This window comes from Passer domesticus, chromosome 3 (assembly GCF_036417665.1).
Source record: "Passer domesticus isolate bPasDom1 chromosome 3, bPasDom1.hap1, whole genome shotgun sequence".
Classification (NCBI taxonomy): Eukaryota; Metazoa; Chordata; class Aves; order Passeriformes; family Passeridae; genus Passer; species Passer domesticus.
Genome location: NC_087476.1, coordinates 75280221 through 75566523, shown reverse-complemented (window position 1 = coordinate 75566523; position 286303 = coordinate 75280221). Strand labels below are relative to the sequence as shown.

The 286303-nt window shown below is 38.7% G+C and overlaps 1 protein-coding gene and 2 long non-coding RNA genes across 7 annotated transcripts; 2 read left to right on the top strand and 1 right to left on the bottom strand.

The window, feature by feature from the left end:
* Positions 1–14161: 14161 nt before the first annotated feature.
* Positions 14162–30202, top strand: LOC135296994 (uncharacterized). Its single transcript, XR_010358994.1, has 3 exons — positions 14162–14277; positions 14857–14985; positions 28443–30202. It is a non-coding gene; the product is annotated as an uncharacterized LOC135296994 (long non-coding RNA).
* A 25572-nt stretch (positions 30203–55774) lies between these two features.
* Positions 55775–60455, top strand: LOC135296993 (uncharacterized). Its single transcript, XR_010358993.1, has 3 exons — positions 55775–56481; positions 58360–58518; positions 60235–60455. It is a non-coding gene; the product is annotated as an uncharacterized LOC135296993 (long non-coding RNA).
* A 1769-nt stretch (positions 60456–62224) lies between these two features.
* Positions 62225–256573, bottom strand: PDE10A (phosphodiesterase 10A). Of its 5 annotated transcripts, none has more exons than XM_064414059.1 (23): positions 253513–254488; positions 217874–217959; positions 174640–174721; positions 147892–147920; positions 137065–137185; positions 135176–135225; positions 119366–119506; positions 111973–112128; positions 109297–109347; positions 107417–107475; positions 104845–104896; positions 101147–101289; positions 98905–98997; positions 98133–98319; positions 96653–96795; positions 94615–94698; positions 92080–92230; positions 89314–89469; positions 85837–86009; positions 84650–84761; positions 82819–82899; positions 71178–71266; positions 62225–66781 (listed from the first exon to the last, which is right to left on the bottom strand). In XM_064414059.1, the coding sequence occupies exons 1-23, from the start codon at positions 254342–254344 to the stop codon at positions 66664–66666; spliced, it is 3189 nt and encodes a 1062-aa protein (XP_064270129.1). In that variant the 5' UTR covers positions 254345–254488; the 3' UTR covers positions 62225–66663. The 5 variants fall into 5 exon arrangements, with proteins under 5 accessions (XP_064270129.1, XP_064270131.1, XP_064270133.1 ...); XM_064414061.1 differs by having other exon boundaries at positions 101147–101241; XM_064414063.1 differs by lacking the exons at positions 217874–217959; positions 253513–254488 and adding an exon at positions 256483–256573 and having other exon boundaries at positions 174640–174768.
* Positions 256574–286303: the final 29730 nt, after the last annotated feature.

Here is a 286303-nt window from a genome sequence, read left to right as displayed (position 1 = left end):
GTCAGAAAAACCTCCACTATGTCCCTAACCCAGCCGGTGCTGAAACATACACTGAGATAGTAGGTCTCTAACAAAGAGAGAGATAAAACACTGGCTAGTGGTTTGTGGAAGTGCCAGAAAGAAGGCACCTTCCTATAATTTAAGGTGACATGATCACTGTGAGGATTGCTGTTGGAAGCAAGGCATGACTGGCAACAAAGCCAATGTCTTTTTGCAAAAAAGGAACAATATTAGGTTGATTGCTCCCCTCTTTTGAAGGTGGATCCTCCCTACTGCTATTTTTCTAATCAAAACAGTTGACAAATCCCTGTGTAGGGAGATATGTTAACAGGAGATTAAATGTTATCATTCCAAAACAAATGAAGAAACTGGGCACACAATAAGAATTTGAGCAAGGTCATTTAACAAGTCATAATGAAGGGACTGTACTTGGTAGCTGTGAGAGATTGGAAAGACTGATGTCTCGAGACATTTTGGGGTGCATGTATGTGGGGAAAGGGGTAGGTTGAACCTTGCCCTGGCAAGGCAATGCACTACCCCTGTACACCCTATCCCCCTGGAGCCTGTATCCCAGTCTGGCAGAACCTGCCAATCCCTGAAGGCAATGCTTCTCACCCACCTCTGGAGCCCCTAATCAAAGACTTGAGTGGGCAAATGACCAGAAGTCCCACCTGGGGATGGGCCCTGGAAGAGCAAGGGATATTTAAGGCCGAACACGAGGAAATCACATCTTCACCCTACCACCTCTTGGAATTTCTATCTAAACACAACAGGAATTTAGAATTTGGTAGCTATGTGTGTGCTTTTCTATATATATTTCTATTTTCTCTCTTTCTCTTTGTTCTTCTAATTCTCTCTTATTGGAATTTTTGGATAACTTAAAATAAAATGGGCTTAGAATTTCCTAAGTTGAAGGGCCAAGTTCATGCACTGAGAAGTGTTTTATGCTGATTGAATGTTGTACTAAACCTTTTGCCAAATTCCTGTGATTTTCTGAAGTTGCCAGTAAAGTATTTTTTGTTATTTTGACCTCTTGAGAATATCTTGCCCATATTTCTCCTGTGCATCTAACTCAGAGTGAACAATCCTAAGCCCTGTTCAAAACCTCATAGAGCAAGTTGTTTGGGGCCTTACATCTTTATGCCAAAACCTTCTCTTCTGCATTTATACCTCGACCTGCTTATTATAATGGTGGTCTGCAGGCTCAGATGTACCACATATAAGGGATGTGCAATTTGCTGTTTGCAGGTTCTCATTAATGGATCAATGGGTTAAAAGTGGGATAGAGTTGGAGAAATTAATAAAAAGTCCTGTGTAAGCATTGCTTATTAAAAATAAACAAAAAAACAATGCAAATATGCTGACAGGTATAAAAATGAGTCAGTTTTAATATTTGATCTGCTTACATTACATGAGAATTATAGGTGTAGTGAGATATGATTATTTAATTCCTCAATTTTTCCTTAAAACAATGTTTTTCTTCAAAAAGCAAGACCTCTACAAGATCTATCCAAAGAGCAAGACCTCCAAATGCCACCTGCAAGAAAATCCTGAGTGAACCAAAGTAGTAGCCACTTTAGAAGGATGCTCGGCCTAAGTGGGCAGCTTTACCTTTACCCTATTTGCAAAAGTTATCAGCAGTGAATGGAGAAGGGGGCTCAAGCTGCTTTTGGTGTTGAAGAATGCTGAGACTAACCTGACTCAACAATTCCGAGGTTAAACATTCCAGCTCTTTCCAGACAGAAACTGGCACCAGTGAGGACAGACAAAGTTCCCAATAAAGGAACTGTGGGTAAACCAACAAGTTATAGTACTGATAACTTGTCTAAAGCTGCTGAGCTAAAGGCTGCTGAGCTGCAGTGTGCTGTTCTTGGTGTAGATACTCTCTCAGACTGTGATTTCAATCAAGAGAAAAGTTGAAATGTGAGATTTACCTTGGGGTCCTTAAATAAGCTGGTTGAATTCTCTACATCAGTTTCCCTATATTTAGAAATTACATTGGTAATGACACTAACTTCTCCCAGCGGGCAAGTGGTAAGAAATAACAGCTGTCCAAGCAACATTCTCACTATGCTTAAAAACAGCTTTATTATTACTAGGACTCTCTGGGGAGCCAGATGCTGAAAAGTGAACAGCAAGCACCACCCCTGCATCAGATGTAAAAAGCGCAAAAAAAAGAAAAAAAAGAATTAACCCTTCTAGAACTTGAATCCAAATGCAGGGAAGATCTCATTGTTTATATTTGTTAATAGGATGAACATACACAACTCAGTTACAGAAAAACTGGAAATGTTGAAAAATCTTTTAGAGACCACAAGCCTCTTAATTAAAATAAAGAACTAACAATAAATACATATTGTTAAAAATTATTTTCAGAACAATTGAGAATATTTGCCATTACTTGGTGTCATTCATTTTGGTTTTCCATTTTTTTCCTTATGAGTCTTTGCAAGCCAAAAAGGTTTTTTCATTAGTCTACCCACTCAGTCCCAGGAGCAAACTTGTGCTGAGTTTTGTTTTCAGCCTGCATTTTAACTTGTTTTCTATTTCCTGAATATAAAATATGGCATAACGACCCGCCTTTTTTCTTCCTTGAAAAATGTTAGAGAACAGGAGTCTTTTATTCATCTTAATTCAGTTCAGGAAAGATGTCTATATTATCAGTTTTGCTTATATAAACATACTCTAAGGTTTATTATCAATCTCATACATGGAATTCACTGCAAAATGCCAGCTGAGAAAAGGTTATTTTATAAGATCCCTGAATTTGGTTAATTTCCCCTTATTGCTCCTACCAAGAGGTTTAATGTTTCTTAACTTTATTTAAAACCTGTCACTGTCAGGTTAACCATAAGAGCAGTGAAATCCACTGTCACGAATAAGCCACAGTACCCACCTGAAGGCAGACAGTGCACTAGGGCATGACTATGAAGTGTATCAACAGAATAAATAGAGATAGTCTGTCATTTTTAAAACTTATAGTGGTGCAATCAGCTCCTACCACAACAAAAGAAGGTGGCCCCACCCTGATGGCCTTTACACAGAATATCCTGTATGTGGTAAGCTGTATATGATTTTGGTTGTTTAGTCTTTGTACCTAGATGCTGCCCTGCGACTAGAAGAACATTGCATGCAATGTCCTGATTTCAGTGCAACTAAAAGAGTCATCAGGCCCTAAGTATTATTTTGCACTAAGCCTATTTGCAAATGCAATGACTTTTGTCTCTCAAGTAAGAATAGGGAGGAGAAAAGGGCAGTGAAATATTACTGTCAGAATCTGGGCCTGTAGAAAACCAGAAGACATGGTAAAAACCTAACAAGAACACTACAAGAACAACAGTAAGGATTTTTAAAAATTGCATATAAAATTGTATAAAAATATTGCCCAATCAAGAAGAAAAGCAAAATGCTTACTCTGTCATTCAACTGCTAGATTTTATACTAGAAAACCCCAATGGCCATAAGTAATTTGGTCTGATAGGTGCACTCCTACAATCAGCAGCAAAGACAATGGAATTATATATATTCCTCCTGCCACTGAATAACATCTATACTCAGGGTGTTATAATACATATGTGCTGGGAAGAGAGAACCAAAATAATACAAAATGCCAAGAGCGTGCTATGAAACTTGTGAGAGTGTCTTGTGCTTAAGTATAAGGGTAAATAAATTTGCTAAAACTGCGTTTCAGGTCCTTAGCCAGCTTGCTTCTAAGTTTTATTCTACGTGGTGGTTAAGTCTGCAGAGCAGGGTGAGCTGATGCCTCAAAACAGGCCTGCATCCTGGTCCTGCTTGGGTACAGACCAGAAACCTCTGTGCTTACCAGGGATCAAAAGAGATGTTTCAGTGACACTAAAGCAGTCTCATCAAGTGGAAGTGCACAGAGACCATTTAACAGAAAATAATGACATTGACAGTGGTCACCTGTGCTGCTTCTGTGATGACCTTGCTTTTACCACAGTAGTCAGACAGGAAAAGGGATATCTGGGATCACAAAATTTGTCTACCCTTGGGAGCAGGAGAAGCCTCATATTAGGATGCATAACTGACACTAATCTGAGACTGAGAAGACCTGCTCACGTTGTGGCTAACACAAATGGGAAAATCCTCTGTACTTACTTCAGAGGAAGATGAATTATGACAAGAGAAAGGACAAAGTTTTTTTCCTCCTTTCTATCTGGCCAGCACTGATGTCAGGTCCATGGAGTAATGTGCAAGTAGTCAGTGCCACAGGGATCCTTCTCTTCCTCAGCCAGCATGTTTCTGCTTATGAGTGATGATGTTCAGACTCCATGCCAGTAAAGCTCTGAGATCACCACTGGTTCAACACATGAAAGCAAAGTATTACTCTGTTTTTAATTATTAAATGAGGTGATGAATTTTAGAAGTTTTAAAGAAAAGGACTTGATAATGCTCTCATTTTCTGAGTATAAATGGCTAACTACTACTACTCTACTTGTCAAGTTCCATCTTTACTAATTTGAATAGGTTATTGTACTTTTCAATTAAAAGACAGATTTGGGAGCCATTGTAGAAATTGCAAGGATTAACAGAAAATTCAGGTAGCATTTACCTTTAGCTAGGTGAGCTTGTGGACCTTCTGATTACAAAGCCGCATAGCACTATCAGCTATCTAATTTGAAATATATTTGCTTCCAGACTGAGCTTGTAAGACTTTGTAAGTACACATGCAAACATTTCAATACTCAAAGGATAGTTTGCAAAAAACACCACTGTATACCGTTCTTCTCTAGCATAACCAACTACATTTTGGAAAGCTTCTGTCCAACTACAAAATTTATGCTTGAAAAAAGAAACACCTAGAAAAAGGTATTTGTCTCCTTAATCCACACATCAGGAACCATGTCCCCAAATGTCAGATTCATTCTTGTGCTAAACATCATAGAGTATAAATAGGAATCTGCTTACTCCAGCCTGAGCTATACAAAAGACTGCAACTAGCTTCAGTCTACTTTCATTAATCTGGAATGTTTTAAATCAATTTAAAATTGAAAATTTTCTTTTCTTTTCTTTTCTTTTCTTTTCTTTTCTTTTCTTTTCTTTTCTTTTCTTTTCTTTTCTTTTCTTTTCTTTTCTTTTATTTTCTTTTCTTTTCTTTTCTTTTCTTTTCTTTTCTTTTCTTTTTAATTATTTACTACATATTTTATTACCAGGGAAAAATAAAAAGGTTGGTTTCCCTTACCTACATTTTTTCTCAAACATGGAAAATATTAGTGACATCCCTAATCTGTTGCTCTTTGAAACGTTTAAATAATTAGCAGGATACAATGAAACACTAAGACGCTGGTGAGACACTAGAGCAGGTTGCCCAGAGAGGCAGTAGATGCCCCATCCCTGGAAGCATTCAAGATCAGGTTGGATGAGTCTGAGCAACCTGACTTAATGGAAGATGTCTGTGCACATTGCAGGAGGGTTTGGAATAGATTGCTTTTATATATCCTCTGTGTACCTTTCAACCAAAATGACTCTATTACTAGAATTCTCTGAAAACATATTGACACTTCTTTTTCTATAGTGTGTTCAGGAATCCAAACACTATGTCACCATGAGTCCAAGGTCTGCTAGTTCTCTGAACACCAGCCCCAGATAAAGAACAAAACCCTGATACTTGCATCCTCTCTGTTTTAGGAGGGGAAAGTGCCTGGATTCTCCCTCTCAAACAATACATCAGTTTCTGGGAAGCAGAAGACATGTGGTGCTCTTTTAGCTAGGCAGAGCTTTCTGAGAGCACCAGTAGTCTCTCTGTAGAGGCGGAAGAATGTCATTTTTATCACACATCTTCTTAGCCTGTGCTGCTCTCTGCAAAAAGCACTCTGTCTTCTTTGTGCCCACAGATGCGTTCTCCCATATAATTTGGTAAAATTTCAGCATGAGGCAAATGGTATGGACCCAATATTTGAAGAATTTTTGGCTTATTCATTCCTTGTGTAGTATTGGGAAAGAAAGGCATCTGAAAACATGATTTCTATACACCTGGGAAAGGGAGGTAAAGATGCAAAACCAGAAATCCTTTCTCACACAATAAACATAGGCCATTAGCTTAGGAACATCTAATTCTTTTCCAGTTTTTGATTGATTCCTTTGGAATAAAATAAGAGAAAACATCTATGTATTTTTGATCATTATTTTTTATTATTATTTTATACATTTGCTCAGTGGCTGATGTCTAGTTTAACTAGGAGATGTCAAAAAATACCCAGACGTTATGTATGCATATACACTCATGACGCACCAGCACAAGGCTACAGAGTGTTTCAGGAAGGGGAGGGGGAAAAGTAAGGAGGCAACCGCACAACAGATGCTTTCACCTGGCCCAGTCTCTTTGTAGGGTTCTGATTTCTAGTTTTCACTTTCACTTTATATATTTTCCCAGATAATAGATTTCACTTCTTTTCTAAAACAACAAAAACAATCAAAAAATGCTAATAGCCCACTGTAGCTTACACAAACAAGTTAAAAGAAGGAGACTGCTAGGCCTATCTCTGACTGTTTGTGTATTAAAAAGCACTCTGCTGTACACGTGTGCTGAGATCAGTAACTTTTCCTATAGCATCTCTTCTTCAATGGCAAGTCTGATTTGCAGAGCCCAAAAGATATCAAATCTACCACTTCCTTTACTAGCTCCTGCCAATAGTGAATAACCCTAATAATAAATAAAAACATTTTCCAGCCTGATTTCACACTTTTGTGCCAGTGCATGATAAACAAGGACTGACAGCCATGAAAAAGAAGAAAGAACGAAAGAAAGAACGAAAGAACGAAAGAACGAAAGAAAGAAAGAAAGAAAGAAAGAAAGAAAGAAAGAAAGAAAGAAAGAGAAAGAAAGAAATATTAGTTTGTTTTTTTTTTTAATATTACTTTATTTTAATATTACTTTTCTAGTGTGCCTAATTTAAGGCATCTTTAGCTACTGTAAATGGTAAGAGTAACAAAAAATACTGACTAAATCATTTTGCACTGCTGACCAAATGCCCTGTCTCCACATAGAAGTCTAACTAAGCACAGACTGCCACCACTGTTGTATTTAGTTGAGCATTATTGTTATTTGATCGGTGTGCCTTCAAAGAACCTGCTCAGGGCTGGAATTCATATTCTACTACTCTAATTGGAGATGAATGCTGGTGGAGGAGGAAAAAGAGGAGCCAAAAAAATGCTAAGAGGTGACAGCCTGCCACAACATGGAATGTGCTCAGTGTAGATGGTGGAGCCACTGTCCTCCCAGCCCTTCACTTTCCTCAAAAATTTACACCAGAGCTACTATTGAACCACAAACTCACAAATGGGAACGCTATCTCCCCTTCCGTTTCATTTAAATGAGCTGGCTCAGTGAAGTCAACTGAGAGTTCCAAAAACTTCAGGAATTATTTTTGTACTTATTTCTGAAAACATGCGATTGAAGTGCAACCTTTTCACAGCATGAACATAATGTAAATCTCTGGCTTTGAAAAAATTCAAACTGAAGTAGAAAAAATTCCTTAAAATATCTCTAGCCTCAATAATGAAAATCCCAAATACTAAACACTCTTAAGTATGTATATATTCACTTTTAAAATGGTTTAGTCTAAGCTTACTGCTATAATTTTTCCTAGTATCACAGGATGCTCCTCCCTATATATGTACAGTTTAAGAAAGAACAGAGACCCAAATTTTGATTGCTAAGGTCTGGGCTTTTGAACATGAAAAGGAAATACTGAGATTTACCTTCCTAATCCAACATTTTGCATGTTCTCTACATGGAGAAGTTCCATGACAGGCGTATGATTCCTTAAAAAAATACATAAATGAGTAATACAGCAAGATCTCATCCTGAACAGAAAGCTGTTCAGCAAAAACAATTGTATGTCTTGTATTTGTATATTGTATGTATATGTATGTCTTGACTTCCACACTAACAGGCAAAATTGCTTACAATTAACGGGATTCCTGTTGAGATACCAAGCCAGAAACATTCTTGTTTTGATTTTTATCCTTATCCAACAATGCTTTTCCTGTTCATTGGACTGTCCATTCAGTGATAAAAGATCAAACTGAGATGAAAGTAAGAACTGATCCATGTGATTCCCTGAGGCTCCTCTCCTCCTAGATCTTCAGGTCAGACAAAGAGCTACTACTAGTGGGCCATGAAAAAATGTGGGAAACAGATAATTTTCTGCACTATCAAGTTACACAGGCACATCACACAATACATGTGCTCAGACTCTGACAAACAAAATTTGCCCCAAGAGAATATTGGTTTCATTGGTTATTCCTTTCCTAACTTCAAAAAAAGAACAAAATCAAGGGTTGAGGGAATCTGACTGCTGTTTAGAAAGAAAATTATTTTTGTATCATTGTATTACGTGCAAAAGATATCAAATACCAATAAATAGTCAAATGGCTCTACAAATTCACTGTTCTTATTAATAAAATCTTCTGTTGGATAAAACTGATGTCAAATTCTGTCTTGTAGCAATTGGAAAAGGCTTTCAGCGAAAAGAAAAAGAAAAGGTTAATTACATCAAAGAATTTTTGATTTTTTTTTCTTTTATATTCTTTTGCATCATCCTAATGTTGGTTTCACAAGCTGAGGCATAGGGAAGGGCAAAACCAGCTTTTGAAGAATACTTTTTTCTATTTGCTTGACCAGAAAAATGGAACCATTTACAACATGATATCCTATCTTGTCCTTTTAACAAGAAACCTTCCAGAAAAACCAACAATAAAAAACATACATACATGAACAAAATCTAAAATTAACCAAAAAACCCAAGGTCCCCACCCTTGAACGAGAGTCATTAGCTGTGAAGAAGCCAGTGCGAGGAGGAGTGTATTGAAAGCTGTTTATTGCCTTTCTCAGAATCTGGTCTTTGCAGGAGTAGAACAGGAATGAAGAAGGTCAGATAAAATGATGAAAGAGATTTGCAGTCTCCTTTTTAATATATTTTTACTCTTCCATACCTGGGGGGAAAAAAAAAAAAAGTGTCAAATGCTGCCTTTCTCCATGGTGTAGATAATGTGGGAAAGTAAAACAAGGGTATCAGTGAGGCACGCCAAGGCAATACCTCTTACAGGCACAACTGGAAATATCATTCTGTCCTAAACAAATTGAAGTCTATTATGATCAGACTAATCCAGCTAGGATTCAAACTTAGGAATCAAGAACAGTACATAAAAGAGTCCAGCATGCTTAGGTCAAGAGATTTTAATAGGTTTCTTTGACTGTTGGGCTCTCATCATCTTTGATCAACAGCTTTTCCAGTACCTTTTTGCTTATGAAGGCAAATGGTTTGAAATGAAAAAAAGAAAATGCTCCAACAACAAAAGATTGCTGCATTTTAAAAACTGTTTTCTCCCACTGAGCTTTCAGTGAAAAACACAGCCTTAAGTATGGAGAGGCACCAAAGATACAATAAAAGATGTACATTTTACAATCTGCTTGACTCCTCTGTCAAATATTTATAATCGCTTGGCCTCATAATTAGGTTATGTTTGACTAATATTATCCTGAATGTACGAACATAACTGTTTTCTATGTAGTTATACTACAAGTGCATCTTCACAATAAACAGATCTCCTTGAGAAAGAAGTATAGACAAGAAAATTTTTGGCTATTTCTGGTGAAAATTGACAGTTTCTAATTAAAGAGGACAGTCCATCCAATTAATCTCATAACCATCTCTAGAAATCCTCTGAAAAAGCTTCAGACAGAAACACAAATATTTACTCTATATTGGCTGTTCTAACTGGCTCCCTGAGTAAACCTGGCAGCTGCTGTAATTCTGACAATGCTTGTATCAGCAGAGTTTGAAAGAACATTTGAAAGAGTCTCTCAACCAAGGACATTCAGCCCAAGGAGAGATGAATTTACCTGTGGGACTGGGCATGCCTTGGAAGACATTATTGCATCAAAATATCTTTTGGTTCCTTTCAGGAAACCAATTTCTTTTGCACTCAATAATCTATTGCCTTTTTTTTTTAATGGTATTTGGGCAAAGGAGAAAAAGGACTGTCAAAACAAAGACCTTTATTGCTGGACTGCATTGTCTGTGTTGAATGTATACAGCAGCTGCACAGATCTACTAGTGAGTTATCTTCTACCACACAGATAGCAGGGGAACCTGTCTTTTCAGGATGGTCCCCTGTAAACTGCTACTATAAAATCTTGCTCACTGATGCAACTCTAGGACACCATTTTAAAGAATTAGGCTTTCAGCAATTTATTTGATTTATTTAGACTGAGTTGTCACATTTCCAGCATAATCTACAATAGGCAGTATCTATATGCTATCTAAATCTACAACAGCCATAACAACAGTAGTTGGTTTTTTTTTTTTCAGTGAACCAACTGAAACATTCAGCCTGATTTACTGTCATTAACAGGATCATAACAAAAATCTGGGATCTTCCAAACTGTTCCCTGCAGTAGAAATGTACTTGTAAGGATACAGAAGATAAAAGATGTGGTTTTGAAAGGCTATATCCTTGCTAAGCTAAATTGGATCTCATCCGGTAGATGAAAGATCAAGGAGCTCAAAGTGGAGACAGGAAGACATGTCCAGATAATAAGATATAGCAAAGCATTTTTAATGATAATTAAGGATTCTGGTGGACTGGGCAATTAGGTTAAATCTGCCACACTCATTCACTTTTGGGGACTGAATTGTGGAGTGCTAAACCATATCTGCTGCTGTACAAAGTAAAAGAGATCCATCAAAAATGTATGGTTAGCGTGAACACTCTCACTCTCTATTGTAAAACACTTAATAAGAGTTTTATAAAACAATCTTTGTAACAAAAAGAAATAAAGCCCTTATACCATCTTGGACTGGGAAAATATGTTCAAAATAATTTTTCCTTTTTTTTTTTTTTTTTTTTTTTATCCCACAACGCATGAATCATAACTTCAACCATTCTGGAATGCTTTCAACAGATGAACCCAGCATAGTGTTTTTATAACAGGCTCTTGCCCCTTACCTGCTTCATTACAGTTTTGGAATATACTCCACAGTCATTAGCATTTTTTTATCTCTTTTCCCAGAGACAACTTTTAAAGGACTACTTAACCCCTAAAAATCATAATTTCTCTGGTTTCTCAAAGCTTTTTGAGAAAGTTGTTTTGGGGTTTTTTTTTGGTTTTTTAAAATATTGCATCATTCCTAATGGCGTCAGAGCACTAGCAGACTACAAGCAGAAGTTAAAACTAAATCTTATCTTCAAGAGACTGTTAAAGCTAATGAACTGCCAGTCTTGGTATTTGCGTGTTTCTAAATTCTTTTAATTTCCAGGTTGCTTTCCTGAATCCTCAGTTTAATTAGAAAACATTGTGTTTATAAAACAGACCCAGTTCAATTGCTTCTGCAAATTCACCTTTCTTTTATATGATTGTAGTTAAAGAAATCTTGTTTCATTCAAACATTAAAAGTATAGATTTGACATCATATGTGACCCTTTCATCTGTCTGAACTGTATTTCACAATGTTTCTCAGTTGCTTCAAATAAGGACAGATTCTTTTCAATTCACATAGCATCTTATCTGAAGATCTCCTGTCTGCTTTCTTCACTTGCTTTTGTGGGAAGACAAGGGAAATACATTCTGAATGTTATCTTTTCTAGTCTAGTTTTACCTGCCAGTGTGCTTATATCTTCTAGAACTAACTTCAGCTTGAAAGAACATATTGTCACAATCTGCTCATACGAACAGGGGTCATGATGGTTCATTAACTGATCTCTGGGTGCAAAACACAACACAGAAAAGGGATTGCAGTATCAATCAAAACAAATGCACCTTTATTGAATCGACAGCAAATGTGTTAATGGAATGAGGGAGAGGAAAATAATAGAAAAGAGAGGGAAACAGAGAGAGGGAGTACAGCTACCAAACGTAGAGAGACAAAGTCCTCGTAAGTCCAGCCGATGGAGTTTGCCTGGTCATGTCGAGGAGATCTCAAAGTCCTGGTTAACTCAAGATTCCATTATAGTCCATTGCTGAGGGGGGAACAGATCTTGAAATCGCTGAGGGAGAACAGATACAATAAAGAATAAGTCTATTGAAATTGCTGAGGGGGAAAAAGGTATTGAAGACGGGTACAGACAGTCCATGTTCTCAGCAGGATAAGTCAGTATCAGCAGTGTGCGGGACCCCTTGTTTCAGGAGTGGCTTCTATGGGAAGTCAGTCTAGGTCCAGGGAACACATCTACAGGCAACACTCAGGAGGCATCCTTCTTCAGTCAGCCCAGCACCCCTGTATCAGAACTGCAGGGGTCTCAGTCTCAGTCCTTGGGAGGGGGGCTTCAATCTCTGTTTGTCACGGTGGTAGTGGAGCAGATGAAGGATTTTCCATGGGAGGGCTACCAAAGTTTCCCCAGCAAGTTCATCTGGCCAAGAGGTGGGAAAATTCCTGGGCTATTGTCGTGAAGCAGGTGCAAGCATATAGGACGCATCACCCCCTTGGCAGGCCCTGCTAGAAGCAGTCACCGTAGACACAGCTGCGAACAATCACTTGGCAGGCCAGAATTCTGCTCAGGGGCCTCAGGATATTTGGCGTTCATCTACCACTGGCAGGCCAGAATTCCGATCAGGGTCCTCAGGGTCCCGATGTCTGTCCTGGGGACGGTCATGAGGCAAATGAGGGGAACTTCAGGCTGTCTTTCACACGTATCAGAAAATCTATTTAGTAAAATGGCCAAAAAAGAATGCATAACATTTAGAATTGAGATAAAAAAAAAAAAAAAAAAAAAAACAACAACAAAAAAAACCCCAACCAAACAAAAAAAAAAAAAACAAACCCACACCAAAACTTTGGAGCACTATCATTCTAGAGAATGCCACATATCTATGAAAAGTACAAAAACCTTCTATTTTCAAATGCACTTACAAATCACCATTTTGCATCTGTTTTTTTGTTTGAAAGCTCTGGCACTTATCTGATTCCTTTTTGAGCTAGTTCAGCTCATTAATCTGGTAAGAAAGCAGTTATAAATAAACAGAAAAACCTATGGGCAACAGGATGCCACTTCAACCATGTTGTGGTAAAGCATTAGGTCAGCCTTCTGTGTTGTAGAAATATGTCTGTCATATACGAAAATCAGTGCATAGCACTGTCTTAGGTGAAACTTTCTCACTGCCACTGAATACCTGAATCATCAAGATGGTTTAAAACCAAACAACACCCAGCCCTCTAAGGTACTCCTCGAACTATTGCAATGGAATAACTTTATCAGGTGAAGAGCTCACTATGCAAAACCTGAACATAATGTCAAGAATGCTTTGTTGTGGATTGCCATTGTTTGGGATCATTCATCCCTTACCCTACCATGTAGGTATAGGAAAAAAATTACATAGCCACAAGGTTTTTACAACTGTTCTTGTATTTTGGGATAATAAGGACATAGGGTAGTAAACAAAACTGTGGTGAGTTTTCCTATTGACTTTATTGTTTTTTCACTTTGAATTAACTGCTTTGCATTCCAACTTACCCGTCAGTATAATGATAAGAATAATGTCTTCCTTCCTGCTCAAAAGATGTTTAATTATGCCTGTGATGTCATGGACTTAAAAACGAAAAACATTGTGATTGAAAGGAAGTACTGGCATGCCACAAGGTAACTGTAGTGAGCTGTGTTTCCTCCTCAGCTTCATTATGGTTGTAGAATTTTAATTAGCAGTTCCAAAACTTTGTCTTAGCATAGTCTGGTGACATATCTCAATAGAGCAGTGTCTTATGATGCTTGTGTCCCCAGTCATCTCTTATGTTAATGCTGGGTATTATAATCTGTGCCTTCAAGACTGCTTCTGAGAGTAAAGGCAGGGAGAGGAAGAAGCACAGAGTTTGTTATCAGAGACTTCACTCACTCCTCCAAAAGCAACACTCCTCCACATTCTGTGCTGGACTGTGTTGTCTGGGCACTGATGGAGCAGAACAGAGTGCTCCTTTGCTTTTTAGTTAGTTTAGCTAGCTAAGCAGAGAAGTTTTCCCTAGGCTGTTTTTGTGGGGTTTTTTGTTGTTGTTGTTGGGGTTTTTTTCCTCTTTTTTTTTTTTTTTTTTTTTTTGTTTTGTTTTTTTGTTTGTTTTTCTTTCCATTTTCTTGGAACTGTTTGAACCTGCTCCAGACTGGGACCTGGGGAGCACTGAGAGCTTGCACTTGTGGCCTATCAGGGCCTACTCTGAGCAGCAGACTCTCCCAGCACCAGACGGATTGATAACAGAGTGACCACCCACAGGAGAGACTTTCTGAATTTGTTGTCTCTTCAGAGCAGCGAATGAGTTTTGTCTTCTGGTATTGTTCATTTTTTTGTGCTGGGGAGTACTTCACCTGTTAAACAAACAGGTTTTTTCCACTTCTCTCTGAGGAAATTTTCCCCAAACTGTTTCGGGGGAGGGGCCGTGTGGGTAGGCTTTTGGGGGCGGGGGCCCTTTTGGAGGTTTTTTCCCAAATTTGCCCTAAACCAGGACAAGCAGGATGTGCAACTTAGAGAATAGTGGAATCACTTTGGTTAGAAAAGACCTTTAAGAACATTGAGTCTAAATGTAATTAGCAAATCCAACTAAAAAGCAATGTTTTACTGTTTGAAAAGAACATGGTTGTAGCCATGTAGATATTTTATGAAAAATCCTTTGCTAGGATTTTTCCCTCCTGAGAAGCTGAGGAGCCTCAGAAAAGAAATGTAAACAATAACTATCTGCTGCTGTGGAATGCAACAGATGCATGTGTGATTGGGGCATGTTAGTTGTTTCTAATTAATGGCCAATCACAGTCACCTGGCTCGGACTTATGAGAGTCACAAGCCTTTATTATTGCATTCCATTCCTGTTTTTTCCAGCCTTCTGATTAATCCTTTTCTCTCTATTCTTTTAGTATAGTTTTTAGTATAGCATTGTAATAGAATGTATATCATAATATAATAAACCAGCCTTCTGAAACACAGAATCAAGCTTCTCGCCTCTCCACTCGTCCTGGGAGCATTGACCACACATGGTTTATCTGGTAAGCTTTGCAAGTAATTGTGTCATCACAAGCACACATGTCCAATGCATTAGATGGGAATATAATAACAAACCTGTGTAAATCAACAAAATGATTCTCAGGGTAGGATATTTGCATGTTTCGTCCTTCTTCCTGACTTCTTCAAGTGAATTATTTTTATAAAGTAATGATTGGGAATTGTTACTCTTTTGACAGCTCTTAGTGTATTACTGACATTTTTGGAATATGAATGCTGAATAGGTTAATTCACCTAGTTTTTCAGATAAAAACTAAGATTTAGTGTTGCTTAAGCTGGAGGCAGAAATATTTAGATCCTCCAGCCTCCTTTTTAGTACCTAATTTGTATTACAAAATCAGGGCACAATCTTGTCCCTTAAGTTCCAGCTGTCAGCCAGCTCAGCTAGCTCAGTTTATACCAACAGGGTGACATTAGTATGGCTCATGTGACGCTGCACACAGAAGCCCTCAGTGTGCAGCAACAGTATGCAGTAATTACATGCAGCTGGACAACCCCAGTGCTGACTTTGGATCACCAGAAGAGTAGAACCACAGAGATTTAATGGAGAGCTCTCTGGAGGAAGTGGCCTGAGGAAGACAGCAAAAATCCCATCTGTGTGTTTGTACAAATAATTTAACAGCTATTTACAAAAAAAGATCTTCAAATCTGTCTAGCTTTTTCTGCAGATTATTTGTAAACTATATGCATTACATGGACAGTTTCACTGAGCATCTGAAATATAGCTGTGTTTAAGTGGGTTGAATCAGGGTTGGGAAGCAATGAAATAAAGCTTTTCAGGAATACCTGACATGCAAGTCCTGCAGAAATTGATCTATTTTTTATGTCCAGATGCTTTTTAAAATAATGGGTGACCATTTAGCTAGCTAATATTGTTCATCGGAAATACAAAGAAAATTTTAAAGTGTAAGAGAAAACTCACATCTTTTATAGCTTGAATATTTTTCTTCATTTATTTCCTGGTTTCCAATTCAGTCACACAAATCACTCATGCTGTACAAAAATATTTAATGCTATGCTTCCAAGTCAAGACTATTTTTTTCCTGGAACTGTTTAAAAAAAAACTACACCAATCTGGATTCTCTCTTCCCCACACTCATTTTTATAGGGAAATAATTGTAATATTACATTTTGAACTTGCATGGTGCAATTACATTCAGAAATTCAAGGCTCTATTGTTAGATTGTTGACATATTTTTCTGGCTATTTGAACTTCCCGCAACCACTCTTTGCAGCTATATATTTTTGCAGTAAGGCATCACAGGGATCTGTGATGTGAAGGAGAACTAAGATGCAAAATACATGTTACATACTCGACATGTTTCACTTCAGAAAGTTAGAGTATGCTTAGACAGGATAAAATATTAAATAAATAAACTTACCACAACATTTCCAAATCTTGGAAATCTATTACCTGAACTTTGAGTCAGTTTGCAGGACTCTGTAGAAATGCAAACGTGAAGTCCAAGGAATAGAGCAGAAGGTATATTTGGTAGGGATACAGAAGATTGCTCTGAAAGGTCATGTAAGCAAGATTGCATCCTATAAAGACAGGAGCTGCTTCTGCTGGTGCCAACATAGAGAATTTGTGCCACCAGCCTTGTTTTCTGGGGACATTTGACTTGTACACTCTTGAGGGCTTGCAGATGTGAATGAAGCTGCCCTTTGACATTTTCTTTCTTTTGAATGTGTATGACCTGATCTGGTATTGTGTACTGTACCCTATCATTTTATAAACAGACATGTTTCAACCGTTTGAAAGCAGTAGGTGAAAGCTAGGTTGCAATTATGAGTTCACTGTCAAAAGAATTAATTTTCCGGTTTAAGCAAAATATCAATAGAAACATTCAATCCACTCCTATGATACAGATTCATTTTGAACTTACAGGATAATGTGCATTAGTGGTTGTACTGCATGTGCAATAATTATGACTTGCTTGGTTTCAAATTATGATAATAGTCCTCTTTGTATTACTCTAAGAATTGAATCTACCGCCATTATTTTCCTATTATTATTGTGATGTAAAGGAAAAACAGTTTTGCATTAACCAAGGAGTAAAATGCATGTATTTAGCACCATTCCTGCAGGTAGTCCTCAATTCTGAAAATACATCTCAGAAGCTGCATCAAACGGGAAAGCTAGACAGATGGCAGAATGCAGAACCTGCCATTTAGGATTGAGTACAAAATAACACCCAAGAAATTCTTCATGGATGCTGCATTAAGTACAAAGACACCATTATTGAAATTTGAAAAATAGTCAGTGTGAAACTTGTTTGATGACTAAAAAACTATGCTAATCAAGAGACTACAGTGCCAAGTGTGCTACAAGGCATTTTTGTAATTAACATAATTCCCAGCATGAAATAATACTATTTTTTATTGCAGATTGTTTAAGACTGCACAACAGTTTGGAAAAAAGTGCTTTTCTTTTTCTATTGATAAGAACTGTGTATCATTACAAGAGATACCGTAAACAGGTTTCTGAAGACAATGTTATTTTAAAGGTTAATTCTATTCATAAATACTTCACATGGAAAAATATGATCTGCTGTTAATCCTGAAGACTCTTTAAGGAAAATGGCTTTGTTGCATTCTCTTCTCACTAGTACAAGAGCTCAGTCTTACCTGCATTCTAATGCTTTTTTATGTTCCTGATACATGGCCTAGACATCCTTGTCTCCATTACCATCATGATTTCCATATCAAGTGATGAGAATTTCTGTTCATGATTGGTGAAATTAAGTGTCATAACATTTATGTCAAGTCGATTTGAAGGGTTTTTTTCCAAAAGGAATCTCTTCCTTCCTAATGAAAACCATTGGCAACAGCAAACCTACTCAGTTTTTCAGGGAGTGAAACAATACACCTGTACAATTTCCTCAATTTATTTTTTTCACCAGAAACTGCTGTTTTCTTCTTCTTCTATCACCTTAGACTTGCTTTATTCAAAATAGTTTTAAACCTTTGAATTTCTATTTATAGCTAATTACTTTCACAGTGTTCTACAGCATATGTATTTTAAAAGGCCATTTGTACATATTCAAATGGCTTACTTCTATTCTATTAAGAAATGGCTGTACTTATATTAAGAAAGCATAAAGGTGCGGTAATATTTTATCTTATAAAAAATTTTTTAAAACCCCATATATTAAAAATTATACCAGCAAATAATGTCTGTAAGACTGTGGCAGGAGGTTTCTTCCAGAACAATGTGCAGTTCTTCCCAATTCTATTTTTTCCCTACGATGACTTTGTACACAAATATTTTTACACAGACTTCTAATAATGGCATGTTACTACTTTGGTCGAGTATTGCCATGCCAACATTGGAATTGATTCTATTGTAGTTGTGTTCAAATTTGCTGATGGGACAAGGTTTTTTTGCTGAACACACTTTAGCAAGCAAGAGAGCTTCTTAGTCTTCAGACGCTATGAGTTCCAGAAAAAGATGAATGACATGATTACATGCCTTGTATTCTGAAGAGAGATCAAAAACTTGTTTCTGGGGTCACCCCCCTCTTGATAGAGAAAGTGCACAGAGGGGTTTGAAGCAGCACTTTTACCCTCTTTGCATTCACTAGTAAATCTCAGACAGAGCTTGCCCCAAGGTTTGTGCAAAAATACTCTTTTTATGCAACTGTTAACCAGACAATATCTCTGGGAAAATTTGCAGTGGCAGAAAGCAAGCCCTTCCTGGGAAATCTACTGAAATGGTTCAGAAGTTATTCCCATTCACTGTTGCTAACCTCTGCTGTCTAGCTGTCAGATATGTTAGGGACCACGTTGAAATAATTCTAAACAATGTACTGATGCTGCAGTATTGAGTAAACATAGGTATTTTCCATAGGTGTCATGGAAAAATATTTATATTGGTAAAAATGAGTTTAATATAAAAAAATAACAGCATGGTAGGAAAAAAGTTACATCAATAGAATGAAGATGCCCATAATCCTTATTCTGAAGTTACACAGAGTGAATATTTTCTAAATAAGACTGTGAAACTTATTAAGAAGTAGGAGTACATTCCACATGACTGGTGCACAAGTTCATGTTTCCAACTTACAAAAAAAATACTATTAAAAGAAAAATTCTCTGCCTTGTGGAAAAGCAGCCCACTAGTAATTTTACAAAAGGTAGGATTAGATCAAGTATTCCTACAAGACAATAGTATTACTATGAAAAGCCTTTTGGCATGTATTTAACTACAGGAAACTTGAGAAAGCAGAAGAGTGTCTTTCCCTCCTGCAAGCTGTACTTCCTATTTGCTATTGCTGCTGAAACAGTGTCTAAAGAAAACTTGTCAAAGTAAGACTATTGTATACAAGCAACTGTGAATATCCATTCCGTTCCAGCCAATTTTAACTAGAAAGTATGAGACACACACTCTAGTTGCATATTCTAATGCATAGATGGAGAACACCATCACTAACAAATGGGGATTCTGGACAAAGGAGCAAATGAAGATGAATTTCAGGGAAGGAAATTATAGAGAGCTAACTGCAGTCCCTCGACTTCACAAGAAATTATGTCCAGTAGTCCCAACCAGAAACATCTATAACTCAATTTTAAAATGGACTGCATTTATGGTTATCTGTTCTTCCTGTGTGAAGGAACTGTGTTTTGGATCAATCTTCAAAATGGTATGGCTAAAGACCTTAGAGGCCTCCAATTGTTTGTTTGTTTGTTTGTTTGTTTTTGTTTTGTGGGTTTTTTGTTTTTTGTTTTTGTTTGTTTGTGTTTTGTTTTTTGTTTTTTGTTTTCAGAAGCAGCTGTCCCGAAACCTCTTTAAAGCTGACTTTTCCCCTTAAGATGCCATATTTTAAAATAGTATCTTGTCATTTAACAGGGTATTCCAAACATCATTTACAAATTTAGACTAAAAGTAACACTTTTCCTAGTAATCTTTCTTTTTTTACAGCTCAGTGCTAACATAGGCAGCACAGAAGAGAAGAGACCGCAGGTCTTTCTGGAGCCTCTTGAACAAATGCTCTTGCTTATGTTCTAATCATTCACTTCACCAAAATACCTAATGATGAAGAAAAGGTTGTGAAGGCATTGCTAGTAATATATGGCAATGTGTGGGTGTGATTTATCAAGTAGCATTTGTATCGCATAGATGATACTTGGCAACCAGCAAATTAAGGGATTTTTTTCAGCTCTCAGACTGATGTTACATGTCAGTAATTTAAAAAAAAGATAACGAGAAGGATATTTTTTGACTCAGTGAACATGAAACTTAATTACAATCCCTACCATGGGCATTTGAATCTTGTGAATAGACACTGTCTGATTTAGAAAAAAATAAAGAATGATCACAGTTTAAAGAAACATGTGGCCATAAACACTTTGCTGATGGAACATAGCCTATTCATTGGCTGAAATGAAGCAGGTAGACAGGACATATGAAATTCTTTTGCGGATTAAACATTTATTTTCTAAAGTGATGCTGATAGATGGTGAACTCACCAATTTAGACATTGCACAGTAGATAAGGGTACATAACTTGCTACACTTCCCCGAGGAATCATCATCCAAGGGGATTTTCCCCTGCATATGTGAAAATGTGTCTACCTTTTTCACAATACATTTGCAGCAGCCTTGTCAGGCCTGTTCAGCTGGTATGGAGAGTGAATTAGCAGCAGCAAAGTGACTGGCCAGGGTAATTTGCTTCAATGGATTTTGATCTACCAGATATTTTGAAGACCTGCTTCATCCCTGTTTGTCATACACAGCCTTTAAATGGTGCTAAACATTTTTTCAGGCTGTGGATCACATGAAAAAGTACTTTCTGGTGTCTGTACTGAGCCATATGCTCTTTATTCTCTCCCTCAACTTCTGCATCACCTCTCATCTGTTTCACATGAGCTATGTTCAAGATCCAGAGGATACTTTTCTCAGAATCTTGAGGCCTGATGCAGTAAGAATGATGAATATGACACACACGGGATGAATATGGGATGAATTTTCCAGTTTGGATAAAAAGTATTGTGCACACAAATCCAACGAGAAGGCCCTCCCCCTATGCCCCGAAAAACCTTCACTAGTACTAGTGCTCTACATAAACTGCATTTTAGTCTGAAATAAAAACTTCTTCTGAGAGTGTCTGAGAGATTTGTATGAAGAACAGCTATTTGACATATGCAAATTTGAATATCAGAGGAAAAAGAAAATGGCAAGAAGTTTTTAATTTTACTGGTTTTAATTTTAAATTCCATGTACTTTTTCAAAAAGTGTCCAGCTCAAATGCCCATCAACATATTTTAGTAATCTGTAAGTTAGTATTCATATAAAATGTGTTTCAAATCAAAAGAATTTCAAACCTTTCCTCAAAGTTTATATGCCTAGATTTATTATTTCTGATATATATTAGATAAAAGGAGGACATTTTTTTACTGTGGGGGTGCTGGAATATGGGAACAGGTTGCCCAGAGAAGCTGTGGATGTCCCATCCCTGAAAGTCTTCAGGGTCAGGTTGGATGGGGCTTTGAGCAGCAACAAATGAGACTCTTGATGGTAGAGAAACAAAGTTTGAACCTAGAGGAAACTCAGATTGAAGTATAGGAGCAAGTTTTCTCTCAGCTCTTAGGGTAAATTCAAAGTTGTACAAAATTGCATTTATCTATGATTTTCACTACTGTAACAGAAAGGTTAATGAAAACTGTGCATAAGATATCAAATTTTAAAGTAGATATGAACTACAACATAAAATACATGGGATGGGTTTCATCTAAACAGAAAAGCTCTGTATTTCAACACTTCATCATGTTAGGATTTCATGAAGTGCCAAAGAAGAAGGCAAAATATCATTCGGGACATTATTTCCTGTAGTTCAGCCTGGCGATTAGTAGGAACTGGTGTTTTAACTAACACTTTCCATTCACTGAAAAATTACTGTTTACAATGAATAAGCAATGAGGATCAAAATTGATTGAAAGCATTTTAAAAAAGTAAAGTATTTAATTGTAAATGGTCTGTGATTCAAATATTTATTCCACCTTAGTGAGAGAATAAATACTTGAATTCTTCCATATCATTCAAATATTTGAATATTCTTCCATATCATGATGGCTTAAAATCGCATAAACCAATGTTTTCTTCTGAAAATATATCATCCAGGTCTTTCTATTTTTAGAAGACAATATTCCTAGACATACAGCATGTGAGAATTAAGTAATTTTAAAGAAACAAGTGAAATGAAAATATTCTGCAAATATAATCAAATAAAAAGCTGTGTTTTAAATATGAGGTAGATGTTAAACAGAATTTTTGTACCAGATATTTGAATTATTGTACCAGCTATTTTGCCCACAAAGAGAGGTATTTAGCATTTCAGTCTTTTCCAAGGTGTTAATGAGCTGCTATGTTGATCTCTGTGTGTGCCTAGGTGTGTGCGGAAGGGGGTGCATGTGAAGGGCAGTGTGTACGTTTGCCTAACACTTGTAGTGGCAGATTCATACCTTGGCTCCATAATATTTTTTAGAAACTTCACAGAGAGTGGATACGAAGTTTAATATCAACAAGAGATCAATTCCCAAATCATCCATTTTACCTCATAAATCATATGCTTTGTTGCATATTTTATCAAATATACTTTCAAGCCACATGGAGGAATGAGAATGTGGAGAATCCCTCCAATGTCTTGCAAGTTTTATGCAAATAGATTTTCAAGAAAATCATCATTTCTCTTTTAAATATGTCTGGGACAGGCATGATGATGGTGTCAACCTGTTGGAGTTTTTGTTGCAGGCAGAAGTTGTACAAAAGGACTGGTCTGGACATTGATCAGTTACTGGATGACGTGCATGAATACATGTGAAATTCAACTTGGGTTTCCTCTTTATAGGCAACTACTTCTACAACAAGCTTGCAGGCTTAAGCTCACTCTTCTTCTCTGTTTTTCCTTCTTTCCTGTTTTCTTGGCTTCTTTGCCACTTTATACACAATTTTAGAAGTTTTTTCCCAACTAAAATTGTTTCATAGTCTGATAATTAGGATACATTTTTTACAAGGAATTTTAAAAATCTTTGTTAGAGTTAAGAAAGTGTCTTTTTCTTCCGTTATGAATACTGCAATGAAATTGTAAACCAAAGACCAATTCTTTATTTTTATTTTGAACACAAGTAGATAATTCCCATACATGAACACGTTTTGTGGACCAGTATTTGCCATTATAATATAAGTTGCCACTACTTAACAATATCGCTTCTATGAACATGTTGACAACACTTTCGGTGAAGATCCTAACTGGTCTTAGATACACATAGGGAGAAATTTGCTCAGCCAGTGTCAGTCTTAAGGATGCATATCAGATGATCTTTATATACCTGGGGAATTTTTCCATGAAAGGGACTCAGTTATGGAAGAGACAATTATCTGAGAATTTTACATTCTTCTTGGACACTACTTAAGGAACTTAAATCCCATGTCCATTTGGATCTCTCTCTGCAAGAAATTTGTCATGCCAGTCCTTGAAATTCACCTCTAAGAGAATTCACTCTTACAGAATGAATAAGGGTGGAAGGGGTCTGTGGGGCTCATCAGATCCAACTCCCCTGCTTAAACCAGGATACCTAGAGCCTGTTGCCCAGGATCATATCTGGGCATTCTTTTAATGTCTTCAAATATCCAGACTCCACAACCTTTCTGGGCAGTCTGTGCCATGGTTCAGTCACCCTTACAGTAAAAATCATTTTGTGGTATTCAGAGGCAATTTCCTGTATTTCAGTGTGTGCCCACTTCCTCTTGTCTTTTCAGTGAACATCACTGAAAAGTCACTGGTTTCCTCCTCTTTGCACTATTCCTTCAGGTATGTATGTGTGCTGCTATGTAGGTAAATGTCAAAAACCTCCTTGAGGGCCAGGCAGACAATATTCCCTTCATCTACCAGGAAAGTTGATTCATCAGAGGAGTTAAAAAAGTTGTCAAGCATGAATTTCCCCTGGTAAATCCATGCTGACTGCATTATTTTGTCCTCCTTAATGTGCCTGGCAATGTTTTTCAGGAATAGCTGCTCCATAAACTTCCTGGAGATAAAAATGAGGATGGCTGGCTTGTACTTTTCTGAGTTCTCCTAGTTGCCTTTCTTGAAGATGGGTGACATTTGCTTTCATCCAGTCTTGGGGCACTTGCCTCCTTCACCATGATCCATCAAACATTATTAAGAGTGGCCTCAGAATAACATCTGCTAACACCCTTGAGACCTGTGGATCCATCTCAACAGGGCCTGTGGACTTAATGGAATACTTACCCATTCAGTGACTATGCCCATATAAGTTTGCATGGGATAACAGGACATATTAACAGGTACCTGAAGAGTGAGTGAAAAACTATGGAAGTAATCCAAAAGGACAAAGACTACAGTTCTCTTTTAAGACAAAGCATCCTATCATGGAGCTGAACAGCTTTAGATCCGGGTAACCATCCCCTCTGAAAGGACACAGAAGACATTATTTTACCTTACCCAGTAATAAAATGTATTGACTATTCTTTTGCAATATAAAAACAAAATGATTTCCAAAATTACTGCCTCCTAACTAGACAATAATGTACTGGCTGGGTATTCCCTTAACAGATGAGAGCACCTGCTTGATGTCTCTTATGCATACAGACTATTCTAATTAGGTCATTTGAGTGGGGCTTACTGGTCTTTGAACTTTCTTTCTGATGAATTTTGAATATTTACTGAAGCAAGGATCTGAACATGAAAACTTCATTTCTCATCAGTGTACTCTAACAACCATGGCTGTAATGCCATTGTTTCTCCCCAACTGAGTCAAGAATTTATTACTACAAAGTGGAACTGCTCCAAGAGGAAAGATAAAGGGTGGATAATATTCTTTCTTAGTAAAGCTATTTATCTCAAATGAAGTGACCAAATTCTAATCACTCACTGGTCTGAAGCTACAAGGAGGGGGAGATGGACAAGGTTTCCTTCCACTGCTGTTCTCTTTGTCACCTCAGTGTTTAATATGGGTATAAAGACATTCAAGAAGATAGCTTTGCTGAATTAATAAAATTCAGCCTTAAAGAAACAATTTTTAGCAGCTGAAGTGAAAATAACAAATAAAATGCAATTACCTCCATGGAAGATTGAAATTACTTATTCATTTTGCATTTGATGATGTATATTGTGTAAGTTTGTCTTGCATTGTTCCACAGGTTTTCTAACTGGCACACCTTTCCTTATGAATGCACTGTCCTTACCTAAATACTCTCATATGGAGGAACATGCTTCTGATAAGAAGAGTACTAAGATGTCTTTACTTGACCTTTTATTTTTACTGACGCTTGGTCCTCTGAAATGAATGTTTTATTTAAATTTAAATGTGTTAATATTGTTCCCAAGGGGTAATCCTTGGACTATTTCCTGTCAGAGCTGTCATAGTCAGCTATTCTCCTATCTGCCTTTAAGTAGTTGAATCTTCTGGTCTAAAAGTAGCACCTTCTGTGTAGCTCTTAGTTGCCAGTTTCATCTTGAATCCAAACACCCTCCTACAAAGTACCGCTGGTTCTGTAGTCATCTAAGGAAAACAAAAAAAAGAAACGGTCCATCCATGCTTCCTAATTTAAAATATTAGGGTATGGTGTCCCTAAACAATTCTCTGCAGTTGAACACTACTTATCTTTGCCGTGTTTCTTCAACTCACTTGCAAGTCATTCCTGAGTTAGGTTATTGTGAGAAGTGCTTAGTTTGAAGATGATTAAAAAGGGTATGAGAATGTTCTTGTGGCTCTGGTATGAGGATACTTTTCAAATCCATACAAACTTCCTGCAAATGCAAAAACCTGCATCCTGTATATACAGTGAACTACATAAGAAAGGAACAAATTATTATTTAAATTGTCTAATGGCTAGAAGACAGATAAGTCCACAGCAAGTCTTCAGAGCCTCTAACTTTGTAGACCTTGCAGAACAGGAGTGCCACTGTGCTTCTGCCGGAGCAGAGAAATTGACTTGTCAAGGAAGAATGAAGTTCAGTGTGTTTCAGAAGGGAATCAGTGAAGGTGAACAGAAATTCTTTTCATCAAAACATGTTTCCAGAACCTGTTCTTCTTTCCCACCTGACTAACCTAATTGTTTGAATATATTTTATACTTTGATAGCATATTTTTCCCCGGTAGAAGATTTTGTTGCCATGCAAATGAGATGTAATACGTATTTATTTATTTATTTATTTATTTCCTACTGTAACAGAAATATTTTTGGTATGCTCCTGGGCAGAGAAAAGCTCTTTTAAAGGTTGTTTTTTGAGTTCTTAATTGGAGGAAATGTGTGGATTGACAACAGCAGATAGAGGTGAAGTGAAGGAGATGTCCAGTGTCGTGATAGAGGGTACGTTTGGAAACTGGGATTTAGACAGCATTAAGAAGAAGGGAAATTTAATTTTTTCAGCAGCTAACTTGTAGAGAAGAATGGTTCTGCACTTTTATTACTTAAGTAGTCTGTGTATTCTTCTTTATCAACTTCCAAGAAATCAGAAAGAAAATAATATGAATTATGAAGGAAATTAAACATTATAAAAGCTAGCAGAAGTCCTAAAAATTGGAGGCTTGTCTCCCCGATACACAGAGATTTTCGATGCACTGAATTGATGCTGCAATGCAGCACAACTAACTACCATTTCTGCAATAGATGATTAGAAAAGAATAACCTTGTAGATAGAAAATAATCAACATGTTTCTTCAAGAAATGAAATTTGAACAATGGAAGTAATAACTTAATGTAGCCTGTTGAACTGCAGAAGAGAATGTCATTGCTAGTTACAGGAAATTTTTTTTAATTTCTGAAAATATACCATATTACATAAAACATTAAAATATTTTTGGTATCCTTTGTATAACCACATTAGTTTCATCTGTTTCAACTTCCTGGAAATTTTCAGATTCCCCTGCTAATTTTAAGGCAGTATCAGGACACATATAGGTGACGTGAATGAAGCGTCATGGTTAACAGTACCCTATTTTGTCAATGTCAGATATGTCACTCTCTGCAAAGTATTTATGACACCAAGATCTGACAAGCACCGCACTGAAACCTAAGTTACAAGCCATAAAAAGTGTTAGTTGTCACTAAAAAAAGCTCTCTGCTGAACAAATTCAGCCATAGTGAACACAGCCGTGCAATATACACATATGGATGCCAGTTCATTTTCTTCATTTACATTCTTTCCCAAAGCTGTCTTTTCTTTGTGGCTGCATCTTCTCTGAAACTCCCATAACTTTTAGAGGTGTAAATGAGAGCTGGGATGATTGGTCTTACAAGATCAGTAGAAAGTAAATGGATCTGTAATTTGCTAAGTGTTCCCTGTTGTTCTGCCACTACATGCATTTGCAAAAAGTTATTTTCTAGATTTCTTGTAGACTCCCTTTAGATACTTGAAGAGTGCTGTAAGTTCTCCTCAGTGCTTTCTCTTCTCCAGGCTGAACAGACCCAACTCTCTCAACCTACCTTTATAGGAGAGGTGTTCCAGGTCTCTGATCACCCTTATGGCCTCCTCTGGATTTGTTTCAACGGGTTCACATCTTTCATGTCTTGGGATTCCCAGACCATGACAGTTCAGTTTAGGCAACCCACTTGAGTCTATCCCTTTCTTATTTTCCATTTTCCAAGTGGAGTACTCCAGCATTCAAAGAGGTTTATGGAAATCACGGTTTATGCAAACTTAATCATCTGCATTGTAAATTCTACTGCTGGAACTGAGCAGTTACATTTCACAATTTTGAGCACCATATAGCTGAAGTCTTTTTGTTGAATGCCTGCCTAGTTATGCAACTGCACCACAGAATGCTAATGCTGCAAACAAAAAGCATGTTAAAAACAACATACAATAGGAATTCATAAAGCAAAATAATATTTCAACCCAATACATCATTTAATAAAAGTAATTGCTTTAATTACCAGACGGTATATAAATAGAACTTCAATTAGAAAAATGTATTAAAAGTGATGTGATATGCTATAAATGATAAATCATAAGGCAACCTATAAACCAATTGCCAAACTCAGAGAGAAATGTCAATGAATTAATATATACTTGTGACGGCTTAAACTCATAATTACAGACCTAGATACTTCCTTAAAGAAAAAAATAAAAGCATATTTTTCCTGTGGTGATACATATTGGCTGATTCTTTAAACCCTACTATTTATTACATGGAATAGTCCTATTATCTTCAAATTTTTCAGAGCACTACTTGCATACTAATAAAGTCGTCTGCTTCTTCCATTACAAAGTTTTACTGTATCTTTATTAGTAATCACTAATCTATAATAATCACTCACTACTGGAGTGATTATTCTGTGATTTTTTTTTTCCTGCTAATACTCTTTTTTTCAGCCTTCTGACTCCAGAATTCAAAGACCAAGGTATGAAATACCTTAAGGTATATGCTCATGGGACAAGATGATTTTTACACTTTCTTTTGACATCCCCTACTAGTGTACAGCTGTGAAGACTCCTCCATGACACTGAAGATCTCAAAATGGCTCCTATGCCTCTTTGGCCAAATCGTTTTGGATGTTAATAACAGCTAAAGAAATGACAGGTTAGTGGGAAAATGTTTATATTCTCTTCAACAACAAAATTTTGTTGCTTTGATGAACCTACCATCTCCTTAAGCAGTACATCTAATTACACTACTTTGCTTGTTTCACATTGTTTATTTTATCTCTTTATTTTGATTTTGGTTTAGGTTTTGCAGTTTCTAAAATCTTAATAACAGAGAAAGAAATGTCAAATTTGTCATTCAATCTAAACCATGATAAATATGCTTTGTGATAATGCAGTGAGGCAATGCATAATTTTTCATCACTTCTTAAGTCATGTGAAGATGAAAAATCTGCATAAAAATTCCAACTCTATTCCTTGAGGACTAGATGGAATTTAATTTTTTCCATTATTATTATTAGTAATAAAACTTTCTTTTTCCAAAAAGAGTGGAAAAGCATTAGTGACATTAACATCTTTCTATTTGTTGTAACTGCAGTGTTTCCTCATGTAGAAACCTTCAATCTCACTTTAGGCACCTAGCATATCTGGAATCATGATCAAACCAGACTGCCTAGAAGAATCAAAGGAGACAAACTAGCATATCAGATTAACAAACTAGGAATTCCCTGTTGTCTATAGAAGTGTTGGGCAGCTGCACTTTTAGATCCAATTTTTTTAGGACACCAAGCATACACTGTTTGCTCACCATTATTAAGCATACTCATGTGAATTTTGTCAAGAAAGGACCTCAGAAATGGACAGCCCCTGTCTGGTCTATGATCACAGGCTGTGCACATGAACGGGAGCTGAAGGATCTTTCTGTAGATACTTACTAAGAATAGAAAATAAATAATTTTAATAGAAATCAGATATACTGCTGAAAGCTATTGTTGATTAATAACACTGTCCAAATGGCAAATCATTTCTAATTGCAAATTTTGCTCATTCTTTGAATGCTCATTCATCTCTAGTGAGTATAAGATGGGAGTATGTATTGCTAAATATTAATACTTCCCATTCATCTTAAAAATCCTTAAATGCAGTTATGATTTTCAGTTGGATGGAATAATTTTATCATCTGTGTCCTTTCAGGTTATCTATTGGACAGAACTAGTATCTTCCTTTCTTAATAGACTCCTTTGACTTTTCACCCACACATATATATTTTTTTAATTTTTTGTTGAATGAAAACTTGCAATTTCTTCAAAGATAAAGTTCACTGATATTTAAATAAACATAAAAATCCCTATTAACAAACCTCCACCTGCCCCGGTCCCCCCCCGCTTTTGTTTGGGCGTTTTTTAACTGTAGGTTTTACTCCAGTATTTTTCTAGAATTAATGACTAGAATATTCTTTTTTTGTAGATGAGATTTATGAAGCATAAACAGCTAAATGACTTGCTAAATAGGTAATGCCTGCCTGGAGCAGTGAGACCAGGAGTAAAAATATGGGTGTTAGAATGGTAGGTGCTTCTGCCTTTTTTGTCCCCAAGAAACCTCTCCTGTCGAAAGGCAAGTTGAGTTAACATTCAGGCAACACAGTCAAACCTCCACTCGACACTCACCGCAACTGGCTCAGCGATAGAGGCAAGAAAGGCTCTTTTGCAAGGTTTTATTCCAGCGGAGTAACACAGCAGCTGAAAGGAAACCCAGCGGGAAACAGGATCAACCACGTGAAGCAGCCAACTCAAAACGGGAAAGGGGTAGGGGGCGGAGCAAAGGGCTGGCAGAGGGGACTGGCCTCCAGTGGAAGGGGGGAGGCCGCCAGGGGTGCCAAGCCAGTGACAGGGGAAGGAGAAACCAGAGGGAGTTGCGACGCCAAGTCCATGGGGGAGTCTGTTTTTCCCTTTGAGAGGGCTATGGTAAGTAGTTACTGATGTTCCCAGGGCTGAGGGCTTGGGGATTGACCAAGGTTAGAGAGTTCATGGAATGCTCCAGAGGAGTCTTTGTTCCCAAGTGAACATTTTAATTTTATACAGTCTATTTTCTTCCAGGTATAGACTCTAAGAGGATTTAATTTCATATCTAATGAACATATTTGCCATGCACCCTAACTTTCAAAACAGAAGTCTTGAAAGTGTGCCTGATATTTAAGTAAAGGATAATGCTGACACCAGTGACATTAATAAACATCTGGAAGACACTGAGGCTATTTCTGTGTGTATAAATAGCACTGGTGCAGGAAGAAAGTTTATGCCATTATTCATGCTGAATTGCCAGCACCATCTACAACATTGCTTTCTGAATGCCAGCTCTTCCCCAGGAAGCATCTAGGCTTGGATAATACATCCCCCCAGGCAGTACAGAAGAACAAACCCTGTGTGGTGATGAGACAGTTTAAGCAAGAGTGCATAATAAGGCTTTGCTACCTAAGCCTGAGATTAAAGAAGTGTCCCTTGCAGAAAATTACATGTAACTGCATCAAAATTGATTTCTTTAAAACCGCTGTATCTTTCACCATGAATCAATGTGTTTGTCTACAGAGTTATCCTACTTCCAACAGTGCTTAGATTGCACTGAAATAAATTTCCTTGTATTTCAGAGGGTCAAACATTTCATTCCATCTGTAGGGCAAACTGTGCTGTCAGGTGCAGACCAGTATCTAAACTGGATCCAAACCTTGTTTCTTTTGAAATTTTTATTGAAATCGGATGCATCCCTTCTTGGTATTTAGAATGTTCTGTATGAATCATGAAATAATACCATATGGTATCAACCATTACTTAAATTCAGATGTAATGACGGAGAAAATGAAGTTTCTAGTTTTCATCTTAAAGTGCATCTGACTTGGTTGCCATGCTGTTTCAATGGTTTTGTCTATGCCATTTGGTTGAATATTTTGTCCTTGTGAAATGACATATTTTTTATTACCACACTATCTATATAATTTCTGTTCAGAACATAGGCCGCTCTGTTGGGTCAGTTTGAGTAAGGAAGGGAGCTTCAATCTGAAGCCATGGGAGAACCCTCTGTAAGGATTTACTACCCAGGATTCTCCAGTTCTGTTATTCAAATTATGGCTAGTAAGTTCCACGGTCTCTGTATTGCCATTGGGTAGTTTTTGCTGCATTGATTGTAATATTCTGAATCACTCGTTCCTGTTGGACCCTCTGTTTAAACCCTGCCTTAACCCCCTCCCCTTTCAGAAATGCATAAATGCCACTGCAAAGCCTGGACCCTGGCTTTTTTTTGGTTCGTTCCTTATGCTGTGCATGCTGTTTGATTTGTTGTTTTGTCATTATATTAAACTTGTTTTTCTGCACAACTGGATCAAGTGGTATCTCTCGTCAAAGTTTCCAGAGCCTGTTCTCAAAAAAGCCCCTGCCAACCATCCAGGCTAAAATCAGGGGGCTTCACCACTATTTCACAGTAGTATAGAACAAATACAAGAATAAGTTTTTTTTCTCCTTTTTCTTTTAGAAAAGTAGGTAATTGGAGGTGCAGCCTCTCAAGATATGGAAAAGTATTGAACTGGAATCATCATCTATTTCATTGCATAGTAGTTTCTGTGAATGGAAATACTGCACTGCAGTTTCCCAAAACATTTGGCAAAAATTTTTGGGTTTAGGTTTTATCTCTCCATAAAGGTAAAACCAGTTCAAATCTATTGTCCTGCTTCAGGGTAACAGTCATTCAACTGGAGGCTAAGGTTTCTCAAAAAGCACAGATTCATTCCAGCTGCCTTTTTTTTTCCTCTTACTACTTCCCTTATGGTAAACAAAGAGCTAGTATCAGAAATCAAAATCTGATTTGTTCTGGGAAAAACCTTCTTGTGCATAATAAACAATAATAATACAACTATTTCTTAGAAATCCATCACCTATGACTCATACAGTTAATAGGAAATAATCTCATATTTGAAGTTCATAAACCAGATATTTATAAAATTAATTAAATAGAAATAAATAGGATGGTGTTTGTTAACTCAGTACAATATCCAAAGCTACAAAGTGAAACTTGAACATTTCCTGTGGGTTTCTGTTCCTCTTCTCCCAGACTCAAGGAAAGACTGTATTCCACAGGAGTATTCTGGATGTGGAAAGAAAATCTTAGAAATGGTGATGGAAATAGTTCTAACATTTCTTAACAGTTTAATGCTGACTGCTGACCAGCTGCAATCCTTGGATTTCTGGCTCTCTGTTCCTTTCATTCCTTTTATTCTGAGCAGCACAAAGATACTGTGCCACCATTTCTAATGCAACAAGGGTAGGACATTTGCAACGTTTCCTCACTAACAAGAACATGACATAGTTCATAGAGTCTGAGATAGAGTCAAGTAATAAAATGCAGTTCAAGACTTTTGCCAGAAAAATAGTATCAAATTCAAAGATCTAGTTTTCAAAATTCCCAATGCCTAGTGTCAAGTAGGCATCATCATGTTAACTTTTTTGTGGTTTTGTTTTTCTGAAGTGTCTGTATAGTACATCCTAGCTGTCTCTAGTGGGCCAGAGAAATCACTAAATAACTAAATCTTCAAGTTATGTGTGTCTTTCAGTCCAAAAAAACTCATAAAAGAGCTCAAAAAATGTCCTGAAGATTTTATTAATAAAATCTGCATATTAGAGTGGGGGGAAAAAGCCACACAGGATAGGTTAATGCTTTTAGTTTTAATATCATCTTCCTTACATGCACAGGTCAGCTACTGTCTGCATTGTAGCAAGGGTGTAGAGCCAGCAGTGTGTTTCTCACCTCAATATGCAAACTTCTGCCTATTCGACTGTACTATGCTGAATGTCAAAACCTAGCTTAGCTTTTTTTGTCCCCTTTGAAAAAATAAAGGATTTTTAAATTTTTTTTTCATTAGAATATAGTTATAGTGAAGTAATAATTTTATTCCTGCTCCAGTTTAAGAAGAGGTGAGTTCATCTATTTGTATATTAGTATATATTCATTGCAAATGAATATTATTAAATACAATAGAATATGAGATCTAGACAGAAAAGATCAATCTCACACTTTTTAATTTTACAAATGTTAGTTGCACAGTGATTGGATTTTTTAAATTTATCCACTAATATTAGCAAAATTTACTAATTTTGGATAAATAAAATTAGCATTTTATTTAAATGCAGAATCTACTTACTGTATTATAAACAAACTCTTCACATGGTGTTTAATAAAAAAACAACTGAAATCACTGAGAACTTTTCCCATTTCCTATAGGCTTTATTTAAATCTGATTGTCAGCAGGAAATATCTGCAGTGCAGATATAATTATTTTTCTCACTTGTAGAGACTTGTTTATACTGATGCCACTGTGACTCAGCAGGAACTAAGTACAACCCATATATCCTTCAAAGACTGAAAGCATGCTTCTTGTTAATTAAATATGTATGCGTGCATATTTGCAATGACAATGTATGTGCTGATTGCTTTTTTCTGTGCCTTCACTTCTTATTCCACTTCTATTCAGCTGTTAATTGAATGTGTTTGTCTCACTAACCAGTAGCCTCCTATGATGGAGCAACTGCACCAGTGAACAGAGGAAAAGCTATAAATGTCATCTACCCAGACCTTTGATAAGGTCTCACACAACGTTCTTATTTCTGCATTGGGGAGGTATGGATTTGTTGAGTGAACTTTCATGTGAATAAAGAATTGGATGGATCGATGAGTGGATGGATGGATGGATGGATGGATGGATGGATGGATGGATGGATGGATGGATGTTCAAAGAGTTACAGTCAATGTTTCAATGTACAAGTGGGAACCAGTATCAAAAGGTCTCCCTCAGGTGTCTGCACTGTGACCGATACTATTTGATATATTTATTGATGATGTAGACCAGGGGGATTGAGAGCACTCAGCCGACTTGCAGGTGACACCAAGCTGAGTACTGCGGTTGACATATCTGAGGGATGGGATGCCATCCAGAGACTGGACACGCTGGAGGAATAAGCCCATGTAAATATATGAAAGTTCAGCAAGGCAACGTGTCAGTACAGACTGGGTGATGAAGGTATTAAAAGCAGCCAGACAGAGAGAAGGAGTTGGGAATACTGTTGGATGAATAATTGGACATGAACTGCCATGGTGAGCTTGAAGACCTAAAAGCTAACTGCACCAAGTGTGGCCAGCTGGTTGGAGAAAGGTGATTTTCCCCTTTTAATCTGCTGTTGTGAGACCACACCTTGAGTATTGCATCCAACTCTGGCATCCTCGGTAAAGGAAAGAAAGGGACTTGTTGGAGTAAGCCCAGAGGAGGGCCATGAAAATTATCATAAAATGGAACACCTCTCTTATGAGGAAAAACTGAGAGAGTTGGTGGTTTTCAGTGTGGAGAAGACTGTGGAGACACCTTCTTGTGGCCTTTCCATATATATAAATTCAGCCTGTAGGAAAGATGGAGAAAGACTTTTTACCATGTGTCTGTAGTATTAGGACAAGGAGCAATGATTTTAAACTGAGAGAATAAAGGTTTAGATTTTCTGCAAGGAAGAGCTTTTTTAGAATAAAGATGGTGGCACATTGGAATAGGTTGTCTAGAGAGGTTGTAGACTCCCCATTAATCAAAATGTTCAGGGCCAGGTTAGAGGGGACTTTGAGAAACCAGATCTAGAGTCAGATATCTCTGCCCAGGGCAGATGCTTAGAACCAGAAATTCTTTAAAGGTTCCTTCCAACCCAAAGCATTCTACAATTCTGTGATTGCAGATATGAGTGACTTCATCTCTAGTTGTATTGATAGAGGCATGAGAATAGTATAGAGACAATTTAAAATCAGTTTACTTTGAATTTAGAGTCATGTGATTTTGATCTTTATGTTCTATATGTTCTGTTTTGCATGTGCAGCACTGAATAACACATTTTCAATTCATTCTAAATAATAATGAAGTATAGAATAGAAATGGAGAATCTTTTTTGCTTTTAGGCATACTTTATTTATATAATGCATAGAATTTTTAAAAAGGCTAAACAATTTTATAGACAACTGTGTGTTATTATTTCAAGTATGATGTAGTAATTGATGCCACTGATTTCAGAGATCTGTGTTTTTTCAAAAACAGGCAAATAGTACAGGTCAATGTGGACCAAGTACAAGTTGCCATCAGTTTCAGGGGTATGCTCTGGGCAAGCTTGTTATACTGGCACATTTACTCAGTGTGAGATGTAGCTGAAAACCTTTCTGGTAGTATTCCGATGACAAACGTCACCTCTGAGCTGATACCCAGACCCTGGGGAAATTACTTCTTTTTCCCATGGAAGATGTACTCCATTTGCAGCACTGGCTGACACTGGGGTGCCAACCTAAAAATTTGCAAACTTAAAAGTTAATTGGCTGCAGTTTTGATTTCCTTCTTAGATATATCACAGAGGCGCTACCAACTTCTCTAATTGGCTTAGCAGCATGTCTGTTCTTAGTGCCAAGCAGGGATTCACTTTTTCAAGCATGGAGGAAGTTTCTAGGAGCTTTTCACAAAAAATCACTTCTGTGGCTGGCTTCTTCCCTCCCCACCAAAAACCAAGCCATGCAAAACCAGCACCTTAACTAATCTGAAGTACTTAGTACACATCCAATGATTTCTTTTAAATGACACTTTACATTTTTTTACCAAATGCACAGAAAATAAATGTATAAATAATATTGAAAAATAGTTCCAGTTAAACGGAAATATTAGGTCATGCAACTCTTGTTTACATAACTATTTTTTCTACAATACACAGAAGCCTTTTCAACTATAAGGAAATGTTTCCTGATGGTTTGGATCAGAAGATCTAGTATTGTCATCCTGAGATATTTGTTTTGAAGGCCATAAGCTGTGGTCAGTGTTTTGGGTATATTCTTTGTTGTGCCTTGCATATATTTTGGATAGAAAACCACTATAGATGATGTCCTTGCTGTAGTAGCAATGCTCAATACGACAGACGGTCTGGTTGAAGTGCTGGGGATGTAGACTATCCATCACTCCCCCTGGGTAGCGAGGATCTCTAAAGGAATTTATATTATATCATTATATTTAATATGATATACTTATGTTTAATTTGATAGAATTATATTTAATATTATATAATTATACAATTATACAATTATATAATTATATTCTAAAGGAATATAATATTGGCTATGCTCTGGGAGTTTTACAGAGAGAAAGATCCTCATAGCTGTAATGATTTGTCTTATGGAGCTCTGAGAAATATGTTGTAAAGAAGAAGGCTGCTGTTTTTTCCAACAGCCTTCCGCGCATTCAAGAGGATAATTTAAATTCTTGTCTGAGAATGAAAGAAATAATAGTATTAATTAGTTCTTGTTCTCTGTCTGTGCATCACTGATTGAGTTTGGGTAGGTTATATTTTATTCATTTATTTTCTTTAAATATTACATTATAAGGTGTTCCAAATTCTCAAATTCTGCTTCACTTTATTTTGTGGGCCAGACTGCTTCATTTTCTTTCTGCTGTATTATTGCAGACCATATATGAATTGATTCTTTTTTAAATTTTGAACATTATTACATTTAAATTGTATGAACAGAACGCTTTATCATTCCTTTACCAGTTTGCAAGGAAATTTTGAAGACAAGTGGCATGACTCCACTTGCGATTTTCAATGGAAGAGAAGAATGTCCTACACTCACAGCATTGTTTACAGTAATATTGCAGCTAGTTTCCAGTAAATTAGGTCAGGTTCTGGAAGCAGGCATCCATGATAGCATAGAATTCTAAAGAGTTTCAGTTTGGCTGTTTTTCTTGAAAAATAGCTTGTATGTCTCAATGTTGTGCTGAATCTTGTTGTACAGACACTTCTTTTGATGTCTGAACTCCTTGCTGGACTTCTGTATCTCAGAATAAGATACAGTAAACCTGTATTTCCTTATAGCTTTAAGAATTTGGTTCTAATATATAAAATCAAGAAAAGCTGGCCATAGTAATACAAGATAAAAATTATGTTGATAAAGCAGTTAATGGACTGCTTTTTATACAAATTGGAACAGAGATTTAGTTATTTGATGGGGGTTTTTTTGCTTCTCAATAGAATTTTAGAAGTGGTGGGGTAAGAAACTGTCGATTTTTATAGGTTTGCTTTAAAAAAAATTACGGGGAAACTGTTGAAAATAATTAACCCAGAACTCTATGCCTTTCATACAGTGTTTCAGAACTGAAAACCAAGAGGAGAGAGTCCAGACAAGATTATTTAGTAGAATTACTTCAAAATAGCATTCTTTTCTCTCTGAATTACAGCTCAAAAGCTTGGGATATTAATAGGAAATATATAATAATCTCTAACATTTAAAAATTAATTATGAAGAGTTATATCCAGTAAACTGTAAGGCTTCATATTTTAATCTGATTTGCATTTTGGTGAAAGCCTGGAATCTTTTGCAATTTGCCAGATAACAAGGGATTTAGAACAGTATATATGCAAGCAATCTTTTGGACCCTTTATCACCTCTTCTTGACAATTAATCTATTTCTTATACTCCTATTTTTATTCCATCAGAGGATGTGATCATAAAAATGTCTAGTCATTCTTTCTTGTTTTCAACCACTCAAAGAGCATTAATCAAAACTATTCAGAAGTTCTTGATCTACAACTGTGACAAGCACTATACTGGTAAAGAGTCAATGGACATCAGCAGATCCACTATGACAATACATGGTGGGGTGTTCTGGCATTTTGAGTGGTTCTAAGTCTGTGAAATACAACATTCTAGGGATGGGAAAAATAGAAACAGATTCTGAGCTTTCAACCCAACAAAGGAAAAAGTAATAGGGCAGGTAATTTTCTGTGGTAATTGCTACCTGAAAATTCTATCAGAATAAAGAGCATGCATATATATATATATATATATATGTATAAAATGCAGATAACAAATGAACAAATAGGTTTACACATTTGTCCACTAAGTTTTTGATGAGGTTGTTGTGAAGTTTCTTTTGGATTTCTTGTTTGCTCATGAGGCTGACTGCTGTCCTTGTGTCAGCTGCCTCAAAGGCAGCTTGTGCCTCTTCCTCCCTCCTCCCTCTTTCAATTTCCTTCCATCAACAATTTAATGTCGTTTTCCCTTTCATACCTGAAAATGCTGCATGCTTCTGGGTTTTCTTCCTTTTCATACAGATCTTCTTCCATCCTTGACAATCCATAGTTTTCATAACATAAAGGCATATTTGTAGGCATAAAAAGACTTTTATTCCTTATTATATCTATGGGAATTTAATTAATAGCTTCATGCCTTTTCATAGAAACAGTAGGGAATTGATAGGTGGTTCCTTGAAGTACATTAGGAAGAGAATGAAAAATTAATCATGTGGAGTGGAAAAGTCGCTATTTTCTTCCAAGAACTACCCCAAAAGATGCAGACAGTGATGAAGCCTGGCTAGATGAGTTTCCCTTCTAATGGAAGGAAACTACCATGAGAATAAGGGCTCTGTGCTGAGGTCTCAGAAGAATAGGGAAGCATATGTGTTTGTAAAGTGGAATGTCTATTAGGCACTTCCCTCTTCAAAGCAGCATGTTCCAGGCCAAGCACACAACAAATAAACAAAAGATAAATGTGACTTTGCATTAAAATCATGCAATGTTCCTGTAAGATAATTTCTCTTTTCTATAGGACTGAGTTGTATGAAGATACACAGTGAAGCGTACCAAATGCCCATTTTTCATTTATATGTTGACCCTTTGTCTAATATTAACCTTAACTATAAAAATAATGGTTGCTTTCCTCACTGAGAGATCTACACTCCTGTGGTTTTAATCCAGCTGAAGTTGCTCATCATTGACAACAGCTTTGCTATTAGATCTCTGATTACACAAACCCATTGCAGTATCAGCTTCTAGACAACACCCTACCCATGCAAAGTCTTCCCTCTTCAACCATTCTACAGTCATTTCATTCATGGAAAGATTCATACATAAAGCAAGAAATTACTGTGCTATTGAAATGTGCTCTATCAATACCTTTCCCTTCTCTCCAAGGAGCTATAAATTTGTGGGAAAGGCAAAGTTATTCCAAAAAGGAGTTTGCCCCTGTGAAGATTAATATTCTAGTAAGAGGCCACTGTTTGCATAATCACAACTGTTCTGCAGGAGATTTTAATTTCTTTATGTGTCTCTGCCTTGCTACCAAAAAATTTACTGATGGATACTTTTTATTCTTGCTTTTGGTTGGGGGTTGCTGTTACATTCCTCTGCATCAGTGGTTCCAGACTTCACTCCATGCCATTGGAGTCCCTGGGTTTATAGACAGGGACCTGCACCTATGACCTTCCAGCCTGGACTGCAGGTATCTCATTAGTCAGGAGTTGGGTTGTATAAGGATCAGACCAAATGAGCTGTCTAGACCCAGGAGTTTTGAACTTCCTATAAAAGTGAGTCGTGAACAATAAAACAGGCTGATTGTCACAAAGACCTTTCGAGTGTGTGTCATCTCTGTCTCCAGCCCACACCTCTCATCATAACATCACTCTGCTCTCACTGTATGTGTGTGTGAGCACACACTTCTCATTGATGATACACAAACTTCTGTCTACATGTTCCATAGCTGGGACATTCAATGACTTTTCCTTAGACAGGCAGTTGTTTGCACGATCTAGCCAGAAAAAGCCCACTTATGAAGACACTGAAAAACACTCAAATTGGAATTTCCTGAGAGAATTGCAAGTGTGTGGGAATTAGAAAGATAGAAATCTTCACAGACTCAAGAGGGTTTGATTTACAGCCTTAGAAGAAGCCTAGATTGATGTGAAAGCAAGGTACACAGACATTGAACAGAGAAAACATAAACTTATGTTTCTATAGTTATAAGTAAGAATATGCCTTAAGTAAGAAACTGTATTAGATAAGATAATGAATGCTTTTATAGTACAGTAATGTAGTAGTGCCATTGTAATAGAATAAACTGAGAGTTTAGATATTATAATAGAAACATTTAGGTGTACATGTAATCAGACCTTACTGGGCAAAAGTATCCACATTGCAGTAGAAAGAAGTAAAGGCGACAGTTAGAAAAGCAATACTCTCTGGCGACTGTCCATTGGATTAGAAAGTTATATGGTTACAAGCGTATTCTCACCTGGCTCTCTGAATGAGCTCTTTCTCAACTTCTGCAATGAGGTACATTGTGCACAACATCCCGGTACTCTGCTGCTTCATTCTGTCATCTGAACAGAACCGAAACTCCGTGAAGGCATTCAGCTTTGCCGCTTTTCAATGTCCGTGCTACACAAGTGCACTGTGATGTCCCTCCAGATCTTTTGTCCTTGCAAGGCTGTAATGTGCGCACCAGTACTTCAAGTAAAGAAGGAGTGGGCAGAGAGCACTGCAATCTAACAGCGGTTTGCAGGTTGTATAGGAAAGAGGACTGCCTCTTGAATGTGGTGCAAACATAAATTTCCACCAGTTTCAGGGGTATACTCCAGCCAAGCTTGTTGTCCTGGCGCATTTTCTCTCTCTGAAATACTTTCTGGTATGATTCAGACAACAAGAGATGCAGAATACGGAGCTACGAAGTGCTAAGAATGTAAGTGCCTGGCCCGAGCATCTTATGGCAGAAGCAATGCACTAGAGCCCTTTGATACATCCACAATGATCTGTGTGAGAAATAGATCCCTACTCCCCTCCGGGAGAGTAAAAGCAGGACAGGTTACAAGAGTCAAAGAACAAAGCTGCAGAGCACTGGGATGATGGCTGCAGCATACCAGCTGTAAAAGGAGCATGGCTGTTACTGGCCTACTAACTGAATTCACAGTGGCAGTCATAACGATTAAAGTTCAGTGAGAGCTAGTTGTGCTGCTACCTATGCCTCTTCCAACTCCTTCATGGAAACAACTGTGCCTACCTTTAGGTTCCGAGATCAGAGAACACAATGGTAGATGCAGCAGAGAAGGTAAGGACAGAGTGCACTGGTGAGTTTGATGTGGCTTACGTGGGGCACAGAAAAGGTGCAGCCCAAGGCTCGTTTTTGTTTCTAGAGCCTTTTTCTATGTGAATAGCTGCTGGACATTTGCAACAAACATGTGAGAGTGAAAAAGTGAAGGCAGGTCTATGTGGGAAAGAAGATACAGAACATTGTGCACAGTTTAAAAGCTCTTAAGAAAACAAGATACTTTGAGAACATATTCTGTCTTGAAACTTCCATCTGCATGAACTCTAGCTGCTTGGACATGGTGGCAATGAAAGAATGTGAAAATATTTGCGCTGCAAATGTCAGTTTGCATAGGAAAGAGGGTAGGTGCCTTCTGTTCTGGCACATCTGTCAGTCAGAACAGCAGCTGAAAACATTTTGCTATAACGATAGTCTCTGATACTTTGAGAGAATGTGCTGATGCTATATATATATAGTTGAGAAGGAACGTGCAAATCACTAGTGTGTTTTGTTTAGTTTACAGACTGCAAAGGGAGTATTATGGCCAGCACTGCCTTTTTGTTGTAGGAGTTTTTCTTTGAGAGCAGCTGCTGGACATTTTGAAGCGGTTTGGGATCTTCAAGAGTTAAAGTGCAAGATGGTACATAGATCTTGAGGGAAAGTGCATATCAGCAGGGAGCTGGATGCAGTTCAATGGGTACATGTTGAGCAGCTGATGGTACAGAAAACATTCTAAAAGGAAGAGTCCATGCTGCAATTTTATTTTGAAGCTTATAAACTGCACAGCCAACAATTAAATGATTCTCTTCCTTCTCTATTACATGCGGGATCACATTCTGTCAGTGCCCAAGAGCCAGGATCCACAGCAGAGCTCTTGACCCCACTGCTCCCACACACAAGGGGCTGGGCTAGAAAAGCACTTGTCTTTTTACTGGGCACTGTCAGCACTCATCAAAATAACTACACCATGGCATTGTTGACTCAGAAAACAAGGACACGCACCAAGCCCAGCTCAAAACCACCCCCAGGATACAGCCAAGTCAGCAACATCCCATCTCTCAAATCAACTGTGTCAGGACAAAAAGATTTTGCTGATCTTCCCTTTCCAAATGGATACTCTTCTTTGCACCACACTCAAAGGCCAACACCAGCTCCTCTGCCCTAACAAACTTTTTTCAGTCTCGTAGAGTGTGGTAACAAGCTTGAAAACATCTGCCAAAAACAGAACTCACAAAACTGTCACTGGAGAAAGCTCTTTGCTGCCTACAATTTCAATTGCATCTATCAAACTACAAACACACACCCTGCTATCGCCACTTTCCTTCTCAGCTCTAGGTACCATCATAAGCCTTCAGTCTCACAGAGTAAGGATCCAAATGGAATGGCACCAGGGACTGCTCACACACTAAAGCTACAAGGGACAAAAACTTGTCTTGCAGAGGCTTGGCCTCTGCATTCCCACTGACAGTTTGAGAACTCTGACTCAGAGAACTGCATATTGGGAATATAAAAGCCTTCAAATTCACTGAGACCACCCAAAGTGCCCATCCAAACTTGCTTTATTTGCCAAAGAGGGGAACTAGAAGCCCATCTCAAAAGAAATGGCATCCCCTCCTCCAAAATATATAACATCCAGGGACTGATCCTATACAAAGGTGTCAGAACACTGGAATTGGGCATTACCTGCATGGGGCACTAGATCCGCTGCACACCATGACCCAGCATAGCTGCTTACTTTGTCCAAAAGAAATGTGCTGGCAGAATTTCAAGAAGGCTGCCTCCAGGAAGTGGAAAACACATGCCAAATGGATTCTTTCAGGAGGGAGAATGCCTTCCAAAGATAGATACTGACTCTATGGTTGTATGAATTGAGTCAGTTTTTCCAAACCAAATATGCCAGGACAGAAAGTTGCTGCCACCCTTAAGCTGCACAACACAGCTTCTTACCTGCACCTCCAACACTGGGGCTAAGTTCTTTCCTTCCCATGAGAAAGCACTGCTGTTCTCATTCAGGAATTTACCAAGCAAAAGTTGTATACCACATCCGGTACTGACTCTGTCCAACAATGGCTCCTACACAGAAGGGGCCAGGACAGAAATGTCTTGCTGGACTATACCTCCCCACAGTACCTTATCAGCTGCCCTACCAATATTGCCACCATATCTTTTACTTCCCAAGGAAAGGCACTCCAAGTCACTTTGCTTTGCCTTGCCTCCAGTACCATGCCTACCTTTGCTTTGCTTGCTTGCCTATGTCTGCCTTGCCTAGCCCTACAAATAACTTCCTGGCTTTGCTTTGCCTTGCCTACTGCTCTTTGCCTTGCCTTCCATGCAGGTAAGGCAATGCAAAGCAAGTGTTGGCAATTGTAGGCAAGTCAAGGGAGAGGTTGGCAAGACTGAGCCGTGAGGGGAAAGCAAATGGAGTGGTAGGTGAGAGAAGGCCCAGACGTTAGAGGCAAGGCTGGGCACAGGAAGTAATTGTAACAGGAAGGGCTAGGCAAGGCAAAGTCCTGGAGGAAAACTGTAGGCAGGTCAAATGTGGGGTATGTGCATGCAAAGGAATGCGCAGCAATGGAGGATCATCAGGTCAAGGCAAGGAAACTGTTGGGTTGCCAAAGCAAGGCAAGTGGCAGGTACATTCAAAGATTGCTGGTACACAAAAGTGGCCACGACAGACCACTCTGTCCAGCCTTGATCTTGCATGGGCCATCGCTAATCTGCACCTAAGACTTGGTTTGCTGTAGCAGGCCTAGAGCCTGCAAGGCCTTGGGAATCAGAGGCCTGAGCTAGGAAATGACAAGTCAGCATGACTGGACCTTAGCAGCCCCTCTCTTCCGCCTTTCGGACCCTGCTTATCTCTCTGTAAGCCCATAGGTCACTTTCCCCTGACCCTTACTATTGGACAGTTTTCAAAACCCCTGTAGGGTATAAAAACCCCTGATTCTGCCTGGTTCGGGAGAAGAGCTGTCACTGGGAACCTTCGCGGAACACCTGAATAAAGAATCCTGCGGAACCTCACACAGGCTTCTCCTCTCTCTCCCTGCATCTGCTGCTGCGGCACCTAGCAAGCTAAAGAGCTGAAAATCACTGAGCCGATAATCACTAAGAGCTGAAAATCACTATAGCTTGCTTAGGTAGCCTGAGCTCCCACTGAGTTATCCTGGCTCCGGCACCCGCTGGGCATCAGCCGGGTGGCACACTGCCATGATAGTTTGCCTGCTTTCTTTTGTATGCAAATGAATTTTCATTCTGGTCCTGAAGTCCAAGGGTGAAACATGAAGTTTGTATCCAAAATTCAAGACATGTAAGGACTGATATCGGAACAAAGCTGTCAGGACAGGTAGGTGTGCTTGTACATGACCTCCTCCAGGCTTCCTCTCACATGCTCCTGAAACACTGGGGCTTTGAGAAAAAAAAAAGCCAGTGAAAGCCTGGAGAGTCCTAGGAGAAACAGGCAGGGCAGTGCAAGTTGAAGAAATTCCACAAAAAGAGGTGTTGAATTCCAGGTGGGGGATGGGTGAGCAAGGTAATGCAAGGCAAAGAAGGGGTTCAAGGGCAAGGCAAGACAGGTGGTGGCTTTGCAAAGCAACACAAAGGAGAGGGAGACAAGGCAATAAGAGTCCTCGAAGGAGAAGGAAATGAGAGATTGGAGCTGGACAAATGGGAAGTGTTGTGGTGGATGCTCCATGTGTGGGGACTCGAGGCTTGACTCCATTTTTCTCAGAAGGCTGATTATTATCTTATATATTATATTAAAATACTACATTAAAACTATACTAAAAGAACACAGAGAGAAGAATGATCAGAAAGCTACAAAGAACAAGAATAGAATAGAATGCATAACAAAAATCCTGTGACTGCTCACAGCCTTGGCACAGGTGGCTGTGATTGGTCATCAATTGAAAACAATCCACATGGACCAATGGAAGATGCACCTATTGCATTCCACAGCAGCAGATAATTATTGTTTACATTTCTCTCCTGAGGCCCTCAGCTCTCTGGAGGGGAAAAATCCTAGGAAGGGATTTTTCATAAAATATCATAGCTACAGGGAAGGAAAAGAAGGACAGATGAGCAAGTCAATGCAAGGTACTGGATTGGTATGAAGGGCAAGAGAAGGACATGCATGATTCAGGAGCGGAGCGGAGCGGAGCGGAGCGGAGCGGAGCGGAAAGGAAAGGAAAGGAAAGGAAAGGAAAGGAAAGGAAAGGAAAGGAAAGGAAAGGAAAGGAAAGGAAAGGAAAGGAAAGGAAAGGAAAGGAAAGGAAAGGAAAGGAAAGGAAAGGAAAGGAAAGGAAAGGAAAGGAAAGGAAAGGAAAGGAAAGGAAAAGAAAGGAAAGGACTGGTCAGGAATGACAAGGAAATGCAAGGTTGGGTAGAAAAGGCAAGGCGATGTTAGGGTGGGGTAGGCAACACGATGCCTCTTAAGAGGCAATGTCCATGCATGGCAAGGCCAAGAGAAAAGTGGTAGAGAGGCAGAGAGGTCAAGGTGGGGAATAGGTGAGTGCAGCTAAGAAGAAAAAGAAAGAAAGAAAGAAAGAAAGAAAGAAAGAAAGAAAGAAAGAAAGAAAGAAAGAAAGAAAGAAAGAAAGAAAGAAAGAAAGAAAGAAAGAAAGAAAGAAAGAAAGAAAGAAAGAAAGAAAGAAAGAAAGAAAGAAAGAAAGAAAGAAAGAAGAAAGAAAGAAAGAGAAAGAAAGAAAGAAAGAAAAAGGGAATAGCTCTCTTTTGTGTGTGTGTGTGTGTTTGTGTGTGTGTGAAGTTTGCAGGATGTAAAGCAAAAAAAGCTGTCTCTTGATTGTGGAGTGAACAGATGTTTTCGAACGTAAGTGGCAAGGTCCAAGCAACCTTTCCATTCTGGCACATCTGTGTGTGTGAGACATAGCCAGAAACTTCTCTGTTTAGATTCCGACTGCAGGCAGGACACAGAATGTGACAGTGCGAATAGCTGAGAAGTAAAGCACATGACATCAGCATGTTTCAACAGAAGCAGTTTGTGCGAGAAGAAGATGGATGAGTGGGACTCCAGCCATATGACAATACACTCAGCTGAGAAGCAAAGTGCAATGCCCAGTGCGTGCTCTGAAAAGAAAAGGCTGCAAGGAAAAGGCAAGGGGACAGGTCAGTGAAAGTTTTCTGTCATGGCACACTGAGCTGTTTGAAGGTGAACCACTGTTCGTTTCACTAAGGGCTCTGTAACACAGAAAGGATGTGCTTTTCCATTTAGCTGAGAAGGAAAGTGAGAATCACTGGTACATCTGGCAGAGTTTGTAGGCTGTGAGGAGAAGGTGACGGCCAGGCCTGGCTTTCGGCTGTAGCACTTGTTGCCAGGAAAAAGCTGCTGGATGTTTTAAGCTTTTGCGGATCTGCAAGAGTGAAAGACTATGCTGGTACCTCACTAAACTAATGATTGTTGATCATCTGGCTGAATCTATGACATAAACCAGAAGTGATATTTCACCCCATTTTTTTCATCTTTTCATTGAGCAGCCTGAGCCTTTTTGAGGATACCGTCAAACACCTTGCCTTGAAAGCTAGAAGTGTCTCAGTTCACCTGCTAAGAAACAGGGAAAACAGCTAAAGTCAATTTCAGAATTGCCCTGAGCAAAGCTGGTGTTTCAGTACCTGAAATTATCATTGCAAATATTTGCAAGAATCACCAAGTTATTATGCAAACATTTGAAATATGGTAGCAACTTTGTCTTCTTGTCGTTGCAGTCCTTGGAGGTTTTGCTATTTACTGAAACAGGAAACAGATCAAACACGAGAAGCTTAATAATCTAAGCTCACTGGCCATTGTGCAAATAGCACTTGATTAATTCAAGGTACCATTGTAACATATAGAATGGCTCTGTGCAGGAAAATTGAAGTGTCCTTCTTCACGGAGGCAGAAAACCTTTCTACCACATGAATTCCGGGAGTAATCCAGCATGCCTCTGTAGGCTGCGGCTGGTCAGAGGGCTACACAATGGGTCTCTGTGCCCATGGCACTCTCAGGGCTCAGGGCCTGAGATATAAACTCCCCACCTTCAGACATGCAAGTAAAGCCCATCAAAAATGCAGTTCTCCAGACAGGTCACTGAAAACAGCTAGGAGTTCCCAGCATCACGCTGGGCAATTCTGTCCACAGATAGCTTCAATAGGTTTTGGTTCTCAAAGTCAAGGGGTACTTTAATTGAATATTTGGTACAAACTGTCCTAACTACATCTTCATGTGAACCATTCAGTCTAACTTAGGTTGATTACATACAACTTTTTTTCAAAGTATTATGGCAACTAAAGAAGAATTACATCGGTGACAGATCATAGTTTACAGGAAGACATCCATGGCATGTTTAGCACACACCTATGGCATGCATTTTTTATTACAGGATTTTTTCAAGAAATCTCTCTACATTTAATTTTTCCAATTATTTAACTCTGTATTTGTTAAAATTTGAAAAAACTGTCCTTAAAACCAACACCCTGCTTTCCAAATATCAGCTACCCCAATTATATTTGGGTTGTCTAGATAATACCAATCAGTATTGGTAAAGTGTAGGTATAACTTTGAAAATAGATTTTCTTTTATCAGAGTCTATATTTTTATAACAATCATTCTTATACAAACATAGTTAAATTGAGTATAACAATAATTGTTTCTAGAGATTTTGACTTCTAATAAGATAAGAAATCTACTATGGAAATTTACCTAAGCTCATATGCTTTAGAAGAGACATGGGTGAGAAGTGGAATGTAGGCAACAATGTGGTGAGAAACCCATCCCAAAATTACCAGCTAAATACCTTACTATGACTTGATTTGATAAATTGAGAAAATTCTTGACTTTCAGTGGGAAAATTTGGTTATTTAATCTTGGGTATTTCGACTCTGTGAAAATCCACTTTTCAAAAGGAAATTGTTAGGAATTGATTGTGAGGACTGCTTCTTCAGCAATATGTTTTAAAAGTTATTGCCAAAACATATCAGTGAAATTTGGAGTGTAGGGAAAGTCTATTAAACAAATTAAAAGAAATTGACCTGATTTGTACAATCACGTACAGAAACAATTATATGTACATCAATAAATAGGAGTGTTTTATTCCTGTAACCAAACCATCCTGCACAATTTAAGCTGCTTAAAACCATAGAAATAATTACAAGTAATGTTTTCAATTATAACACATAGAAGAAAGCGCTGCTACTTACATAGAACAGAAAATCATATTAGAAACAATATTCAGGCCAAAATATTTTCAGAAGCAATATGGTTTCAGATAGACTTGGATACTTTCAACTCCTAAACTGCCAAGAGCTACCTTTACATTGTGGAAGAGAAGTGAAAAAGTGGCAACAGAATAAATGGTTTCATTTGTTAGTTTCTTGGTGAGTTTGAGCTTTTAGGTTTTGTTTTCTGGGGTTTGTGGTTTTGGGTTTTTTTCCCTTGGTTTTATATTGTTTCTAACACAAGATATATTTATTACTTCTAATGCTCATTAAGCCTGTCAGGAGATATTTAAGGTTCTGGTTTGGGAAGTACATCAAATTTACAGCAGTTTTTATAGAAGTTAATGCCTAGAATGCAACATGAAACAACTCTTCAGATGTAACCAAGTAATTGTACACTTTTTTCCCCTAGATACTTGGTACTAACTATTTACAGCAGAATTCTTTACATTGCTTTGTGGATGTGGCGAAATTTTTCTAAATATTTTGACTTTTCTGAAGAATATAGGAAACCAAAATCTGTGGCAACCAGTATCAGAGTATGATAAATTAATTCACCAGGAAAAAGAGCTAGATGGTAGACAAGGAGATGCTTTTTTTTTTTTTTTTTCCCCCAAGTCTAGAATCTAATAGTGGGGTAACTGCCCTTCAAGCAAGATGGCAGAAATAAACATATGTGTATGTCTCTCTTAAAAGTCTGATGAGAAGCTCTGTTTGATAAATTATGAGTGTTTTCTGGGATTCTGGAAATAATACAAAATTGTCTTTGATCAATTCTGGGAAAAATAGTGGAGAAGTATAAAGGGAATACTCTTTTATTTAGTGGGTTTGTCTTTTATCAACGAAACAATAAAGGCTTTATAATATTAAATGACAGACCAGCCAACTGAACCATTTCTGGAAATTTTTCCCAGTGTTCCAAAAAGAAGCTTATGCAAATATTAGGAAAAAAAAATTATCCAAAAAGTATTAAGTCATAAATTGTAAAGGCAATTAAAACTGCAACAATTGTTGATGGGAAGCTAACAGGTGGCTAAACATGTATTCATAGGGTACATGTCTCTAAAGAAATACACTAACTAAAAGCCATTAATTCCCTCTATCATAATTTTAGCCTCTTTTATATTTTAAATGTGAATGAAAGACATGATTAAGCACTCCATATGTATCTCTCAGATTCATCTGACATATAAAGCAAATATTTTTTCACTGGTTTTCTTGAAGTTCTGCTGACTGCATTGTGCATTTATTTGCACGCTTTTTTGTTTCTTTCTGCTGTCAATACTGGGCAGCTCATGCCATTTACAAAGAGTATGATTTCTCTTACCTAAGCAAATGTATTTAATCTTTAGGATCCCTTTCTATTAAATTGACAGAAAAGGAATTGACTGATTCCACCTAACATTGACTCTTTTGGTAAAGGTCACCTTGAGAAAACTTTTTTCTGCTAGGATTCAGCTCAAGGGTTGGAATAATTGAGAAGACTGGTAGGCACTGAAGCATGGAGAGCCCTTTTGCCTCTATGGATATATATCGCAGAATAAAATTATCAACTCTCTAAACTCTATTGACTGTACTGAGCAGAATTCTGACCATAATCTGTTTCACGCATGAAAACCCCTTTTCAAGACACACGGTAAGATGAATCTCACCTCCTGTGTGTGCATGTATTTGTATTTCTATTGACTATTTAGGATACCTAGATGAATTTCTGATGTCTAAAGTTAGATGAGACAAAGCCCACTCTCAAGGCCTGAAAACCTCTCCCTACAAGCTGCTGCAAAACACACAATGCTGCAGTTCTGTCAAATTTGCCAAAGCAATGACTATAGCATTAACTGTGTGCAAAATACCTGCACGGAGATAGTTTTCAAGATATTCACTAGATATTCTTCACATAGGAAGATTTGAAGACACATCTTTTACCTCTTCAGTGAATAAAACCCCTAACATATATTCGTTTTTTGAATTTAGCATTCTTCCTCTTACAATTATTTAACTTCGCATGGCTTAATGAAAAAGCATCCAATTCAGAGAAAGATTGGTAAAGCCAGATAGGAAAGAAAATTAGAAATTGGTTACTCAGAATGTGAGTAGGAAGACAGGGAACAATTCAAAAGAGTAAGGAAAATAAACAGAAGCAGTGACAAAGAGACATCCTGCAAGTTTCCTGCGGGGATTATGTATTATTTAATCAGTGACAAAATTAGAAGAGCCTGCACATTTGATGTCTCACCACAGGAGCACAATAGCTGTTATGAGTAAAAAGTTGTCTATTTTTTTTTAAGGTTGCAGAGTTAAAACAAGTTGAACCAGTTGCTGTTAAATTGAAGGTTAGCTTCATGTTGCAGTCACCTATTGTTGAGAGTTCTTCTTCCATTACCTGTTAATGGTTGGTGATTAGCCATTATCCCCACTGCTGATTACCAGGGAGTGACACCAAACCCTGCAGGTAGCAGGGGAAGGGTGTGACATCAGAGCTGGTATGCAGATGAGAATGCATTTAACCAGATTTTGCAGTTTTCCAGAAAAAAAACCCTAAAAACAATGAGCCAACATGGAATTAAGCGACCTAAGCGATGTCTAAAGGTGAGGAACTTAGTCCAGTATCTGCTAAGATCCTTTGACTTCTCACCCTAACCTCAAAAGATGTTAACTAGAGAAAGGATCTGAAATGTTAGACCGAAAAAGCAGAATCTCCTGATCTCTCGTGAGGACAGAAGCCCCAGCTCTGCCTGCAGACCAGCGGACACAGCTGCATTATCCTCCTTCTCTGTACCACTCCTGGGAGCACCGGCAGCGTGGGTGTGACCCATCACTTTCTTCCAACTTGAGCTGATTCTTTTTAATAAAGGCATTAAAAAGGAGAAAGATCTCCTGCCCTATTTATTTCAATAGCCATTGTGCATGCTCATAATCAGCAATGTAACATTACAAAGAGAAGGAAATACACAGAATAATAGAACTGAGTAAGAGGACTTTTTCAATCATTGAAATTCAGGTGGTCAATTATTAAAAGAACCATTTTTATACTGTAAAAGAGCAGATATAGACAGTCTGGTAAACTGCAGGTATGTATAATTTGTAGTCAGAAATTGATTCTCAGAAAACTACAGGTTCTAGTTTTGATCAAAAGTCACATAAGAATGTCACACAAGAAAGTATAAAAATGCAAATCAGAACATTTGGGTAAAGTACCAGGATCCAGAGATCAAGAAATTTGTCAAGGTTGAAAAAGCACAGCTGAATCCTTACAGGCTTAGCCTATGCTGACAAATTGTTATGAATTGGAGTTTTGTCTGTTATTGAGGGCAACTCTGGGGAAAAACCTGCATTCACACTACTAAACTATTAAACTCCCTTCTGCTGCAGGACACCATGAATACATCCACAGTGCCTTTTTGGGGTCATCCATAGTCAGTGTTAACTCCCCAACTTAAGCTGTTGTAGAAAACAAATAACATCAGAATGGGGTCAAAGTTTTCTACAGCACAGAGAAGCATTAATATCATAGTTTTAGATACCCTAAGTAGCGGAAATGTTAAAGTTTCCAAATGGTTTGTTTGATGGATATCCTTTCATTACCCTCACTTTACCCAACAGAATGTTAACTCTCTCTCTGCCTGGGACAAAATTGGAGTGCTGTTAACAGCAAAAGCAGAGAAAGGACATGGAACAGTGTCTAATTTTTTCCCCTTGTTCCTTGTGATTCGGAAACAAATAGTTAAGACGGATTTGAAAGGACAGCCAGAGCAAGTGTCCCCTCCTGCTGCTCCCCCTACCCCTCCTCTCAAACCCTCAGCCCCAGAACTGAGAGAGAGGAGCAAAGCTCCCAGGCATTTGCAGGGTACCTAGCAGGGTACCTGGTGCCATGGCTCCAAACTCCATCTCAGCACCCCAGTTTTGGCAGCTGTGTGCAGACTGACACAAAGCCATTCCTGCACCCCTCTAACCCAGTTTTCCCCTGGAAACAAAACTCAACAAACCCATGTTGTTGATGTCAGTTGGCAGGAGGCACTTAGGATTCTCAAAGAAGCCTGAGTTTGCAATGGTGGCAGCTTGGGTCAGGGAGACACCCTGAACCGTGTGGAACCTCAGCAGGCTGCTGGATAGTCAGGGCCAAAGGTCCCGGAACCACAATGCTGGCCCTTACCTGAGGAAAAAACTCACCAGCCCATGTTGTTGATGTCAGTTGGCAGGAGGCGCTTGCGACTCTCAAAGGAGCCTCAGTTTGCAGTGGTGGCTGCTTGGATCTGGGAAGCATCCTGCGCCGTGTAAAACCTCAGCAGGCAGCCAGCCACTCAAGCCCACAAAACCCCGAACACTAAATGCCGGCCTTTAGCCCAGGAAACAAAACTCACCAGCCGTGGGTCCTGGCATCTGTTTGCAGGAGACGCTTGGGATTCTCACAGCAGCCTGAGTTTGCGGTGGTGGTATTATCGTTCAAGAGCACATAATCACGGAATGATTATATGCAGGTACTTTTATTGAAGACCTCTGGGTGTCAGGAATACAGACCCAAATCTGACTCCGCCATGGGTTTGGGACCAACATGTTCTTCTATTCTATCGTTATATAACTTACATATTAATTATTAAACTTACATTGATCTAATGTATATATTGATTTGATCCAAGCATAGGTTTCTCGTGATCCCTCCTCATACTCTTGGACATAGTTTCTCATGATTCTTCTTACGATTAAACAATATTCATATCTAAACAATCAACACATCTAACAATTTTATCATTTTTCATATACTGGTTACGCAGGTGCAATTTCAGATGACCTGGCACACCCAAGGCCTAATGTTTCCCAGGGCCTATTTTTAACATTTTCCCAGGGCCTACTAAGCCTAGCTTTCTTTCTAACTGCCCGAGTCTTCTGTGGTTTTAAAATCTTTTACTATCAGTGGCAGCTTGGGTCACGGAGACATCCTGCACCATGTGGAACCTCAGCAGGCATCTGTACATGTTGGCCCACAGGACCCTGTACACCAAATGCTACCCTTTTCCCTAGGAAAAAAATCTCGCCACCCCATGTTGCTGATCTTAACTGGCTGGAGGCACTTGGGATTCTCAAAGCAGCCTCAGTTTCCTTTGGTGGCAGCTGGGGTCAGGGAGGCATCCTGCGCTGTGTGGAACCTCAGCAGGCAGGTGGCCACTCAGGGCCACAGGTCCCTGAACAAGGATGCTGGCCTTTTCCCTAGGAAACAAAACTCAACAGCCCAGGCTCCTGGTGTCAGTTGGCAGTAGTCACTTGGGACTCTCAAAACAGCCTGAGTTTGTTGTGGTGACATCTTGGTTCAAGAAGGGATCTTGTGCCATGCTGAGCCTGAGCAGGCAGGCAGCCATGTAGGCCCACGGGACCCTGTACACAAAATGCCAGCCTTTTCCCCATGAAACAAAACCCTCCACCCCATGTTGCTGATATCAATTGGTTAGAGGCGCATGGGGCTCTCAAAGCAGCCTGAATTTGTGTTGGTGTCTGCTTGGATATGGGAAGCATCCTGTGGTGTGCAGAATATCACCAGGCCACTCAGGCTCTAATCCCCCTTAACGAAAATGCCGGCCTTTTCCCTTAGGAGAGAAAACTCACCAGCCCACGTTGTTCTAGTCCTTTTACAGGAAGTGTTTGTGTGTGTCAAAGCAGCCTGAGTTTGTGGTGGTGGCAGCTTGGGTCAGGGAGACATCCTGCACCGTGTGGAACCTCAGCAGTCAGCCGGCCACACGGGCCCACAGGATGCAGAACATTAAATGCTGGTAGTTTCCCTAGGAAACAAAACTCACCAGCCCAGGTTCTTGTTGTGAGTTGCCACGAGACGCTTGGGATTCTCAAAGCAGCCTGAGTTTGTGGTGGTGGCAGCTTGGGTGCAGGGGGCATCCTGCAATGTGTAGAAACTCAACTTTCAGCTGGCCTCTCAGGGCCACAGGCCCCTGAACATCAACGCCGGCCTTTACACCAGGAAACAAAATTCACCAGCCCATGTTGCTGATGTAATTTGGCTGGAGGCATTTGGCACTCTCAAGCAGCCTGAGTTTCCTTTGGCGTCAGCTTCATTCTGGGAGGCATCCTGTGCCCTGCGGAGCCTCAGCAGGTAGCTGGAGACTCAGGGCCACAGGTCCCTGAACAAAAATGCCAGCCTTTTCCCTAGGAAACAAAATTCACTAGCTCAGGTTGCTGATGTCATTTTACAGGAGGCGTTTGGGAGTGTCAAACCAGCCTGAGTTTTGGTGGTGGCAGCTTGGGTCAGGGAGCCATCTTGTGCCGTGCCGATTCTCAGTAGGTAGCTGGATACTCAGGGCCACAGGCTTCTGGCCACAAATGCCAGCCTTTTCCTTAGGAAATAAAACTCACCAGCCCATGTTCCTGGTGGCAGATGGCAGGAGGCACTTGGGACTCTCAAGGCAGCCTGAATTTGTGGTGGTGGCTGCTTGGATCTGAGAAGCATCCTGCAGTGTGCGGAACCTCAGTAGGCATCTGGCCACTCAGGGCCACTGGACCCTGTACAATGAATGCCAGCCTTTACCCCTGGATCAAAACTCACCAGCCCATGTTGCAGTTCTCATTTTACAGGAGGCGCCTGGAATTGCCAAATAGCCTGAATTTGTGGAAGCTTGAGGCTGGGAGGCATCCTGCGCCGTGCAGAACCTCAGCAGGCAGATGGCCACTCAGGACCTCAGTAACCTGTACAATATATCCGAGGTTTTCTTTAGGAAACAAATCTCATCAGCCCAGGTTCCAGACCTCATTTTACAGGAGGCGCTTGGGTCTCTCAAGGCAGCCTGCATTTGCGGAGCAGGCAGCTTGGGTGTGGGAGGTAGCCTGTGCCGTGCAGAAGCTCAGCAGGCAGCCGGCTACTCAGGGCCACAGGACCCTGAACAACAATGCCGGCCTCTTCCCTAGGAAACGAAACTCTCCAGCCCATGTTGTTGATATCTGTTGGCAGGAGGCGCTTGGGATCTCAAGCAGCCTGAGTTTCTTTTGATGGCAGCTTTGGCCTGGGAGGCATCCTGCAGTGTGCCAAACCTCATCAGGCAGCTGGGTATTCAGCGCTACAAGCCCCTACACCACACATGCCAGTTTTCCCTAGGAAAAAACTCACCAGGCCAGGTTCCTGATGTCATTTTACAGGAGGCTCTTGGGACTCTCAGGGCAGCCTAAGTTTTCGGTGCTGGCAGCTTGGGTGTGGTAGCCAGCAGGCGCCGTGCAGAACATCAACAGGCTGCTGGCCACTCCGGGCCTCAGGATTCTGAACACAAATATGGGACTATCACAGTAGTTTCCCACCGGGCTGATGCCCAGCAGGGTGCTGGAGCCCAGATAACTCAGCAGAAGCTCAAGCAACCTAAGCAAGCTATAGTGATTTTCAGCTCTTAGTGATTATCAGCTCAGTGATTTTCGGCTCTTTAGCTTGCTAGGTGCTGCAGCAGCAGATGCAGGGAGAGAGAGGAGAAGACCCTGTGAGGTTCCGCAGGATTCTTTATTCAGGTGTTCTGTGAAGGGTCCCAGTGACCGTTCTTCTCCCGAACCAGGCAGAATCAGGGGTTTTTATACCCTACAGGGGTTTTGAAAACTGTCCAATAGTAAGGGTCAGGGGAAAGTGACCTATGGGCTTACAGAGAGATAAGCAGGGTCCAAAAGGCAGAAGAGAGGGGCTGCTAAGGTCCAGTCATGCTGACTTGTCATTTCCTAGCTCAGGCTTCTGACCTCCAAGGAGGCCTTGCAGGCCTTGAGCCTGCTACACGGGACCTTTCCCTAGGAAACAAAACTCACCAGCCCACTTTCCTGATGTCTGTTTCCAGAAGGCCCTTGGGACTCTCAAGCAGCCTGAGTTTCCTTTGGTCTGGAAGGCATCCTGCCGATTTGTGGAACCTCAGCAACGAGCTGGTTACTCAGAGTCACAGGTCCCTGAACAAAAATGCTGGCCTTTTCCCTAGGAAAAAATACCTCAACAGCCCAGGCACCGGGTGTCAGTTTGAAGGTAACGCTTGGGGTTCTCAAAGCAGCCTGAGTTTGTGGTAGTGGCAGCTTGGGTGTGGAAGGCATCCTGCACCGTGTGGAACCTCAGGAGGCTGCTGGCAGTCAGGGCTACAGGTCCCTGATCAAGAATTACGGCCTTTTCCCTAGGAAGTGGAACTCCCCAGCCCATGTTGCTGATTTCAGTTGGCTGGAGGCACTTGGGACTCTCAAAGCAGCCTGAGTTTCTGGTGGTGGCAGCTTGGGTCAGGGAGTCATCTTGCACTGTGCCGAATCTCAGCAGGCAGCTGGATGCTCACGGCAACAGGCCCCTAACCAGAAATGCCGGCCAATTGCCCAGGAAACAAAACTCACCAGCCTATGTTGCTGATATCAATTGGCTGGATGCACTTGGCACTCTCAAAGCCACCTGGGCTTGTCATGGTGGGAGCTTCATTTTGGGAGGCATCCTGCGCCGTGCAGAACCTCAGCAGGGAGCTGGATACTCAGGGTTACAGGTCCCTGAAAAAAATGCCAGCCTTTTCCCTTGGAGACAAAACTCACCAGCCCAGGCTGCAGATCTTATTTTACAGGGGGTGCTTGGTCTTCTCAAAGCAGCCTCAGTTTGTTGTGGTGGCAGCTTGGGTCAGGGAGGCATGTTGTGCTGTGCCGAATCTCAGCAGGCAGCTGGATGCTCAGGGCTACAAGCCCTTAACCAGACATGCCAACCTTTTCCCTAGGAAACAAAATTCACCAGCCCATGTTCCTGATGTCATTTTAAAGGACGCCCTTGGGAATCTCAAAACGGCCTGAGTTTGTGGTGCTGGCAGCTTGGGTGTGGAAGGCATCCTGCGCTGTGCAGAAGCTCAGCAGGCTGTCGGCAACTCAGGGCTACAGGTCCATGAACAACGCCAGCCCTTTCCCTAGGAAAAAAAACTCACCAGCCCTTGTTGGTGATGTCATTTTACAGGAGGTGCTTGGGACTTTCAAAGTAGCCTGAGTTTGCTTTTGTGGGTCTTGGATCAGGGAGACATCCTGTGCCGTGTGGAACCTCAGCAGGCAGCTGGCCACATAGGCCCACTGGACCTTGTGCACTCCATGCCGTCCTTTTCCCCAGGAAACAAAATTCTGCAGCCCATGTTCTTGATATCAATTTGCAGGAGGCGCTTGGGATTCTCAAAGCAGCCTGAGTTTGTGGTGGTTGCATCTTGGGTGTGGAAGGCATTTTGCGCTGTGCCAAATCTCAGTAGGCAGCTGGATGCTCACAACGACAGGCCCCTAACTACAAATGCTAGCATTTTCCTTAGGAAACAAAAGTTATCAGTCCAGTTTCCTGATGTCATTTTACAGTAGGTGCATGGCACTCTCAAGGCAGCCTGAATTTGCGGTGGTGGCAGCTTGGGTGTGGGAGGAATCCTGTGCCGTGTGGAACCTCTGCAGGCAGCCTTCTATTAGCGGCCACAGACCCCTGAAGAAAAATGCTGGCCCTGTTCCCTCGGAAACAAAACTCACCAGACCTGATTGTTGGTGTTAGTTTATATAAGGCGCTTTCTCACTGCTGGGTCTAGCAAAGCAGAGGTGGGTATCCACCCAATGAGGAAACAGGGAAAGGAGAAACCAGGGATGTTACAAAATATAGGAAAGTGAGGCAGAGGTCCATGAGGGAGCCTTGTCTTTGTCACAGGAGGAATGAACTCCATGGTAAGTCTTTCCTAGGCAATGCCATTGTGAATTGGCTGGGGTGAGGGAGTTCATGGGATACTACAACTAATGTTTTTATTTTTGTAACTAACTGGCAATAATGAAAATAACTCATATATATTTGGAAATAGCTGATGTTGATTTAGAGTACTTATGGTTAACTTACAATAACTGAAATAGCTAAAACCATCTGCATGGTCAGATAACATTTGAAGAAAGGACGTGATGAAGACCCCTGCTATTGACACTTTGACTACCAACAACTGTCACCTGCTGAAACCACAGAACAGGGGGCCGTTGTGAGGAGGTGACACACAACCCTCAAAACCACATCTACAGTTACTGCACATGCTCTAAAAAGGTGGGTCAGGGGCTGAACCATGTTAAAGAGTTTCTGAACATGTAAATGAGTTCAAAGAAATGTTTGAATATTTATAATCTTTATGAGTATGTATTTGACAGATGCTTTAGAAAGGATATATAAGAAGAGTTGCTATGGCTAGCTGGTGTGCCAGTGTGCCTCTGACTACAGCTACACACTCAGTGCTGTTACCTTTTCTTTATTGATTTTGTCCCCTATTGTCCTTTAATAAATTTTTAAAACTTCAGTTGAAGAGTATGGGTCATTTTCTCACATCCTTGATGTTCAAGCAGGCAAGAGGGAGAAAGGCAATGAAGAAAGAATGACATTCTCAAGTGTTTTTTTAAAAAAAATTGCTTCTCTTTTCCCCTTCTCCTGTTTGAGAGGCTCTGAACTGAACAGTAATGCAAGGCAAGGCAATGGGTCCCCCCCAGAGTGGTTCAGTGCTACCCCAGAGGGCTGCATACTCTTCTGGTGTGCTGATGTTACAAACTGATTTAATCCAGAAGAACAAAGAAAGCTAGTCTCTATGTATAAAACAGAAAAATCTTTGAAGGTTCAAAATATTCCTAAATGAGATTAAATCCAAATAATATTAAATATTGATGCAAAAAAATTGATACTCTTTTATTTAATAGTAAAAGAGACAGCGAGAAAGTAAGGGAGAAGAAAAAAGAAATAGAAAAAGAAATATGCAGGGGGAGATGGGGACAGGGAAAGAGTGACAGGGGTTAGGTGGAAGCATATCATCCTTCCAGGGATCCCAAGAATGTCTCATCGCTCCTCTCCATCTGGTGGTCTTGGTGGTGAGGGTCCCCCATCACCACACCATGCTGAAGAGTATAGGCCATGCCATGCTGAAGAGTATAGAATTCCGTGAATCAATATGTCTTGCGCCACATGGGAATGCCCAGGTACCTCCCTTTCAGGGGGCCAGTTTGACACTGTCCCTCGCAACACTATGGATCTGTTGCATCATGCTGCAGTGCTCTGTTGCCGGGTCTGGGGACCCCTTGTGTGAGGCCCTTTGATGGGCCACAACACCCTGTGGATAAGATTTTCCCTGGGGTGAAGGGCCCCACAGCTGGGCTGGTCTGCACAGCAGAAGATGGGTCTCACCAGAGTCTTTCTTACCACATGCTCAAAGCCTTTTTCCCCCCCCATCCTTCGGTGTGAGCATCTGTGTGAAGCCTGGAAGCTGACAGCCCTGGGGCTGCAGTCTCAGCCCTGAAGGTATTAGGCTTGTGCTTTGTGAATGTCCTCAGCCCTGAGTTATCTTCTCTTCATCACTCAGTGATATAGGGCCTCGGTCAGATTGTTATGGTGTCCTCTGCAGCTTACATCATACAGTTTTCAAAGTCCTTAATGAAAATATTTAAGTTATAAACTATAATATTTCAGTCTCTGATAGCTGTGGACTTTGCTGTCCATCAGATACTTTTGTCATTTGCACTTGTAATCTAAAATGCTACCCACTAACAAGGATGTTTTTCAGTCTAGAGAAAATCTGGACTGATTAAAAAAAGACCCCAACCAAATAACCAAAAATATTTTTGCTGAATTAGGTTTAGGACGTGGTTTGGAAAGAGAGTATTTGGAAAGAGAAAGGAAAAGACTCTTGTTCTCTGCCTTGGTTTCAGAGAACTTCCACCAGTATTCTGATCCCAGGAGATATCTCTTTCATTTCCTTTATGTTGGTTATACTGGATTATGCAGGGAATCTGGATCCACTGAGGACCATCTCCTTTGACTCTCATTCCTCCCAGCCTCCCTCCCCAGCCCTGGTAAGGCTTTAATGCTGAGGTGTTTAACAAATGAATATACCTTTATGCACTGTGCCTGTCTTCCCCAAGACCTTACTGAAATGTTGTCAGAGGCAGAGGAGATACATTGCATGGCCTTATCATCAAGAAAAAAACCCCCGTGTATTGACAAAGAGTCTATACCCAGGTTTGTATTGGTACTGTTAATAATTTAATGTTGCAAGGCAAAATTTGTTAGACTTGTTAGATTTGAGCATACCCTGCAACAGTAAATTTTCTGTGGGTTTCTCTCTGGCAGCTGCCTCTGGTTTGAAGACCAGGCAAAGGCATTTTTGATCTTTAATATTGTCCTTTGACTGAGATTTTTTTCCTACAATTGTTGTTTTCTTGGATAAAACTGTCCAGATATTGAGAAAATGAGTAATGTGTTTCAATCACACTTAGCAGATCTAAAGGGTTAGCTTCCCCTTGCTGCAATATATGACTCTGTCTGTGTTAGCCCAAAATGAGTTTAAGATAGATTTCCTGAAGGAATGGTTCATGGCATATAGTCTGGCTGCTTGTCAGAATTTTTTAGGGTGATATCAGGAAGACAGACTATGGATTGAGGAAAGGGAATTTCACCCACAGTAATTGCCTTCGGTAAATAATTGTCTTCAGTAACTGTCTTTAGTAAAATAAGTACAACAAAGTAATCTTGAATACTTGTTGAGCAGTGAAAGTCATTGATATACCTGTCCCAGAGCTCTTGGATACTTTCAAATAAGACAAATTCAAACTTCCTCAAGATCAACAGCAATACTTATTTCCTCTACAAATATCAATAAGCCTAAATTAAGACGCTTTTATGTTTATATTTTCCATTATCTTCAAGGGAATATACTCAGGCTTAATTTTTGTACATTTCTGATGATGTTCTTCAATGCCAAAGGGCTAAAAATGCTAAGGAAAACACACCAAAACAGTGACCATCAACAGCAAAGCAACATGCTGGTGCTACAGGAGCTAAGTCTGCAAAACAACCAGAAAAATATGAAAAGGCATGTGATTGACTGCCACGAATTTTAAAATCTCATCCAGAAGTCATTAATTGATGTCAGCCTATAGATCCTGGCCAACAATACAGAAACAAGGGTAAAGTACTAATTGTATTTGAAGAACCATTCCTCTTCTATTGCCTTTCCCTCAAAATAATTCAGAAAAGTTTTAAATTTAATGAACAAACTCTAACAAATCATCAAATGTCAGTGCAGTTTCTCTCTTATCAGAAAAGCTGGCCCTTGCAGCAAGCAGAGCTTTCTGGAAGGACTAGTCACAAGAGTATACAGTAAGTGGATAAATACATAGATTTAATTTTCTCCCCTTTTTTCAGTTATTTTTCAATTTAATTTTAAATGTGTTGCTTAGAATTTTGCTTTATAGTTCTCTGAATCTACCTTATATTTTCAGGATACTTGCAGCTGTTAAAACCCTATATTGCTTTGGACTAGACCTTATAAATTTGGGTGCAGAATTAGGGTTTTTTCACAATTCAGCATCTAAGTATCTCAGTAATTCCCAAAGGTAGCAAATGATTCTGTATCAGCTGCACTGACATTAGACTCTGGCAAAGCAAAGATTTATGTGGAAGCTGTCCATCAACGCAAGGTAAGCTCCTGGCAGCAGGAGGACAAACAGAAAAGGAGATCCCTTTGCAGTTTGTGACAATGTGAACCTGCAATAGGTGATAAAACTATATTGAAAAAAGTCTTATATTGGGAAAACATACATTAAGCAGGAAGCTGCAAATACAGGGAATGACAAGCACTGCCTATTCAAAAGACTCCATCGTGTTTTGAATCACTTTGTGCTGTGTTTCACTTGTGGTATAAACAAACATATATGCACACACATTCCCATCCCTCACTTGTACTCCCAATAATAGCAAAAATAAACATGAAAAATAATATTAAAAAACTCTGTATTCAGTAATATCCACACCAAAGTATATGTATAGATATATCCATTAAAATTATGAACAATTATGTATCATACATATATTTATATGTATAATTACATATCCACAGAAATTGTCTTGCTGTGCTAAAGGCAGCAGTAAAAGCAGAAACAGGTTTCACAATAGGACACCCATATATGCATATGTACTGGCTGTTTGGTTTGTGAATTTATTTACAACTTAATGATATCATAATAAATGCTTACTGTTCTATTGTACAAATGTAATAGTAAAGGTTTAGGTTTGTTTTTTAAATACAAAGACTGCAAATGAATACATGAAAAAAAATTACACACCATGTACAGTATTTATAATTTATAAATGCAAAGTTAAGACCTCTTTAAATTATTGCACTTGCATATTTTTACAAAGATAGTTTATATGTATCATATATATATATGTATGTGTGTAAATATATATATATATATATATATATATATATATATATATATATATATAAAACCAAAATTTTCAGCTCACTAAATGTAATAAAATTGAATGTTGTTACCTTGAAGTTCTTTCTTCTCCACATAACAGCCCAACCTGAATTTGGAATATTTATGAAACTACTCTACAAATCAGTTTGATCTACCCTAGAAAACAGTCTGTTAATTTAGGTTTATTTGACAGAGTATACACCCGTATTACAATCGAGCACAGTTTTTGGTCAGAAAGCAAACAAAAGTTATGATGTGCCTTTGCTAGATTGGGATATAGAACCAAAAGTTTGAACATTAACTTCCTTGTAGTAGTGTGAAGAAAGGCTTTTCTGTGTTTAGAATAAATTAATTGTTCCACTTCACAGAACTGGTCCAATATCACAGTGTTTGAGGCAAATGCATTATTTCAAGAGGGTCATGATTGATTTGAGCATCTAATAATCTCTATTTTTTTAACATGAATACTTCTTTTTGCTACTCCTACAATTTTAACACTATATGCTCTAAGTGCAGTCACAGCAAACTGATCATACTGTTTTAAGTTTACACACACGAAAGAAATCTGTGTCACATAAAAAGATTAATTCCACTCTGCATGTCCCCTCCAATTTAACATGCTTGATCATATACTCCAGCTAAAAAACCCTGTTTCATTTATTTAATGATTACTTATAGAAAAAAAATTACTGCTATGAGCTGAACCATATGAGTAGAATATTGCAAAACCATACAATATTCATAAATTAATTGTAAGAATGGAATTTGTCATGCTGTAATAAAATATGCAGCCTCTCAGATGAGTATCATGCTATGTCAACTATTTTTCTCACTTAGTGCATACCTTTCAGGCACATTTTCAGGCACATAATACACTAGAAACACTCAGTTACAGCTTCAAACAGTGTTTTTACATTTACTAGATGTAGGAAGGAAAAGCAGCTGGAATTATTATCAAGAAAAATGCAATTCTAAGAATATAAAATCTAACACTTCTAGGAAAGGAAAGATCTGTTAAGCTTTTTTATACATTCTTTTGGGCAAGATGAGTTTTAGTAGGATAAAAATGCAAGGAGGAATGACTGGACAATTTAACTTACTGAGTCAGATGTCTTGCAAACCTAGATGTCTTAATCAATTGCGAGTTTGAGGCCAGAACTTTGAACAATTAACTCTCAACATGTCTTTGATCCATGAAATTCAAATGCAGCTCAAAATTTCTAACTTTTGGTGGGTTTGACTTCGGAAGTACAGGTACAAGTCTTTTTTAAAAAAAATATTTACACATACGAATCTGTACTCTGTAAATGCTAAAACAGACTACATATGCTTAAATATAACAGCCCATAGTGACTAATTTTTTTGGTTTAGCTCCTAACAAGGAGTAATACTTTGTCATTCCCTTTCTCCTTTTCCACACCAGGAAATCAAACCAAACCACATCCCCTGGAGCCAATTTTTAAAAATTCTAATAGACATTAAAATATAGAAAACATATCTTTTAAGTTGTTTGGATAGTTCTATAATAGAAACAGTAGCTGATTCACTTGAGACATTAATAAAACAACTTATTGCCAATTTGACAAATTTGCCAGGGAATCGTGCCCTCTATCAGTACTTACAAACTTCAAAACATAACATAGTGTGTGATACTGCCAAACATTTTTTAATGGTAGGAAACAGAACTAGTGAAGTTATCTTTAATGCAAATATGCTTAAGCAAATATACTTAACCTGCAAAGAAAAACATTCCATCCAGTTGTTGGGGCATCTGAATTTCAAAGAGCATTTCTGTAGTTACCATAGATTTAGATAATTTCCATGTAAATTAGGAACCATGGATTCTGCCTCAAGTACTTAGTGGATGAAAGGTTGTATCTGCATTATTTAGCTGAAACAGAATGGCTAAGGAGGAAAGTAGAGGACACAGTATGAGATACCATTCATTCTACTTTGCTGTAATTGTTTCCTGCCATGTTTTTCTTTTTGTTTGTTTTTGCTCTTTTTCAATTCCAAACCAGTTTGCTGTGATTACCAAAGAATTTCTGCACTTAGAATTGGTAAGGCAAACTAAAAATAAAAAAAAAAAAAATTAAAAAAGGGGGCTATTGCTAGGTAACATGCATCATACAAATAAGATAACTTCATATTGAATTCTCAGCCTGTGGGATCTCTATGTACAGCAAAGGCTTAGGTGCATTTATACATTATGTGACTATGGATCACACACTTTACACATAAACAGATACTGGCATGTGCTCGACCATAACAGAAGGCAAAACTCAAGAGGCCAAGTTGTTCACATGAAACCCAAAAGCTGGCATGCCTATTACAGCAATAGAGCCTAAAAGACAGGAGATGGAAAAAGAGAACATGTGTTCTGTCTTTAGGTCATTACTGTTACTCGTTGCAATTACACAAAGTCTGTGTTACCATGGAACCTCCACAAGAGTGCATTATCTGTGAAAAAGCACATAATGCAGTATAGGCTGTATGTGAAAGGTATGTAAAGACTGTGTTTCACACCTACTGTGCGGATCACTATGAAGATTTTTTTTTCTTATTAATATTTTTGAAAGAGAGGCAAATTAAGTGTTGAGAAACATTCTGTACAATTGCAGTAAATTTATAAGAGTGGCATTACATGTAAGTCTGTGCATAAGTTTGCAAGGCTGAGGCCTAAGTCAGCACAGATCTGTAAACACACCATTTAGTATACTTTTCTTCAGTCAGGTATTCTTTCACTAAGAAAGGCATTTCTAAACCTAGAAATTTCTCTAACTAGGGATAAAAAACAGACAAATGGAGAAGTTTCCTAATTTCACTCATCTTGGCATGAGGGGAAAAAAGCAGTAGAAGACATGCAGTGTTACTATGCAACACAAAAGCTAGTCAATACAAAAACATTTTTGATTTATTGTGATGGTACCACAATCCCTCTTATCAGATCTGACTTTTCTGACAAGGCTTTTATTCCCAGCAGATAGCATACTTCAGGTATGTCTCCAATACCTTTTAAAATACAGCTCAGCAGGTAGAAATAAAAAATATGACTTTACTTAATTGTGAGCTAGGAAAGGAAATCTTTGCTGTCACATTTAAATTTTATCTGATATTTCTCTCACTATGGATACAAAAACTCCAACCTGAAACTCCCTCTTATATCAGAGATCATTAACCAGTACTTCCAGTGTTTTAAGGGAGGAGTTTTAAAAAACATCCTAAAGAACAAAGCACCATCACTAGTTCTACTAACATTTCCCTTGTGAGTGACAGACAATTGACATAATGATGCTTAATGAAGTACTTTAAAACTTTAACCTGAATGTTGGTTTTCCTTTAGTTTGCAGCAAGAGAATTCACTATAACCTAAGCATAAATTATAGTCTCCAAGATTCTGCTGGAGTTCAAACTGATTACAAGTAGATCACACATAAACATTCACAATAGCAATGGGTATATTGTTCTATTTATAGCCAAAAACTCCCAAGTGACACTGGTGTTAAAGCCAGCCACAGTACGGATATAATAAAAGTACCATTGAAACCCTTACAAGAAAGATACAATTTAGAAGTACCCCATAAGTTTCTCCCCCACCCCCATCAGTCTTAAATTAAGGCCTCAGCAAGGTAGCCCATGAGATAAGGCCAGTCTTTTATTTTCACAAGTTGTAAGTTCTATTTTAATAGGTGACTCCAAAACATCTGGGTTGTCATTTTCCCTTTGTTTACGTTGTGTCACTGGTGTAGATTAGGAGATTGGCTGCCAGAGTCATTTAGCTGAGGTAACTCCATGGGTGTTACCTTCCTAGGCAGGTCTACTTCTTAGCATTTTGCAGCTTTCGTTTTTCTTTTTTTTTTCTTTTTCAAATAAAAATGAAGCAAAACAAAAAACAATCCCCAAAACAAGAAGGGGTGATTTTCAGGTTAACGCAATCTGTTGCTGCTGTTCAGTCATCAATCTTCACAGGAAGAGAATCTGAGGTCCCAGGAGCAAGGGATTGAGAAGAAATCCATATAGAGGCTTCCTCGCCTCTCGTTACTTTCTCCCATTGGTTAAGATTGTCCCTGGAGATGCAAAAAATTGAAGGTAAGACACAGTTCATAAGCTGACTGGGATTTATTTCTTCCTCACAATAATGCCTTTGTATTATATTTTAAGATTTATATTTATGTAAATATATTTATATTAGTACCTGTATGTCATCAAACATTTATCATCTACTAATTAGTTCAGCCTTCAGCTTCAGCTATCCCATTTTGTAATTCTGTATGACTCATATCCATGTCAACTCTATCCTAGCCTACAGAACCTTCCTTCCCCAAGGCAAGCCCTGAATTAGAAGCTACCAACTGCTTGTGCGACAAATTTATAGTCCTCATGGCTGCAGAAAAACCCAGCTGTGACCGAAGAGAGACAAGACTGCAGAGACTCTGAAAGAGAGCACTCTGGAGCATAGGAGCAGATTAAGCTTTCTGAAACTCTTGCAAAAGGGCTGCCTGACAGTATATAAAATGTTGCATGCCAGGATCATAGTATCAATTTTGAACTACTATTGTGGTAATCATATTGTCAGTCTACTAGATTTAAAGGGTACACTTTCCTTCAGACATGTCTTTTTACCGCCTCACAACCTGGCCAATCTGTAAGTTCAAAATTCTGTTCATAAACCATAAAATGATGATAAATCAAGCTGGTAATGTTCTAATGATCTGAAGGGGGTACAAATCCATAGTCTTACTTGCTGTGCATCAGTACCACTCTAGTTATTGGAAAGTCTGTGTTGATGATAGGCCTTGGAACCAATGGCCAAATCTCAGCATTCAGTCTTTAAACACAGAAAGAGAGCAAACCCAACTGCTTCATCTTCATCCTGTCAAATCCCTAGTTACTAAAGCAACAGCTCTTAAATGCCTTTGGTAAATAAACAGAATGGCAAAATATTAAGAGCTCTCCCATGGTATGTCATACCATGGTATTACATCAGATTTATGCAGCAGAGATCTTCTGATTTTTATGTCACAGCGTTGTCAAAACATTTGTTAAACCAGAAAATATTGATCTGAAAGCACAGCCTACAAGTAAGAAGAGAAAACATCGCATTTTCTGGGGGTGGTGGAAGGCAGGATCTGATGAAGTCTACCAAAGAAGGCTGGTGCCTTCTAGGGTAACACCTACACCATTTTCTGCAGGAAAATGCTCTGCCAGTGCTTCAGACCAGCTGGAAGTTATGAAGCCAGCATTAATATGGCATTGAGCCTCAGCTAATACAACCAGGCACTAAGGATCAGAAAAAATGAAGCATCATTATTTCTGTCTCCTTCCTCGATCTGGGAAAGTAATGAGAATGGCAGCCAAAATATTTTTAAATTATATAAATGTCATCAAGAATTGAGAAACCCAAAAGCACAAGGAAAATAATTTAAAATTATTTGGTCTGAAACAATGGAAAAAAAAATAAATCACTTCATCCTCCAAATAAATACACTACCATATATTTATGCTTTGGTAGACCCAGTGAGTACATGGGCTAATGTAACACAGGAGGGCTAACAGTCTTCATCTGCACAGGATGACAAGAAAGCATGTAAAAATGTGGAATAAATTAACAGACAAGAAAACCTTCTAGACTGTTAGCTGCTACCTTACTTTATGGAAAACCAGTGTTGGATTTTTTTTTTTTTAATAAGGTGTAGATAATATGATTCATTTGCCTTTGAGCTCCCAAAGCCCTGGCTCCTAATGTCTGGAATAAATGCGCAGAGGTTCCATGAAAACCTTGATGTTGACATGCTGCCTTGGGTGCTTCTGCTGCTATTATTTGCAGCTGGGGAGTGAGTTTCAAAGAACTCAAGGACACAGCAGCTCAAGTACTGTGCTCAAGAATGAGCCCTGCTGGTGAAGAGGTGGTATCAAAATTGTTTCAGTCAGCAGCTAAGGAAACACCAAACAAAAATGCACACCAAGTAACTGTTACCCATCAAAAATAAAGGAAAAACAAAAGTGTAGTGCAAAATCAGCCATGTGAAACATTCTGAAATATTCTAGACCCTGCAATAGCATCAATTTTTTTCTGATGGGGCACCTGAAGTTATATCTGTGTTCTGATTTCCTATTCTCCATCTCCAAGTTTTAACCCTCAAACTTCCTCTTCATTCCCTTCAAAGAAAAAGCAGAGGACAATTTCAAGGCTAAGATAAAACTACCAAAGTGTTCCTCAGAAGACTTTATTCCAGGGTGTGGATTTTAAAGAAGCTGAGTCCTGCAGAGGCTTTATCTACTCATCTACCTTTCAGTACTGCATTAGCACAATCTAAATTAAAGAATACCCAACAGCAAGATAGGGAGCTATCTGTTCAGAGCTCTAACCAATGTGGAGACTGTGCCAGTGTAGCTTTCAGAAGTACCATTATAACAATTTGAATTACAAACAACAAACATAATTTCTGGAATAGAAAAAACTCATATAATCTCTGCCAGGAGTCTGATTGCTTTTACTTCAGACATCACAGCTTCTACAGAGAAACCAACTCTTGAAAATACGTTCATGCTTGATCTTCAGAATTAGGGAAACCTTTATGTAGAGCACATGCTTATGTGGGTGTTTGATATCCACAATTCAACTTTAAATATCTTCATCTGAGTTCTAAAAGATGAACCACCAAGTAAAACAGGCCACTTTTGCAAATAAGCTTCATTGAGATATCCACGTTGCCAGAAATCAAAATATATGTGTCTTCCCAGATTGTTGCTCCTGTAAAAGATACTGTGCAGTCTTAAGCACTCCACCTAGCCTCTCTAAGGCCCAGTTTCCATTAAGTTCATAAAAATTTGATTTTGATCAAGTCTTTACTGTAAGAGTGCTGAGGCACTGGAACAACTTGCTCAGAGAAGCTGCGGATTCCATATCCCTGGAAGTGTTCAAAGCCAGGTTGGATGAAGCTCTAGGCCCTGTTCTAGCAGAAGATGTCCATTCCCACAGAGGGAAGACTGAACTAGATGATCTCTTCCAAGGGATCTTACAACCCAAACCATTTTGAGATTCTGTAATTTTCTTGGATAAACCAAATACATTATTTAGACTCTCTCAACCATTATTTAGACTCTCTCAACCAAAACATTCCTTCTGCTCTTTACATTCTCTTATTTGTTCATGTTCATCTACTCTCCTTAAAGCATAGACACTAAACAAAATTCCAGCTGTAGCCCCATTAATGTAATAACTGCAGAGGTATAGTGTCTAATTCTCCTGAATAGTCCTGCCATATCTACCTAAGGGTTGCATGACCATGCCCAGCAGAGGTACCTTAGAGGCAGCTGAGCTGACTATTAGTGATGGCTCCTAGATACTCACTGTTTTCATAAGGTAGTCCTCTGTACCACTGACACAGACCTACGTATTCTTTTCACAGCTATATGAAAGAGTGTTTGTGTGTGAATGAAATTGTTTTGCTAACTACTGCATTAATTTCAAGGCATTTGTCTCTTACTTAACAGAAATAATTTAGTCCAAAAGATCCACAAGAGGAGGTCATACAGGAAAAATAAAAAGTTCAATGTAAGATAGAATTTAGGGACCACAACAAAACAAAAAAATATGAGAGACTACTAATAAGAGCATAGAAAAACAGACCTTTAACCACTCGATATGACTAGAAATTGCTGGCATATTATGAAACAACTGGGGTTTTCTAGAAAATACGGATTAACCTGAAACCGGAACATTTTCATAAAGCATACACTGGTTTCAGCAAAATTTTTGTCAGGAAAGATATATTTTATACATATATATATATATACACATATATAAGATAGATATATATATATATATATATAAAAGGTCTAAGATATAATTCTGGACAGAACTACCTACAAAGCAATCCACCATCATTCAAGTAGAGAAGCAGCCAACAGGTAAAGGACTCTTGCCTCTTTTCCAGAACAACCCAAACTCCATACCCACTGTGTTATAGGATAAAGTCACATCTGCTTCTCCCATACCCCAGCGTTAACTACTCCTATGCTCTCAACTACTGAATATTTTCTTTTTCTGGTTTTTAACATAATTTATCTGATATGAAATAAAACCACGTGCTAAATACACATTTTTTAAGTAAAGAGAACACTAGCTAAATTTTTGTTGTAGGAACCACATTGAAGTAAAAGGGACACAGAGGGAAATTATACTGAGCCAACACAAACAGGGATGCAAAACACTGAACTGTTTCTCTCTAAATGCTTTTGGCATCTAACACATTTTAATCAGCTCTGTCTGTAGATCTACAGTGGACAGTCCCAGACAGTAGTTATCACCTCTGGGTTTCTGAATAGATTAATGTGAGATGTGTATCCCTATTGATGTTCATGCAAATTCTGAAATTAAAAATTTGCATTTCCAGACAAACTTGCAAAGCACTCTTGCTTTTTCCTTGACCAAGGTGTCAGCTATGCACATTTACTCACCTGCATGCTCGAAGTAGTGGCCCAGTTGGAGGAAAGATCTGTGCGAGGGTGGTGTAACATGGGATAGCTACAGCATTGTAGAACCCAATCTATGAAAAACAAGAAGGAGAAAAAATAGTTTAATTGTTGCCAAACTACAATACTGGAAGCTAACAGCTCAAAGCTCTTTACTTAATTACTACTTATATTAGTTATTCACACTTCTGCATCTCCCTTTAACATCCAGATGCTTTAAAATAAGCAACAAGCATGAGATATTTGGTAGCTGCTTACATGCCTTTCTTTTGGCTGCTTCAGGTAAGGTTTTCTACAGAACATTTTATTATTCAATTGATTAATTTCTTTTGTTCAGGATATGTCTACCTGTTTGGTGTCGGTAGCAGTGGGAAGTAGGTGGAGATGTTAGAGACATTTCTGCAAACATTATTCATGTGATGATTTTATTTTTTAAAAAAGAAAGGTTGCGCAGCATTCATAAAATATGGTCAGGTTATGGATTGTTCTGATGTCCTCTAGGGTATGCATTGCATAGCTCAATGTACTTAAAATTCTGGGGGCTTTACACATTTGTGAATCGTGTGCAGTGTGATCAATGATTGGTTTGCAGTTGCTTCTCATGTACACAGTTCAATAATACATTTTTACCATTATCTTATTTAGGGAGAACCAAATGAGTGCATTTTTAATAATACCTGACTCACAGAGGCTTAGGGGCCTGTGATGGCTATGAGGTCACAGCCGAGTTGTCATGACATGAAATTTTTAGAAAATGCTACTTATATATTATCAGGGATGACAGATTGCATTCAGATTCATTATAATATCCCTCACTTATCCCAGACTCTTATGATAGTTACAGTAGTGTACTATGATCCCTTCCTTTGGGCAGAATTTTTAAATGCCTTTTAGTGAAATACTATGTATCGTACCACAACTAAAGCATATGATATCTCTTTTTTTTAATAGTCCAAACTTTGATCCTTATTCAGAAATTGAAGAGCAACTCTTGTTTTCATCAACACAAAGATTCATCCCATACTGCTATGTAACCAAGTCTTCTGTGTACTTTAAATTAAAATAAGATACATTTTCTGAGCTGTGAACCCACATGAATTACTTATAGGGATGAAGTACTTACAGTGCAACTGTGGGAACTCAGCACATCACTCTGGATGTCCAGAGCTACCGAGACAACCCTTGGGGGGCTCGGAAGTCCTGGAATGTTGCCAAAAGTGTCTGGTGGCTTGACTTTGACCCTTCTAAAGAAGTGTCACCTGAGTATGAGGAGATGAGAGAACTTCAAGTCTGAATGGTGAGGGGATGATATTCACAGGTGAAACATAGATTTTAATGCACTGTGCAGGGGGGTTTTGAGTGTTGTACAGGGGGGTTTGGAATCCTGTACATGGGGGTCAGAAGTCCCAAGATGGAGGGATTTGGGCATGCCCTGTCCTTCTTCTTTCTTCTCCTTGGCATCCATGTTCAGGATGATGTTGGCATGTGTGGATTGGTTCATGGTGAAGGTGCACTTGCTAACAAGGGTGAAAAGTATTGGAAATAGAAGGTAAATATCTTATATGTAGTTTTCACTATAAAAGACACAAATGCCCCGTGGGCGGGAGAGAGTGCTTTTGGCTGCTTTGCCGATCAGACCTCGGCTGGGCAGACAGAAAAACTTTGTAGATAAGAAATAATAAACACAACCGAAGACTGAAAACTCAAGAGTCCAGACTCATTCTTCAAAGCACGGCCTGCCCAGAACCACCTTTTCCCATGTTGGGGCAGAGACAAGTAACAGCGGACACTGACACCTGGCGTCCCTGGGTGGGACCGAAGAGCAGCCCAGCTGTGGCCCAAGAGGCGGGCTCGAAGCAGCGAGCAACAAGCGGTGAGCCAAAGTGTGAGCTGCAGAAGAGAACACCCAGGTGGGCAGCACCTGAGTGGGCAGCTCCCAGGTGGGCAGTTCCCGGAGCTGGACTCATTCCCAGGAGAGCACTGATAACTCCTTGGGAAGGCAGCCAGAAGAGTCTGAAGAGGCAGCAGCCAGGGAGAACATCGCACTCCACTTCTGCCGAAAAGAGCAGACCAGATCGGAATCTGAAAGGCGCCTCTGAATCCATCTCCTGTGACCTGCTGGACGGGAACCGGGAGCCTTCAGACTGCTCTGATGACACAAATTTGTGAGAAGGTCAAAACTAAGAACATGGGGAACACACTTACACAAGAACAAATAGCAACATTGTCAGCCTTACAAGGCGTGACAGAGGCTTACGAAGAGTTTCTAAGAAAGAGCTCAAAGAATTATTATTATGGGTCAGATGCAATTATCCATTTTCTGAGACACGTTTGTTATTTGAATTGGGCTTTTGGCAAGAAGTTAATAGGCACTTATATCTTTTAGCTACGAGAAAAGATGAGACGGCTTTTAAATTGCTGTCTCCGGCAAGGATCATGTTAGAGGCTATCTCGGCTAGGTCTCAGAGATCAGCCTAGCAATTACTTTCCACAACTCCCACAGGAGCAGGGGCGGAAGAGCAAGGCTTGGAGCAGAGATTGGCTCTGGTCCCAATTGGCCTGAGGGATACAGCTCCCAAAGCAGAGGAGCATGCAGGAAAGGCACTGCTTCCAACCCCATCATCCCAAAAATCCAAGAGACCTCCAAAATGCCCTGAAACCCCAGAAACTGAAGGGGGCTCAGGCTCCGATTCAGACGCGAACACGATCCCAATCCCAGAAGAACTGAGATTTTCACCCAGCGAGATGGAAGAGTTGGGACATCCCATGGGGGCGGCTGCTCCCGATCCGTGGGGCTGTGGGGGGGATGGGACAAGAAAAGCGGCGGAATCGGGAAGGGGGGTCGAAGGGGGATGGGGAAACGCTTTCTTGCGGCGGGTGCGGCTGTGCGGCGGCAATGGCAGCAAGGGCGATGGTCGTAGCCAGCGGGGGGAGCACGGAAGCGGTGGGGGACACGAGTTTTGGTGCAGACTTTGCGAGTGCAGCACCGGGGGCGGCAGCCTCAGCTGGCACAGTGCCAAGAATGCGCGCGAGGGGCGGGACATCCGGGAAGGGCTCTCAGATCACAGCGTCCACGTCGGACGCGGTCGACAAGCTCGGAGCAACCGCGGAACTCCAAGCAGCAGCACCCGTAAGTAGACGTAGGCGACGCATGGTGGTGACGCAGGACCCGGAAGTCGAGCCGCAGCGATCCGTTCGCATCGTGGAGCGAACACAGGTACAGGCGGGGCGAGGACTGTATGCACGGGCACGGCCGTGGATACAGCGTCGGAGGAGGAGGAGGAGAGAGAGCCGAGAGTAGACACCGGGGAGGAGACATCAGAGGAGGAGCAGGACGGAGACAGTGATGTCAGCCTAGGGGAGACGGGAAATATTCCCGAAAGAGCGCACGCGGACGGAGCACGGTTGGGGGCATGTCCGATCTCCTGTGACGTCTCGGGAGAGGAGGGGCCGATCTCGGGGTTCCATATCCCGAGGCTCCACCCCCTCTCTCGTTCCGGTTTCTTCAACCTCAATCCCTGTGGTTTAAACCTCTCCCACTCCAGGGCGGTGTTCATGTGTTCAACCTCCATCGCTAGCTCAGTCAAAGTTCGTGCAGGCTAAGGTCCAACAACCACAACTGCTGCACTCAGTCAATGTGGCTGAGGAGCCGATCGAGTTCGTGACGTCATCGCAGCTGTCCAGGCAGATGACAGCGCCACCCAGTGGGGGGATAACCGAAATGCAGGGCAGAGCCACAACGCCGTCTCGTGGCGAGACTGCAACAATGCAGCGGTTTTTTCCAACAACATATAAAAGGAAGACTACATAAAAGGAAGACTACATGAAAGGAAACGACAACACAAGAACTAGAACTCAAAGACACATCACATGAAGCTCAAGAACAAGAAGAAGACATAATACGAATCACAGCATCAGAGGGAATTCCAGCATGGATGTTTTCGGCAGCAGAAGCAAGGAAGGGGTATCTGCCGTCATTTGATACAGTAAAAAAGATGCAAGCACAAGAATTTCAAATTCCTTATTCAAGTTTAGGAGCAAGGCCAAAGACCTCAAGTCAAAGAATATTTGTAAAAGAATCACCATTGACATCAAAGACTCCACTGTACATGCGATTGCCAAAAGAATTTCCACAGGAGGAAGAAGAAAAACCAGTGAAGATGGTGGATTGGAAACAAATGAGAAAAGAAGTGTCTGAAGAAGATTTGCTACAAGGATCAGGAGATCTGACAATGCCAGTGACATATGATGCACAGGGACAGAATCCAAGGTGGGAAAGGTTGAGTCACGATGTGATCAAAGACTTAGCAAGAGCCATTCAGCGTAATGGACTGGACTCACCATACTTCAAACAACTCCTGAGGGGAACATTCAACATGTATGACCTTACACCATTTGATATTCGAAGCCTTGTGTCAATGATTCTCACAGACACACAGAATCTCATCTGGGAAAGAAGATGGCCAAGGTATCTCACAGAGTTGAGGAACAGTTATCAAGGCGGGCCAAACGCGAACCTCACTGAAGTACAGTTGGCAGGAGATCCTCCAGACGACAATCCAGCAGAGCAAGAGGTACGTCTTCCAAGGCGAGTGTTAATGACATGAAGGATGCGGCACGAAAAGCAATCTTGCAGATTGTTCCAGCAGGAGTTCCAGATGTCCCATTCTTGACCATCAGGCAAGGTCCCACAGAACCATATGCATAATTTATAGATCCACTCACGCAAGCTGTGGATCAGCAGGTGACAACTGAAGGTGTGAAACAACCTCTTTTAGAAAGTCTAGCTTTCGGCAATGCCAACTCGGATTGTCAACGGGTCATCACCGCAATGCCAGGATGGCCATCCTGGGCAGAGATGGTGGAGGCATGCAGCAAGGTGGGAACACCTCAGCATGTTGTGTTGATCGTGAAGGACGAGTTGAGAGGAGAATGGGAAGAACAGCTGAGAGAACACTCGGGAAGACAGCCGGAAGAAAAGGTGTTGGAGAAAAAGTTAGACAAAGTCATTGCAGCCATTCAGAAGAAGAACAATTCATCAGGAGGACAATGCTACAAGTGTGGAGCGTTTGGACACTTCAAGAAGAATTGTCCACAAGCACATGCACAAGCGCAGACGCAAAAACTGCAAAAACTGCTTTGTGCACGGTGTGGAAGAGGAAGGCACTCTGTGAAGGAACGTTATTCTCAGACAGATGTGGAAGGAAATCCTTTACTGTTTCCGGGAAACGGGAAAAGGAGTGTGCAGACCGATCGCCAGCACACAATGACACAAGCGATGGCAATGACACAAGAGCAAGCAAGACAATCATCGGAGAACATCAAGCAGACACCCTCAGCAAAGTCCTCAGCAGACTCTCCGGTGACCCAGACCTCCTCCCACCAGGAGCGCAGTGCACATTGGAAGCTTCCAAATTAGTGTGTTTCTTGGACGAAAGTCATGCAGAGATACCAACAGGTGTCCATGGACATTCATACAAGAAGCAAGATTTTTTAATAGTGGGACAAGACAAAAGCAGTATCCTTGGACCCATTGTTTCTCCATCAGTTGTTTCAGCAGATAAAAATACAGAATTAACAATTTTGGCAAAGGTCCTCCATCCACCATTGATCGTGGTGGAAAACACTCAGGTTGCGAGAGCTTTTGCATTGCCACCACATGCCATTGAGCAAGTCATGTCAATTTTCGATGAGGAAGGGCATCTTCTGAAGGAGCATGTTGAAATTCATACCACATGGATAAAACACATAGGTTGAGATCGACCCACACTCACATGTCAGTTAACTTGTGGAGACAGAACAATAGTGGTCAGAGGAATGCTTGATACAGGAGCAGATGTCACAGTAATATCATACATCTTTTGGCCCCGTGATTGGAATTTGATTGTACCCTTGGGGTCTCTCTCAGGCATAGGGGGAGCTTCTCTGCGTCTGCAGAGTGAGAATTCCATTGTTGTCACAGGACCGGGAAACAAGATGGCGATCATTCGTCCCTTTGTTGTGCAAAAGCCAATCATAGTTTGGGGAAGAGATCTCTTGGCACAATGGGGAACGAAGATTGAGGTGGATTTTTAGTTGGGGTCACTGCGGCACTCGCCACACTGAAGCTGACATGGAGAACAGATGATCCAGTTTGGGTGGATCAGTGGCCCCTTGAACAAGAAAAGTTGAGTCCATTGAAGAACCTAGTCCAACAACAATTGGAGAAGGAACACATCAGACCAACAAATAGCCCTTAGAATTCTCCAGTGTTCGTCATCAAAAAGAAATTATCAGGCAAATGGACGCCGTTGCATGATCTCAGGAAGATCAACGAAGTCATTGAAGACATGGGACCTCTTCAGTTGGGACTTCCATCAGTTTAGATGATTCCCAGAGATTGGCAGCTTGTGATCATCGAACTCAAGGATTGTTTTTTCAGTATTCTGCTTCACCGAGATGATGCACCAAGACTTGCCTTCTCTGTTCCAAGCATCAACAAGGAAACACCGTTGCAACAATACCATTGGGTGGTACTTCCTCAAGGCCTGAAGAACTCGCCAACAATCTGTCAATGGTACGTGGCACGAGCTTTGTCACCAGCACGGAAAAAATTTGCGCAGGTGAAGATCATTCATTATATGGATGATTTGCTCATTGCAGCATCAACACAACAGGAGCTGCAAAAGGCTCGTGATTGTATGATTGCAGAAGTGCAGAAGGCAGGTTTGGAAATCAGTGTTTCAAAAATTCAGGAGATTGTACCTTGGAAATAACTAGGGTGGAAAATCTCTGAGAGAACGATAAGACCTCAAAAGACAGAGATCAGCTCAGAAGTCAACAATCTGCACGACTTACAACAACTTTTGGGAAAAATCAACTGGATGAGACCAATTTTAGGAATCACGAACAGCGACATTTCAGCATTGCTCAATCTCTTGAGAGGGGACATGGACATTCGATCTCCCAGGGCACTCACGCGAGAGGCAAAGAAGGAATTGGAAAAAATCACAGATGCTATTCAGAAGCGTCAAGCACATCGGTTCGTTGAATCATTGCCTTTTGAGTTGGCAGTGCTGGGAAAGAAGACACAGTTCCACGGTTTGATCTTCCAATGGGATTCATCTCAAAGACACTCTTTAATAATCATAGAATGGATTTTTTTACCGTACAAGCCTTCAAAAATGATTCTTACAGATTTGGAAATGATGGTGAAAATCATCATCAAGGGGAGAACAAGGTTGCTGACAATGGCAGGATAGGAATTTTCAATCATTCATTTACCGTTGAAAAAAGATTATCTCGAATGGGCAATGCAGAAATTGAAAGACTTGATAATAGCATTGCTACCTTTTCCAGGAATTTGCACAATTCATTTTCCACAGCACAGAATGTTGCAGTCACAAATATGTTACAGAGCAAAGCCAAGAATAAGTGAAGAACCTCTGGACAGGATCACAGTGTTCACAGAAGTTCATGGCTCAGGTAAGACACACAAGTTGGTGATCACAAGTGGATGAACTCAACGACAGGGGAATGGGACTCAGACGTGAAGATGATTCAAGGCTCTCCACAAATTGGGGAACTGGCAGCAGTCATCCAAGCATTTCAATTGTTCGAACAACCTCTCAATTTGGTCACAGATTATGCATATGTCGTGGGTGTGGTCAGATGCTTGGAAAGTTCACTCTTGAAAGAGGCAACAACTAAGTATTATATTCATATTTAGTGAGCATGAAAACATTGTTAGAAAATAGGGAGCACAAATATTTCATCACACACATCAGAGCTCACACAACAGTTCCAGGATTTTTAGCAGAGGGGAATGCTCGAGCAGACAGGTTGACAATGCCCATTTCACAGACACTTCCGGACATTTTTGAGCAGGCAAGATTAAGTCATGGATTTTTTCATCAGAATGCACAGGCACTGATGGAATCCTTTCATCTCACAAAAACTCAGGCGAGGGAAATCATTAGTGCTTGTCCAGATTGTCAACTTGCGCAGCCACCAGCTTCCACAGGAGCGGTCAATCCATGAGGACTGCAAAGTCTTCAGCTGTGGCAAACAGGTGTCACAAAATATCCATCATTTTGGAGGCTCAAAAGTGTTCACGTTTCAGTAGATACATTCTCAGGAGCAGTCTTTGCTTCAGCACATGCAGGGGAAACGGCAGATCATGCTTGTCAACATTTCCTGCGAGCATTTACGTCATTAGGCATGCCTCAAGGAATAAAAACAGATAATGGTCCAACATATACAGGCAGGGTGCTTGACAGATTCTTGAAAAAATGGGGTGTCAGACACACATTCGGTATTCCACATTCACCTACAGGTCAAGCAATCATTGAAAGAACACACCATACTTTAAAATTCCTTCTAGATAGACAGAAGAGGGGGGAGCCAGAGGTGACACCTCACACAAAATTAAATAAAGCGTTGTATGTGTTGAATTTTCTAAATAGTTCATCTTCAGAGCCAAATCCTCCAATCTTGAGACATTTTTCAACAGTTCACAGGCAAAACTAAGGGAGAATCCTTTGGTTTTGATCAGAAACCCGGAGTCATTCCAGGACAAATAGAAGGTCCTTTCAAGCTAATCACTTGGGGCAAGGGTTTCGCTTGTGTTTCCACAGGGCAAGGTCCAAAGTGGGTGTCAGCGCAACATGTGAAACCATTTTGAATGCAAGAACAAGAGAGCACAGATCCCAGAGACAGAGAGATGAGCACTCAGACAGAAGAGGAGATTCAAGTTGCAAACAACAACTCAGAAGAAACAAAAGAATAAAAATCTTTGGGGGTTTTCTTTGGAATTTTGGGTGAAAAGATGGTGATGTTTGTTCAGAAGGGTGGGGTGATGAACTTCACAATGTTCATGTGTTTTGTCTCATTGCCAATCGCTTTGAACAACAACACAAATTTGCCTGACAATCAACCAAAGAAAAATGTTTGGGAAGTTTTAGCCCAGGCAGCGGACTTAGATAGCATCTGCCTGATGCACTCCAGGCCAGAGAGACCATTCTCAGCATGCATGATTGGGTTGCCAGTGAGCGAATGGCCGATTCCAGGACACACTGCAGTTGAGATCTCACAGGTCGTTAAAGATCCTGTGAATGAGTGGCGTGCTTGGACACATCTTCTTCATGTGGCTTCTACCGAACCCCAGGAATTGGAGATTTTCGGATCCATGACAATGAACGTATGCATGAAATTTGAAATTTCAGATACAGCAAAACCAAACAAAACCATCGATGTCACTCCCAATCATGAATTTTACAGAAATGCATTGGCCTGGTGCAACAACACCATGGTGACAGACAGAGGATCACTCCAAGTTCCAGTGCAATTGCCAAGGGGATTCTTTTTGATTTGTGGAGACAGGATTTGGCATGGTATTCCTGTGAATGCCAAAGGAGGTCCATGCAGCATTGGGAAGATTTCAGTGTTGACATCAGATTTAAAAATGCAGAGAGAACAAAAACATAAAGAAAAAGCATCTTTACAGAATTATGATGAGAATCGTGATGACAAAGTTTACATTTGGAGCGAGGCAAGGAGAATTGCGACAGCAATCTTCCCACCTCAGACAGCATCGGAGGTGGCCTTGACTCAATTGGATCGCATGGGTTGTTGGATGAGCAAACACGCTCAATCAGTCTTTCTTGCACTGAGTGACATGTTGCAAGACATGGACAGTGTAAGACAGGCTACTCTGCAAAACAGAGCAGTGATTGATTATCTGTTGTTCGCTCATGGTCATGGATGCAGAGTTTGAGGGAATGTGTTGTATGAATCTCTCTGATCATTCCAGGTCAATTTATGAAAATATCAAAAAAAATAGAAGACAGTGTGAAGAAACTTGGCGAGATCACTGGGTCTTGGATTGATGACATGGCAAAGTTTTTTGACCTTTCTCCTTTGTGGAAAGTTTTTGAAGATAGGGTTTCAGATTTTAGTGGTTCTCATAGTCCTCATGATTGTAGTTCCATGCATTTTTTTGTGTGGGGTGTCATGAGTCGAGTTGCAAAGAAGGTGTGTTTGGTGCAAACAGAAGGGGGAGATGTGGGAACTCAGCACATCACTCCAGATGTCCAGAGCTACCGAGACAACCCTTGGGGGGCTCGGAAGTCCTGGAATGTTGCCAAAAGTGTCTGGTGGCTTGACTTTGACCCTTCTAAAGAAGTGTCACCTGAGTATGAGGAGATGAGAGAATTTCAAGTCTGAATGGTGAGGGGATGATATTCACAGGGTGAAACATAGATTTTAATGCACTGTACAGGGGGGTTTGGAATCCTGTACATGGGGATCAGGAGTCCCAAGATGGAGGGATTTGGGCATGCCCTGTCCTTCTTCTTTCTTCTCCTTGGCATCCATGTTCAGGATGATGTTGGCATGTGTGGATTGGTTCATGGTGAAGGTGCACTTGTTAACAAGGGTGAAAAGTATGTAGTTTTCACTATAAAAGACACAAATGCCCCGTGGGCGGGAGAGAGTGCTTTTGGCTGCTTTGCCGATCAGACCTCGGTTGGGCAGACAGAAAAACTTTGTAGATAAGAAATAATAAACACAACCGAAGACTGAAAACTCAAGAGTCCAGACTCATTCTTCAAAGCGCGGCCTGCCCAGAACCACCTTTTCCCATGTTGGGGCAGAGACAAGTAACAGCGGACCTCGACATGCAACCAATATAAAGAAACTGCAGCTGTTTAGAAGGCAAGGCTACATACAGATGGAATGTCTGCCCATCCACACTATTTAATATAGCGCCTCATTTTCTTTCCATTTGTTTTGGATTTTTTCTTTTTTTCTTATTTACTAGTTTTTAAGGGGAACTATTTTATTTCTGTGGAAAAAGATTACTGTGTAATTGTCAAAAACTAAAATAGAACATTAGAACCAGTCACCCTATAGACCTTCTGGCTCAACTAAAATCACAGAATCAAAGAATATGATGAGTTGGAAGGGTCACCAAGGACCATCAAGTCCAACTCTGCCTAGGCCCATCCCCAAGAGTCACACCATAAGCATTGTCCAAATACTTCTTGAACTCTTAGGCTGGTGCTGGAGAGCGTGTTCCAGAGCACAGTTTCCTTCTGGGTATAGAACCTTTTCCTAATATCCAGCCTAAATCTCTCTGCCATGAATTCAGGCCACTCTTTCATGTCCTGTCACTGGCCACTGCAGAGAAAAGATGAGTGTCACACCATCCTTTCCCCCTTCTACTCATGAGGAAGCTGTAACTGCAGTGAGGTCTCCCCTCAGTCTCCTCCAGGCTGAACAGACCAAATGATCTCAGCTGGCTCTCATGGGGCTTCCCCTCAAGGCCCCTCACCTTCATTATTACTCTCCTTTGGACACTAGCTAAGGGCTGAAACAACCACTTACTAAGATGACACTTGTAAAAATTCAAGGTGATTGTGGTCTTAGCTAGAGCTACAAGTACAAAGAAAGAAAAAAGTGATGACAGCAAAGAACACATTGTCATTTAATCAAAATTTGAAAACAAATTTTCCACTGCTGCTTTAAAAAGTTCAGCAGTCTGAATAACCCAATTTCAAAAGCAATATTCACTAATATATGAAATGGTTTTTTTTTCCCTACATGTTTTATGTATAAACAAGTACCATTTTACTGAGAAAGTTCATACCTGACCCTGAGGGACTTCATCCTTCTTATCTCTGTCCATCATAGGAATAGGTTGAATACCCGTTTTCTTCATTTCATCGCCCTGGAGAAAAATAGAGATTAAGAAAACAAAAACAAGACTATTGAGATGAATTGATTTCCATCTTCTATTGTCAAATTTATCAAATGATTTATCTTCTATATGTCAATCTAAAAATCCAGAATTTAAAATAATGTGTGGTACCGCTCTGAGGCAATCTCAGAAAAATGCACAAGGAAAGGCTCATTTTGTACATTACAGCAGATGCTGTAAGCCAATGCACACACAATTTCCTTGTTTCCAAGTGTGCCTCCATAATAAAAAGCAACTGGAAGACTAAACCCAAAGAAATCATTCTATTCTGCTCTTTCTGCTCAGTTAGTCTCATGTTTCAAAATATCTGTTTAAAGCAACATAATACAATGACCAACAGAACACAACACACCCATCCAAGGAAAAGCTGAGTAAACCGGATGAATTTACAGTGTACCTTCTTCGTCAAAAATTGTCTTTTCCATATATGTCAACATCTACCTTTATTAACTCATCCTTGGATTACTTAAAAAATTAACATCTGGACAGGTGCAATTATGTCCATAATTCCATCTTTACTATTTTTGAGTATGAAAAATCATTTTTATCCTGTCTTCTCCACTGAGCTCACAAGATTTTCAAGAAAAGTCTTTTTACTAATAAGCAAAAAATTTGAGTATGTAATCAGTGAGGCATGTCAATATTACACCTCAATTCTACCACTCATAAGAACGCTCACTTTCCAGTGCAGGCCTTTCAGAAAGTCAGTGCTGAACTAGACTAGATGTTTGAGCTTACACAGTCAGCATTTTTCAAATATTTTGTTGTAGTCTGAGCTGTTTACAATTAAGAGAACAAGAATATGTGAATATGAAGTACACCCATGGGAAGAACACATCTGGAATTTCATAACGAACATGCAACAGGCAGGGTAACAATCTCCACACTAAATGCATGCTACATAAACTCCATGGGCTTGATTTCTATTTTATGCCTGTAAAAAACAGAAATAAGCCCACTGAAAATTGCAAGATTCCACAGGGCACATAATAGAAAAGAAAACACTTTATCATAGACATGTGCAATTGTAGTCCTGAAAATACAATCATATCTCCTAAAGTTGCATAACTCCACTCCATGCAATTTATTCCTTATCCCCAGAGCAGTCACTTCCACTTAAAAATTAAATAATTAGGATATTTACACCTCAGCATATGACATGTGAGAGACTGCATGTTTGTTTATGAACATGATTACATTACTACAGCTTAATTCCTTGCTTCAATTCTCAGTACACATTAATTGTAGAGTAACTTTCTATGTATTGAAGACCCGCCTCTCTCTGAGACACTGTTGTTGAGCTGGCTCACAATGAAAACCCAAAATAAATTTAATATTTTTCATATTTACTTTAGCATTTTCTGTACTCACTATAGCTTTATAAGTATGTTTCAAGGCAGCTAACCTAGAAGCTGGTTTTATACTTTGCATTTATACAAAAAAACTTCAGTTAGTGATTTCTTCTATGTTCTGTTGTTTGGTCACTTTGTGTTAGGACATACTTCTTACATTATCTTGAACAGAGAGAAAATCAACTGCCTGAAAATTAGATAGCTAACTCATCTCTTTAAATAACTTCAGAGTAAGCAACGAACACACACATGCACCAGTGAACTCTCTTTACACCAAACACACCAAGATGTTGATTAAAATACAGTTGGGTTTTTCCTTCCTGGATGCTTCTGTTTATAAGGAGAGCAAACAAAAGAATCACACATACCTCAGCCCAGAACTCTGCATATATATCATTGGCTGTCAGTCTGGTAACTGGCCACAACTTTGTTACAGAACACAGATCACAAGCTGTCATCATCAGGCCAATCACTCTATCTCTAAAATAGAATAAAACATTAAATTATAAGTTTTGTAAAGAATTAATGATTGCTCTGCAAAATTTTCATTTGCCCTACCTCAGTTGAATCAGCAGCAATGTATATACACTACGAATTTCCTCCCACCTATTGTTTCTTCCTCATTTGCACAGACTGTATACTGCATCCCTTGTTGTATTCCCTACATTGTTTGCGAGCAGAGTTCATTGACCATTCTTAACACAATCACATCCATAGGCAATGGCACAGGATGCCTGCCTGTTAAAACACTCACATGCCCCTCTATAATTCTCTGAATACACAGTATCAGTCTGTAAAAAGAAAGATGACATATCTTATTGCTGCATTTCTTTGTTCTTTAAAGAGAGAGGGAAAAAAGCTCCTAAAAAAGAGGAAAGATTACTTCTGAGTCTGTCTCAAGGCGCTGTCATTGGTTGTTGGAATGAATTCAAACTTTGACATAACATGAATCCAATGCGTAACACTGTCCTATATGCTGACAAACCTGTTCACAGAGTAACTGAACATCGGGAGTATTAAAATAATTACTAAAATAAGGCACACAGACAAAGAAATCCAATTGAACCAATTTTATAGCACAAATCTATGTTTTGTGAATCTAAGTTTTATAAAGAAAACTGGCAATTTAATTTAAATTCACTTGTTTTCACCCAGTGGAGGAATTAAGACGGCCCTTAAGGACACCTGCATCTTTGTTAATAATGCATATTCCATGTGAAAAAGCATAGACCTTGCTAACCTGCATGCCAGTGTGATGCCAGTCATTAAAACTGTACCAACAGACAAATATACCAGAGGAAATACACAAATAGGCAGCATAATCAACCAAAGTGCACTTCCCCTAAGTTAAGATGAGTAAGTCATCAGCCATTTAAGGGTCAATGCAAATATAAAGCAATGGCAATTACTGCTACTTATGTGTAATTTTACACACTGCTGGTCTTAGAGATCACATGTGTAAGAAAATTACCATTCAGAGGTAATTTTTTTTTTAAATAAGGTTTCTTTTTCTAGCCTAATGCCATAAGGATCTACTACTGGTTTGCTTCTTTACCTGTGTGTTTGGTTCTTAAGGTTTAATGCTCCTGTCTGATGCAGCTCTTCAAGTTGTTTTCTGTTTCCAAAATACAGGGCAAGGTCTGTGGCAATGATGGCTTTCCGGATGATCTCAAGTACTTGTTCATATTCGCTGGAGCTCAGATTGGAGAAGACATTGTGCCCTTCCAGCTATGAAAAAGTAAAAAACCAATAAAAAGCACAAGCTCTAATTCTGAGATTATTTCAGTCTTTTCTTCACCAGACAGGTTACGACAGTTTTACAGCCCAATGACAAGTTTTGTTGCAGATTCAAATGTTAGTAGCCTGAAATTCCCATTTTTATTCCTGCTTTGTAAACACTGTCATAAAAAAAACCAAACCAAACCAAACCAAACCAAACCAACCAACCAAACAAACAAACAAAAAAACCCAAACAAACAAAAAAACCCAAACAAACAAAAAAAAAACCAAAAAAAAACAAAACAAAAGGAAAAAAACTATATGACTAAGCCACCAATTTGTTTTTGGGACTGCTCCTTCTGCAGCCTGAAGGTATTACTAGAGAAAAATTACTGAAATCTTTTTCTTTGATTTAAAATCACTGTAGACACAACACTTCCAGACAGTGTTAACTTGGAAACGTGATTCAGTTCTGATCCAGAGTCTGCACAGTCAAGTTGATAAACTGAGTACCTGATTCACTTAAGCATAGTTTTGATACTCCGTAAATATACACCATGGATAAATAAACACTGAAGATAAAAATACAAAATCATTTTGTTTTCCTAATGTTCCAAATTAAATGCGCGTTAAATCGCTGCATTTACTGACATAATTTTCTATACAAAAATAAAGTTGATTATTATAATGTATATGAACATCTAGAGCAAAAGGCTGCTTTGTTCAACCTTAAGTTGAATGACTCATAAAGATAACGGTTTCAGCTATGGAGGCTCTGGTAACGCACCACTGCCATTACTTTTCAATCTCCAAAAGGTATTACTGCGCATTTAACTGACAATATGCATGCACTGTGGTGACTTATGAAGCTATATCACATTTTGAAAAGTCAAGACTATCTACTGTCTCTAAGATTTTGAAAACAAGTTGTCAAAAGTCTTCCTAATGTTGAGAAGAAGCAGACAAAAAGAAAAGAACGAGCTAGCCATGTCAAGGTGTGCACATTCAGAAAAAGAAAATATCATTAAAATATATCAAATGCAGAGGTGTTTTGACATTTAATTGGCATTTGGGCTGAAGCTCAAAAAGTTTCCCTGACTCTCGTCAAGCATTTACATAATTTGCTCAAAATAAATCCTCTGCAGTACAAATAGGCTTGGTTTCTCTCACCATCCGGAACATAAACATAATTTTCCAGGACTTTTACTTAGACAAGTAGATTTTTTGTGAATAGAATGAATAGAAAATACAATCTACCTATATCTCAATGCTCCTTTGACAGATTTCTAAGTCACAGAACATCATGTTTAAAAAAAATCAGAACATTTTAATCCATCATCAGCACTTTGAGAGCAAAAAATTACTACTCCTAGTTTTCACAGTTTAGTGTTTTGGGACCTTCTACTCTCCAGCCTTGCTGTCTAATTCCTGGGACCAGGCTATTTGTCCAAATATTTAAATTATTCTGGATTCTACTCTTGGGCTTTAGAAGCTGCACTCTCAGAAAGACCACTGTGACAACTTCGTTCAGACTACTTGAAAAGAACTGATTTTGTAAACTGCTGACAGAAGATGACAGTTATGAGTTTGTGTCATTTAGGCTTTTGAGTAGTACATACAAAGTACAGCTCCGAAGATTTTGTTCTTTGCCTGCTGAACTAAAGCAAGTGAATTGAATGCTGTGTCCTAAGTATGGTGTACGCTCAAACTGCAGGTGGATGAGCAAAGCAGCTTTAAACTTTGAAGCAGCTAAAAGTACTGCAGGTTACTAATGTAAAATTAAAACTCAGATAAATTCTAAAGAGCTTGGTGGGTTGGTTTGGCTTTTATTTCCATCAGTCCATTAATTCAGTAAGACTTTTTATTCAAACAAAATCCAGCAAGTCCAAAAGGCTGCTCTAGTCTGCCTTTGCTGCTAATTATCACCCATGGGTGCTTTCAGCAGCTGGTGTCTTGAATCCACTCTACAGCCCTGGCCACTTAACCCAGTTTCCTCACTCACACTGACAGCAAATGTAGGAGGTGCTGGGGAAGCAAAAGGGTTCCCTGCCTTCATGGCAAATCGGATTTTCATTGATTACAGCATTTCTACCAGAAAAAATGCAAAATGGTTGGGACAATGAAGTGTTAATGACTGAGGAACATGCTCACTCTGCACATATTCACACAAAGAATGAACACTAAACATCTAATGCCATACCACCACTGAAGGATTCAATTACACCCTCCTACATGAAGGAGCATTCAGAGATAAAGCTTCCACTCTGTGATTAAATGCATATGATACCTAAAACCATAATCACAAGATGTGATTCTGAATATGTATTTTTGCTAAAAGGTGATTACGTATTTAAGAAAATAAATATCTTCCCCTGAAAAACCAGAAAGAAAGAAAGATTAACAATGAATCAGTGGTACAGTAGCAAGGTTATGCTGTAATTTGAGTGTGCACAGAAAACTAAAACTAGTGAGCACAAGTATGTTATGGACTAGGAGTGGTTTCACAGGTAAGAATTCTCAATCCTCTAATTGAGAATTATAAAAATTTCACTCATGAGAAAATATGTGTGTGTCACTAGCACACCTGTATTTTCCCAAAAAGCATCTGCATGTTTTCCTGTAGTTATTTTTCTTCATTAAACATAAAGACACATGACCTCATATTAGGAATTCTCTTTCACAGAATATTACCTTACTCAGATTTCTTAAATTTCAAATTGCCCAGTAACAAATAAGCACAGAATAACATAACAAAATAAGTTTACAATTCTCATGCGTGAAAAGTAACATCTCCCCTTCCATGCCACACATTCAATGTTCACAGAATTTATTACAGCGGGTTTTCAAGTTTCTCATACAAAGTTTTACTGGTACTTGCATTTTTATTCAAAGTTTCGGGATAGTTGAAGACTTTGTTGAAATACATTATGACAAAAAAAAAAATGTATCTGAGAAAATTATTTTTCATTTTCAAAGTTCCTATTCCACATGGTCGTGGGAAATGCCTCCAGAGAATCAGAAGCAAAAAGCTTCAAAGGCAGGCCATAAGTAAAGACCTTAAAATATGCAAGATTTTTATAAGTTCAAGATTTTGAGAAAGCTGTGTTTTGCACTATTGTTGAATCCTTGGGTTGCTAGCTGTGAAACCTGGCTTGCTGTAATAAATCTTCTACTCATCTAAATGAGTACTATAATAGAGAAATTAATTATATCTTTTCTAAGCATGCTTCAGAAAATCTATTTGGCAATGATGTGACTCCTCATTCCACCACTGAACACTCATGCACAGAACATACAATTTCAACAATCCTACCTGCAGGATGGACACAGTCTGTGAGAAGTGGTGCTGTTCCATCGTTGATGTGGAATAGAGAGCAGCTAAGGGGTGATCAAATTTCTGAAGATAGCTGTTGCTGTAACCTCTGTGATCCAGGTCATGACACAGGCATGCAACTAAAAGACCCTTTCGCTGCAAAAAAATTGACACAAGCATGAAAAGCAAGATGTATTTCCTGCCCCTAGATGTCACTCTCTACCCAAAATACTGTAGAAGTTGCAGTATGCTAACACTGCCTTCACACGTAGAAATATCCTTAAAAATGAGAGAAATATGTCAGTAAGGACATGCTGAATTAAAATTCTTGGTCCAATTGTAATTATATTATGCATTTAAAAATCGTTGTTGGACAGTAACATAGTATTGGACTGTACTTCAGAAGAAATCTGCATTTTAAACAGTCTGAATTCTTACTGAATTCTTACAATGTTTATTAAAACAATAAAAAGCACAGTTATTGAGGGAGAAGAAACATACAAAATGTATGATCTGCTGGTCAAGATAGGTTCACTGAAGTTCAATGCCAGATCTGCTCTGCAACACTCCTAGAGATGTTAACCAAACCTCCTAGTGGGGTTTTTTCCTAGGAAGTCACTAATATGAGTCATGGACAATGCTGGACAATGCAATTGTAAACAAATAAAGACGGGAAGTAGCTTTTTTATATAACTAATTCTTAATATCCTGAAGAAATGGCATCCCTGAAATCTCTTTTTCAAAAGGTTTTCAGCTTATGTGTTTGGAAAAAAAATTCATTAATGTTCATGACTGTCACTGTTGGCATGAAGTATCATGAAAATTTTGTCAGAGACCCAATATCTTTGTCTTATAATTGGTTCTGATGAGTGTTCAGTAAACAAGGATAAGGCTATAAAATCAAGCACACAAAGAATATTGATTAGCCATCTATTAAGTGCACAACATGCAACCTGGATACAACACTAAGAGACTCATGAGTCTGTGGAAAAATACCAATTATGCAATTAGAAATACTATCACAAATATACCATGTGCAGAAATAAGGCTGTAGCAAAGCTAGCTGTATTTCTGATTTTGAGACATTCATTTCTGTTTTGAATTATATCTTTTCAATACTGCATCTTGTGAAGTGTATTTTTAAAAAGCATATAAAAACCCTTGGGTGATGCTGCTGCATCATGTCCTCAACAGAGGAGGAAATCTTAGGAGCATAACACATCTCTATCACTTGAAGTTGTGCAGTAACAGCTTGTCCCAGTCTCCATGTCTCAGGAAGTCATTCTTGTCTCAGTCCTTCAGGATTATACAATGCCTAGTAACAGTGCTCTTGTTCTCGTACCCATTTTGGTACCTGCTTGGATCCCAAATCTTTAACCACTGCATTTTTCTCTATTTTTCTCCAGATCAGTGCTTTCTTTACAGTGTTTTATCTTCCCATCTCTAAATCTACCGAGGCTCCTGTCAGCAACCCTCACCTGAGGTCAGCCCATCCCTAGAACCCCAAACTTTCTTTCAGCGGTTTCTTGTATTCTTGTTGGATTCATCTCCAGTATCAAGAAAGGAGACTGCTGAAAGGAGCAGGAACATAGACTGGGGATAAGACACTCAAACAGATGAAGGGTGGCTGGAGTTTGCAGGGAAAAAAAGACTGTTTCTATCTCTCTTAACAGCGGTCTCTTTTGCTCTCCCTTTCTTTCTTACTCTCCACCTCCAAAGAGATGGGGCTTACTACTTGGTTAGTACTGAATGTTATCAGAGCTTTAAAAATTTTCTGAGGCTGTACTCCACAGATTTTTTATTTTTTTTTTTAATAATACTGATTTTTTTCAGGCTTGTATAGCTTGGCCAAATTTCAGCATATGCCTGGCATATGCCACTTTTGCAATTCAGTGTCAATTTTCAAGTCTATGCTTTACAGCAGGATAAACTATACCTTAGCAAATGAAAGCTCACCAAGTTTCATTTTCTTCTTATACATTGAACAAATCTTTGATTTCTACTTTCATACTTCTAGCATGTCTCTTTTAAAGAGCCAAAAAAATTTGCCTGGAATTTCCCCAAATGAATCACCTTAAGGAAGTTAACAGAGCCTGGAAAATTACAGCCCATACAGATAATATTTTGCAGAGTTATACACAACTGACAACAAGTTCTCCCAGTCAGAAGTTTCATGTAACATTAATTAGAGACAGTACTCCCTGTTGTACCATAATTCAGAAGAATAACAAGTGAAAGTTTTCCATACTAATACACTTAGAATGTGTATTAACATTCTAAGCCTTCCATTTTACTTGTTATGTTTTCCACTTAGTGATCAGTTTAGAGTTTGGCTCTTCTCCTTTACTCACATATGTCAGACAGCTCTGCAACCCTTGTTCTCCTATTCAGGATATCTCCCAGACCTCACAGGATTCAAGATCCAGGGTGTTTCCCTTCCTCACAGAGGGACAGATCTGACAGTGAAACAATTAAAGACTGTGGTTGTAAGGGGGCAGGGAGAACCCCAAAACTTAGATAAGGATTTATAGCAAATCAACCACTGCTTTTTAAGGGGCAGTCCAGAAAAACATGATTAGGATTAGGAATCTGAGTAATCGTCCTTTCTCAAACTCTTTACTGACATCCATTCCTCCATGAAGGCCTTTACATACACTCTGCCCAAGCTGACAAAAAAACCTCTAGCACAGAAAATGTGCTTGAACAATAAGTACAGCTCTGACAGCTCTGATGAGGTGTGGTAACTGATACCATTATGTCACCTACCTCTAGATCAGTGAAAAGCCCCTGGTTGTTCTGCAGTATGGCATACATGCAATGTGCGACGGTAACTGCATGCTTCCAGTTATGGTAGGGCACGCGGCGATAGTTCTTCTTTACAGACATAGTAAATCGGCACAGCTTTTCAAGTTCAAAGCTAGGAAGAAAATAATTTTGTCAGAGACAAGAAATAGGAACAGGAAAAACAACCAGCAGAGGAGAAAAGATGGTCTTTGATTTACCCTTCTTGCTAGGATTGACTCTCACTGTGGATGACTCATTTAATGACATGAAGAGTCACTCAAGTTTGGCAAGGACAGAGGAGCGTGGATGCCTGACAATGCTCTTAGTTTAATCTGTTAAATTCAGGAACATAAGTCATGCTACCCAGCTTAGTCAATACAATTGCATGACCTTCCCTGTTCCCAGAAACTTGAAGTGATTTCTTTCAATTGCTTATTCAACTTCAAATATAGTACAACTCTACATCTAATGAACAATTTGAAAACATGATTTGTGATCAAAACAGAAAATTCAGGGCTTTTAAAGCAAAGGACCCAGAAGAGATAAGCCTGATTAAATAGAGGTGCTCCATATTGACATTGTGAGAAGCAGAAGGTTTTGTTTTTCCAATACTTATAGATTTTTTCTTTCAGTTTAGACTCGCAGAAAAGAAATTTACATCTCATGGTTTCTTCACTTCTCAACAAAGAATATTTTGTTAAGTCCTAAATCAATTACTTTTTCCCTCATTAAAAGGCAGTTTTCCTTTATTCCATTTTTCCCCCTGTTGCTGCGATTTGACTTTCGTTTTAAGTTCCACGTTCTAATAATTTCTTAGTTATATCAGGAAAGTGGTACTAATGTTCTAGTTTTGCAGTACTTGTGGGGTGAGAAAAAAACCTGAATGTCTCTGACCTGTGTGTAAAAATATAGACACATTTACTATGTGGAAACAGGCAGAAATGCATATTTCTACAGTTGTGTGCTGCTCAGCGTAATTATTTTCAGTCTTAATCTGACATAAGGGAAAACAGAAGCATACTGTCTTTCAAAAAACTTTAGGCTTTTTCTTTTCATACTAGAAGGTTAGGAAGAGATAGAACTATTGCTTAAAGTAGTACCTTATAATTCAGAATATCACAATAGTCACTTTCACCTACATCCAATCTCAACTCAATGGTTATTACACAGTAGCACAATTATAGACAAAGGAAAAATCATTATCTGTGCTGCCTCAACATAGAATATTACTACTTCATCCACTGATGTATTTTGTACTTGATTAAGCAATAAAATATTATTTCTTCAGAAGAGAAAATGTAGTGAGTATGACAGACTTTTCTCTGAAATCCTCCCTGGACAGGAAAATTATACATTACATAGGTAACTACTTTAAGGCATAACTTTATTCCTTAATATATTAAAATCAAATTTAAGTCCTAGAAGTTTTGGATTTGTTTCAAAATTTGAGAAGTTTTGTTCTTTCAGAAATTAAATACAGGTCCTGTTCCAACAATCTCCTTTTCAAATATTTTCCTCAGTTTTGCTTCCCTAATTTTGTATGTGAAAGATGAGATTCATTTGATAAACATCAAGTAGGTATCAATTCTTTCTCATCAAAGTTACACACTGAAAGGAAGAGACTGGGAGTCAGAGAGAGAAGAAAACAGAACCTGACTGAAAATACAAACCCAAACTCTGCATCCACAGCTATTCAGTCTGGAATGGAAACAAGCTAACTGCACTGAGCAGTAGAGTACTGTGTTCGGAAGAGTCACCCACTTTGCAGCATCGACGAAGACTGAAAGATTCTCTGTTTTGACTGCACGCTTTGAGGGCATCCATTCAGTTAGCAAAATAAAATTAAATGCCAGCAAATGTTTCCCAAGTTTCTACCTTTTGTAGGGACATATTTCCCCTTTCAATTGACCATCTGTAAGCTTTCCATAATTTGGAGCGGCTCCTTTATTATAGCAATGGGCCATACTTACCTTACTGATCTTAGTAATAATAAGGAACACTGAGAGAAATGACAGCAAATGAAGCATTTAATTTGAAAATAATCACTTCCATAATTAATACACAACTATGCAAATAACTGATCAATTTAGCAAGAAAAAGTCTGATCTTGGTTTACATTTACCATATACATGATTAATTTCAGCAAGTATATATCTGAAAAACCAGTTTTCATGCTCCTTCAGTCCTTTTTGGGAAGAGTACTTTATGCTGCCTTTTCCACCTTCTGTCTGAAAAGCAAATTCATCTCAGAACCAAAAAAATTTTCTGTCAATTGGAAGGAAAACTGTTAGGATGATATCATGAGTACTTTGCCCTCACTGTTCCCAGATTTTATTAACTAAGGACCAAGAAGGTGGGACAAGAAATCCAGAGTGTTTATTACAGTCTTGTACAGACCAAACATAGTAAATAAACATCAAAGAAAACAGACATTGAATTAGGAATTAATTATCTCAAAAATTAGAAATAAATAAACACAGACTTAATAATTAAACAAAGAAACAATATACTTCATACCAGGCTGTCCCACAGGACTGGTGAACCATATAGACAAAAATAGCAGGCCAAACATCTTCATATGGACTGATATCAAAATGGTATCTAGAGAAGAAAGTTTCAGTTTAGAAAAGACAAATACCTTTTCATTGTTACTAAAAACAAGTGAAAATGACTGGGAAATGTATACCCAGCAAGATTCACTTCTTTCTGAACACACACAGAAAGCTGAATTTGCTATATTTTATATTATATTTTTCAAGTAACATATTCCTGCTAAGGTCAATGGAACTAGCTTACAGTTTCATACAATAATTTAGTAATTTATGTTGGAAAAGACCCTTATGATTGAGTTCAACAGCTAGCTTTTGTCTATCTTTATCTAAGGATCCACAGATTAAGTAATAGACAAAAATAATCTCAGGAACAATGAGAGATTTACAGGCATTTCTAAAATATTCAGGACTTTCTTCCCAGGAATAGTAAAGATGGTGTCTCTAATAATATATTTACTGGCCTTTTTTCCAATAATTTCTGTCATAAATTGCATGAGACTTACTCTAATTTTGATAGAGGAAAAATATCAGTTTTTACTGGCTAACAGAAATCAAGCCAAAACTTCAAAAATTTAACATTTAATACCATATCTTTAATGTTTCATTACCTGAAGACTTCTCCCCTCCCCTGATAACAATACTGAGGAGGCCTAATTTTAGGGACCCAGGACAGAAGAACTGTTTTTTCCTCAAATTATTAATTAACCATTTCCCTGCACTTTCTGTGCTGCAAGTCCTATATTTTTTTCTCCATGGAACCTTAACTGCTTGCCACACTGAACAGCACAGCAGTTTGTGAGAGGAATGAAGGTAGCTTGGAAAATGGTGAAATGTATTTTGCTTGAACTAAAGGATGTTAATATAATTTAGAATGAAACCTGTCATCTTTGCAAGTAAAAGTAATTTTTGCTGAGGAGGTGGGTTATATAATATCACCTAACAAAGCACAAGAAATTGTATTACAAAGAATAAGCTTCTATTAGGGTGTAATCCTGCAAGCTGCTAATGCTCTGGCATTCAAGCAAATCACTTCAACATGTAATGAACTTTAACAATACGCAGTCCCTGTTAAACACAGGCTTTCACCTCGCTCCCAGCTACAATGCTCAGTGCTGAACAAAAGTGAGTGAGCTCTGGAGATGAGGTGTAAAAAGAATTTAGGTTTTGTGACTCAATAGCTGATTTTAGGCACCTGGTTACTAGAGTAGAATTTATTGTCCTGGACCAAAAACAGTGACTTAAAAATGTGATGGCTCCCATTGTTAGCATTGAGTGGGGACTAGCCAAAAAAATGCAGATAGAGGTTCATCTTCAGCATACAGCAGCTGAAAATAACTGAATAATGTCAGAGAAAGCCTAAAAGGCTGGATGGGAAGTCCTCCTCCAAAGTTAGGCTGCAACTCTAGCCTCTAGCACCTGCGATATTTAACTGTGAATTATCATTTTCCCCTTCTTCAATAAACACAAGCAGATGCACAACACACACATATTCGAAACTCACAAAAAAAAAAAACCACACACACCCGCACCCCCAAAACCAAACCTAAAAAGCGTACACGACCCAGAAAACCCCAGGAATAAGCTGGGAGAAATATGTTTAATTCTAAAACATATCTAAGGGTGATGAGATTATGCATTTGGTATTAAATACTGATGTTCCAAGCTCAGCTTTCTCTCGGCTCTGAGCTGATGGTGATTTGGGACTATAAGAATGAAAGCTCATCTCTACAAATCCTCGGTAAAAACCAACGCTTAAAGCAACTACTGCATCTACCCATGCCTGTGGAAAAATTCTGAGAATGTATAATTTTATATCTTTGATGGATAAATTTTGTTTGCGGGTCATTAAGTATAGCTAAGTATAAGAAAGCCAGAGATAAAACCACCATGATATTGATGTAGTTCAATAATGAAAGCACTTCCTAAAAAAACTCCACTACAAATAAGAAAAAAAAAAAATAACAGTCTATATGCAACTGCTGCTACATTAGAAAAATACTTACAGCTCAATTTCTTTATAAATATGTGGAGGCAGTGTACAGTGCATGAGGTTTTGCCACTCTTCTGCTGTACAAACACTGTGGTAGGATAGCTTCTCCATCGTCACACGGTAAATACACTCTGAATGACGAATTCTGTGGTACATCTGAAAAAGTAAAATCATGCATGAATGTGGAATTTTAATAAAGAAAAAAAATTACTTCCAGTATTCAAGTAGTGATTATTACAATACACATCTGTTGAAATGATAGTGCTTTTGGCTGCACAACTTCACACATTAGAAAAGCAATAGATTACACTGAATTCAGTTCTTCTGGGAAACCTCTTCATGTACTCAATTGGGTAAATATCTAAGGCTTAGCTGACTTTTAATTGCATGTGAGCTCTCCCAAGAAAAACAATCCAAGTTCTGGAGTCAAAAACAGAGCTAAGTCCCTTGCAAAATTCTGTCACAAAACCTACAACAGGACACAATTCATATCTCCTGCCACTGTATGAATTCTATTAATTGGCACAAATTACTGCTATCTATGCACAGTAAAAAGTATGTTTATCATAACTAAATTATTATTGAGTATGAAAAATAAGTACAGTTAATAACTGAGAGGCTCAGACACGGCATGGTTCGCAAACAAGTGAGGACATAACTATCTACTAGCTAAAAAAATCCTCTGAAGCAGTATGCCCTGAATGGCAACATTCACTATCCAAACGTATTGAACTCACACACAACTGAGTGTGCATAGTCCCAGGTGTCATTTATATACAGGCCATTCTACCTGCCTTGATCCAAGTGAAACAACTTGAGGCACCTGGTAATAAAATTTGCTGCCCCAGTGTACCACTGGGATGATATTGGTAAAATTAACGTAAATCATCAGGCTTAACTGCCATTGCATTTTATCTTACCTCCCATTAATATAAATCCATTCTTCTGCATTGCATTTTTACTGAATTTTTATACTTATATAGTAATGATCATTATATTACTTATGTTTCCTACAGGCAATAGTAAATTTTGAGGTGATAAAGGGTTTGAGAACAAAAATAGCAATTCACTCTTATCTAGAATCATGGATAATTATAAGCATATACCACAACATACAAGTGTAAAATTTGATCTTTGAGTATTAAGAATATGGAATTGAGAGAATATATAGCATATTTCCATTCTTCAATTAAATTTATAAAATGTAATCTGAATTTATAAAAGTAAATAAGAATAATATTTTTTAGTGGAAAAAAGAAGACATATCATACACATTTCAGAGCTTGCTCTCTCATTTTAGTTACACAAAATTGATATATCCAGAGTATGGTTGTTTCAAAGGAAATCCCTATCATCCTCTTAAAATAGAATTATTCACCAAGGAATACAGTGTTAATTCAATGAAATAGACTTAAAAATCATTTTAATAAGGTGTAACATCAAAATACTTAAGTATTCTCATTACAACTTACAAAACTGTAAATAAAACTTACATTAGCACAGTGTAAGGCTAAAGCACAAAAGACTGCAAACATTTTAAAGTTGTTCTCATCTGTTTTAGAGAAGGCACTTCCACTTATTTTGTTCACCATCTGCACAACACCTATTACACTTCCGCGGCTCACAATAGGCATGCACAGGATATTTCTGGTTGTGTAGCCTGTGTAGAGGTCTACTTCTCTGAAGAGCCATAAACGAAAAAGAAAAAAGAGAAAAGAGTTAATATCAATGGGTATCTATTCCTTGAGTCTCAGAAATGTTGATGTAAAATATCCTTAATCATTTAAAGTAGACATAATTAGTACCTGCAAGAATTTCACCCTCAAAACCCTCAAATATTTTTGTCTACTGTGTCCTACTTAGAAAGAATTTTTTAATCCTTTATTCTCCATTTGCAAGACAAATAATTAATATTGCCTCAAACACAGAGTTAGAAGAACATTCGGGTACTCTAAGGCATGCTATTTGTTAGTGAACTGTTTTTCTCTCATGAAAACAATGTCTAATGAGATTGCAGGGAGACTGATAATGAAACTTGGCAACAATCTAACTAAATTTTTCTCCATTATATTACTATTTGAAAAAAATACTTTTATTTGTATCTTAAAAATATCTCTGACGGCTCAAGCATTTAATAAACATCTATAATCACCTCCCCATCAGAGGAAGACAGCTCCATGAATGAATCTCAGTATAAAATTTAAGTAGTAATTTTATGTAAAAGGTTTGATGAACTATCTTCCCCTCCAATGAAGAGCATTCTACCTGTTAAAGCGTGGGTCTGCATAGGCATCAGGAATGTTAAGGACTTCTCCTGTTCTTGCCACTTGACCAGCTATTCCTTTTTCTATAGAAAATCTGGAGAAAATAAAAATGTATATTAGCCAAAATATGGAAAACGCATTTTGCTAGTGGAGTCTGTCTTGGGCACAGTAATGGGTGTCCCCAACCAGCGCCATTTTCTTGCTTTAAGGAGAAAAATCTTAAAACAACCAATAGCACATAATAAAACAAAAAGTACATCCTAGCAGATACTTTCTGGAAACATTTTATATAGCTATATAGTTTAATACAAAACATAACATTACAATTTTAGTGACAAAAATTCAAAATCTTAAATAACCCAGAGGGTTATCCCCAACAAACATAACATTTGTACAGAACTCAGAGTTGTGTTTACATTTAAAAGGTATTGATTTTATTATGACTTTCATATATCCATTGCTTCTTTAGACACAACAAAGGCAACATGGAACTTTGTTTCCTTGGGTGGCATATATGTGTGGATTTGGTAACAAAATTTTGGAAAAAGATCAGTGGAAATTTCATAGCTGAACATTATATGGATTTTCCATGTAGACTTGAGAATGACTAGTCTGCTTCATGACAATCAAACAATGCCATGGTACTAAGTCCCTTAATCACCACAAGGAAGTTAAACACAACAAATATATTCCTAAATTGTACCGGAAAAATCTGTATGTCTGTCTTGTGAGTAAATACTTTTCAATATTTCAACATTAAGCAGTTATGACATAAAAGCAGAAGATAATTTATGAAGAAAAATGCATAAAAAGAATCATACGTGGAACACTTGGAAGTCTAAATGTACCCTGATACTGCCCTGGTGCCCAGTATTGAAGTTAGTGATAAAGCTGTCAAGATTTCACCCTGACTTTAAGTTATATTTTTCTGTTGCTTCTTATGACAGGTACATCACACCAACTTAAGACTCCTTCCTGATGGATCACTCAGTGTCACTTTCTTACAGATATGTAAGTTGCACTTCACTTTCAGTATACAGTACCTGTGAAATGGCTTACATCCTTTCACTTAGAATCAACATTTCAATAACATACAGAAAAGACAGAAAGATATAAGCCAGAAAAACAATTATCACAAAGAAGTATGAAAGTGCATGTTAAAGTAGGCCACCTTCTTTAATTTACATCACCTCCTTGCTTGTCAGTATGCAAATTACACCAATTTTTATTCCTTCCATTCTCAGTCACACAATGGCAAGTGGGAGTAGTTTTGTCTAAAGGAGTCTTAGTGAAGACACGAATCACATATCATATTGGTCCAGAAATTTAAAAGTATAAGGAGGAAATGAAAATAGTTCTGATAAAAATCAATGCTGAATACTTTAGGAAAATTTTAGTACAGGATACTCAGTCATAAAATTCTTTATTTTTAAGAAGATGAAAATCTGAAACCTGTATGCCTTTGGAAATTTTCGTCTGGTTCTATTAGGGAGTCATAATTTTTAAAAAGTGAAAAACACTATATTTACTTTGTTGTTAAGCTTCTTTCATTAAAAAAGTGCATAAGTGTAAAAATTAGGTACCTGTGATATGAAGCAGAAATACACATAACTTTTAGACAGAGAATCCTTTCTAGTGATTACCAGACAATATACATTTTCAAATTCACCACTTCAAGCATTGTTCAGTATCACAATTAATTGTAAGTGTGAAAATCTAAATTCACATGAGAAAAATAAAATTAAATTAGCGAGCTTGAAATCTTCAAAGTGAATGACCAATCCATACTCAATTCTACATTTGCCTAATCCATCCATAAGAAGTACAAATTGTAATTTCCTTGCTTTGGATGTGCTGGAATCGCACAAATTTTACTTCCTCTTGGGAACCCTCTTGGGAAAAAAAGTCCCCAGCTGGCAGACTATGGATTAGGTGCACTATTACCTGCACCTTTACCTACCTCAGGATACCTCTTTTTTTTTCCCAACATGATTTCCAAAAGGACCGCCTCCGGAAGACGGCATTTCCAGGAGTGACGTTATAGCTTCAGAGACGCTGTTTCGATGGCACTGCAATGTCATTCCCAGAAGTACTACCTTCTGGAGGCGGGTCCTGGTGGGAATGATATCACAGTATGACAAGTATTGTCAGGATACCTGCAGATAGGCACAGAAACTGGGTAATAAAATGCCTGCACATCCATAGTTATAATGAAACTGCACTCTTCTGCTAGCTATTCTTACCTTATTTCTTTGGTCTTCTTGAAGACAGGTTTTCCATCATTTTCTTCTCCAATATCAAAAAGGTCTGAATACAGCTCCTTATTTTTGTGGTCAACCTGGAAGAGTGCACACCTATCTGCATTCACCAGGTTTTTTGCATATATCTACAGACAAAAAACAAAACTAGAGTTAACCGTCATGAGTTGTATTACCTCCAGTCATTTACCTGATAAAAATATACATCACTGTATGATAAAAGTTTTGAGAAGCTATCCAGTATGGAAATCTGTTTGAAGGAGAATTCTTTTAGGATACAATTCAGAAGCAAAATCTTGAATTCAATATTTTCCTCTGTAAATTTGCATGTTCTCTTCAAGAAATTCAGGAATATCTTCAGAGACTTGAATGTTTCCCCCCAAAAATAGGCTTTCCTGTTTAATTGTTTTTCAAGGCCTTCCAAAACAGTACCTTTCTTCCCTCTATGTTCAGATATTATTCACATTAATCTGATTTTAAATAGATAAGTTAGAGCAAGATCTAAGAACAATTCTGGCTTTTTGCCTTCATCATCAATGCAAATATATTGGTATTTAATAATCCAGCAAAGACAGACGTAACATAAAGTGTAGTGTTTTCTTCCTAAAAAGCTAAGTGTGCCTGTAAAAAACAATGACCAAATGAGCCTTGTAGGTCCCTTCTAAGTTAGAAATATTTTGTGACATTCTGATTCTGTCATTAGAGGTATCATTACGGATTGCCCTATGCAAAGAGATAGGAAATGGCTGTACCCTCCCGACGTCAGGGAAGTATTTGCACAAGGGCTGAGACTTAGAAATTGTGCATGAACTAACCAAAGCCCAAAGGTACCAGCCACAGCCAAGGAAGTACCACAGTACAGCAACAGACTTGCATGGTCTCTCTTTGAACCAACTAGTTTTATCTCAGCAAAAATAACTCCCAGAAGCACTGGTTGTCAGAACAGAATTTTGTCTTGGGAACACAGCAGCTCTTCACTGAAGTATTTCTAAGACATACAATAGTCTTTCTGAGAAAAAGAGGGAAAAGTGAGACAAAAATCAAACAAGGATCACTGTGTTAAGATGCCAATATTAAGATGCACAAGAACCTTCTCTATCCAATTCAGATAAGTCTCATGTGTTTCTTATTTGCTCAGAAAGTACAGTAACTGCATGGTAGAGTAGGATCTGAAGTGGATCTCTCTCCACTTTTTATATAACACCTACTTAGTCATTCAGCTACAGAAAGAGGCTAACAAAATCTTGGTGTACAATGCATGCAGTTGGTATGTTTTAAGGATTCATAAGATTTCCATATGAATAATCTTCCCCACCCCTTCTCTCTTGTTTTCCAAAAATAGAAACAAAACAATAAAGTATTTAATTTCACGCTAATGCAGACGGACAAATATTCAGCAGAAAAAAATGCGTATGAGATGAAAAATCATTAGCTGAGAGACTCTAGTTCTATGCCATATGAGGGGAACTGCACAGATACCATCTAGCCCAAGTCCAGAACTTTGAGGGTCCTCCCATACAGACTGAATATGTATTCAGGAAGATTTTGTTGTCTTCTACTCCATTTACTCCATCAGAACAGAAAAGTCAGGGAGACTGCAATCTAAGAGGTAAGATTTGTGCAATTTTTCCCCTTTAGAGCATTAAGAAATTTAAAGACCTTAACCACTTGGATTACTTATTGTTTTGCTCAAAAGAGAGTGAACAGAAACTGCCAAAAGGACCAGGGGTCCAGTACATGCTTCTATTCAGACACTGTATCAGATTTCTTTGTAGAATCTACAGCACAATGTTGATTTTATACAATTAATCTTTTGTGGTTTAATACATATGACTCGAGAACTTACCTTGGTCATGACTCATGCTTTACATGATTAGTTAATCAGTATTAATTGAGAAATAGTTAATGGGATGAGAGAGTTTTACTTCTATAAATCCCTTGCTCAAATCCTGACTAGTGGTTGAAAAAGAGTATCAGTACAAAAAGTATGTTTTGCATTGTCAGTAGGGAAGCCAGGGACCACCTTTTGCATAAGCTGCTTATAACTACTCAAGCATAAGGGAAAGAAAATTTGTAAGGCAACTCAAACTTTTACTTCCCTTCCTTGCACTTGCATTCAAAAACACCCTTATATCACTAGCTTTGCTAAGAGATTTTGATGGAAATAAAATTGAAAAGAATGGAAAGAAACACACATATTTTTTTCTTTAGTATTGCAGGAACAAATCAAACCATAAGTGCAACCACCAAAGGGTGAAGTAGTGAAAAGAAGTTTCTCAGTTTCTCAGAAGAAACTGAGTTCTGGTCTTTTCTCACAGTGGGACACAGAATACGCTACATCATGATAAAATCATGCTCCCATAAAAGGGAAATAAATGTACAAACTCATAATTCAGATAATTGGCTCAAGAAAGAGACAACAGCTACAGCTTTAAAGGAAGCTGAGTATGAAATGTCACACAGGTTAAACACAGAATCATGATGCAGCCAAGTGTTGGAAAAGATGATGAAAGAGTAAGCATATTTTACTGCCAATTGTGTTTTCCACCAGATCTCTATTCACAGGGAAGAACAGTGAAGAATATCAATATTTGTTCTTAATGCCATATGTTATGTTGTACCAGTTCTTTCAAATCCTAAGCTATTTTTAAGAGGTTCATTTAAATTGGAAAAGTCAATGTTCAGAAATGTGTCCTATGTGCAGAATTCTTGACTAGAATAACACAAGCACTGCAGAATATTTTTCATTTCCATTTATTTAGAAACATTCATGTTTCTAAATAAAACCACTTTATTGTTGTTTGCTTTCTAACATTGCTGTCTTTGAATAGTCTAGCTAAGAAGATCACTTTGGAGACTGGGGCATGCATCTGAGCACTGTTTGAAAGTACTTTTTTGAATGTGCAAATTTTAAACAATGGTAGTCGCAAACCTGATTCAGGTTTACACTTAGGAAAAAGAACTGCAGAATGCAGTTGTGCATAAAACTAAAAAGCATAATTCACATACCAAACACTCAAAACATCAAAACATTATAAATAACCAGTTCACCCCCATTGTTATAATGGATATAATTATTAATTCAAAATTTATTTAGAAACTCATAAACTGCTTCTGAACAGTACTTTAAGTCATTAAATAGATATTTCAATGGGAAGAACTAACCACTTGACTTTAGTGGTTTCTATAAAATATTGAGACTGTCACTCTCATTATGGGTGTAGTTTTCCAAGGTCTTACCAATCTCATTCAACAATTGGAGAAAATACCCTAGGAGTAATTTTTAAACTCTATCCCCTACTACAGACAGTAACTTCTTCAGCAGCGATTTGTAGCATGTAGTGAATTGAATTTAGGAAGAAGGAATCAATATAACATGCTGAAATAAAAAGAAAACCATAAGACTTTCTGTTACAATTTTCAAACTTTCTCAGAACACAATAGTAACTATTTAGTTCAGACACAGGCCTGTTTCAGTCCTTAGGAAAGCTGTGAACAGAAGTTGTTGCAAAAATGACAAATCAAGCCATCCTTTACCACCTTTTCTGTACAGACATGTTTATACTGTTTGTATTATGTGTTCATTACAAACCGCTCATATATTTCAATAACATAATGTCTTCAAGGGAAGGAGAATGAAGAGCTTTAATACCTATAACTTAGAGGTGAAAAAGACAACTTACCATTATATGTTCAAGTAGAGAATCTATTGCAACTATATTATCAAAATATGTTCTGCAAAGAAAGAGAAGACAGAACATTGGCATTTAGTCAAACACTTCTCAAATTAGCGTCAGGGGCTCTTGTTTTACTATGGCTTAACATGGAGCCAGAAAAAGTGAGGACAAACCTCTGCACCTTGAAAATCACTGACTGGCTTGCTACAGCACAAGGGAATTAAGAAATGGTCCTAGCTCTGTTCCCTTGAGCCATTATTCTACAGAATTGAGAATATTCTTTATTATACATAGAATTTTCTCTGTAGAAAAAGGAAAATACTACCAAACATTGCCTGCCGTGAACTGAATAGGCTCCTGCTGAGCAATACCAAGAATGCATCAAAATGCTTTGGCACCTCTAACACACTGAAAATTTTAAAAGTGGAAGAAAAAAGGAAAAGAAAAGAAGTAGAAAACAACAACAACAACAAATTATTTCAAAATATCAAAAAATTGCTAAAGCCATGTTATATTATCTAATCCTTAACATTAGTTCAAAGGCAACTATTTAAGAAACTCTTAATGGGTTTTCTCTATCAACACCCGTTGAAGTTGAAGAATGGAATGATATCATAACTTAAAAAATAAAAAAGAATTTTAAAAAATCTCAGTTTTTCAGCAAAGTGGTAACTGTTCAAGGACAGTCAAGAACATTGAAAGATAAAGGTAAGTAAAAGAAATCTAAATCTTCCATATGCTGAGAATCAATAATCATCAGATTACAATGTTCCCAGCAGACAAAAGGCATTGTCTCGTGGCCTTGAATATATACACAGGTCTGTTCTGTGGAAAGGAGATATAAAATATAGTGGTCTGACATGGGACCTGGTGAGGGTGGAGCACTGAACACTCTGCCCTTTCTAAAATGTTACAGAACATGTCATGGTGACATTGCACACTAACAATTTCCTCATTGAAAAGGAAATTCTCCTTCCATGTTAGAAAAGATAAGAGGAAACAAATTATTTTATTGCTGATACAAGTCTGTGCCTACGTGAAGTTCATAATGATATTATTAAATAATATCCCAGTTTTGTGTCTTAAATACAAACTTTCATTTTTTGTTGAAACTAAAAATCTCTAACAAATGATAATGCCACATGAGAATTATTTTCTTATAGAAAGGCATAAAAAATATTTGCAGTACTTATTATTTTTTTATCTTAAAAACTTAAAACAATTACAAAATTCTTTAAAACAATCTCAGTACTATGCCAGTCCAAGAAAAAAATTAACAGTCCATAAATCTGGATAGATTAATATAGTAATATAGGTTTTTGGTAAACTAGTTCAGTATGGATTTTAGCAACATAAAAGCACTCTGCAAAGGAATATAATGATGCAAGACTTTGTAAGAGTGCCCTTTGGGAGACATGCTCTGAATTATGTGGAAATTTTAAAAAAGTCATCCTGAGGAAAAAGTACGGGAAAACATCTGGCTACAAGCAGTTTGTCTTCCTTGCATGGGGCAGAGTCCCTCCTGTAGTTTATTACTTTCCCTTCCAGCTGGGTCAGTTTGGCTGCCTACATTCCTAAGCAATGGCATAGGAATCTAGGACATCCCCTAATCTCATCAGCTTGAGAATTGTTCATCAAGACTCACAGAAGTGTTTGCAGAAAATACAAGACATTTCATTTTTCCACAGTATCATCACTACTTTGTGATGCACTTTGAAATTTTTCTACCAACTAGTTTCATAAAACACTGTTAAGCACTCCAGACTGATTTACCAGAAGTACAGGTCTGGTTTATCTTTTAATTTATGGGTTATCCTTGCTATTTAAAGATTCTTATAGCAGTGACAAACAAAAAGAGATGGAGGAAGAGCAGATCACCTAAGACACTAAACTGATTTTGCAAGTGTAAGCTGAAGCTTTCACACTCTTTCTGTGCTTTCAAAATAATCTTGCCTTATAGTGACAAGAATTTAAAAGCAAACATATTGCATGCAATAAAAGTCTTTGAAAACTAAAACAGAAAATGTATGGGAAGAGCAATCATGTAGCAGACCTGATTCTTCAAGAATTTAACTCTGAAATCCATGTATTTATGAATACATGCATTCATGTCCAAAAAATTGTTGGGAGAATAGGGGAAGCCGAAGCACACAAAACAACTTTCTGTGAAGTCCTTTCAAGCCTTTTAAAATTGCTATGTGACACCAAGCCTATTTTTCACTTCTAAATAGGAGGTCACATTTAACTTTGACAGAAGAGATGGGAAAAAAGAGGAAGACACTCCATGCAAAAGACCACAAGAATAAACAAATTCTGTAAGGTATAAATGAATGTCACATTTTCATCTGCACCACCATCACAAAAAAAGAATTATGGAAGGTATACACCAATGCCACACATACCACTTGTTCTTGTCCCTGTGCTGAAGTTTGCCCACCCTCTGAATTGTGCCTTTGCACCTGCCTGTAAGCTACGGTAGCTTCCACTACTGCTACTGAGTGAACACAGGTAGATTGGAAGAGCCACGCTAGAAAAGCTCATCAAAAACTCATGAGATTATCTTTCAAATCACACTTACTTCGATACATCAAGCAAGAAGTCATTCAGTTCAGTCTGCTTGGCAAGGCCCCGGCACACCTGGAAGCACAGATCATAGAACCATTTGCTCTAGAACACTAATGTCAGAGGGAAACTGAAGTCCTATCCCTTTAATTTGTATGGAAAAATTTGTGTGTATTTGTGTGAATTTGTGTGTGTACATACATATATATACATATATATATGTGTGTGTGTGTGTGTGTATATATGTATACACACACACATATACATACACATATCTGATACAGCACTGTGTAAAATTAAAGTTGAATTTGTGTGCTGGGTTTCAATCTTAGCTATCTAGCTACTGAGTTAAAACTGTGAAACACAAGTAAAATCCTTCCTAAGACTCACTTAAAGCTGTTGGTTTCTACACTTGTTCATGCCGTCTCAAAGCATGTCACTGACTGTAATTATGGAATGAACATTTCTTATCCAGACCTTCAGATCTTCTGAGAATGTTAAATATTTTGTTTCTCCTCTCCCTTACCACATTTTTGCCCCTTTTCTCCAGGCTGCAAATTCGCATACAGACACAACTGTAGTCTGACATCAGACAAGTTTAAGTAAGCTAAGCAGCAGATGATATATGCTCAGCTTAGGGAGAAATCAGCATGAATATGAATAAAGAAAATAGTATGCATACTTCTTTTTAGAAGCAGAATGTTAGATGAAGCAAAGCTTTCAACTGTATTTTACTTCAAGTATTTGCAAACTCAGTATCTGAAGCACAATTGTACATTTGTATATTACTAGAGCAAGCACTGAGGCCAAAAGTAAAACAACCTCTACTGCTTGTACATTTTACACTCACAAAAATATCACTTTGAACTAGTAATATCTTTCATCTGTGCAATGTAGATACAAAATGCCAGATCAAAACTCTTGCATTCTTCTCATGCAAAAAACTTGGGAAAAGCAAGGCTTCTGCTTAGAAGAAGGAAGATAAATAAAAATGGACAAGCTTGAACTTCACTTTCCCTGTTGTGTTTTGTTAGATCTGAAAGACTTCTCAATCAAGGAGAGAGTAATTCTTACATAGATGAAGCTACAACTGCATGCAATTGCAATTCTACTAGTGTGCCCACTAATTCTGTGCCCACTAATTCTGCCTAGATGGGAAAGTCAGTGACTTCCAGCATAAAAGCAGAAAATATTAGAGACTACAAGAGAAAAGCAGGAAGCTTTCTGCATGTCTTCTGACAAGTATGTGAAAGACACCTTGAAAAAAAGAATGTCATTAATTTCCTCCTGGGATTTGACAGAAGAATCTATTTTAGCATCTTCTCTGAGTTGACAGAATATGTTTAGTTTCTTCTGCTAGCTGAAGTAACAAAACTATTAGCAATGCTGCTGGGGTTTGCTGGAGCAGCTTGACACTGAAGCTCCATTAGGCACCCAGCTAGGGACAGCATGAAGCATCCTTAGTGGCAGTAGTTAAAGGAGCTGGCGAGGATGGCTTAAAATAGGCTTTGCTACCAACACTTCATAATTTCAAAACAAATACAAAAGCAGGAGGAAAGCAACCAGTTAGCCTAGCAGTTGCCTTTCCACAAGAAAAAGAAAACTAAACAACCCTGCAAAGTTGTTAGGATAAATCTGCTTTAATCATTATTTATCTACTTTGTTCAAATTTCTTTCCTTTAGTACAAATATTGTTTGTCATTTGATCCATGACTGCAAGTGAGGAAAACTAATTCAATGAACACCAAAAATGTTAGCATAGTTTTCCAGGTTCAAGGAAAGGCTTTAATCAATGCTTTAGCAATGACGTTCACTTAAATTTGATCACAGTCCATGCTCCTACTAAATACATTCTGGAAGACAAGATCCACAATAAAAGAATGAAAAACCACTCACTTGTACTTGATGTATTGCTACTGAAGCCCATGCAAGATTTGCTGTTGCAACCTGCAATAAAAGAGAAGAAACTCTCTCAGAAGAAACCTTGAAAACTGCACATCAGTGACATGCCTCTTTTCTCTACCTACCTGCTAAGCAAATTGACTGAGCTGCTTTAGACAGTCAGGCAGTAACAATTTAAGGGAAAACAGTTATTTTGCAAAAGTCTCAGTGTACTTGTGAATGTTTCAATTTTAGAGCTTACCAATGGATTTCAGAAGCAGAATTGGGCACCCATCAGCTCAAAAATACAACATCAAAACAAACATAAGCTGAAGGCTTTAAAAATTACACTGTTGAAAGGCATCTGCCATAGAAATAAAATATGCCTTTCTGGGGCTGTATCTCTTCAGCAGTAGCTACTTCCAGCTGCAAACAGACACTGTTTCTCTCATTACTGTTTTGGTGGCAGAAGAACCAGACCTGATCCTTCAGCTCAAGTGTTTGAAGTATGACAGTTTCCAGGCAACATTTCAAACAACTGTCATGTAAACTGCAGCTAACTGTGATGTGCTACCATGCATAATCTCCTGTCCTTGAAGCACAGGAGCTTTATAGGAACACAGGGAACAGAAGCACAAGAGGTGAGCTTTTGCATGCCCTCCTAAGGTATTTTTTATTTTATATTTTTAAACAGAACACTTTGCACACATTTCATAAACATTGCTAATGGCATCCAAAGGCTGTATGAAACCTGAAAATGAAAAGAAAGCTTTAGAACACTCAGAAAGTGACCTTAAAATATTTTAAATTTACTAACAAAATACATTCATTTAGCAGCTAGTGTTTTCTAAGTAGAATATTCATGAACTTTAGCTACAGAAGCTATTTCATATAACATTCATATTTTCATAAAACAATGCATGTCTGAGACTTATCTGAATTGTAGACTGATTAATGTAATAGGACAATTTTAAAAATTAAATACATTGTGTGTAGGCTTCAGAATTAATGAAGCCTGGTTTTGTATGAATGCCTGTTCTTTGTTCTCTGAGCAAAGACAGTGGCACCACCGCATTAAACCCCTACCCTGACCTCTGTCTACCAGTGAAAAAATACAAGGTGTGACAACAAGTGGCACTGACTACCCAACTAATATACACATGTAAACATCAGATGAATGCCAGCGTATTTATCTTACTGATAAACAAAATACACACTTGACAAATGCTTTTTTCCTTCTTTGGGAGGACTAGTTTTAGTATCTCTTGCCTGAATATCTTATGTCCTTTTCATACAAATAATTCCTGCTCAGTATAGCTAAACTGCACCACGGTGTATCTCATACCACTGTTGAGACAACACACCTGGCTAGAATTCACTCCATTTTGTCCTGTGTTCAAGTTCCCTTCTCTGGGGGGCAGCACAGAGAGAAATTCATCTTTACATCAGAGGCATCTTAATGGCACATAATGGATCCTCACCCTGACATGAGAGCAAAGATGCACTTTGAACACCTTTAGTATAGCAACAGCCTTTGCAACACCTGCTCCATTTTCAAATCCATTTGTATTTGGCTAACAGCTCCTAACTACAGATTGACAAATGGACATGTATGGACAACACAGCTACACAGGACTTAGATGAACAGAGTAATGCATGCAGAACAGTCATGGAAAGGGGAAGATAAGTATGAATGAGAATATCTGCATAGGGAAGCATCAGAAGTTAAAAAAAGCAGAGGACAGCTTTATGAGCATCACCTACACTGGCAGGTCATCCAGGTACCATAACTTCTATACCCAGTTTTTATGGGCATCTAAGTCAGGAGACAAAGGACAGTGATCCTGACAACTCACAGGGATGGGAGAGGATAGAGAGAGTCAAAAGTGATCAGCTCCTAAAAGCTAAAGAAAAGCCTGACCCAAAACCAGCACATGGTTGTCAACATAGAAACCACAGAGACTTGGCAGACAACATCCCTTGTCCTTCTGTTGCAAGGAATTCAGGAGGGACTACCTGGATACGTGAAACTGGAAATACCACCTAGACAGACACATCTTGATGCTGGAGAGCGTGTGGCAGTAAAAACATGGATGCAAAGATCAGAAACCTCTTTTGCTTCACATTTGATTTAAAGTAAAATCATTTTCCCCGCCTGTGAGACCCAGCACTGAGATTTGATAACCATTGCTGTAACATTGCAATACTCTGCTTTACGATAGGGCTCGTTACTTAAGCCACACCAAAGAGTAAACTAAAATAAATTTTTAAATCTTACCATAATGTAAAATAAAGCTGCACTGGAAAGTTAAGATTGAGACTCAGGTTAACTGAGCATTGTCTTTTTTTATATAAAGTGATTTTGGGTTTTGATGTTTGATTTACACTTACATTTCATTTACCTGCCCTGTGTTAATTTCTCTTGAATTTATAATCAATAAGGAAACTTTGAATCTGTTTATCCGCAAAAGAACACAAGGTAAAATTCTTGATGTGTCCCTGTATATTTTGCCTCCTCTGGCTGAAAATACAAATCACTACCTATTTTCTTTTTAATAAGAACAAAATCAAGTATGAAAAATATATAAACTCATGAGAAGAGTGAGAGAAGGAAGTCTGGAGCGGCGGGAGGGATGAGAATAAAGTCCTGACCATGGTGGGGAAGTAGGTAAAGAGTGCACATGAGCTCACCTCTTGGTGACTGTGGTGGAAGGCTTCTTTGCCCCAGTGACGGTAAAGCTCCAGGATACCAATCAGGTCACCAATTGCCGTGACAATTGGTAAACACAAAACAGATTGGATACGGGTCCCCGACTCCAGTCCAGTACCTTTGGGAAATCGCTCATCCTAGAAAATGCAAACATAATCTGATAAAATGTAAAATCTGATAAAACATTAACATCAAAGACATACTGATGTTTTCCTCCTCCTCCTATCTGAGCAAATCTGCAGAAAAATCACAAAAGTCACTAAAACTCATCTCTCAGCATAACTTCTACACAGTAGTAAGATATCTACTAAAAAATGCAATTTTGAAGTCTCAGCATTAATTTACGTATACAGATAACCTTATTGATGTAAGGTCAGAATTAGCTGTGATATTACACACAGCTCTGAGTTTGTTTATATAATGCTTTTTTCTCTATTCTCACAGGCAGGAAAAACAACACTTTATTGCTAATGCCAGTCCAGATTAAATAAAAACCCAAACAAGCAACACTACCACCCTAACATCCTTCCCTCCAAAAAATCCCAAAGAATTTGTAATCACAATGAGGACTGCTCAGATCTCAGTATTAAAGAGCAGACAACAGTGCTTGCAAGAAAACAAAAATTGAAACTTGAGGCTAAGGCTTTAGGTTATACAGTTATAATCCTCAACCAACTTTTGAAGATGAAAATGCATTCCCAAAAAGTTACACATAAGAGTAAGCAATCTTCTTCCTTTTCTTACATGTCCTGAATAAACTGGTGCAAAAGAAACAGAAACAAATGTTAAAATAACCCTACCAGCTGCTATATAAGGCCCAAACGCATAACTTTCAACCCTCATAGAGAATGTTCAAGGCTTTATAGCTTCATTTCCCCATGTAGGAAAACTGAGGCAGACCTGAGAAAGCACCTGAATGTTACAGTTAGGAGGGCAGTCACTGCCCAGGGTGAAGCGTGCAAGACCCACTTCGTTGCACATCGGTCCTTCAGTACCTGATTCATACTAGATGCTCCCTGCAGCCTGTGCTTAGGCAAGACAGACACCCCTTCAAGGCCGATCAAAATCTCTCACTTTTCAAGGAAAACAGCAAGTAATCTCTACCTTAATAACTAAAATAACAATCAATTTGAACAAATGACACACAAACAAGAGTGGGAAACACTTTGAAATATGAGCCTTCTGCTTTCTCTTTTTAGTTCTGTCCTCCTGCTGAGAGCTTTGTGACAAGCTAGCTCCGAGCTGAAGCTCACAGTGAGATCAATTTGACCAAGATAGAAAATGAGGGAGTTGCTATCCCAATTAAACTGTGTCCTTGGCCCACGGATGAAGTAATGCACAGACACAGGTGGTGGAGCAAATAGCCTGGGAAAGTGGAATAGTTATACTAAAAACAGCACGTAGTTAGCTGATAGCTAGTTAGCCAATGGTGAGCTGGGATTTTGCACTATGCATGAGCTAATTAAAAGGTGTATAATAATCGGTGATTCGGGAATAAAGACGAGACTTGTCGATCATCATATGGTGAGCAAGTCTTCCTTCTCCATCAAATGGCTGACCCCGACGTCGACGACTACGGACGGACACGGCTGCCACGGATGGGGAAGTAGGAGTGGGTCTCTCTGAAGCAAGGGGGGGGACGGCAAACGAACCACTGCGTTCGCGGCCCTAGGAGCCATATAGGTGGTCCTAGCCTACGTGCTGCCGAAGTCTGAAAAGCCTTGCAACAGCGCTGATTAGAAATGGAAAGGCAAGCAGCATATGATTTATTTATGTGTTTTTTAAAAAAGCAGCAGATTAAGGACATAGACTTGCAGAAAGAGCTCCCACAGTTGTTAGCTTACGGGTATGCACAAGGAGTTTCTCAAGATCCTTGTACAGTACGTGAGTTAACAGAGTGGCTTAAGTTCGGGACCATGAGGGAAACGCGTATGGTGGCGGCGGTGCCAGCGCTGTGGCAGCGGAGCGGACCGAGCGCTGCGGCGGCGGCGTGCTCGGTGCCGGCGGCGGTTACGCGCACCGCGGGTCCAGTGACACGTACGGTGACAAAAACTCGCACGGCAGCTGTCCGTGGGGAAAGCGCACAGATCGCGAGGGGGGTGCCGGCCAGGGCCAAGCCGGCCAAAGCGAGACGCGACAGCCGAATAGGTGCTAGCGGCGGCGGACGCGCACCAGTAACGCAAAACCCGAAAGCTGGAACTAGGAGGGCTTTTTCACTTTTTGCAAGTGCACAAAAGCACCAGCGGTGTGGGACATGCTCCCGCTGGCTGCGGGTGCTGGCGCAGAGCCAGGGGGAACCAGCCCGAGCGGAGATCCAGGCAGACCGGAGCCCAAAGGAGATCGGGGCTGCGCGGGTCCGGGCGAGGGCGTTCCTTTCCACACCCCCGGGATAGCGCAGACTGAGGCTCTGCTGGAGCAGGCAGGAGACGGGCGCGGGCAGACATTCCTCAGGGCACCGCCCTGTCACAGCTGCCCGGCAACCAGCCCATCGCAACAATTCTAACAAGTGTCTGAGAAAAAACAAGTCAGGAATTTTCTTCAAGGTCAGGACAGAAAACTTCTGAAACTTCACACAGTGCATCATACAGCAGATGTTATACAAGGCATTTCACCCAACTGTTCCACAGACTTTACAATTAGTTTACCAGTTTTTTTTGTAAATGTGTTTGCTTTTCTAAAAGTGATTGAGTATTTGGGTTTGATGGCTTTAAGTTTGATGACTTTATTACCTTTCCGTTGCCTGAGGCGAGAACAACCTTTTTAGGGGGGCAGAGTCTAAGTACACTTCTAGTTTCTATTTGGAGTACATGTGAGAAGATTTAAACTGTAATGTTTCTGTATACTATGGTTTTTATGGTCTTTGCTCTCTTCTATTCATTAAGAGATGGCATTAGATAAATGGATATAAATGTGCTAATTGTTTTTGTACTGTCCTTATTTTAAGTGAAATTATTTGTGTTTAAAATTATCTGCCATCTTTCTCAGTTTTGTTTTAAAATATTTATTCAAGATTTAAGGTTTTAAGAATTGTTGATGTTGAGTTTATAATCTTTGTTATTTTTAGTTTTTGTAAGTAATGCTGATAGATAGTGATTGTTGTTAATACTAGATGAATACTTTGGGAAGGTTGTCTTAACCCCTTCAAGCACTTCTTGTTAGGGAGTTTTTAGATTTTTTTGATGAGAATTGTTGTTGGTATATTGTAACATTTGCAGGCTTTTATGTGTTTTCCTTTCATGTGTTTTTCTATTTTTTTTTTGTGTGATCACCTGCAAGACACATGTCTCTTCAGGATCCTGTCTTTTTATTTCCTAACTATTTAGATGTTTCTGAGGGTTTTTATCCAAATTGCCAGTTTTGTAGTTCTTTTAATTATTATTACAGGAATACTCCAGCAGAGAATTCAAGAAGTTTGCTGTGTTTGGAAAATCTTTGTCTTGACAGAAACTTCAGAAGGATTCAATTATTTGCTAGTTTAATTAGTTTGTAACCCTAAGGTTTCTTGTTTATAACAGTTGTTTTTAAAAGCCCTGTTTAAAAAATGTGTTAAGTGACACTCACCAATTAGAGTTCGGGCTCTGGCCAAGTTCTAACTCTATTTGGATGGAGTGACTGACAATCAACCCAGATGTTTTCTGCATCAAAAAGTATTCAAGTCCTTTTGACTTGGCAATTTGACCATCTATGACGGCTGACCCATTTTCAGAGGTAATTTGGAGAAACATGAATCCGGACATGATTTCTCCAATTCTCTGTCATTTTAAAGTTTGTCAGCTGTCGCAGACTCTGGGATAAAAGTTCAGTGTTATAGTGTTTAGTAATTTTCTGATCTTATATGTGTTGTTAATTGTGTGTATTATCTAAATTAATTCCTAATTACTCTTATCATTACTCTTATCTTAACATTTCTTTATGTAACATTGCAAGATGAAACCAGGACCCATTCTTCACCTCCAGGATTTTGAGAAGATTCTTTAGTCCTGCAGGGATGTGGGATTTGTTTGTGTTTTAACAGGTGCCCTGTCTCAGCTTGAAAAGGAAACGGGGGAGCTCAGGGTATTGGAGTGGCTCTCTCCACCGCTACAGCAACAGAGAACTGTGAGACTGAAAATTGAAATGATTGCATCCCTCATAAAGAAAGGACGTTTTAGGGCAATCCAAGTTACAGGAGCAGAGCCTTCCACAATACGATTGCCCATCAAAAAGGACACGCTTGACTGGTATTTGGTGAACTCTGGGGAGCTCCAGGAAGCCCTTTTAGGAGCTGGAGCTGTCGTGGAGACTAGGAAACTGCATCCTAGTCCCCTCCAGTGGATGACAGAATGGGACTGGATAACAAAGCCCATTCGGAGTTTGTCACCATTAAGGGGGGCTATCACGGCCTTTACGGACGCTGGTAAAAAGTCCAGGAGAGCAGCCGTGACATGGAAACAGCAAGGACAGTGGCGACAACATTTGTTAGATGCAGATGCCAGGGACAGTCTACAGACATTGGAACTTTTAGCTGTAGTATGGGCAATGATGAATTTAAAAGGTCCTTTGAATATTGTGACTGACTCCCTTTATGTAGCAGGAGTAGCTGCCAGGGTACTATACTGGGGGAGGGGATATCTTTGTGTTTCGTCTCCAACAGGACCCTTGTGGATCCCCGCAAAATGGACTCGAGCTGTACCAGATGTTCAGGACCGTCGCGGCCTTGCCACCGGAGGACAAAGAGAAGGTGCACAACAAACTGACGCTGATATTGCGACCCTATTTGCAACGCCTCCAGCCCTACTCTAATGACGCGCGACATACCTGCGTTCATCTTCCTGACGATTGGATAGAGTGGTGTCAGGACCTTACGGTAGAAGTAAAAGCTCCTCAATCACAGCCATGCCTGGACTGTGGGGACAATAAATGCGCTGCATGGATCGCGCTAGACTGTGGAGGCTGTAATAAGGTGTTTTGGTTGGAGCAATCGACCGTTCGGCAGAACTGGTGCCCAAGCTGCCGATTCTCTTGGAACTTGCAGAACTCGTGGCAGCGAGCACTAAGGGACTTCACAGGGCTTGATTTGAGAGGATCATTAGGCTTATATGAAGCCCCGGAGCAAATTATCTTGGCATATGTTACTTGGCAACTTAAGACCTTGTGTGAGCGAGCTGAAACAGGTAGTAGTAGCCACACTTTTACCTGGAGGGGCAGTGAAAAAAGCCATGAATTTGGGCAAGCAATTAGGCTGCTGGGCCAAAGACGAGCTGAACGCCACCTCCCAGGTATTGGACATGCTGTCTCAAGATGTACAAAGTGTAAATCATGCAGTATTGCAGAATAGAGCAGCAATCGATTTCTTATTATTAGCTCAAGGCCATGGTTGTGAAGAATTTGAGAGTATGTGTCGTATGAATTTATCAGATCATCCTGTATCAATACATGCAAAAATTAAAGAGCTCCAGAAAGGGTTACACGCCCTGAGAGAGGATGATGGATTGGGATTAGAAGGATGGTTAAAGAGCCTGGGACTAGGCCCTTGGCTGAGAATAATGATCATGTATGCTATAAGGATATTAGGTGTCATAGTATTGCTAATGCTTGTATTACCATGCTTGCTTAATTGCATACAAAGAATAGTGAGTCAGATGATGAAAAGGGCTTGGAAAACAACACTTCTAGCCCAAAAAGAAAACAGGGGAAATGTTGAGAGCTTTGTAACAAGCTGGCTCCAAGCTAAAGCTCACAGTGAGATTAATTTGACCAAGATACAGAATGAAGGGAGTTGCTATCCCAATTAAACTGTGTCCTTGGCCCACGGATGAAGTAATGCACAGACACAGGTGGTGGAGCAAATAGCCTGGGAAAGTGGAATAGTTATACTAAAAACAGCACGTAGTTAGCTGATAGCTAGTTAGCCAATGGTGAGCTGGGATTTTGCACTATGCATGAGCTAATTAAAAGGTGTATAATAATCGGTGATTCGGGAATAAAGATGAGACTTGTCGATCATCATATGGTGAGCAAGTCTTCCTTCTCCATCATCCTCCCACAAAAAAAGGTCTGGCAAGTCTACCTTTCACGCGTTTCCCTTTCACTGTTGAGAAGCTTCTAAAATCACATGAAGGCAAATCATCTCACCAAAATGAATCTTGCTCTTTGGTCAATGAATCACAAATATTAAACCAACAAAAAAGTTCAAAACTCCTCCTCACTAACCCCATGATTTTAGTAAGAATGTAAAATCAAAATACAGAACTCTTGCATGTAAGGATATCATTATCTTAATTGGAAACTACCAGTAACAATTTAAACCCTTAATTTAACTGAAAAAATATACCAGCACATAAAATCTTAATAGTCCAGAGTGTGTAGAAAGCACTGACTATTACTACAGGGAAAGCAGTTTCTGCCTTTTGGATTTGTGGCTCTATTTAAGTGTACTTACATCAGGCATCTGGCATTTTTTTATAGTCCAGTTTACCCAACTAAGGTAATATATTTTTTAACAAATAATTTTGTTAAAAGTAGAGATGGCAATGTCGTCTTTTTTTTTTTCTTTTCTTTTTTTTTTCTTTTTTTTTTTTTTTTGGTCACAGTATTGAAAAAATTGTTATTCTGGACAGAACTTGAAAAGACAGGAAACATTGAAGAGATGAAGAGAGAAGAAAATGTAAACTTCCTTGGTGTTCTTATAAAGTGCTCACACAAAGTACAGCTTAAATACCATTTTCATAAAATTGCACAAATGCAACTAAAGGATGAAGTGTTTTAAAAAAATGAAAAAGGACAGACATACAGAGTGCCAAGAATTATCAGAATATCACCTCAGGAAATTCCAACTCCTGCTACAGAAAAAGGCTTGAATTTTGATATCGGTTACATTACTGCATTTTTCATGTAGATCTACTGATTCTATCAGTATTCTAGCTTTACATTAGAGTATGCAGAGATGAAAATCTTGTCTAATAACCAGAATTCTAACTGACATTCTAGTCAGTGTGAGTCCTGTATTAAAATTAAATCAAATTTTCAGATTTGATTGACTATATGAAAGTCTTATGTGGGCTTAATATTTCAAGACCAAGAAGACAGGAGTTTTGATTGGTCGTTTTTTCCCAAGTGACTGTAGTTCCATCATGTCCTTTACCTGACAACCAAAAAAAAAGGAAACTAACCCAAACCCAAAGAGAAAAAAACCCCAAACCTTTAAAACTAGAAATAAATTAAATATTCTGCAATTATTCCATCAGCTAATCCAAACTCAGATTTACTTTCTTTTACTTATCAGGACAGATGTAAATTCTATCATTAAACATTCATCTCAATAAACACTTCAGCATCAAAGCATTAATTCTAAGAACTTGGTGCAATATCTCATTAAAAAAGAAAGGTTTTTACCCCCAGAATATCTTCTACTAACAACGTTTTTCTGGATCTGGCTACATAAGCAGATACCGTAGTGCCATGTGCAATGGGCCCTGCAGGAATGAGTCGTGGGTGTCCTTCTTTAGCTCCTGGTGGTGTAAATACACACAGACTCTAGTTAGAAAGAAAAAAAGAAAAGAGAAAGAAAGAAAGAAAAAAAAAAAAAAGCAATTAGAAAGCATGATTACTTCTACAGTTCTTGCACAACCTATGTAGAATAAAGTAGATAATATAGAGAAACACGGCTTTCAAAGGTGAAAAGTAGTTGAATAAACTCCACTTAATTCTTCTGAAATCTTAGAAAATCCCACTCTAAAGTCATCCAGGTAACTCCTGAACAACTCTTGTGGAGAGCAGTGGATGACTTAAGTCAATTGTTATTTATATCAGGGTAGGCCTGCATTTACTTTAAACTCATAATACACAGCATACAAGACTCACACATGAAAACATTATCTTGTAAGAAAAACATGATCTTTTTTTTTTATCTAGGATGCACTAATTTATTGCAATAGGAAATACTCAAAAAGTAGAGATATTTAAATTTCTTGTTACATTACACCAGAGATATATGACAATGCCATACCACAATGTATTACTAACATTGCTCTTAAGAATGGCCACAGGTTGTGCTGCTGATTAATTTTACTCTCAGAATTTGCTTTCATTAGGGCTGCAATCAGACAGGAGTTGTTTTCTAGCATGGATTATTACAGGTAAAATTTGAGTACGGAAATTCAGCATCTACTATCAGCTGTAGAAAATGAAGTGATGATACAAGGTGCATCCTCTCATAATTCTCCCATGCACACAAAGATGCATGGTCTGTTATAAAGCTCTAGTACTAAACAATTCCAAAAAAACCCCACACTGAAATGTTCAGAAACGAAAGAGATGCAATATAATGCACCATATGAACGTATTCCTGCAGTGATGAAGATTCCTTAGCTGTAATGGATTACCAGCATGCTGGAAGGAGAAAGCTGGGACTTTATGCTGAGAGGAAAAAATGGTCAATTAAAAGAATGAAATTCATAGCCAAAACAAGATTGAAGTCTATTCAAGAAGAATCAGTAGTCCAACAATTAGGGTGTTTAGTAAGCTCAAAAAAACCCACTCAAGATTCTGACAAAACCAGTACCTGAGTACTTTGTTCTTAAGCAGAAAGTCATTCCCAAACAATTCAGCAAGACAAGAAAGTGAGTGTTCCATCCAGTAATTCATTTGCTAATATGTGGTATAGATGAAAATTAAACTGTCTTAAAAATAATAAGAAAATAGAGCTGCCCCAAACTATTTCAGCACTGACAAGTGATTTTTTCAGTTGGAAGGAAAGTTGTTCCTTCCATGGACTAGCTGCTGAATATTCACATTATTTACTCCATTTTGATGTCTTGCACTACAGTACAAGCACAAGAAATCACAGACTTTTCTGTTTATTCTATCCTAAACCTGAACTTTATTCTTCACACTCATTTATGCTCACAGCCTCTTTGTGTGGCCTATAGAAGTAAGATACACTTGAAAAGTCAGAATGTTTATTTTCCATATGAATTACAAGAATGCGATTTAAAAAAAAAGCCACATCCAAACAATCAAAACCCATCAAATCAATACATTGAATCTGTCAGAACAATCCTACTCAATTTACCAGAATAAAAATCTCCGTTTACTTTCTTGCTTATAAACTAATAAAGATACATATAATTTTTAAATAAAAGCTTAGTTTCACAGCTGCTTGCCTTCATAAGCTTCAGTTCATGTTTTTATATGCACTTAAATAGAATGAAAAAGAACATTTTACATAACATAGCCAAGAAAAGCACACCATGATCTAAAAAAAAAAAAAAAAGAAACCACAGATCTTTGTTTATATAGATCAGTGTTCTGGTATAAAATATTTTCCAAAAAATAAAAAAAAAAAATAGAAAAATATGAAGAGTATAGAAATACTGAAATAAATATCATAGTCAGATCTGCTATACTATATTCTTAAGATTTACTACTTAAAATATACACTTATAATAGGAACAGTAACACTAAAAATGTGGTTTCTGTTACAGAGTACTGCAAAATGTAGATATGCAACACAATGTTAAATGTCTGATTGATGCAGCCCAAGTAGCGCAATGAGTCAAAATCAACAGGACATCAGAGAGCAAAGCTGATTTTGCGGATGATGCCAAAGAATAACTCTTGTATTCACACCTTCTTATATGTTGCAGATACATTTGATTCTTTTTGCCAAAGTATCAATGCATTACATTTAGCAAACTAACTGTGCTATTTAAATTATGTTTATAAAACGTACTTTTCACACTCGTCTCCTGAGTCATGCCCAGCCCTAAACATAACACAATGCACAAATCTTTCTCTTTGCAGAAAGAGCTTCTCAAAACAAGAAAAAAATGGAAGAAAACCAAACAGGCACCAGAAAATAGAGAATTCACTTCTCCCACACCTTTAGTGGCCAAAAACCTGTGTTGACATTATGAAGTATTGCCTGCAAAGGCTGCTTTCACCAGCACAGTCTTTCCTGTGTCCTTAAGTATCATTTTGTCTGGGAAACCCCTTTGTTGCTAACGCAATGAAGTTCTGCTGTGAACAAGTTTCCCTATGCTGGAAAAAGTTTGTGAACATTATTTTACTTCCAGCTTCTTCAGAAAAGAGTTTTGCAGAAGCAATCCCATTCTGCTTCTAAGGAAAGTTGCAAACCTGTGGTTAAGGGGTCAGTGATTGAAAAAATCTTCCAACTACCCAACAGGTTCTAAATTTGCCATTATTCCTCCTGACTGCAGAGGCAGAAATGACTGGGCAGAACAATTGATAATCTTATCCTAACCGTGCAGCACTATTAAAAAGAAAGGAAATTTTTCTCATAACCATATATGAGCTGAAATTAATCCATAAGCTTCTACCATTCCACACTGACTTTATACACGCACCTGATAAATTGCTGTGAGTTCCATATTTGATGAATTTAAAACTGAATGAGTTTAAATGTTTATTGCCAATTAATTATGTAGAAGTGTCTTGAATAAAAGACAGCAATGGCAAGGTCAGCCAAACAAAACAAAGTAAACTGTGCTCTGCTCTACTATGGCATGTTACTGAAATAATCTCTGAGGCACCCCACAGACACAGCTTTATGGGAATTGCTAAAATTAACACTGTCAAAAACGAGCAGGTTTTTCACATCACCAATCCAGCTCACTTCTTTTTTCTTAAGAAAATACTTATGAAATTAAATGTACTGCAGTAATGTTTAAGCACTGGTGGACACAGACAAATGTTGCAAAATTCACTGTTCCATCTTGGTGGTATTAGGCTATAGGTATTAGGTTGAACTCAATAATCTCAGAGTTTTTTCCCAACTTAAAACATTATATTGATTCTATTCTATAACCCATGTTTCTTAGGCACTCTAGGTATAGACAACATATTGTTGTCTCTAAAATATTTTAAAAATACTAATGTATATACTAGCCTGCCAGTCTACAGGAATTCAGAACAATGTACTATAACTATTTCTGGAGGGATGTAAAGATGACAACATCCTCAATTCATACATAAACCCACCAACTTGACTTTCAGACACATAAGATCAGTATATAGTCAAGGAGCCATAATACCATGGCTTTTTGTGCTCTTTCCTTGGTACTATGCACTCAGTCTAGTAAAATCATTAAGTAATTTATCTCGAATCTCTTACTGTGGCTGAAAAAGCCTTTACTCCTCACTTCTAACAGCTAAGAGCAAGAACATGAAGAATTACACATTAAGGTGTTCATCTTGTCATGCTGGTGTCATTTGGCTCTATTCTTGGTTTTTCTAGTGAAAATCTAATGCTTGATGGAGACAGCAGATTAAAATCCCCATAAAAGATAACATGAGTAGTAGCAGCAAGTCTCATAACACAATAGCATCCACAACACTTGGCAGATATTATTACAGCACTAAGAAAGTAAGAAAACTGCAGCTTTCAGTGATTTCAGTCTTGGGCTCTTCTAATGAAGATGACAACCACAAGTATAATTGATGCTCTTTTTCTAGTCACTGTTGTATGCAGTTTGCTGGAATCCAGCTCAACACCAAATCCTATCTCACAAAAACTAGAAACCATTCAACCAACTACATAAAGTATGTCAGGATTGGAATGAAGCTGCAAACATGTACATATCATCATTATCTTCATTATCATAATTTCACAAACAGTTATTTCTTCTTTTCATATAACTACTTATAACTAAGCAAATGACAATCATAAATCAACTTTTCTAAAATTTCCTTGCAGAAAAGCAGTCTGGATAAGAACATGGTCTAATGATTAAAATGAAGGATAAGTGCTTGTCACACATGTGATAAGCATTCTGCTAACAAACTATTTTGATGTTACAGGTGACTGGCCCTTGATCTAGTTTCTTCCACAGCACAATCTGCTGATAAAACTGGTCCTAAAAATGCTTCATGGGAAATAATTTAAAAGTCAACAGACATTAAATGAAAGCCTTCATACCAAAGCATTAGTATGTGATTTGATGCTTGAGAGAAAGAAAAAACTAAAGAGAAAATGGAAATTGATCAAGCTGATATTAAGTGAGTTTAATGGCCTCTGGTGTTCAAATCTGTTTCTGTTCAATAACAGCAATACCTTTGTATTCTTGATAAAGGACAACTTAAATGTAAGACCACACAACTGAATGATAAAATTATCTGCAGACATTTACAAAGGCTGTACCCTAAGGCCTGGATTTTTAGCAAGAATAAAGCACATCATAATAGGCAAAGATGACCAAGAAAAACAAACAACATAATTGATTTGGAAATTATTCACAGCCAAACCCCTGGCATTTCTTATCTGGCATAGTTGAAGTAGTAGCCCAATACCACCATGCTAAAATCTTAAAGAGCTTAGGTAATTATGTCCTGGGTTTAAGCACAAGTGCAGCAGTCTCATTGTATGAGGCATACAGGGATTAAAGAAAAAGAAAACACCAGTAACTACCACCATCGTTTGTAAAAAACTTGTTTCCCTTGCAATATATCACAGTGTATTAGAGGAGACTTGCAATTTTAAGCCACATAGTATGCACAAATGTTGGGTACTTGTGAAATGAAGATGGTGCACTTATACTTACTGTAGAACGACTAACAGTTGGGTTTGGTTTGTTTTTCTTTTTTTTTTTTTTGGTGGGGGTGTTATGTGTTCACCCTTCTGAATAGTATCAATTTTTAACTGCACTTAACTCCTGGAAACTTTCCAGTTGGTTTACACGAGAAAAATACCACGAGAGTTATAGAAGTTCATTGACACAGAAAACCAAGCTGACATGCCTCCCTACCATCTCTTCCATTTTAAGGCATGTCAGCTAAGCATTTTTCTCAAAGACATTTGGCCAAACAGGTCCCAAACACTCCTCCAGCGATGAGGATCCCTGAGCTTGCACAAGCAACAAACTGTCATGCTTCTTTACAGGCACAACTGAGGAAGGTTTCCCAATGCCAAATCAAGCACACTGCTTCTTGCCCTACACACCATAGGTATTAGAGATTATTCCTTTCCTCTCTGCCTTATCCAGGCATATCTTCACCCCTCAACTTTCTTTTCTTTAGACTAAGCAAAACCACTTCTTTTTTTTCCTGACCATTCTCTCTGGTCTCTTCTGAACTCACTTCAGCTCCTCCTATTCTTTTTTTTCCTTAAAGTGCTGTGTTTACATAATGTTTTATTCCATCTGGGGCTTTACCAGTAGAGAGAGAAAAAGGAAAAATACTTTACACTAGGACTAGAGTTCTGTTTGTGGTACATAATAAGAGTATTTTTTGATAGGGCAATAATTATTGCAGACTCATTTTTACCTTCAAATTCAATGAAAACCCTTGACTCTTTCTCAGAGTCATCAACTGCCCTACACAGAGAGAGGCAATATGTGGAAAGCTGGGCACTTTTCTTAGCTGAATCATTGTCTGGTTTCTTCTGATCATGTTCCAGAGGCCATTCAGAAAGCCATTCAAGAATGGGAGGTGGAGCTTCCTTTGTTCCTGAGTGACTAATTATAAGAGGCCTCTGGGGAGCATGATGACCTGAAGCACAGCAAACAGGAGCAGGCAAACAGGGGTGTGGTTATGGCGGTTTGCACAGCAGTTTGCGAAGGCAGGGCAAGCAGGCAGGGTTGCAGGTCTTCTTGCTGTTAAGGTGTGCTGTGTGTTGTTTAGGTGTTTCTGTTTGGCTGCTTGATTTCAGGCTTTCTGCTAGTAAAGGTTTTAGCACAGTTGAAAACTGTGGCTGGTACAACTGTATGTGACCAAAAAGGATGTGTCTGTGCAGACCCATTCTTGCCTGGAGTGTTTCAGCTTATCCGTGGTTTCAGGGGGTGTTATGGAGGAGGCCTGCCTATGGTGTGAGCAGGTGAATGACCTCCTTTCACTGGTAGCTGAGCTTAGGAAGGAAGTTGAATGATTAAGGAGTATCAGGGAAAGTGAAAGGGAAATAGACTGGTGGAGTTCAGCCCTTACCTCTTTAAGGGACGCCCACCAAGAGTCAGAAGACTCTATGCCTCTCACTCTCAGGCAATAGAAGGGCACCTGGTAGATGAAGGGGAGTGGAAATGGGTCTCTGCTTGGGCAGGTAATAATAAAAATTCCTCCCGACCCCCATCCCCTAGCCAGATGCCACTTCAGAATAGGTAGGTATGAAGCACTGGATCTAGAGAGCCAGCCACATGATGTAGAAGAAAATTATCTGCCCACCCAGTGAGTCTCCCAATTATGACTCATCTGTAAGATGAGTCATAACGGATCACCACCTCTAACATCAAGAAGAAAAGAAGGGTAATTGTTGTGGGTGATTCCTTTCTGAGGGGAACAGACCCATCCCACAGGGAGGTCTGCTCCTTCTCTGGGGCCAGGTGACGAAATATCACTGAGAGACTTCCTGGGCTGATTCAGTCCTCTGATTATTACCCACTGCTGATACACCAGGCTCTCAGTGATGAGATTAGAAAGAGGAGTGTCAAGGTGATTAAAAGGGACTTTAGGGCACTGGGTCAAGCGGTCAATAGGACAGTGGCACAGGCAGTGTTCTGCTCAGTCCCTTTGGTGGCAGAGAAAAATGATGAAAGAAATAGGAGAACTCACATCATTTAAGAAGTGGATCAAGGGTTGGTGTCATCAGCAAAATTTTTGATTCTTTGATCATGGAGCAACTTTTACAGCACCTGCTCTACTGGAACCAGATGGGATACATCTCTCTGTTAAGGGCAGAAGGTTTTTAGCTCATGAACTGGCAGACCTTTTTGAGAGGGCTTAAACTAGGTCTAAAGGGGGAAGGGGTTGCATCTGGGCTGTCTGGAACCAGGCCCAAGGCCTGAGTTAGGAGAGAAATCAGCAGCCCAGCCAAGGTGCATGTATACCAATGCACACAGCATGGGTAACAAACAGGAAGAGCTAGAGGCCATGGTGCAACAGCAGAACTATGATGTAGTTGCCGCCACAGAAACATGATAGGATGACTCACATAGTCGGAGCACTGCACTGGATGGCTACAAGCTCTTCAGAAGAGACAGAAACGGAAGAATAGGTGGAGGGCTAGCCTTTTATATGAAGGAGGCTTTTGATGCCATAGGTATTAAAACTTATGAAGATGGAGTTGAATGCCTTTGGGTAAGAATTAAGGGGAAGGCCGACAAGGCTGATATCCTACTGGGAGTCTGTTATGGTCCACCCAGCCAGGAGGAAGAGGTGGACAACTTATTCTACAAGCAGCTAGATACTGTTTCAGGATCATCAGTCCTTGTTCTTGTCAGTGACTTTAACCTACCAGACATCTGCTGGGAACTTAATACAGCAGAAAAGAGGCAATCCAGGAAATTTTTAAAGTGTATGGAGGACAACTTTTTGTTCCAGCTGGTGGGCGAGCCTACTAGGGGAGGGACTATGTTAGACTGCTGTTTCCAAATAGAGATGGGCTGGTGGGAGATGTAGTGGTTGGAGGCTGCTTGAGGCAAAGTGATCATGAAATTGCAGAGTTGTTGATATTTGGTGGAATGAGCAGGAACACAAATAAGACTCTTACATTGGACTTCCAGAGGGCAGACTTTAGCCTACTTAGGAGACTTATTCAGAGTTCCTTGGGAAGCAGCCCTTAAAAAACAAAGGAATTCAGGAAAGGTGGGTGAGCTTCAAAACAGAGATCTTGAGGGCACAGGAACAGACTGTCCCTGTGTGCCAAAAGATGAGCCGACGAGGTAAATGCCCAGCTTGGACGGGCAAGGAGGTTTTGAAGGAACTTAAGAATAAAAGGCGGATGTATCATCTTTTGAAGGAGAGTCGGGTCTCTCAGGAAATATTTAAGAGGACTGCTAGAGCATGTAGGAAAAAAATTAGGAAGGCCAAAGCTCAGTTTGAACTTAAAATGGCAACTTCTGTAAAGGATAATAAAAAATGTTTTTACAAATATATTAGTGGTAAAAGGAAGGGTAAGACCAACCTTTGTTCTTTACTGGATGAGGGAGGGAATTTAGTAACTGCAGATGAGGAGAAGGCAGAAGTGCTTAATGCCTTCTTTGTCTCAGTCTTTAGTAGGAAGACAGCTTGGCCCCAGGACAACTGTCCTATTGGGTTGGTTGATGGTGCCAGGGAACAGAATGGTCCCTCCATTATTCAAAAAGAGGCAGTCAGAGAACTTCTGAGATGCTTGGATATTCATAAATCCATGGGACAAGATGGGATCCATCCCAGGGTGATGAGACAGCTGGCAGATGAGCTTGCAAAGCCACTCTCCATCATTTACCAACAGTCTTGGCTAACTGGCGAGGTTCCAGATGACTGGAAGCTGGCCAATGTGACACCCATGCACAAAAAGGGTGGGAAGGAGGATCTTAATAATTATAGATCAATCAGCCTGACCTCAGTACCAGGCAAGATAATGGAGCAATTTAGACTGAGTGTCATCATGCAGCATCTAGAGGATGGCCAGGGTATCAGACCCAGTCAGCATGGGTTTAGGCGGGGTAGGGTCATATTTGACCAACCTGATCTCCTTTTATGACCAGGTGACCTGCCTGGTGGATGCAGGAAAGGCTGTGGATGTTGTCTGTTTGGACTTCAGCAAGACCTTTGACACTGTCTCTCACAGCACACTCCTGGAAAAGCTGGCAGCCCATGGCTTGGACAAGAGCACTCTTTGCTGGGTTAGGAACTGGCTGGATGGCTGGGCACAGAAAGTGGTGGTGAACAGTGCTGCATCCAGCTGGCAGCCAGTCACCAATGGTGTCCCTCAGGGGTCTGTGCTGGGGCCAGTTCTGTTCAATAGTTTTATTGATGACATGGATGATGGTATTGAATCTTTCATTAGTAAATTTGCAGACAACACTAAGCTGGGAGCATGTGTCGATCTGTTGAAGGTAGGATGGCTCTGCAGAGAGACCTGGAATGGTTGGATAGATGGGCAGAGTCTAACAGGATGAAGTTTAGTAAGCCCAAGTCCCGAGTCCTGCATTTTGGCCACAATAACCCCCTACAGCGTTATAGGCTAGGGATGGTGTGGCTGGACAGTGCCCAGGCAGAAGGGGACCTGGAGGTACTGGTGGACAGCTGGCCAAACATAAGCCAGCATTGTGCCCTGGTGGCCAAGAAAATCCTGGTCTGTACCAGGAATAGTGTGGCCAGCAGGAGTAGGGAGGTCATTCTCCCCTGTACTTGGCACTCCTTGGCACACATTCTCCCCTGTACTCAAGGTGAGGTCGCACCTTGAGTACTGTGCCCAGTTCTGGGCCCCTCAGTTTAGGAAGGATGTTGAGAACGCTTGAGTGTGTCCAGCAGAGGCTGGTGAGGGGCTTGGAACACAAGCCCTATGAGGAGTGGCTGAGGGAGCTGGGCTTGTTTAGCCTGGAAAAAAAAAAAAAAAAGGACACTCAGAGGTGACCTTATCACTCTCTACAACTTCCTGAAGGGTAGTTGTAGTCAGATGGGGGTTGGTCTCATGCTCCAGTCCTCCAGTCAGCAACTGACAGAACAAGAGGTCACAGTCTCAAGCTGCATCAAGGGAAATATAGGTTAGATATTAGGAAAAAGTTTTTCACACCAAGGGTGATTAAGTACTGGAATGGTCTGCCCAGGGAGGTGGTGGAGTCACCATCCCTGCATGTGTTTAAAAAAAGACTGGATGTGGCACTTGGTTGAGCTGAGGTGTTAGGGAATGGGTTGGACATTATCTTGAAGGTCTCTTCCAACCTTGTGATTCTGTGATTTTGAAATCTAATCTGTTCCGACAAACATAACTACAGTCTTATATTCTTTCTTCACCTATATTAAGCAAAACCAGACACCTAGATAAATCTTTGCAGATTTATGCAAAACAACCTCCCTTTCTCATAGTGAAACACAAACTGGACTCTGTCTAGTTTTCTAGCAATTCCTGCATTCTACCTATAGAACATGATGATGTATGCACAGACTGGGGAATGGGAATCTGGAGAGTAGTGCTGAGGAAAAGAACCTGGGGGTCCTGGTTGATGCCAAGTTGATCATGACTCAGCAGTGACCTGGCAGTCAGGAGGGCCAACCCTGGCCTGGGTACAGGCACAGTATCACCAGCTGGGCAAGGGAGGGGATTGTCTTGCTGTGCTCCACACTGGGGCAGCCTCACCTCGAGTGCTGGGGGCAGTTTTTGGTGACACAGGGTAAAAGAGATCTAAATCTGAAAGTGGCAATCCAAAGGAAGGGCACAAGGATGATGAAGGGCCTTGAGGAGCAGCTGTATAAGGAGCAGCTAAGGGCACTTTGTCTGTTCAGCCTGGAGGAGGAGACTGAGGGGAGAGCTCACTGCAGTTACAGCTTTCTTGTGAGGGCAAGAGGAGGGGCAGGCACTGATCTCGTCTCTCTGGTGACCAGTGACAGCACCCTAGGGAATGGCCTGAAGTTGTGTCAGGGGAGGTTTAGGTTGGCTATTAGGAAAAGATTCTTTATCCAGAGGATCGCTGGGCACTGGAAAAGCTCCCCATGGCAGTGGTCACAGTACCGGCCTGACAGAATTCAAGAAGTGTTTGGACAATGCTCTCAGGCACAAGGCAATTCTTGGGGTGTCCTATGCAGGCCAGGAACTGGATTTCAATGATCGTGGTGGGTCCCTTCCAACTCAGGATATTCTATGATACTATATTAATCGTGAACACATTCCACAAGTCCATTTACCCGAATATTAAATTAAACAAGACCAAAATTTCCCTAAAATACATTTTGACAGTTATTTATTTCTTTCAGCTTGATAATTTATTAACTCAAATTTAAACTCAAATACTGTAACTAAACAAGAGCTTTCAGTCTCCATTGGGTATCACTATTCACTGGCAAATAAGAAAGCAACAGATTTCTTCCACTTTAAATTAAAAAAAAACCCAAAAAACCAAAAAAACATTGTCTTAAAATTGATTCAAGGACCAAAATTTCCTGAATTGACTTGCAATTAGAAGGATTTCAACTGGAAACACATCTAAAAGACTCAGATTTCAGAGAAGATGCCTATGCATTCAAAAACTGGAGGCAGTTAGCAAGTAGTACATGTTTTTTACTGGGTTCTTAATAATTCAAATCACCCACCCCATAAACTCACCAGGTGGCACTGCATACACATCAAGCAGCAACAACTTTTGCATGACCAGAAATTCAAAAATGGCTTAATAAAATACACCCTGAAGCACAGAGTATGTGCATATATTTGTGGCCTCACATAATTATTTCTTACAATAAAGCTATTGGAAACTTCTGTCTGAAGTGAGGATAATCCCTGCAGTTTCAGGAATTAAGGAACACAAGGCCAAGTAAAAGCTGCTTCAAGTATATGCCTGTTAAACACGAACTCATACATCTTTATGTCGGAATCATGGTGTAATCATGAGGCAAATTACTCATACAAGTAAGAACTATAAAGAAGTATCTGAAGAATTGATTAATATAGTAATACATTAGGAAGTCTGTAACTGTGATTAGTGTTTTAGAAATAGTGCCTTGTAAAGATGTCAGCCTATGGACTTAAATGCCTAGCTAGCATGATATTTAGGCAATTGATTTACACACACAGTATCCAATATGAGGATTTCAGTAAATCCTTTACATCATGTTTAAAAATGATACTTAATTAATATCATAACAGGAGAATTATAAACTGTACATTCATCCCGATAAGAAATAAAAATTAAAATAAAGTCAAGTCCTTTGCTGGAGAGTTGTGAAACATTCCAGTTTGATTTGGAAGTGTTTCTGCTCTCCAGTATATAGTATTTGTAAAACGACTGCTATGTACCTTAAGAAAAAATAACTCTATTTGCATAACTACACTAACCCATGGACAAAGATAATCCCTTAGATATGAAGAAAGTTCAAAAACCAGAGGCAGTATTGGCCTAAGTCTGTTCAGATTATGATCCTGATGAAGAAGCTCTGCTGTTTATAGCACAGGTACTTTGCAATTCATTCTAGCCTATACGTAGCACAGGCAGAACCAGATTCTGAAACACTGGACGACTTCATGGGAAAGGAAGGAGCTGGGCATGCAAGGGGTGCTTACCTGCTAGAGGGCAATTGTTTGAAAAGTTGAATCACCATCAGAACACTCTCAATTAGGACTGCACTGCATGGTAGTGCTTCCAAGCAATTTGAACACCCAGAAGAATGCTAAAATAACTGAACTATCCACACTGGAACCATTCTGGCAGCAATTCTAAGTAATACTTGCATAAAGAAATGCACTGGGATCTGCAATTGATGTGGCATCATCTATTTCAAGTAAATTCACTCAAGTAAATATCCTGAAGGTATTTAACCTGAACTGTCAGCCAGAAGTTCCTTAGTCCCTATGCTATTTTCCAACTCTAATACAGTATGTAAACTTCAATAGAGAGAAAGAAAATTAGGCTGTAAAGAAATTTTTAGATGGACAGATATTTTTACAAACTTACTTTTGTGCCATTAAATGTCAAAGGATTTTTTCTAAAGTATTGTCCACCTTTAAAGGCAGGTGTATAATCTATGTTTTGCAAAAAGAAAGGGACTGGCTAATCTAGAGCTTTTCCTCAAACTAGATGAATTTTCTTTCAGTTCTAATGTAATTTTAATGTTCAGAAAATTCTGCATATATTAAATACAGCATCAAAGAATGATTTATTATGCACTCTTAATACATTAAAAAGCAATTTGCAATGATATGGCAATTTTCTTAATACTAAGAAATAATAGCAGAAAGTATGTAGTAATAATTTACTAGTTTTCATTTTGAAAAAACTAAGCATTTTTGTAAAATGAAGATTATCTTATATCCTAATTAGAAACTCACTACTTAATCCAGGCTAAAGGTAGCTAAGGATATCTCATCTTGCAAACATGCTCCTTTGATGAGATTAATAAAAACCAAAATTCTCAAATCTGGATTAATTTAAACAAGCAAAAGTATACCTATACACATTTAAAGCAGGAATTGAAATGAAGTAGAGTTAGTGCTTGTGCTTCAGATTTGGTCACAAATTCCCTTAGAGAATATAGTCAGAACATACATCACTAAATATTAGAAAACCATTTGAAAGCAGTTATCTACTTGCTAAGAGGCTTCCTCCATTTTTACACACTCCCGTCCTAAAACTTGATTCTCAAAAAGATGTACACACAGACAGACACTCCTAGCTGGATAACAAACAGATATCTTCTAAGCTAACAAAAAGCCCGATGCTAATTGGGGGGAGAGAGTCAGGGGGTGGCAGTGGGGGGAGGGGAAGGATTTTGCCAAATTTGCAAAATTCAAGTCACATATCTAGCACCAAAATATTAAACCACCAAAAAGCAGAGACTGTTCTTCAACACATGGCCATACATATTCAGCAAGTACTTCATCCAGGCTAACCAAAAGGTTTATTTTTTTTTTTTTAATTTCAGCTTAAAGAAATTAAGCTCATTCCTGCTTTTGCGATACAAAATTTTTTTGTTCCCATTAAAAAAAGACATTTAATAAAAAACAAATGAAACGACATTGCCAGTACTTGCTGGACAATGGCTAATCTCACTTGGATACATCCTTTAAATTAAATATTGAAGAGACAAGGGCTATCCAAATTAACTTACAATGACAATTTATTATAAGAAATAGTCTAATGCATTACCATTGAGTTACAAGACTACAAATATGAGTTTGGCTCAAAGCCCACTAAAGTGAATGGAAAATCTCACACTAACTTCAGAGGACTTGGGATCAGTCCCTATAATAACTGAAGAATATTCCATTGTAGGTGAGGGAGCTACACAGCAGTGGTTAATAAAGTCAATGTGAGTTTTTAGTGGTTGGAGCTTTTTTTCAGGAAAGAGTTGTACTAGAATACTGTGAAGGTATAGGTTTATCTGTCCAATATGTTATTAAAAAATAAAATAAAATAAAAAGCTGAAGGTCATATAGTACCTAGGCCCTCAGGGCATCAAAAAGCTCTGAGTAGTCTCATATTATGTCACACTAATATAATAGGGAAAACCATAGCAAGAATTCTCCTTGTCTCAAGCAGTAAAGTTAATTTTACTGTAATCTTTTACAAAACATTTAGAGATGAGCATGCTCAGCTGGCAGGCAGTCACTGCCACCAAAGCTGTCCAGCACTGTGCATTTGAGATGGAGGCTGAACTTCCTGCAGGTTCCTGCCTCTGGCAGCAGGAGGGAGATTTTCAATGACTGCTTGCATCACTCCCTACCCATGACAATGAATGTCATCTACTAATGAGAACCAAAGATGGCATTCACAAATGATGAACAGCACGTTCTTATATTATACATCTTGGTGAAAGAGTTATTTAAAAATATATGCTTAACAGAAGCCATTGAAAGAAAAAAGATTTTAATAAAAAAGTGTCTTATCTTTATTATATGAAACAGCCATATCACAAAAAATGCAAAACCTCATTTCCATTTCTTATAGCAAATTTCTGTATGGGCCTTCTTCCACATCAAACAATTTGCAGTTTTGTACATCTTCAATTCAGTTTCCACTCCTTCAAAAATATAATTTTTACCATTTTTTCCGAATTCAAATATTGCACAAAAAGCAAAGGATATTGGCTAATGGACTATACAAGAATAAGCTATTAAAACTGGCTGTGTAAAGTAAGAAAAAAAACAATGAGAAAAAATATTTTTGTCTCTAGTCACTGCTTGTTTCTTGAACCAATAAAAGACATAGAATTTCTGATAAATTCTGATTTTTAATTTGAGGGAATTGACTGAAGTACTAGACTGCATTTTCTTCTAATAGCCAAAGTCTTGTATCATGCAAAGTGTAAAAATTAAACTGGATCGAAAAAGCTGCATGGTATTCTAACATTCAAATAACAAAAGAACAAATACTGGACTCACTGTCGTTTGAATTATTACATCAGAAACTAAATTTTAAATGTAGAATTTATTTTATGCCAACCAGAAAATACATCTAAAATCTACATTACCTCACTATCAAGTTGCAGCTGACAATTAACATTTAAAAAAACCGTGGAGATAACTAGATGCAAAGAAAAGGCTATGCAGACATTAAATTCGAGTTAAGACCTCTGTTTCTTGAAGACAATTAATAATAGGGTTAAATCACAAGTTTAGCTTCCCGAGGCAGAGAAACAATAGCATGACTGCCAAACCTTAAAAAACCCCAAAAGACCAAGGATTTAAATGCAGAGATTATTTTTTTCATTACCACCATTATCATAATAGAAAACATACTTGTGATTGTACAGAAAAACAGCATTTTAATCCAGTATACTTACATTATTGCATTCTCCCAGGAAATATAGTGCAAATCCATCAGCTTTTGTAGCTGTCAAAGCAATAACAAAAGAAATAATTGTACTCACAGGGATAAATCAAATGTGTACAATATCTTTGAGGTGAAACCACAGATTCAATTCCACTTAGGACAAACATCTACCATTCAAAAGGTTAAGGTCTTCTGCTGTATCCCCTAAAACTTCCAAGAGTCTATAAAGTTAGAGGTTCTTGCTTTCTTCATTGCCATTTACAGCATTTTAAAAGATAATTAGAAACAACTTCTTCATATACCTATACTCCAAGGCCTAATATCTGTAAAAGCAAATTAAGCCATACAATAGAAGTAACACAAAAAAGTGCATTTACAATATAATCTGTCAGATACCACTACAATTTCTATGAGTAAAATAAATGCCAATTGTAAATATTAAGCTATATTTGTCCTTGCCTTAAAAGAGAAAATCATGGGAAAATGAGGAGTTACAAATACTGCTATAAAAATGCGTTTCCAAACAAACTGCTTCTATTTTCTGCGCTTAGCCCATATTAAAAATAGTGGCACTCACCAGAAGGTTTATGCTTTATAGATTTCTGCCAGGTTCAGAGTGTTGTATGAAACAGGGTAAAGTTAAGTTCCTTAAACTCTCAAAAGCTTAGAGTCAACCAACAATCATAACTTATCCTCAAAATCAGAACAGCATATAAGAGAAAATGTTTTTCGCCCTGCTTTACACAACAGGCTTGGATCATGTGGTTTTCCAAAAGTTAATAAACATTCTAAAAAGAGAGTAAAAAGACATATCTGGTAACTGTTGTTTTATTAATGAAGTAAAAAATCTTTTTAGTACATTTCAGGGGAAGAAATTTTTCTTGTGTGCAATCAAATCAAATGGCTTTCTTAATTTCTTTGACAAAAGGAAGAAAGTTCCACTGTATAGTTACTTGCTCATTCTCAACAGTGCAGCATTATTAAGAGTTGAGGGCACAGTAATTTGCATTCTGATTTTAAATCCTTCAGCTGTAGTATCTACGTATATTGTCCTACAAAGCAAATGGTCCTGTAATGGAAATAATATATAAAAAACCTCCCTTCCGCTATACAAAAGAAAAAAAAATGTAATACACAAGCACTCTGTATGGTCCAGTCTCACTTGCTGTTTATTAACAAAATTGATTTGCTGTGAGTTGGACATTAATATCCAAATAATAGCCTAAGCAAAATCAGCAGATTTTGCAGAGAAAAGGTTACTTTAAAACATCATCTATATAAACCAGAACAATTACTCATCATTACAAAATTATGAAGTAGCTGGGACAGTAAGACCTTTCTAAAGAGCTGACTGAAATCTACCGTGACACTTCCTATTGAAGTCTGAGTACATTCACTTGGGCTAAAAAGAAGCCAAATTACACTTATATTGTTATTGAGAGTGTTTTGTTTGTCTTTAATTTTTAACTTTTTATCATATGCAGTATTTTTTACCACAAAAGGTACTTAGAAAAAAATAGCTAAACAACTGAGTTTGAGATCACACAAATACCTTCTTCCAGTGACATTTCAATTGTTTCAAAAGGAGTTTAAGTATGCAGTGATATTACTGATTGATTTTTTTTTCCTACTTTCACTACTGAAATTGCAACACCATCATAACCAGAAGATTGATTCTTTGGTTCATTTAACATGCAACTCTCTCCAAAGATGAAATTCACTTAAGGGCAGCTAGGGATTCACTGAGGGACAGAAGGTGAAGTAAGTTCACACTGAGAGAATATTCAGTGGGAACACTGTTACCCCTAAGCACCTGTCTTTATTAATTAAACCACATAAGAAATGTGCTGTGCACTGATGCTGAGTTACAGCTCAGAGACATCCAAATCTCCTTCTTACCTATTTTAATGATGCTGCTCAGTTCATACAGAAGCAGTTGGTTATCTCCTCCTGTATCCAGGCGCTGCTCTATGTAGCTGTTTAATTCATACACTACACCTTGCATATTCGTATCCTGGTACTATGGAAGCAAAGATGAGAAGAATATTTTAGAATAACTGAGATGCATTTTGCAGATTACAAACATACAAATTCATTAAAAATAATATGTTAAAATTTCAGTATAAGCCAAGTAGAGCTGTCCTAATCCAGCTGCCTGAAGAGCAAGAACACTGCTAAGCAAGAGGCACAGCACTCCACCCTCTGTTCATTAGACTTTTGTTCAAAGCACATTGAGAACATCACTGAACAATTAATAATCACCTAAACTGAGCCAGGGTCATGGATAATTTCTAAAGAAAATGAGACAGATAATAATTATCAAGTAAGCACACTATCACCGTTGAGTCAAAGATGACACGGACTCCAAAATCAGAAGGCTAATTCACTTTGTTAGGAAACCCATTCCTTTTTATACTCTAGTTAACTACAGATGGACCTGATTGGTCCTTCAATCAAAACACCATCACCATTGCTTAATTAAGAAATCACCCATCTGTAAACAACTTTATGGGCAAAACAGCTTATCATAAAAGACCCGCGGATTATTTACAATTCTTTCTCTCCAGCTCCCTCACACCAATTCATGGGAAAGCTTATCTAGCTTTCTCTCTCTCTGACCAGACTGTTACATCCACAGTGGAATTCAACTCCTTCCTTTTAAGCTCCTAGCTCAGCAGGAAAGGAAGCAAGCAACTGCCTTAGCTAGCATCTTCCACGTCAGATTCATGTGCCAAATGACAAAACTGTGCCAAGCACCAGAAGTTTCAGGTGGTGGTAGCTCAGGAAGCTCTGCCTTTCAAATACAGAAGCAATTAACATCAACCAAGTGAAGGACAAAAATCACAAGTCAAAATCATGCTAGCCACTGTGGCTTCATAGGCATTTGTTTCAACTGATGATGGGAGACACAAATCAAATCTGTTGGCAGATTACAAATCAGTTAGGATATTTAGATGGGAGCCATGGGGTGCTGATTGCTGGTATGATGGAACAGCATGGTATGGTTAAAATCACACAGGAAAGGAGATGCAACCTCCCTTAAGGGGCCCAGCTGCATTTGTTTATCCATTTCCCAGGTTATGAAGGGCTGTTAAAAACAGCACTAAATGTGTATGTGTAGCATGACAGCATCACAAACAATCATTTCACAGGAAGCAATACTTGGCACAAAGTAAAGATTCATTACCCTGCCCAAAACTGGTAATGTAGAAACTGAAAAAAGTAATCTGGTCAATTAGTTACTGAACTCCATGATGCAGCAAATTACATTGCTTAAACTAAAAATTAAGCTGGCGATATTTAGACAAATTAATGTTGCTTGAAAGAGTAAGGCTTACTCTTCTGCTCATTCATACTTCAGAGCCAAGTTTAATATAGATCAGACTAACTACAGTGGAAAATACCACAAATGTTCAGAGCATCACAGTCCAGCCCACTACCACTATAAACTACCAATGTTTATGTGCATATGTATAACTGCTCAATGTCTCCCTAAACCTTCTCTGCCTGTAAATGTGGGTAAACCTCTACCTGTGACACTTACTGATGGATTAAGCACATACATATATTTCATTATATGACTTTTATTCCCTCTCTTATTTTCATGCATACAACACACTATGTCAGGAATACAGAGCATGTAAAGATATATATTTAGGATATATTTTGATGCTTCATGTCAAAAAAACTAAAGAAGCTATACAAACAAAAAAAAATAAAAGTGTTTGCTGGATAATATAAATTCCCAGTTTCTTTAAATTCAGCAGATCTTAATCTCGACTTTAAAATGGTTCCTGAGAATATACAATCTTTGCCATGGCCTCTTCTTAATCAATCTATTGCTCCACATGGACATATTAGAACATTTAAGTCCTAGGCTGTCCAAATATTCTCAATGTGTAATAAACCTGATACTTCATAATTCCTTCTGTAAAATGATATGATGGTTATACATTTTGACAGCAATGTAAGGTCACACTGCATAAATGCATAAACTACTGCAGGTCTTGAGTTTACAATACAGAATACCACCGTCAATATTAGCACCATATGGCAGTTGGCAAACTTCCACTGCCTGTCCTCTGTTGTGTCTCACATTTACTCCTGTATGATTATTATTCAAAAGGAGAAAACAATAGCATAGTTTCATGCAAGCGGAGCTTTTATACTTACAGTCTGTAGCCATAAGTAGCTGCAAAGCCGAAAAATGGTGAACAAGAGTCTACACTATTCAGATGTGCTAGCCCCAGTCTGAAAAAGTATGTGTAGCCACATACCCTCAAGCAACAACAGCTAATCAAGAACACATGCACTATATCATGTGGAAAAATGCCTTCTCAGAACTTGGGAATGAACACACATCTTTTCGCCTGTGACGCACAGTCAGGATTTAAATCAAATCCTCAAAGCTAATATGTTAAGAGAATGCATCATCAAAATGAGCCATGGCAGAATAACTGCTTTCCCTCTAATCAAGCAGTAGTTCAATATGCATAGTAATTATGTAATAGCTATGTTCCCTTTAACTTCACCTCTGCCACATATGCTTGGAAATGTTTGGTAAGCAGGGCATGACACACCTGTGTCATGGAAGAGACGGCAGCTGCGTAATACAGGCCATTGTTACGTGGCACACATCTGGTACTGACCATCTGCACACCCACAACTGGCCAGATGAATACAGCTTGTCCGGATGCACAATTAAGTAATTCTTAGATCAATCATCAACAAGTATTTACTCCATCATACTGCAAAATGGTTTTCCTTTTATTACAGTACAGTGAAAGAGTTTTTTAATTAGGTTCTAGGCATTTTACGTTTGGTTAAAAAGCTAATAGTCTTTATGAAACCATGAATTTAAACACTGAGAAAGTCATTGGGAAACTCTGGTACAAGCGCTACCCAATGTGGTTGCTAACACAGACTTGTGCATATTTGGTGCAAAACTTACTTTGAGAAAGCAACTCCTGAAGAAAATTCAACACACTTGGTGGAAAAGGAGTATTTATTATACATATACATTATTATATGTATATGTGTAAGCAGAGTTTCTTAATTTCTAATTTAAACATTATTAATACTCATCAACTTTTTCCTTAATTCATTTTCCCATTGCTGATTTCCTTCTACTCAAGATTCAGTGTCTACAAGTATTTTGGTATACTTACCGTAAAATTCTGAATTTCAATGACATTACATAAAATAATTCAAATAGACTAAAAACTAGTTTTGCACTATCATACCAGCGTAATATTTCTAGTAGCTGTGTATATTTTAAAGCTATGAAAATGGACTAACAATTAAGAAGGGAAATTGTGTTATAAATATTCATAATAAAATTCATAAATATAAAATAAGGTTGTTTTTACAGGACTTATGTAAAAATATTTATATGGTTCTTAGTATTTAGAATATTTCAGTGCAATAGAAGACAACAACCCATGACAAGCAATTTAAGAATTGTTTTATGCCTTAGAACTAAACAAGGAAGCTAGGAACATAAACGCTAAAGGAGATACTGAAACACTGTAGAGTAAGATGAATTTTAAGTATTCAATCTAAACAATTCAGACACATGGAGAAACCAATATTCTAGTACACAATATAACATCTAAATTTAAAAAAACCCACAAAAACAAAACTGAAATGAAGATTATTTCCATGTTTTGATGCTATGCTCACAGGGCAGCTGTGCCACAGGCATTTTATGCTTTTGCAGGAACGAAAAAGTCCCTTTGCTGCAACAAAAAGCCTTCATTAATACAGCAGTTGTATCCAATTGCAAGGCACTCTAGAGATGTCACAGGGGGTCACACTGTGGACAGGTGGAGAGGAATTTGAAACTGAAGACATATATTCAATCAAAGACATGTAAGCGTGCCAAAAAAGAAAAAAACAAAACAAAACAAAAAAAAACCCAAAAAAACCAAAGAAAACTAACAAAAATACCCCCACCAAAACCACAAACTAACAAACAAACAAACCACAAAACAGCAACAAAAATGGCATCATAAGAACTAACAACAAACACACTTTTTGAGATCAAAATGACATTATTAGGAAAGAAAAAATGAACTCAACTGTCTAGGTAAGAAGGAATTCCTGGATGAAGAATAGGATCTTTTGGGGCAAACAGAGCTTCTTGTAAGGAATCTCAGTTCTTAAACAGTGTGAAATCATTAAGAATAAAGGATGTACATAGGTCAGGGTCATTGTTCATAGACCCAGGAGTTTAAAACACCCATTCTCTATCTGGTTGCATCAGTTAGTGTTTTAGATAACCAGCTTGTTCAAAACGCCTAAATTAACCTGTCAATGGCAGCATCAAAACTTGCAGATAATGAATTCAAGTAATTCTGTGCAATATTTTACACAAAAGAATGTTCTTAGGCAGGGACTGGATTTAACCCAAGGTTCATCAGTCATCTTTAAAACTGACAGCTCCTCTCTTCTCTATTAGCATACTACAGAATATAGGCCAGACGCTGAACCAAAACCAACCTAAATCTTCTCATAAACTTCCAGCCAGCACAAGTTTTCTTTTCTTTCTTATAAAACTATAGTCTTGGCAACAGGAGTCATCAGGGAAGGAATTTTAAAATTAACTAAAAAAAGCCTCCAAAAAGAAAAAAAAAACAAACCAAACCCAAAAAAAACAAACAAAAAACAAAACAAAACAAAAAAAAACCACAAAAAAACCCCAAAAAACAAAAAACAAACAAAAAAAAACAAACAAGAGTAACACTTGTTTGAAGTCTTAATGGTCTGAATTAACTTAACATTTTATTGAGATGTCAGTCCAAAACATTTCATGCTAGGTATTTTTATACTTGACCAGAAGTATAAAATGACAGGTCTTACATACCTAAGTTCTCTGTGCCATTGATACTTGCATTATAAAAATAATTTTCCAAAAGCAATGCTTCTGTACTTCTCAAAAAAACCCCACTGTTGTCACAAAAAGAAGTAAATAAACTAAAATATTTTTCTGAAATAGATCAGCTTTCCCTTCTTTCGGGTAGCATTAGGAAAAATCCATATGCACAGTTACCATCCTCTATTTAAGAGACTTGCTCTATATAATTTTCCAGTTGCATTCATAACTTATCTTCTGGAAAGATAATCAATACTCAATTAGTTGTATCTTTTCTAAGGAAATACTATATGTCCTTTAAAAATTTCGGCACTATTACTTTATTTACCCATACACTAAGTAGTTTTTTTAAACTGAAGAATATTTTTCTATGTTTCCCTTTTTTTTTCTTCCTCACAAAGGAATGCATAAAGGAACATATGGGTGACTAAATCCAGTCCCTTGAAGACAAAGGCAGCCCTGTAGGAGACTTTTGGTTTAAAAGTACCTAAAATATTAATTCCATATGTCACTACACTTTATCACAATGAGTATTCAGACATCCAGTGTAGAAACAAAGAAGGCCAGACCTGTAAGTATCACAATAGTCACCTACTTCTTTAAATACGAGAAATTATTTTAGTTTAGTTATAGTAACATTATTGCACTTCTGATGACCAGTGGGTATAAAGAAAGAAATGGCTGCAGGGGGGAAATAAGATAAATTTTTTTTTAAAGTCAACCTATTTAATTAAATCAACAGTAAAATTTATTTGGGCGATTTTTATATGTAGTGAGATAGGCTGTGTACATATTTGCCATGTATGTTTATGCGTACTGCTACCTTTTCTAGATCTTGTTTTTCACTAGCTGCAATATTTTGCATTGTTTGTCTGCACTGATAGCTAGACCCCATCTTGCATGGAAACTGGTGTTTGTTATTTTGGGGCATAGATAACCATGATTCTAATAACACTGAAAACACATATAAACTGCACATGTGAAAAACATGGATCTGGACTTCATTTAAAAAAAATAATTAAAACCACAAATCCCCCCAACCTTACAAAAGGCTAATCAAACTGCTGGTATCAAAGTGGAAATGGTGAGTTAAAGGATGTGAAATCCTTGGAGTGAAAAAAGTGGTGAGCAAACTTACAGCACAGAGATGGCTTTCAGAGGAACAATGAGCTTGGAGAGGAAACTCTAAAAAAAGTAGAAGAGGTAACTGGGCATGGCTGACATAACCAGTTTTCTTTAAATTTGGACACTGGAAAGCAAGCAACTATAAGGAGCAGTCTTAGCCGAGGTGATTAATTTTAATGGTTGTACATAGCCTCAGAGAAAACTGCTCCTACATGCATTTGTCTGACGTCTATTCTTCTTGTTTTGACTGGAGAGGACGTGGGTTAGAACTTGCATGCTAAATAAAGTTTAGCATTGCAGCACTATACACAGGTATTTATTAAGTTTTTCTTCACTCATCAAACACCTTCATGACAAAAGCAAACAAGAGAAAACACGAGATTATATTTGGCAGCACAGGACCTATTATGATGCAAACCAGCTTTCTTACTCTGCACAGAAAGAACTCACTAGTTTTGAAGGCACACATTTCCCAGCTTTTTTATCTAGCTGATTTCCAAGCCTCAGAGAGATGGTGAGCACCTTTCCTAGAAGTAGCTTCTTGGTCTATAGCCCCCACTCACTGACGTTCATTCTAACCTTCCCATCAGCTCCTTCCCTGTTACCAAATGGCAACACTGAAAAACATTGCTTCACAATAGAAAAAATACATCATAAACAGCAAAGGCTTCACTTATGAGAAAAGAACATTATGATTACATAGAAGTAACCATATAATCTGTTATTAACTATAAGGCTCAAAAAACTTCATGAATATCTCAATTATATCACCTCTCCAGATTATATAATAAAACAGCATAATGAGCTTCAGTTTAAACTTGACATAGCTGAATACTGCTCCTCTTTTTAAAAAGCTTTTTATAAAATGACATTCTCTCCTAATACTTGACTTGCAAGCACTCTAAAGACACCATGTACAACATTAAAAATAAACTTCATTTTCCTACCACTCTTGCTTATCACTACCACAATATTCACAAGGTTTTCTTTTTAAAGACATCAGCTTATACAAGCGTCTTCTCGTGACAATAGGTGCCATGCCATTTGCAACACTTCTAAGGACTAAATATATATTTTTATATATTTGTAAATTTGTTATGGTTCCCCTAACTTTTTAATTAATCTGTTCTCAGTTCTGGGACGACATGAAAATATTTCAATTTTATCTTTAATAAGAAGATGCTACAAGGAATAAGCTTGCTTTGCCAATGGGTCATGAAGAGCCCAAACCTCTATTATCTGTCGCACAGTGAAGATACATGCAATTACTGCAACTATTTACTGAAAACACACTTGCCAATTCTGTGACTTGCAGCAACATACTGTGCTGGGTGCTGGCCAGTGCCAAGGCAGCTGCCAAAAAGCTATGAGTCTAAAAAGGGGAAAGGAGAGGATTAAACTACCATTCCTGTTTCCAAGAATAAAGTACTCTAAATGAGCAAGTCACTTGCTAGGTAATAATTTTCTAGTGTTTATATGGTAAACTTCTGTAAAGTGAATTGCTGTTGGCATTGCCAGAGTTTACAAAGCAAAGGTACTTGCCCAAAGGCAGCGTCACTGGAAGTATTATTCAAGTAAACATGGAATGGAAAGTTATTAAGCAAAATGAACGGCTAATTTTGTCATGATCATATCAGGAACATTGAGTATTTTCACTTAAACTTCAGAACCTGAGGTACAAAAGAGCACACAGTGATCACGGGAAACTTAGCAGCACATAGAACAGAATCCTGGCTATAGTACATGAAGGAATGGGGTTATTTTTGCCAACTGAAAAGAATAACATCTCCAAAGCAGACTGTTTTCACTAATGTTGTCAGAGAACTACATCTTTAGTCTAGATGCGCATGAATACATATGCACTTAGTGCTCAAGTTCACACTTCCCTCTTTTCGTTTCTTTTGCAGATTAAACAGGAAAATAGCAAAGTATTCAGCTTAAGTTTTCTTCATCCAAGTAGCTCAGTAGTTGGTTTCCTTTTGAAATCCCTTTGCCCAGAAAACCACTTGTGTAGTGGTGTGATTGATGGGATCAGCCAACATACATCTGCACAATAAATGAGCAGAAGAAACTCAGCATTTCCAATGATGTTCCCAATAATACATCATGCAAAAATAAGATTCTGTCCCCAGTTACATATATTTCATAAACATTGTAAACCAGTATTCAGAAAAAAGTTCACAGGTTCATTGGTCACAGATGATCATGAGATACTTTGTGACCAGGGCTGTTCTTATGCCAAAACCTGCCTACAGGAATCAGGAAATCTTTCCAAATAATTTCTGAACACCAAAGTATTGACAAAATTGCCATTAGTAGACCAGAACTAAAAATAATAAATTTTGGCATTTTTTCGTCTTTTCTATTCTACAGTTCTCTAAATTATGTAGAAGTTTTCTTCTACTTTCTCCTCTCCCCTTCTTTCAGAAACTTGAAATGAAGTGCCAACAGCCAATTTTGCTGCTTTATTTTAATTTTCTTCTCAGAAGCTAAAAATATTCAAAATTCAGTTCCTATTAAACAGGATTTCAAAACTTACATTTCAAAATTTCTTAAATTTTCACAGTGTGAAACTGTGACATGAAACCCTTGAAAATATTGAAATTTCCTTCCAAAAATTAAAGATTTTTTTCAGTATATTCCTACCTAATTTCCTAGCTAACATGGTACTGCTAAAGCAAACAGTGATTTAATTCTGCAATAAATTTCCTTTCACTAACCCTAATTTTTCCTTCCCTATGATATAAGCTGCTTTTTGCAGATGTTTTCAGAAATTAAAAATGTAACAGTTAATGACTTCAAAACTCATAATTCTTCAGTCAGTGTGAAAATGTCTTTTTGTCTGAAAAACATTACTCACTTACAGAACTTTCCTAATTTGAATTCTAATTTATGTTCATATTTTAATTAAACTGGTATCTGTTTTAGCTGCTGCTGAAGAAAGATGACGCATTACAATCGTCTGCATTATTATATATGGCATTATTCAAAAATACAGCAAACAAACCAGTCTGTTAATTTGTAGCATGGTGTACTCCTGAGTACCTTCAAGTACTTTATTTTTAAAAAAGCTAAACCAAATAGTAGTGCAGCACAGTATATATACCACGTGCACAATGATTGATGGATAAAAAAATAAGGGAGAAAATGTTTATTTAAGAGCATCTGAAGTATCTGCTGATTCCAGGGCTTCAAGTGTCAGCCCACCCATCTTTAGGAAATCCTCAGCCACTAGATATGACTTTGATGGGCTGAGATGGCTGACACCAGTCCAGGAGACACAGGGAGTGACTGGCAAGGTAGATTGGGTTTTCAGAACTTGTTTTCTTTGCCTTAACTAGTTCAGATGTGGTATTCAAGATCCATTCTGTAATTCTGTTTTACAGAGGTTTAGGTAAATGTTAATGTACTAAATTAATAACAATTAAAAGGAACTTTCCCACATACATAATTAGAGCTTCTGAGATTTTTAGGCAGATCTTCAGTTATTTTGAGATCAAAATAATATATATAGATATACTAATAACAATAGTGCCATGTTACAACAAAAGGTATTCACTGTCATAACAGTAGCATACTAAGGGTTGAACAAAAACCATGTTGAAAACTAATGAATTACTAAAGCATACTAATTTTCACCTGAATTCTCAACACCTATAAGTCCATGGCACATCAGGAATATGGAAAATGTCTGCTTGAATAAACTCATTTTTAGACAACATTTAATCTCTTGTAGACACATATGAGGTGAACTTCTGTTCCCCCTCATCCCAGCCCTCTGCTCACAGGGTTACAAAACTGAGGTTTCCACTACCAGCCTTAGTTCTCCATTCCTTCCACATTCTAGCATTTTCCAAAGGTCTTCTACTGAGTGCAAGAGCATCCATCCAGTTTTTGCAGTCTTTCAACCTGCCCTATTTTTAATATATGTCAGCTCCTCCTGGGAGCATCAAATAGTTTATGCATGACATTCAAGGAGATCAAAACAGGACTATGATTCCACCTTGGAAAGTTGTAAGGGCTCCCCTATCTTATGGAGTCCCTCAGGATGTCTGGACCCATCTGGGGGCAACAGATTGTCCTGTACTGATCTTTTCTCATTCACAGCAAAGGCACTCATTCCTAACAGATCCCTGTAGTTAGTCATCAGTCACAGACAGTTAGTCATCATATTAGACAGATATTCTGCAGGACACAGTGCCAATCAGATGTAAGGCTAGGGTTGGGAGGCTATTACTGAATATGGTTTTTTAGGATTTTACATTACATTTCATGCAGACCACTGCAAAATATTTTAAATTAGAGAATTTACCTCATTGTATCATGCCACATCTCAAAATGGAGTTATTAAATTGAGCATTTTTTCCCCCTTCCTATGCTTGCCATCTCTTGTGGCAGTTACACTGATTAAATAGTCTGATGTTATGCTCAAAGTCCCATGAATTTCCTGGCTTCCATGAAGTACCTTTTTAAAACTGCATCATGAAAATAGCACTGGGAGAATTCTAAATGCAAAATACCCTTCAATTTATTTACAGCTAATCAAGTGTTCTTAATATTTATTTCCCTTATTAATTGTTCTCTAGACAGTCTGTATAGCATTTTTTCCTCTGGAGATCCAGTATAACCAGGAAATAGAGATGAATCTTGATCAGACTCTGTAGAAAAATTATCTCAAGTGAACAGTGGGCCACGCATTTTTAGAGGGGATAGAGAGCAGCACTTACCCTGCTGACTTCTTTAGGAGCTGTTTCATCTAAAAGAAAACAAACCAAACAATTAGTCACTCTGGGAAGTTTCCAGACTGAATGAAGAATGAGATAGCAAACTTCAAATGATTTTTGAACACTTGTACAAAACTTTCCTAATATGGTTCAATCAAGTGATTGAAATATCCTGAGGCTGGCTTGCATTTACAATCTTTTAAAAGCTTCTAAAGCTAAAAATCAATCGAAATTAGGATAAAGTATTTAGGAATTCCATCCTGACTTAATAAGAATACAAAATTTCAAACATTTCAGAACTCAGAGGGAAGCTGGTACAGGCCAACTGAACAGTAAATTTATATTTCAGTTCAGTAAGGGTATTGTTAGTACTGAGAATTAGTAATTCTCATAGTCTGAGAATTAAACGCCTTTGCTACCAAATGTATGTTTCCAACATCCTACAAGGAAGCTAGTGAGCAGATTAGACCCTCTGTTCTAATATCAAAGATGCTAGTCCTGATGACCTCTTTGGACATGGAAAAAAAGTCTGGTAGCCATAAGACAAGAAGAATATCACTGATGAGATCTGGCATAGCATGTTAAAAGAAAATAAATTACAAGATTATATATATGCATATATATATATATATGTGCACACAAACTATAATGTTTTGTCCTTTCAAATGCAAACAGAATTTCATGCATTTTTGGTAAGCTTAATACATATAAGTAAACAGAGGTACAATATCAGAGCTAAAACATTGAGTAGTATTTCTGAAAATGCAGGGAAAACAGTTATACAGCAAGAACACATCTGCCGCAGGAGGAGTTTCCAACTTTCAGTTTAACCACCCCAAAAGGAGCTTAAACACACCTTTACAAACCTCCAGTTGGTTAGTTGTTTCTGAAAATATGAAGAGAACTATTTGCAACCTTTTATTTGCTCCTAGGATTCAAATTACTATACTTTGAAAATTAAAATTAAGTCAGGAAATAGATTTAATCTCACAGAAAATACCATATGATTATATTTGTCAAAGGCTCTTCATATCTTGCCATTTAAAGTGAACTTTTAAAAAACAAAGGTAGAAACCCCCCAGATTTTCTAGCCAACACATTTAATACATGATTTCTGATGAAAGAATTCTCTATAACAGTACAGATTTCCCCTCAAAATTGAGTGGTGCCACGGAAAATAATATATTTCATAACTATAAGCGAATGAATATTAGTCTCCTCTTAATCCCAGTCAAATGATATGCCACTAATTTACACATGCAGAACACAGACAAAATTATTTTGACTATTTAAGGCAGTTCTGTTGCTTCCAGTGCAATGTGCAACACATGCTCTGCCACATTCAGTGGTATCTTCCTGAATCAGACAAATCTACACGCCAGTTACAAGAAAAGCCAGAGCTACACTCAAAATCCCACTCTCCTATTGCCTGATTTCTGACACTGAGCAACAGGAAATGCGAGCAACAGAAAACAGAGTGATGACATCACACTTTTCTTGGAGTGTACTCTTAGTTTTCAGTAACCAACGGATCAAACATTTATTCAATCAGTGGTGACACTTTTGTGTTTAAAGGATGGGGTTGTCTTCCTCACACTTTTGTGGAGTAAAAGGGGTGTTAGATTTTGTTTGGCTGATTATTAAACCTGAGTAACCAGCCTTTAACATTCTCAAAATGCTATGAGCTCCACAGTTTAAATACATAATACTAGAAAAAATATTTTATTTTTAATCTGCACACTATGTATTTCATCTGATTCCCTCTATTGACCTTATCATGAAGCCTGTGATTCCACAGATCTTTGAAGCACATTAAAAAAAATAAAAAATTCATACTTGGATTTCTATGCAAGCCTTTTAAAAAATAAAACAAAACAAAGGCCAGTAAGTTTTTGACAATTGTAAAATGCTAAGCCAGAGCAGTCACAAAGAAAACTTTAATGCAAAGAAAGTTTTCAACATCTCAGCCATGACATTTTGAGGCATTTATCATGGAAGCAGTGATTCTAATGCCCAGTTAATTTTATCACAGGAACTCTTCTGCAAAAACAAAATCGACTTTCTCCCTGGTCTTACACTGTTCTTTTTTTCTGTGTAGTTAAATACTGCTGCTGGTACACTAATGTTGTTGATGACAGCAAACAAATGCTTAGGATTAACTCTGTTTGAGATCCCAGATCTACAGTCACAATTTCCTAAGGAATGTTTTCCCATACAGCAGATGTCCCTTTGACCTAATAATTTTTCTTTTCAAAATTTGCTTTAGGCTTCAGATAATAAGACACAAGTTGCTTGTAATGCAGATATATATTTGCTGGGTTTGGTTTGTTTTGTTTTTTTTTTAACCTTGAAAAGTGTCATATACCTATAGATCAACAGAAATTCCACATCAATTTGTGTAGATTGGTTAAAGACTGATCTCACCACCCTGAAATAAAGGTTTACTTAATCTCTGTGGTAGAATGGCATCAGTCAGATGAAGTTGCTCAGTCTATTTTAATTGCAATTTGCGTCCTTGTTTTAGGCATCTTGAATCTGGCAGCTCCACTGCATTTGTAGGATCTTTCAAAGATACCTCAGCTGAGAGTGGGTTTCCTAAAACAGTAACTATCACACATATGCAAAAGAAATTTCAAGCCATCACTCAATAATGTCCTTGCTTCTTAACGCACAATCTCATTAATGGCACCTGAACACTGCTCCTGATTCTCAACAGTCTGGACTTACCTCACAATTCAGAAGCACTTCTTGTGCTACTTCACAGAAAACTGATTTAGTTTGTTTAAACATAGGCCTAGACATTGAAGGGGAATATTCATTAGATTGATCACTGGTGGCACACTGTGTTTCTTTCCCTGAAGCAGGACAAAACATGAATTCTAGCTATTTTACATCAACAGTAAGATCTACACTGTTATTTTTAAGTTCTTGAAAAAGGATGCTCAGTTCTTCCTCTTAAGTAACATGCATCAGAAAATAAATAAGGCCTGAACCAAGACTTCACTGCAGATGGTAAACAGAGAAACATATTGTCTGCCAAGTGGCCTAAAATTTTAATTCACTCCTTCACATATAAGCAAACAGGGCACTACACACAATAGGATTCAGGACACTGCATTTGACTGCATTAGACATACCTAAATCAGGTAAATTTGGAAGCTTATTATTTTCTATGGTCTTAGCCCACACTAAACTGATGAAACAGTTGGAGCAATTTTGCAGGATGGCTTATTCTGGCCAGAAAACTTCCAAAAGGCATCTTCTGAAAGTATCACAAATCTTTGTGAGAACAGAAAAGCATGAGGAAGATCCAGGGTTTTTTTCTTTTTTTCTTTCTTTTTCGTCTTTCCAAAATTGCTTAGTACTACAAAACATACTAATGGATGGTAGCTCCACACGCATACATCCATGATCATAAAAATCCTCAACTGTAAAATGTATGCGGCAATTCAACTAACCTAAGGATGGCATTTCCACATCTGCTAAAAGCTCCATAAAATTCTATAGAAGTCTCTCAAGTTTAATATACCTCAGCAAAAATCATGTTGGAACCTGGGTTCTGACCATCAGGAAGCAACTTAATAGTTTCCAGCAGTAAATATGCTCTACCAAGAAAGTGTATGATTGTGTTTTATAGTAATTAGCTGATGACTTCATATCCTATTCAACAGGGCTGTTGAATGACAAGAGTGTTAAACTGGTTAGCTCATCTATATTATCAGTCAGCGAGGTGCAATCACCATTGTTTATTACTGGAATACAGCCACAAGACAATGGGCTGAAGAGTGTGTAGAACAGTTTATAATTTTTTCATACTTACCAGTTTACAGCTTTACCTTTATGCCCATATCTACTGCTTTTCTTGTCCGACATACAATTCTGCCTGGCTTTCAGTCCACTGGCTGGACTACAGCTTTCTTTAAAACTGACTGCATATTATGTTAGCATGTTTGGTGAAGGAAGACTCTCATCCAATTTCAATGTATCTAAGAAACAACGTTATCACTCCTAATCTGTCCTCTCACTTTTGAATAGAGATGTCCCTTCACTCTTGAATATTTTTCAAATACCAAATTCAAACTTCAAAATTGAAGTTTTATTGTGTTCAGCAGGTGTTTTCAAAGAGAAGGAAAATATTACATTGCTGTTGGCTCAGACATATACCTTAAGCAATTGCATTAAAATCAATAAAATTGCTACAGCATGCATTGGAAAACAGAAATGCTTTTTTGTATTAAATGTCACAGCATTTCTGATTCACGGTTGAAAGAGATGATTAAAAGAGAACACTGCATGAAGCAGGTCCTACAAAGCTCCAGCAACCTGAAGAGAAAGACCCACTGGATCTCGTCGACTGCAAGACATTTGGATATTTTAAAAACATGCACACCTTCTGGACCCTCCTGAGCCTGTGGAGTTTGGCTTGTTTATTCCTAGACCATGAATACCTGTTCCCAACTGATAAGATGCCTGGAGAACTTTAAGGAAAGGCACTTCCTCCTGCTTTCCCAACATCTAAATACAGACCACACTTCACCCTGAGCCCAACAAGGCAAGGGACGGGATCACAAAGCTCAGTGCCGTGAGGTTGCCATCCCTGGCATGGAGTGAGGCTTTCAAGATTGTTGGCCCAAACAGACCAAGAAATTTCAGCAGATTGTCAGCTTCTGGAGCAGGAAATACTGCATATGGCTCAGTGACAGCAAGAGAACATAATAATCTTATGCATGTTAGGAAGAATGGAATATTTCACTTATCCTGAGGAGATAGAATCAGATACCAAGATTTTTAGTAAACTTTTTGCTTTTAATTATTTCTATTTTGTTCTCATCCCTACCTTTTTGATCACTGTATTTTCATCTCCTTCTATTTAGGAACATAAAAGATTGGTTTTTAGGGAAAAAAAAAAAAACATGTCCATGTAATAAAACTGTAAGCTACTGAACTCTCAAGAAGTTGCTTAAAATTTTCAGATTCCAGCGTTTATCGCTATAGAGAATCAAAAGTAGGGCAAGAAGCTTTGCAGCCTGTGTGATTTGCGTCTTCCTGCACCTCTGACTACATTGAAAACAGCTGTCATGTTACTGAACTTTGCAGTAAAATCCTCAGAATTTACAGAAGACTCAAGACTGAGTAGTTTTCTTCTCTTTAGAACAGCTGACAAAAGCAACAAAAGAAAATGCCCCAGAGGAAGTTTGTTAATGCCAACAAGGGCAAGGGATCATTAGAGCTTGAGAGGATAAGTTACCACATGAGGGTGCAGTGATCCAGTGTGAAGCATATTTATGTCAGGGGAATCCTTTCAATCCCTTTGAAGAAACCATACTGTAACTGTAACACAGGTACATTTGGATAAGTGATGCATTTTATTTACTTTACTCCGGAGATTGAAAACCAAGAAACTGAAAAAATGTTTAAATTAATCAAGGAAAAAACCTGAAGATTAAAAAGACAGATTAAAATTTACAAATTAAGCCTTTTTGCTATTAGGACATTTCAGCTGATTTGTTAGTAATCATAATCAAGCTCTCAGTGACTGAGTTGAATATTACGGAATAATGATGTGCAGGTAATTCATTACTTTGGAGTCTTTGAAAAATGACATGTTACACTAACATGATGAACAGATTAAAAGCAACAGATTGAACTATTTACTATTTATCAGTACCACCACTGTGAGTAAAACATTTTGCTTGCAATGAGAAGACCACTAAAAATATATGTAAGATTATGACTTCAGTGTGTGGAAAGGAACAGAATATGTAACTACAAAATTATAGACAGTTCTCCATGGAAGATAATGACTGCACCTGATGAATCCCTGAAGTAGCCAGTTTTACTCTAAAAAGATTTTATAATGACAGATAATTATAATTCACAGGAATGATACAAGAAAAAATAATTTTAAAAGCTATCTTTTTGGCTGCTCTACAACAACAACAACAAAAAAATCCAAGGCGTTGTGTATTTCAGTATTCTTCTACTGACATTGAACAAATGCAAAATTTTAACTCTTATCTCTAATTGCAGGTGCAGTATTAAACATGCTAAGCCACATTTTAAAAAGTTTCCGGACAGGGATACATGCACTATGATTTTAAAAAAATCTCCAAAGCAGTCTGGTACCAAATTCCTTGAAATGACAGGAAGTTTAATACTCCAGTGATGAGCAGGTGTGTTGATTTACTCTGCTTATTCTCACTGCTCACGTGACAATTCACGTGATCACTCACTAAGTTGTAGTGACTCAGCCACCTGTGAAACCCTAAGATGATATTAAGGTTATGTGAAGTAATTGAGGAAGGTTGTTGAACAGTGAGCTTACTAAAAGACAAGTTAAAAACGTGATGAATACCTGTTGTCCCTGGCTGAAAATAATAATGTTCCCAATGAAGCTCTGTTTATATAGCTCTGACTGATCTTGTATAACCTCGAGGACATGCTGTAACAGCCAACATCAGACACTCCAACACCAGAACACATCACAAAGTCGCAGCACCTAGCGGTCCGCATGCATCAGGAGATATGGTCATTAAATGCCCTGGCACATCAGCATCCAGATTATCCTTTGTCCCAGACTGGTTCTCCAAATGGTTTCACAAAAATTTACAGGTAGAACTCAGTCCTCAGTGGACTGATGGTTTCTCAATATGCCCACCAAACCTCTGTATGCTCCACTCTGCCAGCAAATCTACTGCATATGAACTTTCAGTACAGAAACTTTGACACAGGCTTCAAACTGAGGGCTGTCTGTACTATCAGGCACTGATGAGAGTCCCATCAAAAGATCTAGCTCCTTGAATCATTAAACCATAAGAAAGGGAGGTAAATCACAGTATCTCTGCAATTAGGAACATGAGAAACACTTAGTGACAGAAATCATCCCATCCTTAGGGATTACAAGGCAAATATGACTCAGACACACACTCACACAGAGAAGAGATTAAAGTGGAAATTTCAGAAGGAATTCAAAAGGGAAAAAAAAAAAAAAAAAGCAATGTCCAAAGGAAAACTGCAAAGTCAGATCTGCAAGCTTAGAGTAAATGAAGAACTGGATGTGTGCATGCAAGACAAAATTACTTTCATGTACGTTTTTTATTTAACAAACAAAATCCAATGCAGATGGTAAATTAATTGAAATACTTAATAAGAAATCAGGAAATACATAAAGAAATCAGCTGGAAAGCTAATTAACTATATCTAACACAGCAGTAAGAGAATTCTGTCAGTGGAATAAAGGGAACCAGAGCAAACCGCACCTCTTTAGTAAGGCTGTAGCTGCCACCTGCTGGGATAAGGAGCTGTGTCTATCTCTCAAATTGTCAGTTTAAGAGAACTACTAATGATCACACACTGAGAGCCAGCAACCAAGCAAGAAATCTCTTCCTGCAAGTATGAAAAGGGTAATTCATAATCTAAGTCCCTTCTCACCAAGCCTTCAAAATAGTTTTGAAACAGTCACAATTGAGGAATCTCATAATTTGTCAGTTACAGCATCGTTCTTCCCAACTTCCTTCATCAGGCCTGCCACAGAGTTCTGTCAACACCAACACAAGTTTCTTATGTAAGCAAGCATCACGCAATTACTCGGATGAGGGATTTGGTAAAACAACCCCACAATACAACTGCTTCTTAGACACTTCCTTATATATTACATCTACCTAGTTCACAAACACCAGAGTTGTGTTAATTAATCCATTTGGGTCTGACATCTACTCAGGCATACATACAAAGCCACACAGTTTTCACATGCGGCACTAATTCCTTCAGGAGCTACTAGGGGACCTGACCACTTCTAGACATAGGCCACTTGTTTTGACAACTAACTGCAGGAGGGAGATTAAGTCACCACACAGTACACCAAAGAGAACAGCCTAATAACCACATAATACGCTGGTAATTCAAAACACAAACATTAACATAATTAAATAAAGCAAGACTGAAAGAGCAAAGAAGAGCAAAAGGCTTTCAAAACAATTTCAAAAGGAGGACATGCAGGGAGAGAGGGACAAAGAGACCAGGATGAGCAAGCAGCTTCGACAAAGATGTCAGATGCTACCAATGGTGATGTACTTTACTGACCTCTCTAGGATTATTTTACTTTCTGCCATGGTGGAAAACAAGACCCAGTAAAAAAAAATACTGTTTACACAGATCAAAAAACCTCAAAATTGAATCTAAAGAATACCATGTAAGTCACAAGCTAGGATTTGCACCAAAAAAATCCTTCTGTTTCCAATATTGTTCACTGCTAGTGTTAATGAAAAAAGAATGCTAGAAACTTAAATCATAAGCTTTAAAAATACAGCTGCCAAGAAGGAAAAAAAAAAGGTAGTTGCTTTAGTGTGCTTTGCCATTTTCCATCAAGTGAACAGATGGCATTATTCAAATTCTAGTAGAAGGAAGTATTTAGAAGTTCATTAGACAACACTAACTATACAGAAAAAACCAGCAATATTGCAAATGAAGCTGCTGGATTCAAAATAGCATCAAAGTACAAATAAGGGTTATGAAATCACATTTATGAGTTAGTATACAAAAACAAATATGCCAAATGAAACAAAAGCACAAAGGAAATATAGAAAAAACTCTATAAAACAATAGTTTATTTTCCAGGGTCACTTCCAAGTTACTCCACATATTCTCAGCCTGAATTCTATAAAAAGGACTTCAAGTTTGACAGTTTCTAAGACAGCTGAAAGGGGAAAAGTCTGTTACATTTGCTTTTCTTTAAATGTATACATAAAATTTACACTAGAATGTACAACAAGTAAGAATGAAATTGCTCCAGAAATAATTCACACATTACATTTATTCAGACTTACATTTTATTCTCTGAGGTGATATTCTTAGGAAATAAACAAAAGGCCAGCCAAATTCATCTAGCACATAGGTCAGCGCTTTTAAATGCTATGCCACAGTGGCTTATTTTATACCAGAGGTGCTTTATCTGCTCTTCTCTTCACTATTTTGAATTATTAGCCTACACTGGATTCACTTTGGGATCACTGATTTGTAATTGATTGCCTTACTTTCTATTGTCTTTCTTCCAGCCATAGCAATGTCTTGACTTGGTAAAGTGGTGTCTGTTAGGATTCTAATTAATTTGAATAAGATGCAAATTCCTGTCACCTACAAAATGTGTTAAAATGGATTTACTATAAAAAGAGATAGCTAACAAACTGAAAATTCAGCTTTCACTCCAAATTAATATATACCAGTTCCCATATGTGCAGATTTATTCAAATGCCAACACCATTTCTCTCTGCAACTTTTATTAATACAATCTGTGCTAATGTTTAACTCCTTTGAGCACCCTGACCTCTCTTGTGCATATTTTACTCAGTCTAACATGTCATTCTTGGAAAGTCCTTGCTTTGATACCTACATGGAAAATGACTCAAAGAGCAACGTGTACAGTTTCAAAGCACGAATCTTTCTCCAGAGTTTAAAGAATTGCATGGCACCTTTTCTTTTGAGGAATCCATCACCACAAGAGAACATCACTCTGTTGGAGTGAGTCCAGAGAAGGACCAAGTGGAGTGGAGGGATGGGCTACCTCTTGCATAAGGAAAGGTTAAGAGAACTGGCAGTTTTTTCCACCTGGAAAAAAGGCTTTACATAAGGGGTTACATAATTGCAGCCTTCCAGTCAGTACCTGAAGGGAGCCTACAAGAAAGATGGAAGGAGACTGTTTACAAGAGCCTGTGGTGACAGGACAAGGGGGAATGGATTTGAAATGAGAGTTTGTTTAGATTTGATATTATAAAGAAATTCTTTACTGAGAGGGCGAGGAGGCACTGGAACAAGCTACCTAGATGTAGGGTGTGCCATCCCTGGAAGTATTCAAGGGCAGGCTGGATGGAGGTCTGAGCAACCTGGTCTAGTGAAATGTGTCCCTGCCCACAGCAGGGGGCTTGGAACTAGATGATCTTTAAGGTTCCTTCCAAATCAAACCAGTCTGTGATTCTATTACCTAAACCATATCCGGTGTTTTGTCAATGGTTGTCTATTACTTAATCAGATCAAACTGACGCCATCTCAGATCAGAATACTTGAAACTCTCTTTTCCTGAAGAGATTAAACTATCTGGAAAGGATTGTCAAGGTGCAGGTCCACACTAGCAGAAACCAATTTGAGCCTGAACTGCCACCTCTGTGCTCTCCTTGTTGCTTTGGGGCAGTTTACAGCTGAGCCGTAGATATAATCTACAATTACATAAGTAAAACGACCAGTGCATGGGAAAGGCTGGATATTCACACCCAGGGATAGAAGCTAAAGGCAGGCAGTGCAGGCTTAAATCAACCACAGAGACATTTCCTGGGAACAAGAAGGTTCTGGCCTGAGCAAGCACCACTTGAGCTGACAGGATTCTTTGGCATCGCAGTTTCCTAATGACTGGGCTATTCAAGGCCGACTAAAGGAGCCTAAGATTCCCAAGACTTTCAAGGAGGCATTAAAAGTTGTCTTTGCTAAGATGATTGCTACTATTTTTTTTTAACATGACAAGTTGATTCATATGTAATAACTTAATATTTAATAAAACAAAATGCAATTATGGCTTCCTTCAGGCTGGAGACATGGACACATCCTCTTTAGTAAAATGTAGCAGTTGCAGAGTTGTCAAATTTAATGGGTTTTTCCAGTCAAAGAACATGGTGATCACATCAACATTCATTTCTATTTATTAGTTTCCTTTAGCACAGGACTGGAATAAGTAAGAAGCTTTAATATGTTTGAGGTACCTGTAGAGCACACAGAGAAAGGTTTATGTAAGAATTCACACTATTCTCTTCAAATCTTGAAATATTTCTTAACAATCAAAACAAACACTGCTAAGCCATACTTCTGAGCATACTCTTTCCTTTGGTCTATCCTGCATCTAAATGAGTTATGATTGATTATTTAGATAATAATATTTTAGGAACAGTTAAAGGGGAAGGGCATTAAGATTGAAAATTATTTTCAGCTCCTAGTTTTGAATTATTTAGCCAAAACTCAAGTAGAAAACAAGCATGGAGAGAAACGTGCTTTGACGGCACAATGACAGATTCCCTAATCTTGTTCTAAAAGATGCCTGTGATTCCAGTGATTTACACTGTATTATTGACTTTAATACTTTCTTTTCCATTACAATTCCAGATACACTGGAAGAATCCAAACCTACTCCTACTCCCTAATTTACTTTTTTTTTTTTTTTTTTTTTTTTAAATGCCAACTGTAGTATGAAAATGAAATTGGCTAAGGTGTGCCAGCAAAATCAATCAATCAGGGTAAAAATGTGTTTGGTTCCAAGAAAAACCCATTGCTAGAGACTAGAACTTTTTCAAAAATATTTGAAAAGAAAAAGCGCCTATTATATTTCAGTTTTGTCTTGGGAGAAATATGACCTACAAGGCTAGAGAAAATTTATTCCTATGAATATCAAATACAAATTGATTACCATAAAATAAAAAGCTATGGCTCAATGCTGTAAATGGGTGGATGCACCCTACTGTGCAGCAGAGAGTAAAAAATAATGGCTGGCTTTTTCCAGCCTGGCAGTCAGCTGTGTGGTGCAGACTGGGTTCTGATCCCAAAGACACATTCTTTTTGGCAACATTTTCGGAGATAGTGTAGAGTGCAAAAATTAAGTAAAACAGTCTTTTGATTTAGTCTATCAGTTGATCAATGCTAGTCATAATCATGCTGTACATAATTTGCTCCACAGAAAACACAGCACAAGAAATATTCAGAAATAATTTTTTAATGATGGAAACCTGTGTTCTCCTACTTAACATCACTTTGTAATTATGAAAACAAGCAAAAATCCTTATTAAGTACTTTAAAAGTTTTCATTTAAAATATTATCAGTCACTAAACTTCTTTTTTCATACATAATTTAGCAAGTGTCCTTTAATTTGATGCATAAAAGGATTTCCCACAAACATAAAACAAGTATATAACTGCATGCATTCTTTTAGAAACCCACTTTAGCATGTTGGTTTAAGTTGACAGCTAATATTAATATAAACAAGGCTTATTACTTAAAATGCAACTTGTTATATCCTGGAAATTAGGTTTTCCTTAAGCCCGAAGAAACCCAGGCTCTACAGCATCATGGGAACGAAAATCAGCAAGAAAGAGAAATAGAAAAAATACTACATATTTGTTTGCATCTATGGGGTGCTAATTAGTTGAAAAGGGGGAGTGTCTCAGCCTGCCATCACCAATAGATTACACAATCCACTCCTCCTTTTTGTAGCCTATATGCATCTAGCCTTGCTTTTGTCCTTTTCTCATCTGTGCTATGCTTCCCCAAAGGGCTCTCCTTTCAGTACATAAGGGAAAGAAGTAAACCACTTGGTAAAGCCACTTCATATCCCTATCTTTACTGGGAACATAGCCAAGGATGTTTACAAAAAGTATGAGTAAGCTGTAATGAGATGAGCATGTAAGCTGTTTTCTAAGCTTCTCTACTGACTGAGCTCAGTTTTTCATATAATATGCCACAGTATCTTTGAAATACTAATCTTCAGAGCAGTAATTTTCTAGTAAATGCTGAAACTAGTAGTGAGAAAATTTGTAAGATTCTGAATTTGTTCAAGGATTCAATAAGATGAGGATTTATAAGCAAGTTGGGAGGGTTCTTCAGATATGAGTTCAGTATGAAAGGCAGGAGCAAATACTTAGGTACTGACCATTTTTTTAAACCTATTTTTTGCATAGAGTAACGTTCTAGACAGTCACTGACACTTAATCTTTAGATGTGTTTTAGGAGCAAACAACAAGCGCTTTGTATCATCAACCCAAAGAAAAGCACCACTGTTTTACATGTATTTTTCTGCAGCATTTCAACTGGTTGTAAGGAATTCCAGATATCTTTTCTATGGAAAAAAATACATTTTGCTTTTGCATTAACCCAGTCCTTTCTATTACAATTAACAAAATTAACTGGAGTTTTGTGGGTTTTTTTCCTGCGTATATAGATGCTGGTATCTAGAACTCAACACAGACTTTGTGCAACCACTAAAAGGAAAATTTGCAAAGATTAAATACGTCAAATGAAATGCATTTAACTAAATACAATCTCTTGCAACTAATCTGAGGTACTTTCAAAGCAAAGGTCAGACTGAGATAACATGATTACTGAGAAGTCAGAACAGAAATTCAATACTTTCTCTCAATACCTGTTTCCTCAAGTAAACACAAGAATTACCAAGCCAGTTTCCTCTGATTCCTCCTCTAAGCTTGGATCCTGGACGTGTTTTAAAAACATTTTCAAAACCAAAGGTGATATCTGATGCAAATGTCCAAAAAGAGGTCCTGGTAAGAATGAAAAAATGCCTGTCCTCCTTTTACTGTATTCTCCTTATTAAAATGTGTGAGCTTGTCACTTACCACAGCAAAGGTTTTCATTAACCTTTTGAGATGCACAAATGAAGACTCAAGGACATGAAAACAGTCAGGGTAGGAGTTCTTCAATATTTTTTTCTAAGAGGTAAAAGTGGAATCAGAATTCACCAAAGTTTTATGAAGTCAGAAAGCTCCTGACTTCCAGTCTCTGACATAAATGTCCCCTAATTACTGTACAAAAAATGCTTCTGTTTCTTCACTCTTTAAGAAAATCCATCTTCAGAAAGAGTAGTGAAAGATAACCATATCTGATAGATTTGGACATATCATGAGACAGAGAGAACTCTGAGACCAAGGAAAATCATACCATCACTTTAACATGTAAAAAGAAGTGGCAGGCCTTGGAATGTAAACCTAGCAAAACTCTCCCAACAATCCTAGAATGAAGAAATACATTAATATATATTTTTAAAATGATAAGCCTAGAGAGGTAGAGGAAATTTAGTAACACCAGGCTTCATTCTGCCTATTTATCAAAAGGAAAATAAGGTACAAATATTAATAAGATGATGCTGAGCTAAGCCAGTGTTGATTTCAATGCCTAAAGTTCTACATAAAGACAATCACTCAGAAAAAAACAATAATTTTTTAAGTCTGTAGAAGAGAGAGCTCCTCAAAAACTCAACTAATTAATTGTGGAACTTCCAGAGCTTATTTGAAATAAGCTTTTACTTTAAGATGCATCATAAAAGTAAAGAAAAAAAATTATTGTAACTCCAGTACTATCCAAGATCTTATGCACATTTATTAAGAATACAGAAAATCTAAATCAAATATTCTCTCCCTTTAACTAGATTTACAAGAAGAAAAAATAAAAGAAGCTGAACTTCCAACATGACATTTATTCCTCAGCATTCTGTGTATATTTCATTTTTTCTATTAAAATAATTATTTTGGCAAGGCTAACAATCAGAAACCTACCTAATTAATTTAAGCTGCCCCCAGAAATATTGCTAGATTCTCTCAGTACTTGTATTTTCCTAGAAGTGTTCCAGAAGCATCTCCACATATAGATAATGAACAGCTAGATATACTAAAAAATGCTGAATTCCAAATTATAACAAGTCACCCCCGTTTGTGCACAGAAATACATTGCCATTGTCATACTGCAAAGAAAACACTCAAATCACCTATATCATCCAGAAAAACAGCTTAGTTTTGGTGAGTTTCTTCAAAGTGCATTTAAAAGAATCTTGTTTATGTCCCCATGTAAAAAGGCCAATCTCAGCAACGTTTAAATAAATCTGACTATGTAGAAACATACAGCTGTAGTATTTATTCCAGAATTTGAGCCTGTGCATTCTCCAATCATAAAATAAAAATAAAAATAAGTCTATTTGTGAAGTACAAAACTGCCAACATGAGCCAGTAGTTAATTCATCAGTGTTTAGATCTAAAAACATAAAATATGCTGGACTGGATCATGACAAACAACAGTATTTCTGTAATGTCCTATGTTTTTGTGACTCTACAATATTGTTCTGTGACACCTAATGTGAATTTTGAAAAGCCAAAATTGTTTCTATAACTACTCAAACTGCACTGATTCAAAATTTGATAACTGTTATTAATCAGTGCAACAAAGAGTTTTTGATAAAGGAAAAATCCCTCTCAGAACATGAGAAAATATGTGCAAATACCCTTTTTCTCTATTATATGGTGCCATTTTCTCTGTACTTGGATGTATATCTATATATTCAGTGTACTTGGTGGATACTGTTGGCTGCTACAATAGGTACCTCAAACACTAAAACGTATCAGAGATTTATGGCCACTGTTTATGCCTCAGAAAAAAATTCTTTTTTAATACAATCATACTGGTAGATGGGGAGATGACAGTTATTTTCTCCAAAAATTGTTTTGGCCAGAGAACAGTTGTAAAAAATAACCTGGTAATAGTACACATTTGTAAAAACAATTATCTGTAAAACTAAAATTTTGTTTAAGAAAAGTAACAGACAATAGGGAGAACTCAGATTATTCTTCAACCACATTCAAGATGGACCATGAAATATAAGATGGCAAACCAGCAAGTGTCACAATGACATGGCTTCCTAGGTAATACAATGCCAAAAAAGCATATTCTGGTAATTTAAAACTTCATTTGAAATAACCTCCTCTTTCAGAGGGGCATTCACTGTGTGGATCATGACAGCTCTGATTTAAAAAGGGTCACTGTGTAGTTACTAGCCTAAAAATTTGTTTTGACATGTCTCCCCAGGTGTTTACTGTAAATCCAAAATCACTGCCAGGCAAGTCCCCCAGAATAAACATCTCTTTATTGCTATACAAATACCTGATGCACTTCATGAAGATACTTCCAAGTGGTCACAATGAGCCCTCTTGGACTGAATTAGTATAAATGTAAAAAGTTTATTGCCACCTCCCCACTCCAGTCACCAAAACCTGATGTCAGTTACACCCAATTGCCATAAACCCTTCAAAAATTCACAGGCATTCCTCCTCCCACACCTATTATTCAACTGTGTTTTATTAATTTCGTGATCCTTGTTGCTCATCAACACCATCATCCTTTTTCTCTTTCCCTTTCACTCCCCATACTTAATGACAGATGAAATGAAACCAGCATGTTAGAATGAGGATCAAGCATCCCTTCTTCTACCTGAACAAACAATAAAACACACAAAACATTCTACCTTTGCTTTAAAAAAAATGTGAGAAAGTCTCTTCATCACTGTTACTCAACAATTTCAACTAGAGAAACTTTATTTTCTGTAGACAAGGTCATCACTTATGGGTATCACTGCAGGTTGAAAGAAAAAATAAAACAATTTAGCTCAGTACTGCAGCTAACATAAGTCTGAATAAGGTGCTGCCTCCAAAGAGTTTCAAAGATGCCTTATTGTTATAACTGAAGAGACTTCTTGCAGCTTATCTAAGAAGATACATAAACAATGTGTTATAGTACAAAAACCCAGTTTCTTTTCCAGCATATTCAAATGAATTATTAAGACAATCTGACTCACACTTCTAACAACGGGTGGTACATAAATCCCAGAAAAGCATAAGAGAATCATAATGACAGAGAATAGTGACCCTATTCTGCTGAACTAAAAGTCCATCTACTAGACTTTGTAGCCTATGACAATGGCTAGTAACAGCTCATTTAGAAAGGAAATAGGAAAAGTGCATGAAGAATTAACACTGTATGAAAAGGAGAGAAAAAACAGACTACAGATGTACAGAGTATACTTACTCCAGTAAGTCCTCAGAGCAATCAGATGCTTATGAATTTTCTCAGCTGGAGGCTGCATCAGGATCATAGTATGTAACAGCTGTTGATGAAGTATTTCTTCTTTGGAATGTGTCTAATCACTTTTTGAACCCATTTACATTTTTAACATCTCAAATGTATTATGCTAATAGATTCATCATTTAGGCAGGGGTTGTGTGAAAAAGGACATCCTGTTGTTTCAAATCTGTAGTCAATTTGTTTTGCAGGGTGCCCTACATTCTTCTGTAATGGAAAAGGTAAATCTGTCAACTGTCTTCATCAAGTCATAATTATAAAACTTCTGCTACAGTTCAGGTCTTTTGCAGAATAAAGCATCCCTTTCTGTTTGGTAGCAGCATCACAAAAGTCATCATAGTGTAAAGACAATATGGAAGAAAAGCTTTATAAAGAGATAATAACACTATAAGATTTGGGGGTCTTTTTCTGGCTGAATTGATGAGCTAGACAAAATTCTGACCTTGCTAACTCCCTCCACAATAACAACAAACCTCCTACAAAAGAACACAAGATAGTAACTGAGCATCCTCAAATGTCATATAGCTAGATAAGTAGATGTAAATGTCTTCACAGAATTAATAAAAATCAGAAACAATAATTCTTCCAAGAAGAAATTGTTATTTAATGTAATTAGGCAATTTATTATTTCTTAGCTTTTCTATCCTTATGCTTAAACAAGACAAATCCTTTAAGTAAAATTCATACTTGTTGATGGCTCAACACCAACTGACACTGGTTTTATAACCCATTATAATTTCCTGTAAAACCTCCTTACACCTGAGCTTTAAGTGTTCCACAGGGGAAAAAAAAAGATTCATTCCCCTCAGACCGAGAGAAAATGACCATACAGAATCTCCTCCTCTTCCATAATTGACAGTCAGACATTTTGCTCAAACTGTCTAAAGAGTTAAAATAATTAAACACAAACTCAGTGGACTGTTATCCAGGTTTATTCACCATTGATAAAGTCAGGTGAAGTGGTTCCTCAAAGCCTCACATGATGCTAGTCGAATAGTTCATTGTCCCACTCTGCTGTGCTGATGGAAATGTTAGCTTGTCACATGTATTGTATCAACAAAGAGATCCATGTAAAAAGAAAAATACTTCCTTTCTTCCTTGTTTTTTGGACTTCTAGAAATACAGATTAGAGACATCTACACATCTGGTTAACTTTACTCTTCTATGTATCCTGAGGAGGTGGTATTACCTGTACAGAGCATCTGAACTTCAAACTAACCTCAAATTTCCACAATGACTTAATGATGCTTCCTGTTTGGTTGCATTTGGCTAAGCTCTCTATCTGTTCCCAAGCTCTAATAACTGATTTTTCCACTGTATTCCTAACATCCCTCCTTAAGCTGCAATAGCTAAGTCAGTCTAGGCCTAAGGTAATGGAAGAATTAAGGCTGTAGACCAGGTTTGAATATGACCAGGACCTGATTAACTTTGCACCCAAAGCATGGCTTGGATCTTGCCAGTCTGCACTTTCCCAAAACAATATTTGGGATCAAATGAGAGGACTAACACCTGCCCAGGACTACTCCAGAGGGCAGTTTGGATGCAAAATCATATTTGGGTGTGAAGAAAAAGCAGTTTAACCTCGTAGATGTCACATACCATGCCTCCGAGGCAAAGATCAACCAAATCCTATTTTTATCTGACATTTTATGAGATTCTTTACAGCTTCTACGCATCTGGATTTAATTTTCAGTACAAATGAAGTTTTACTCTCCTAGTATGCATCCATTTTTTCTGAGAGCTTATGAAAATAAAAATTCCTCTCAGAATACTGAAGGCCTCTGTAGTGAAAATTGTCTAGGAATTCCATAGTTTACTTCCAAGTTCATAGAATCTCAATAATCTTCAGGAGGACTTTTTCTCCAATACCTGAATTTTCTGTCTGATATCTGTATCTTTGAAGGTCATTGAAAAGGGTTCATCTCAGAATTTTGTGGGTTTGTTTGTTGTTGGATTTTTTATTGTCTGAAATGTGAGTACATGTTTTGAACCAAATAATTTCTATCTACATGCCTAACAACAAATTCAAAGTATTTGAATAATATTTGTGACACAAATAAAACTCTATGTCAGCTAAACAGAGGCAACAGTGCTCATTTATGTGCAATCCATGTATTCCTCCTACAACATATTTAAATGGTATAATCTCCTGAAGGAGCAATTAGGGAATGTATAGAAGTAAAGGAACGAGAATGAAGTCATACTTAGGCCTTCCTTTTGCTGAATGGTGTGGGAATATAATTTAACTTTAATTCATAAAACATGTGGGAAAAAAAAAAAAACCACAAAAAACCAAAACAAAACAAAAGCAGTTTATTATAGTCGAGTTGAAAGATATTTGACAGTATTTATTTCATTGCCAGGATGAAGAGTATGAAGAAGTAATTTTTGGACAAAGAACTTGATCTACCACTGGCCACTAGGAGAAAGGGAGTATCTATGACTTACCATGAAAAGTACACACTTTAAATTAGCTGCACTAAATCTGATCTGATAAAGAAACACAGGAAAACTACCTTAAAATTCCATCTTATCATAGATTTTTTAAAAGATAAAGTAACCGAATCACCATCACGATTAGCTAAATCAGTACAGAATTACACACTGAAATTTTCTTTGTCTTCAATAAGCCCATAATATGTCTGTGATTTACTGTTCTGTGTATACAATCTAATTTCAAAGCCTTAAGACATCAGAGCAGTTTCAGACGTAAAAGTTCTGCTGAAAATCTTCACTAATAGCCAACATTACGTTAAGTCAAATATCATTAATTGCTTCTGCCCTAGAAACATACATTTATATCCAACTAGACATATCCTGTAAAAGATGAATTTTCATTCAACCTCAGGGCTTCCTGTACTTCCTGTGGTACAAAAGAGATGCAGAATTTCTACACATATATGACATACAGATAAGACATTGAGAACTTTGCTGAACTGAGTTTTCACTACTCGCATACAGGATATCCATGAATAAGCATCTTTTCTTTGTGCACATGTGGTGTAACAGACTATCACACTGTGTGACTGCATATTTTTCTTTCCTCAAAGAGGCAAGTCTCATTTAAGGGACAGAACAAGCAATGCTGACATCTGTAATTATTTTACATTTTGTCTTTTTATCCTTATTGGTCAATCTTTGAATACAGGCCTTGTCTAGCCAACATTAATCAAATTAATACTTCTATACTTGGAATTGAAAGTCCCATAAAAGTTAATGACTATTTCCTTGTTATTTCTTTCTTTCTCAGCTTACAGAACATGGGAACGTTCCTACTCCATTTCAATGCAGGTAAAACAGTTTAACTGACATTGACACAAATCATTATTATTAAAAAGTCGTCGCTATGCAGGTGTACAATCTCCACATACATCAGCAGAATGGATCCTTTCCATCAATTACTAAGATTTTTTTTCTTTTGTTGACTTGATTTTTTACTCCAAAAACAAAGATCAGTGTACAGGAGAGAAACAATCTGAAAACAAAGAACAGCAGGGCCAGACAACATTCAGGAGAACTGTCTTGCACAGGAGGGAAATGGTTTTGTATTCCACATAATGTTAATTAACCCATTATTGAAATACTATTCTCTCTTATACTGCCCACTCTAGAAAGATATTGATCATCTGAAAATGTTCAAAATGTAAACTGAAGAGAAATAGTAAGAAAAGCAAAAAACCTATTTCTCAGTGTGATAGTAAAAGAAGCTCCATGTCCTACTTTACCGAAAGACTGAGAAATGACAAAACTCAACATCTCCTTATTTTCTGCTCTAACTAGCAGTACTGCACAGAAAATGATTATGTGTAGCCAAGCTTAGAAGTAAGGAGAAACTGTGGTTTTGAATAGACAGAAAAAACATAAGCACTCCTAATTCAAGCTTAACAAAGACATAACAAACATTAATAAAAGTACGTGTTGTGAATAATTGCTCTAGATATAATGTGATTAACATAATTAGTTCAAGAGGGAACTCAGACCAAGCAGTGAAGTCTACTTCTAAGACCAAACATATCATCATTAAAGGATTACCCTCAGCAAATTTCTGACCATCTAAATGATTCTAAGTGTGTAGAACTCCAGGAAAACAGAAAAATCACCTCCTTCACCTGACCCACTCAAAAAAAAACCCCAAAACAATCAGACAATAAACTCTCATCCTGTTCAGCAAATTAAAAGAAAAAAATGTACCATGCCATTTTTCGCATTGTTTGGAGTTTGCTAGTGATAGACATTCAAATAACAAATAATAAAATTAGCAACTGCTTCAACATTGAGACACACACTGAACAAAAGACTTCATCATCACCCAAGACCCAAGTATTATCTACCAAGAGGCCACTGCTCAGTATTTCTGTACTATCAATTCTTTAAAAATCCTATTGTATCTAACCTAAATATCCTTCCCATTAACCTTTTCTGTCCAAAAAAACAGACTGACAACCCAACAGGGAGAACTTTTTCATTAACTCCTTCTCAATATTTTCACAGCCAAAATGAGCCCACTTATAAGTTGATTCTCTTCTGATTAATTAAGAGAAAACAATAAATTAAAAAAATTAACTGATCACACAGGAAACAATTTCACCTCAGGCAATTATACAGAATCTTTCAAGAAATCATGCAGCTCTCAATAAAACCATTTTTAAAAGCAGTGGCACAACACAACAGTCTCCCCAGATACCTCCAAAATTCTTCTGTACCTCTGACACATGTATTCCATTTTCATTATCTGGACTAAAATGGCATTCCTATGTAGAGGTCTACCACAGAACTGGGAAGTTCCTTCATCTGTCTGCCTCTGAAATACTGATACTAACATAAACTTTCTAGACACACGAAAAATGGCAATCTGCAAACTATGCCATACAACAGTCTACCGCTGAGTTTTATCTCCATGGAAGTGAGGACTGTGCCAAACACACAGAGAAATAGGTTCTACACAGTCAAGTCCCAAGATATTATTGCAACTTTTCTGATAAAAACATTCACAATAGAGACAAATTTTGTCAGTCTGGATATTACCCCAGGAAAGTAGCACCTGTCAGTATCATAAGTTACCTTGCTTCAGACCAATGAGACCACCTAGACCAACATTTTGTATTGAACGGCCCATTGGCAAACACTGAATGAAGAACAAGAACACAGTAAGCAATTATTCCAGTTGGAAGATACAACTTTCTTGTCTTATTTTGAGAAAAATGAAAAAAAAAAAATCCAAGAAAGGCATAAAAATATGCAAATAGTAGGGTTTGGTAATAAGAAGCCCTGCTTGGATGTCACAAATATAAGCACAGCATGGGTGCATCAGAATAAAACAGCATGTCGGCAGCATCAATGATATATTAATACACCCTAATTATAAATCAAGGAGATTGTTAACATGTTGCCATATCAGTTCCTCTTGCCTAGGCTGAGGGGAAGTCAGAGTTGCAACAAGCTGTGGAGCATCACAGCAGTGACAGTCCCCAGATTCTGGGTATCCTTCACCTGCAGTTCTACAGCTACTACCCTGCACTACAGAACAGGTATCTCTGCTCAGTTGGGGCAAAAAGGCACAGCCCTCAGAAATTGACAAATCAAGAATAGGGTCCATTTCTTTCTTTGTAATTCTGGCAGCAAGCTGACATCTCTTTAGCATAGACATACTGACACACATCCTGCTTGCATGTAGCAACCTTAGGCGAAGTGCAAATGACATGCCTCTATACACCACCTTTTAAAACCAGGAATAAATAACATAATTCAAAGAGCAAATCATGGAATAACTATGATCTAATGCAGAAATATGTACTTTGGTATTTCTTAACAATAAAAACCTAAGTACAGACTTGCTCCCTAAATAGAGCCACAAATTAACACCTCTCAAAAACTCACTACTTTGTCTCTTACACGACTGTAGCCAACTTTAAAGCCCACCATGCTGATATCTAAAAACCTGAAAATTCAGCAACAGAAATCACTTTTTGTACTTGTATTATTTATATGAAACTTTATTACTTATGTGTCAATGATACAGCCTAGTACAGTTCAAACATTACAGCAATGCTCTACTTATATTAAGCAACTAATTTCTAGTTATTTTCTAATTATTTTCTAATATTTTCTATTTTCTAATTAAATTTTCTAATAATTTCTATTTTCTAATTAAATTCTAATTATTTTTTTTAACTGGTCATTTATGAAATATCAGGTTCCTGGAACTGCAGTAAGTCAATTGCACTTAAAATATAAATTCTGGGTATAATCTGTGCCATATTGTGTCCTGAATTTCCTACTTTCCATTTAATTCTTTTTTAAAATTGTATTTATTAATTACTTAACAACATTTGTATTAACAATGACAAAGCACCTTAAGTTCCCACTATACATAGCCTTACAATTTTTTGGCAAATTTGGCTGGAAAAAAAATAATGTACAAAGCTGTAAATGTTTCCAGATTCAGCAGTAATTAAGCACATGGTCATGCACTAAGATGAACATGAGGGCCATGGGAAGTGATGAGTTTCTTAAGTGATATAGGCAGCTTTCCATGTAGAAATTCTGTGTCAGTACAGTTTGTCCTTTCTTCTTATTATAAGAGGTAATTAAAAATATTAGGAAAGGCATCTACAACATTCACTATCAACAGTGTAAAAGATGCACATCTGGCTTGTAATCAATGTGCTTAGCTTCTTATTGTTGTGGCAATTAAGTTTCAAATAATATAATTAAGGTTGGAATTTATAAATATTTTTCTGAGAAATTTGTTGGAAGATGAGGATCTATCCAGCAGCAGAGTCTAAAGCTTTCCTGATGTTATGGTTCTGGCTATAATCATCTGCCACTTTTGCTTAAATGGTATGAAAGAGGTCAATGAAGAAGTCTCATGAGTTCTGTGAGTACTGTATCCAGGCATCTGGTAAAGAAAAGATCTCTTTCTGGCTGATTAAGTCTGCCATAATCTGGATAGAAAAAAATTTAAAACTCAAGTGTTTGTGTATTACAAATAGAGTTGTTTAGAAATTCTGTGTGCAATAATACAAGGCCTGGGTCTGTTCTGAACATGTAATTTATAGATAGAAAATAGTCAGAGTTCAAAAAGTTGCAGTGAATACCCAAATATCAGCATAAGCAGCATTCCTTCCCAATGCTACCTTTGCAGTTTTTCTCCAATATACAAGGAAAAGGAAAAAAAAACAAGTTAAAGAAAAAAATGTATTATAATCCCAGATAGATCACCATCATCACCAACCTGTCATGAGCAAATTTCATTCTATCATTTTACCATGATAAATACAAGATCTAACACACTGAGGACTCAACTCATTATATTTTGGGATATAGTTATACCTTAAGCACTGCAATATTTAATGATTTCCTCTCCTTTTAATAATTTAGGTTTTAAAAAAACCCCAAACCATTTACAGCAATTAATTCAGTGAATCTCAGTCACAGATAAATTTTGGTTCATTTAAGTCTAAATCAGATATTTCAGTTCATGCTAATGAAATTCAGATAAACTACCCTGGCTGCAATGACTTCTGGCTGAAGAGTACACACAGCTGGATGTCTGTAAATCAGGCAGGACACAATTTCTGGATATATAATGCATATAATGACTGTTCTGCATCACCAGCGTGTAAGAGTACAGACACTAAGCCAGAGACCTCAAAACAGCCTTTTGCCTCCCTGACAACTTCCTCATAAAAACAAAGCTTACTTTTCCAGCTGTATCACATTACATGATGTGAGCATTTGTAAAGCAGACTAAACTGAAGCAAAAGGGATAGAGGGAAAATTATACCCCTACTGATGTAAAGTGACTTAGGCTACACAGTCACTTAAGTCACTACAGATCTGTGCTGACACCAAAAGGTTCCATCCTCTCCTCCTTGTTTCCTACTGCCACCATAACTCAGGCAGTAGAATTTGTACATACATAACATGAAATGAGTAAATAATTAGCAAATTTTTCCTGTAATATTGCTTTCTGAAAGATTAGGATATGTGGTTATCAGAAATATTTGATATTACTATAGACTATCATTCTACAAGAAAATCACAGACAAGGTTCATCATTTTCCATTTCATTCTATAAACAAAATGCATTCAATCTGGTTGTGCTTACTTTTATCTAAAATCCAGCACTAAAGAAGCCTCGTCTGCATGACTGCCTTTAGTGTAATAACTATGGCCACTTTAAAGATCACTGTCAGCAAAAGGGAAGTAGCAGGGAAGGCAAAAAGACATGTATGATGACAACAAAATGAAGTTAAATGCTAATGGTAGCATAAGTATTTCTTGACACTTTTAATACAAGTTTGGGGCAAATTAGCCATAATATAGAAATTTTAAAGTGTATGAAAAAAACAGACAAATCCCACTGTAGTACCTGTTCACATTAAAACTTCACTAGGATAATGGTCAGGAGTCACTTTACTTTAGTAGTTGCTACAAAATTCTATGAGGATTTCTGCAAAAAATTATCTTTCATTTATAGCCTTCTCTTGAAAGATTGGAAACTCTGAGCAACTGGTAATAAACTCCACTTAGCAAAATATGATTCTTGAAGCTAAAAATTCTCCAAAGCATTTATTTGGTTTTAGCATAAAGATCCTTAACCCATGCTATAAAATGTATTTCATACACACAGTGATTTCTTACAGTGATTTCAAGCACCTTAGATAAAATCATTATTTTAAATGTGCATAGCTTATAAAAACAAGAAGTATTAATTTCTGGTAACATGACAGTAATTTTCATCATCTGTTTACAAAAAGCATGTCCAAAACTATTCCCCTGATTAATAACACTGTTTTTCTGATTGCTGTTATGGATTATAACAATAGGCCTTCTGCTGTGCTGTAATTTGCAAACTACAAGGAAAGGTGTAAACAGTCAATTGGTATATACTTCTATTCTGCTGCTAGGTAATCTCTTTCAGCCAACAAAAATTTATTGCCACCTTAGTGGCAATAAACAATATGTAGTTGTTACCACCAAAAATCTGGCTCAATATAGCCTTTTCCATTCACTGTCCACCATCTTTTTTCTTTTTCATAATTCTGAACAAAACACTATCTTCTATGAACAATAGCCCCTCTATTTAGAACTTAAAACCCTAAACACCTTAGAAGTCAGCCACTGAGCAAAGCTAGTTTCTTCCCTAACCTTCTTGGTAATTTCCTTCTTTGCATTTTTACCTGGTACATTACAAATCATTGTTAGAATTGTATGAATCTTACGCAGTTTGCAGAAAATTACAAAATTTATGATCATTGTCAACCCAAGCTGGCTCAAAACAAAGTTTTCTGGGTCTATCTAGCAAGGCATTTTACCTAAAGCAACACAACAGAAATACCTCCAGAATTTCCCACACTGAGTTATAATATCTATGTCAACATTCTTATCTAAAATTCACTTAATCACATGTTACAAGTAGGAACTTTTGAGATGGTATACCCAGTAATTTACTGAGGCATACTGGATAATATTAATTCAAAACTTGTGGATAAATAGAATGTAGGAGAATAGAGATAATGGTGAAAGTAATCTCACCCCTAAGGAGTTACAGCTGTGCTAATTATCAAGAATTAGGAACAAGCCTACCCTTAATAGGCCACAGCTGGATCCATTTAGGATGGGTATTGTAAAAGAATAGGTTGACTATTTGAGAAGAAAAGATGGAGTTGGCTGTGCTGAGAAAAAGAAGGAATCAGTGCTGTGAAGAGCTGCCCATGAAAAATCACCAAGAAAGTATGAAACCTTTACAATAAGATGGCAACAAAAACTTACCAATTTTTGATCCAAGAAAACCAAGTCATGTTCTCAAAATAGACACTACAGGTTGATGGATAGTATTTGCAATTCAAAATGGGTAAAATAAACTTCCAATATTAATAGCAGTATATTTCAAAATAAAAATACCAAAAGGCTCAAAATATTCTAAAAATTGTTAGCCTATTTTGCCTTCCAAAAAATGGTAGAACCTAAACACAAAAATTATAATATTCAAGTTATACCAAAACCAGATTTCCTTTTTAAGTCTGAAAATAACTGAGCTGTTCAAAGCTAAATATTAATCACAAATAAAAAGCACTTACCTTCTTGTCTGTTATTTTTCCTTTTTAGCCATTTTTCCACAGTTTCTGCACTTACACTTTCTGACACAAACTCATCCAGTACCTGGGGATGAAGAGAAAGATACGCCTTCACTTTTTCATCTGTTAAGCCTGAAAGAGAGAACATTAATTGATTACGTTATTGGTATGAGCTCCCTCATATGAACAAAATAAGTGGAGACCAGCAAGAATCAATATCCCTTTGTTTAACACACTGATTGAATATATGACCATTTAAATAGAACAGAGAGAGCAATATCCTGTCAAAAAAATAAGCTTCAATGTAGAAAATAGTAGAAGCAAAGTGTAGCCATACAAAATACTGTATACAAAAAGTCCCTTGAAGGCATACACATAAACATTACCCAGGAGAAATAGCCAGGTAGGAATTAATGACTATGATTGTGACTATTAAATTATTTCTAAGCTATGCAGCATGATATATTGATAAAGAAACTGGTTAGAAGGAGATAGAAGAAGGTAAACTGGGATGTCTCACAGAGCACCAAATTGAGTGTTCTTACTGCAAATGGCAGCAAAATCAACACAAACTGTTATGGAACACCAAAATCATATGCAATTTTCAAATACTAGAATTACCTAAGTTACTTTAGATATATAAACTGTTTTCACAGGCATGCTTCCATTGCTTTAATAACTTAGTTATCAAATTGAAAATAATTGCAGATAAAAGGTATTTACAATATCTGCAACAGAAAGAAAACTCCAGTAAACATTTTTAAAAAAGAAGAAATATTCAGAATCTCAGATCCCTGACATTAATAAATTTTCAAATTCACAAAATTATAATCTGATTATACACTTTGCAAATCCCCCAAACAAAACGACTGACCACAGGCAAGTGAACCCAGCTGAGGCTGTTAAAAGGCGGAAGCAATAAAAAGAGCCTGTCCTAAGGGACTTGGCTCCTGGCTACCATAGAGGGAATAGGCACCCCAGTGTAAAAGTCTTAATGAGATTTGAGGGGAAGAAGAGTGGCAACCACTGTAATGACTCTAAATACGCCATCTTCTCTTGTATTTTGCGTATTTAAATATAATAGTAAATTCTCCACAGAAAGCAGCCAGGTTTCAGCAGAAAAGAAACTCCCCTCTGAACAACGCTGACCTCTTTCAGAGAGTATTCATGGTACAAAATGAGATAGATTCTCCTGTTTTGTGCTTTGCACAGTATCAGAACGTGATGAACAGAAGTGCAATGCAATTTGAATGCTAGTCAATTATGGTAATATTTAAGATCTCTTACAAATGTTTACTGTGAAAATCTTCAGGAAGCAATACCAGAAGACAAACCAACAGCTCTCATCTGTAGACCACCGACCACCTATACCACCTTCCTCACACCAACTGCACTACATCACTCACCCACATCAGCCTCCAACAGCTCAAAACTGGTTTAAACTACCCTTCCTTTTAATCCAGTGGTGGTAGCCCCTGCTGGATATCATAACCTCAAAGAACAACATTGCTACTTAAGGCAATTCCCTATATATGAATCACTTGAATAAGAGGTTATTGAGCATCCTGACTTTTGTTAGTGAAGAAGAAAAGGCATATCATGAATCAGTAAGACAAGTACATAATCAGCAAGTGCGGTGAAAACAAGTAAAACCCTACTACATTGATTGTTTAACCTTAGGAGAAAGCTTGTAGGCTTACTAGATCATAATGTAGCTATAAAGAAGTACAAGAGTGAAATGAACAAGATAATCTTAAAGCCAGTTCAGGGATTGCCTCATGTTCTAAAAAAATCAAACTCATTAATATAATTCTGTAATTTGTTCAAATGAGAAAAATGTAGACCCTTGAAAAAGTATTTCTAATTTCATAGTGAGAAAATTTGAAAAGGAAACATATTTTAAGAATCATTCAAAAGAATACTACATTTTAAAGATGCCTGAATGTAAGAGCATTTTACAGCTATGCAGAAGCAATTATTTTATGGCATATGGAAAGCCTTCTTGATTGTAAGATGCACATACAATAAAGTTATTGCATAACAACATGCACACACCCCCTTGAACATTCACATACTCCTGAAAACTTCTAGTACATCTAGCACATGTATTTTTGTTAAATATTATTGACCTCTCTATTTGACCTCTCTATTGAAGTATTGTAATCCCTTCATTCTGAAAAATGCAAAAAACCCTATTTGAATATTTCGAGGAAATGATTACGAACATTTAAATAAACAGGACAATAACATACCCACACTCAGGAAACTGAAGTTTATCATGCCAATCAGGTGCCATTTACAGAATTATCAACAAACATAACACAAGCCAATGCTGGTTATTAATTTTTCTGTTACTTACGTATTGGTCCTAAATATTTGGGGCAGCAAACTTTTCTACATTCATTCACATTAGAAATATTTCTCCTCTACTACTTCTCCCCTCACTACTACTTCCCATGACTTCCAGTAATGCAAGGACTTCTCTCATTCTTGTTCAGCATTTCTTGCGTGGAGCTTCAAGTGTATACATCAACAGTGCCTAGCAAAGGAAAAGGCAGCAGCATACACATTCTTAACTGTGTTGGTTTATACACTTCCTCCCAAGCAGCCCAGACAAAAGCTCCCGTCACTTCATTTCATGCAACCCTAGAAAGCATCACCTCTTGTATCCGGAACAAATCTGTCCTCTGACAGGACCATCACTCAGGAAGGCTGAACACTGGCCACTCAGCAGGCCAGAAAGCACAGAAATACTGGAATAATTGCTCTGGCAATTAAAGGAGGAAGCTGGCATTTGATTTGGATGTCCATTCATTCAATTTATGCAGTGGAGTTCACCCTCCATACATATACCCTGTTTAATTAAAAACACACACACCAAATCAGCTTTCTCTCTTGTATTCTTATTTTAAAATTATCAACTCACATTTCAATGCTCTTATCTGACACAACTTGCTGCTGTCATGTTTTGTGCACACATTAACTATTTGTTCTGAATTTGTGATTATGAAATGAAGGACACATACATCTCAGATAAGCTCTTTCTCTTTTCATTCTCCTCTGAACAAACCACAGGCAAAGAAACAGCTCCAGCTGCCCACCACTTGGGGCAGCCCAGCACTCACTTCCTGACCAGCACACCCAGCTACGTTCTATAGATCTCAATTTAAAATGTTCTCTTTGGCCATACCATCTGCTTTTGTGGTTTATAACTCCTTCATCCTTACTATTAAGCTTTCTAGATCTCCAACAACAAAGCTGAGGGAAAATTGCATCACCTGAGGTTGATTGCCTGCTGGGAACCTGACCCTCCTCCAGGGCAACATTTGACACCTGCCCAGGACATCACTAGCTGACTTGGAAAATGCAATGCCAAGAACCACTCCAGACAGAAATCCAAGTCTAGTGCACAAGAATGCTCCTTCACACTGTTTACTAACTCAGATATAACAGAACTGGGTTTAAAAATAAAACAAAAGCCAAAAACCTTCAAACATCAATTATCAGTAATTATTCTGTGCCTTTGAGACAGTCTTCAACAGCCTGCCCTTAGAGGAAAAAAATTATAAAGTAAAAAACACTAGACAGTCATATTTTTGCTTTCAGCTTTTTATGCTGCCTAAAATATTTTTAAAATTTCTTAGATATTAGATAACCTGTGTAGTACTAAATCAATTAATGGGCTCTGCTCTCTGATGCCAAATCCATGTGACACTGCACTCCCCCCTGAGAATAGCTTCACTGAGCTCAGCATGAAGCAGAACTGACTGTGAATGAGCTGAAAAAACTGAAGCCTAGAGCTATGTTTAAAAATCTCCATTTAGCAACATGAGTCACACACGTCATTAGCAATTCTTGCAATTTTTTCATTAGCGTTGTGATATTTGGTCTTTTTTCTAAAACCACCAACTTAATCAAATCTCATGATTAGGCAAGAATTTTAATTTTCACCTAAAGTGTCTGGTTCCCAGTCTGGGGGGCACATGGGGAGTCAGGAAAGAAGCGGTAAGAAACTGATGACCCAACCTAATTCTTACCAAGGATCAGCATTTTATCCTTGAGCAGCTAATCTCTGAAAGATTCCAGTCATTGCTTCCCTCCAAACCTTTTTTCCCATTTAGACAGGACCCAATTATTTGAAAACACATTGTGAGGATATACATTGGTCATTGTAAGAAGTCAGGTGGATTCCACATATCAAGAAGGCTTTTACTAATAAACACAAAAGGAAATAACTATAAATGCTGTCAATGTTGCATCTGTTAACAACAACAACAAACTAATTCAAACAAAAAAAATACACTAATTAACTTGTTTGGTTTAATAAGCAATTCTTCACTGAAATTAGAGGGGGTCGCAGAGTCATGGCAAATATAGGCAAAGTCTTAATTTCTCCAAATAGCTAAAAATGCCTAATTTGAAAATATTTTTTCTTATCTGAAATAACAAAATTATGAAGAGCAAAGTGTCACACTTCCTCAAAATCAGCATTTGAAAATAAATATCATACTTGTATGAAAAAAGAATACTTGAAATATATGAAAGTCATTCAGAAGACCTAATTTGAGCACAACTTTGCCTGTGTAATCATTTATCTAAAGCAGTCTTGTCACATCTCTTATTAACACAAAGATCACCTCTCTGTATTTTTCTACAGAACTTTATAAGTGATATTTGTAGTTATTCTCAAAAGCATTCAAGGCATGTGTGTATATTGCTTCATTTGGATTAAACATTAATCCCATTAAATCAATCCCTTCTTGGCTCAAAACATCAGGATTCAAAACCACAGGCACAGTCAGTTTCGAAATATCCTTTTCAAGTCAGACTTTTTATCTTAATCCATTTAAGTACACAGGAATGTAATGTGACCAAGTGCCCAAACCCTCTGAAACCTGACATTACTGGTCTGGCAAAAAGTATAATCACTAACAAGAAGCAATCAGAATGGTCAAACCTCTTTGACTGCTCTTTTCTTAAAACATCAATTCACAAGCTTGTCTGTGAGCAACTCCAGTCACCCTTTCGGTCCCTCCTCATCCAAGTCCCTCCTGCATTGCTAAAAAAAGCCATAAGACAAGAAGAATGTCACTGATGAGATCTGGCATAGCATGTTAAAAGAAAATAGATTACAAGATTATATATATGCGTATATATATGTGCACACAAACTATAATGTTTTGTCCTTTCAAATGCAAACAGAATTTCATGCATTTTCGGTAGTGAAACCCAGTAATGCATTACCTGAAAACACTTCACTGCTGATGTAGGTATTTTAAAAGGGTTTACGTTTGTTTCACAGAAAATACATTTTACTATTAACTGTTTCAAATCTTCATTCAAAGGTGAATGGTTAATTACATGAGCCTCTGGTAGCTGCATAAACCTGCAGGATCTGTATACATGTAAATGACAACTGTAGCCATGTGAAATCTCAGCCAGGATGCCAGAAGCACTGCTGAAGTTGTAGAGAGAGAAAATAAAGACCAGCTCAGCTAAACAGAACTGGAATGTGCTCATACAGAAAAAATATCAACAACCACCGCATTCTGTATCCTGTAATTCAAATCTCATATTCCTGATGAAAAAGCCATGGATGCACTTGAACATGCCAGATGCTGAGCAAGGCATGGACATAAGGCCTTGAGTTTCCACCAACTTTCATGGTGGTTTTTCTGATATTATCAGCGTCTTACAAGCCTGAGCCCTAGATATCTGTAGATACTTAGCTGCTTATGTCTCCCAAAATCTAACACTCAAGAACCGCACAGTACTGGCAGTTCTGAGCCTTGCTTCAGTATTAACTTAAAAAGCAAAAAATCATATAAAACTCCTGATGAAATCAGTTTTCATTTGCTAGAGCTAAAAGGCCTATAATCCTTCCATAGGAATTATATGTATGCCTAATGGAGTCAACATATTCTCAATTTGAATATTTCTTTTCTCATGGGGTTTTAAAACACACTTCAAGTTGTCTGAATGGCATAATCCTGTATGTATGCTGTTATGCTGTAATATAATCCATTAGTTGATGCATGGGGCTTTTTAAAACTGCCCTACTTTCCTGGTTTGAGAGTAGCTTTTCTCCAGTTTTCATTAGCACATTGAAGTAACTCTGACAAAGGACTACAAACGTGCTCTAGGACTTGCAAATTGTAATCAAATAATTTCAAGCATTTGCATAGAGAATTATGTATCATGTTAAGATTACTGATAAAAATAATTATTAACATACTATAAGTAAAGCATTATACTGAAGTAGGTTAAAATGTATTCGTAGATATAGAAGGAACATCTCAGTATAATTATTTGCCTTTTTCTTTCTCTTGTGCACCATATGGAGCCAAGAGTACCTTGCTCCTGCCCAAAATATACCTGAAGAGTAATGCATATCTTAATAAAGACTAAATTAATACTAAAATACATTAATAACTCATTATGAAATATGCAAAGTCCCTCAGAAGATGCACATAATTAATCTTTTAAAAGAGTATATACAGCTTCAGATTAAACTATTTAAAATCCAATCATTAAGCAAGGTTAGAATGCCTTCACTCTTCTCTTGAGAATAGGTGTTGGGACCAAGTTCTTGATTTATGTCCTCTCCAGTAATACCTTCTGGCTCATGCAATGTCTTCCTCCCACATGACATCTAATCCTGGAGTAGCTCCCTTTTTGACTGAACTATTCTGTCTTAAAAGTAGTCCCATTCTCTTTATTACAGTGTTTTACTGCTGTTTTATTACTTAAAATAAACTTTTGTGAATAAAGTTCTGTAAATGCTTTATAGTATACTTACCAATATAAATGTGCACTCCTGTTTATAAACTGAACCTTAACTTATTCCACAAGCAAGATCCACTATGATGAAACTTTTGATGGATACTACATGCCTGTTCCAAGTCTTATTCTGTTATTTCACTAAACTGGATACAGAGCATGTTCTTCCTTCTGAAAGGAGCACCCCACTTCATCTTAACACTTAGATTAGTAGACATGTTAGGACAGTTTCCCAGAGCACAGGACTCTTCTGAAATACCACCTACACACAGTCAAATAACATGCTACTTGTCGGAACCCAGAGCATCTCTCTGGATGCCCTGGATGTCTCAAAGCCCTGGCAGGGGCTCGGAGACCCTGGCAGGAAGCCAAAGACACCTGGAAATTCAATATTAATTCATAGAGCAAATTGCCAACCTTATATGAAGAATTACAGGCCACAAAACTTTAAGTAGCATAGTAGTAGGAATCACAGGGTAAAGGGAAAAATTTTGGAGCACTGTACAGGGGAGTTTTATATGTTGTACAGGGGGGTTTAGAATTCTGTGCATGGGTCAGGAGTCCCAAGATGGAGGAATTTGGGCGTGCCCTGTCCTTCTTCTTTCTTCTCCTTGGCATCCATGTTCAGGATGATGTTGGCATGTGTGGATTGGTTCATAGTGAAGGTGCACTTGCCAACAAGGGCAAAAAGTATTGGAAATTAAAGGTAAATATCTAATACGTAGTTTTCACTATAAAAGAGACAACCGCCCCGTGGGCGGGAGAGAGTGCCCTTGGCTGTCTTGCTGATCAGACCTCGGCTGGACAGACAGAAAAACTTTGTAGATAAGGAACAATAAACTCAACTGAAGACCAAAAGCAAGAGTCCAGACTCCTTCTTCGAGAGCGCGGCCTGCCCAGAACCACCTTTTCCCGTGCTGGGGCAGAGACAACTCACAGCCGACCCCGGTAGCTACTTAGCAACAAGGATGGACACCTGAGAGTATCTGCTTTGGTGATACTGGGATCCTACCTGCAGCACCACAGGCCAGATTTGTAATTCTTTTTAAATTCCCTCCAAACTTAAATTCTTAGGATGCTTAAAGAGAAACACAGTCAACATCCTTCATAAAATGGAAAGGTACAAAACCCAGAGAAATCGGTCACTAAAATGTACTAATATAACAAATATAACACAACCACATCCAGAAAGGTTTGATCTGGTTCATAGGAAGGAAGCTCTTCAAAAACAAACCATGCTAGCCCAGCACATTTCTAGACATCATGTGTAAAATAAAACATTTAGAAAAATATAATTATGAATTTCACATATTTTGTAAATAATATTTCTTCAAGTCCTGCATCCAGTTCATTTATGAAGATGTTGAAGAGCACAGACACAAGGATGGCACCTTGTGGAACCCCACTAGTGACAGGTCCCCAGTCTGATGTCACCCCATTCACTGTAACTCTTTGTGCCTCACCTGTGAGCCAGTTGCTCATCCATCACCTAACACTGCTATCCAGCTGTGTGCTGGACATTTTGTCCAGGAGAATGTTGTGAGAGACAATATCAAAAGCTTTGCTGAAATCTAAAAAGATAACTACACACAAACCTGATGAGCTGTTGAACGGAAAACTTTAGAAACGATGCAAGAAGTAGGCTGCAAGGTGCTATTCTTATTTGATCTACAGATTGGCCATGATATTTATAGGTTAATTTGTTTAAAGACAGATAGAAAGTGCTGCCAAATCTTGACCTATTGATTAACACGAAGAGTGTTGTCTCCTAGATGTACATGAAGCCTAACAAATTGAAAGCTGCACTGGTGCACAAACTTTTTTAAAAAAGATACCTGATTTTAAATAAAAGACTAAGCTGAAAAAGTTAGTCCAGTTTCCAATTACTCTCTTCAGATTACTAATAGGTATAAAATGGGTGTACCTATTAAATAAACAAATAAAAAAATTAAAATCCCATTCTAATTGCAGTATCAATTTTTCTTATTTCACCTTACGGCAATTAATTATTTTTTTTCTCACTTTAACAATTATCTTGAAAGAGTTTTCAGCATTACAAATCAACTCTTCGTAAAGGTGCCACTGGTCTGAATTAATAACATCTATCCTCTTTACACAGTGGAGCAGGCTTATTTTTCTAAATTATAACACTGTATTCTTACAACAATTCACAATTCCAAAGAGATTTAATTCCAAGTATCCACATGCAAATATTCAACCATTCCTACAGTAGTTCCAGAAAACTCTCTAACCTAATCCAAGCACCTTGACAAAAATTTCAATAGCTAAAACAAGAAAAGAACTTCTAAAATATAAAAGCTTCTAAAAACCATCCAAAAAATCAAGTTTTCATGACAGAGACTCAAGCTTTATCAATTGAATGTTAGAGGGTACATCATAGCCTTCCCTCAAAACCACCAAAAGAGCTACACAGCAGACATTTTAGCAATACAGTTGAAATACAAAAAGATGGCATCACATAATTGATCTTCGAAACTGCTTTTTACTCTACTTTTTGTATTACTGTAAAATACAGATACAAAGTGCCTCTTTGAACTTTGACTGACATTTAAAATAAAAAAAAACCAATCTATTTCATTATTTTATGGGGAATAGAAAGTATACCATCAGACTAATTAAGTACTGAAAGTAAAGCACTGACTCCATCAAACTGTCAGAAAAAAGTTAGAAATTCCAATTTATTTAAAACACTATCAAGGAAGATAATTATTTTCTTTTTTTCTGTCAGCTCTTTTTTCACCTATATAAATGAACAGAAGGAAAGATGATTTTCAGAGATGCTATCTCTGCTCAATTGTATGGTGATGGATGTAATGATATCTCTACGTCAATAAAGTACAGCCTCGGAAAAGCAGTATAATTTGAGATATTTAAAAGAATATGTTACTGAGGTTAAGGAGGTTTGAAGTGATAATTAAATATTGTGTTACATACACTTGTACATTACAGACAAGGACACACTGTGCAACCCTTATTTTGCACTGGTGAACACTTACAGGAGTTGTCCTGTTGACGCCAGCAAGACTACTTATGTGGGCAAGAGCTCACTAACATATGAAAGGCTGTGCAACAAAGCCCCAAACACGTCTCATTCTACACATTGTTTCTTTGTTCTTCAACCACAAATTTTTCTCCAATAGTGTTAATAATATTATTTCACTAATATCACCACTCAGTATGTATACTTCTCACATGCTCAGTTGTATGTGAAAGCATACAACTTGTTTAGTGGTATCTGACATACTCCAGTTTTTCAGCTAGACACCAAATCAGAGCACACAAGAAATACAGGTTCACTGAGGATGGCAGGTACCTCTGGAGACTGTCACCAAAGCAACTGTCTGCTCAAGCTGCAGTGGGTTTCTCAGGGTCCTGGTCTGCCAGCTTTGAGTATCACCAAGGATGAAAAGAGACTCCACACCTTCTCTGTGCAGTCTGTACCAGTGTTCAGGTGTTTTTCTGTGTTCAGGTAGAAATCCCTATGTTTCAGTTTGCACCCAATGCATTTTGTCCTCCTGCTGGGAACAGTCAAGAAGAACCTGAACTGGCTCCATTTGTTTTACTTCACCCTCCATAAGATACTTATACAAAGAGATAAGATCCCCTCCGAGTCTTTCTTTTCTTCAGGCTGAATAGTCCAGTCCCAATCATCTTTATGGCCCTTTGCTGGACTCACTCTACTATGTCCACATGTCTCTTGCATTTCTGCATTTTATACTGGGGAGTACAAAACTGGACACCGTACTCAAGATGTGTCTCACCAGGGCTGGGTAGATGGGCAGGATCTCCCTTCAACCTGCTGGCAATGCTTTTCCTAATACTGAGATGCTGCTGGCCTTCTTTGCTTTGAGGGCACACAGCTTGACCAGGTTCAATAGATTTATAGGAAGAAATGCTACAGGGATTTCTACTTCCTGGGAAGTGAAATAAAGGAAAATACTTTCTACTGACTTGGATGTTGGCAGCACAGAAAAATAAAAAACAACATATGATGTTGGCTGATTTTCCAAAAGCTTTCACTGCTGTGGCAATGCTCTATGTATGCAATCTCATTTGGCAAAATATCTTGCATCAATACTATTTTAGACAAGAATTCAAATAATCCATTTGTTACTATTTTAAGAATTTCTTTTTGGCAACCACTGTAGAACAAAGATGCAGTGTTTCAGTCATGCTTCTAGTTTTTATTATAAAGCTTAATCAAATGCCAAGAATTCAAGGCTAGCTTCAAAAATTAAAAATGAGCAGCTGCATCTTTTCCCTGTCCTCCTCCACTTCATCATCTCCCCACCCTCTTTTGTTTGTTTTGGAGACAGTGTAGCTCACAAACACATGTTCACCTCCAAAAAGCATCCTTAAAAGAGAAAGGAACAGGAAGAGGGAAGAAGAGTTGGAAAGAGCAGATATGAAAGGAAAACAGGAGAGGTCAAAGCTGAGGGTTTGTATTTGTACAAGACTCAGGAAATGTTTTAAAATAATTCTAATATTCACAGGATGTATATCCTCCACTGTGCCTTCACTGTAACAATTTATACAAACTTTTCACAGAAAAAGATGATAAAGTACTCAATGAGAAAAAAAATCTGCTAGAATCGCTTCTACTAATTGCTTTTTAACAGCCTGGTTTGCTAAAGCCTGTTTGAATTTGGCCATTGACTTAATTCAGAAAAACACTTTACAACTATAAATACATTCATATAAGACAGTCACTGTAACACATGAAATTGAGGCACATTTCCACAAGGCTGCTCTTAAATTTTCACTTTCATGTGTTACAGTACTGATAGCTGAGATTCTGATTTCAGTCCAGCTCACTGGTCAACCCAATAGCTCTCATGAGCCCATGATAGGTCCCTTACAATATCATACAATGACCAAAAAAATTACCCAAGCCATACCTAAAAAATCATGTAAATAGCACATGAATAGACTGATCCACTGCCAAAACTAGCCAGTTAACCAGTTACGAGCCAGTTAGTCAGTTACTGTGACATAAAACATCCAATAGCAGAAGAACACATAAGGACTTAAAAAAAATTAAATTAGATGAAATCAAGAGATTTAACAAATAGGTAGCTATCAACATTTTTAAAGTCCTTCAGATTCACTCTAGGAAAGCCTCCAAGACTGCAACTTCTGTAGGCTGGAGAATATAAATGTTAATAATATTCAATTTAACTGACAGTGACATGAAAGATCTGGAGAAAATCTAGTGCACCCAAGATAACTAAAAAATTACTCCATATTGTACTGCAAGAAAAATGGCAGCAGGAGGTCTCTCAAGGATATGGTATCAACAACAAAAAGCAGTCATAAATACCAGTACATTACCCTTTCTCCTTTACTACCACTGTCACATTACCTTACAGACTAATGGCTTAGTAATTTTGTAAATAGCAGTTCTGAGGACTTAATAGTTCTGGCACTGTTCATGTTACTAAATGAGCTAAAAAATGTACATGATAGTGAAATTCATCCAAGTCCCTGGCACGTCTTTCCAGCAAACAAGTAATCCTGCAATGCTTCTGTTTAAGTGACTGTAACACATATACTCTAACTTTCTTGCAAGAAATCCAAGCATTTCAAAGTAAGTAGACACAAAATATTTTCATAAGTAAGTTGAACACATTCAGCATGACAGCAGCTAGGGAAATTTTAGCATGGGTTTTTAATTGGTGGGGGGGGAGGGGGGTAGGACAAAGAGGGAAGCAAAAGGTTATTAAAAATGCATCAACTCAAATTCTCTAGGTAAATATGGGATATATTATCAGCAGGAAAAATCACAGGACTACATAGATGGCTACATTATCACCAAGGATAAATGGACAGAGTAAAGCTGGGAGAAACACAAAGAAAATGCAGAAGAAAACTTTAGAGGCATGAGGATGAACATGGGATACAGAGTACAAAGACTATTCAAGAGGTAAAGGAATGACTAACCAAACGAGTACAAAATTAACCAGCAAAAAACAAAACAAAACCAACCAAAGAAACAAAAAAATAAACCAACCCAAACCACAAATTGACAGCTTTTGCCAAAATCAAGTTATCTGGTCTACCTGTGTGAACCTGCATGTTGCAGCAAAGAGTGACATATATGAGGATAGGGTTAGGCAGTAGAGGCTGAGGGAAGGCAGATCTCTTCACAGCAAAATTGATAACCTCCTCTGGCCTACAGTACAGTGTTTGGGGATTACAGCCTAATACGTGGAAGAATGAAGGCCACGTAGCTACACTAATTTGCAAGTGCATAATGTCTAGAAAAGATCAGCTAGCATGCTTTTCGGATTCAATAAAGTACTTTTTTAAAATATCCAAATCTAATCAATTAGTTTCTTAGAAGAAGTTGGAAAGTAGAATTTCTCAAGAAACATAAGTATTCCAATATTCTGAAATTTTGTTTTATTTGTAACCAATATTAAAATGATAACTTTATAGAAGTATGAAAAATTTTTATTTGGGGACATTTTTGTTTGTTTTTCATTTTGCCATTTTGAACTTTTATTATTTTCTTCAGAATTCTGAAAAATGTAAACTGAATTATTTCCTCATAATCTTTCTAGTAGAACTAACATGTTTATACTTTGATTTCAACAAAGCTGCATTTTCCAGAACGTACAAGTGAGTGGTGAGAGCCCACATCTCTATGCCACTCAAAATTCCTCTATTATGCAATATGCAGACATATGCTTCTTTCTTTAACTTTCCTTACTAGAAGCACCAGAATGAGCTAAACCTTACTAACTGATTTATTTGACAAACCACTAAGAAAAATTCATTACAAGTAACATGAGCTTTCTTAGAGTAAGGAAAAGAAAAAAAATACGGTGAAATCAAGCAGTGCTTTTCAACCCAAGAAGTCTACCTAGTCAATCAGAAATACCACCAAAGAGATACAGACAAAGTGGAGTCAAAACTGTTATTTAAAACCATTTTTTGTATAACCATCCCTTGCTGAGCACTTATGTGTTTAATTAGGATATTTTAAAGCTATAGTCAACATGTTTATAAAAAGCATAATTTTAAAATAAAAATATTAGAAAACTGTATTAATATTTGCAGCTTTTCTTCAGAAAAAGAACAGTATAACATAAACACCCACCCCCCAAACCTGCCTATAAGATGATTTTTTTTGGAAAACTAAATCCCAAATATCATATGCAACACATGAGAAATCAATGGGTTTACTGATGTAAAAAATAATTTATTGAATAAAGAATTTAAAGAAGAATATAATTTTCCACACAGTTCAATACTTGCTAGGTAACATTAATTCTTAGTTGTTTTAATTTTGCAGTTAAGCATCGAAGTGGAAAAGCATAGGGTATCTTGTGAAACAGTTAAGGAAGTTAGCAAATTCGATTTGTTGGAGCTCTCTGGTTAACATCAAATCCATTTTGACATTAAAGGTCTTTGGCAAAGAGTATCAACATCATATGAACTGTAAACCATGTAGAGGATACTTTCCAGACTTAAAAATACTACAAAAGGTGAATGAAATATCTGGAGCTTAGTGGAGTTTTGGGGAGTAGGCGGAATTTGATTTGTTGGAGTTTTTATAATAAAAGACAACAAGAACTCAAAATGCCATCTTTAGAAATTTATTGTATTCATCAACATTTTCTTTGTCCCAGAGAAATTATGTTCTAAATGTTCATAAAATATATATATAAATATATATATATCACACACTTTTTACAGAGTGACAAAATCCAAAAGAATCAGCTGGAATTTAAGTAATCTCGATAAGAAAAGTTTTAATTAAGAAAAAGCTGTAAACCTAAGCTATCAGAGTGATATTCTGCTTCCTCCTGACATGGTGTGTCATGTATTTGAGTTTGAAAGATAATTTAAAACAATAATGGCCAATAGGTCATTATTTCAAATTCTCATACAAACAACATAGCAACTTAATGAGCTTCTGGTGTGTGATTGCCTTCATTAAAAAAAAAAATAAAAATACTACACATCGGTGAGAGACTTCTTGAGATTTATCTGGGAGTACTATAGATGGGATGAGTATATGGCCTGTTATTCAAACTGAGAAAAATATTTTCTCCTCTAGTATACAGGAAAAGCATATTTGGGCTTTGTTTTCCTTCATGATCAGAACATGCATCTACAACATATTCTGCACTAGCTTAATTTCCATTAAATCAAAGAAACACAGCATCAAAAATCTCAAGGTATACTGTCATTATTTCTGTGACCAGAGGGGTGCAAAGGGGTGCCTAAACATCCAAGAGAGTCTGTAACTCTGGATGAGATCAGTATATTGGTAACACAGGCCAAAAGGAACCACCAAGTGTGATATTTTATACAACTGTCCAGTAGCAGCAACACCTGCAAAGAAGGTAAAATGTGTATTACTTTACCCTCCATGGCCAAAGTTCTTTGAACCAACAACTTTTAAATCCCTGCAGAGTACCTTAGCCAGCAGGCAGCAAGGGGCTCTGGCTGGAGGCAGGCGAAAGAGGGAGGGAGTATTCTGCAGTAGGTCACAGGTGTTACAGATACTGAGAAGTGATGAAGCCAGAAGAATGATCAACAGTATTCCAGCATAGGGACCACAGCATTCAGGTGGCAGCAGGGATACACCCTGATTCAAGTTTGTTCTCATAAAACTGCTTCTGGTTCCAATACAGTGAAATTTTACTATACAATATATATGAGTGATAAGAATAAGGGGGTGTTTTGCTTTGGTTTAAGTACCTAGAACAACTCCTAGAACATCTCCTAAAACAACTCATATCCATCCATATACATGTTTTTTTTTACTGGGCTTTGCTTTTTAACATGTAAAAGCAAATGCTACTAAACTGTTGTATCAGTAAAGGACTTAAGCTTTCTACTTCCCTAAGAGAAATATAATACCCATTCTGGAAAGATGTTCTGCAGTTACAATGATAAAGATTGCAAAGCCAGAGATAAAATATTACTACTTTGTTATCAGGATCCAGGGATCCCCTTCACCACCTACAAAAAGAGAAATCCACTGTAGAAGGCCACTACTTCAAAAAGTTCCTGTACAAAGATCTAGTGTGCAATCATTCCATACACATGCTAGAACAACTATTCCCTTGATAGAGCTTTAATTAAATTGATAGAAATCTACCATAACTTCTGCCTACTACTAAGGATACATATTTACACTTGCCAAACTAATATAGTATTTAAGAATTTTATAGATTTATCTGTTTATTCTATTAAAATGCATAAAGGTTATTATATCTGCACTATTAAGCAAAAATATTAGCTGAACTATTATAGCTATGGTTATAATGTAGTACATAAGCACAACACATATTTATACTGTCATTTGAAGATGAAGAAAGGAATGGAAATATTGCAGTCAGTGTGATGGTTAAATTATGGCAAGTGAATGAACAATTGGAAGAGTTCCCATTTCAGAGAACTGTTTGAGATGAGGTAGTAGGCACATACACAACTTGCCTTGGGGAGCATCGGGAAACAGATGAACAGCTGAATTCATTGTACCAAAACATGGGTCTGACTGTTTTGCACAGAGGAGAAACCTCACCCAGAATAGCAGCACTTCTGTCGGGTCATGAAAAGTGAAATTCTTCCTTCCACTCAATTAGAACAGTGAAGGAACAGCACCAAAAGATACCCACTACTCTTATGCCCAATATAGCACTGATTTTACCTTGCTTTAATATGTCTTGCTTTCTTTAAAGTAGCATTATGAGAAAAAATAGACTAATTAATTAAAAGAAAAAATTACAGATGTACCACATGCACTCACAAGAAAACAAGCCACCAGTCACAGTGCCTTGATGCTGGAAGCGGTTTTCTAGTTCAGAACAATGATAGTGAAATTAAGAGCAGTGTAATGGCTGGGTTATTGGAAGTAGAATCCTCAAAACATCCTCAGCTTTTATTTGCAAAAACCAGATTGCACCTGAAGATAGAAAAAACCACAGTGATATAGAGGTTTGTATGCTCTTTAATGTCACTCCTTCTTAAACAACACGAATCTTGCCATGAAAAATAACTAGTTCTTAAATTTTTGTCCTCCCACATTGTCAGGCTGTAAATTATACTGGGTAAACTTGTATTTTAGGGCCCACAGTCACTACCTTGCCATTTGAAAACAATGCAAAGACCTATCTTTAAAAGAAAATAAATAGAGTTTTTGTTATGTTTACATAACAAATTTCTTTCTATTTAAGTATCACTCCCAGGTACTAAAAACATTGATTAATTAAACCCACAGACAATCAAGAATATAAATGTTATGATAATTTAAAAGAAAAAGAGAAGTGAAATGATTATTGTACTTTTTTTTCTCTAAGTTTGGAGGAGTCCAAATTACTACCTCATTATATGTTATAAATTCACAGAGCTTTAAAATCTTATAGTATTCCTGACACTTAAGGATTAACTCAGGTCAGTATTTTAGTCTTAATGTTATAGCTATAAACTCATACAAAATAAATATTTCACCATGGATGTCTCTTACTGAAAACCTTGTACATTATTTACAACTCCTACAAAAATATCTAACAGTGTTAATACTCATGTGCACAAACCCTGCATAAACATTTTCAAATGTGATTTGTGTCAGGTCCTTTTAATCATCTGAAGTACTATCTGTCTTCTACATTCCCAAACAAATAGTTTGTACAGCTAAAATGTTGGCTCCTTGCAAGCACCTGTCTCCATCTCTCATGCTGCTGCTGACAACAGAGAGAGGAAGAGTAACTGTTGGTCATTTTCTTCTCCTTACCACAATACTATACACAGAGCAATCTATCACTGATCAAATTATCAGTATGGACAAAATATCTCAATAATATAGTTACATGAAAATGAGTATCTCACATGAGAGGAATATAGAGGTTTAAGTGGTTTATAATGGGCCTTACATTTATGAGCCTAGCATTTTAAGACCCTCACCTAATTATTCTTATCAAAATGCAAAGCTTTGCCATTAACTTTTGTTGAACTCAGTGGGAGTTAATTGTATAGTTTCCATGTCCTGAATGTGAAGTCACCTTTTTCAGTTATACTTGTTAAAAAAAACAAACAATTGAAATACTGAGACCCCAGTGATTTTTCAGATCAGCTATAAACTCTGAGAACAGCAGCAAGTTTTTACACTTTCCAGTTCACCCCAAAAAGCAGACATAAGGCTGGCCAAATCCATGCAGTTTGAAATACTACAATGATTCTGTGGATATTTCTAAGACTGTATTGTATTAAATGGACACATAAAAAACCTTTATTTCTAAATTCAGGAATTCACAAATAAATCCTATTAAATTTATACCTGCAACAGGTATAAATTCTCAGTGAAAGATCCTCTTTGATAAGATTAACGAATACTAATTAAATAACTTACACTAGAGGGAAATGTCACTGCTTCTGGAAAGAAAGGAGCTGTTCTCACAGATGTCATAACCACTAGAAAGTATGCCAATGCTTTTCACATAGGTAGCACAGCAATAACAGCAATTTAATTTAGAACTTGAAAACATTCAAAAGGACAAGTCAAATGTGCAGAATATACCCTCACAAAAAGCTGGCAGATGGATTAATAAGCTTTTTTTAATGAGATATAGTCCTGTAGAAGCCACAGCAGCATTCATTTCTATGACAGTTACCCAATATGCTTCAGTTCTTTTGTAAATCTTACCACTTAGTGGAAAAAAAGAATTTGCATATTTGGATAATTCAAACCAAGTTAAAATAAACACTTGTAATAACATTGCGGTTTTCAAGTGATACAAGGAAGATTGTCAGTTTAAATTAATATAAATCAAAGGTGTCTAAAACTTTTCTGTTTGACGTGCAGGCAACACAAAACAACAGCTAGAGGCTCTAGGCAACAACTGTCCCATCACTGCTTCCTTCTAATCCACATGCTGCATTCCTTCAGTCCATGAATTCTGAGCCTGCCTGCTTTTAATTGTAAGTGCCCGTCTTTTGAACTGAAACTTCCTATTACTCCTTTTTATTTTAAGGTATTTCTTCAATCCTTAGGAAGAAAGAACATGTTTTGCCAAACTCTGGGAAAAAAAAAAAAAAATCAGCCAGGATAGAACTGCACATTCAGCACAGCTCCATGGGCAGAAAGTCTTCCTTATCAAACCTGACCTCATTTTATGACAAGATAGATCACACAGGTGATCAGGGGAAACAAGCTGGTGTAAACTTTTTGGATTTCAGTAAAGATTTTGATATTGTCTCTCACAGGATCCTCCTGGACAAAATGTCCAGTACACAGCTGGACAAACATGTCATGGGATGGGTGAGCAACTGGCTCATTGATCAGGCACAAAGGGTTACAATGAATGGGGTGACATCAGATGCGGACCTGTGACTAAGGGGGTTCCACAGGGCTCCATTCTCAGCCCTGTGCTCTTCAACATCTTCACAAATGACTTGGACACAGGACTGGAAGGGATACAGAGAAAATTCACAGAGGACACAGAACTGGGAGGAGCTGTTGAGTTACTTGAGGGCAGGGAGACCCTGCAAAGAGACCTCAACAAACCAGAGATCTGCACAATCACCAACTGTATGAAGTTCAACAAGGGAAAGTGCAGGATTCTGCACCTGAGATTGGACAGCCCTGGATGTATGGACAGGCTGGGGAACTGAATGCCAGAGAGCAGTGCCACAGAAAGGGACCTGGTTGATGGCAAGCTGAGCAAGAGTCAGCCATGCCCTGGCAGCCAGGAGGGCCAACCCTGTCCTGGGGGGCATCAGGCACAGCATCGGCAGCTGAGCAAGGGAGGGGACTGTCCTGTTCTGCTCTGCACTGTGGCAGCCTCACCTTGAGTGCTGTGGACACAATGTAAAAAAGACATTTGGGTGACAATGTAAAAAAGATATTTGTGTGACACAATGTAAAAAAGACATTGAAGTGTTGGAGAGTATCCAAGGATAGAGAAGGGCCTTGAGGACAAGCTGTATGAGGAGGGCATGACATCACTTGGTCTGTTCAGTCTTAAGGAGACTGAGGGGAGAGCTCACTGCAGTTACAGCTTTCTCATGAGGGGAAGAGGTGGGACAGACACTGATCCCTTCTCTGTGGTGACCAGTGACAGGACCCAAGGGAATGGCCTGAAGTTGTGTCAGCAGAGGTTTAGATTAGATATTGAGCAAAGATTCTTCAACCAGAGGGAGGTTGGCACTGGATCAGGCTCCCCACTGAAGTGGTCACAGCACCAAGCCTGACAAAGTTCATTTGGATGATACTCTGGGAAACACAGTGTAACTTCTGGGGATAGTCCTGTGAAGGGCCTGGAATTGGACTTAATAATCCTTGTGAGTCCCTTCCAACTCATCATATTCTGGAACTCTGTGATTCATCTGGTGCAACTTAGCCTAAGCTCTCCATGGAACAATGACCATCTGAAAACATCAACTCCTCAGCTAAATTGCTGAATATTATTTTGAACAGTTGCATTATAAGCAGTGGTGGCCTATCTGCCATTTTCACCAAGACCATATCCAAAACATACCTGTTCTCTTCAAAGCTTGTGTTTTACATTTACAGCCAATCTTTTGTATTAGAATAGAAACAATAATGCACCACAAATGCACACTACAGTATCCCTTAAGTCAGGCATCCTCGATACAACTTCACTCACACCTAAATTATTTCCTGTCCAGACTTCTGTAATTCCCCATAAGCCATATTAAATGCACAGATTTTTCACAAAGCTTAAACATTGTAGTTAGATTTTGCTGTCACACTATTTAAGCTTTTATCACTTCTCTTCTCCCTCCATCCCCACCCCTCATCTGCCACCTCCAGCATAGACTTCCTACAGCCACTGTCAGGGTAACAGTTTGAAAATTATATGTTGGTTTCCAGACTTGCCGTAATACAAAAACCATTGTAGCAAAAGCAAAGAAGCATACACAGCCTGGTGCTTTCCTTAAAGACAGTATGGTCATGCTGCTGACAATAATGAAATCCATTTCAGCCTCCAAATTGCTAAAGGACAAAAATTATACAATTACTCACATTAAAACAGAATTGTCTTTCCATGCCATTATTAAAATGGTGCTAACTGATAAAATGAGAATGAAAGCTATTTTGTATTTTATAAACATTAACATTTCATGAATATAAACTATTTAGAGTCACATTACATCAAAAATTAATACTATGTATGGTAGCTTCCACTGAGGATTTGTGAAATGTTTTTGACTTCAAAATAATTGCAATTCTTTCTAAAATTATCTGGGGAAAATTATTCTTGAATCCCTAGGGTGAAACATCATCCTGCTGAAGTCAGCTGATGAAATTTGGCATTTATTAATTACAGTGTCTATCTGTAGTTTCTCTTGCAAAGTATAAGCAAAGATTTTTCAGACAAAAGCTTTTTATAAATGTAACTATTTTGAAACTATATAGGTATGTGTACATTATCTGGATTTCTTTTTATTGTATTTTTGCTGTTAATGGTTAACTGAACATAATATATTCTCTTTAAAAGCATTCTAGAGTGTATATGGTCTCTAGAAACCAGCAGTAGAGAACTGTGGGAATACCCCCCCTTTCTTTTCCATGAAGATTCACAAAAAACTTTTTGTAGACTGTATCTTGAGAATTAAGTATACAATAATCAGATTAAGAATAGAAAGAGAGCCAATGGAAACCCTTGCATACAATCAGTAACAAAACACACTATCATATAGTAGAAAATCACGATGCATTAATGAAATTCACTGCCTCATTTGTTTCTAGTAATAATTCCCTGAAATATCAGAGTTGCACTTAATTTAAACCACACTCCATTCATTCTGACTTCTTGTGCAGTCAAAAAGTACATAATGAATAATTTCAGGATGATTCAGGTATCTCTTAAAACAACTACATACTTGAGAAGCAATATAGTCTTTTACAATCATAGAATGGCTTGGGTTAGAAGGGAGATTAAAGATCATTGAGTTCCAACTCCCCTGCCATGGGCAGGGACACCTTCCACCAGAGCAGTCTGCTCAAAGCCCCATCCAACCAAGCCCTGAACACTTGATGCTGTGCATCCAATCCAATTCAGAGCCACTCAGGCACAAATCCTGCAAGATCTTCCTGACTGGAAATCCAGCCGAATTTTGCAAGCAGTGGCTATATAGCAAACAAAGTGTCAGTCGCAAGAGAAATTACACTTTCAGACAAGCAAAAAGTACTTTGAGCAGCACTAAGCATTAGCATAATCTTATGCAACTGTGAAAAGCTGTTTTGCAGTAGACCTTCATGTCTGGCATTTTCTACACTTACAGACACACACACACACACATATACTAACTTTTGCTCTTAAGATAAATGGATAAAATTCTGCAAATGGATGACAAGTAAGATATATGACTTTATACACAAAGTAGCCAAAGTGAGTCTAAATATTTTAATAACACTTGTAAGAAGGCACATATAACACATACACTGATGTTCACTTTATCATCACTAAAAACAATGCATTAAACTTAGTATCACCCTTGTGCTTCATAACACACAGACATATTGCCTTTGGTTCAGGTAACACTAAAAGTAGACCTCCAAAAGAGTTATGAGATATTTCTTAAAAAGAAATAGCTTTCAAAAAAAGCTTTGGATAAGGATTTGAATTATTAGCCCAGGATAACCATGTTAGTGCTATCCTGCCACTGCTTCGTTACAGCTACAACACTTGAAAGGCTAGCAGCCTCAGTGAGGCTTCAACAACAGTAGCCACTGCAGTGGCCACTCAGGCTACTCTCACCTTGAGACCTGTGATTAATTGGGTTATCTTGGCATGTCTGTTTTGGATTTGGCTTTACAGCAGTGTGAAATAAAACCATGACCGTATATTCCTATAAGTACATCTGCAAGAACACTGAAGTGTAGAAAAATTTGACACACATCTAGAAATTCCAAATAGAAACACAAATTTTGAAATATCTATCTAGATTAACAAACAACAGGCTTGAATAAATATAGTAAACTAAGCACATGACTATGAAACACATTTAATTTCCTTTCTTAAAAATATTACACATAAAGCTTTGAAGTCATGTAAGCTCATGACCTCATATTATTTCTAAAGGTTTTAACACCCTGCACCACTATTTGGCACAAAGTAATTTTGTTAAGAAAATTAACAGGAGAAAATGTAATTCCTCTAAAGAGGGGCATATCTTTCAAAATCTGAAGCACTAAACCTACAGTTTAACACAGAATAAGAACTATATAGATGAACAAAACCAATAGAAGTTCAAGGACTTCAAAGAGTAATGTTCCATGCTTATTATGGAAGCATTCTGACAACCAATCCCTTTTTTTAAATCAATAATGTAGTCTTAAATTTGTAATGTTTTTATATTACTCTGCTTCATGACCAGATACTAGATTCTTGAAAAGTAAGCTTTTTATAGCTTTAAACAGCACTGTAGTGTGGGCATGGCTATCACACTGTATAAACACTGCACACTGTATTGTGTGTCTGATGCTGCAAGTATAGTCAAATATACATCGCACATGATGAATTGAACACACTTTCTTGTGCAGAATTCTATTCTTGCCAAACAATTCAGGAATAAAACTAAATAGTTTACACAGACAGAACTCAGGCATGAATTCAAGAAAAGCAGCAAGATGTTAAAAAAATACGTCAACAGAGCTGCCTTTTCCAGACAAAGGGCTTTTTTTTCCACCTCTTGGCACAGAAGTTTTGGATGGGAGCCAAGGTGCTACTTATCAGCTGTTTGGTATCAGGCGAGGACTGCATGCGTCAGTGGACCCTGTAGGGACCCTTGGCTTATGGCATGTACCCTGTGGTTCTTATCAGTTTGCAGGGTCTGACACTTCAACCTCTGGAGCATGAAAAGAAAAGAGAAAAAAAAGGGAGAGGGAATGAGGGAGGCAGGAAGGCAGAAACACAGGAAGGCAGGAAGGAAGGAAGGTGTGCATAACTAGGAGGGAGGAGGTCGAACAGGACTGGTGAGCCAGGCTGGACTGCAGGACAGAGCCTTGATTATACTCTGGCCTGCTGTGCTGTGTATGGTTGCAGAAAATTCCAATATAAATTTCTCCTGCTTTCCCCACACATTCCTACAAGAAAGGAACTTCTCATCCAGGTTCAGAGAAAGCAGAATAATGTGTGTGTTGGAGGGACAATGCTCCCTTTTACATACAGCTGATAAAAGGGCTGCCAGAGAAATGAGGAATACGATATACTCATGAAAAAGCTTATCAAGGTAAGCATGTCTTCCAGGAAACCTATGAACAGCTGTACAGGGTCCTGTGGGCCTACGTGGCCGGATGCCTGCTGAGGTTCCGCACGGTGCAGGTTGCCTCCCTGACCCAAGCTGCCACTGATAGTAAAAGATTTTAAAACCACAGAAGACTTGGGCAGTTAGAAAGAAAGCTAGGCTGAGTAGGCCCTGGGAAAATGTTAAAAATAGGCCCTGGGAAACATTAGGCCTTGGGTGTGCCAGGTCATCTGAAATTGCACCTGCGTAACCAGTATATGATAAATGATATAATTGTTAGATGATTGTTTAGTTATAACTATCGTTTAATCGTATGAAGAATCATGAGAAACTATGTCCAAGAGTTTGAGGGGGGATCACGAGAAACCTATGCTTGGATGAAATCAATGTATACAATAGATCAATGTAAGTTTAATAATTAATATGTAAGTTTCTTATTGCAAACAAGACTTAAACAGCCTGGATTATTTCCCCAAATGCATAGCTTCAGCAGGACTTAACATCTTTTGCTATTTATTATAGCAAATTATTCTCAGGACCAAATGAGCCTTATGGTACAGCACAACTCCAAGATTAAAACTTGATTGCACAAATGATCCTTTGTATTTAGTATTTAGAGAAACATTCACCACAGAAGATAATCTTCAAGTAAAGCATCTGCTTCTCAAGGTTCATTCCAACTTAAAAATTAATATAATTACTCAGAAAAATATTGTCTTACCCTACACTTCCTACACAATGTGTATGAATCAGACAGCAAAAGAAAAAGTCACCTCCTTCAGATTAATTTCCTTAATCTATTCTACCTCTAAAGATTCATCACAAGATATAAATTACAGCAGAACACAAAAAGCTGTTAAAGTATCTGTGGAAATTAGTAGGTTTGTACCCTTGAGCAATCTTTGTAATTATTTCCAGGTATTTCCATACAAAAACATTTTCTTATACTGCAGTGACCAGGCTAATACGAATAGAAGAGAAAATAAAAGGCTCAGTGCTTGCATAGAAACCTTGCTTGCTAAGGATTCAGCAGAGCTCTGGAAAGACCTATTGGCTGAGGACCAGGACTGGGCAGCCTATCATAGGTTCTGTTCACTCTAATGAACGTTCTATTTCATTACTTCAAAACACTGTTTTCATAAACGGAATCATCACAAATTGCAACATTTTGTTGCATCTAGCCACACCATGCTTCAAGTTTCATTTCTCGTGTTGTGTCAACTTAGTGAACCTCAACAGTATTGTGTAGTCAGTGGGACAATCACTCATCTGAAGGGGCAATTCTGGTACTAGCACACTTTCTTCTCCAAATAGAACCTACTTTTTAGGTAAATACTAATAATATATTATTACATAAAACACAACAAAAATTTATGACCAAGGATCCTATCATTTAAAAAACTATCTATAGAATTAAACACGTAATCACTGGTTTGCTATGAAAATCTACAAAATTTTCACAATATAATTTTTTAAATTCATATTTTTCTTTTCTTATCTGTTATTTTATTTTAGTCAGACAGGTTGTTGCTTTATCATGTTTAGGAGACAGAGAAAGAGAAAAATAAGTGAGAAGCCTGAAGAGAAACATCACCTGTAGACACTGTTCTACACCCTATCTTTTATGGATGAATTTCTGCATTTGGAAAAAGCCACCACTGCACTCATCTCAAAGGCCTGTGCATAGTGACTGGGATAATGAGTTGGTGGCTTGAAGAGTTTGCTGGTCTCCCTTGAGTCAAATGATAAATAAAGAAGTTATTGGTAGTGATCAAGGATCACTCCATGTGGGATCATGTGTTCCCATGAGGCCCGTGACTTACTGAAGTTACGTTTACGTTCCTTAGAGTGTGATTCTTAGAGTGTGATTTTTGACTCTTTCTAATTTAATTTGAAAACACAACTGACAAATTAATTGCAAGTGTAACTACAAATCTATCACACAAAAACATAAACACTGGATGTGATGCTTCATTAGCCAAGAAAAACAGACACACGCATATGAAAAAATAATGTGCATCATCTCTGAAGACCCTGTCATTCCCATTACGTTTGCTTGAGTACAAAAAAGGGTCTACTTTGTATCTTCACTTTGCAACTGCCCCTCAACTTCCTTCTTTCTTTTTTTTTTGAACAAGATGAGTGTCAAAATCTCAGTGCAAATATACAATATCTAGTAATTTTATACAAGTCACTTTAGGTGCTTACATCTCAATTAGATGATAATGCTTTGTCAGCTGTTTCTTTAATACAATTAAGTAATTTTTTTGCATAATTAAATTGGGTCACAGGCCCTACACGGTGAGTATATATACTGTGTACTATTCTAGCGTGTCTTTCTTCAAATAACAAACCTGATTTGTTTGTCATATAACAAAAGCACAAAGCTACATCAGATTAAGTCAGTGACCAATTTCATGTTCACCTAAGACTCTCCCCCACCCATCATGTCCTGTGGAACCAACACAGGCCTTGAAGAATGAACCACATGGTGCTCCTTGCAGAATCTTGTTCAATTTTTTTATAACATGCTATTTCTACTAAAATATTTAGCACAGTGAAGCCAATAGGAGCTCTTCATATGCCTAAAGATAATCACATTTGTGGTCAGCAAAAGGAAGGACATTTGCTGGTACCCCGCAAACGCTGAACATCCTATTTAGAAGTGTCACCTTGATATTGACCATGTCCACTAAAAATGCTCAAATTAAAAAAACCTACCTTGCCACACCTTTGTTGATTCCTTTACTTTCCCTAACCATTTCCTCCAGTTTTCAATCTCCTGTGCAAACAATTGATGAAATTTGAAATTAAGACTTCCAAACCCCATGTGAGATGGATAAAGCAATCCCCAAACTCTCCTGTCTTAATAGAGAAACCCCACCAGACATTAAGGCAACACTGCTTCTTTTGACATTCTGATGTGATTCTGTTCAATAGCTTTATGTATGAAAACATTTGGAAACCAAAATTACACATCGTATGTAAGTCAGAAGTAAAAGAATTAAGAGAGCTAAAATTGCAAAACCAAAGGATTAACATATCACAGCTAATGAAGTGCCACAAGAGAGTTAACAATCCCATAGCACGGATTGTTATCTTATCCAGAGATAAGACAGGTCTTCAGCTAGCAAAATGATTCAGCACACACTGAAGGGGGAACTTGTTTCCTTACCATATGAAATTTCTCTAAATATTCCTTGGCATGTGATCCCTGAAAAGATCATAGCACAAAAGATAGGCACTTGGGCAAACACAATCTCCAAAATCCATAGAATATGTTTAAAATTTATAAAGATAGAGAGAACATGTGCTTATGAAGTATAAGCACATGTCCTCTTTAATACTGATGTGGATTTTGGGTGTTCTAGGTCTTCATTTTTACCAGGAGAGATTTTGGTTAGCTTTGGCAAATCAAACCATTTTAGGAGTGAACAAAAAAGAATGACAAAATTATTTGTGAATAGAAGGACACTTGAGTCTATTATGACCAAGCTGTACTTTAAAAAAGTTTAAGTTGATTTTAAATATCAGTTATGTAAGAACATCTAAGATATAAATTACTAAGTGTTTTACTTTTTCATTCCATCATGGACAGTACCACAGAAGTAGTAGAAAAGAGTCTATTGTGCTAGTAGGTTAACAACTCTGACAGCATGAAGGTCCACGGAGAAAAAAAGAACACAACCAAACCTAAAATCTGTAAATAAAAGGAAGTCTTTTATGTAGACTCAGTAGAATCTATATTATTATGCATTTGATAGTAAAAACTAGTAAGACTGTCCCACAGGACATTAGTATGGGAAATTAAGCATGCTATAAGGTACATTTGGATTATGCGATCACTATTTAAACAAAATTTCGCCACTGGATTCAGTATAACTACCTGGACAGGTTACTTTCAAGAAAACATCATAGACACATTCATAATTTTTACTACTATTTTTAGCTCTAATTAAAAGTAAATTACAGATTATTTTAACACCCATTTCCTATTTTCTCAAGAGAAATACAATTTATGAAGTTAAAAGTCCAAACTAATCATCTTGCTTCAAGACAAATGACTCAAAGAGCACTCATACCAAAATCATTAGCTGTTCAGCCTTCTGGTAACATTTTTTGGGTTTTTTTCAGCTTGAGGAAATCTCTTCTAAAACAAAAAATGCTGCCATTACTTCACCACTGTCTAAGTAACAGAAGCAGTTCCAGACCTACACACTATATTATCTGACTTTATAATGCATGTCAAAATCAAATTTTTCTAGAAACTTAGACCTTGTGCACCCTAAAATGTTGGGGGGAGGGTGCATGGGGGAGAATCAGTTAGACTCTTTCTAGCAACTGGAGTGCTCAACCAGAGCATTCCCAGCCTGCTTCCTTTGCCTGGGCAGTCTTCACAACCTTAGCTCAATACAGCTGATGAGATATGGCCTTGTTTGTGGGCACTTCATCCCACACACTACCAGACAACATTCCCCCTTCAGGGAAAACTGCCAGAACAACCAAAGCTGATGCAGCACACTGAAAAAGATGCTTATATCCTCCCAAAGAGCTGTAGCCATTTGCAGCCAAACTCCACAAAGTTCTATTTCAACTTACTTTTTCATCTCATTTTTTTCCCTAGATATATAACACAATGACAGAAAAAAACTAAATTCTCACAGAAAAGTCTCTAGACATAGACAGTCCCTATGCAGAGAGAGAATAACAAACTATTTAGCATTAGTAAAGCAACTCTATTAATGGTCCCCTATTAATTTTATCAGTTACTTTCATTATGCAGGAACATTTGTTCTACCTGATTCCTTGGAGTTCTCCATGATTTTTTTTGCCAGTTTTATTTTATAAGCTTTTGTCCTGAAACTCCAGTACAACTACAGCATGTCACCCAGTATCTTACTGGATGCACACAGGTGAATACCATCATAATTAAAATTACTTGGCTGCTCACTTCAGAGGCAAAGTGCAATGTTAAAACTTTTCTGAAAAACACACAATTCATAGTGTTCTCTGGACTGGAGTTTAAGATGTATCCAGAACACTAGAACTCTCACCTCTGCAAGCAGGCTTGTTGTCTGCTCATCACTGGAGAAAGGGTCTTACTGACACAGGTACATGAACATTCCCAGACCAGGAAATGCTTTGGTTTGTTCATAAACCTGTCAGCAGACTTTCCAGTAGACTCCAATTTTTGAGTGGAGAAATGCGTGAGATTATGCTTACAGAATAAAATTTTTGCTCAGAAAATGTTTTCTGTGCTGAAGTCTAGAAGTCAAAACCTGCAAACATGTCCAATTTTAAGTACTACTGACTTCAGCAGGCATATTCACATACCTAAGAAATTTTAAGTTATTCCCACACACAAATGTCTACAGCAGCACTGAAATACTAAAAGGGATCAAAATTGTTGTACAAAGATGACTCTTCAACTACAAGTTTTAAAATAAGAAATCTTGAAAGCTTTTGAAAGTATTTTTAATAGGAAATTTAAGAACTTTGCCTAGTGAAACTAGCACCAAATTGCAACACTGTAGTTCTGTAGTAATACCAGGAATTTTTGGTTTTAAAAGCAGCCTCACCCTTAGAGTAAACATTCGGGATTCCCCCTGGTTTTGTTTCTTGTTCAGGCCCTTCCTCATTAATCAGGCAGGGGCAGGGAATCCAGAAGGATGACTGCAAGGATTTTTCTCTGAAAGGTACAGGTCCCCTTGGACTGCAGCATTCACCCTCTGCTTCTCCAGATAGATAGTAAGCAGGGCCTTGCCTGCACAAGGCTTTGAGTGGTGTCAATCTTCCAGCCACAATAAAACTAAATAACCCTTAGCCTTCCAGACATGAAGTTCTGATGGTTTGCCTTTGGTTTGTGGTTTTTTTTTCTTTAAGCTGAATGACAATTAGGTAGAAATAATCAACAGATGTGTCATCCATGTTTCAAGTAGTAATCCCAGGCTCAAGTGTCTGTGGTTTATTCAAAAGGATTTCAAGGCAAGCCACAAGCATCTGTAGCTGGGAACATTTGAAGAGTGGCTAGATCCTTTCAAATCTGTTGACAGCCTTGAGAAAGTAGTGTGTAACTACTCAGATTGCAGGTCTGGTGAGGACAAACGTGAATGGTGTCGTTTATGGGAGAGAGATGCCAGTAATTGCTTTGGCCTCTCCCTCTAAGGGTCTAGAGTCATGCAAGTGGCAAGACCCAAGGAGCCTCCAAAAGGTCATATAAACTTTCAATGGATGCTTCAAGCTGGTAACAGCCTTAACTTCACATGCTAACTCATTCATCCATTAAGACACAGCCCTTCACAGATAGATCTTTTTCTGCCTATTATAAGGGGCAAACAGAGTTTGGGTACTTGGGAAATGTGGAAAAATTGACAAAAGAAGAACTTAGTAAAAGGGGGTAAAGCAAACATACAACTTATTACCTTCATGTGAGTTTAGCCATGGATTGTCAGGGATTTCAATGTCTGGAACACTGAGGAAGTAAGAGAGACAGCTGTACTTCTACTGTGTGCAGGCATTTTTACACATATAATGGTGAATCAAATAAAACACACCAAAGATAACTGTTTGTAAATACAGATCAAATATTATACAGCTTATTTTCTGCCAAATTCTAAAAACTCACTCATTTGAAAGGGCTCATCATCTTCACAAAATGATTTAAAGAGCCACAGGAAAACCATCTCTGAATCCTGCCTTCACAGTTCTATCAATACAAGAGTGAACATAGCAAATACAAAAATTTTAAGAGGCAAGTAGATTTAACTGAAGTAGTACGAGCAAAGGCCAGATCCCTAGAATGCACAAACAGCTTTTACCTTCAGCCAAGCTGTATACTCTGTCCTTCCCAGACTTAAAATGTTAATGTGACACACGTACTGCAAACTCTGTGCTTGCTCCCACTGGCATACAAAAAAATATCACCTGCAGCATATATTAAGAGACAAAGATTATGCCTAAAAAACTTGTGGGAGTTTTTATGCATTTTAAAAATGAAGAGGAAATGTACATAAAGTTATACTTTTACCTAGTCTGTATTTGACAGCAATGCTGCTTCAGTTTGCATTCTTAAGGTCTTCTATTAATCAGTCCTATGACCCATTACTGATAATGCTTGCAAAGAAAAGAATAACGTATAGGAATTAAAACCACCACTAACACAAAAGAGTAAAAAAAAAAAATTCTATATATTACTATTTTGCAGATGTGCATTTGTGGATGTTTTGTCATTAACAGGATAATTAAATAAATATAGCTTTGATAAATACAAAGCTGGCGTCCACCTTGACAGCAGTGCTGTTCCAGGGTCTGAAATAAATTACACAGTAGCAACACAACCACAGGAGCCACATTATTTAGGCCACGATGTCTTTTACTCATATTTTTGTGTAATAAATAATTATAGTCTAAAACTCACATGTTCTCCATTTAGTCATAGCATATTTTTACCTTTACCCCAATGTTTGGTCCCCAAATCCCAAAATCACACATTTTAAATCCCAAATAAATTTTCTGCTCTGATCCACAGATTTAAATCATGGTGTTTTAATCCACAGTACCATACAGAAACAGAACTGACCCACACTTTTTGGAAAACCTACCAATAGAATACAAGAAACTGAGAAGGCATGCTTTTGAAATAATTATTCAAAATGTAAAACAAGAGCGCAAGTGAAGTTTACACATTAAAGGAAAAAGAAAAACTATATTACAAAGAAATTAATTAAAACCAGTAACTTCTCATGTCACATTCACAGCTGGGTCTCTCTGCTGCAGCTGACAGCATTGGAAGAATTTAAATCAGCAAAAGGAATGCAACTGTCCATCCTCTAGGTAGGAGTGATGTGAGAAGCTGTTAGAGGAAAGCAGTAACCCTTCAGGCTTTGCTCATGTAAGGAAAAAGCTTCTCAATTAGCATTTAAAATTAAAAGCTGCAACATTACTTAATTAAAATAATGTAGCTATTTGGCTCTACTCCCGCTATAGTTTGTAAAAAATCCTCTCCTTGAAGTAGTCAGAGGCCTTGCACAAAGAGAGGGCAGAAGCATTTAAAACAGTGAATGAAAAACAAACCCTACAGTCTGTAGGAAGATCCAGTATTTTCAAGTTTTTTGGGAGAGATTAAAGTATTTTCAATTCATTAACTTGAAATTAGATCCCTGGCTGCCAATTTGGAAGATTACTTGGGTCAGAAAAAGCCTTTTTCTGTTAAATGCAAGTTTCACTGTTCAAGACAAGTTTATCAAAACATTTGCAAACTCCAAAGACCAGACTTAGAGGCAAATAGCTCAATTTGTTTCAGAAATGGTAAAATAAAGTACACTTGCCTTTGGAAGAAGGAGAGAAGGGAGCAGACACCCAAAAAATCAAACCATCACAACAACTGCCAATACCGTCAAACTTAACAGTACCTCAAGTATTCAAATGAATGATTAGTAAAACAAGTTTTAGTTTCCAGGCAGACTTCCACTAGAAAGAATCTCATCTGCATTTAGTCAAGTTGGTTTAAAAAAAAAAAACAACAGAATATTACATGTACACAATTTTTCACTGTAAGACCTCAAGTAACTAATCAAAAAGGTAATGCAATTTTAGACCATGCTAGCACGATGTTATACTTCTTTAATGCCTGATCATGAGATGTGACACAGGAAAACACAGGGTTATTGAAACATGTAAGCAGCAGACACTTTCTAGCTACTAACTTGATACACCTAATAATTCTTCAAAGGGAATCCTGCGCATTAAGTAGTTTTGAAAGTTTGTGTAGTGTCAGACCTGAAACACTTCAGCAGCATTTCCTCAGTAACTTCAAGCTTCACATTCAACATAAAGTTTTGCTAAAATTAAAAAAAATAATAAATTAAAAGGTCACTGTCATCCTTCCCTGTTTTCCCTCTCCCTCAGAAAACTATTAATTCAAAGTCCCAAAATAGCCATTCTCAGGCATTAGAAAAGCCTGGGAATTGCTTACCTAAAGAGCACTAAACTTCACAGGGTAATGAGCATTTAAATCAGAAACTCTTGAATGGTAACCATGATGCAGCCTCAATTATATTTTTGTAAATAAAAATAGCTTTGTTCTAGAGAAAAAAATTCCATTTCCCCTTCTGACATTGTTTTTCCAGGAAATCTTGAGGAAGTTCTAAAGGCCAAACCACTCAGTAGGAACCAGAAATTCCACATGTCCCGTTCTGGTACCCATCAGAGACTTTGTCAGAACCATGGTCAGGAGGGGCAGTTTGTTTTCCATTTAGGTTCATTTTGTGCTATGAAAGCAACTTAAAAAAAAAAATTTCAAAATGGAATTCTGAGGAGAGACATTCTAGCACAGAGAAATGTGACATTTGTAGCTACATTTCACAATGTAGATTTAAATGCCTCCATTTCCACCTGTAAAATGGCTTTTGTGTTAAAAGAGTAAAAAAGTAGTAGACCAGAAAAACTTGTGTAACAAATGAAGAGAGTTATGATCTTTACTGCCATTCACTTATTTTTATGGTTTTTTGCATTTATTTTTTTTCTTGGAATCCTTTCACATGGAGGAGTGGCTGTTGAATATTGTGATAAATCTATGGTCAAAAATTCCACAACTCAATTAAGCAAGGAAGAATAGACAAGCAAAGCAGACACTCTCAGTTATTTCAGTCAGATTGGTCAAATAAGTCGTTACAGTGTCAGGTTGCAAAAACCGCTATCATATGTAGAAGGCTAAAGTCAGTTGAACTATTTTATTGCCAGGAATTTGCTGCCTTTTTTTTTTTTAATCATTAGCCTTTTAAACTTAGGGTATTTTTATAAGTAGGCAATGACCAACTGCTACTGTCTTACAGCACAGATTATTTCTGTCAAAAAAGCTGCATGCTTTATTCAGACTCCTCTAAGATACTAAATAAAACCTTTTAAAATATATATTATTATCTTAATCAAGGTTATCTCTTCATATAGTCATTAAAAGCTAAATAGACTCAAACATTAAATAAATATAGTTAGCAATAATAAAAGACAAGGAATCAGAAGTAGCCAATTTGCAAAAGTTATTTAAAGCACTTAACATAAAATGTCATTAAAAACATGGAAAGTGTTTTCTCTCTTCACTACTTACATGGCTTGCAGAATTCATAAACTGGTATACATTTTATTTTAATCAGGTGCTTAAGCTGTAATCGTCTGGCTATAAGCTTTGCCTTTGTTTTTCCTTTTTCAGCACATGCATACCAAAACTTGTCACTAATCTGCTAGTCTGTACGCTTGGTGACTGAAAAGAAGCAACATTTTTCAAATACAACACATCTGTTATAAACACTTGAGATAAATTTAACTGTGAAGAGTAACCAACAGGTTTTATATTTTACTTAAATTTTTTTGGCCTAACTAATATTCCTTCAAGAACAGAAACTACTGTGGTACCCCTGAGCAACATACACTGAACAGTGAACTGTATTCAGAGGATTTAGTTTACTGACAATTTTTTCTGCCTTTAGCAAACAAGCAAAACTGGAACAAAGAATTTAAAATTTCTTAGTCAACATTTAAAGCTGTTGCCACTGTCAAGCTGATGATGCTAATTTGTTGTATTATTACTAACCCACCAGACCCCAGCTGCTGTCTTAGTCAAACCTGAGTTTTCCAATAACTAGGAACTGCAGTAGGAAAAGCCTACTTTTCATGGACACTCTACAGTAATTAGCATCTGAAATACAGATTATGAATTATAACTTAAGACATTCGCTAAATTACTGCTCCCATCTATCATCCTATCTCTGCCAAAAAAAATACCAACCCAGAATCAAGAAAGTATTATTTATTTCAAATACTTTTTCTTTAAATAACTGCGAAACAGTTTCTACATGATGCATCTGCCAGCTGCTGCATGTAACAGGTGTAACCATAAACATTAGAAAATGCTGCATTTTGATATGCAAACAGCTGAAGTGCTGCCTGATTCAAACATTCCAAACTGGAATTATTTTTGTTTAGCAAACATTGTCACATGAAGTACCTTCAACAGAGCCCCACAACATATGAGAAATTACTATTTATGTTTAACATTCCATTGATATTTATTATTGGTTTTACTCCCATGTATTAGTTTCCAATGGGAATCCTTGCCAAAAAACCACTAATTGTCCGTTTCTCCAACTCTTATTAATTCCTTCTGTTTGGACTGCCAACATCACACATCCTGATTTCTTCCTCTCCTTTCAAAAAGCTTCTATCCAAAAACACAACCAAGCTGTCCTGCTCCCTGAGCTCTGTGGCCCTGTACTGCTTCTCCTTTCTCCTCCAGAATTTGTTTCCTGTCATTCTGGCTTTCCAGAATGCCACTCCCTCTCCTTGTAGTTTTGTACCATTTCTGCATCATACAGTGTCGGAACCCAGAGCATCTCTCTGGATGCCCTGGATGTCTCAAAGCCCTGGCAGGGGCTCGGAGACCCTGGCAGGAAGCCAAAGACACCTGGAAATTCGATCCTAATTCATAGAGCAAATTGCCAACCTTATATGAAGAATTACAGGCCACAAAAGTTTAAGTAGGAATCACAGGGTGAAGGGAAAAATTTTGGAGCACTGTACAGGGGGGTTTTATATGTTGTACAGGGGGGTTTAGAATTCTGTGCATGGGTCGGGAGTCCCAAGATGGAGGAATTTGGGCGTGCCCTGTCCTTCTTCTTTCTTCTCCTTGGCATCCATGTTCAGGATGATGTTGGCATGGTTCATAGGGAAAGTGCACTTGCCAACAAGGGCAAAAAGTATTGGAAATTAAAGGTAAATATTTTATACATAGTTTTTATTATAAAACAGACAACTGCCCCGTGGGCGGGAGAGAGTGCCCTTGGCTGATCTGATCTTGCTGATCAGACCACGGCTGGACAGACAGAAAAACTTTGTAGATAAGGAACAATAAACTCAACTGAAGACCAAAAGCAAGAGTCCAGACTCTTTCTTCAAAGCGCGGCCTGCCCAGAACCACCTTTTCCCGTGCTGGGGCAGAGACAACTGACAGCCGACCCCGGCAATACAGCACAGTAAACTCTCCTGGCAAAGTAGAAGCAGTTGCTCATGAGCAGCTGGAGAAGTTTACGCAGCTTTTCCACACTCACTGAACACAAGTGTTTTAACCACAGAGACAGCACGAACAGGTACTTTCTTCATGGCACTCAAGGTACTTGAGTATACATGAATTGCACATAGTACATGCTAGAGAGCGCCCAACAACTGGAGCCAATTTCCTGCAAAGGAGTGAGGCAGAGTTTCCACAGATGGTTACTAAGCACAAGTTAGAAGAGTACAAGCAAAGTAACACTGATGGACTGAGCCCTCAGTTTTCATCTCAGCCACTTCAATATTCAACAGCACACTTGCCTCTTATATTATGCTAGGCTATTATGCTCTCACAAGCACAAGAGAAGGCAAGCCATACAATGGCCAAACCAGATCCAACCACTTCAGTTGGAGATCTTCTCATAAGCATTACAAGGGTTTCCATGTTCAAAAGTTGTATGACTACAAGCTTCAAGTGTTCTTTGCACCTCCAAGGCTTTCAAGTTTGACAGAAGAAATAACAAATTATTCATTAATCTCCACATAAAAGTAGAGAACTGTCAGTGATGGAAGTGACATGTCAGTCAAGTGAGTAGGTGAAGCTCCCTCTTATCTACAGGCAGGAGGCAGAAAAGGAAAGAAATCTCTTTTGGAGTTAAAAAGTTTCAAGGCCATTTGCTAACTTTATCATTCCTTTTTTTTTTTTTTTTTTTAACTGGAAAAACATGAAGAAGCAAACCTGTCCTGGTTTGACGCTGGTGCAATGCCAATGCCCCCATGAAAATATAGTCTCTTTAGTGGCTGCTGTGAGATGTGACCAGAAATAGAGCATAACAGGGTCCAATTTAGGAATAAAGGAAAAAACCCCTTTATTAACTACAATATATAAAAAGGAACACACACAGAACTCAGAATGAAAACCTTCCAAAACATTCCTCCTCCTCCTCCCCCCAATTTTTCCATCACAGCACAAAATAAAATCTTAGATTTTCAACCCAGTCATCACCCTCACATAATCAACTCTCAGTTCATCACCACCCCTCAGGTAATCAACTTTCAGTTCATCAAGGAGAGAGGAGTCCCCCTTGTACCACAGGCTTCCCCTGAAAACACAGCTGAAACCTCTTGCGTTTCCATGTCACTCTTGGCACCGCCCGGAGAACATCTGTCCTCATGACCTCTACTTTCCATGTCCAGTGTTCTCACCACTGTGCGTGGACCAGAACTGTTTCTAGGGTTCCCATTTTAAGGATGCTTTGCCCATTTCCAAAAAAGCAACAGTCTTGCACTTTTGAGACAACAGTCCCCCCCAAATTCACCCTCTGGGGCTGAGGGGTCTCAACAGATATCAACAGAGATCTTCCTCTTCACTTCTGAAGACAGAGGGCATCACCACACCCTCCTCAGCCATCTCTGTTCATGCCACTGCTTCACCACACTCTCTTTGGCTTCAAGGCATTGCCTCCCCATAAATGCAGTCTCTGTGTCCCAGGAAAAATGGGTCTGTCCATGGCTATACAAGAAAAGTGTCCAGCCAAAGACCACTCCATCATTTCCTCCCACCTAGGATTCTTCTCAACTCCTTCTGACATCTTCCACTTGCACAAACTTCCACCACACTTGCTGATTTCCACCTGTTTAATCTCTCTTTCTCTCTCTCTTCTCATCCAGATCCAGGAGGATCAACATTTGTAAGGTTATCCCACAAAAGGGTTAAAATCTCGGGATCTGCCTGCCCAGAACTCCCATGGCTGCCAAGGCACCTTGTCTCACTACACCCTCCTCTTCTTCTCGGCTGGCCGTGCTACCAGCACGTGGTATCAAATTTCAAGGTACCACAGGCACTGGCTCAATCCCCCCCCCCCCCCCCCCCCCCCCCTCTCTCTCCGGGCGGGGGGCTGCCCAAGGCCTCTCAGGGCTCCTCCACCCTTCCATTCTGCAAGGCCTTCACCCACTCTCTTTGCCCAAGGCTCCGGCCTACCTCACCCCTGGCTTCCCCTCCCCCAGCCAGCCTGCGGCTGGGCAGGGGAGGTCTGATCTTTTTCACAGACCAGAACCAAGGGAGCTCCCCTGGACCATTCTCTGCTTTTTTAACCCCCTGTGTCCTCAGAGGTGGTCCATGTCTTCCGTGGCCACACCAGGTGTCAGTATTCAAATCTGACCACTGATTGGTTTTGACTACAACTTCCCAAAAAACTCACTTCCTTCTCAACCTAGGACATGAACAGCAAATTTTGAAATACACCTTTCACGGACCTTGTAGAAATTGAAAGAGAAAAATGTATAAATTCTAAAGTCATTGAATTTTTCCTGCAAACAGCAAGAACTGAAAGAACTGAACCTTCTTCAGAAAAAAAAACCAAAAAAAACCAAAAAGAAAAAAAACAAAACCAAAAAACAAAAACCAACCAACCAAACAAACAAAAAACCCCTGTCAGTCACAAATGAGTCAGTCAAGCATTCTTATTAACAAAGGTTTCTCACTTTAAATCCCACAGTCACTACAAGCAATGCCAAAATTTTTAATCTTAGAAAAGCAGATAATTCATCCCATTCAGTTGACCAGCTCCACCCTTTTCCTCTCAAAAGGAGCTAACACCTTGCTCTTCACACAGCTAGGTAATCTCTCTCTAGGAGAGACCACAGGTATGAATGGAACAACTCAGCAACAGCTCTTTTCTCCTCACATGGAAGACTGACTTTTCCATCCAGTAAAGATCTTTCTGCTCCTGTGGTTTTTCTTTCCTTTTTGGTAGCATTTTGCCCTTTACACCTCACTTGGCCCTCCTTTTTCTTGTTTTTGGTTTTTGTTTTGTTTTTTTTTGTTTGTTTGTGGTTTTTTTTGTTTGTTTTTTTTTGTTGTTGTTGTTGTTGTTTTTTCGGGGTTTTTTTTGTTTGTTTTGGTTTGGTTTGGTTTGGTTTTCGGTTTTTTGGGGTTTTTTTGTTTTGTTTTGTTTGTTTTTTGGTTTTTGTTTTTGTATCTTCTGCCAGTTGTAAATATCTGCCAAAACCTGTCATTTGGTTGCTGTGCTTATAGTATGGGACCAATTTGCTGCTGAGGGCTATCCACCATGGACATTAATCTCGGTTTCCTCACAGCTACCAAAATACCATACTTTTTTTTTTTAAAGGATTCAAAGTGCTCTTTAAGCACATTAGCAGCACTGCCAGAGGCATCCTGTAGGGGGCATACCCATATTAGCATCACATTAGCAGGCTATTTATACATAACTGATTCAGAAGTTGGCTTCCAAAATTACTTTCCTCATGTACTTCAGTCATGGCACCTTGGTTCCTGTGGTTGAACAGACTCAGGGCAAATGCATGGAGGCTTCCCTGCAGGCTGAGCCACATCAGAAGATGCACTCCAAGTAGTCCAAGGGTATTATAATGCACAGAACTGAAGTAGATCCACACTGAAATAAACCTCATGAAAATGCATAGGATCAATGTTGAATCCTTAGCACAAAACTCGTTTCCCCTACAAATCCACTTTGCACTCATCTACTTTTCCACATCTCCTCCCCTGCAACACATTTCCGTTTCACTGCCCCATTTCTGTGGTCATCACTGCATAGCATCCTGAAAAGGGTTAGGGGTTAGACTCCCAAGCACCTTGTTCCATTAGTTGTGTGCACTGCGATTCTCCTTTGTCATCAATATATTAGTAAACTCTGCATATCACCAATAGCTTTTGCCTGGAAGAGCACTTTTTCACTAACACAAAATGCACTGAAACAACGGTGTGAATGAGAACAGGATTGCAAACCAACTTACCCCTCCAGCTAACAGAAATCCAGTTCATTCGCTCACGTGCTATACAAGTCCTCAGCAAGTCACATGCTGCCACCCCTCTCAGTACACTGGGTTGCACACCATGAAGGATAAGTGCATTTTTGACTAGTAATGCTGCATCACATTCACATCCACACAGTACCACAGGAAGTCAGACAGTCTGCTGACCTGCAGTTTGCCACAGTACCTTCCCAGGCAGGAAGGCAGTGACTACATTGTGCCTGCAATTCGAGATCAGGAATCTGAATGCCAAAACATGGGAGTCCAAAGCAGAGACAAGAAGAAAGAATGAATTTTGAATTCACCCCATTAGACTTATGCCAGTCTGGAAACAGTCTGTACAAGTTAGAACCACTGCAGGAGTCTAGAGGAGAAAACATCCACACTCCACAGTGTTTACACCTTCAGTCCTGACTTGCCAGATCAACAGCCTCTCTGCTTTTTTCCCCATAACAATTTCTGGTCTCACAAGCCAATTTCAACTCAAACCAGCACAGGGCAAGAGTTATCCAAAAATATCTACATTTCTGAAAGTTTTATGACCACTGGCAACTGGGTAAACTGGCATGCCCATGGTTAAAAGAGCTTCAGATTTTCTTTTGCGTGCCCAAGGCTTTATCAATCAGCACACTGGCAGCCAGTCAACACACACCATCAGTCACATCATATCTTCTCCACATAGCTGCTGAGGCCCATGGGAGAAAAAGTATTTGGGGACACAGGCCAAAAGCACTACAGTGGGGAAGAGGTACCTCTAGAGATACTAAGTTCAGAATATGCAATCCATGTGAAACAGCACTAGTTTTGTATAATTTCCAAAAGAAATTAGCAAATTTGATAATGAAAATACAGATGCAAATGTGCACACAAATGTGAAAAATATTTAAAGTTCTGTCCATTTGCAACAAAAATATTCATCTCTTTCAGGGGGTTAACACATCTGAGATCACTCCAGAACAGCTTGGTAAAAAAGAGGGTATATTTGTGCCTCCACCGAGAAAATGGCGCCAATATTGGCTAAATCCTTTAAACATATAAAGACATCTATAGAGGGGGACCAACCACCAGACAAAACCAGTGGTAAAAAAACTTTATCAGTCCCACCATTTGGTTTTATGGAGCTAATTAACCACTTGTTGTTTCATTCAGGATCCAACCAACCCTAACTTTGCCCAGCCCGAGGCCAGCTCAACAGATAATGTGATCTGACACAAATCAGCATCTCTGGCACACCCCTTCCTCTTCTGTCTACTATTAATTTCTTTCCCCACAAAGTCTTCCTTGCAGTTCCTAGGCACATCAACATCAATTCCCTCCTTGGGGAAATGTTTTCCCTTGCCCTCCCTTGAGCTAGCAAGCAGAAGATCTCAGAAACACCAGCACCAAGTCTTTCAGCAGCCATGTTGGCACATGCTAGCTTGAAGTATCTCTCAGACTGCCTTAAACCAACAAGGTCTCAGAGCTCCAACTGCTGTCTAGCTTTTTTCCTTTTCTTTTTGATATTTGCCCTCACAGAGCTTAATGAAAACAAGCAAGCATCACATGTAATTATTACTACTATAATTAGTGCTAAATCATTAGGCAATTTATCAAAATAAAAATAAAATCTACAGTTAATAAATTTTCCAAAATGGATAACTGGTTAACAGTGTCTGTCTTTATAGTTAAGAGTGCCCAACACTATTCCTTAAAATCATCACTTAATAAATCAAAAATTTTTATTAAAAGTTTTCTGTGACTCACTTTAATTCAGTGGAACTTATATTCAATGCAAAAACAAAGAATTCATTCAGGAAAACAGTAGAAAAAATTGTACAGATTTACCCACATTCAGTACATTCTACTCATTTGCATATATATCTAATTACGTCTAGTGTCTCATGGAGTTAAAAATAGGAACAGGGATCAAAACATAAATGAGAGTGATACCCAGCTATGCAAGACTTCCCCAAATATGTTTAAACAGTAACCAATTGAGATTCTCAACTGACTATGCTCAGAACACTTGTCCCAGAACCGCCAAGTTCCATCTGCATTAAATATGTTCTCAAGGTATGGTTAGTCTCAGGAAAAACATTCAGCTCCAGAGAAATAACAGTAAAATTGGTAGCTCTCCATGTTATAAGCATGTTATTTAGCCTCAAAGGGTGGTTGAAAAAGTTCTTTTTGGAATCCGCACTTTATAACATTCTGCTCAGCTTCCCCTCAATTTTGCTTGGGTTGAAGTTTCACTTCACAGCCTTTTTAACAAAAACTGCCACATGCTGATAATTTAAGAGGCCCCATTTTACAAGCTGGATAGCTGATTTTTTTTACAATAACAATTTTAAAAAACAATTGTTATTGTAAAAACTAATCAGCTATTCAACTTGTAAAAACAATTAAATTTTGCCAGTTCTTTTTTTTTTTCAGTTTTACTTTTTAAGGGAAATTTAAGAAAAAAAGCCACAGTCTTATGTCATCATTTCTCACTTGAGAAAGGCCAGAGTTCAGAAGTTAGAGTAAACTGAGTCAGTCTCATAATTCAAGCCTTTCCTGAGCCAATGTGGTATCGTTATCCTAAGGGCTGTCTTAGCCAACCCACAAAGTACACTTTTCATCTTGAAAGAAACAGCAGTGCACACCTACTAATCTCTATGGAAGTGTGACCTCAACACCTGCCTTGCAACAGTTAAACTATGCAAGAGATGTATTAAGTCATATTTCTTTTTAACTACATTTAAAGAAAACAAAATTAAGATTTCTACATAAATGCAAATCAGTCAAGTGTTATAACCACGTATTCTACTCTCTTTTAAAATTACTTTCTCTGAATGTATAATTGAGGTTATATAGATCACTTTTAAAAACAGCAGTCCTCCTTCTAGCTGATAAATATGTAGCTCTATGCTTCCAAATTTCTACTGGAAACACCATCATAGCATGCTCTCCCACATGGAGCTTTCAGATCTTGCCAGAAGAGCACAAAACTGAGCTTCCAGAATTAGCACAAAACAGCTTCCAGAATTAGAAAGCACACAAAGTATATAAATCACCAAAATATATAAAGCATCAAGAATACAAGTTAAACATCATTATCCTGTAATGATTTATGTATATGTATATTCCAGCATCATTCCTGCAAACTCCTTACAATAATCAATCTGCTTGGAAATCAGCATGTGCAAAGCACACAAGACCTGAAGTCAGACAGAAACAATCTATCATCTTCAGGTAACCCAACCTCCCTCCTGCCTCCTTCCCAACACCCCAGCCTCTCAGTTAAAATCAGTTTTATGTGGGTAGCAGCTTAAATAACAACATGATATTTCAGTGGCTATTTCTTCTATAATAGCTCACAGAGAAAAAACAACAAATATTTTGTGCTTACATTTATTTTCTTGAAGATGGTCAAGTGCAGTCTAGCAGCTCCATCTCCTGCAGCTGACAGCAAGAATGGTGTTGCCTCAGAAATGGCTTAAGAATAATGAATAAAACATGAGCTCTAGAGAAATGTACGTTAAACAAGATCAAACAGACAAATCCTACATGCTGGTGTGGTCTATGTCTGTTATGTGCACATATATGTTCATGGACAGTCTTGTATAACATTTGTTGCTTCACGTGTATTCCACTCTGCCATTTTTCCAGCTAACAGCCCAGAACCTTGTACAATAAACCACATCTATGACAATTCCTTATCTGTATTTTTAACATGCTTTCAATGTATGCAAACATCCAAGACAGCACTCTAGTTAAAAAGTACCAACATAGTACCATTGTAAGCAATATTGGGCAAAATATCAATTAATAAAATCACCTTATTTGTGGTTAAAAACACTGCGGCCAGTTTCCTCTATATGAGCTACATGGCACCACTAAAATTCAAAAATTCCTCGCTACTTAGCTTATATTCTTGGAGTCAAAGGCAGCCTTGGATAACTTTGCTGACATCAGTATAGGTACAGCTTTTATCACAGAAGTGTTTGCACAATTTACTTTCTAAAGCAACTTCACATCAAAATCTCTGGATACCAAAACCAACTAATAAACCACTAATGTTGCTACAGTATAATTGCTTGGCTTAAAAGAACAACACAAAACCCACAACACACACACTTCCTAATGTTACCAAACACAATACAAATGTCAGTATACATGATACTCCCTGAATTAAAGCAAGAAAGAGTGAGATAACACCACTTCAATATGTTCAATATGTTTCTGTCAGTGCAGTGTTAGTGCTAGAGATGATTATAGTGTTAGCAACGAAATACAGAAAATTGCAAAACAGAAAAGTGACTTGCTATCGCTAAATGAAACACTGGCAAATAACTGTGACCATGGCTACATAAAACAGTGTAGCAGGCATAAAGCCTGCACGGCCTCCTTGGCGGTCAGAAGCCTGAGCTAGGAAATATCAAAGTCAGCATGACTAAGGCTTTAGAAGCCCCTCTCTTCCGTCTTTTGGACCCTGCTATCTCCCTGCAAGCCCATAGGTCACTTTTCCCTTGACCCTTACTATTGGACAGTTTTCAAAACCCCTGTAGGGTATAAAAACCCCTAACTCTGCCCGGTTCGGGAGAGGAGAGCTGTCACTGGACCCTTCGCGGAGACCCAAATAAAAGAACCCTGCGGAACCCATACAGCGCTTCTCCCTCTCTCTCTGCGTCTGCTGCGGCGACACATAGGGCGACGGCATCAGGCAAGCTGAAAGAGCTGAAACCACTAAAAAGCTGACTGCAAATCACTATAGCTTGTTTGGGTTGCCTGAGCCCCACCGCTGAGCTATCCTGGCCGGCCGGCGCCGGCATTCCCCGCTGGGCTTCTGCCCTGAGGGTAATAGCCTGGCCATAGCTGGCGCACCGAACATAGCGGACGCCCGAACAGCGAGGGGCCCCTGGACCGACATCTGAACCGCCGCAATATTCTGGCTGCGGAACTGAATGCCGGACCTGGCATCTCAGAGGAGCAGCATTTCTTCGTGAAATTGTCACTGCCTCCGCTCGCCAGAAATCCTGGAAGGAGAAGCTCTTCGTTCTAGAAGGACTCTTCTGGACAGGAGGTCAGCCGACCCGCACACCAACACCTGAACACTTGTTCGTGGAGGCTGATGAGCAGATGACCCCCAGCAGAACTTTGACCCACAATAGGCTGAAGAAGTGTAAGTTTAACTCAGCCTTTCTTGCGCGCAAAATATTTTTTCCTTGGGTCCTTTTTTTTGGGTTTTTTTCTTTTTTTTCTCTTTTTTCTGCTGGCGGGGACTGAAAACGTGGGATCAAAGCTTAGTACATTTAAGCGATCCCAGAACGAGAGAGATTTATATTCACTAATCCTAGAAATCCTATCTTCTAACAACTTTTCTTTTTCTAAAGGTAACCTTTCAAAAACTAACCTGAAAAAATTTATAAAGTGGATTCTCTGCCACTTCCCAGACACTAATACACAGACTATTACCTTAGACTCCTTTTGGGATACAATTGGGACCACGATATATAAGTTTCAAACTAACCAAGACTTTTCTGTAACCCGGTTTTTACCTATGTTTCACGCTATCACTAAAGCTGTAGAAAAAACTAACAAAAAGATAGTAACTTCTGGGCTAACTTCTGTTGGACACGGGAAGTTCTTATCTGACTCAACAGAAGTGCCTCTTTCAAATGCTAATCGAGGAGATAACACCCCCTCCACCCTGGAATCCAGTACTCCGCTGGATCCAAGCGTCCTGCCGTCTGCGCCGCACCCCCCCGACCCCGCTGCGCGCACGGCCCCTCCCCACCCCCACTTCCCCCCCGCCTGCCCCTCGGGAGCCACACCCTGCGCGCCTCCTTGCTCTGTGTTATCTCTGAGAGCATCTGCGCCAGTTCCTGCCGGGACCGACCCAAACCCCACCCCTCCCGCTGCTCCCCCCAACCTTGCTGGGGCCCCCCCACCCCCTTTTCCGTCCCTCCTGTCCCTGCCGCGCCCGCCCCCACTCCCTCCCCCACCCTCGCCCCCCCCGCTACCATCGCGTCTTTCCCTGCCCCCGGCATCATCCCTGCTGCGGCAGGGGATCAGCCCGCCTGCGTATCTGCACCCCCCCCCCACCGTCCCTGCTGCCGCCGGAATCGTGCCCGCCCGCGTACCCGCCCCAGACCCAAGCCTCCCTGTATCCGCTGCACCCTCTTCCAGTCCTGCCACCTCCTCCCTCCCGCACCTCCCCTGCCCCCACACCCAGCCACACACCCACCCTCAGGGACCCCTGTCGGGACCCCCCAGACTTCCTTCAGTTCTGCCCCCCCTCCCCACGCCCCCCAGTCCTGTGCATGCTGTCTCACGCATTGTACGGCCACCCCAGCCCTGCTGCCTCCCTGTAGCCACGTTCTGCCATGTGCTGCCTTATACCCGGTCCAGTCACATGCACCTCTGCCAAATGCTGCTCCAGCCAGCCATAAGAAACATAAGGCAAGGCCTGATAGCTCTCACTTCTCGTCATCTGATGACAGCAGTGACAGCGATTCTGATTTGGAAATAGAGTATGTTGATCCATGGGCAAAAATAAAAATGGAAGCCACACAGGCAGGGGACTGGCAATTAGCTCAGAGAATTACTGCCTTTCCAGTAGATTATAAGAAGGGAAAAAGAGGAGGTGCTACTACTAGAAAGACATGGGAACCTATTACAAATAAAGAACTTGTGCAGTTAAGAAATACAGCCAAAGAACATGGTAGAAGTTCACATATTTTTAGAAATTTCCTAGAAGCTACGTTCTCAGCACATGTTTTGGTACCCCACGATATTAAGAATATTGCCCAGTGCCTCCTTTCTCCCACCGAGTACATGCTTTGGGAAAGGCATTGGAAAAAGCAATTAAAAACATTATCAGATAACTATGCTGCAGATACTGATAAGTCAAACTTTACACTCCAACAGCTGGCTGGTGAAGGAGATTTGCAAAAACCCTCTGACCAAGCTGATACTTTAACTAAGGCAACATTACAAGACGTGGCTATAGCAGCAAAAACCTCCTTACTCCTTACCCCTGATGACTCTACCCCTACCCAGTACTTTTCTACTATTAAACAAGGAATAGATGAAAGCTTTATCAAATTTGTGGATAGAATTAAGGATGCTCTGGAAAAACAGATAGAGAGCACAGAGGCAAGAAAAGAACTGTTGTGTAAACTTGCCATGAGTAATTCGAATGAAAAATGTAAAGCACTTCTGAGAGCCTTACCCTTAGACACAGAACCTACCATAGAGCAAATGCTGGAAAGCTGCACACGCCACTTGTCCACTGAAGATACAGTGGCACAAGCAGTAACTAAGGGTATTGCAGAAGGAGTTTCTAGTGCATATGCAGTAATAGCTTCTAAAGCCCAGGTCCGCTGCTACCACTGCGGAGACTTTGGACATTTTATAAAGGACTGTCCAGAAAGGTCACCTCCCAGGTACCCTCGCAATTTCCACCAAAGGCCCCAGAATCAGCAGCACTATCAGCCACGTCCGGGAAACTTCTATCGGAGTGTGGTGGGGCCCCACACAAAGACACCAAATCAAAGGCCATCCAGACCCAGTCACGCACCATCCCAGGAGATTCCAGACCACATGAGGAGGATCTAACACACGGAGCGATACCAAGGGGAACCCGCCGGCAACTGGTAACTGCACTGTCCATTGACTTTAAGAATGACAATGTTTATCGTGTTCCCACAGGCAAATGTGGGCCAAAAGGTGGTCCTTCTAACATCCTAATTATAGGTGATTCTCTCCGTAGCCCAAAGGAAATATTTGTGGTTCCAGAAGTACAAACAGTGCACCCGGGACAAGAAATCTTTGTCCAGGTGTACTGCACAGACTTACCTTATTTTCTTCCAAAGGGTACCCCATTCGCACAGGCCTTTCTACTCCCTAAGAATCACAGGGAACAGCTTCCTCTCAACCCCACAGCAATGTGGATACAAGTTGTGGGACCGAGTAAGCCTGTCATCGAGTGCGGTCTTACCTGCAGAGAAGATCCACCTACCAGGGATGCTGGACACCGGTGCAGACGTGACCATCATCGCCCGCTCTGAAAGGCCAGCACACTGGGATCTACAACCTGTGGCAGGCATGATTACAGGGATCGGTGGAGCTACAGTTTCCATGCGGAGCAAGAACAACATCCTCGTCGAAGGGCCTAAAGGCAAATTGGCAACCATCCGCCCATTTGTGGTAAGGGCCCCCATCACCTTGTATGGACGGGACATTTTATGTCAGTGGGGAGCCTCCCTACGTATTCCCAGTCCGGAATTCTAATTGGGGCCACTGAGGAATGCGCACTGCCAGACACTCCTCGTCTCACCTGGAAATGCCATAACCCGATCTGGATCGAGCAGTGGCCCCTCTCTAAAGTCAAACTGCGTGCACTACATGCCCTTGTGGATGAACAGCTCGCCAAAGGCCACATCGTAGAGACCACCAGCCCTTGGAATTCTCCAGTCTTCGTGCTACAAAAGCCTGGAACGGACAGGTGGAGGCTCCTCCACGATCTTCACAGAATCAACGAGGTCATCGAGGACACGGTCCCCTCCAGCCTGGCCTGCCCTCACCATCGATGCTGCCTAGAGACTGGACACTTGCTATCATTGATGTTAAAGACTGTTTCTTCAGCATCCCGCTGCATCCCCAGGACGCTCCACAGTTTGCCTTCTCCGTCCCCTCTCTTAACAGAGAGGCTCCACTCAAGAGATATCATTTGCGTTATCTTCCTCAAGGACTTAGATGCAACCCCAGTATATGCCAGTGGTATGTTGCTCACATCCTGTCTTCTGTTCGGAACCTATTCCCAGATGCGATCATCCATCACTATATGGACGATATCCTGGTCTGTGCACCAGAAAAAACATACTTGGACAAAGCGGTTAAAAGAACTATTGAAACCATAGAAAAGGCAGGATTCGAGATCTGTGAGGACAAAATACAGTACACCAATCCATGGACTTACCTTGGACTCCAGATCCGGGAAAGGACCATCGTACCCCAGCAGCTCGCCATCCGAGACGACCCAAAAACCCTGAGAGACTTACACAGTCTGTGCGGATCCATCAACTGGGTACGTCCACTGCTAGGAATTACAACAGAGGACCTCGCTCCACTGTTCAACCTTCTTCGGGGCAAGGAGAATCTGGACTCTCCATGCACTCTAACACCAGAGGCCCAAGATGCCATCACCAAGGTCCAAGAAGCCCTGTCTTCACGCAAAACCCATCGCTTTGAGCCCAGCCTGCCTTTCCAGTTCGTCATTCTGGGAAAAGCACCTAGGTTCTATGGACTGATTTTCCAATGGGACACTCAACTTCGAGACCCTTTACTAATCCTGGAGTGGATCTTTACAAATAAGCAACCCACAAAACCAATTACCACCTTCCAAGAAATTATGGCACATTTAATAAAAAAGGCTAGAACTCGCCTCCGTTCCCCTGCAGGGTGTGAGTTCACATGCATATATTTGCCAATGACCACTGGGGACCTGGAGCATTTGCTCCAGACCAATGAGAGTCTCCAGTATGCCTTAGATAGCTATACAGGCCAAATTTCAGTTCATATCCCAAAACATAAGCTTTTTAATCGTGATGTAACATTTCATCTGACCCCAAAATTAGTCCAAAGTAGGACACCTCTCAAAGCTCTAACCATCTTTACAGATGGCTCAGGGTCATCCCACAAGTTGGTAATGACATGGAGGGACCCTAAGACCCAAAATTGGGAATCTGACATAAAAATAGTGGAGGGATCTCCACAGATTGCGGAGTTAGCAGCTGTTGTCAGAGCCTTTGAGAAATTCAAAGACGAACCTTTTAATCTGGTCACAGATTCAGTTTATGTTGCTGGCATAGCTATGAGAGCAGAACATGCTCTTCTCAAAGAGGTTTCCAATCCAAAGTTATACCAATTGATTTCTACATTAACACGCTTAATTTCCCACAGAAAACAACCTTACTATATAATGCATGTGAGGTCACACACTGACCTCCCAGGTTTCATTGCAGAAGGGAACAGGAAAGCAGACACCTTAGCCATGGCAATAGAGACTGCTAATGTCCCTAACATCTTTGCCCAGGCAAAGTTGTCACACTCATTTTTTCATCAAAATGTGCCTGCCCTTATCAGAATGTTCAAGCTTTCAAAAGATCAGGCAAAAGCTATTGTTGCCACATGCCCGAACTGTCAAAACTACCAGATACCATCTGTGGGGACGGGAGTCAATCCCCGAGGTTTAAACAGCTGCCAGCTGTGGCAGACAGATGTAACCCACTTTGCACCTTTTGGAAGGTCAAAGTACGTGCATGTATCGGTCGATACATTCTCAGGAGCAGTATTTGCATCAACACATACAGGAGAAACTGCGCAGCACACCATAAAACATTTTCTCCTCGCCTTTGCTACCCTGGGAGTACCCAAGGAGATCAAAACAGACAATGGACCTGCCTATACCTCTCGTAAGTTAAGAGTTCTTCAGTGAGTGGGGAATACAACACAAGACAGGTATACCTGCAAACCCCACAGGACAATCCATCGTGGAAAGGACACATCAAACCCTCAAAAGAGTCCTCAATCAGCAGCAGAGAGGAACGAAAATCATCTCTCCAGTTGAAAGACTTTGCAAGGCTCTCTATGTCATCAACTTCCTGAACTGTACAACCTCAGAGCCTGATCCACCAATACTTCGCCACTTTGCAAATACCACCCAAGCACCTGTGCTGGTGAAGGACCCAGAAACACATAAAGTCTCTGGACCTTTCGAACTCATCACGTGGGGAAGAGGATATGCGTGTGTTCTGCTACCATCTGGTCCAAGATGGTACCCAGGGAAAAACATAAAACCATACCTAGGCACTGCAAATACCACTTCCACAAGCAGTGACAAGAATCCTCCTGAGCCAAACACAAGACCTCCTCAAAACCAGACCAGCTCGGCCTGGAGATGAAGACGTCGCCAAACATCCACAACTGGAGGAGATGACTGTCCCATGACACAGCAGCAGACAAAACAGAAAGCCGAACAACATTCTGCGGCATCAAGCCCTAGGCCAGACACAGCCTGAAAACAAAACTGTTCTCTGAATTAGATGTTATTACCCTTTTTACCCTAAAAAACCCTATTATCCCTTTTATCTACCCTTACCAAAAGCCTCTAACCTTTTACCCACTCCCCCACCCCTAGCACCATAGGAAAAAAAAAAAAAAAATCAGTAAAAAACTAAAAATAAAATGGGGGGGTGGAAGGAACAGAGGAAAGGAACCCTAACCCTCCCCTCCTACCATAAAAATAACAAGTTTTGCTTATATTCCCTATCAGAAGCCCCATTCCTGCCCAAAGATGAAAAATATCTCCATTGGTGCTGTCCTCACTGCTGCCTGGATGTTCCTCACCGTGCCATGTGCCGTCGGTTGGATCAGCCCACAGCCGAGCCATAATGTCTGGGTAACCTTAGCAAGGACATTAAAACAGGATAACATGTGCTTATCCATGGGGAGCGTTGATAACCCACTTTCCACGTGTCTAGTAGGAATTCCTTTTGTAGCCGATGACTGGCCCGCCTATAATTCAGAGCTTCTCCGCACCACAGGTAAGCGACCCCACCAGGTAGAAACTTGGGACGAGTGGACAAAAATACTGCCCAATGCTCTTGAGGAACCTCAAGAATTGGATCTGTTGGGGTCCTCTCAGGCCACATTCTGTGTCAAATTTTACTTTAGACGTCCAAAGAATAATTTGCCTGAAATTGACCTGAACAAAAACACATACCGAAAAGACATATCGCCAATTAACAAAGCCTACAACCCTCACGATTGGTGTAATTACACTGCTCGTATGATCTCTGTGTCCTCTCTCCATCCCAAAGTTCTACCCAAGGGAACGTTTCTCATCTGTGGTGACAGAGTATGGGCTGGGATCCCCTCACGACTCCAGGGAGGTCCCTGTACCCTAGGAAAGCTTTCTACCCTTACACCAAATATCACCTTGTTGCACAATTGGAAAAAGGAGAGCGAATTAAAACGCCACAAAAGGTCCTACACAGCATTTGATGAAAATTGCGATCCCAAATTATACGATTGGAACAAACCTAAAAAGATAGCGGTCTCTATATTCCTACCATGGGTAGCTGCAGCTAAGGCCCTGGGTGAAATAAATCACCTCGGTTGCTGGCTCAGTAAACAAGCTAACGCTACTTCTGCTGCCCTGAGCGATCTCTTAAAGGAAGAAGAAACCACAAGACATGCCTCCCTCCAAAACTGAGCAGCGATTGACTTCCTGCTTGCCCACGGACATGGCTGTGAGGACTTCGAAGGGATGTGCTGCTTCAATCTCTCTTCACGCTCGGAATCCATCCACGCAAACATCCAGAAACTGAAGGGACTTGTGAAGGACTTAAAAGTAGAAAATACCCCAGACTGGGTCAATGACCTCTTCGGTCAATGGGGATTAACGGGATGGGTTGCATCTTTGGTTAAGGGAATCTTGTGGATTTTTCTTGTAATTGTCATCGTGTTATTTATGTTCTCATGCCTTGTCCATTGTTTTAAAAGAACCATAGGGAACGCCTTTTTTCTAAATACAGAAAGTGGAGTTGTAGCAGGCACAAGGCCTGCACGGCCTCCTTGGCGGTCAGAAGCCTGAGCTAGGAAATATCAAAGTCAGCATGACTAAGGCTTTAGAAGCCCCTCTCTTCCGTCTTTCGGACCCTGCTATCTCCCTGCAAGCCCATAGGTCACTTTTCCCTTGACCCTTACTATTGGACAGTTTTCAAAACCCCTGTAGGGTATAAAAACCCCTAACTCTGCCCGGTTCGGGAGAGGAGAGCTGTCACTGGACCCTTCGCGGAGACCCAAATAAAAGAACCCTGCGGAACCCATACAGCGCTTCTCCCTCTCTCTCTGCGTCTGCTGCGGCGACACATAGGGCGACGGCATCAGGCAAGCTGAAAGAGCTGAAATCACTAAAAAGCTGACTGCAAATCACTATAGCTTGTCTGGGTTGCCTAAGCCCCCCCCGCTGAGCTATCCTGGCCGGCTGGCATTCCCCACTGGGCTTCTGCCCTGAAGGTAATAGCCTGGCCATAAAACAGTATTAGCAGAACATGCTGCACCTGCTGAAGGTAAAACTAGTGATTTACTAAGAAGGGAAAAAGAAAAACAGTATTTAGGAATATGTCAATTACAACACATGCACAATTTATCTATTTATTTATTTTGTCTTATTTGACTTTCAAACAAAACTAACAAAAAGGCTACTCATCAAAACACAAATTATTAAACCCCAAGCAAGCACCATCCTGTGAACATCTATCTCCCCATGTCATGAAGAGATATAAGAAGGGCCTCATTGCATCAGACCTGGAAGGAGCCACCAAAGCATTCATCCCAGCTCCTGAGAGTCAGGGAAACCTTCACTACAAACTTCAGTGAGAGAAACTTTCAGCTCATGCTTTTTGTAATACCATTTTTTGTGCTCCATTGCTGAAACACACACTTTCTTGTTAGACTTAGCAAATGTTACATGGATCAGAAGCATAAAATATCAAATCAGATAGCACAAATAGAAGCCTAATTAAACTGGTGTCAGTACAGACCTCAACAGAAGGTGCATTGTTCAGTTTCCTTTATTTTTGCACATATGGATGTTCCTATGACCTGCGAGGTCAATGTGCACTGCTGAACAGGAAGTTTGAAGCTCAAAATTGGCCTCTTGCTTTTCTACAAGACACTCACACTCTTACCACAGCCAGTTTAAAAAGCAGACAAACTTTGAATGATTCTCAATTAGCTTACCTAACCAGAAACAACACTAAAAAACAAAGATGAGAGAAAGCAAAGTGAACCACGAAGGACAGTCTGAAGATAACAGAAAAGATCTAGTCACAATTAAAACATACTACTGGAATTGCACTCTGTGTGAGGAGTAAAGGATTGGGAACACACAGTTCACAAAGTATAGTCCTTCAACTCTTTCTGACTAAGGCTATTTTAAAAAGGTTAGATAATCAGGAAAGCGGACATAGGTCTGTCTATTAGCCATTATGAGGCTAGGATAATATGGCTAGATACAGGAGAACAAAGGAAAAAAACCCGACATTCACAAATTTTGTCAAAAAACTCATATGGTTTAAATTAGGGCTTTTCTGTCAGAGTAAGTATTCCTATAAATACAAAAAGAAACAAAACAAAAGGAATAGTCTACAAAATGAGTTACAAACCAGAATGGTGACACACTAACATTTAAGTGTGGGGAAGAATGCAGTGTTCCTCTCTTGTGGAGGAACATTCCTCTCTTCCTCATTTGTGTTTTGTAAGTAGATTGGACTTTTTTATAACCACACTTACTTGCACTTTCCATAACTAAATCTGACACAGTGCATAATGCTGTTCCTCAGTAGAATAAAAATTCTGATTTTCTTTGCAAGTTGGACCAATTCAGCAGAATCAAATTCATAACATTAATAAATCACCAGAACCCAAGATAGCATCTCAAAACAGTGCAATATATAAGCCTTAACTATGTTTTACAAACACATTTATCATCAACAGATTGAATAGCCACACAGTAAAATAATTCATCTGTATTCATCCAAGTTTTCAAAATATTCTTACATCAATATTCCACAGTACTTCCACTATGTTTTGCCAAAGCTGTTCAGCAGACCCCGATCTTCAAAGTAATTTTTCAGACACTTAGATGCATGCAAAACATCACTCAATGCATGATACACATCTTGGGTACCCCATTTTGCTACCACTACAACCACTCTAAAAATTCCTGTGGTACTGCTAAATTTTCAAAGAATGAGCTGCAAATCAGGTCTGTGCCTATATTAGCACATCTTGCTCAGGAGTGGATTTCCAGACCAAAGTAGATGATTACAGCATTTTTATGTTTTAATGTTTAGGTTAATTTTATTTCAAACTATCTAATCTGGTCCTATACACAAAACCTCCTTAAGAGAAATGCTGTAGTGCATGTCTCAGTTTTGTTTAGTCTGAAATAATCCAGTTAAGGGATGGATGCTCTGTTTGACCATTCTCTGATGTGATCCAAGAACAAATGAAAACAACTTGGACAGTCACCTTAAAATCACCTTTCTGACCTGAACATACGAATGTGGACATGGTCCCAGTCACAGTACTTAATGTTAAATTTCTATCTCACCCATGGAGGAACAATCCAGCAAATAGAAATTTCAACAATGGGCAATCTAGTAACCCATCACCATAAATGAGATACAGAACAGAGCCTCTAATAGGAGAAAATTGTCAGTGGTTTTTTGTAACTCAACCAAATAAATCTTCCCTAAATGCCTTCCCTTCTCTTCACTTGATCATATTCTTCCTTAGACCTAGGCTGAAACCACTTCCTCAGTGACCCAATTCTTACCCTTTCTCACTTATCCACCATGTGAAATGCTTTTTCTGAGCAATCTCCCTATGCCTTTGTTCCTTTTCTCCTTAAACTAGCTGTGAGTAAACATTTGGAGTAATCTGTCATGCAGGCACTCTACACCATCATCTAACTCTCATTCTTTTAAACCAAGATTGAGGTTCCAGCAGATCTGCACACAGAGCCATGAAGTGCATCAATGATGCAAAAAAAAAACAGTGAAGAAGAGGAGTCAGTCTGTGGCAGCCTGGAAAGGAAAAAGTTCTCAAGCTACCTGAATAAAACCAAAACGAACTCTTGAAAGTTCAACAGCCAGGGAATAAAACACACTTCAGCTGGGAGACCATTGGAAAGAAGACAGTCAAAAAGCAATCTTATAGAATACAAGGGGAGAGGGATTACAGAGAGTAAAATTGCCAGAAACAGAATAAAAATGGATCTTAGAAAGTACTACATGCAGTGCAGAAACATAAAAAAAGTGAGAAAAAATATATAAAGGACAGATGCAGATCATTAATATGGCTACTTTTTATCAGAAAAAAATCTAACCTTATTATCCTAACATGTCCTCACTAACATGCCAGGAAATCTTATATTTCATGCTAAATAAAAGCATGCTTTTATTTCAAAGTATGCATTTCATTGCAAAGCTCAGCTAGGGGTGGAATAAAGAAAAGCTACTGCTCAGTATTGGTGAATACACTATTTAATTGACCTAACTAATGCAAGCCAAGTATTAGTGCAGTTTCTGAAGAAAAGGATAATCATAAGTGAAATGTAAAAATAAAATTAACTTACACCTTATTTCACTTTTATTCATGTATGTTTTAATATTTATTGTCCTTGAAAAATTGTTATTATTGTAAACTTCACATCTAACAAAATTGTTTAAAGAATGAGTAAAGAAAACTATTTCATTTTATCTGGCTCAGTCCACTCCTCTTAGCTGAACCTAACCTAACTCCAACCTTTCACCTAGTGAAAAAATGGTCCAGTGTTTGCTATAGATCCAGACTGGGATCTTGCTTTCGATAGGGGATTAGGTATTTCTAAAAGCAGGTGGTAGTAATAAGAAACTACTTTGCAGCACTGCCTTTCACTTTCAGCAAAAACTGTAAGAGTAATAACAGGAAAAGGCTTAAACCAGTCCAACTTAATAAGAAAGGCAAGAAAATGCAATAATAGTTTTCACAGCTGATGATCTGTGCAAAGGTTCTAAGTCAGCTCTGTAAGAGGAAAGCACTGTAAGATGATCACAAAACTGAAGCACTCACTGCTAAGTTTAAAAGGCAAAGAGAAGCAAACCTTTTTTTTTTCTCTCCAATTAAAAAAATCATAAAATACAAATTTAAACATCCTTCTTTTTCAGAATAAGCATATAAAAAAGTGAAATAATTTCCCCACAGCATGGAAAAAATATAAGGTTAAAAATGTAGGCCGGTGAGGGCACATCAATCTCCTGCTGATTGAAGAGCATTAAGTTACAGAATCCCATTTATTTACAGCAATATTATGGAAACTGCATTACATTATTTGATGTCCTGCCAGTAACACAGTCAATCCAGATACTGTTTCTTTATAACACTTAATACACTCTAGTCTCAAAGACAGGGTGATTGTTGCTGTCTTGCTCTATATTCATTCCTTCCTCCCTCTATTGTAACCTTAATACTTTCAGTAGCCAAAGATATTTTCATAACCTTTTTTGACCTAATTCCTAAGACAATAAAAAATATTTAAGGGCATTTCCCCACTGTCAAAAAGATAATTATTCCATTTCAAGCATCTGTCAAATCTAAGCAATCTACTGTACAATATTTTATTTCTGTGCAAGAAGTTCAGCTGAAACTTTCAGTAATGCCTAAAGCATATAAGCTGCTTTTTTCCACTCTTTAAGAAAAAAAAAATCTTGCCTTCTTTCTCTTATATAACTTCCTCTTACAAGTACAAAAGATAGGAAGAAAAAAGTTAAAGCTGCTCTGAACTACAACGTGCCAAAATGTAATAGTCTTCAAGACTGCCAACAACTCTAAAAGAATCTCCAGATCAACATAACAAAATTTGCTATCCTGTAATCTGTGGAATCTCCCTTAGGTCAGAAGTAAACCAGTGTCCGAAACTAAGTGTCTGTTGTCTTGACAACACAATCATTGGGACAAGTCTTAAAGTCCCTTACTAAAAATCTAGGACTCTTTCTACAGTCCTTATTCCTTAGAAATCAATGTCACTTCAACTACACCTGGAACAAAGATATTACATGTAACATTTTGTAACCAGTAGAAACTAGATTAGTAGATAAAACAAAATCCTTCTACCATGAGTTTGACATATTCCTGCCCCACCTGCTTCCTGTCCTCAAGTTTGTCACATGACGAAATGCAGAGATAATCACTGCTTACACACACAATCTGTATTTCATAATAAAAACAGGGGGGACCCCACATAAACCCCTGTTTTGAGTGAGTAGGAAAAAAAAAAACCACAATTCTGCAGTCAACTCAAGAATTTTTCAGCTATTCTTGGATCTCCTAAGTGATAATGATCAGCTTGATTCTCCAAATCATCAAGGGACATTTAAAGGTCTTCATACAATGATAAACAAGCATATAACTGAGCCACAGGTGGTGAAAGACTCAATCTTTCTTGTATTTAACTTTGCCTTAAATGTCTTCTAAGTCTCTAATCCATATCTAAATAAAAAGGCAGCAAATGTCTGCAGGTCACCTACACCAACATCTCCATCGGTCTTCTCAACGCAAAGGCTGCCAAACAACTGCAGCAAGCTTAACGTTTAGAACTGCCATGCTCAGAAACACTTCCAGGATACAAAGCTGAGCCTGTGCTGCTCTCAAGTGCATTGAAGTAAACTGTCTTCCATTATTCTAAGCTAGATCTCTGCTTATAAAATCTTTGTTTCCTAAAATCCTGTAAGATTCTATATTTTCCTGAAAGATGACTCTTTTCACTCAGACCAGCAAAAGATTTGTCCATATATGGACAACCCTGAAGACAACAAATGGCTCTTTTCCCAGTCTTTTATCAAGCCAGGAAATTAGACTGCCTGAGGTATTCTGCCTTCTTCACTCAGTTTAGAGCCTAGAGGAAACATTCTTGAGTTCGTTAATTATCCATTTTCACACGAAGGTGAATGGATGCTTTTTCTTTACAGCTTTAGCAGCAATCGCCACGATCAATTACATGGAAGATTAAAGTCTTCACACAGCCACGGAGTGCTAACGTGCTAATGGAGTGCTAACGATGACAGCGAAAGTTACAGGGCAGACAGCCGTGTCCCTGAGGGCTTGGCGGAAGGAAAAAAAAAAAAAAGTAATAGGAAAATTTAAAATAAAATAAATATCACACATCAATAAACCCTGCAACATTGAAAAAGTGTAAATAGGAAAAAAAGCAAATCCCAGTGTTTTCAGTAAAGTCTCAGCTATTTTCTTGCTATTCTTTATGTTTAAATGTAGTTCTACATAAACCTACAGCCCAAAGAACTCTATGGATATGAAACACTTTTCTCTCTGATACTCAGGGGCCTGTAAAGTTCATTTACCTTTCCATGCACAACTTGCAGTTGAAGTCACTAGTAAGGAAAAGACCCATACATGTGAGGAATCTATAGTCTGAACAGATCTGAAAAATAAGTTCAAGGTCCAAAGAATTAAAGACATTCTCAATGGCCAAAAAATTTCATCCTCCGTTCACACTGGAAACCCTGCAAAGAAACCCCTCTCACCGAGTCAGGTCAGCTACCTAGAAACTTAGAGGCAAGCCATTCTTTGTCTTTTTAAGCTGCAACAAAGGAAATTATTGAGGAAACATTAAAACCCAAGTGCACCATAAAAGGCATCTACCAGAAAACTAGCTGCTATTTCCACTGAAGAATGTGCCTTATTTAAATGATAACAAATCACCACAGTCCCTCTGTCCTATTAAGATATAAAGAATGTATCAAAAGAAATATGATCAAAAGCTGGTATTTCAGCTTCTCAAAAACTGGCATATTTCTTTCTGAGTAGGTGGGATTGTATTTTCTCAATGGAAAAATACGAACTGATGTGTCATAATCTATGTATGTTTTGTTGGTATTTTTTAAATCTTCTGCCAGAAAATTCCTTATTGCCCTTTCTTGGTGTCCCAATTGTCTTTTCAGCTAAGTTTATTTTCTGATGGGCAAGGAAACTACAAAATTCTGTTTTGTTTTTTTTTAAAATATGCTTTCTTGTTCTCTTCTGCTTTCCTCCTATGAAGACATCCTGCGCGTGTTAATCTTTCTAAGTATGTTTCACAATGGAACCGTGTGGCTGTTTATGCTGCCAGCATTAATCAAGGCAAAAAATAGATAAAAGATGGCCAGTTAAAGCAGTCACAGAATTGTAACTGCTGGGTATCCATTCCTAATACTTCTCAAAAAGATTATGGGTATCACTCATTTAACAGCTGTTCTCCCTTGGTAAGCTGTTAGCATGGGGGCAGGTGTTTGCTCTTTCTGAGGGGAGTATCTTCAGAAATGAAGCTGTGATGGGATAATAACATCCCAAAAAACCTTCTTCCTGATGATACTGCATCTACTAAAAGGTGGTGGTAGGAATCAATTAACAATGACAAGTTTTGGAAGGAGAAAAGACCACTGAAATCACTCTCACCCTTTGAGCAGGTAGCCCTAATAGGGGAGGCACCAGGAATGCCACCTTTGTATTTTAGGAAGATATGAACATATAATTTTATGTTGTTAAAAATACTGCTACGAGCACTTGGTAGTACTCTATTTCCTTCCATAGCTTCCACTAGCTGCCCACCTTCTACATGTATAATACATGGGCATTTTACTAATGTATTGTACCTTTGTCAAGAAAAATATATTCACCACAAATCTAAATTTAAACCATGCATAACTTAAAATCATCAAGGGACGGGAGCAGGTGACTAAGTGAAACTGCAGCAATTCTAGCAGTTTGCCATTTAACAACAGCATCTAGAAGAATTATTTCCCTTCCTCCTTTTGTCCACTACATGAGATGAAGGGTTATTTCATCCCTCCAGCACAGAAGTCCACTTCAAAATGCTACACCACTGAAAAACAACTGCTGTCTATATGTAATTATGTGAACCCCAAAAGAAAAACTGTAGAATGGAAAGCTAGTTTACATATATAGTTTGGACTCCAGCCTCTCCCCCATTACCAGCAAGACTGTTTCCTCACCACAGCCTCAGAAATAGCAACTATCATTTATTTTCATAACAAGCCCATCTGTTGAGTCAAAGAAAGGGATGTCTCTAAAACTTAAAAAAAGCTCAGAAAATTAAGCTGAATTCAAGCCAAAGGTAGCAAGTGTATGAAGTATTGCTGTGAGCTCAGATAAAAGGGTAAAGGAGCTTTAAATATGCTGTAAATCAGATAAAAATCTCCTGAAACAGAAACTTCTCAGTCTCCACTTTCAATAAAGAAAAACATTGTTAAATACAACAAACTGAAACATAATTGGATGCCAAATATTCTTGTTCAGGTGGTTCCATTGTGCTCTTCAAAACCTGGAATTAAGTTAATTAAATTAATTATTCTTGTCCAAATCATTATTCCAGCAGCTTTTAAGTGTGTTTGTTATGGAGCTTTGATGGTCTGCTTCCACAAGTGTCCCAAAAAAAAAAAAAAAATGTTGACAGGTTTTCAGCCCTGAACATTGCACAGCTGGCTCGAGGACAAAGCAGGGATTTGCCTGTTTGCAGCATCTGATCAGGAGAACCATCTCCTTGCTCTAAAATTCTAGCTGCTACAGGACTAACATTATCCTTACCAATTCATTTTTAATACTAGTCACAAACACTGAGGGAATGAAAAGTCTGTTTCAAATCCAAAATGTAAGTTACAATTCAGAAATACACCTCTAGTGTATTTCACAGCTGGTGTCCCTTAGTACAATAGCTATTTAATGTTCTGTTTTCTTAAAAAGCTCCACAAAAATATCACAATCCTTTCATAAGTAAAATACAAGCTGCCATCTCCACTCCCATCTTCAGACCAGTAGAGAAAAACCACTATTTTTTATTATGGGGGAGTTAGTGAAAGAAAGCTGCTTTTCATTTTCGGTCAGACATACAAATAAGGAGAAATCAGCAGCAAGTACACCATGGCTTGCAATTCCCTCCTTTCCTTTGATTTCTATTTTTTTTATACACAAAATGCAGGTCATGCCCTTGAGCTTCTGCCAATATATGATTTTACAGAAAGGCCATGTGAATAACTGAATGGTTCAATATGAAGAAAATTGTGAAAGAAACAAAATAAGAGGATGACAGTTGCTTCAAATGAGTTTTCTCTTTAGAAGGAACTGAGTGCAACAGTATAAAAACAAAAACTTTCACCAGCTAAACATACTGAACATTAATCATTAGTTCAGATCATCTAAGAGTGTCCAAGTTAATTCTCCTGAAATCTGAAGCTAAACCAATTTTTATTTAATTCACAAATGTGTTTAGAGATACATCACTCCACTTAAAATAATAAAGGTCTATTCACAAAAAAAAAAAAAAAAAAATTTAAAAAAATCTAAGTACAGTTTTCAGCTGTGGATCCAGCTCTTGTTTAGAATTTTATTGCTTTTTGAGTTGCAAATTCATCTTTGGCCTGGCAAGAGGAACAGCCACAAAGCAACCATAAAGAAAGCATCTTACAGCTGTTACAAAAACATACTTTGCTTTACTTTACAAAATAATTTTATCCCACTGTTTTTAAAGCATTTGAAGAAGTTTTCTTCAGCGAGATTTATGCAGACTTAAGCAAATTAAAAAAACAACCACTGAGTCATCTATGCTACAATATACAGAAAGAACAACTGTCTGTCTAGCTGCCATTGCCTTCAAAGCAAAGATGAGGTCCAGCCCATGCCTTTCAATCTTCCTTGAGATCATGGGCTAGAATTGAAAATTACTCATAACACAATTCCATAACATAATGACTATTATTTTTAATAATAGAGATCCATCAGAGTACCATTATGACCAAGACAGAAGGAAACTTATGCAAGTAGTCATTTTTGCTTCCACAACTGCTTGCATAAGCAACGGTTAAGTGTATCTACAAACTTCTACAGAACTTTTCACAAGATCATCACAACATTCAGCAGTCTGGCTGAAGCCTAAAAAAATCTTGGTAATGTCTGTACACAGGAGGGACGTTTTTGCTTTATATATATTTTTTTTTTTTAATTGGCTGTATGCTTTCTGAGCTCCTATACCACCATTGTTTTATACACAGCAAAAAACAGATAAATTTATTAAACATCAAACCTCTCCTCTAATCCTCTCCCCACTGAAACTAAGGCTATATAAGAACAAATAAGGGAATGCTTTTTCCTTTGGAGCATTTTTGAAGATTTTTCTGGTTACATATTTTATACACATAGTTGTTCACTCTACACTAAGGTAAGTGGCAACTTTACTAAGTTGCCACTAAGGTAAATTTCTGTATGCTGTTTTCTAACTGTGATGAGACAAAAACAGTTGGGCACTCCAACTAACCACCTGCACTTCATGTAGCTTATGTTCTTTCATATATTGCCAAAACTTTTTCTGAAGTCAAGCAGAGGAAGCTATGTCAAAAAAACAGCAAGACAAGTCACTGTTTTCCACAGGTCAAAACAGTATTTAGTACAGCATTTAGTAGTACACACTGAATACTCTCTAGTGATGAAATGTAATGTGTTTCCACTTCAGATTAAATGACACTTTAGGCAAAATAGAAAAAATAATATATCAGACAGAAAAGTGATTTGGCTTAAACATATACAGTTGCAGCCAACAGAAACAAAGTAATACTGTTTCAACTTAATGCATTTTAGGTTCCAAGACAGACTCAGAAGAAAGAATGCATCTTCATCAGAAAATACAGTCATGACAGGAGAAATGCACACTACATAGATCTTGAGAGGAGTAAAATGCATTAGATAAATATTTAGTCTATTTGAAGAATTTATCAAGTCCATCTACCTTGATATGGCAAGAGGGCATCTAGGCTCTCTTGCCATATCAATTATGTTGATCTCCTGTTTTAGCATAGTCTGCAGAGAAAAAGACCAGAAGTTTTGTTGAAATCCAATTTAGTTACTGTTGTGGTTCGTTTGGGAGGGGAGCACCCCGGGGAGTCCCCGGAGGGCCCCCTGGGCTGTGAGTTGGCTGGCAGCAGCAGGCAGGAAAGGAGACTCCACACGGCTTCTGAGGATGCTGATTAGATGAAGGTTTATTTGGGGTCCCATCCCCGGGAACAGCATGGTTACTGAGGGGGAAGGGGGAGAGGGAAGGAAAGGGAGAGCCTAGGGGAGGGAAGGGGCAAGAGGGGAGGAGAAGGGCTAAGAGAAGGGAAAGGCTTAGAGAGCGACTCGTCTTGCTCGCATGGTTTAAGAGCATAAAAAGGGGCTTGGAATCAGACTTGTGCCAATGGGATTACAGATACATGATGGTTCCAGGCAGGACCACAGGCTTGGGATATACCATACATTTTGGAGGGGTGAGACAGAGCAGACCATTTAAATAAAATACAATATTGCAAGTCACATTATATTTCAAAATATTTTGTAAAAATACTCTTCATTAATAAAAACTTTCAATACTTCTTTGAGGGACCAATGCCAGGAAATTGGATTCATAAAGCACGAACAACCCATTACAACAAAAAGATCAAATTATAGGAGTAAATATGATAAATAAATAGTGGTGTTTCATCTCCAGCTGGGCTTAAAACCACAACACATGGCAACAGAAATCAATGACAAATTTCACATTAAATGAAGCAAAGCTGCGATTTTTGTTCTGTTTCCAGTAAATACAAATGCATTAAATCAGTTGAGATGCACTTCCTATCACAATGACTCGATCGCAGAATTTCTTGGTAAATGACACTTGAGAAGGAAAAAGCTACTGAAAACATCATTGACCTCTCCTGCAGAAGTTATGTATCTCTGCCTTGTGCATAAAGCACTAAAAACCTTAGGACTACAAAGGAACTACAGCCACCATTAATAAAACTTCAAAGCTATCTAGAGAAGATTCAACAAGAAAAACCCAACAGATTCTTAAAAAGTCAAAAGTAGCAAAACATGCAATTGCATTACTGGTTTGTCAGCTACAAAATTTGCCCATACAAATAGATTTTGACCTTATAACTTATTGTAATCAAATATGACCGTACCACATGTGTCAGATGAGTTCATGAAAACCAGCAGCTGGGAAGATGACAGTGACATGAACAAGTGTCCACAGAAACTCTGCCCATCTTATGAGATAGGAGATATTCCAGACAGCAGTAAAGGGGTGGAGAAAGAAGGAGAAAAGAAAAAGCATCAGGAATATCCAGACTTCAGATCTAATGACTACTGAATTGATTGGGGTTTACGGGTTATTGGTCTTTGTCTTACTAAATTTGAATTGCATGGGTGCAGATTCATGGTGTTTCAGCAGAAAAACCAAGCAAGCAAAGTTTCTAAAATATGAAGATATATAAAATAGGAGAGCAGCAGTTTGGGTGGTACCCATGTTATACACTGCTCTAAAAAAAGAAAGCATTATGTCAGTAAGATGACAATATTTACATTGCAGCATTTTACCAAAATAATTCATAATTCATAAATATATTTTGGGGTTTTTTTCAGAACAAGATTATTACAAAACAAGTCTGAGATAAACTGCTTAAAACCTAACTAAATAAATCCCAAGTCTTACTTCAAAAGTTTCACTGAACTTCACATCAGGTGATCAGTTGATAAAACTTAAGGACTAAATCTTCACTGTCGGAACCCAGAGCATCTCTCTGAATGCCCTGGATGGCTCAAAGCCCTGGCAGGGGCTCGGAGACCCTGGCAGGAAGCCAAAGACACCTGGAAATTCGATCTTAATCCATGGAGCAAATTACCAACTTTATATGAAGAATTACAGGTCACAAAAGTTTAAGTAGCATAGTAGTAGCAATCACAGGGTGAAGGGAAAAATTTTGGAGCACTGTACAGGGGGGTTTGGAATTTTGTACATGGGGATCAGGGGTTCCAAGATGGAGGGATTTGGGCCTGCCCTGTCCTTTGTCTTTCTTCTCCCTGGCATGCATGTTCAGGATGACGTTGGCATTCACAGATTGGTTTAGAGTAGAAAGTCACTGTCTAACATAAGTGATAGGTATTGGAACATAATTGTAAACACAGTATACGTAGTTTTTAGTATAAAAGATAGCACCAGCCTGAGAGGCAGAGTGTGTGCCTCAGACCAACCTGCAGAACAGACCTTGGCAGGCCAGACAGAAAATGTTTTAGATAAAGAAATAATAAATAACCTAACAAACAACCTTGAGAACATGAACCGAAGACTTCTCAACTCCTTCTTTGGCTGCTGGGTCGGGGAAAAGAGACTTTTAACAGAGACACACCTCAGGATCTTCCCAACCAGACCAGACCAGAGGAGATCCTAAGACTTCACAGGCAGATTTTGACAGCCAAACAATATAAAAGACACCAGTAAGTAAAGTAAACATTTAACCTCCAGCAGTACAGGACAGGAAGTGACTGCTTCTGCATGTAAATTACAAAGTGGATACTGAGTAGCGGCATAGGAAAGTATCAGTAACCATCATTTAGACTGATGATATATTACTTTACAGTCACTGTACAATTTTAAAAGTACTTATCTATTTCTCCTTATTTACACCCTTTACTGATACTCCTCCCAAAACCCAGTAATTATACTGAAGTTCAAGAGCTCTGATATAGCTTCAGAAAGATTTCCTTACTGATGCAAGGATGCAGGTTTGAGTTATGAAAACATCTACAAAAAACATTACATCACCAACTGAAATTCTCCCTCAGTAGGCTCAATCTTTCACTTTTTAAGCAACAGCACTGACTGTAGCACACTCAGTTGTGACCAGACCATACCAATAAATATACAGGAAGAAGAAAGTATGTTCTGAAACTCAGAGCAAATTCATCACAAAAGGTGAACTAAAACTGCCTCAAGTTCTAACGCTCAAGATCAATAAATGAGGCAAAAAATGGGAAGTGGCCAGCAAACTATGAATTGCAAATACAGTCAAGAAGCATCTAAATAATATCTTCTAGTTTGTTTTCTCTTTAACATGTTTTGTCTTCCCTTTCATTTTTTTCTCCCCCCGTCTTTTTGGTGATGGTGAGGTAATTTTGTCATCTATATTGTTTTTACCATTTCTCACTATGTATTATATATAATGCTATCTGCTAAAACACTGATTCTTTCCTCAATTAAAATGTAACTTAGAAAAGTGGCAGTCGCAGAAATAGATGTAATCAAAACTAATAATTACCTCACACTTCATGCTTTCAATGCAAGAACATTTGAAGAGATTTCACTGTTGCCCTTGAAGAGAAGTATGTTTTTCATCCAAAGCTCCCAGATTCTCAGCATCTGGGAGCTGTTTACAGAAAAAGAGAGACACAAACACAAATTAAGTCACAGGAAGCTATAGCAACATACTGCTTGGATCATTAAAACAATGTGGTCTGACAGAGGGATCCCCATATTAGAAGCTATTGTGGCTTTGCCATTTTTCTACTTTGTAGCTACTCATCTATTTTGGTAAGGTTTCCACAGCTGCTTGGAAAGATGACAGTGTTGCTCATTGCAACTTCCTGGTTTTGCAGACTTCCAGGTTTGTTGTGAGAACTAGTCTGTGCTCACTCAGTGCTTGGGGCAGGGGCTGGGTCAAGGGTGGTGGATATAATTATTTCAGGTTATCTCCAACCATTAACTGACTAAGAAAACTAATGAATATTCTTGTACTTCTACCTAATCCCTTTCCTTTTCCATTCTTCGGTAATATGCAAGTGACAAGAGTTTATTACTGCCCTATACCACAAAAAAGGATATAAAGCCACTAGAGAGCATCCAAAGAAGGGTAACAAAGATGGTGAAGGGCCGTGAGGTGGAACCGCATGTGGAGCAACTGAGGTCACTTGGTCTGTTCAGCCTGGGGAAGAGGAGACTGAGGGGAGACCTCATTGCAGTTACAGCTTCCTCATGAGAGGAAGCAGAGGAGCTGCCCAAACAAGTAACACTGTCCTGTAACAAAGTCTTGTGAGGGAAAAAAACCAACCTGACCACCAAACCAAAAAAAAGCCTACCTGTGTTTATAAGCAGAAACCTTCAGAAAGTGGACTTCCAAGATGGCAAAGCTTACATTAATTAGATCATGCTATATCCTCATCTTCCATGTTAAATAACATATTTTAAACATACACTTCCAACCTATAAACATGCCTGCACAAGGGGAAGAGTACTTATGTATAGAAGTAGCAGCCTTAAGGAGAAAGAATTAGGCCATATTTTTAAACAGGAGGGTTAGTTTTCAAGTGACCATGAAACTATGGTATAAGTGTACCAAACACAGCAAGGTTGATCTAAGATGAGCTGCTGATGAAAGGGATTATCCTGTCATCAGCTCCCAGCAACAGGATGTGTCACAAGGCTTCTCATCAGCACCAGTGACCCTTTGACTCCACAAATTCAACTTCCTGAACTTATTCAGGAAGTGAACTATTAGAAAACTTACTCTACATCAGAGAGAGCCAACAAGAACCTAACATATCTCAGCCCCCTGAAACAGCCTGCTTTGGGAACAGACGTTCCAGAACTAACAGAAAGGTTAGAATGAAGCCAGACACTGTAACAGTTTATGCCCTCATTGCTCCTAACAGCCTTTTGTAATCTGCTCCTAGAGATTACCAGCAGACGAGTAGGACCCAAGGTAACCTTTGCAGTTCTTCATCTATCACAGCAGCCTACAGCCCAATAAGTCAGCAGACCTTCACCTCTGCGTGTTATCACAGGCTAGGAAGCCAAACAATGTGCTTGAGCCTTTTTCCTGCTACCTCTGCTGAGCAGGTAGTGACTTCAAGCAAAGAAGCACAGGTTAAGTACCTCAGTTGCCACTAGTAGACCTGCCAGAGCTCATCTCTGACATCTAAAACATACCAAAAATCATATGGGTTTAAGCCAATATTAAGTCTTTATAGATGATTTAAAATCAGTTTGTCAATTAAATTTAATTTCTGAAGTGAAGTTCAGAACAGAACTATATTTAAACAAAGCTTAAACAATTTCTGTTCTGACAAAAGAATTAAAAAATCCCAATATTGCTCAATATAACTGTGCAATTGTTTTCATGTTCTCTTTTCAATTTTGCTATATATAGCAAATTTCAACTTCCTTACTATTCCTCCCTTCAGCTCCATAAACATGAAAAGAATTGTGAAACAAGAGAAACAAAAACCTCCTTTTCAGAAGTGCTTGGGAAGAAGTGTTTTTGGCACAGCAGAATGGCTAGTTGCTTTGATTCAAACACAAGTTGTTAAAAAAAGATGTTGCATAGCGCTAAGAGAGGAGTTCAACATAATTTTTAAAGAAGCACAGACAGAAGTACAGCTTTCTTGAATGAAGAAAAACAAACAAAAAGTCAGCCTTGCAGTCAAATCAGAAGGTAACACCTGCAACATCATCTTGTAAACAAGAACCAAGGCTTGTCATGGACAAGTACAAGGTCACCATCATCAAAGCAGCCAGCTACAGTGATGGCTCAGATATTCACAACATATCCATGGCCAGAGCCACCTAAGGCCATTCATGTTAAGAGACAGAGAAGGGCATGTGTTCTACGTGTAGGCAGAATTACACTTTAATAAACTGTTGGGAAAAAAACAAAACAAAACAAAAAAAACCACAAACAAGGTGGATCAGTTATTAAACAACAATTAAAGCAATTGAAAAAAAAGAAAAACTAAGAAAGGAAATAAAAACCACATGGGATAGAACAGTAAAACCTTCAGAGTGACCTTAAAAACCAATGGTAAAGGGCATTCTCAGCTGGCATAAACAAAAGGTTGTCAAAGAGCAGCTGGCTATTCATGAAGATAACATTAAGCTGTAAAAAGTAAAGAAATAAATTAAAATATTATCTGTCAGCACATTCATAAAGTATATAAGATTCACCACACACACTTATGTTGTTACTAAGGAGGAAAAAGTTAACAGTCAAGCAGAAAGAAAGCATTTGTGACAAGAAAAATAACACACACTTAAAAACCAGTAATCTTTTACTTCAGTCCAATCTTACACTTCATTGAAGAGATTCCCTTGAAATTTGATAATTTGCTGAGAGATATTTACATATCAAGCCTTTCTTCTACCCCATAAGAAAATTCTTAAAGTTTATAAATAGCTTGCCCTATAAGGATGAACATTTTCTTCTGCTGTGATTGCATTCCTTCAAGCAACAAAAATGTTAAACTCCTCTTACCATTCCAGTCTTCTCCCTATTCTATTCCTGATTTTTGTCCCTTCAATACTGCTCTCATAGATGGACAAGTCTCCACTATCATCATTAACTTAAGATACATAATATCACCACACACACTTCATTCATCCTTGTCAACTGACCAACTTTGTGTCTTCTTGTTCTGCTATGAACACTCATTTACACATTTTAGTCACAACTTCCAAAGACCCTTTCAAAGCAGCAAGTCCAGGAAACAAAGGCAGAAAATATAAATAATTGTGCTGACTTAGGCACCAAGCCGTGTCCTCCAATATGGTCCCTTACTCACTGCATACATCTTTCATTCGGGACTTTGTAGAACCTGTGGTTCATTCCCTAAGAGAACTTGGTGTGTAGAAACAAGGTCTGTCCACTGCCACAGTTTAGACTGTTTGGTTCCTCTGCTACTGCATAGAACTATGTCCCTAAACAAGTAATTAAAACAGCCCAGAGGCTGATCTTTAACCACAAAGTACAGGGGCATGACACAGCTTCTGTCTGCAAAGCTAAAATCTTATCCTTTCACAAGGTGGGAAGATCGAGGTATAATTCCCAGTGCTTTTTGGGAACAGTCTGCATCTGCTTACTCCCAACACACATGCAATTAGGCATCAGTCTAAACTGGATCAAGGAGCTCACTAAAAATGAAGCAGAACAGACAGGATAAAGCTTGAGCCCACATCCTCTGTGCTTAGTTCAAAAAGCATGAGCATTGCATATAGTTCCAACAAAAGTCCAAAAAAGGTCTCAAAGATACACACAATCTACAAGCACATTCCTACCCACAAAAAGTCTATGAAAGTTCCTGCAACATGCCAAATGATCCTATTCTCTCTACCATCACAAGAACTAAGCCATAAATTGTACTCTTCTATAAACATTGGAGACTGCAGGTCAGCCATTCTCTCTGATGTCTCAAAGCACTTCTCAAAATGGCACCTCTAATCTGAAGACCTTCTTGCATTCATTATCATGAGCTGAAGGCCACAAAACTACATCAAACACTTAAGATCCATGAAAAAAGCAACTTCCACAAGCAGTTGTCTCAGAAATCTGTACTGGTGAAAACTGAAGTCTGAAGAAACAGGAACATTGGGACACATCCACACACAAGCAATTTGCTCTCAAGAATGAGACATGGAAACCTGGCACAACGAAACCTGAGCATATTAGCTAAGGCAGCGCCTGTCTGGAGAACAGATGAGTTCAGTTTCCTATTACATCAAACAATAACTTTCATCAGTCCTACGTGTGCGCAAAAAAAGAAAGAAAAAATTTCTACTGACATCACACTTAGGGCTGGGCAGACAGTGGTAGATTAGGAAATACAATGAGTCACTGCAAATAGAGAACACATCGTGAAAATTTTCAAACCATGCAAAATTTCTTCTCACCAAAAAAAAAATCCAGACAATACAGTTTAAGTGAATCATACCAGAAAAAAAATAATAGCGCTATACTGCCTTCATACAACAGAACTATTTGGGAGAGAAAAAAAACACTGTTTTTGACAGTATTAAACAAAAGACCACTGCAGGAAGAAACAAAAACTCAGCAATCAAGAAGGAAACATCAGCTAAAATAAGCTTATGGGTGGACAAGGGAAAAATAATAAAAAACTAAAATTACAATATAACTAAAAGACAGGCATGCAAAGAAAGGACAACTGACAGAACTATTTATGTTCCAAAAAATCACTCTAGAGAAGCTGCCAAGGTATCTGTATATGCATGAAAGAAAACTAAAATATAAACACAAAAAACAGTCTAAGTAAAAAAAAAAAAGAATTATCATAAACTCAGCTGCTATGTATTGGTGAAAAAAATTGTTAGTGAAATACTGAGACACTTTCTTTTTTTTTTTTTTTTTTTCTTAAGACTAAGTCAAAGACCTTTAGAAGAAAGGAAGTAGCTTTACCCAGTTTGGCAGCAAATAAAATAAGACCCTATAGAAGAAACACAATGGAAATATAAAAACATAAAAACTAGGCAGTGAGGAAAACTACAAAAGAAAAAAAGGAGGCACATTTAGCCACCATAATTCAGACTAAACATTTTATTCTCTGAACCACAATGTTGCATAAATGCTACTTAAATATACATGACAATGAAAGCGGCTTCTTTCCTGCCAGTGTGGAAATTTCCCCACAGGGTGAAGCAAAGCAAGCAATATTACTAAGGTAAGCATAGCAGTGCTTGTCAGCAGCTACAAATACCTGCTATTTTGCGTATGTATGGGTCAGAAGAATTAGAGATGTGAGGTTTCTAAAAACTTATTGGAACTTCTAAAAAGTTATTGGAACTTCAGACACAAAAGTTTCCTTTTATTTAGGAAGTATTTGTGGCTTGACATTAGGGGATTTCTTTTTGATGCAAGTGGAAGGAGAGAGGAAGGAAGAATGCTGAAATTATTATCAGCTGAATAATCTTTGTTAAGAGAAATACAGCTCTAGTGCATGGGAGTTGGCTGATAATGCAGAAACAAGAAATCAGATCACTAAGTGCTAATGAAAACATTAAAAGTTTTCAGATGGAAGGAGGATTAACTGGTCTCAGACCCTGACAATCTCTTCTTTGGGGCCCAGCACCAAAAAAGGTGAGATGACTACTGCTGCTTCTACAGTGAGGTTTTTTGTTAATATTTTCATTAGATATCAATAACATTACTATGGATTTTCTGAAGGCAGTGAATAATATTCAAAAGCCTTCTCTTTTAGTATTCTTGAGCCAGAACTACTTAAGAAAGTCTTCAGGTGATATACTGACCACAGCTGTAGTCCTTCCGAGTCACAAGATTTGGCATCTCTTAATGATATGACATTGTATTGTTAAAAACCTCACTCAGACTAAAACTTGCTATCAATGTGTTTTCAAAAAAAAAAATTAAATTTGTAAAACAAATATTTTTTGTTCTTAATGCCACCTGTGACAAGATGGTTAGGAGCTGGAATTAAGAAAGCTTCCTGCAGCAACAAATCGCTGTGAAAAGGTATATCAAAAGAATTTTGAAACAAAGGAGTTATTTTATATATGTAAATGATATATTTTTTTAACTAATTCATAATACTGCTAAGTTTGTTTTTTTCATATGTAATTAGCATACTTGAATGTTGAAATAAAGCATTCTTAAAGTGCACTAAAGATTAATGCATGACTTTCCTGTAAAAATTTAGAACTTTTTAATCAAATTGTCCTTCTCTCCTGCAAAAACAAACACAACATGAGCATTGTGGAAAGTTCATCTGTTAGCAAAGTCATGGTGGTGAGTCTATTACCTGCCTTTTGAACAATGTCTGGTATTGCAGGAGCCAAAGTCTTCAATAAACACCAGCCAGGCTGGTTCCTCCCACACTAATGATGACAGCTTGACAAGAAGTGATGAAGAAACCACAGAAATATGACACTTTCTCAGCTTTTAAAAGGAGAGAAAGATGGCAAGGGAAGCCCACCTGCCAGGATGAAAATCCTGTATCCTTACCTTGAAACAAATTAGGTTAAAAAAAACAAAAAAACCCCACATTATTTAACAGCAGAGCTCAAATCTGAGACTTGATTCCACACAGTTGTCAGGTTCAACTGCATTGACCTGTCACATTCCCAAGCCAAGCAAGGCTGAGCTGTGAGAGCCTCCAGAAAGCAAAGGCAGCAGTGCTCTCGGAGCTGTCAATCAGTAGGTGGCACTCTTCAAACTCGGACAGGGGGAAGCCGAGCACCAGCACAAGCAAGGACACACTACCAAGCAGCCTGGAACTTTAGGAGAAATAACAAGAAATACTGAACTGTTTTAGCCACAACTGACGCCCATAGGAAATTCAATGGCTTCATTTCCATAATACATAAGGCAACCCTTGTATGTAATCTCTGAGGTTCCTAGAAATTACAATTTTTGGGTGCTATAAATATTTTGGATGAACATTATTCTACTCTACTCTAACAAAATCAGTACCTTAATAAATTATCCCTTACATCTCCAGAACCCTTTGAATTCACCATTGTAGCTAATTATGTAAAAGGATGTCAAACTCATTACTGAATTTTATCTTTTTTTTCATTTAACAAAAAATAGCATAATGATTTATGTTTATCACAGCTGTTCTTCAAAGCTGGACAATAAATTTGTTACAACAAATCAAACAGATAAATAATTTGGAACAATGTATTAATTGTTCTTTCTGTGAAATTTACTAGTGAAGATGGAACCAACACACCCAAAGATTCAACTGTTTTTAGGACAGAAGTTAAAATCAATACAAGGTATAACAAAAATGGAAACACTGTTCCATTTTAAAAAGTGTCAGACTTCCCATTCCTGCAAATTGCGTTTCTTCATTTAACAATTATACTTGAAAAAAAAACCAAACAGATTTAAATCCATACACTTTACTACTTATTTGATAAAACAGTAAAATAAAAAGCAGATTTAGTACACAATGTTCAAGTACAGGTACTTGTAATTGAAACAGCCAGCAGAGGGAGTATAAAACAATTAAAAAACCCTCAAATAGCCTTTTTTCTTTATATATATATATTTTTACTTATGATTTAGCTTTTTTTAGAATAAAATAATATGCTGACAGTGCAAACATTGTAATATTATAAAACAAACAAAAATCAAATGCTCAAGTGTTAAACAGAACTACTTGAAACTCAAATACTTTTTAATGTGGCATAAAAAAATGAACTCATACTAAACTCAATCTGAAATACAATTTTAAACACAAGCAAGGTTAACATCAATCAACAAGTTGCATAAGCCATATCCAAGTTCAAAATCCACTCACCCACAGACTCTGATTCTTAACTTTCTGAATCTAAAACTAAGTCCACGATTCCATAATATTGAGAGAACATTGGTTGTAATCTATTTGTGTTAGAAAATATCAAAGAACCTTAAAACTGAACAGAAGTCACTGTTGTACTGATCTGTATGACAGATGACATAAGAGCAAGACAGCCAGGTATATGCCCTAGATCATTAGTGCAAGTAAGAACTCGCATGACTGTTTTCAAAATCAAGTCACTAAGTCACAACATGTTGAATAAAAGCACATCTTCACACTTCAGGTTTTCACCATGTCCAGCTGATGAGGGTGGCTTAAACATGAGCAAAACCACAAAGGACACAAATGGGGTGAATGAAGCTCCCAGCCTTGTGTTAGAATGAGCTGCCATCCTCCTCACACAAGTGGCAAAAAGAAACATCTCCCAACTCATCTAAACTATCCCACTGTGCATAATCACACCTTCCACAGTTCATCTCACAGGAGGAGCAAGGTTACCGAGTTAACAGGGAACGCATTACCTCCTCTCTCAAAACTTACGAGCGCTAGGTACTCCCAAACCATCAGGCACAAGCAGCAGAGCTGAGGAGTCTAAGGCACAGAACATTAGATATTCCAAATGTAAACTGCATGTTTTACAGACAACCATTTGTAAAAACACCTGACTTGGAAAAGCAAGCCTTTCTCCACTCAACTGCTCGTGCTTGCATGGTTTTCATTACCTTTCCATGACATTCCTTGCTGTTTGCCCTATGTATTTTTCTGTTATCCCACTAAGTCGAGTGGCAGTGCTGCAGACCAGGATACCTGGTGTTTCTGTACATTAATGCAAAATGTGAAACACCAGTTGTGATGGGAGCTGTTGAGTGACATCACTTATCATAACTATAGCCTACTTTAGTGATAGTTTTGCTTTCAATTAACCTGGAGTCAGAACCCATGGGGTGAAAACCACATGTAATTTCATTTCTTACATATTCTAAATTTTAAGCATGATTTAGTTGGAAAACCAAATCCTGTCCACCTTCACACAAGGGATTCATTGCTGAAGATCAGAATTTAACTTAGAACACCCTGACTGCAAAAAAAATGAATACACAGACCAGGAAAAACAAGAATCAAGACAAGATTAACTTTTCCATTAGATCAAGTAACAGGAATACTTTTGACATTATTTAAATTTTAATTGCTATTTTCTTCCTGAACAACATATCTTACATGTATTCTTTCTTAAGAGTGCTGCTTAATCAGAAAGTCTTATCATGTGGCATGTGAAATATGGACTAAAACAGCCAGAAAAAAAAGGTAACTGTATACAATAAAAACACACTGATAATTCTCTGACAAGCAGAAAGCCCACCTAGTGGAAAGAACTCATACCTGCCAGTAGACTTATGGGACACAGATGACACATGATGCACCTGCACCATAAGAGAAGACCTGGAATGTGGAAGGAAGATGGGATGCTCTCCTAAAGGCAAGACCTTTCCCAGAAACCTGAAATACTGGAATACCTGGCAACTTGCAGAATTCTAAATATGATAGAACTCCGCTGGAGTATTGATCCAGGATGTTCAATACTAAAAGTTTCTTAAAACACTGCGTAATGCACCAAGACTTTAAACAGTTAAGAAAAACAACATACATCACACAAAGTTCATAAAAGCTTCTGCAGTCCAGTCTTTCATTAGGAATTGTAATAAGATAAATAGCCAGATATGGCACAAAGTGAGTATTGCAGAACCTAAAATTTTAATCGTAATAACCTTTTAACAAAATCCTGACTGGAGAGCATGCAAGTCAGAAGAGCTGAGATGAAAGAAGGACTACATCTCTAGCAACTTCACTGTTTTCTACTCTTGATGATTCTGTTATGCCAAATTTTCTCTCCAGGAGGACTCCTCTCAGTTCTCTTCCCTACAGCACTCCTCAGGTTCTCTGCAAAAATATTTAGGTTATTTTCTTAGTTTTTAAAGTCAAAGAGCATATATATGCACATAGATATAATTTAGAAGTTAAAATACAATTCAGGAAACAAACGTTATGAGACACAGCACATTATCTTCATTATTTTACATGATCTCATCCTTTTCAAAACAATGATAGCCTTCCAGCTGCACTGTAACCAGGACTGTGCACACCACTCCAAACAGCTGGACAAGTGCTCTTTGCAGTAGCTGCACTGGAACTGAATAGTATCTTGTTTGACTTCACTCCTTTTTTCAGCCTGGTTTCCTAAGGAAATCAGATTTATGCAATCACTCGGGGAAGGAGGGAAGGGTACAAATATGTATATATGCACCGCATGTGAATGTCTGTCTGTCAGTCTATCTGACCTCACAAATACCTGCTGAGCCCATTGGTCAGTTTCAATCACATTCAAAAGAGGAGCACAGCATATCAGACTTTTAAGTTCTTGAAAGTTTCATGATCACAGGCTGTGGAGTATGGAAAGTATGTGGAGTAAGTGTATCCACAGAGAGAGGCTGCATATCTTCTTAGATGTCAGTAAACTCACAGGGGAAAGAACAGTTCTGCTCCTTTCCTGCCTGCCGGAAAATTTTCAGTCAGAGGTCACAGTCAGTGAAAGACAACCAAATTTCTTGTGTTCAAGAGTTCATAAAGTAGCTTAAGTTCACTACTGCTTTTAAAGCTGTTTAGAACAAAGCTGATGTTTTCCACATCATCTTTTTTTCTCGTCTAGCATAGGAGTGAATTGCCCTATATGATACACATTCCCTTGTTCAGCTCCTTGCTTTCAAGACCACTTATTCTAATACATCAGCATTGTACCACATGCATGTCAGCATTCTATCCCTCTCAAACACAAAGAAAATTAAAACTGGAAGAGTTTAGGATTCCCTTCAGGTCTCAAGACTAAACAAGTGTGTGGCTCTGTGCTATAATCAACTATTGAATAAAGTTAAAAAAAGATAGTGCAGCAAATATAATAATCATCTTTATTCACCACTACTCTGGAACACAAGTACTACCACACTTGCAGGCTCTTGTGCTTAAGACAGCTGTAAGTAATAAAACAGATAATGAGGTTTCAGTGGACATCTCTGTAGTTCTTCTCACATCTCCCCAATGAACCATACACGGTTCGTCTGTATCCAAAAAGCCATCTATAAAAAAGTATACTAACAGACTACAATTCAAGTCTAGGGACACCTTAAGGCATAGATCTGCAAACTAAGGAGCTGTCACAAGAAGAAAATATAGCCACAGCTGATAGAAGTCATGCTAAGCATCAAAATACTACACAAGCAAAAAGAAAAAAAAAAAAAAGAAAAGAAAAAAAATTCCTCCTATTTATTTATTTATTTCAGCCCTGATACATGTTCCGCTTGCAAATTCTTTAGTCCCGTGACCACACCGAAGCCCAGCAGATTTCCCGGCGGCGTGCTGGAACTGAGGGCTGGCAGGGGGACGGGTCAGGCAGACCCGGGGAGGTTTCGGCCCGAAGCCCCGGCCGTTCCCGGGCCACCCCAACCCCGGGGCGCGCAGCCGGCGGCCTTGGAGGCGGGAGAGCGAGACACTCGGGGGCAACAGGGCCGCACGTCCCTGCGAACGGGGAGTTTGTGCCATGCGAAGCCTCCTCCCCGATCCCACACCCCGCCGCAGGGCTTGGGTCGCTCCCGCCGGGCTCCCCCGACCAGCACGGGGAGGGCACTCGCCGAGCCCCGCTCCGAGAGGAGGCCGAGCTCCGGCCCCACTCCCGCCTGCCGGCACGGGGCGACCACGGCCCCGCGCCCTTCCCCCGCGTTCGGGCTCGGTGGGAGCCGGCGGGGCTTTGGGAACGGCTGGCTGCGAGGAGCCCTTTGTGGAGCCCCTTAATCCCCCCCTTTATTCCGCACTCCCCGCCAGCCCTTCACTATCCCCGTTCCAGAGGCAGCCCCTCGTAGCAAGGAGCACATGTTTCCTCTCGGGTTCCTGCCCCGCCTTACAACGAGCCACGGCCAGGGGAAGGCGGCATCCGCTACCAAAGCCGAATCAGAAATATGGAATGTGAACGCGCGTGGCAGATCTGACGGGGGATGCAGAAAGCAGCGATCCATTTCACCCTTTTCGGTCCTCCCCTGCCGCTTTTCTGTCAATTGCCGATACCATAATGCTTCCTTATTGCCTGTTCAAGTAAGTAGGGGGGACAGTCTCCATTCCTCTACGTGTCATTCCTGAGCAAATTAAGAATGTACCAGCGAAAGGCTGACATACATACACGTAGAGTTGTCTGATACCGGAATAATGCCGAAATCCTCGAGGCGCTAACAGCCAGCTCCCACAAAGAGCACTCAATTACATCCAGCATCCCCTTTGTCCGTGCATCCTCAATACACAGCCGGCCGCTCCTCCATGCGTCCACGCACGCCCCACGTATACGGCCCCTTTGTGTCCTCGCCTCCCCCCTACTCACAAAGAAATGCCCTTTCCACAAGGCATGCACCCAGCCTCGGACACAGCCCTTCGCCTTGCCGCGAGACACGCGCGACACGCCGCCAGGCACAGAGCTCCGGTACCTACTTGTATTCAAGAAACAGTCCGTAAACCTCCTAAAGCAGCTTGCGGAATTAGATCCATCTTCCATGTCTGGCCCTAGGAGAAGGGGAGACGAGAAGGAGAAGAAGGCGCCTCTCTGCCGCTGCCGCCCCCTAGGAGTCCTGCTCCCGCCGGGGCCGTCGCCTCCTCGGATCCCGTCGCCGCGGGCTGCTGCTGCTGCTGCTGCAGCACCGAGGGAATTGCAGGACCACGGGAGAGAGGCGGCTGGGGAGAGAAGGAGCCGGGAGTGCTGCTGCCGGGGGCCGCCGGCTGCGGAACGGAACAGCAAGCCCAGGATGGAGGAAGAACAGAAGAGTCTTCTCCTGCCGCTGCCTCCTGGATGGGCGATCAAGTGAGCTGCTGCTGCTGCTCCTCCAACATCTCTTCCTCTTCCACCTCCACCTCCTCCTCCTCCTCCTCCTTCTCTCCCTTGGAGACTTGTGAGGTTAAAGGAAAATGAGGAGGGGAAACGAGGAGGCGGCGGCAAGGAATAAAAAGAATATGGAGAAGCGTAGGAGAAGGAGGGGATTGGAACGAGGAAAGGAGCCGCTGCCGCCCTAGAGACGATGCTGGCGGAGGAGGCTGTGCCTGTAGCGCGGCTCCTGCTGCTGTTGGTGGTTGTTAGGAGCAGAGAGAGGGAGCTGCAGGCAGCCGAGTGGTCTCCACAAGCGGGGGGAGGAGGAGGAGACCCGCCGCTGCCTCCACCGCTCTGGCCATGGGAGTGGAGCGGGCGGCTGCCCGAGCCGGGCTTTTCCCCGGGTGCTGCAGACAGGGGGGCCAAGGGGCGGGATAAGATCCGCTTCTCCGGGTTGGACATGCTTCCGCTCTCCCCTCCCTTTCGCGGTAGTTTAAGGCAGGACGTCTAGCAGATATACGGGAGTAAAGCGAAAGAGGAAGCCGAAAAAGGACGGGGCCAAACAAGGGTCAACAGCGGATCGGCCCTGCGAACCTCCGGCAACTTTTGGGCACTATTTCCTCCGCACCCCGGCTCTCCGCCCTCATAAAATCCTCACATTTCCGTTCCCCCTTTAGGCCAGAGGGGACAGGGCACGACTGACCGCCAAGAGGTTTCAATCCCCTTTAAAGTCCGCCTTTCCCTATGCTCCCACCTCGCATTCAAAGCAAGAAAACGGCAACAATCTGTATTTTCTTCGAGCGAGACAAATATTGCCCTGTATGTGTGCGTTCGCCTGCAAAAAGGCAGATTCAGTCACTGCAGGGCCGCTTCCACACCAGCCCCGGCCGCCAGAAAACGCCCACTGGCGGAGTCAGCGCTTCCCAGGCTCCCTCCCTCCTTTCTCCCTCCCTTCCTCTCACTGCTAGGCGCGCACAGAGAGCTACAGCACAACGGTTACCTAAAGGCAAAGCGGGGAGAAACACGAGGAAAAGAGTCTCCCTATGCGGTGTCATTATTTTAAACATACATTTCCAGCTGCTGAGATCAAAAGGCGGACGCCCTGATATTCCTGGGTTGGAGATACCAGAGAGCAGCCCCTCCGTTTCTGTGGGGCATCCAACACCATTTCCACGCGAAGATGCGCAGACCCTCCCCGACGATCAGAATCACATGTGTATGCTTTGGCTGCCCCCTGCTTTTCCCACCACTTGGCATACGGACAGCCACTCACCCCTCAACCCGAACCCTCCGGCTCCCCGGAGGCTGCCTCAGATCCTGCTCTCCGGTGCAGTGTGGACCCGGGGCTGTCACCGGCCTTGCTCCGCAAGCACAGGCACCGTCGCTCGCAGTGAGCCAGTGGAGCCTGTCGCGCTGGCCAGCCGCCACCTCGACCCCGCGGTGGGGTCCCTGGGCATTCGGGGCCATTCCCCGCCGCCTCACCCCGCCATCCTGGCCGCAGCCCGCCCGTCCCGCTGCCTCGGCGGTCCGCGCTACCGCGACCCTCAGCGGGGCAGCCGCCGGCCAAACGCCCGGCTAAGGGAAGCCCAAAGGCGGGCTCGGATTAGAGGGGGGCTGACGACCGCGCTCAAAGCCCTCGCCGCTTGTATTTCGTTTTCGCCCTATATTCTCTCTACCCTGCTCGCCAGCTGCCGAGAGGCGGAAAGAGAGGGCCGAGCCCACCGGGATCCATCTCCAGCAGCAGGAAAGCGTGGCCAGCATCGCCAATTTGCTATGGGGCTCCCCTCAGTCCTGCCGAGCGTTCCCGTCGGGCCGGGCCGAGCGGGACCGCAGCCGTCGTAGCGCCGAAGCCCCGCGCAGCCCGTCGGCACGACCGGAGTCCCCGGGCTTCGGGCACCCTGCCGTCGAGCTCCGCCCCCCTCCCCCCGCCCCGGGACAGCCGTGCCCCCAGCACTGTCAGCGCCGGGAACTGGCCATCACCCTTCATCACCCGTCCATTCGGTGCAGCCCTTGCTTGGCGCCCATGACCTCACCCCGAAGCGGCGGCGTTCACCTGGGCGGGGGCTGAGATGCCCGGCCGTCGCCTCCCGTCTCCCGTCCCCGGCCCACGGAGGGGACTCGGGGGCTCAGAGTGGGCTTCCCGAGCGCCAGGCAGAAGATCCCTCGGGGCATCCGCGGTGCCGACCGCCAGCGCGGGGGCACCTCTGGGATCCGGCTACGAGGGACTGGTGCCCGGCGCAGTGCCACCCCGCCGCGGCAGGACAACGCTCCCAGGGCTCCTGCCCCGCAGCTACCTGGACGAGCGGAGGGGACCGCTCTCTCCAGGTGGACGACGCATCCCCTCAGCGCTAGCCCCCGCCAGGGGGAGGAGGAGCGGCCGCCGCGCTGGTGCCCACCCAGGCGGGGCCGCCGCAGTGCCACTGGCAGCAGATTTTGTTGTGGTGCGGCGGGGTCCCCGCGCAGCCAGGGCGGGCGCTGCCCCGTGGGGGAGATGGAGCGGGCACCGCCGCAACCGTTGCAGATATTGGCGGAAAAGATGTTTGTGTTGCCGCTGCCAGTAGGGCACCCGAAAAGCGGGAGATCCTCTTTTGCTCCTCTACCTTCCCGGAGATCAGACCTCCACGCCGTCCGCCGCCGCTCTAGGTGCTGGGTCCAGATGTCGGTGGGAATCCTCATCGAACTACCGCAGTCTTCCTATTTCCGTTCAAAATTAGGCTCGCTCTTTCGATTCCTGCTTCGAAAACAGTGCAAACCTACCCTGCTGGGTATTATTTCAAATCGTTCAAGTGTTTTATAATTATTATTTCAGGACTTCTTTCAGTGCTAGAAAACACACCAGCTGATGTTACAGCTAGAGTCTTTAATTTGAGATCGTTGCTATTTTCAGAAGAGTATATTTTTCAGCGTTACAGATTGATATATAAAGTGCCTTTCCAGCCAGCTGAATGTTCAGTAACAGTGAGAAACAATCCACAGAGTTTGAAAAAGGTTTAGAATGCAAAAATAGATTAAAGATTCTAATTAAACAAACAAAACCCTCACAAAACAAAACAAGAATATTCAGGTTTTACTAAACTCTTTCCATCTGCATGGTTCTTAAAACTTAAAAAACCTGAAAATGCAGAAAACTGAATCTGTTTTGTGATCCACTTTGTTTTACGACATTTACCTTTACCAAAATAGTTTTATAACTTCTATTTCATATGCCTATTTGTGTGAGAGTCTTTTATTTCCTTAAGTACAACCATTACATAGAGAGCTTTTCCCTGAAAACTGCTGCACAAGGACTAGAGATTCAATGAATATTTAAATTCTCTGAAAGTTTTGCTAATGGAAACAAAATTTCAGCGAATTGTGTTTTGTTATTGCAGCCTGTTTGTTTAGCAATTAACAATTTCTTATTAGAAAAACTCTTATACTAAAATGTTTAAATTGAAAGAGCTAATCAGATTGAAAAGACTGACAAAAAGCAAGAGCCAGTTACCCGAAAAAATGAAGGAGGTCCTTTAGACAGATTAGTCCCAAATTGTTCTGTCAATTAAAAAAGTAAATTACTGACACTTTACATCATCAATTTATAATTGCAGAAATCTTGTTTAACTATGCTAATCTATGCTAAATTCCTCAATTGCTGACTCATCCAAACTGTTGTTGTACAAATATCACTGTCTCAGACTGGATATCTGTGTATTCATACAAGGCATATCAATTGTGCATGTATAAATATGTATCTGTATGTTCATAAAACAGGCAAAATACATTTTGATTTGTAAAAATCATCAGATATTCTAGAAAAGCAGCTTTCAGGTTAAGGGTTATTTACAAGCTATTTATCTGATTAATATTCATTAGCCACTGGCAATTCATACCTGATTGATCACCTGCTTCTTGGCTGGGCAAGCAAAAGCAATCACAGAAAAAAAAAGTTAGATGAGAGAGAAAATTATTTTTCAAGCTCTCTACATTTATATTTGTAAATTACACAGATTGCAGACAAGTTATCTCATGGCCATCACAATACCTGGGGATAAATTAGTGGTGAATCACATTTGCTCATCAATATCAGTCCGGGTTTTCATTGCTCAGTCAGCATCAACATCACCATTGCCACAGAGCAGTGATGTCACTGATCCTACTGTAGTACTAACCATATACTCACATCATTTACCAGAGAAGTCTCACCCACTCCAATATGAAACAGTGAGATTCACTACGTCATCCCCTCATACATCCTCTCCCCCTGAAGAAAAAAGTATTTTAAAAATGCAGAAACACAACAAAATGCATGTCAAAATACTTTGGTGCATTCCCTTGTGCCAGGTACAAGGGTTTGGGTACAAATGCCCTGTGTCAGTGCAACCATGAGCAAAGGATTTCAGTTGTATTTACATGGAAAAATGTGATTTCATGGGAATTCAGAAGTCACAGCACACTAAAGCCATCAGGAGGCCACTGAAGCCATCAGGTGCATTGTACTTACAAGCACAGGCCTGGTTTGAAAACAGAAAATAAGACTGTATGGCAATAATTTGGCAATATTAGTCAACATACTTGAAGAAAAACATTGTCGGGAAAAAACATAGTTATAACAAAGGTTTTTTTGGTATTAAATACAGCTTAAACTAAAAACCTGTTCTTTCCCAGTTCTGTCGGCTCCATTTTAAGAATGACAGTGACTCATCTTTTATCTGGCCCCACTCTTTTGTCTGGCAAATCCTCTTATCTTTATATCCTGAGTCCATTCTACCATGTATGACCAATTCCTTGGGGAAAAAAAAAAAAAAAAAAAAAAAGAAGAAATAGGACAGAATATGGGGAAAGGGAGTTTATAAAAATGTAGAATGACAGCAGTAGAGGAGCTGACAGAACCAAATACCTGAATGTGGGTGAGACAGAAGCATCCACAATGAAATAAAGAGAAGGCAACCTGCTGGAAAAGTGGGGCAGGGGCAACAAAAGGATAAATGCAGTTAAACCCAAGCTCTGAGGCTGAGTAAATACAAGTAAAAATATTTATAGAAAAGTCCTGAGCAAGTTGATAAAAATAATTCTTTTGCTTTTGGTTTTTTGGTTCCCCTCCCCAGGGATTTTCTGCTAAATGATCTTACAGAATATAGTAATTGCCACCCAGATACTGAATTGCTATAATGAATTAGAAACCTCCAGAAAAGACACTGTTTCCTAAAATCTTAAGAGTAATTTATAGAATCTCTTATTTCATAAGAGTTTGTTCTTACAAAGGACAATTCTCAAACACCATACTCATGCAAGGAGTAAGTTTGTTTAAAGGGTATGTATCAGTCATTTCCTTTGATTCCCACAAACACTCATCCAAGCCACCTCTTTTCCACATGAATATTAACTGCAAGTGTTGGCAACAGCCAAACATGGTAGCAGCCGTCTTGAAAGTATTCTGGGGAATTACTTAGTCAAGGTGCAGAAGAAATGCTGTGAGATAGAAAATGAATGACAATTCTTTCAGAAAATAAAAAAAAAAACCCTATTTTTTAAGAAGTCCAGGTCTGTTCAGAGATAACTGACATCCAGAAAAATAATAATTAAAAAATGTAGATAAATATCTAGTTTACTTTCAATATTTTGTTCAGCTTTGCCTTTTCATTTTCTGCTCAGCTTTCAACACAGCTGAAAGGTTCTGTGGCTGGAACTGTATATGATAAAAGTTTGTCTAGAAGTGTTATGCTGTGTGATGTATGATAGTGGGTACATTAATAAAGCTGTGAAGACCATTTCCTGCCAATTTTTTTGCTTCCTCTTAGAAACACACAAAGCTATGAGAAGTTTTCACAATTATTTTCTAGGGAAAAGCTACAATTCCTTATGGAAAGGAGATACTTCATGTGCAAAGGTAGGACATTTTTTATCACAAAATTTTCCAGTAGACACATTACTAAATATTACATTGAAATAAAAAATATAAGATTAATTTTAAAATGGAAAAAAAAAGATAGAGTCAGTATACAGAAGAAACATTTACAATAATTGTACTCAGATTTGTTTCCTATAAAAGACTATGAAAGAAGCCAAACAACACCTTATGAAGCCATCCAGCATTTTGTGCTTTCCTATGCAGAACAAAGAACAGATATTTATTGGTTTTATTTACAGGGTTTTCAGAGAGCGAAATGGCTGCTTGCATTTAAGTTACTGTTAAGTTATTAAAGTAGGGGATACTTCTTCAGAAAAACTGCTCTTTAAAGAAGTTAAAACTTCAGTAGCAGCTTTCTTTATGGAGATGCTTTATTATAAACCCAAAGCAGCATAAACACTGCAAGATTTTTGATAAAAAAAAATATTTTGAATCCTGTCAATCCAGAACAGGATCATGGCCTGGGACCAGGGCCTCTGAAGTAGTAATGAAACACAAGCAGCAAAAGATGTAATAGTCAGCATGGCAGGCAACAGCATTGTTGCTACCTAGTACTGCTGGAAGAGCTATTTTTATTGCAAGAAAAACAAACAGCGTTATCAGGATTTTTGTAGTTCCACCTTTCTGTTTTCATAATGAAATCTAGAGTTAATTTATGATAGAAATTTGTTACAATTTGCTATCTGCTACTGAAAAATAAGTTATTTCTATCCTGTACTTAACTGGAACATAAAAATTCTATTATTTACATGAACTAAAGAATAGATTTAACAAAAATCCAACAGGAAAGGTTAATACTGACTTATATTGTACTCATTCACCATGAGTTGTGTATGCATTTTGCTAGCACATAGCACAGAGTATACACTGCTATTGTCACAACAGGAATGCCAGCTTTCCCTTGTAAATCTGTCTTGCAACCTCTTTCTTAATTTTCCCAAATTTTGCAACCAGTAAAAAGAAGCAGACTTTTCCCCAATGTGGTTTGAACAGTTCATGAAAAGTCTTACTGGCAAATTCGTTGATGCAATTAGCAATCTCAGCTCTGAGTTTAAGTGTATAATTTTGTTCTACTCTAAACCTACAGCCGGTTCCTCTTTGATATTAACAACAGGTACCAAAAAAAACCCCCAAAACCTAACAACAACAACAACAAAAACAAACAAACAAAAAAAAAAAAACAAACCAAAAAAACCCCCAAAAAACCCCAAAACCACCACAACCAGAGACTGAGTCCAACCTTTAGAATTACCTACAAACAAAACAATTTCATGTTGAATGCAAGCACTTTGTTGTGATATCTAATCATTGCTCGAGGGAAATAAGTGCTTTTTTAGAATGCTTCACCCTTTTCATTTTAATTCCTCCTTCCTTCAGTTGTACTGGCTACCAAGCTACCCTCTATGAGGAACAGGACTTTTACTCTGCCCTTCTGTTAAAAAAGTCAGATCTGAAACTGTGGCTGTTGACAGCAAAATGCAGTCATTAGCGTCCAGGGTTAATACCTTGATGAGACAGAAAAGTGCAAAGAAATGCATACCTCTAGTAACCACAGATTATTTAATGTGTTTTCTAGAAAGTTTGGTTTCAAAACCATGACCTATTTCTATATCAAAACATACCTTTGCAGTCCTGAAAACTAAAAAGCTTGACTTTGAAAATGGAAGCTTGAACTCTTCAAGTTTGTGGTACAAACATAGCTGTCCCACATGGGGTCTCCGACTGCTGTAACATGCATTTATTCAACACAACTGAGTTAATAAAATTGAGAAATGTTTGTTATCTAAGCAACTTTTCTCCATCCCATCCTAACCTTAGGGACCAAGAAATTCAAACCAACTTATTTCTTTACAGAAACATACAAGCACACACTACAAACATGCACCTGCTCTCTTTATATTCCATCCTAGGACATATATTCCACTATAGGACACACTTGATATATTTTTCTTGTCTGTTCTTCCCACTTCTCCCATTTTTTTGTCTTTTTCCTTCTCCCTCTCTTTGTCTTTTTCACATAGACAATATTTCTCTAGCTGCAGAATCAACTTAACAATATAGATTTTCTTTACACAATATTTTAACATGGGCATGTGAAACCCACCACATAGAAGGCTGGGCTATTACTGCCATCACCCCAGAACAAATACTCTTGTATACACAACCCTAGACCATTGCAGAGCAGCTTATATGATTCAGTACAATTCTTCTTTAGAAATAAGAGAATTGTCATACACTTTTATTCATTGGCTTTTATAGCTTTGTTTACTTATTCCTCATTACCTCCTTTGCCATCATCCAGCAGCTCCTGTTATTCCCATAGCTTTCTCTCCCTCATGCATGATCCATTCTTCTCTCCAGTTTACTGGATCTCCCCATGCTGCCACATCTACACCTCAGCTGGCAGCATCTCTGTTCTTTCAGCTGCAACAAGCTCTTCACCTGTTCTCCCTTTACTACTTCCAAAGTCTTTCTCCAACAGAAGTACATCTTCCTGCCCTTCTTCTGTGCAGGTCCCACAAAAAGCTCTGGTCCTCAAAAGGGGAGGGAGATTCTTCCCAAGCCTTGGGTTTAGATAAAGGTTAGCTGTTGAAGTAGAAGGGGAAGGACAGAGACTGCTTGTTCTCTACCAGAAGCCTGGGGCTGCCTGGAGGAGGCTTTAGGATGGCAGAAATGAAGCAGCATTATCTTATTAGCTTGGCCACAGAGACAGGGAGTTTTTAATCTCTCCTGCTTGATATAGGTCCTATGAATGAATGACTGGGATACTTGAGTACAGGCCGCAGAGTTCAAGGAGAACAAATAGGATACGTCCTACTCCTGGTCCTACACAAGATCAGCAGTCCAGAAATAAAATAGGCACAAATAATTTCTTGATGTATTCTCCTTAGAAAGAAAGTAAAATTGGATTCCATAGGTAAAACTGACAGGAGTTCCTATTCAGGTGCAGAATCTTTGTACTCTTGCTAGCCAGACAGGGCAGGGATTTTAAAATATATTGCTTGCTTTATTATTTAGAAAATAAAATGGAACTGTATACTGCTGCCATATTTGGAAAGAACAGACCTGAGTATCTACAAAATTTTGAAAAAAAAAGTTAATTTGAGCTCATCTTTTTTCCCTTTTTTTTCTGTTAATGTCCTGCACCTTTAGGACAAAATCAGAAGGGAAAGCACAGTGTAACCCACTTGATCTCTACAGCATCCTCACCTCAGGTCCCTTTTGCTGGATACAATCTGCAGAGATGTAAATGCCGAACCTTGGGTACAACTGTTTTCAAAGTAAAGCAACAATGTACTTCCCACCAAACCCCATAACTCAGAATCCATACACTGAGAAAGCTTCTGGCAAGCTCCATTTTACCAGAGCAGAAAAAGTAAATAACACAGCAGTCCCAACACCCAAGTCAATCAGACCATCTCTACAGCTGATATGGCTCATGCACACTCTGATATAATTATCTATCATCACCTTTTTTTTTTTCCTTTAGTACAGATTGACATCCAGACAAAACAAGCCATTAATGCAGGAACAACTCTGGGTTTATTTCTGGAGGAAGGATTCCTTTGTGAGACTGCAAACCTTCCTTTTAGCTAAAAAAGCTAAAAGCTCTGTGTGAGGTTTTCACCTGTGGTTACTCTAATCTAAGTTGTGGTTTGACTGAATGGGCCTTCACTAAACAAAATCTGATTAATTTTATTGGAAAAGCAAAACCTTTTGCTGCCAATGGCCTTTCTTGCTTACAGCACTTGCTCTGTACATGGTTTATCACAATACAAATTGAATACCATTTTTCTCACCCAGAAAACGGTGGGAGTTAATATTTTGACTATTTCAGCCCCATGGAGCTCTAAAATAACAGGATAACATTAATGCAGCTGTAAATTATCTATAGAGGAGGGCTTTAAATGAAGGGGGGAAAGTCACAGGAACCTTTAAATGGAGTAGGAAATAAAAGGGACAGGAAATTTTTTAATTTTTTGACATTTGGTATGTAAAGAGAGTAGTATCTTTCTCAGACCATTTTCGTAGACTAATCAAGGCACAAGCTTTTAGCTCTTCCATATATAACGCTGTTCTGTTTCCTGGTGTCTCACTTTACAAGGCCTTCACTATGCCTCTTCCACATGGAATTCACTTTTCCTGAGTGCAGGTGACTACAGTTGCAGACAGACATTAGCTCTGGCTAATGTTTTACAGACAACTTGAACATTTGCTGGTTCTTTTGGAGACATTTTTCCTGATACATCATGATCATAGTACTGGGTGGGTGGGAGGAGTTACTGCTGCCCAAGTAATTTTGTGATGAACACAGCCATGAGGACTTTCTTTCCTTTTGATTGTTTCCAGCTGAGGAGTTCAAAGACAGCATTCATATTCGTCCCTAGGTGAATGGTATTGCACTTTGAACTGCTATGTTGCATTCTGCTTCCAGTCATACAGACTTCTGAATCATACTGAAGTATGCACCAGTTCCCCTCTGTGCAGAAAATGGACTCTGAAATTTTATAACCTATAAACTCTGCTAACACACCCTTACTTACGTGTAGGAAAGAAAATATAAAACCAGTTCAGTTCCCAAACAAGTTATTGCCAAATTGAATTTGTAACCTTCCTTATACAAACAGAGCACTTGTCTTTCCTTTAGCTATAAACACTTCATTCTCAGGTGGTCCCCAGCACCCAGTATATTTCTGCAGACTTCACAGATACTCACGACATTGCCTGACAGCTCTGCAAAACAGGGAAGCATTATTCACTAATGCTGCCTTACAAAGCAAGAAACACAAAAGTATTTTTTCCCCCTGAAGTTATGCAGGAAGTTTTTAAAAAGTGTTATAAAAAGACCACTTAAAAAATGACACAGATGTATTTTGGTCCCCCCTCTGTCCCCTTGCCTGCAACATCACTGTCTGTTCTCTCCTTCATCACACGTAGAAGAACAAAGTCCAGGCTGGGGCTGGCTTCAGGCAGAGGAAAAGTAAGCAGATCCCAAAGCCACAGATTGCTGGAGGGCACCTGGCTGCCTGCTCTGCCTTTACATGAAGGCAAGCAAACAAGCTCCTCCAGCAGGGCAGACACCCGAAGAGCACAACTCCAGCCCTGCCTAAAAAGCCTCCTGCTGTCTTGGCCACCAAAATCATTATCACAGTGCATGTCTTGTCTTTAGTCCCTGCTGTCTGCTTTTTTTAAGGAAAACAAACTTCTCTCCTTTGCTGTCCCTCTTCCCATGGCCATTTTTCTTTGCTATACATGACACTAAACGTATAGTGGTTTGTTTTTAAAACAAACCTTTGTATTCAACAGAAGTGTAATTTTTCAAAACCACACTCATGGCTGAGATCAAACCATCCCTGCCAGTCTTCTATGCAAGGCCACTCTTCCAAGAATTAAGTTACAATGTACATAAATGGCTTAATTTAATCTGAGAAGACATTTAGAAACTTCAAACAACAACAATTGATCTGTAATTTGATTAAAATCCCAAAACAAAACAAAAACCTCACCCAATCCCCACCAACCTATGTTTACTTTCTGCTCATAGTGAGATGTAGAAAAGCCCCCACCTCCCCAGTTAAACCTACCTTCTTGTAATTGAGAACTAGTTCTTTGTAATTAGATATCTGGCCTGGCCCAAGTGTAGAAGGAAGATTCCCACCTAGAGATTAGTGCACTGTTAGTATTAACAGCTTTCATGAGATTACTGCATTACTTTGCCAAGTGAAAATATTTGATCCACATGAAGTACGCCAAAGACAGACATAAAATTTGAGGTGCTTCTGAGGTTTTTCTTAGATTTTTCTAATTGATGGGTTTCAGGCAGCAATACCAGCAGCAGCTGCTGCAGTCACACTGGCCTGTACTCCTTTTTGGGACACAAATGGCCTGACCCTAGCAGGATTTATTACAGCTTCTACTTCTGTGTACACTGTGCATCAGATTCAGTTTTTCAAAATACTTTTTGAAACCAGTCTTGTTTTGAATAACAACAATGAAAAGTTAATTCACACTACTACTCTTCCATGAAAATCAGCATACCTGTGTTTCAGCAAAGATACTTCTCTTTTAGAAAAGAGATATCAGTGTACACTACATTCCTAACTCTCTATAGCATTTCAAGGAAATGCAAGAATAAATGTAGGAAGGTACGAAAACATGTACTCTCATGTAAGAGAGTATAAAAGAAAAAGGAAAAACAGCTGTGTTAATCAGATGGCATGTTAAAATTCAGAAGGAAGGGAAATTTAGTGAAAGGTAATGGAAAAGTAAGTGGAGTCATCTTGGAACTCTGGGGAAGTTTTTTGTCATTTAGCTAGTAGTTATTTTAAATCTTACCACACACCTGCAGCAGTTTCAGGCAATCAGAAATATGTTCATCTAATGGACCCTTCAAGTTCTTGCTTCCCAAACCATAAAACATCTGGTGAGAAGTCCAAGGCAAACAATAATTCACTCATTTACCTACATGAAAGATTGTGTCCTTGCTTTGCCTGAAACCTCACACCTGTTTTTTCCCCTTTGTGCCAGCATAAAGCCATGGACTTCAATGGATTGGGTTATTCTACAGCAATCAAAAAGAAGAGGCAGACCACATGTTTTTGGCCTTTTCTTGCAGCCCTTCCCTTGCTTGACTGCCTTATTCACTCTTCATAATTCTTTTATTTTTTCCCATTTCAAAGCCTCTCCAATTGCAGCTTACAGGGATCTGGCCAAGATGAGAGTCTCTTCCTTCCAAGAGCAAAAAATGCAAGAAGTTATTTAAGCCTCATGCTGCAGGTGAGTATTTGCCGTAGTTATATGGTACAAAGAGTAGATCAATTTCTGTATGAGCACAGGATGTGGGGGTAGTCTAGGAATCCTAGTGCAGGTATTTGAATTGCACGAAATGAGCAGCAGCAAATAACTTCAAGCCCACCACTCCAATTAGATGAATCCAGATGAAAAATCACTTAAAAAGCTAACAAGACTGTCATATTTTGCTGATTTGTCAGCATGTGCCTTCCAAGCCTGTTTGAAAACAAAACAAAACAAACATCTCAGAAAGCCAGGGAAAGCAGAATTACAATTGGGCTTTCCATGCATGAGATCAAACCAAACTGCCCCCATATATAGACACAGTCTCTCCAATGGCTATTTAGATATAAGTTACATTTTTCAAGCCCATTAACTGCACAATGAAAGGGATTTCCTTACAGTTCTTTAAAATAAGTGTAGCTTTAAAAGAAAACCATGTGGGACAAAAGGAGCAGATGCTATATGAAAGCATCTTGTACTTAATACACTAGAGAAATTATTTAAAGTTCATTCTTCCTTGGCTGATTAGGCTACTCACCAACAGTTACTGTAGGAATCATTCTGACTTTGCAGGTAACTTCAAAACCATTATCTCCTGCTGTTTGGGAAAAAAATATCCTGCTGTTTACTTGAAAAATAGTTTTCTGAATTTCTTTACTTTTGTCATAATTATTTGCATTCTATTTCCCATAAAAACCCAATGAAATGGTGGTTTTGACTCCATTAGTACATATTATTGATCGTGGGTTTTTAGAGATTTGCATATTACAGGTACAGGCATTGACTGAGCATCCTCAGCTGACAGGTCACTTCAGCCCATGTTTAATCCTTGGAACATTTTGTTCTTGTGTGTTTAAGGACTGTGTGAACACTATGTTTGCACAAATGACTACTATGCACACTAAATTAACTGAATAATTAACACTGAATGCTGAGGTATACCTACACTTGTGCATTTGATGATGCCTGGTTGTTTTCAGAAACTCGAGGACCCAGTGTAGTGTAGTTAATAGCTAAAAAGGTTTGCTTCTTCTCCAGAAATGCTAAAACTGTATAACTGATCAAAAATATTTAGAATATGCAATGTGTAACCATGCTGTGTGAATCACTGCTATTTTAAAATTCTGCCTAACAAGGTTAAGCTTGAAATTAGAAGTTCACCTAAGTTTCAGAATTTAGACTGGTAATTTAATAAATGAGACTAGGAGAAAATCTTTTCCCATGACAGTTTGTTCCACAGTTGACTTCACTGAGATTTCTTGCATATTCTTCCTAACTTTCTAAGAATGGACTCTCTCAAAGCAGGGCAAGACCACCAGACAGGCTTATCTGCAATGGTCTCTTCTATGCTCCTATCCACCCTCACTTTGAAAAAAATTGTTGAGGGAAAAGGGGATGCATGTTTTAACCAGAGCTTTTCCATAATAATGGCTTCAGAATAAAGCCCAACAAACTGAGTGCCTTCTCAAACTGGTAACTGGCTGAAACAGTTGGTTTAACTTGTTCTCTGTGATAAAACAGTAGCTAAGAGTAGGAAGCAATCTAAAAATACTAGTTTTCATATGTTAGCAATAGTGTTTTTGTAAAACACTAAAATACTGTCAGAAAGTAAAGATTAAAGCATGCAGCATAAATGTAGAGGTTGCCAACTGTCTCTGTCTGGTATCGATAGAAACTCTGAAACATGCCTATCACAAATGCCTTCTGGGCACTGATTTTCTGCCTTACTGTCATACTCCTTCCCCCACCCCAGTCATCAGTTTTCCCTTGCAGCTCCGTGAATTACAAAACAATCTGAATCACCCCAACACTCATAGAAAAGGTAATTCCCCAAACAACAATTTGCTTGATGTGGTGATTGCAAATAATATACACATGGCTGATGGACAAGGAGATGTGTGTCACCACCACACAGTTTTGGTCACTGAGGCCAGCTGAGATCAGCTGAGAAAAATATTCCACATTTTAAAAAGTTTAGTTATTTCCCCCCTTGACTTTTTTTCCTAAATCAATGTGTTTGCAAAAACAAACAAATAAGAAAAAAATGACAAAACCAAACAGTTATTTTAAAACTGTCTGGAATTAAAAAAGTGTAAACATGAAACTAAAGGTGATTTATGCATGCAGACATACAAAGATCCCCAAAATCTCTTGAAATATGATATTTTCTTCACCCCATCTTCATGTTTGAGAACCTGCACTTCATACTCACGCTAGGAGATAATTTTTGGAACAACTTGATACATCTAAACCTAGATAGCATCTTTTTCTGCTCTGTTCCACAAATTGAATCTGTTTTAAAATGAGAATTAAAGAAAAAAAAATGCCTTTCTCAGTAGAGCAGCCTCTCTCAGGGGTAGATGAACTAAGAAAACAGACTTAGAGGGCAGAGAGGGTACTCCTGGGTTAGGGATAGCACTCTGCTCCAAAATCAGGTCTCCCTCTGGCAGCCCACCTTCTACCCCACAGGACAGGAATTCCTCTCTCCTGTCAATTCTCCTCACTCAGTTTCTCAGATGGTATATCCTGCTGGTACCCTGCTGTCTCATCCTGCTCTCTGCTATCAGGAGGACCATAATGTTTTAGCTAGTTATCCCAACTGCTAGAGGTTTGGTCCTTTTTCCTCTCCCTTAATAAATGATGAGGTAAAACTGACAACACAAATTTGCGCTGCCTACTCCTGATTCTTCATGTAGGCTGACAGGAATTGCCACTACCAGGAAACAAGAGTTATTGCTCAGCAACAGGTGATGGAAGTTCTTACACCGTTGGTTTTTTTTTTTTTGTTTGTTTGTTTTTTTTTTTTTTTGGTTTGTTTTTTCTTTTTTTTTTTTTTTTTTTTTAAGTGGAAATCTTTTAGGCATGTCTTCCCTTCATTTCTGCAGGTGTGTTACTGAAATAATTTTTATCTCCTTATATTTCAAGTCTTTTTACATGGAGTTTTTCCTTCTTGTCTTTCTGAGCTGTCCCCTTGACAGATTTTGCATGTGAGTTACTAGGACCTGGTACCTTTTTTCATTTTAACATCTTTATGACTGTGCATGAATCATGGCTGCAGTGCTGAGTACAATGAAGGCCTCTCCAGAAAGGTCTCACATAAATACTGTTCCCTGTACTTATAAAAAACATAATCTTTTCTCACTGTGCTATCACTGGAGCAAGGCCTTGGTCTCCAGGGGTTTGAGGTGGGCTCTGGCCCCAGGAGATCCAGTCCCCTCCAGACCCACCAAACTTGTCCAGGTGCCAAGCTCTGTACCTTCACCTGCATTCAGCCCCCAAGGGGATTCCATGTGTTCTCCATTCCCCCACCTCTCAGCCAATGCAAAACTCATTTTTATTTTCCAGGGTCTCTTTACAAGCATAGCCCCTTCCTGCCATCCTCCTCCTCTTGCTGTCTCCATCTGCTCAGCCTGGCCCTCCCCCATCTCCATTCACTCTCTCTCTCCATCCCCTTTGTGTTTCCCTCACATGCCTGCTTGCTTTTCATGCTGCCTATGCCTGGATTTCTCTTCTTAAACCCCATCTGACATGCATTCACTCTTTCTTCCTCCCAACTTATTACCCTTCACAAAATTAACTTCAATGAAACTTAAACAGTCTCTGACACATTCAGACAAAAATGCCTTAAAACTTATTTATATTAATCTGGGAAACTCACTAGTATCAGTCATCTAAACATGTTATTCCCCTTCTCCCCTCTTCCCTGCCCCGCCCCCATGTTGCCCTTCTCTCTTGCTTGTTCTCCTTTTAGCTTGGACTGGAAGCTTTTCAGGGCATCATTATCTCCATCAAAAAGTGCATGTTGATAAAAAGAAGGATTGAGATGAATGGAACCAAAACATCCTGCTAACTCCAAACACTACTGAACATCCTACAGCTAAGCTGTGTTAATAAACACCAGCCAGAAAGGGTGAGTTGAGAAATTATTTAAAACTGGCGGTTTGCTCTCCCACCGAAAGGCAGCAGAATTCACCAGGAACTTTGGGCAAGCAGAGAGGGAAGACACAGAGGCCAGGGACAAGAACGAGAGGCAGGGACATCTCCTGACCAGCTGTGAATGGGGAAGGAACCAAAAGTCTTGCGAGAGAGGCACAACTAACTCTCCTGCCTATTTCTTCAGCAGTACCCAATGGCAAATTGAAACCATACAATTAATGCGTAACAGGTTGGTTGCATCAACATAGTAGCCTAGCATCAAACACAAAAAGCAGCATGTGCTTGCATGCTGGCAGTGCAATACTGAATTAGCAGTTTCTGTAACAATAAAGGAAGAGCAAAAACATATCCAAGCAACTTGCGTTGCAGGGTAGAGCATCAAAATCAGTGCAATGGTACAAAACTATAGTGGAATGGACAACTCAGGAGGCTGCTAATAGCAAGAGCATTTCACCTTGAGAATGACCAGACTAACAAATGAGTATTAATATCTTAAGACTCAATACAGCACCCCTTAAGAAAAGGTTTCTCATTTCATGTGCAGGTAGATGTTTTTGCCAAACACAGCTCAAATCTTTCTATGTGCTCTGATGGCTTTCTAGTTGCCTATAGGGCATTAATGGTGGCAAATAATTTCTATGAAAGGCAAGTCAACCACACTTTGGAAATACATCTTTGGGATAAAAAATAACCAAGCCTTCTTGCTAGTTTCAGTGGGAGAAACACTAGGCTAAATTGGTTGCAGACTTAACTCTCTTTTTTCATTTGGAAGAGTCCTTCTAGCTAGAATAGAAGAAAACATGACACTGCTTCTGAGCCTAAATCTCAGTCCAGGCCTGCCACTCTCCAAGCTATTGGTGAGAAGCAGGTGGAGTTTCCACCAAAGGGGTGACTTCAGCATCCCAGTATAAACCCCCTGTAATCCAGGAGGAAGTAGCTAGGGACCTGCTAAACCTTTAGACACTCACAAGTCTAAGACCGGATGGTATTCAGCCAAGGAAATTGATTGGAGAGCTCGCTAAGTCGCTGTCCATCATTTATCATCTGTTCCTGGCTAACCATGGAGGTCTCAGACAACTGGAGTTGGCCAATGTGATGGCCATCCACAGGACGGGCTGTAAGGAGGATCCAGGGAACTACAGGCTTCTCAGCCTGACCCCAGTGCCTGACAAGCTTATGAAACAGGTCATCTTAAATGTGTTCACATAGCACTTACAGGATAAATAAGGTATCACGCCCAGACTTCACAGATGTGGGAAAGGCGGGTCCTGCCTGACCAACCTGATCTCCTTTTATCTCCAGAGGGCTCACCCAGAATCTGCAGATGTTGTCTACTTGGACTTAAGCAGATTTTGAGACTGTCTCCCATGGCACTCTTCTGAAAAACCTGGTAGCCCATGGCATGGATGGGTATACTCTTTGCTGGGTTAAGAACTGGTTGGATGGACAGGTCCAGAGAGTGGAGGTGAATGGTGCCACATCCAGTTGTCAGAGGGTCACCAGTGGTATTCTCTAGGGCTCAGTATTGGGGCTCGGTCCTGTTCAAGATACTTATTAAAGATTTGGACAAGGATATCAAGTACACTCCTAGTGAATTCTTAGCCAAAACCAAGTTGGGTGGGCTGTTGATCTGTTTTAGGGTAAGTAGGATCTGCAGAAGGATCTGGGTCACTGGGCTGAGGTCAAAGGTATAAGGTTCAATGAGGCCAAGTGACAGGTCCTATACTTTGGCCATCACAATCTCATGCAGCACTACAGGCAGGGGCAAGTGTGGTTGGAAAGGGCCTGGTGGAAAAAGACCTAAAAGTGCTAGTCAACAGACAGCTGAACATAAGCCAGTGTGTGCCCAACCAAGAATGGCATCCTGGTATCAGCAATCAGTGTGGCCAGCAGAAGCAGGGATATTATTGTACCCCTGTACTTGGCATTGGTGAGGTCACACCTCAGGTTCAGTGTACAGTTCTGGGTCCCTCACTTCAGGAGGACGATGAAGTGCTGTAGCAAGCCTAGAGAAGGGCAAAGGAGCTGGTGAAGAGCTCTAGAGAGTGTCATATGAGGAATGGCTGAGGGAGCTGGGGTTATTTAGCCTGGAGAAAAGGAGCCTCAGAAGGACCCTATAACTTTCTACAATTGCCTGAAAGGAGATTGTAGCCAGGGAGGTTTGGCACCTTCTCTCAGGCAACTGCTGACAGTAAGAGAGTACATAGGTCTCAAGCTGTGCCAGGGGAGGTTCAAGTTGTACATCAGGAGGAATGTCTTCATGGAAGTGGTTATTAAACATTGAAATGGACTTCCCAGCAAGGTTGTGGAGTCCCCGTCCCTGAAGATGTTCAAGAAATAAATGAACATAGTGCCATGGTCTAGATTACAAAATGATGATCTGTCAAAGGCTGGACTTGATCTCAGAAATCTTTTCCAACCTAAATGAAATGATTCTGTAATCTTATTGGCATTTTCATGGTCCAGAATTTCTATCATAACGAGCAACCACAAACTTCCATCTGAAAATAAATTTAACTTTTGATTGATTATCACTAGCCATTACATTGAGAGGAATCTCAAGACTCCTCCTTCCAGTTTATTGACCTTCAGTTACTAACTGGTTGTCAAGAATGGGACTTTTTTTCATGGAGAAGTTTTAAAAGAGGGTGTAATTCATCAAAGCATCTGACTGCAAAAAAGTGCTAACACCCATGAAAGCTGATTTTTAAGGACTTGTAAAGCCTCATGCAGCTTTCTAATAGTACTACAAAATCTATTTCATCAACAATTCTTCCCTGAGTTTTTATCTCTGCTAAACTAGAACCCCAGGGACAGTCCTGGAGCCTGAGGGAGTGATGAGAGCAGACTGCGTTCAGCAACCACTATACATTTCCTAAAAAATCACCAGAATTCTACTGAATTTTTTACTCTTTTTCATTAAGAAGAACATTGAGTTGTATCACTATGAAGTAGCAGGTGCCTGAACCTAGCTTTATTTTTTTTTAGACTTCATTTAGACTCTGTATTTACCAGTTTACTTGTCAGTGCTTTGAAGGAGGAACAATCTACTGTTCCACATTTAAGCACTATGAAAAACTAGCATAACAGACCTGTGTTCCGGTAATTGTGGTAATTCAGGCCAAGGTAATTCTGTAAAAAATAAAATAGCAGGTGGTCAGTACAGGGGACAGAAATGAAAAAAAAATCAATTTACTTTTCTTCACTGGAGTTTAGAAGCATCTTCGAACCTATGTAAACAGTAGCACAGTGGTCTCCTCGCAGTGTTTACAGTGCCATAGTGACAAGACCTTGGCACAAGCATTTTTTTTTTTTGTCAGGAGAATACTAGGTTGCTTGCTGAGCCTCCCTGCATGTACAGGCAGTGTGTACTAATGTCAGAGAACAGGAGTGATTAATGAAAACCTGATCTAAAACACCTTACTACTTTACAATAACAGTCCAAAATGCTGTAGCCATAACACAGTGTTAAGATGTGGTTGATTTAGCCACTGCTGTGAAAGACTACGTTTTATTTTGGTGCTTTTTAATAAGAGGGAAGGAAATGCCTCACATTGCTCAGCAATGATTCCTTTGGGCAATTAGGAACAACATCAACAGGCTAGAGGGAGGTTTGCCCAGAAAAGGTTATGGGCGTGAGCCAGAAAGCAAGAACAGCAGACCCTTGGAGGTTTGAGAGTAACATGAAGGATATCCAGAGGCAAGACTGGGAATATCTTAAATCAGGGAAAACAGCAGTAGCTGCGTAAAACCCATGCTGCTTTCTGTTTTCAGGTTTACAAAAGCTTCTGCAAATGAGTAAGCCATGTGAAAATCTTAAAAGGTTACAGATAAGACATGGAGTAAACTCAGCTGTATCTGTGTCACAAACAGCAATATACTACATTCCTAACAAGAAGATCTGGATACGTTTTGGAAGGGACTCAAGCTGCTAGGCTCTAAGCCAACACAATCTGTGGGTGGGTGCTGGATGCTTGCCTTGAAATTCTCTCCTTGCCAGCAAACTATGGAGTAACAATGGCATCGGTTTTGGAGGGAGATTTCCTAGTGTTTAAAACTAGAAGAGACCACAGGTTGATCTTCTGTGGCCTCCTGACATTAAATTTCACTACTGCCCTTTCTATTGAGAATAACAATTTTCATTGTAATAAAGCAATTGATTCTTCAGTCAGCCAAGCTGTCTGCATGCTCCAAGACTACAAGCAGGAAGAAAGACAGAACTCAAATCTTTGCAACCACAGGTGTGGTACAACCACATATTCCTTGTAGGTGTTCCACATATCTATCTTAAGAGAAAATCAAGTTTATTTCCAGGTCTCAGCCAAGTGACCAGGAGAATATTTTTTCCCCCTGGCAGATCCAAATGTGATCAGCAGTTTCACATGGGATATAAGACTATAAGACACTACACAGGTATCTTAAAAATCTCCCTCTACTATCTACTATGAGATCTCTCACCTACAATTCTTTCCTGTCCCTGAGGAGTCAAAAAAATGTGAAAACCACTCCCAGGATGCATAAATATTATTCCTAACTCCTGTGGGCAGCTGAATGAAGCCCTAGAGAATGAGACTTTGTTTTAACATCAGGATACATTCCAGAAAGGAAATGGGGGGAAACAACAGGATGGAAAGATGAAGTGAAAAATATGGCACTGTCTCAACTGCGAATAAACCTGCCACTTTCTGCCTCTAGTACACTATCTGGGAAACTTACAGGGTTGGCATTTTTGAAGAGCACACTCAGAGGTAAAATCACATTATAAACTCCCAATCTCTTGTTCTAAGCTTCCTTGCCCTTCAAAAAGCAGCAGCAGAAGAAATTTCTATCAAAGAAGTTAAAAGAAAGTAGAGTGAGCCCACTGAAATGATAGCATGAGAAATAAACCAAACAGAAACCTGAAAAATGAGCGAACAAACTAGGCTAATTGACAGATAATAAAGCAAGCATTAATTTGAAAATGGAAGATTGAGCCACTTTATTCTGTGTGAGGAAATAAATATTAACAATGAGACAAAATTTTCAGGTGAACTAACTAGTGCAAGGAGAAGAAAAATAAGTCATGAATGAGGGGTAAGCAAGCATATTTTAGGGACAGAGGGAGATCAAATGATATGTCAGCATGAGTTACCTAGAGATGAAGGATGAAAAACAGGATTCATTCATCATTTGTGGAAGTATTTTCCAAGTATTTGGAAACAGACCCCATAGTTCCAGCATTTAGCAAATAAAGATTCTAAAAGATAGGCTGATGTTATCTTTCTGAAGGATTAACACCTACATTTTTTGAAACCCTCTGAGATATTTATGACTAGCCAGGGGGTGCACTTGGAATTGTGAAATTTAAATAGTGAGTCACTACAGAATTATGAAGCATAAATCAGATCAAGGTCATTTTCATACAGTAGCTTTTGGTCTTGATTCAGGCAAGGAACCAACAGATCTGACCTAACAGACCTTCAAGGATATTTGCTTTTTAATCAGGTTCCATGTGGACTGGATTGCCAAATAATTCACTTCATTCATTAACAGCATTTTTAAGAAATTAGCCTAATTCTGTAGCTGCCATTTTAAAAAGCCCATCAGCTATCACCACTGGGAAACCTTTTTATATAAAAAACTGGAGCATGGAGGCAGATACCTAGATCTGGAGGGTTTGTGCCCTGGAGCTGATGAGGAGCAGACCACCAACAGGGCTCTATCTCACCATTCATTCATGATTTACATCAAATACTAGAACTTCACCATCCCTGGCACTGTACTTTCCAGGCAGGGCTCCCCTGACACTTTCCAAAGACAGCTGTTACACACAGAGCTGGGAAAGGCTTGGCCATTCTTCTCAAGCCACACAGCATGAGTCTGTGTCTGTTCTGGGGAAGTAGTCATGGTTTCCCCAGTGGGAATGATGAGAATAAACTATCAGCAGATTCTATCAGTGGATTTCAAAGACATGCTTGCTTCTAGCAAGGTCATGTTGAGTTCTGTTGCTAGTATCATTCCTACTAATGCAGCGGCAGGATTTTTTCCTCAAATCTCTCCTCTGTTTCTAGCACCTTTCATTATGAAAAAAATCCATGTGGTAATACTCTTATAATCAGAAATACTATGTGCCCATATTCCCTATGCTCATCAATCTTTTCACCTCCCTCTACCCCGGACCTGATGATTTTGGCAGGTTCTGCCTCCCATTCTCTGCTCAGAGCAGAACAGCATTAAGTAAGGCTAGCAGATTCTTGATTGTAACAATCATACCGTGCTTTACAAACCCAAGAAAGAGAGTTTCCATGTTGCAAGAGCAATGCATCTAATCACAGCAGGCTGTGGTTGTCTGGCATCAAAAATGGTGGGATATGAAATACCTGATCAAGGCAAGGATTATTTCAGCTTTTCATATGTGTCCATTTGAACCTTTTTGTACCAAGTACAGAAAGTCAGAATGAAGTAACTGCTCTCAAAATCATAGTTGTTCAGTTTATTATTATAATGGAGCAGATGGTGGTTTCTATATGCTTTTTTATTCCTCTTTTTTCTTTTGTCCAAAAACACAGAAAATTTTCTCAGAGAATATTTTATTTTTCTAAAGCCATGGTAATAGTGCTTGAGCTGCAGTCTAATAATTAATCACTCAAGTTTTAAAATCATGTTAAATTTCATGTTCCAAAGGAATTTGTCAAAAGCATAAGGCAGGGATATTAGTATATAAATTGAAAAAAAATCTACCAAAACAAAAAAACATCCAAAACCTAAGAAAATACTGTTATTTTACAATAAGCTGTGAATAATTGAAGCTGATGTCTCTAGCTAAATAGAAGCAAGTATTTATACAAAACCTGGAAGTCAATATGGTGTGCACCAAGAAGGTACTTGCTGAAAGCAAAACAGCAAAATACCATCCTTGTAGATTTAACAACTTTGTATAGTTCTACCACCCAGCCCAGCCTAGTCACCGGGCTATTTTGCAAGGCAGAGTTTCAGTGATCGTTCTTCCGAAGATGCTCTAGACAACCTGATTTTCTGTTGATGACTATTTTACTTTCTGGTTACAAGGCACTGGCATGGGCTCCTGTGTTTGGCTTTGTAGGGTTAAAGGAAGAATTTCAAAGTTTTTAAACCTACTTTCTAGCCCTTCCCCATGAAAATGAAGACTTGAAAATAGTTTGCTTCAGATTAGTTTTGCAATCCAAGGCTATACATTAAATGCAACAAGTACATGCTAGGCCCCAGCTAAGCTGGTACTGTCATCTTAAGTCTTTGTAATCACTTCTCTCAAAAGAATGAGAAAATTATAAGCAATAATCTCAAATTAGAAGGTAGACTCACACACGGCTAAAGGAACACCATTCAAAAGCAACTTCTGCAAAGAATGCCCAAGGTATTGGCATGTGCAATCAGTAGGAGATATGAGAATTATCTCAAAACTATTTAAAAAAAATTAAACAAATAATTTGAGAATCCCTGTTTTTAATGAAGATCTGTGGGAAGACTGTGGTCTGTATTTGCAGTTCCTGTGAATATTTTTGTTACAGTGAAAATAAAGGATGTACATTGCAGTTCAGCCTGTAGTGCACAAGTCCATTCAAAGATGGTATTCCCAGTGAGATATGTAAAAGGTGCTTTACGTTCCCCAAACTCTTCTTAGGGCTCATCCATACTGTCCTGTTAAGAGTCGTGGGAAAAGATACTATCCACTAGCTGACCAAACACACACACTCACGGGTGAAACAGCAGGTAGTAGCTTAGGTAAAGGCAGTGTATTCTGAATTTGCAAAGTCACAAGGGATCATCTTGTCTCCATCAGGACATAGAAACCCAACAGTGAGCCAACACCAGCAATACAGGCATAGACAATAATACGAATACTGTTATATTGCCTTATGCTGCAGACTTACTATTTGTAGGAGCTGTGCAGCCTAGCTGTGGGGGAGACAGGAGCAGCACACACTTGACTTTCTGGCTGCCAGCTCTAAGCTTGGAGAAGGAAGCTTAGAGAATGTTTTCCAGTTTTATTCCAATGTGTATTTATATGGTTAGTATTTCCATTTCCCCTACACCATTATTTGGTGCTTCCCCCAGCTTCATCAGGTAGAGAGACCATGTTGTTAAGAATGACAGGCAGATAACTTTTTCATGAGCAATTCAGGTGAAAATGGCTTCAAAGGCAGAGCACTGAGAAGACAGGCTTGATACCTCAGGCCTTAAACTGAATCCAGTTAATGGCTCCGCAAGAGGCTTTCAGCATGATTTAATCCTTCTACTGACACCCTTTAGAACCCAGCTAATGTACTTCTCAGCCTTGTGAGGACAATGTCAGGACTAAGCCTGTAGTGCTACAGATAATCATTTGATGGAGGGGCTTCAGCAACTTTCATAATGAGTGACAGTGGGCAGTACAGTACATGCACTTATCTTTTTACAGGTATAATACTAATAAAAAGCAAAATAAGACTCATTATCCCTTTGCATCTCTTCTGAATCTTAAATTATTGACTCTGGATTGCCATAATTTCAGTATACAGAGTCTAAACATGTTCCATGCAGTTTAGTAGTTATAAAAATATCATCATTAAACACCAGCAGCAAATGCTGCAACAAGGAGTGGAAAAAAACTCCTGAGAAACCTAAGCTTGCCTGTAAAAATGGGCAAGCCACCCCATCCCCCCTATGGAAACTTCTGGACTTAGTTCTCCCTTTCCAAACTGAATTAAATTACAAGTGACCTGACTATTTTTTGCCTCTTAACCTTTAATGTTACTTCCCCTTGCCTGGCAATATTTGGATCGCAGTCCCAGCACCGTATCCCACTAAACCAGACAAATAATGACACCATATCTCCTATTTTGAGAGGATGGTGAGGGCAGTGGGGTAACAGGGCTACACACCCCCGTTCTCATCACTTCCCTGCTTCCTGGCACATGAGATGCAGCCGACAGTATGCCATCTCCCAGATCCCTGCAGCACCAGCCCCTCCTGCTCCCTCTCCCCAAGACACCAGCATCTTGCAAGGAGCCAGTGCTTGCTCTTTTCATCACAGCTAGCTTTTACACCCAGACAGCCTCCCTTCATGGGCAACTCAGCTTCGGCTTACTGTCTGGCACAGAGGAACAGCAAGTTTGGGGACACTTGTTGGTTTTGTTTCTTGAAATGAGTAACTATTTCGAGTAATGCACTGCCACATTTTCCAAACAGTTAAATAAAAGTGATATATTAAAATATGGTGACTCACCACCTTATAGGACCACTCTGCAGAGAAGAAAGCGACAATGTTGAGCTCTGAGAGTTTTGAGTTCTAGACTTCCAGTTAAAGAAGAAAGTTACATAGTGTCTGGTTTGATAAATATCTTTTACTCCTAGTGACTGAATGTGCAGAAAGATTTTTAAACGTGTTCAGATCTTTTGTTGAGGATTTGGAATGGCTGGAGCATTAAACAGTCATTTTCTCCAGCTAAGAAAAGCTCCAAACAAAAACTTCAAAGACAGCCAACAAGACAGAAAGCAGTTTTTGGTGGCCCTCACTACCCAACACCAAACATTCAGAGGGAAATTTACCTATCTGTGCACTCACTATTGGGGCAGCTCAAGCTGAAGACTTTCTGAAACAAAGAACTTCGCAATAAAATTAAAATTGTAATTATAAAGATGAATGATAGAAACAAGTCTTATCAATTGAGAGGTATCCTTCTACCTCCTTTGTTTGAAAGCTAAGTAAGCTTAATCTACTCCCTAAAGGGGCTCCAGTGTGGTTGGGTTTTTTTTTGTTTTTTACATGTTGCTCCAAGGAAAAGGACTAAAAAGCCTTTTGGGAGGGGAGACTTTTCTGAAGTTTCACTAAATTGATGTTTGCAAACTATCTGAATCAAATGACAGAGGCATAAAAAATAAGAAGGAGCTTATTTTCTCCACTGATTTTTTTAAACATCTGAAGAAGTTCAAGCCCCTACCTACAGACAGGGAATCTTTGAGGATAGAAGAGGATCTCCACGCTACAGCCCATACACGTGACAGCAACTCCTGAAACAGCCTGCTCAAGGACATTCATCTGAGTACTGCTGCCACCTGGCACTAATTGTTGGGGGAGTGCTCAAATAGGAGTGCTCCCAGCATGTACTGGGAGGTACAGTGCTGCACAGCCCACCTGGGGAAAAAGCAAGCAATGCACAGTATTTGTCACTAGAACTTCTAGCCAGCATGGAGAAACACAGTATTATTACTGCTGCAATATCCAAAATACAGATACTCATGACCTGTGGACAAAATTATCCCAGGTAACACCAGTGCAATATCCTATAAGGTGGGAAATGAATCACTATCCTCATCTGAAGACAGGGAAGAGAGCAAATCCCCTGTTTAAATTTTTATATATCTTTTCTACTTACTGCTTTCCACCTTGAGGTTGCCCAGCTGACTTTAAATGACAATGTGCATTACTTGTGTCCTTAGTATATAAACAAGAATTTTGTGTTGCTCCTGATATTTGGGTAGAAGCTTCCTATACACATCCCTACATGTCAATAGACACTGGTCCTTCAGTAAAGCACCCTGGCACTAAAAATCATATCTAACACCTACCCAGAATTGGATTGGTCAAATATACTGCTGGCTGGTGCCATGTAATCACTATTGGATCAGGGCCACATCAAAGAGGGTTAAAACTCTCTCTCTCTCACTTTCAGCTCAGTGAATTTCATAACTAAACTCTTTTTTTTTTTTTTTTTTTTTTTTACTTTTACAGAAGGCTTTTCACTGGTTCTGCTCCAAACACTGAGTCCACAGCTCAGGAAGGAAAGATAATTTCTTTTAAACAAGACAAAAACTTAGGCACCAAGGAGCTATGTCAGTAAAGGAATTAGAAGAGTGACAGGAAGCAGAATTTTCTTTAGTGCTTGTCCATTACCATACTTAAGTCTACTTCATATTTATTTACTGCCCACTACAAGAACTACTGGTGAGTTCTATATATTAATTCTGCAGATAAATTAGGCTACCACAGGGGCAGCATGCTAATTGGTTTCATACCCACATAAACAATTTACCAGTAAAATTGTTCAGAACAAAACCAATGACAAGCCTTGCTCAGAACATACTAGTCTGTCTGCAGATCTAATTACTTCCTTGATATTATTTTAAATTCAGACAAATAAACTTAAAAACAAAAGATTTCTGTGAGAAAATAACCTTTTATTTATGAAGACAGTTACATGTGCAACTACTTTTTCCCACTGATGGAACAAAATACAAATCAGCCCTGGGATCACCAGACAATCACATGGGTGAGCAAAGCTCACTCACAGAGGCGTCAGTAGTGTCATACCAATGGGAAACAGATGGACTTTAGTCTCTTTAATTCAACAGAAAGAAAGTAGATTTTAACCTGTGCGCAAGAGATTCCTGAGCCTGAAGCTGTGGTTCAAATAGGAAAAACACCCAAGGCAACAATAAACAGAAGTTTACAATTAAAAATGCCAATTGCAAACTGAAAAAGCAGGAACTGCTTTTTCAAAAGAAAGTGCACAGAAATATGATGCCAGGGGCCTGCAGCAGCATGCAATCCTGCGGATGCTATGTATACAGCTACATTGCCCAGTGCCTCCTCCACAGACGGAACCAAAATATTTCTGTTATGATGTAGAGTTTTGCTGCAATTTTAAAGCTTTTTCAATGCTTTGAAAATATGGTTCAATTTGCCCCATAAGAAGCAGAACTAGAAAAGCACAGAAGTCTTTTGTCCTTCATCAGTTATGAATCACCCATATGTGACAGGCTGTTTCTGGAATCATGACAATGCACTTTGCACAATAAAGTGGACTTACACTCCACAGAGCAACCCAGGTAGTGTTCACCCTTTGTGCTCACAGGGACCTTTAAAGTCAGCAGGAATGACACCTGCACTTCAAGTTGGACTTCTGCCTGAAAGACATGTTGAATTAGGATGTGAAGCCATAATAAACTTTTATACATGTCCATCTTTTATGCATCATACAGCAGCCAAAATGCATCTGCTTTACACACATGTACTCATCACAGGCATATTATATTAAGATGTGTCTACACTGCTGAATCTAGCAATTTCATTTGTTCTCTTCTATTAATATTTTTTGATATGACATTTTCCCACTTGGTGTCTAGATGCTGATCTCCCTTTGGAAAATGACATTTTATTGTTTATTAGATTTCCCCCATCAACAATAAAAAGTAAAACCATAATCTGTCTTCCATCCTGCTCTAGGATGAGCCTCACAGAAAGACACAGAGCAGATTTTTACAACAAGTGTTTCTAAAAGAAGTTAGAGTTACAGGCAATCTTTAGCTAAACATCACATACTATGGTTTTGGGGAAAATAAAAGGAAGATTCATGAGAAACAGCATTTTTCTTAGTAATTCTACTTTACCACAGTCCCTAATTCAAACCAGGACTGTCCTACACAACCACAGCAGAGACAGTGCAGGAAGAGAGGGAACTAACTGTGCCATTTAGCATTGCATCATAGTAAGTTCTCCTTCCAAGGGTCTGCTAACTGGGTAGGTCAAACTCTCATTGCACCTCTGTTCCTTCTAGAGCAACATCATTGCCCAGTGGAACCCTCCTTGCTGATCTGCCTTTCAATAGAACCAAGAAATAATCATTCACTGCGAAACAACAATCTTGATACTTTCAGCATTGCTAATACCACCTAAAAAATATATATTACTAACTGTCCACCTACAAGTGGGTATTATATGATGATGCTACTATGAACACAAGCATCATGAATCACAGACCATGAATCCTAGTCTCAAACTGGTTTCACAGCAGCATCAGTTTTTCCCCACTCCAGTTTTCTCCTACACACCATCCTTTGCTGCTACAATTTAGGGCTGGAGCCAGTATCTTCTACTGTTTGCATTTTGTGTGGGGTAGGAAAAGGAGCTAGTGAAGAGAATGCAGAAGGGCAAGTTTTCTCTCTGCTAATTAAGTGCACGAGGTTTGCAGTAACAGAAAGGGATGGACATGTGGGTGGAAGGTATGAACTGCCCTCATTTTCCAGATTCTTCCTTTTCTTTGATTTTGTGTCAGCAACGCTGCTTGTACATCAGCTTTTGATTTTTATGTCTTTGTGGCTTAGGGCCATCAGGGTTACTATATACACACAAACATACAACATAGCTCTTTCACAACAAAGATTTTTGTGCATTAATGCTGCAAAAGATTTGCCACCAGAAAGTGTTACTGAAGATGAGAACACCATTTCTAGAAACAGATTGATACAGAGAAGCATGATATAAAACACAAAGAGAGGAAGAATGGGAACATGAAGAGAAAGGGAATACCAGATTCTTTTACAGATTAAACAAAAGGACTGCTCAGATGTATTTGTCCAAATTGTTTTCTGATGTAACTTCATAGGCTTCAGTGGAGGAGTGAGAATGAAAGTATCTGCTCTTGAAATGTATTATCTGTTCACCAGTCTCATGTAGGTTGTCAAGTTACCCTTAAACGATAAATTAGAAATTTTATAAGAAATGAAACTGCTAAATGCAGCTCACTGAAGATCAGTTTGTCTACATCAATCTTATCTTCTTATAAATGAGTCACTAGAAATGGGACTAGAAACTAATTCCAAAAATTCAGGCATGCTTCTAAAAAAACCCGTAAAGTTTATTTAAATAAGTCAGACTTGTGCCTGCAGCACAGGGCTGACCTTGCAAATGAGTTAACTCTCCTGTGACATCACTTATAGTAACAAACAGAAGTCACCAGAACCAGGGAAGGGGAACCAAAAGTAGTGAACCCAGTCTCAGATGCACCACCTCCTCTCATTTTCCTTCATGAGAAAAGGTACACTAGTCACTGGATTCTGCTCATTTTTTCTTTTATCCAGGTTCTCTCCTTGTTTCCTAGTCCTGAGAAACCTGACTGAGGCTCACAAAGGGCTATTCAGATGAACAAATAGGCACTATAAGGACTGTCACTACAAATTTGTATTTGCTCAAGAGGTCTGTCTTATAGAAGGAAGACCACAGCCAACATTACAATCTGGGCTACACAGCCTGAGATCTGGATTGCTTTTCATTTTGTTTCCACATTGCATGTGACAATGAAAGGTTGTGACATTCTAAGAGGTTCCAGACTCCATCAGGCTGTCCACAATGAATTAAAACACAATAAAATCCAGATGCTTTCTCAAGTAAACACTTCCTTTCTCAGCAAAGCGAACCAAATGCAAAGGATACTGCTGAAGGTTTTCTTCTAGCATGTTTATTTCATATAAAGGTATCTTATACTTCACTAGCAGTTAAGTGTTCTCCACTTCCAACACAGTGAAGTCCCTGGCACTTTTTTCCTGTGTTTCTGGTGATGGAAGCCAAAGCCTTTAGAAAATATCTTGATTACATGAATAATTTCAATTTCCTTCTAGATATTTAATGAAGGCTACATCTAAAATAACACAATTTAAATTGGCTCCTGGAATACAGTTTGCAATGACTGTAGTAAAATAAAAATATTAATTACTGAAAAAAAAATTCAACTTTCAAAGCACAGAATTTGTCCCAAACAAGGAACATGTAATTGTTTACAAGTAAAAGAAAAACATACATATTTTTATTAGCAGACTGAACAAAGCAAAAATTAATAAACCCACAAAAATCACAAAATAAATTCATTGTGTTAAACCATTGTTGTCAGCCTCTAAAACACTGTTCATAACACAGGCAAGGACTTTCAAACGAAGTATTAATATCACCCTTAAGGAGGACTATGTTCTTAACAACCACTTCAAATAAGAGATTCTAACTGCAGTGCCTTGCAGTTTCCTTAAAAATCAAACCCAAACACCCACCTCCAGGTCCTAGCCGGTACATGAACACAGCCCATAGATGCTACCTTTAGTCCTTTCTTTTCTGTTTGTGAGGATACTTCTATTTTCACTGCCCTTTTAGCTCTCCTGGGTTACAATGAAGAAAAAAAAAGATGGTGACTATTTGCACAGCCAGTCTCTTTCCATTAAAGTCAGCAGCACAGCAGACAGACACATCCAGCCCTTAGTGGCAACAACAGGGAATCTGTTTGTCAGGAGATAGGGACTTCATTCCTCTTTGCCATACATGTGGCTTTCTATAGATTCATCCCTGGCCCTCTCTGAGCTTCAGCAGTGGCAACATGGAAGGTGAGACCACTAGAGCAAATTTATTCTGAAATAATGAAGTTCTTGTAAGGACTGTACAAGCCATTGCTTGATCCAGAAGAAGCTCTGAGAGATTAAATAATTCTATAGGTATTCATCCTCCAATATAAGAATGTATTTTCAAGCTTAAAGTATTGCCAGAAGTTTGTTGTTGTTGTTGTTTAGGGGTTTTTTGTGTGTGTGTGTGTGTGTTTTTTTTTTTTTTTCTTTTTGAGTCAGGATCTTTAGTTGATCTATATCAATCTGGCTAAGGGGAAAACCACCCTCCCCTCATGCCCCTACCAAAACCTATCCCTAATCTTATAATTTTAAAAGCAACAAGAGATTTCAATATAAATTGATAAAAAAGTATCCAACTGTATTTAACATAAAGCATGTACTCCTACAACACGCACAGGGTAATCCTGGAAACAAAGCAAAGCTTTCTATTTTATGGGCCTTTTTTCCCCTTTGAAGAAAACAAAGAAAAAAAAGAAGCAGGAAGACACAAAAACCAGCAATAACACACAAGTGGAACAAGGTAATCCTTGGCAACAACTGAAATTGTGACTATAGCCATTGCTCCATGCTTTAAGATGTTAAAAGAGCTGAAAATATTTTTGCATGCTAAAACCTGACATCACAGTCCCGTGCTTTTTTTC

What these genes read in the sequence shown, in the direction of transcription:
- PDE10A (XM_064414059.1), bottom strand. Translation starts at nt 254,344, where the DNA reads ATGTCCAACCCGGAGAAGCGGATCTTATCCCGCCCCTTGGCCCCCCTG. An exon ending in TCCACCACAGTCACCAAGAG is followed by an intron (nt 109,348 to 111,972) that starts GTGAGCTCATGT and finishes CTTTTATTGCAG; the next exon opens with GTTGCAACAGCAAATCTTGC. An exon ending in CTCTACTTGAACATATAATG is followed by an intron (nt 101,290 to 104,844) that starts GTAAGTTGTCTT and finishes TTTTGTCTGTAG; the next exon opens with ATATATGCAAAAAACCTGGT.